Source organism: Stegostoma tigrinum, chromosome 8 (genome assembly GCF_030684315.1).
Source record: "Stegostoma tigrinum isolate sSteTig4 chromosome 8, sSteTig4.hap1, whole genome shotgun sequence".
NCBI classification, from domain to species: Eukaryota; Metazoa; Chordata; class Chondrichthyes; order Orectolobiformes; family Stegostomatidae; genus Stegostoma; species Stegostoma tigrinum.
Genome location: NC_081361.1, coordinates 92546176 through 92791589, shown reverse-complemented (window position 1 = coordinate 92791589; position 245414 = coordinate 92546176). Strand labels below are relative to the sequence as shown.

The 245414-nt window shown below is 43.4% G+C and overlaps 4 protein-coding genes across 25 annotated transcripts; 1 reads left to right on the top strand and 3 right to left on the bottom strand.

Annotated features, from left to right (window-relative positions):
- Window positions 1-20283: 20283 nt before the first annotated feature.
- Window positions 20284-30972, bottom strand: dnajb4 (DnaJ heat shock protein family (Hsp40) member B4). The gene is made up of 3 exons (XM_048539390.2): window positions 30683-30972; window positions 28656-29236; window positions 20284-21641 (listed from the first exon to the last, which is right to left on the bottom strand). Exons 1-3 carry the CDS (start codon window positions 30891-30893, stop codon window positions 21408-21410), a joined length of 1026 nt encoding a protein of 341 aa, XP_048395347.1. The 5' UTR covers window positions 30894-30972; the 3' UTR covers window positions 20284-21407.
- Window positions 30973-42746: 11774 nt separating this feature from the next.
- Window positions 42747-53260, bottom strand: LOC125456619 (uncharacterized). 5 transcript variants are annotated; one of them, XR_009446086.1, is made up of 3 exons: window positions 53023-53254; window positions 51916-52157; window positions 42747-45303 (listed from the first exon to the last, which is right to left on the bottom strand). XR_009446086.1 is itself a non-coding variant. In XM_048539909.1 (3 exons), the coding sequence occupies exons 1-3, from the start codon at window positions 53026-53028 to the stop codon at window positions 44939-44941; spliced, it is 363 nt and encodes a 120-aa protein (XP_048395866.1). In that variant the 5' UTR covers window positions 53029-53260; the 3' UTR covers window positions 42747-44938. The 5 variants fall into 5 exon arrangements, 4 of the variants coding, with proteins under 4 accessions (XP_048395866.1, XP_048395865.1, XP_048395862.1 ...); XM_048539909.1 differs by having other exon boundaries at window positions 42747-45053; window positions 53023-53260; XM_048539908.1 differs by having other exon boundaries at window positions 42747-42928; window positions 53023-53260.
- fubp1 (far upstream element (FUSE) binding protein 1) lies at window positions 52053-95602 on the top strand. 11 transcript variants are annotated; one of them, XR_009446085.1, is made up of 23 exons: window positions 52053-52421; window positions 58213-58303; window positions 62190-62225; window positions 63652-63688; window positions 67844-67893; window positions 71873-71944; window positions 74430-74487; window positions 74761-74923; window positions 75029-75127; window positions 75228-75338; window positions 75605-75707; window positions 75810-75910; window positions 76105-76252; window positions 77318-77478; window positions 81055-81215; window positions 81307-81386; window positions 81975-82112; window positions 82432-82515; window positions 83411-83482; window positions 83570-83727; window positions 91308-91469; window positions 92921-92966; window positions 94323-95601. XR_009446085.1 is itself a non-coding variant. In XM_059648137.1 (21 exons), the coding sequence occupies exons 1-21, from the start codon at window positions 52194-52196 to the stop codon at window positions 91365-91367; spliced, it is 2208 nt and encodes a 735-aa protein (XP_059504120.1). In that variant the 5' UTR covers window positions 52053-52193; the 3' UTR covers window positions 91368-95602. The 11 variants fall into 11 exon arrangements, 7 of the variants coding, with proteins under 7 accessions (XP_059504120.1, XP_048395860.1, XP_048395861.1 ...); XR_009446083.1 differs by having other exon boundaries at window positions 92921-95602; XR_009446082.1 differs by having other exon boundaries at window positions 91639-95602.
- A 1462-nt stretch (window positions 95603-97064) lies between these two features.
- nexn (nexilin (F actin binding protein)) lies at window positions 97065-195600 on the bottom strand. Of its 8 annotated transcripts, XM_059648130.1 has the most exons (13): window positions 195254-195599; window positions 152481-152569; window positions 142951-143142; window positions 142256-142337; window positions 142003-142151; window positions 130414-130593; window positions 126623-126820; window positions 118893-118961; window positions 117019-117222; window positions 115919-116140; window positions 102571-102759; window positions 97989-98352; window positions 97065-97835 (listed from the first exon to the last, which is right to left on the bottom strand). In XM_059648130.1, the coding sequence occupies exons 2-13, from the start codon at window positions 152505-152507 to the stop codon at window positions 97822-97824; spliced, it is 1890 nt and encodes a 629-aa protein (XP_059504113.1). In that variant the 5' UTR covers window positions 152508-152569; window positions 195254-195599; the 3' UTR covers window positions 97065-97821. The 8 variants fall into 8 exon arrangements, with proteins under 8 accessions (XP_059504113.1, XP_048394562.1, XP_059504114.1 ...); XM_048538605.2 differs by lacking the exon at window positions 130414-130593 and having other exon boundaries at window positions 195254-195600; XM_059648131.1 differs by having other exon boundaries at window positions 97065-98352.
- Between the last annotated feature and the right edge of the window lie 49814 nt (window positions 195601-245414).

The window sequence follows — 245414 nt, the reverse complement described above, 5'->3', positions numbered from 1 at the left end:
ACACTGTAATCTGGTGGGTTTTTTTAAATCCTCTCTTTATGTCTTTGCCAAATTTATGTATGGAGAACAATTTTTAAGGAGAAAAAATGAGAATTGTTTATTTTGTTAAGAAACTGGTTAATATTTACCTATATAGATTACTTAAGAGAAGATCATTTGGTTCCTTTCAATTTACTTCCCTATTCAATAATGATTGCTCACCACCGCCTTCTGGAGGGTATTAGGAGATAAGCAGTGAATGCTGGCCTATCCAGTGAGCACAATATTCACACCTTGTCAACAAATGTTTTAAAGCTCCTGTGCCTGTAAACCTCTGTTACATTTTCCAGCATTTGCTGTAAAAAGGTCCTATAACAATTTTTACATACTTAAAATGAAACCTCATTCTTCTGAACCTCAGGTTATAGGCCAAAGCTACTTACTTCCTACTGACGCGGCAACTGTGATAGCCCAAGAATCAACCAAGTGAAACTTCATTGCCAACAAACACAAATTGCTGGAAACTCTCAGCAGGTTTGGCAACTCTTTTGGAGAGAAATCAGATTTATTGTTTCAGGTCTAGTAAACTTTCTTCAGAACCGATGGTAGGTGGGAATTATTATTTTGTCGAAGATAGGGAGGAGGTAAAGAGTAAATGAGAGGTGGAGATAGAGCCCAAACAGAAAGAAGATTAGAAGAATACACAAAGGAGTGCATAATGGTCAGCCCAGGAGAATGAATGGCTGCAAATGTTCTCTATTATTGGCTAACAACAGGTAGTGTGTAACAGCATGTACACACATGTAATAACAAGGCCTTGTGTGTGAGGGATAATGGGAACTGCAGATACTGGAGAATCCAAGATAATAAAATGTGAAGCTGGATGAACACAGCAGGCCAAGCAGCATCTCAGGAGCACAAAAGCTGACATTTCGGGCCCGAAACGTCAGCTTTTGTGCTCCTGAGATGCTGCTTGGCCTGCTGTGTTCATCCAGCTTCACACTTTATTATCTTGTGTGTGAGGGGTTGTGATAAGGACATGGGAGAATGTGCTTGAAGCCCTAAAATTTGTTGAACTTGATATTGAGGCCAGAAGGCTGTATGGTTCCCACGTAAAAGTGAGAAGCTGTTCTTCTAACTTGCGCTGAGCTTTGCTGGAGCACTGCAGCAAGCTGGAGGCAGAGATGTTGGCCAGGGAATAAGGTGTTGTGTTGAAGCAACAGACAACTCGATGCTCAGGGTCTTTTCTGCAGACAGAACCTAAGTGTTCTGAGAAGCGGTCTCCCAGTTTACATTTTGTTTGCCCCAATGTAGAGGAGAGCACATTGTGAGCAGTGAGGTGGAAGTTAAGTGCTGCTTCACCTGGAACGTAGGTTTAGGCCCTAGGATACTGAGGAGTGTGAAGGTAAATAGGCAGGTGTGATACCTTCTGCAGTTGCAGGGGAAGGTACTGTGGGGGGATCTTGGGAGTGAAGGAGGTGTAGATCAGGGTGTTCCAGAGGGAACCGTCCTTGCGGAAGGCTGACAAGGAAGTGGAGGGGAATATGGGTCTGGTGATGGTATCCTGCTGGAAGTGGCTAATGATCCTCTGAATGTGGATGCTGAAAGGAAAGCAAGCAAAGACTAAGGGGACCCTATCACTGTTGTGAGAAGGAAGAGAGGGCTGAACTGCAGGCGATGGGTCAAATTCAGCTGAGAGCTCTGTCATCTACGTTGCAATGGAATCCTCAGCAGAGGAAGAAAGTGGACATTTCTGATGCCCCCTTCTCAAAGTTGGCATCATCAGGACAGGTGCGAGGGAGATAGAGGAACTGGGGAAATGGAATACAGCCTTTACAGGAGGCAAGGTGTGAGGTTGTATAGTCAAGGTGACTGTGGGGGAGTCCGTTGGTTTGTAGCGGATGTTAGTAGCCAGCCTATCCCCAGAAATAGAATAAGAGATGTTGAGGAAGGAAAGGGAAGAGTCAGACATGGACCAGGTGAAGGTGAGAGCAGGGTGGAAATTAGAAGTGAAATTGATAAAGATTTCCAATTCTGGATGAGAGAGGCAGTTGGGATCACCAACATACCGGAGAAAGAGTTGTGCGTGGGTGCTGGAATAGGATTGGAACAAGGAATGATCCATGTACCCCTCAGAGAGACAGGTATAATGTGTGCCCCTGTGAGTACACGTGGCCAATCCTCTGACCTGAAGAAAGCGAGAAGGGTTAAAATAGAAGTTGTTCAGAGTGAGGACGAGATCGGTCAGATGGAGAATGATGGTGGATGGGGATGGTTCAGGCCTTTTTTTTTCACCCAGGAAATAACAGAGATCCTTGAGATTATCCTGATGGAGGATAAACTTGTAAAGGGTTTGTATGTCCATGATAAAAAGGAGGGGGCTGGAGCCCACAAACTGGAAATTCTGAAATTGAATTGTCAGAAGAATTATAGATGTCAATGGGAAGGGACTGGACAAGGGGAGAAAGAACAGAGTCAGGTAGGAACTGATGAGTTCTGTGGGACAGGCAAAGGAGAAATGGGTCTGCCTGAGCAGTCCAGCTTGAATATTTTGGAAGGAGGTAGAAGCGAGTTGTGCGGGGTTGGGAGACTATCAGCTTGGAGGCAGTGGGAGCAAGATCACCAGATGAAATCAAGTTAGTGAGCCTTGTGGACATGGCAGCCTGATGTTTGATGGTGAGGCCATGATCCTGAGGGAGATAGGAGGAGATATCTAAGAACTGACGTTCATTCTCTCAATGTAGAGGTCAGTTCGCTAGACGATAATAGCACCACCTTTGTCTTTCAGGCTTAATTATAAAGTCAGGGGTTGAACCTGAAAGCACGAAGTGCAGCCAGCCCACATAAAAGATAAGTTGGAATGGGTGGGGGGAGGCAGGGAGCAGAGAAATTGAGGCAACCAATATCACGTCAACAATTCTCAATGAATAGGTTAATGGCCGGAGAGAGGGGTCAGGTGGTGGGAAGAGTGTTGGACAGCGGGTGAAGAGATCTGTGGTACAGGGAGAGGACTCTTATCCAAAGAAATGGGCATGGAGGCAATAGTGACAGAAGAATGTTGTGTCATGCCTGAAATTCATTAAGGTGGCAGTCGAGAGGTATGAAACTGAGATGTTGGCTGAGGACAGTTCGGCATTACAGAACGGAAGGTCACATGGGATAGTAAATGCATGACGAGAGGGAGTTTGGAGAAGGGACTAAGTCAGTGGGAAGGGGAGGGAAAGAAAGTTCCAGAGGGATTATGAATATATTTAAAATGTGTTGAAGACAAGACCAATTACTTCCTTAATTGTGAGATAACAAGGTGTAGAGCTGGATGAATGCAGCAGGCCCAGCAGCATCAGAGAAGCAGGAAGGCTGATGTTTTGGGCCAAGACTCCTCTTCGGTATCTTTTGCTCTTAGTTGAAAGCATTTAAAAATAAAGTATGTAATTATCAGCTTTGGAGGGAAAGATACTTTTCAAGATAAGGAGCTTGTTGTAAATAATTTGTCAAATGCAACAAAATAACATTGTTTTTATTTTTTTTCTGCATTTAATTTTCAGCATTAACATGCACATTTCCCCTGAATCTCAAGTAAGGATCGCAGGACCACAATACGAAGCAGGAACATTGATTGCCTTAGCCTGAGGAAGGTGTGTGTGCCATCAGTTCAACAAAGATTAAAGAAAAGTCAGCACAAACCTAGGATGACCTTTGGACTATTAGAGTATGCTAGATTTGGCTGCTTAGCAGATAATCTCTCTGAAACATTAAGAAAACTTTGTTATATGTCAGCTGTAGCTGTAGCTGAGTGGCGAGCACTCCAGCCAGAGTTTGAAGGTTGGACGTTCAAGTCCCATTTCTGAAAGTAGGGAAGCATAACCTAGCCTGACATTTGATACAGTTCTCATTGCATGAGCAATCCTCACCACAGAAAAAGGTGTTGAATGAATCTGCACTGTTTCTCACCACAGGGTAGGTTTGCTGCCACGAGCTTCTTTTTGGGTGGGAGGGAATCTACAGGGCCCACGTGACCATTTGAATTGAATTGAATTAAATCATTCATTGTCACATGTATTCAATATAAAATATAGCAAAAAGTTTATGCCATCACCATGCATCGGCACCATTCACATTAGCCTAAAACAAAATACAAAATAAAGATAACTTGAATCCAACATTTTCTTTGCCGCTGCTATTGTCCCACTCCAGGCTACACTAGCCCACGCCATGCCACTGCAGCCAGAATTCCTGCTCCAGGCTACACCACCCCAGATCATGCCACTGCAGCCAGAATTCCTGCTCCAGGCTACACCAGCCCACGCCATGCCACTGCAGCCAGACTCCCTGCTCTGAGCTTCACCCATGCCATGCCACCACCCCTCTTCCAGGCTTTACAGAGCGGCTGACTCTGAAGACATCACCATTCTGAACCCATCAAAACCGCCTTCCTACCAAAGAGCTCTCTTTAAAAGGCAAGTTTTAAGCAAAAGCTTAAAAAATACTTTTGTTATTTTGCTGAGGAAAGAAGACTGGAAAAGAAGGAAAAGAGGACAAAGCTGGGCACAGGAGTCCAAACGCTGCCTACTCCTCCACCACCATTATCCCCACTTGGTAGTTTAATGAGAATGGGCTCTTGCCTTAAAGTGTAAAATTTGATTCATGTCAGCAGCAAAGTACAAGTTACACTGGTGACAATAGACATTGTTACAGTGCCCATGAGGGGGACCTGGCATGGGTGCTGCACTACTTCAGGATCCTCACCACCACATGCATGAGATATCATAGTAGGTGGTGATAAAGTTCATCCTCTTTACTAACCCTTTCAGAACTTGATGCAATAGTGCTGAAAGAATACTCAATCAGAGGTGTTGTTCTTCATAGGAGCCATTAAACCAAGGTCTGTCAGGTGGCTGAAAAGATCTCACTGCACAGTGTTGAAGGCGAACAGATGAGTTCTGGACAAATCTTAGCTCGAAAACGTGGCTACAAATGGATCAACACCGGGAGCAAAATATCCAAAGTTACACAGGATTGTCTTGTCAGTAAGAAGTGAAATTAAATCGATGGCAAGAAATGAGACAGAGTTGGAAAGCGTTGAATTTGGGTGGATCGAGCTGAGGGACCACAAAGGAAAAAAAGTCCCTGACGTGAGTTACGTACAAGCCTCTGAGCAGTAGTCAGGATGTGGGAAGGAAATAAATAAATAGAAAAGGCACATAAGAAAAGCACTGTTGCAATAATCACAGGGGTCTCATTATGTAGGTGAGAAAATCAGGCTGGTAGCAAATCTCAAGAAAAAGAGTTGATAAAATGTCTACAAGATATTTTTATTTGAGCAGCTTGGGGTAGAATCCACTAGGAAACAGGCAGTTCTGGATTTGGTGATGTGTGAAGAGGCAGACTTGATTAGCAAGCTGAGTTGAAGGAAGCCTTGGGAAATAGTGACTTTAATACAATAGAATTGACCCTGCAGTTTCAGAGAAAGAACCTGGAATCAGATCTAATGGTATTACAATTGAGCAAAGGGAACTACAAAGACATGAGGGAGGAGATGGCCAGAGTTGATTGGAATGGGAATCTAGCAGGGAAGCTGGTGGAGCAGCAATGGCAGACTTTCCTGGGAATAATTCAAGAGGCAGAGCAGAGATTCCTCCCAAGGAAGAAGAAACGTACTAAAGGGAGGATGAGGCAACCATGGCTGAGAAGGAATATCAGGGACAACATAAAAAAAACAACATGGTGAAGATTAATTGGGAAGCCTTTAAAAACCAGCAGAGGACAACTAAAATATCAATAAGCTAAAATCCCGAAATATGAAGGTGAGCTAACTAGTAGCAGGGTCAATTCTGGTAGCCATGCGTGACAAAACTGTTAGAATTCTTCAAGGAGGTAACAAGCAAGTGAAACAACAGTGATCTATTTGGACTTCTCGAAGACCTTTGATAACATGCTATACAGGACGCTGCTATATATAACAGCCCATGGTTTTAGGAGCATGGTACTGGCATGGATAGAGAATTGGATGACTGGCAGAAGGCAGGGAGTAAGGATAAAGAGGTCTTTTACATGATGGCAGCCGGTGACTCATTAAGTTCTGCAGGGATCCTTGTTGGGACCATACTGTTCACATTATACATTAACAATCTGGACAAAAGAACCAAGGACATTGTTGCTGAGTTTGTAGGGGGCACAAAGACAGATGGAGGGACCAGTAGTGTTGAGGAAATGGGGAGGCTGCAGTTGGACCTGGACAGGCTAGGAGAATGGGCAAAGAAGATGCGGGAAATTATGAAGTTATGCACTTCAGTAGGAGATTAGGGGCATATACTATTTTCTAAATGGGGAAAGGCTTCGGAAATCTGAAGCACAAAGGAATTTAGGAGTGCGAGTTCAGGATTTTCTTAAGATTAATTTGCAAGTTCATTTGGTAGTTTGGAAGGCATATGTAATGTGTGTTTTTTTCAAGAGGGTTAGAATACTAACAGCAAAGATATACTGCTGTGCTTTATAAGGTTGTATTTGAAATATTGTGAGCAATTTTGAGCCCCATTTCTAAGGAAAGATGTGTTGGCCTTGGAGGGGATCCAGAAGAGGTTCACAAGAATGATGGAATACAAAGTTGCTGGAAAAGCTCAGCAGGTCTGGCAGCATCTGTGAAGGAGAAAACAGAGTAAAGGTTTCGGGTCCGGTGACCCTTCTTCGGTTCTGAGGATGGGTTACCGGACCCGAAACGTTAATTCTGTTTTCTCCTTCACAGATGCTGCCAGACCTGCTGAGCTTTTCCAGCAACTTTGTTTTTGTTCCTGATTTACAGCATCCGCAGTTCTTTCAGTTTTTACAAGAATGATACCACAGATGAAGGGCTTGTCAAAGGAAGAGCAGTTGAGGACTCTAGGTCTGTACATGATATCATTTAGGAGGATGAAAATGGGGTATTATTGAAACGTCCAGAATACTGCGAGGCAAGGATAGGGTAGATGTGAGAAAATGTTTCCACTCGTAGGAGAGACTAGGACTGGAGAGCACAGTCTCAGAGTGAAGGGAACAACCCTTTAGAACTAAGAAGAGGAAGAATTTCTTTAGCCAGAGGGTGAAGACAATGGAAGCCAAGTCAGCGAGTGTATTTAAGACAGAGATACTTAGGTTCTTGATTAGTAAGGGGACCAAGGTTTATGGGGAGAAGGCAGTAGAATGGAATTGAGAAACATATCAGTCATGATTGAAGGACAGAGTGGACTCAGTGGGCCAAATGGCCTAATTCTGCTCCTGTTAACTTATGGTTTAAAACAATATCACACTGTTGCCAACTATCTGATCATCATCATTCTTTTTCGTGGAGCTTTCTGTGTGCATGTGCACTGCTTCATATCCTAAACCACAATAGTAACTAATCATCAAAAACACTAAACTGATTGCAAAACACTTTGTTGTGATGTCCTGAGGCTGGTAAAGATATATATAATTGCAAGTCTATCTTTTAGGATTGGCAGCAGCTGTGAAGAAAAAAAATCAAGAGTTAATGTCTGGTGACCCTTCCTCAGAACTGATGCTGCCAGACCCTGCTGTTCCAGAAACTTCTGTTTTTGTTCCTGATTTACAGTATCCGCAGTTCTTTCATTTTTTATCTTTTAGGGTTTTCTGCTTATCTCCAGCACTGTTCCCACAAAGTAGTTTTCAGCAGTTACATAGTCGTCACCAATATGTGGAAGTTTTAAAACTGTGATGCCACCACATAAACAATGTAAAGCTGTTTGTTGCAAAGAACACAAAAAAGAAAGGAAGCATCAGAATTAGTCTGGAGATGGCAAGAACTGCCGATGCTGGAGTCTGAGATAACATAGTGTGGAGCTGGAGAAACACAGCAGGTCAGGCAGCATTAGAGGAGCAGGAAAGTCAACTTTTCAGGTGGGACCCTTCTTCAGAAATGGGGAAGGGGAAAGGGGGCTCTGAAGTAAATGGGGGTGGGTCGCTGATAGCAGGTAGATAGTGGAGCAGATAGGTAGGAGAGAAGATGGACAGATGAAGAAGTTGGGGATGTAACTAGTAAGAGTAAGTGTAGCGAGATGGGAGAAATAAATAGGTGGGAGAGAAGATGGAAAGATCGATGAGGCGGGGATGAGAGGTGGGGCTGTTCGTGGGATGAGGTCGGGGATGGGGAGATTTTTAAGCTAGTAAAGCCCACGTTGAGACCATTGGGTTGTAGGCCTCCAAGGAGGAAATTGAGGTGCAGTTCCTTCAATTTCCAGGTGACATCATTGTGACGCTGGAGGAGGGCCTGGATGGACATGACGGCGAGGGAGTGGGAGGGGGAGTAGAAGTGGTTCGTGACTGGGAGGTGTTGTCGTTTGTCGCGAACCAAGCATAGGTGCTCCACAAAGCAGTCCCCAAGCCTCCGCTTGGTTTCCCCGATGTTGAGGAGGCCACATCAGGAACAGCGGATACAATAGACCACATGAGCAGATGTGCAGGTGAACGTAAATTTGATGTGGAAGCTTTTTTGGACCCTGGGATTGAGGTGAGGTGGGATATGTAGGGGCAGAAGTAGCACCTCCTGTGGTTGCAGGGAAAGGTTCTGGTTGTGGTGAGGCTAATGGGGAGTGTGGAGCAGACATGGGAGTTGCAGAGAGAGCAGTCCCTCTGGAAGGCAGATAAGGGTGGGAAGTGAAATATATCCTTTGTAGTGGGGTCAGATTGCAGGTGGCAGAAGTGGCGGAGAATGATGCGTTGAATCCAGAGGTTTCCGACCAATCCCCACCACTGCCTAAGTACGCTCACCTTTACTAGATTCATCCCCACCTCCTTGACCTGTCTGTCTTCTCTTCCACCTGCTCCACTATCTAAGATAATAAAATGTGAGGCTGGATGAACATGGCAGGCCCAGCTGAGATGCTGCTTGGCCTGCTGTGTTCATCCAGCCTCACATTTTATTATCTTGGATTCTCCAGCATCTGCAGTTCCCATTATCACTGCTCCACTATCTACCTGCTTTCGCTGCCGCCCACCTCTGTATTTATTTCAGAGCCCCCTTCCCCTCCCCCATTTCTGAAGAAGGGTCCCGACCCAAAGCGTCAGCTTTCGTGCTCCTCTGATGCTGCCTGGCCGCTGTGTTCCTCCAGCTGCCCACGATCACATGTGTATCTACCTCACCACCAGAGGGCTCTGTTCTGCACAGTGACATACTTGCTAGAACTCTATTTCCAAGTGACAGTCATACAGCATGGAAACAGAACCTGGCCTGCTGTGTTCCACCAGCTGTACACTGTTGTCTCAGACCCTTCAGTCCAACTAGTTCATACCGACCATGTTCCTAAACTAAACTAGAAGCACAAGCTTCAAAATCTCCCCTCCCCCACTGCATCCCAAAAACCAGCCCAGCTTGTCCCTGCCTCCTAACCTGTTCTTCCTCCCAATTATCCCCTCCTCCCAACTCAAGCCGCACCTCCATTTCCTACCTATTAACCTCATCCTGCCCCTTGACCTTTCCATCCTCTCCAGACTAACCTATCCCTTCCCTACCTCCCCACCTGCACTCACATCTACTGGCTCCATCCCTGCCCCTTTAACTTGTCTGTCTCCTCTCCACCTATCTTCTCCTCTATCCATCTTTGGACCACCTCCCCCTCTCTGCCTAGTTATTTCAGAACCCTCTCCCCTCCCCCTTTTCTGATGAAGGGTCTAGGCCCGAAACATCAGCTGCGTTCATCCAGCTCCACACTTTGTTATCTAGAACCATCTGCCCGCATTTGGCCCATGTCCCCCTAACCTTTTTTTCATATACTTATCCAAATGCCTTTTAAACATTATAACAGTACCTGCATTCACCACTTTCTTTGGAAGTTCATTCCACATACGAGCCACACTGTGTGTGTGTGTGTGTGTGTGTGTGTGTGTGTGTGTGTGTGTGTGTTTATATATAAAAAAAGTTGTCCCTCCTGTCCTTTTAAAAACTTTTTCCTCTTAGCTTATAAAGTGCCCATAGTTTTGAACTTTCACTATTATCTATGCCCCTCATTATTTTACGAACTCTGTAAGGTCACCAATTAACCTCTTAAACTCCAGTGAAAATGGTCCCAGCCTATCCAGCCTAACTTTTGTATCTCAAACCCTCCACTACCAGTAACTTCTTAGTAAATCCTTTCTGAGCCCTCTCCAATTTAGTAATATCCAACCTATAACAGGATGACCAGAACTGCAAACAGTACGCCAGAATAGGCCTCACCAACGTCCTGTACAACCTCAGCATGCTGTTCCAACTCCTGTTGCAAAGGTCTGAGCAATGGAGGCAAGCATACTAAACAACTTGTCAACCACCCTAATCCACCTGTGATGCAAATTTCAAAGAATTATGTACCTGAACCCCTAGGTCTCTGTTCTATTACATTACTCAGGGCCCTATTATTAATTGTACAAGTCCTGTCTTTGTTTGTTTTACCAAAATGCAATACTTTACATTTGTTCAAATTAAACTCCATCTACCACTACTCAGCCCATTGACCCAATTGATCAAGATCTCTGTAATTTTAGATAACCTGCTCACTGTCCACTACACCACCAATTTTGGTGTCATCCCCAGGCTTACTAACCATGCCTCCTATAAAAAATTAAATAATTTCAAGGATATGTACATTTACACCTGTTTTGTTTTTGTTTGAAACTTTACTTCAGTTTACTAAGTATTCTGGCCTTAACCCTCCTCCTGGCTTTCACATGAAAGAAACAACTCATGATGTGGAGCAGTCTCATGCCATTTCAGCTTGCTTCACTTGGACCATAGCCTTGCCTCTAATTCAATAAGTCCAGTGTTCAAGCTGAAGGATATAACATGATTTAGGCTGACACTTCAGGACAGTCATTCAACCTGGTCAGGTTATTGGAGCCCTTGCTGATTTTTAATGAGTTTTATTTTGTTCTTCTATCAATTTTGGTTTGGAACTGGGAGCTGAAGAAAACTTGGTTGATGACTTTTGAAGTGTAACTAACAGTTTGTGTTAAAAGGAAAACAGATCAAACAAGAGATAATAGGAACTGCATATGCTGAAGAATCCGAGAAAACAACGTGTAGAGCTGACGCTGCTTGGCCTGCCGTGTTCATCTAGCTCTACACTTCGTTATCACAGATCAAACAAGCGTTTGTTTCCCTGTGGGGCCAGGCCTAGAGGTGAACTGCAGAATGGTTTTTGATCAAAAAGTTTTATAGATGCATCTTCATCAAAAAAGTTGTTTAAATAGATAGCAGACATTGGCTGTTGATGAGATTGGATCCTGGATCTTGTACAGGTTATGGGTCCTCAGACGATGATTGCTACTTTGGCAAAATACTACTTGTGTTTCACAGCTATTTGTGAGATTGATTTGTCATGTTAAATGATGTTTTCAAGAGTGTTTGAGTCCATGATGTTTAGTTCAGCTGTAGGTCACTTCGTAAGGTTGAATTACAGCATTTTGTGAAGACAGATGCCTTCCACTTGTACTGGTTGGGAATCTGGTTAATAATGTTGACCTTTGCAGGGCCTCACATCCCATTAGAGTGAATATTCCTTTCTAAGTAAAAGAAGCATTTATTCTGCCCACTTCAGGTGTTCCATTACACATTTGCAATTTCGGTGAGGATGGAAGGCATTAACAGTCTCACTTCGCTGAGTTTGTTACCAACTCAGCCTGTCAGTCCAGATGAGTCCCAAACCTTCATATCCCTTTCTTCTTTATCATCTCTATTAACCCTGATAAGCATTGATCTTCCCCCATGTTCCCACTCAATGTTTGTGTAACTGTTCATCGCTCCATGTTATCTCCTATGCCCCACGTGTACCATATAGTCATGCCAGTATGTTAATACACTTGCCCTCTCCCAGTTGAAGTGAGGAGGTTGCTGACCATTGATGACCATCCTATCCCCATCCTCCACAGTACGCTTTTCCCTTTCAGGATCTATCATCTTCGCTCTGTCATGCTTTCAATTCCTCCCATTCACAATTCATATCCCAGTATGCTGCCTGCAGTACTCACTATGGGGCTTCCCCCATCTCCCAATCACAGCAGTGGCCACTTTGTCTTTTAGTGAACAGAGAACCAGGATGGACTGTTAATGTTCCAAATGAATGGACAGACCCGTTATTGTTATCTGTGAAGTTCCCTGACTATCAATATTTCTGAGAACATTGAAACCGGACCTATGGGAGGACTGACCATGACCCATTTCCTAGGCTCTAGGGGTATGAATCCCCTGATCCTGTACATCCCAACCAGACTTTCCCAAGTCCCTGGACTGGTATCAGTTGATGCCCTAGACGATCTGTGCTGGTACCACCTGATTGAAGGTTGTCTCCCTTAACCTGATAGGGGACAATTACCCTGAGACATTGAGACATAGAAGTCCATGTTTTTGATGTGTAAACTACAGGCAGGTTGCCTCAGGTGTATCATTGATGGAACACAGTGTGATACGGTAATATGTCCACCCTATTGACTGATGACTGCTGACAGCCATGACAAGATGTGACGTTTTGTCTGAGCCAAAAGGCACAAGTAATGTAAGCCTCTATGAGGGGGCACATTGCAAAAAGGCAAGGCAGAGATGCTAGGAGCACCCCAGTAGGACATAGTTAGTGAGCACAAAAAGAACAAAGTAAGGAACCTTGAGATGCATTCTGATCAAATCGATGAAGCGAGTTCTTGTTTGTCTATGCGAAGTGACCTGGCAACAGCACAAGAATGTAGCATTGAAGTGCAGAACAGTATTTAAACTGGCCAGAGATGTGTCATGATGTGGTGAGGTTATTGCGTGTTCAAGGCCAATCTCCATGAAAGGCAGGTGCAGGCAGTTGCTGCCATGATGCTGCTGTATAAGATAGAGGCCCAGAGGAGTAAACAGTGACCTGGAGCTGCCGGGTACCTGCTCTGACTTCCCTGCCAGGAATTGGTGTTATCTGCTTTTTCCACAGTATGTGGGAGAATAGCAAAATCCTTTTGTTTTACATGAGCAGGTCAACAACTCAGCTCTCAATTCCATAATCAAAAAAATGTTAAACAGCCTGTGCATGTTTGATAAAGATAGACTCCATTGAGATTAAATCCAGTGCAGGCACAATGGGCTGAATGACATCCGTAGTGATTGTAACAAGATCCACCTGGCTGACCTCATGGAATGTGAGTTCCCTAATTTGGGACATTTATGTGGTCCAAATAGGGAGCCCTGGCTGACTGATTAAAATAGGAGTGTCAGATATCCTGTTCACCAAGAGCTAGATCAGTGTCAAGGAGTCTCCACATGTAAGTAAAGGGTGAATTGGTAATGGGATACCGGCCTTTGTGGATTTGTTTCAACATCCTTCTGCACCTTAACACTGCTGTCATTCTATGAAATGTGTACCCTATCTTTCTGTGCACTGCAGCAAACATCCAAATCCTATTCAGCACAAAGACTTACTGACCTATTAATTTCATCTTTGCTGGGCTCTGTTTTTTTTTGGTATTCACCATTACTGAGACAAACATTAGTTTCCAGATTTACTTATGCAGTTTAGATTCCACCATTGCTATGGTGGGATTTAAACCAACATTCCAGAGTATTAGACTGGCCCTCTGTATTACTAACCCTATGATGTGGACACAATGCTGTTGTCTGTCCAGTTCCCCTCTGAGCCACACAACATTCAAGCCTACATATGTCCCATTGTTCCTTCAATGCTGTTGAACCAAAACGCTGTAGGTGCCCATTGTACAGCACAGAGAGTACCTTCACCACACAGTGGTTTAAGTCAAGGCTCAACACCACCTTCTCAAGACAGGGCAATAAATACTGGTACCACCATCTCCGGAATGATTTTTCTTTTAAAAGTGGTGGCAATTTCCCATGACTAGTGCGGAGATAGATGACCAGTCCCATCTGATTTTTATGTGCGTGATGTTGGTTAAGGAAGAATGTTGGCTGAGATACAAGAAATTCCTATTTGATGTCAAATTCTGCAGTGGAATTCTACAAAAAAAAAGCTGCAAGTGTCTCTTTGCTCCTTTATGACCTTGATGAAAATCCACCTCTTTGAACAAACCTTTTGCGCTTCCCCTCCTTATCTTTTCTTCCTTAATGTGATGTGTAGTTTCTTTTGCTTTTTCCCCCAGTGAAACTCCTTTGCAATGTTTAACTTCTTTGTTAATGACACATTTTATAACTACAAGTTCTTGTTATCAAGAAATAAATAGACTTTAACATTGTATTTTCCAAAACAAAAGACTTTTTTTTGAAAACTGTAACTGATTCACACAAAGGAGCAAAAGCCCAAAAGCTGATAGGAAATAAAAACAAGATTATATTGCTGTAATCTAACACGCTTGTGGACTATTTATAATAAGACTGATTTATTCCTGAGATAATAATAATCTGTGACGCATCAGTAAACAGGCATCACAGTTATGCTTCAAATCCAGTTTAGAATTTTCTGGAACCAAGACATAATGATTTAAAAATGCAGCTGCTGACTGTGAATTTTTATTTTAAATAGTCGACACCCACTCCACTTTGACAAACCCAACATGATTCTTAACCACGTCCACTCAGTCTCCAAGAACTGCCGCACTAGATGCTTCATTTACCCAACATAATCAGAGGGTTAGATAGGGTGGATAGGGAGAGCCTTTCTCCTAGGATGGTGACGGCGAGCACGAGGGGGCATAGCTTTAAATTGAGGGGTGAAAGATTTAGGACAGATGTCAGAGGTAGTTTCTTTACTCAGAAAGTAGTAAGGGAATGGAACGCTTTGCCTGCAACGGTAGTAGATTCGCCAACTTTAGGTACATTTAAGTCATCATTGGATAAGCATATGGACGTACATGGAATAGTGTAGGTTAGACGGGCTTGAAATCGGTATGACAGGTCGGCACAACATCAAGGGCCGAAGGGCCTGTACTGTGCTGTAATGTTCTATGTTCTATGAACATGAAGTATTTTCTTTCTCCCACTTACTTGCCTGCTAAGCCTGAGAGGACATTAGACTTAAGAGCATAAGTAGGCCGTTCAGTCCATCAAATCTGCTCTGCCATTCAATGAGATAATGATTTATCAAGTCCACTCAACATACGTGTAACTTAGCAATGCTTCTGTGTTCTCAATGCATTTAGTTGCCGACATCCACATTGTCTACTGATATGGGGGAGTGGTAAACTTCATGGCTCAGCCTGTCTCCCACTCCATTATCATCAAGCCAGGGGATCAACACACTTTCGTTGAAGAATATGGGAGGGCACGTGCAGAGCGGCACTAGGCGTACTGAAAACGAGATGTCAATCTTGGCGAAGCCACAACAAAACGTTAATCGGCAACAGGGTTTAACAATTCCACGGTAAACAGATCAAATCAAAGCTCTGCAGTCCTATCAGATTAACCAGTGAATGGTGCGAGACAATTAAACAATTCACCGTAGGAGGAGGTTCCCTAAATATACCCATTCTCAATGCAAAGGATGAGCCTGAAGCATTTGAAACTATATTCAGCCAGAAGCTCTGAGTGGCTGATGAATCATCGCTATCTCCTCCAGAAATTACCAGTGTTGTGGATGCCAGTTTTCAAATAATTTGATTCACTCCATGTCATACCAAGAGTTCCTCAGGGTAGTGTCTCAGGCCCAACCATCTTCAGTTGCTTCATCAATGACCTTCCCTCCATGATGTGGTCCGAAACAGGGATGTTCCTTGATTATTGCACATTGTTCAGTACCATTCCTGCCATCTCAGACACCATAGCAGCCCGTCTCCAAATGGAGCAAGACGAGGATGATGTCCAGACTTTGGCTGACAAATGGCAAGTAGCATTTGTGCTACAGAAATGCCAGGCATTGAGCATTTCCAACAAGAGGCGATCGCTAATGGTATTATTATAGCTGAACCCTTACTAATTAACACGCTGGGCGGTTGCCATTGACTTGAAACTCAACTGGGCTATCCATATAAATACAGTGGCTACAACAGCCGATCAGAGGTTTGGAATCGTGCAGTGAATATCTCACCTTAACTCTTCAAAAGGCCATCATTATCTACAAGACGCAAGTTGCCTGGATAAGTGCAACTCTAACACCACTCAAGGAGCATGTTACATATAAGACAAAGCAGGCTGCTTGATGGCACTACATTGCAATTATTCACTCACTCCATTACCGAGACTCAGTAGCAGCCTCGTGTCCATCTACAAGATGCACTGCAAAAAATTGACCAAAGATCTTTAGACAGCACCTTTCAAATCCATGACCACTACCACCGAGAAGGACAAAGGCAGTCAATTCATGGGAACATCATTTCCTGCAAGTTCCCCTCCGAGCCATCACCTTCTTGACTCGGAAATATAATCGCCGTTCCTTCACTGTCACCAAGTCGAAATCCTGGAATTTTCCTCCCTAATAGCACTGTGGGTCTACCTGCGCCAAGTAAACTGCAGCAGTTCAGGACGACCGCTCACCACCAACTTCAAGGGCACCCATGCGTGAACAAGAAACTTTGACCTAGCCATTCATGCCAACATTCCATGAATGAATAAGAAAAAAAATTAATTGAAGTTCCATTTAATAATAATTTCAATACAGTTAGTTGGAACAATGAGTCACAATTAATCTTCCTGAATACTGTCAAATAATGAACAAATCTGAAAAAAGGTATGAGAGCTGAGCAGTTTTTTAAAAATTTAATTCGTGGAATGTGGTTGTCACTGGCAAGGCCATCCCTAATTCCTCAAACTGAGTGTTTTGTCTGGCCATTTCAAAAGGTTCTTAAGAAGTATCCACATTGCTATGGGTCTAGAGTCACATTAAGGCCAGACCAGGATGCCTGATTTTCTTGCCTAAAGGGCCTACATGAATCAGATGGGTAATTAACATTAACTCCATAATGCTACATTGATAATGTTGCAACTGCATTGTAATTCAGTGAGACAGTTCCTCTTTCATACTGCTATTTATGCGGAGAAGTTGAGTTTATTTCAGGGCAAAGTGACCTGTAGGGAACATAACCAATTGCCGTGTATTTCTAATTGGAATTATTCATTGCCAGCATGGGAGCTTTATATTAGCTGACTAAGAGCCTCACAGAACTTACACCCTTAACTGCTGATAGTTACAGTAGTGAGTACTATTCTACAAGAACCACAAGTAATTTACTGAAAGGTCCTCACACAGCATTATCTAAATTGCAACCCAACCTCTACCATCTAGAATAATAGAGATAATGGGAACTGCAGATGCTGGAGAATCCAAGATTATAAAATGTGAGGCAGGATGAACACAGCAGGCCAAGCAGCATCTCGGGAGCACAAAAGCTGACGTTTCGGGCCTAGACCCTTCATCAGAGAGGGGGATGGGGTGAGAGTTCTGGAATAAATAGGGAGAGAGGGGGAGGCGGACCGAAGATGGAGAGAAAAGAAGATAGGTGGAGAGAGTATAGGTGGGGAGGTAGGGAGGGGATAGGTCAGTCCAGGGAAGATGGACAGGTCAAGGAAGTGGGATGAGGTTAGTAGGTAGATGGGGGTGCGGCTTGGGGTGGGAGGAAGGGATGGGTGAGAGGAAGAACAGGTTAGGGAGATAGAGACAGGTTGGACTGGTTTTGGGATGCAGTGGGTGGAGGGGAAGAGCTGGGCTGGTTGTCTGGTGCAGTGGGGGGAGGGGACGAGCTGGGCTGGTTTTGGGATGCAGTTGGGGAAGGGGAGATTTTGAAACTGGTGAAGTCCACATTGATACCATTAGGCTGCAGGGTTCCCAGGCGGAATATGAGTTGCTGTTCCTGCAACCTACGGGTGGCATCATTGTGGCACTGCAGGAGGCCCATGATGGACATGTCATCTAAAGAATGGGAGGGGGAGTGGAAATGGTTTGCGACTGGGAGGTGCAGTTGATTGTTGCGAACTAAGCGGAGGTGTTCTGCAAAGCGGTCTCCAAGCCTTCGCTTGGTTTCCCCAATGTAGAGGAAGCCACACCGGGTACAGTGGATGCAGTATACCACATTGGCAGATGTGCAGGTGAACCTCTGCTTAATGTGGAATGTCATCTTGGGGCCTGGGATAGGGGTGAGGGAGGAGGTGTGGGGGCAAGTGTAGCATTTCCTGCGGTTGCAGGGGAAGGTGCCGGGTGTGGTGGGGTTGAAGGGCAGTGTGGAGCGAACAAGGGAGTCGTGGAGAGAGTGGTCTCTCCGGAAAGCAGACAGGGGTGGGGATGGAAAAATGTCTTGGGTGGTGGGGTCGGATTGTAGATGGCGGAAGTGTCGGAGGATGATGCGTTGTATCCGGAGGTTGGTGGGGTGGTGTGTGAGAACGATGGGGATCCTCTTTGGGCGGTTGTGGCGGGGGCGGGGTGTGAGGGATGTGTTGCGGGAAATGCGGGAGACGCGGTCAAGGGCGTTCTCGATCACTGTGGGGGGAAAGTTGCCATCTAGAAGGAGGGCAGCAGATACATCAGAACACCACCCCCTGCATACTCCCCTCTAAGTCAGTCACCATCCTGACTTAGAAATATGTCAGCACTCCTTCACTTTCATTGGGTCAAAATCCTGGAATTCTCTTCCTAAAGGCATTGTGGCTGTCCCTCCAACCCAAAGAGAGTAGCAGTTCAAGAAGGAGGACAATTAGATTTGAATATTAAGCGTTGATGAAGGCAGCAATGCCCGCATCTCGGAGGAATAATAAAAAGTCTGGTCATTGCCTATTGCTATTTCTGAAACCTTGCGGAGTCTAAAATGGCTGCTTAGTTTCCCATTAGTGTAGCTATGGCATAATTTCATAAGTTCCTTATTGGCCGTAAAGCACTTTGGGACAAACCTGAAGGTGTGAAAGATGTGATCATAATACAAATGCTTTCCTCCTTCGTATTTTTTGCTTGATATCTAATTTTCACCTTCTGATCTTGTTGTGCAGTCAAAATATAACTTTCCCATTTGCATCCACAGTTATTTGCAAGCAAGCTAAGTAGATTGCACTATTGACCTGCAATCAAATTGAGGTTATCCAAAAGTCTGTCTTGTAATGCTGACTAAATCCCATCCGATCATCATTCCTGAGCTTACTGACATGCGTTAACCTCCAGTTCAGCAAAGGCAAAGTAAACCGGTTGATGTGGTGTATATGGATTTCAGCAAGGTGTTCGATAAGGTTCCCCACAATAGGCTATTGTACAAAATGCGGAGAAATGGGATTGTGGAAGATATAGCAGTTTGGATCGGAAATTGGCTTGCTGAAAGAAGACAAAGGGTGGTAGTTGATGGGAAATGTTCATCCTGGAGACCAGTTACTAGTGGTGTCCCGCAAGGGTCGGTGTTGGGTCCACTGCTGTTTGCCCTTTTTATAAATGACCTGGATGAGGGCATAGCAGGATGGGTTAGTAAATTTGCAGACGACACTAAGGTCGGTGGAGTTGTGGATAGTGACGAAGGATGCTGTAGGTTGCAGAGAGACATAGATAAGCTGCAGAGCTGGGCTGAGAGGTGGCAAATGGAGTTTAATGCAGACAAGTGTGAGGTAATGCACTTTGGTAGGAGTAACCAGAAGGCAAAGTACAGGGCTAATCGTAAGATTCTTAGCAGATTAGATGAGCAGAGAGATCTCGGTGTCCACGTACACAGATCCTTGAAAGTTGCCACCCAGGTTGACAGGGCTGTTAAGAAGGCGTACACAGTGTTTTAGCTTTTATTAATAGAGGGATCGAGTTCCGGAACCAAGAGGTTATGGTGAAGCTGTAAAAAACTCTGGTGCGGCCGCACTTGGAGTATTGTGTACAGTTCTGGTCACCGCATTATAAGAAGGATATGGAAGCTTTGGAAAGGGTGCACAGGAGATTTACTAGGATGTTGCCTGGTATGGAGGGAAGGTCTTACGAGGAAAGTCTGAGGGACTTGAGGCTGTTTTCATTCGAGAGAAGAAGGTTGAGAGGTGACTTAATTGAAACATATAAAAGAATCAGAGGGTCAGATAGGGAGAGCCTTTTTCCTAGGATGGTGACGGCGAGCACGAGGGGGCATAGCTTTAAATTGAGGGGTGAAAGATATAGGACAGATGTCAGAGGTAGTTTCTTTACTCAGAGAGTAGTAAGGGAATGGAACGCTTTGCCTGCAACGGTAGTAGATTCGCCAACTTTAAGTACATTTAAGTCGTCATTGGACAAGCATATGGATGTACATGGAATAGTGTAGGTTAGATGGGCTTGAGATCGGTATGACAGGTCGGCACAACATCGAGGGCCGAAGGGCCTGTACTGTGCTGTAATGTTCTATGTTAATATCCTAAGAAATGGAATGAAAACCATTGCCTAACATCACTGGACATTACAATAACAAAAACAGGCAAGACACTGGATGTCACGTGTTAACTTTGTTCATGTATTTCTCATTTTAACAAAATAAAAGCACTATTGTTCAGACAGTTCATTTTATCAGACAATGAACAAAAACAATTTTTATTTTAATAAATACTGTTAGTTTTGTTTGATCCACTTCTGTTGCTGTTTTTGAGAAGCTACAAATAAGATTGCAAGTTAGCCAATACGCTGAAGGTGCTCCAATGCAGTTAATTATAATCAGTCCAAAAAGTTACCTCCTCTTCCAACAAGGTAATCAGTCACATGACACCAGGTTGTAGTCCAACAGGTTTATTTGAAATCACAAGTTTTCGGAGCACTGCAGGGCTCCAACCTGCTGTCATGTGACCTCTGACCTTGTCGACCCCAGTCCAACACTGGCACTTCGACATCATGGCTAGCCTCTTTCAACAGATCTGTAACAAAAAGTACATCATTCTAATGCTGATACTCAGTGATCTTTGGAAATACCATCCAAATTTGGATGGAGAAGAAAAAAAAAATCAGTTATAACACTGGATACTTTTCACAGTTCAAGTGGGTATCACATCAAGATTTTACATGCCCACCAATTCACACAACAGAACCTCAGTGGAGTTCAGAATAAGAATAAACCAATTGATAGTGCATAGACACAGACAGTCAAATTGCATGACGTTGGACTTCTTAAAAGTTTGTGCGATATTTATGAATGTGTGCTAATGTGGTGAAAACACACTTTTTGGTGAACATTGCAAAGTGCAATCTGAACCCAGGCTATTTCTACTTTGAACTAGACATCAAGTGCAAACTTCAACACAGCCTCTGAGCATCAGTTTCCCTTTTTGCCAAGAATATGAATTGCCATTTGTTGGGTAGTGTTTTATATTTACATAAGAAAAAAGAAACAATTCGCTAAATAAAAAATGTACAAAATATCAACGACTGCCCTGAGAGGCTATGGTAAAAAGCTTCGGCCTCTGCGTTAAGAGCCACGCAAAAGGTTATTGCTGTTTGAGAGACCTCCCAAAACATGCATTGATACTTTATCCCAGAACACGCACATGGCCCAAGCACAACACTGCAAAGCAGTTAGTTCATTATGTACAGTGGAGTGACCCTTCTGCTGAAATCCAGTCCTCACATTTAGGATGTGGGTAAATGTCGCTTCAGCACTTCTTTGGACGATGTGGAAATAAAGTCTGGGAAAATGACTTCAAATTCCACAATCAGGTCACCTCGGCGGTCTGGGTTTTTAGGGAATGGTAATCCTCTGCCGCTTATCCTCTTCCTCGACCCTGGTTTGATCACATCCTGAGTTGTTAGTGGGATTGATCTGCCTTCCATGGTTGGTACATGTACCACACAACCACACAAAGCCTGGAAATGACAAAAGGGAAATCTAATTAGTTGAAAAAAAATACTAATGGTGATCTGATGCTGTTACTTTATCTTTTTGATTGATCTTCCCTGGGAGCGGTAGCTCCATGCCAGACCTCATGCATATGCCCGGCCTTCGTAATAAACCCATATGGTGATGTTACTGACACAGTAATCCTGACACTCAGGTTAGTGCGATAACAAGGTGTTGAGCTGGATGAACACAGCTGGCCAAGCAGCATCAGAGGAGCAGGAAGGCTGATGTTTCGGGCCTAGACCCTTCATCAGAAATTTCTGAAGGAGGGTCTAGGCCCAAGACGTCAACCTTCCTGCTCCTCTGATGCTGCTTAACCGTCCAGCTCTACACCTTGTTACACAGATTCTCCAGCATCTGCAGTTCTTACTAACCCAGTTTAGTGCCCGAGGTTCAAATACCAACACCACATTAGAAGTAGCTCCAAACTCACGCAATATTGTTTATCCTTAACTGCCCACTATAAAGCCTCAAAATAAACTTTCCAAACCTTCCAATCTTTGCCAACTGGGAGGACAAGGGCAGCAGATGCACAGGAAAACCAGTTCCTCCCCAAGACACATGCCACCCTGACTTGGAATGAAAACACCTCACCATTCTCTCACTGTGAATGCTTCAAATTTTACACAAAGCAAGATCCCAGAAAGAACAATGAGATGAACGAATGACTGATAAACCTGTTGGGGGTTGATTGAGCATGCTGGCTTAAATACATTAGGAAAACTGACACCCTTTTAAGGATATTACCATGATCAAAAGCCTCAGTGTCACGACACATCCAAAAGACAGCACCTTTGACAGTGCAGCACTCCTTCAGTACTGCAGTGTGTCAGGCTTGGCTCAGCCTTCTAGATGAGATGAGAATTTTAACATTGTGAATAGAATAATAAAAAAAGGAAAGGAAGGAGGTAATTACTTGGAGAAACCCAGTCGGCTTCATAAACACACATCTGAACAAGGTACAATACTGCAGTGAATCAAAAGGCAGAACTATAGGAGCAAAAGTTGGCTATTCAGCCTCTGGAGCCTGCTTCACCATTCCAGATTATGGCTGATCATCTCCCTCAATATCATTTTCCTGTGCGAGCTCCACACCTTGAGTGTCATTGGTATCAAAAATCCACCAATCAATCTCTGCCTTAAATATACTCAATGATTGAGCTTCCACAGCCCGCTGGTTTATGAATACGATCATCACAACAGTAATTCTTACAATGTTAATTTTGTAAAAGCAACTGGCATTAATGGAGCAATTGGGCATCAGGTGTTTTCAAGATGAATGGTACTAGGAACAACAGATAAAATTAAAGCCACAGCGGTTTTTAAAAAAAAAATCAGGTGCAGAGATTCTCCACTCTCACAATGTTTGAATTTTTTAATAATCGGCAGAGAATAGATGGTCAGCACGTACCAGGCACAGTCACTTAGCTCCTTCCTGAACAGGAGATTTACATGGCAACCAGATGGGACCCAGCCCATATAAAGTGGGAACAGCTGTACAAAACAGTTAGTGCCTGAAAGGGGCATCAGAAGATAAGCTCCAACCATTGGGATATAAAGAACTGTTCCTGGAAGGAGCTAATCAGAGTTCTCCTTCCACTACACCGTACTCTTAAACTGGCCATGACTGCCTCATCTTAGACAGTAACTAGCCAAGAAACATGTAATATACCTTTACTGTTTAACTAAGACAGAACCTGTCTCTTAAATAAGATTCACGTGAGCTTCCTTCTTCATACGGCATCAGTATTTTTAACTATTATCAGCAAGAGGGATGGTTGGCAGTGAATCTACCCAAGATATCTCAGGTGGTCTTTACAAATGTAGGCAGCACCAGCAAACAACACTTCCAGGTAACAACAAAAGGTTTCATTTCAATAGTGCCCTTAACAAAGCAAAATTTCCTAAGTATGTCACAAATGTCAAACAAAATTGGACAGTGAACCATTGGAGGAACTGATGAAAAATGGGACCAAAACGTGTTTGGTCAAAGCAGTAGACTTTAAGGTGCATTTTAAATAGGTGGTTAGGGGGGACAAAGAGAAAATCCCAGAGATACTGATCACCTATGTTTCAAAGATTCAAATACAAGAGACATCACGGCCTGATCCTGTTCTGCCTAAGTTGCACACGAGCACAACATTTAGTTGTGGTATGAGTGATTGAGCACACGGAATAATTACAAGGGGTCTGTGATTTCCCTTGCTGAGGCCAGGGATGCTCAGGCCAATATGGCACCTCAGCTAAGAATGGCAAGTTCAGTCAGTCATGGAATTGGAGCTTGGAAGCTTTCAACTGCAATAGCTCGGAATAGACATTTTGTGGGAACTTTTTGCCTTGTATTCATTAGGATAGTTCACTAGGAGACCAAATCAAGGAGATTTACGTGCATGAGAGGACAGTTGTGATTCGTTGGTACAGTCTTCACCATAAAGGAAGCACCTTTAATGCTGACTGATTGTAGACTTGATTTAAATTTTAAACCAAAACAAGTTGGCTCTGCATGCTCAAGACATTGGTTAGCAACATTCAAGTTGGAACAGGCACAGCTTCTAGTACACACAGTACAGTGCCAAATTGTGAGCCCAACAGATAATCCTACCTTGACTTGTCAGCATAATAATTCCTCACACATTCAGGACTATCCAGCAAATTGTAATGTCCAATTGCCAAATCACATCTTATATAGAGTAATATGTTGAGAGATTTGCAAATGCAGCTGATTGGGTACCGTCAGTGCCTTGCTTGTTGCAAACAGCTGAATGGACATGAGACCAGAGATAATGGGAACTGCAGATGCTGGAGAATCTGAGATAACAAGGTGTGGAGGTGGATGAACACAGCAGGCCAAGCAGCATCTTAGGATGCTTTTCTGATGAAGGGTCTAGGCCCGAAACATCAGCTTTTGTGCTCCTAAGATGCTGCTTGGCCTACTGTGTTCATCCAGCTCCACACGTTGTTAGCTGAATGGACATGTTGTTTGATATGATCCACCAGTCTCTGGGACATATGGCCCGCATACATGGCATTATAGTGGCACCACAAGTGACACACAATATTCCTCATTTGTGATAAGCATTTTAGCTTGTTGGCAACATCCTGTTAGTGGTGAATGTCATTCATGCCGCACAGACAGCTTAAAACAGCTCGCTTTACCCATTGTTCAAACGTTTGATGTAACTTACCCTTTCAGAATAATTGGGAGATAGACTGGGCACTTTTCAGGACCAAAAGGTGACTACCTTAGGGTCTTTTGAGAGTGTGCACAATCTACAGCAGGAAACGATTGGATCAGGATTGCCATTGTCCATCATGGACATTTTGACATGCTCAATATCCACATTAAGACTGCATGGGGAACAATTCGACACTATTTCTGAGGGTGTCAAAAAAGACTGATCTTATCACATCTGGAACTGTAGTTATGCCTTGTGTATGTGGTCAGTCATCAAGAGCCATCTGGCCAATTTCTCAGTTAGGATGTAGGGGAAAGGAAGCTCATTCGGCCACACTATTTCAAACGTGAATTTGAGTGTAGCATCAAGCCCATTCAAACTTGCAAAGGAAATTCTGACATGTAACTGCTGACTCAAATACAACAGATGTATCGCCTACATATCAGAAATATGCAAAGAGTTGGTGCCTAGGCATCATACCAACATATACATTTCTCATGGAACCCAACAAGGACACCTGCAGGGAGTGAGCCAAGTGGGGAAAACATGGCACTGCCACGGGCATATAAAGATGTTGCTGAAACTGAACTGCACATTTTGCTGAGTTCATTAGTTCAGTAAATACAAATTCATACAATGATGGTGGATCTAGATTCCTATGATACATTGCCGAGGTTGAGAGGTCTGTGGTTTTAATGTGTGGTACAATGCGAATTAGCTAACCATGTCAAATGAGCACAAGGATACTGCATTGTTATTGATATGCAAGTCCTTTGGTTTTCATAAAACGTGAAGGAATTCTTCAACAGAAAGCAAACAACTTGCTCAAGATTGATTATAGCAATTTGCCCAACCATAAAGCCAGTTCCTGTTTGCAGAGTCAGTCACAGATTAGGTGGAAAGGAGTATCAATTTTACTTGAAACTCTTAAAGGGATGGTTAGTTCCTTTGTCAAAAATATTTTAACCGCAAGTCAAAGATTTATGAGCAGAGTCTTTGCACATGTATTTCAAATGCAGAAATACATATCCTCACTTGATCAGTCAAGGATGTGAGTGCGGTCTGGCAGTTCTTTTTGTACTACATCAAAAGATCATACAATTTTTAAAAAAAATTGTATTTCACAGGATGTTGGTATTGCTAGCAAGACCAGCATTTACTGCTGGTCTCAAGACTTAGAATCAAAATGCTTATTGCACTGCAAGAAACATGACAAAGCAAACAGAATCATAGGACATACATAATAGGCTGAATAGCCTCAATCTCTGTAATATCTTCAAGAACCATCCAATTAGCTATATGATTCCCCCTTTACTTAAGCCCATACTTTGGAATTTTTCCCTCTCAAATATTTATGCAATTGCCTTTGCAAAGCCAGCCTTTTAGGCAGTACAATACAGATCATAACATCGAGTTGTGTATAATTAATTCTCATCTTCATTGCAGTACCTTTTCAAATTACTTCAAAGTCTGTACCGGCCGATTTCTGATCCTATCAGTAGAAACAGTTTTGCCCTATTTATTAATTTAAAACTTCTAACAATTTTAAACCCCATCAAAATCTATTCTTCACCTCTCTGCTGAAGAGAGAAGAATAAACCCAGCTTCTCCAGTTTGTCCAAATCCATCATCCCTGTTGTCATTTCTGTCAAGTTCTTCTGAATCCTTTCCAGGGTTTTAACATTCTTCCTAAAGCATGGTGCCCAGAATTGGACACAATATTCCAGCCGAGGCTCAAGCATTCATTTATACATGTTTTGGATAACTTACTTGATGTGGCATCTTTTTATATCGGTAACAATTCCACTGTGCCATTTCTGCTCAGACTCTTACCCCACAAGACAACTTTATGATGGAGTTATGTAATTCCCCAAGTTTTTCTGACACTGATCTTCATGGTGTTTCATCCTGCACCCAAATTTCCTCTGCCATCTTCTGAAGGCAATATTTCCCCCACACCATTTACAGAAACATTGTAAGCTTGTTTGTTTTAAGTTATCTTAATCTTACTGCATCTGGCTGGTAGAGGGAGTACTTTCTTGGCTTAGATATTGTCATGACGACAACGTGTGATCTTTCCTGGTCAATATTTACCCATAAACTGAGACTCATTAAAAACAAACAAGATTATCTGGTTAAATTAGCTAGCTAATTAGAACATACAAAAGAAATTTGGATAAGTACATGAATAGGAAAGATTTTAGAGGGATATGGGCCAGGAGCAGGCAGACCGGACTAGTTTAGTTTGGGATTAAGGTTGGCATGCGCTGGTTGGACCGAGGGGTCTGTTTCCAAGCTGCGAGACAATGACTATTTTGACCATGGGATCCTGCTGTGTGCCAATTGGCTGTCATGGTTCCTACATTATATTACAAGAATGACTACACTTGAACAGGTGCCTCAGTCAGAATATGCTATGGGACATCTGATAGTAGGTGCTGTAAAATATGCATGTTCCCTCAGGCATTCACCATTGTAAATTTGTAACTCTCATTGGTGATATAATTCCATTGCTCTATCTGATTGCATTGTCTGATGCTGACCTTTAAATTTTTCTTTCTTAACTTGAATGTTGGACAAATTTCATCTTGTACATTAATAGCATGAGAAAGCCTGGAAGTACGAAAAGGTCCTTTCAGCGTCAACCTTGTTTTCTTTTCTAGCACATACATTGTAACTTGAATTGTAAATGTAACCTCTTCCCTACATCTCAGGTTTCCAAATCAGAAAATCACATGAAGAATCATCCAGTATTTGACCAAGTCAGGCAAAAATTTCTGAACAAAGCACAAAATTGAGAAATTATTCCTTGTTTCCCTTTCTAAACAAGAAGATCATAATGTCTTGATTACTATTCCAGCTTGTTCAGCACAACTGGTCATATCCATCTCAGGATATTCTGGTCTGTATGACTCATTTATAGATGAGCTGTCAGAGGAGCCAGATATAAAACCAAGTCTGCTCTCAGAAGGGTTACAACTAATGGTGTGTATAACAAAAAAAATTTCCAAAAGTAAAATCAAGTTGCATTCATTATTTATAGCTCCCTAAAACTGTCCGCTTTTGCGACACTGAACATCACTCAGGAGATTTTTCAAATACAGGCCTTGGACTAACCAAGAGACGAATGTGATAATTATCAGCGTTCTAGTTTAGAGAGACAACCTATTAAAAGCTCACAGTGTTCTCCAGCTGGTTACGGAGGGGCAGGGGCACTTGTCGATGGTCAAGGCCTTGATCATATCCCATCAACAGGTTTTTATAAAAAGGCATTGGAATTGTTGACAGGAGCAACAAAAGCTTGCATTTACATTGAGTCTATCAACAATAAAAAAGGAACATAAAAGGTGTTTCACAGCAGCGTTCCGAAAAATACCTGACATCAATTAAATTGACAGGACACCAAAAGCTCGGTCATTGGTGAATTTTAAGAAGTCAAGAGATGGAGAGGTTTAAGCTCAAAGCAGCTTATGGCAGTGAAAACTGGAGAGTCAGAGACCAGAGATAATAGTATACAAAAAAAACACAAAAGTTAGCCCTTGTGGTGCAGCAATAATGTTCCTGTCTCGGACACAGGAGACCCAAATTCAAGGCCCACTGCCTTCAGAGACAAAGAACAACATCCATGAATAGGTTGACTAGAAAATATAAAATTCTGGAGGAACCAAATAATTTCAGCGTCAGGAGAGGGACCTCATTGTCGGGATAGAGGAAATAATTTCTTATTTTAACTGTGGTCTATCCAACAAACAGGAAACCTAAAACAAATTGAAACTTTGGAAAATGATCTATGAGTAAACATACCTCCCTCAGGCTGATGCGGGCATTGTAGACAATGTTCGATCCATCTCTCTTAAAGTGGGAGTGAGGCTTGTCTTTGAGTACAAAAACCACATCCGCAGGGATAGTGTTTGGTGTTTCATCCCCTTCTTTGGGGAATGTGATTTTGGTTCCCTCTTTCCAGCCCCTTTTAATTTCGATCGTCAATATCTTGTCCTCTATCCTGACGGTCCTACCATCCGGGTTTAGCCGCTTCCTGGAAATCTTCATCCTCTTGGTACAGCCATTATATATTTCCTCCAGGGACACCCGCAGCTCATGGATAATGGGCGGGTCTTGCCTGCGCCGTATCTCTCCCATCACTCCGCCACCATGCCTGTCCCTCGGGAAGCCATTCATGCTGAAGCCTCCAAACTGGGCAAAGGGGTCAGAGTCCACATCCATGCCTTCATCCTGGTGTCCGTTTGCCATCCTCCTGCTGAAGAACATCTCAAAAGGGTTGGCACCCCCAAAGAATGCTGCAAAGGTGGCATGAGGGTCTCCATGAAAGGTGTAGCGGAATGTTCCTCCCTGCTCATCAGCACCACCAGCTCCTCCTTTCAGCCCTGAACAAGGAAAAGAAAGCACATTTACCAATTCTGAAGAGTCACATCAGACTTGTAAACGTTGATGCTGTTTCTCTTTCCCACAGACAGTCAGACCTGCTGAATATTTCCAGCATTCTTTGTGTTTTTTAACAAGAATATACCACTATACTATATTGTGGCAATGACACATTTATAATACGACAAATCACACCTCTGACATCCTCACTAACAAGAGGAAGTCACCTTAGAGAGTCAATTGGAATTCTACTCATTGATCCATACAGGTTCAATGACAGAGGAGCATTTGGAGATACAGGAAAAAGTGGGATCCATGGGGCTGTAAGGCAGAGAAACCATGATCCAGCATGGAGCAAAATTGGTAGGAATAGTATAAGATGATTTGTTTTATCTTTATTCAAGGACAGTATTTGTCACCCATTTCCCAAATATCCTTGCATGATGTGGTTTGCTGGGTCATTTCAGAGTCAACCATGTTGCTATGGGCCTAGAGTCACACGTGTACCATACCTGGTAAGCTTGCTAGTTTCCTTGCCTAAAGGAAAATGTGAAACAGGTGGATTTTTACAAAAATCATTGAAGATCTTTTCATTTGAATTAGGTTTGACCAATTGTCGTGCTGGGATTTTTCACCCATGCCTCCCACACCCCCTCAAGAGCAATAACCTAGGTGTTTAGATTTCTGGTCCAGCCAAGCCAACATTGCACCACTGCCTCTCCCAAATTGGGATAAGGAAGAAAATAGCAGGGATGTGGCAATTAGGGGAAATGGGATTCCTTTCTGTAAGAGCTGCCCCATATTTGACTGTTGAACAGCCCCCTTCAGTCTTAAAGTGTTCAGCGGAGTGGAGCTGCAGATCGAAAATGTCAACTGAATGGCACAGCAGGCTCGAAGACCCCTGGGGGCCCACTCTGTGCTGTAGCTATTGAATATCCATCTCGTTCAAAGAAGCATTCTATTTAAAGTGCAGCACATTCAAAGAGACGCTCATCCAAGTGTTTTTGGATTCATGATTACAGTCACTCTCAGATTCTTAGTTGCTGACATCACATAGGCAGAGGAGGCCATTCAGCCCCTCGATCCTGGTCTATCGATCATTCACATTCGCCAGAAGTTGAGGGAATACCTGGACAGAAAACCTAGCCTGGGGGGGGGGGGGGGGGGGACTGCTTCAGAAAACGGCAGAGGTGAACCTTTCCTCATTCGACAGGGAAGTTCTATCAGGCCGCTGGACTGACAGCTTGGGGTGGGGCGTCCCGTTACAGATAAACCCCGAAAGAAGGAAATGGCAAATTGCGGGGGGGGTACGAGTTATGAGAAATGCAGCATTAGCTCATTGCTGTGAAGTCTTTCTCCCTTCAGTCTGGCGTCTCCCAGGCTTCTCACGCCCCCCCCCCCCCACAAACAGAAGGGTTTGTTTTGAATTTTCCTCTCTTTACACTCACCTTCCTCCCCAAACTGGTCATAAATCTCCCTCTTCTTGGGGTCGCTCAGGACCTCGTAGGCTTCAGCCACCTCCTTGAACTTATCCTCGGCGTTGGCGGATTTATTCTTGTCCGGGTGCCATCTCAGGGCTTGTTTCCGATAGGCTTTCTTGATGTCTTCGTCGGAAGCTCCTTTCTGCAAGCCCAGAATGCTGTAATAGTCCTTACCCATGCTGCACAGAACGCCCTGGGTGTCTTCCTCTCCACACAAGTCGGTGCAATACTAAAGCAGCAGCTCCCTGTCTCTCTCTCTCTCTCTCTCACTCACTCACTCACTCACTGCCTGCAGTGGCTTCTGTATAAAACCCACCCCCTCCCGGCTCCTGGGAAAAAGCCAGCTCCTTCCAGAACTTACAGCTACAACGTCATCTCCCCACTGACGCAAACTTTTCGACATTCCTTCCAAATTGCGTTTCTCCCCGGAACAAGTGCTTAAAAGGTCAAATTATGCTTCGCTGAATATTGTTTTGGCTGGGAAAGGGCCGGATGGAAGCTATGGGTGGCGCCGAGGCCAGTTCTGATTAGGATCCCCCGACAGGTTTTTCCTGCAGTGACCCTGGAGCAGTGGGAAACAACTGCTTTCCCCTCTCTGACATGTTCATCAGGTAGATATCTTTTCCAATCGACCCGTTCAGAGATGTTATTACACCCCCTCAGGAGCAAAATGGGACTTGAACCTGGGTCTCCTGGCTCAGAGGTTGGGGCACCACCATTGCATCAGAAGACCCCTACGCATTTGGATTGGTATTTTCCACTCACTCCATTAAAATGTTGTTACACGTCTCTGAGAACTAGGTGGGCCTTGAACTTGGGTCTCACAGGTAGGGACACTGCCACTGAAGATCAGCTTAGAGTGTCTCACTGCCGTTGAGTAGCACAATAAGAGTGCATAAACAAAAGACTTTGGGGGGAAAAAAGATTGCAGCCAAGCAGGAATTACAGTCATTTATCATTTATGCATTTGGACAGCAGTTCATGATCTTTGAAGGTGGATTGGACAATTATGGCCATGCATAAGATTCAGGGTCAGCATGATTGAGGTTGATGTAAATTTGGAGTAATTATGCCAATACAAAACTCAGAGTTTGTAATAATAAAATGTGAGGCTGGATGAACGCAGCATCTCAGGAGCACAAAAGCTGACGTTTCGGGCCTAGACCCTTCATCAGAGAGGGGGATGGGGTGAGGGTTCTGGAATAAATAGGGAGAGAGGGGGAGGCGGACTGAAGATGGAGAGAAAAGAAGATAGGTGGAGAGGAGATTTTACGTGGGGAGGTAGGGAGGGGATAGGTCAGTCCAGGGAAGACGGACAGGTCAAGGAGGTGGGATGAGGTTAGTAGGTAGGAGATGGACGTGCGGCTTGAGGTGGGAGGAAGGGATGGGTGAGAGGAAGAACAGGTTAGGGAGGCAGAGACAGGCTGGGCTGGTTTTGGGATGCAGTGAGTGGAGGGGAAGAGCTGGGCTGGTTGTGTGGTGCAGTGTGGGGAGGGGACGAACTGGGCTAGTTTCAGGATGCGGTGGGGGAAGGGGAGATTTTGAAGCTGGTGAAGTCCACATTGATATCATTGGGATGCAGGGTTCCCAAGCGGAATATGAGTTGCCGTTCCTGCAACCTTCGGGTGGCATCATTGTGGCACTGCAGGAGGCCCATGATGGACATGTCATCTAAAGAATGGGAGGGGGAGTGGAAATGGTTCGTGACTGGGAGGTGCAGTTGTTTATTGTGAACCGAGCGGAGGTGTTCTGCAAAGCGGTCCCCAAGCCTCCGCTTGGTTTCCCCAATGTAGAGGAGGTCACACCGGGTACAATGGATACAGTATACCACATTGGCAGATGTGCAGGTGAACCCCTGCTTAATATGGAAAGTCATCTTGGGGCCTGGGATAGGGGTGAAGGAGGAGGTGTGGGGACAAGTGTAGCATTTCCTGCGGTTGCAGGGGAAGGTGCCGGGTGTGGTGGGGTTGGAGGGCAGTGTGGAGCGAACAAGGGAGTCATGGAGAGAGTGGTCTCTCCGGAAAGCAGACATGGGTGGGGATGGAAAAATATCTTGGGTGGTGGGGTTGGATTGTAGATGGCGGAGGTGTCGAAGGATGATGTGTTGTATCCAGAGGTTGGTGGGGTGGTGTGTGAGAACGAGGGGGATCCTCTTCGGGCGGTTGTGGCGGGGCAGGGTGTGAGGGATGTGTTGCGGGAATTGCGGGAGACGTGGTCAAGGGCGTTCTCGACCACTGCGGGGGGAAAGTTGCGGTCCTTGAAGAACTTGGACATCTGGGATGTGCGGGAGTGGAATGCCTCATCGTGGGAGCAGATGCGGCGGAGGCGGAGGAACTGGGAATAGGAACCACAGTGGTTGAGAACGCCCTTGACCGCTTCTCCCGCAACACATCCCTCACACCCCACCCCCGCCACAACCACCCAAAGAGGATCCCCCTCGCTCTCACACACCACCCCACCAACCTCCGGATACAACGCATCATCCACCAATACTTACGCCATCTACAATCCGACCCCACCACCCAAGACATTTTTCCATCCCCACCCTTGTCTGCTTTCCGGAGAGACCACTCTCTCTGTGACTCCCTTGTTCGCTCCACACTGCCCTCCAACCCCACCACACCCGGCACCTTCCCCTGCAACCGCAGGAAATTCTACACTTGCCCCCACACCTCCTCCCTCACCCCTATCCCAGGCCCCAAGATGACTTTCCATATTAAGCAGAGATTCACCTGCACATCTGCCAATGTGGTATACTGTATCCATTGTAACTGGTGTGGCTTCCTCTACATTGGGGGGAAACCAAGCGGAGGCTTGGGGACCGCTTTGCAGAACACCTCCGCTCGGTTCGCAATAAACAACTGCACCTCCCAGTCACGAACCATTTCCACTCCCCCTCCCAGTCTTTAGATGACGTGTCCATCATGGGCCTCCTGCAGTGCCACAATGATGCCACCCAAATGTTGCAGGAACAGCAACTCATATTCTGCTTGGGAACCCTGCATCCCAATGGTATCAATGTGGACTTCACCAGCTTCAAAATCTCCCCTTCCCCCACTGCATCCCGAAACCAGCCCAGTTTGTCCCCTCCCCCCACTGCACCACACAACCAGTCCAGCTCTTCCCCTCCACCCACTGCACCACACAACCAGCCCAGCTCTTCCCCTCCACCCACTGCATCCCAAAACCAGCCCAGTCTGTCTCTGCCTCCCTAACCTGTTCTTCCTCTCACCCATCCCTTCCTCCCACCCCAAGCCGCACCTCCATCTCCTACCTACTAACCTCATCCCACCTCCTTGACCTGTCCGTCTTCCCTGGACTGACCTATCCCCACCCTACCTCCCTGCCTATACTCTCCTCTCCGCCTATCTTCTTTTCTCTCCATCTTCGGTCCGCCTCCCCCTCTCTCCCTATTTATTCGAGAACCCTCACTCCATCCCCCTCTTTAATGAAGGGTCTAGGCCTGAAACATCAGCTTTTGTGCTCCTGAGAAGCTGCTGGGCCTGCTGTGTTCATCCAGCCTCACATTTCGTTATCTGAGGTTGTAATCCAGCAGGTGGCGGCACAGCGAAGGGGTCTCATGGCTGACCACCAGGCCCATAGCCCATGACCGAACGCTTAACAGGAAGGAATGTAAAGTTGGACTTTTTCCTGCCTTCATATTCCATGTTTTGGTTTATTTGTCTGTTTAATATGGTGCCAGAGAGCGGCGACACTCTCCAACACTTCTCACTGTATTTTGTGACAAAATACACGTGGCAGTTAAATAAATCAAATAATCAATTACTCAATCAGTTGCAATTCATGGGTATCCCCTTATCTTTTAACAGTGACCCCCTCTAGCTCTGGATTCTCCCACAAGAGGAAGAATCCTTGCTACATGTACCCTGTCAAGACCACTGGGGATCTTAGACAACACAGTGTGGAGCTGGAAGAACACAGCAGGCCGGGCAGCAACAGAGGAGTAGGCCTGACCTGCTGTGTTCTTCCATTTCCATACTGTGTTGTCTCCGACTCCACCTGCAGTTCTTGCAATGTGTGGTCTTATGCATGTTCATCAAATTGCCTCTTACTCTTCTAAATGCCAATGGTTACAAGTCTAACTTGTCCAAACTTTCAATTTACAACTCAATTAGTAAGTAACATTTATGCTGCACAAGTGCCAGGCAATGATCATCTCCAACAAGAGAGAATCTAGCCATTGCCCCTTGAAGCTCAATGACACTCCCATTGCTGAATCTCCCACCATCATCCTGGGGTTAACATTGGGATTAAAATTGAATTGGACTAGCTATTTCAATATATCAGCTACAAGAACAGGTCAGAGGGTAGGAATCCTGCAGTGAATAACTCACATCCTGATGCCCAAAACCTGTCCCACATTTGCAATACTCTTCACTTGCCTAGATGGATGCGACACTAAAGATGCATCACATCATCCGGGACAAAGCATCCCAAATGATCAGCTTCACATTCACAAATATTTATTCTCTGCAACACCGATGCTCAGTACCAACAAAGCAGACCATCTAAAAGATGCACTGCGTAAAGGCTCCTCAGACAGCAAATTCCAAACGCAAGACCGCTATCATGTAGATGGACCAGTATAGCAGACAAATGAAAACCACCACTTGCAAGCCATGTACCATTGTGACTTGGAAATATATTGTTGTTCCTTCACCATCACTGTGTCAAAATCTTACAGCGGTCTCCCTAACAGCATTGTGGATGGCTCTACACCAAATGGACTGCAGTGGCTCAAGAAGGCAGCTCGCCACCACCTTCTCAAGGGCAATTAGGGATGCACAATAAATGCTGGCTCAGCCCAGTGATGCCTGAATTCCATCAGTGAATAATAAAAAACGATAACATTCAGTTAGCTTTCCACATTTCTTTTTGTGGCAGTGATTTTGAAACAGCCGCATTGAGTGTAGCTATAGATTTGATTCAAGCTTTTGATAGACATCGTTGAAAGAATATCAGCTCCATTAGTCCACAATGGTGTTTATGTTTCAGTTAAGCCTCTTACCATCTTTTCTTATCTATATATACCATACCTTCTCCCTCGTATGCTTATCTAGCTTCTTCAACATGTTTACACTAAATGTTTCAAACACTCTATATGGAACAGAGTTACAAATTCTCACTACTTTTTAGGTTAACTGCGCATTCAGTTTGTATACATCCCACGTGCTCCAGAACTAGTGCCAATGCCTCAGGTATTTGACAGCTTTCCTCCTGTATCATTTCTCCAGCCATATGTCCAATTGATCAGTTCTCTCATTCCAAAGTTCATTACCATATAGCACTGGGAGTAATCTTGAGATTGCAGCTCTGAAGATCCCACTTTTTAATTTGCTTCCTTTTGCCTAAAATCTGCTTTCAGGACCTCCTCCTTCTTTTGACACTATGCCGATATGAGCTACAATCCCTTGCTCTTCACCTTCCTTCAGAAAAGTATTTTTCTGTTACGGGACATGGCCATCACTGGCTGAGCAAATGCATGTTGCCTGTTCCTAGTTGTTCTTGAGAAGGTGGTGGTGAGCTGTCTTTTTGAACTGGTACAGTCACAATGCTCTTAGGAAGGGACTTCCAGAATTTTGACCCAGTGACATTGAAGGAATGGTGATCTACTTCCAAGTCAGGATGGTAAATGGCTTGGAGGGAATCTTGCAGGTAGTGGTGTTCCCATATATCCGCTGAGCTTGTCCTTTTTGATGTAAGTGGTCACGGGTTTGGAAGATGCTGTCTAAGGATTTTTAGTAAATTTCTGCAGTGCATCTTAGAAATGGTACGCAGTACTGCTAGTGAACTTAGATAGTGGAGAGAGTGGAAAGTTGTGGATGTGATGCCAACCAAAATATGCTGCTTTGTCCTGGATGATGTCAAACTTCATGAGTGTTATTGGGGGTGCGCTCATCAAGGCAAGTGGACAGTATTCTATCACACTCCTCACTTGTGCTTTGTAGATGGTGGACAGGCTTTGGGGAGTCAGGAGGTGAATAACTCAGTGCAGTATTCCTAGCCTCTGACTTGCTCTTGTAGCCACTGCATTTATTTGGAGAGTCCAGTTGAGTTTCTGATCAATGGTAAACCTCAAGATGTTGATGGCGAAAGATTCAGCAATATTAATATCATTGACTATCAAGGAGAGGTGATGGCCTTGTGGTATCATCATCGGATTGTTAATCCAGAGACCCAGCTAATGTTCTGGGGGCCCAGAACTGTATCCTGCCATGGCAAATGGTAGAATTTGAATTCAATAAAAATCAGGAATTAAGAGTCTATTAGTGACTATGAATGGATTGTCAGAAAAACCCATCTTGTTCACTAATGTTCTTCAGGGAAGGAAATTGCCTACATGTGACTCCAGACCCACACAGCAATGTGATTGACTTTTCACTGCCCTCTGGGCAATTAGGGGTGGAAAATAAATGCCAGTGTAGCCAACGACACCCTCAGCTTGTGAATTATTTCTTTTTAAATAAAAAATGTCTCCTACTGGAGATGATCACTGCCTGGTTTTTGTGTTGTTCAAATGTTACTTGCCCCTTGTCAGTCTAAGCAGGGAGGGCAACACAACATCCTGGGTTTACTGCAGCAGAACTGCCTGATTCCTGACAATGGAATACTCTATCACATAGGCTCTTCCAAATTGCTTCCTGCCCTCCCGTACAGCTAAGTCGCTCATATTCACTTCACAGACGTGGTTCTGGCTGCACTCCCCTGAACAACCAGACCCTCACTAGACTCTAAATGGGAAAACCATGAGCCAACAAGATAGACTTGGGGGACCTCTGTGACTTGTTAATCCTGCTCTCTTCTTGAGAAGCAATCACACAAACTTTTGTTCTATTTCCTCTGAGTCAAGTATGTCAATCCTGAGGTAAGGAGGCCTTCATTTTCGGGAGGAGAGCGAGAGAGAGACAGAGAGCACCAGGAGGCTGCTGGGAAGGTACGTTTTTCCCACTTTACAAAGCTTACCTCGAGCAGGAGCGGTCTTCATTTATTTGGGCAGCGGCTGAACCAGAGACGCTACACGTGTAGTGTCTCCCACTTGCCCTCCTCCTCTAACCAAAAAAAAAGACTCGGTGGTGTGTAGATAAGCTAAGGCTTTTTCTATTTCACGTTTCTTTACATATATTGTGTGATTGCCAATAACTTTTTTCGTTCCTTTTCCATTTATCTAAGTTAAGTTTAATAACGTCAGGAGATCTCACACCCGTGTTGTGCTCCTCTTGCTCAATGTGGGAGCTCAGGGACACGGCTGATGTCCCCGACTCCTTCATGTGCAGGAAGTGTGTCCAGCTTCAGCTCTTGTTAGACAGCATGACGGCTCTGGAGCTGCGGATGGACTCACTTTGGAGCATACGTGATGCTGAGGGCGTCATGGATAGCACGTTTAGCAAGTTGGTCACACCGCAGATTAGGATTGCTGAGGGAGAAAGGGAATGGGTGACCAAAAGACAGAGGAAGAGCAGGAAGGCAGTGCAGGTGTCCCCTGCAGACATGTCCCTCCAAGACAGGTGTTCCATTTTGGATACTGTTGGGGGTGATGGCTCACCAGGGGAAGGCAGCAGTAGCCAGGTTCATGGCACCATGGCTGGCTCTGCTGTACAGAAGGGCGGAAAAAAGAGTGGAAGGGCTATAGTCATTGGGGATTCAATTGTAAGGGGAGCAGATAGGCGGTTCTGTCATCAAAAATGAGACTTCCGAATGGTATGTTGCCTCCCAGGTGCACGGGTCAGGGATGTCTCATATCAGCTGCAGAACATTCTGAAGGGGGAGGGTGAACAGCCAGTTGTCGTGGTGCAAATAGGCACCAATGATATAGGCAGAAAACGGGATGCGGTCCTACAAGCAGAATTTAGGGAGATAGGAGCCAAGTTAAAAAGTAGGACCTCAAAAGGTAGTAATCTCAGGATTGGTACCAGTGCCACATGCTAGTCAGTGCAGAAATGAAAGAAAAGCCAAGATCACTGCGTGGCTTGAGAGGTGGTGCAGGAGGGAGGGGTTCAGATTTTCGGGACATTGGAACCGGTTCTGGGGAAGGTGGGACTATTACAAATTGGATGGTCTACACCTGCGCCGGACTGGAACCAATGTCCTTAGGGGTGCTTTTGTTTATGCTGTGGGGTAGGGTTTAAACAAATGTGACAGGGGGATGGGAACCAAATATTGGACAGAAAAGAGGGAGTAACGTAAGCCTGTAGGAAACTAGATAATGGAGTCAGTGTGACTAAAGGGAACAGTAGTCGGGGAGCAGATGATGAACACAAAGGGACAGGTGGTCTGAGGTGCATTTGTTTTAGTGTGAGAAGTGTAATAGACAAGGCAGATGAGCTTAAGGCTTGGATCGGTACCTGGAAGTATGATATTATTGCTATTACTGAGACTTGGTTAATGGAAGGGCATGGCTGGCAACTAGTTGTCCCAGGATATCGCTGCTTCAGGCGGGATAGAGAGGGAGGTAAAAAGGGTGGAGGAGTTGCAGTAATGGTCAAATACAATATCACAGCTGTACTGAGGGAGGGCCCCATGGAGGACTCAAGCAGTGAGGCAATATGGGTAGAACTCAGAAATAGGAAGGATGCAGTAACAATGTTGGGGCTGTACTACAGGCCTCCCAACAGCGAGCGTGACATAGAGGTACAAATATGTAAACAGATAATGGAAAGTTGTAGGAGAAACAGGGTGGTGGTGATGGGAGATTTTAATTTTCCCAACATTGACTGGGATTCACTCAGTGTTAGGGGTCAAGATGGAGCAAAATTTGTAAGGTGTGGCCAGTCGGGTTTTCTAGAGCAGTATGTATGTAGTCCAAATCAGGAAGGGGCCATACTGGACCTGGTGTTGGGGAATGAACCCGGCTAGGTGGTTGATATTACAGTAGGGGACTACTTTGGGAATAGCGACCACAATTCCATAAGTTTTACAATACTCATGGACAAGGATGGGAGTAGTCCTAAAGGAAAAGTTCTAAACGGGGGGAATGCCAACTATACCAGGATTCGGCAGGATCTGGGGAATGTAGATTGGGAGAAACTGTTTGAAGGTAAATCCACATTTGATATGTGGGAAGCTTTTAAGGAGAGGTTGGAGAGACATGTTCCTATGAAAATGAGGAATAGAAAAGGCAAGATTAGGGAACCATGGATGACAGGTGAAATTGTGAGACTAGCCAAGAGGAAAAAGGAAGCATACATGAGGTCTAGGTGACTGAAGACAGACGAAACTTTGGAAGAATATGGGGAATGTAGCGCGAATTTGAAACGAGGGATTAAGGGGGCTAAGAGAGGACATGAGATATTGCTGGCAAACATGGCTAAGGAAAATCCCAAAGCCTTTTATTCATATATAAAGCGCAAGAGGGTAACTAGAGAAAGGATTGGCCCACTTAAGGACAAAGAAGGAAAGTTATGCGCTGAGTCAGAGAAAATGGGTGACATTCTTAATGAGTACTTTGCATCGGTATTCACCAAGGAGAGAAATGACAGATGTTGAAGTTAGGGATAGATGTTTGTTTACTCTAGATCAAGTTGACATAAGGAAGGAGGAAGTGTTGGGTATCCTAAAAGACATTAAGGTGGACAAGTCCCCTGGTCCGGATGGGATCTATTCCAGGTTTTGAGGGAACCGAGGGAGGAAATAGCCGGGGCCTTAACAGATATCTTTGCAGCATCTTTAAACACAGGTGAGGTCCTGGAGGACTGGAGACTTGCTAATGTTGTCCCCTTGTTTAAGAAGGGCAGCAACGATAATCCAGGTAATTATCGACTGGTGAGCCTGACGTCAATGATTGAGAAGCTGCTGGAAAAGATACTGAGGGATAGGATCTATTCCCATTTGGAAGAAAATGGGCTTATCAGTGATAGGCAACATGGTCTTGTGCAGGGAAGGTCATGTCTTATCAACTTAATAGAATTCTTTGAGGATGTGACAAAGTTGATTGATGAGGGAAAGGCTGTAGATGTCATATACATGGACTTCAGTAAGACGTTTGATAAGGTTCTCCATGACAGGCTGATAGAGAAAGTGAAGTCACATGGGGTCCAGGGTATGCTAGCTAGATGGATAAAAAACTGGCTAGGCAACAGGAGACAGAGAGTAGTAGTAGAAGGGAGTTTCTCAAATTGGAGACTGGTGACTAGTGGTGTTCCACAGGGACCTGTGCTGGGACCACTGTTGCTTGTGATTTAAGCAAATGATTTGGAGGAAGGTGTAGGTGGTCTGATCAGCAAGTTTGCTGATGACACTGAGATTGTTGGAGTAGCTGATAGTGAAGGGGACTGTCAGAGATTACAGCAGGATAGAGATAGACTGGAGAGTTGGGCAGATAAATGGCAGATGGAGTTCAATCCGGGCAAATGCGAGGTGATGCATTTTGGAAGATCTAATTCAAGGGCGAACTATACAGTAAATGGAAAAGTCCTAGGAAAAATTGATGAACAGAGAGATCTGGGTGTTCAGGTCCATTGTTCCCTGAAGGTGGCAACGCAGGTCAATAGGGTGGTCAAGAAGGCATACGGCATGCTTTCCTTCATCAGACGGGGTACTGAGTACAAGAGTTGGCAGGTCATGTTACAGTTGTATAGGACTTTGGTTCGGCCACACTTAGAGTACTGCGTACAGTTCTGGTCGCCACATTACCAAAAGGACGTGGACGCCTCGGAGAGGTGCAGAGGAGGTTCACCAGGATGTTGCCTGGTATAGAGGGTGCTAGCTATGAAGACAGGTTGAGTAGATTAGGATTATTTTCATTAGAAAGACGGAGATTGAGGGGGGACCTGACTGAGGTCTACAAAATCATGAGGGGTATAGACAGGATGGATAGCAAGAAGCTTTTTCCCAGAGTTGGGGACTCAATTACTAGGGGTCATGAGTTCAAAGTAAGAGGAGGAAAGTTTAAGGGAGATATGCGTGGAAAGTTCTTTACACAGATTGTGGTGGGTGCCTGGAACACGTTGCCAGTGGAGGTGGTAGACGCAGACACGTTAGCGTCTTTTAAGATGTATCTGGACAGGTACATGGATGGGCGGGGAGCAAAGGGATACAGACCTTTAGAAAATAGATGACAGGTTAGACAGAGGATCTCAATCAGCGCAGGCCTGGAGGGCCAAAGGGCCTGTTCCTGTGCTGTAATTTTCTTTGTTCTTTGTTCAAAGACACACATTGTACTGAGGCTGTGGTTTCACTAATTACAGTGAGACTTATTTACTTTCTTATTGCAATACTTTTGTAATAAGTGTTAACATACCATTTGCCTGTTGTGTTTGCATGTTAACATACAATAATTTATGTACAAGAACTCCAATCTGTTGAATACTTGCCAGAGAGAGGGATGGAGTCTCTGACCATGTTTAAAAAGAAATCAATGTTTTTATTTCTTAATTTGTTGTGACTGTAAATGCTGGAGCCAAATGATACTTAAGGTCGGCATCACATGTCAACATTTGTTTAGGCTTACCTATCATCCAAGTTACACCAATTGAGTTTGCATTGACATTAAGCCAAAATCATGCTGTATGCTGGCTTATTAATTGGTGAAAGGCCAATTTAACTCTGTTTCTCTCTCCACTTGCTGAGTATTTGCAGTATTTTCTCTCTCATATTGTGGCCTATTAACAAACAAGAACAGAAAATGCTATTTAGGTCCTGCTGAGTGTAGCCTTGGGTGTGCTTATGAACTTTGCAAGATCCTTTCCCCCAAGCTATGCAAACTGTAGTGTCATCAGTTTAGGAGCAGAAGATCAGAGACAGGTGAAGGGAGTGGTCATTCTGAAGTCACTGTGGATCAGCTCAAGAAACTATGAGATTACAAACCTTTGTGTTATGGATTTCAGCTGCCTTGCAACGATTCTTTTTCAAATTGCTGGGAACAAAACAACTGTGATAATGATACGTATCAAATCTTTACAGCACATTCATTATGAATAGTAACACTTAGCAAGGGACTGTAAATTGGTTAAAAAGCAAAATACTGTTGAAATAAATGCAGAGAGGCCACGTTCTGTCACCAAGTTACCGTTTATTTACTTGTGCATAGTACACTGGCTGAGACCAGCCAGCTCGAAGTCTGCCCTCAACTGAGAAGATTCTAATCTCATGGTTGTATTCGTCAGCCAAGGCTTTCCTGATTGGCACAGATCAACAACCCGTATAGTCAATGAGATCCACCTGGTCCCAATCTCTACAATGGTGAATGCTGGAAACCTGCAGTTCAAAATGAAAACGCCAGAAATACTCAGCAGGTCAGGTAAAATCTGTGGTGAGATAAACAGAGTTATTGTTGCAAGCCAGTACTATTGATGTTCTAATGAAAAGTCATTGACCTGAAATGCTCATTCTTGTTCTGTCTCTATTATGAAATGGTGCCTTGCTCCATTAGGCTTTTGTTCTCCTCCAGTTTAAAAGCAATTTTAAAAATGCATTCAATAAACCAATTGATCAAAGACTTGCATTTATGTAGCTCCTCAGCTCCTTAATACAAGTTTGTTAAATTATAATTAATTTGTCTGTTATGGAGGGGAGAGCAATTATTTTGCATACCACTATTTATCACATTTTATCTTGAGATGAATGTCCTCTGAATCTGTTTTTTGATTGAGTCAGAAATATTGGCCTGGAGAGTGGGAAAAGACTGTTCTGCTGCACACTGGCTGAGACATTTAACATGCACATGAACAATGGAACAGACAGATAGGGTTGTCAGTTTAACCAAGAACAGTGCCTCTTCCAAAGCAATGCTCTCTCAGTTGTCTAGAGAAACACTTGAACACAAGAGACACAGGTATGTCAACTAACTGAGCCAACTTGACATTATACATCTGATTTATGCTTACTTGTCACTGTGCATTAGCATAGTTTCAAAGCATCTTCATAGTAACATAACCAACTCACTCAAATACATGCTCATGACTGCTTACATTGGAGTTTGAATACTGAATGATACTAAACCAACACAATCAATACGTGGAAAGAACTAAGCTCTGAAAGGACACCAGGGAGAGTACTGAGGGTGTTATCCAACATTAGGTAGTAGGTTTCCTGCCGGAATTAGAAGATTGAGGATTCTGGCCTCACTTGAGGGACTTGAGCATACAGTGTCAGCCAACAATTCATGATTTAGGCATTGCTACCTTGGCAGAATGGCTTTTGATGAGTCTGCCAACTGATGCTGTTCAATGAGTTTTAAATGATTCTCTGGCTTTCTTTCCCAAGCCAGTGGGGGTTCTCCCATAGTCCTCGTGAAACTTCCTTGCTCAAGGAACATCAGCAAAAACTAACATAGACGCAAAATATTGTAGATACTGGAAACTTGAAATAAAAGCAGCAAATGCTAAATTGCACAGGCAACATCATGATTTAATTTGATTTGAGTTGATTTTTTTGTTGTCACATGAAGCTAAGTACGGTGAAAAGCTTTGTTTTGCACACAGTAAATGCAGATCATAGCAAACATGGACATACAGGTCATAAGGTGCTTAGACAGAGCGAGACATACAAGGTTATAGCTGCATTGGAGGTGCACAAAGCAAAATCAACATTAGCAAGACCAACATTATTTGTAGTGATAGAGGTCCATCCAGCAGTCTAATAACGGCAGGGAAGAAGCTGTTCTTAAACCTGTCTGTATGTGTGTTCAAGCTTCTGTATCTTCTGCTTGATGGAAGAAGTTGGAAGAGAGCATTATTGGGGTGGGAGGGATCTTTGATGACGTTGGCAACCTTTTCCCGGCAAGCAGAAGTGTAAACTGAGTTCATTGATGGGAGTTTGGATTCCATGGCGATCTGGGTTGTGTACAACTTTCTGCAGTTTCTCACGGTCCTTGGAATAGCAGTTTCCGCACCGGGGCTGTGCACCTGAAGAGAATGCTTTCTGCGGTGCATCTGTCGAAGTTGGTGAGGGTCTTTATGGATGTACCAATTTTCATGAGCCACCTGATGAAGAAAAGGTGTTGTAGAGCCTTCTTGACCGTCGCATCTGTCCAGGACAGATTCCATCAGTGGAGATTGAAACAGAGTTAACTATTCTGTTTAATGGCCTTTCAAAATAGATTAATTTCTCATAAATTCCTGCTGTTTGTCAAATGGTTGCCTGTTTCCCTGAAACAGTGTGTAAACGTCAGAAGGAACTTACTGGCCATGAAATTTTTTGAGGTTTCAGGACGAAGGCAGTACTTTCTATGTGCAACTTCTAAGTTTCTAATCTGCCACTGTTTTATTACTTCTGATTTATAATAACCCCTGCTTCATAATGATTGTAATGAGTTTGACAGTCCATGTGTAAAATGATCTTCATAGCTGGAACTCCATAGATAAATGTGAGGTGCTGCATTCTGAAAAGGCAAATCAGGGCAGGACTTATACACTTAATGGTAAGTTGCTGGGGAGTGCTGCTGAACAAAGAGACCTTGAAGTACCAGTTCACAGTTCCTTGAAAGTAGAATCACAGTTAGGCAGGATAGTGAAGAAGCCATTTGGATGCTTGACAGTATTGTTCAGTGCATTGAGTATAGGAGTTGAGAGATCATGTTGCAGGACATTGATTAGGCCATTTTTGGAATGCTGCATTCAATTCTGGTCTCCCTGCCATAGGAAAGATATTGTGAAACTTGAAAGGGTACGGGAAAGATTGACAGCGATGTTGCCAGGGTTGGACGGTTTGAGCTATAGGAAGAGGCTGAATAGATTAGGATATAGAACAGTACAGCACAGTACAGGCCCTTCAGCCCACGATGTTGTGCCAAACCTTTACCCTAATCCTAAGATCGACTTAACCTCCACCCCTACCTTATACTATCATCCATATGCCCATCTAATAGCCGCTTAAATAGCCCTGATGAGGCCGACTCCACTACCCTCTCTGGCAATGCATTCCATGTCCCTACCACTCTCTGAGTAAAGAGCCAACCTCTAACATCTCCCCATATCTACCTCCACTCACTTTAAAACTATGCCCCCTCGTAATAGCTACCTCCACCCTAGGAAAAAGTCTTTGGCAGTCTACTCTTTCTATACCTCTGATCATCTGATCATTTTGTATAGCTGGGGTTGGGTCTGTTTTACTTGAAGCATTGGAGGCTGAGGTGTGACCTAATAGAGGTTAATAAAATCATGAGGGGCATGGATAGGATAAGAAGCCAAGGACTTTTACCCCAGGGTAGCGGAGTCCAAAACAAGAGGGTATAGGTTTAAGGTGAGATGAGAAAGATTTAAAAGGGATCTAAGGGTAACTTTTTCATGCAGAGGGTGGTGCATGTACAGGATGTACTGCCAACGGAAGTAGTGGAGGCTGGTAAAATTACATTTAAAAGGAATCTGGATGGATAAATGGATGGGAAAGGTTCAGTGGGATACTGGCCAAATCCTGGCATGTGGGATGACATTATTTTCGGTTATCTGGTTGGCATGGACAAGTTGGACCAAAGGGTCTCTTTCTGTGCTGTACAGCTCTCTGACTCTATGATTCTATATGACAATTATGTCAATATTATTTTGATACAAATTTGTTAAAATCTTTGTCCTTCCCCAGGCATGAGATATTGTCTTTTTTAATTAATGAACAAAGCCACTGAATCCATTTGACCTCATCCTCTGCACTGCCAATTATAAAATCTCTCTTTCTAAGACCTAACTGATAAGCTAAACTTCATTTTAACACTTCATTGAACGGATAGCACTGTGACCATACAGCTGTCCTTTTGTATTGTATTGGACCATTAGTCCATGAGGCTTCAGGGCTGTAAAACACAGTTCCTCTGCTTTTGCTTCAAGAGTCTGGTCACATTGCAAAATGGGTCATTTCAAGTTTACTATGGGTATGTGAATTAAATAGGATGCATATTGGAGCAATGTGTTTTTTTCAGATATTCACTTTAAAGTTTTTTTTTAAAGTAGGAAAGGTTTGTAAATAATTTCAGAACCAAGAATATTATTATCCATCAGTGGGTTAAGAATATGCTCCTGACAGCTCAGCTGATTCAGATCATGAATGACTTTGATATTGCTGAGAGAAAGATACATTTTGTTGAAAATTTTCATCTTACACTCAACAGGACTCCTGAATTAAATAACAGGGGGAACAACATTTTATTCTATATGACAAGAATGTTGATTGGTTGTTGAGTGGACTCTTAAGGGGTAAACCATTCAGGACTGAGATTAAAAAAAACTTCTTCATTCAGGCAGTTGTGAACCTGTGGAATTCTCTCCCATAAGAAGCTTTTGGGACTAGTTCATTAGAGGTACTAAACAGGGAGCTGGACGTGGCCCTTGTAGCTAAAGGGATCAAGGAGAATGGAGAGAAAGCGAGAGAAAGTGCATGATCAGCCATGATTGTATTAAATAGTGGTGCAGGCTCAAAGGGCTGAGAGGCCAATTCCTGCATCTTCTCTGTTTCTATGAGTGGTAGATGCATTGCTACAGAAAGTTAATGATGATTGGCAGTTAGCTGTCAAATGAATAACTATATCATCTACATCAAGCAGATTCCAGATTTTATCCCAGATCTATAAGAGATCTGAACAAGTCTCGACAAGTCTTTATATGGATGCCAGGGAAGGGGAGTTGAATAAGTTGTCCTGCAGTGTCTTGGGACAATAGCAAAGTGATATTCACATTGCTTGTCTGCAAGTCATCATGGAGTACTAGAGCAGAGCGCAGGCAGTGATTCCGGGAGCAGAGCGCGGGCAGTGACCAGCACAGTGGAGGCTGTCCTGGAACTTACCTTGGAACAGGTACAGAGTGGTCTGTAGTCTTAGGTCAGAATGTGGACAGTTGTTGGACTGGGGTCTGACATGGGCTGGCGGATCACGTGCAAAGGCCCTGCTCTGACTTGCTGCAATGTAATGTTTATTTTATTGACTGTAATGTCAATCCTTTTAGAGTGTCTTGTTTCTACCTTACCTTTTGATCTCTGTGAAGTAATGCAACTACTTTTTATTCCACTTTTGTATCCATGATTTGTTCCTAGGTACTTGTCCCTAAGATGGTGCCATAAGAGGCAGACATTGTAGAAGCTTTTCATTGTACTTCTACAATAGAGTACACATGACAATAAAGGATAATCTGTTCTATAGTCTATTATATTCTAAATCAATAGTGGTCCAACTGTAACAGGATTGATGCACTGATAAAAGCCCTACTCCAGGTCATATTGCAGCTGTGTAAGACATTGGTTTCAGAGATAATGGGAACTGCAGATGCTGGAGAATCCGAGATAACAAAGTGTGGAGCTGGATGAACACAGCAGGCCCAGCAGCATTGGTTTGGCCACTTTTGGAATACTGCATACAATTTTGGTCTCCCTGCTGAAGGAAAAATGTTGTGAAACTTGAAAGGGTTCAGAAAAGAATCACAAACGTATTGCCAGGGTTGTAGAATTTGAGACTTAGGGAGAGACTGAATAGGCTGGGGCTATGTAGAGTGTTGAAGGCTGAGTGGTGACCATATAGAAGTTTACAAAATAATGAGGGGCATAGATAGGTTGAATAGCCGAGGTCATTTCCCCAGGGTGGGGGGAGTCCAGAACTAGAGGGCATAGGTTTAAGGTGAGGGGAGAAAATATTTAAAAAAGGTGGTGCGTGTATGGAATGAGCTGCCAGGGGAAGTCGTGGAGGCTGGTACAATTACAACATTTAAAAGGCATTGGGATGAGTATATGGATGGGAAGGGTTGAGATGCATGTGGGCCAAATGTTGGCAAATGGCACTACATTAATTCAGGATGTCTGGTCAGCATGGACGAGTTGGACTGAACTGAAGTCAAGGCATCAACTCTGTTTTTTCTCTCCACAGAGGCCTGCCAGACTTGCTGAGTTTCTGTAGCAACTGCTGTTATTATTTCCTGTAAACATTTGTGTTAACCTCCTGAGGGCGTGGTCCTGAATTAGACATGCTTTATAAATGCAACTTGCGGTCAGTACAAGGACCGAGAGCTTCCCTTCAAAAATTTGAAGCATCCTTCTTGTTACATCTATGACCTGAACTAGCCTGCCTTTCACAGCCCATATTACATGTAGCCCCGTCAGTGTACTCTGACCCGATCTGGGCACCATACTTTAGGAAGCACATATTGGAGGGAGTGTAGTGTAGGTTTTCAAGATAGATGGACGTCAGGTTAAGTTATGAGGAGCGATTATACAAATTTGGCCTGTTTTCTTTCGAATTTAGAAGTTTAAGGCCTGTTCTGATCAAAGCCTTTAAGCTATTAACAGGAAAAGACTTTTTTTTTCTATTCACTTATGGGATGTAGGCATCGCTGGCTGGTCAGCATTACTTGCCCATCCCTAGTTGCCCTCGAGAAGATGATGGTGAGCTGCCTTCTTGAACTGCTGCAGTCTCCTGCTGTGGGCTGACCCACAATGCTATTAGGGAGGGAATTCCAGGATTTTGACCCAGCGACAGTGAAGAAACGGTGATGTATTTCCAAGTAAGGATGGTGAGTGACTTGGAGGGGAACTTGCAGCTGGTGGTGTAGACATGTTATTGGGATAACATCACATTGATTTCTATATTCTCTACAATTTAATGCTCTTTATCTGCTTACTCAGAGGTATGCAGAAACGGCCTGAAAACTTCCTCCCTGACGAGAATTAGGTATAAACTTTGTAAATCTTTATCTTCCTGCACAGGGGTTTGTGGAAACTGTCTCAAGTAAGATTAGGTGGGAAGCGTTCGTAAAGGTGTGAGACTTCTGAAACCCTGTAAAGTATGTAACTTCTATTTCTGCTAAAGGGGCCAGGGCACTGACTTTTGTTCAAGCCAGACACTTCAGCGGCTTGAAATTACATTCTGTCACTTCGGCAACTTGAAATCGCCTCCTGTCATTAGCAGTCACTTCACGAACGATCCTGTATCCTGCTCTCTTTATGTTTTTGATGTAGTAATTGTTTGTGTATCATGTCATTGTCCGATGTAGTGATTGTTTCATGTATCATGCCATTGTGAGATGTAAAATTGCTTTATGTATTATGCACTCTATAAGGTATAAAAAGCAGGGGCTGTCCGCTGCTCAGACAGAATCGCTTATGAGACTCTGCATTCTGTGCCGGGTTAAGTACAGTGATCCTCCACAGCTTGTACTTGCTTTGTAATAAAGGATTTGTGTTTTTCTAAACAGGTCAGTGTCTTGTTATTGCATCAAGTGCATGAGGGTCTCCGAAAATGAACCTAACAGTGCTCCCATATATCCGTTGCCGTTGTACTTCTAGATGGAGGTGGTCGTGGGTATGGAAGGTGCTGTCTAAGGATCTTTGGTGAAATTTTGCAGTCCGTCTTGTAGATACTGCTGCTACTGAGTGTCGGTGGTGGAGTGAGTGGATGCTTGTGGATGTAGGTTTACATCAAGCAGCCAATCAAAAGGGCTGCCTTTTCCGCGATGGTGTAAAATTTCTGAATGTCGTTGGGGCTGCACTCATCCAGGCAAGTGGGGAGTATTCCATCACACTCCTGACTTGTGCCTTGTAGATGGTGGACAGGCTTTGAGTGATCAGGAGGTGAGTTACTCACCGCAGTATTCCTAGCCTCTGGCTTGCTCTTGCAGCCATTCTGTTAATGTGGTGAGTTTCTTGTCAATGGCAACCTCAGGATGTTGACAGTAGGGTATTCAGTGATGGTAACACCATTGAATGTCAAGAGACGGTGGTTAGATTGTCTCCTATTGGTGATGGTCACAGCGTGGCATTTGTATGTTCACTGTTTGGAGATTCTAGAGGGCGTATATTCTGAGAATTAGGGCCACACCTTTCAAGAGATCTGTCAGGAAGTCGTTCCACACACAAAGAGATTTGGAACTCTCTTCCACAAACAGAAGTGTTTTAGAGTCATAGAGTACTACAGCATGGAAGCAGGCCCTTTAGCCTAAACGGTTCCATGCTGACCATGGTGCCCACTCAGCTAGTTCCAATTGCCTGCATTTTGTCCATATCCCTCTAAAACCTTCCCATTCATGTACCTATCCAAAATTTTTAAAATGTTGCTTTTGTACCTGCCTCAACCACTTCCTCTGGCAGCCCATTCCATATACGCACCACTTTCTGCGTAAAGAAGTTGCCCATTAGATCTGTATTAAATCTTTCCCCTCTCAAACTTATGCGCACTAGTTTTCAATTCCCCATCCCTGGGAAAAAGACTATACGCATTCATCCTGTCTGTGCCCCTCACGATTTTGTACAGCTCTATAAGGCCACTCCTCATTCTCCTATGTTCCAAGGAATAAAATCCTAACCTAAGCAAAGTATCCCTATAACTCAGGCCTACCAGCCCTGGCAACATCCTCGTAAATCTTCCTTGAACACTTTCAGTTCAACTATATCTTTCCTATAATAGGGTGATTAAAACTGTACACAATACTCCAAGTGCAGCCTTCACCAATGACTTTTACAGCTGTAACATAACATCCCAACTCAAACTCAAGACCTCGACCGATGAAGGCCAGCATGCTAAATGCCTTCTTCACCACCCTGTCCAGTGTGACACTACTTTCAATGAACTATGTACTTGTAGTCCTAGATCCATCTGTTCCAATAACACTCCTCAGGACCTTACCATTTACGATATAAGTCCTATCTTGGTTTGACTTTCCAAAGTGCAACACCTCACACATATATTGAATTGCATTTGCCAATCCTCAGCCCATTTTTCCATCTGATCAAGATCCCTCTGTAATTTTTGATAACCTTCTTCACTATCAATGTTATCTCCTAATTTTGTATCATCTGCAAACTTACTAATCATGCCTTATACATTCACATCCAGGTCACTTATGTAAATAACAAAGAGTTTTGGGAGGAGTGGGGAGCAGTCCTGGCCCTGGAGATGGTGCTGGTGTTGGCAGCAGCAGGGCTGGACATGCTTGCAGCTTCAAGAACGACATAATGGGAGAGCTAAGATGGAGGGACGGTGGAGAGGCTTGGTACAGAACGTGGATCAGATGTTAATTTTGAATATAGAATATTGAAGATAGATACATTTTTGTTAATTAAAGGTATTATTTGATATGGACCAAAGGATATGGAGTTAGGCTACAGATCAGCCATAATCTTACTGAATGGTGGAATAGGCTGGAGGGGCTGAAAGGCCGGCTCTTATATTTCCAGGAACTAGAGATGAGCCAGCCCCGCCCATTATTATCCCCGCCCACTGAACATTGATCCCCGCCCACGCCGTGGGAAACCACGCCCATATCCAAATAACCCACCTGAAAGAAACAAACCACGCCCGCAACACACCAAGCCCCGCCCCATTCGCATGGACGTTACGACGTTGGGTATCGAATCCGCCCACTTCGTCGAGGTGCCCCACTCCCTTTTGCCGTTGGTTCCCGGCCCAGGTTGGAATTATCGCGAGAGTTAATCCGCGGCTTCCCCGCCCTCCCTTCTTTAGAGTGTCGGCCATTTTGAAGCAGTTCCTCCCGGGTCCGTATCGAGGCCTCATTTCCCCCTGACAGAGATAAAGACAAAATAAACACACAAAAAGATGGCCGAATATTCAGCAGTGGCGCCGCCCAGCGCGTTAACCGGTGGTGCTGGCAGTGGTGGTGGCGGAGCGGGAGGAGCGGGCAGCGGTCCTGGCGCTGGAGCTGGCGGTGGCGGCGGGGGAGGAGGAGGAGCAGCGGCAGCAGGTGGCGGCGGCGGGCCCGGGGCTGGAGGTGCCGGCGGCTTCAAGAACGACGCTTTCGCCGACGCCCTTCAGCGGGCGAGGCAGGTAGGAGAACTAAGATGGAGAGGCTTGGTAGAGGGAGAGGGCCGCGCTCGTCGTTTACCTCAGCTCCGGCGTGCAGGCCTGGCTTGATGGTCGGGGGAGGGGGGGGCGCGTCGGGGTGACGGACAAGCAAACGATGAGTGCCCCGTGCCGTGGACTCTCATTCATTGTAGATTATTTAACACCTGGCACCGATCGATTGTAAAGCAGAGTGATTGGGAGGCACACGAGAAGCGATGGTCCGTTTAATTATCTTCCCTCCCCGGGCCCGATCGTCCGACGGGCTTCCTTGCCGAGTTGAGCCCTTCCTGCTCTTCCCACACCACCCACCCCCCAAGTTCCCTTGTTTTATTTTCAGGCTGTTTTAGATCTGGTGTTCATGTCTTCCGACCTGCCTATCTCCAGCAGGATCGCACATGTTGCCCCTCCCCCTCCCCAAGTCTCTTTGTTAAAATGGCCCTCTCTGCCTCCGCTCGAATACAGGGAAACCTAATGTTCCACCTCATGGCACTGACGAAAGGAGAAAACGCACCCACACCTCTGAAGAAACTCGGGCTCCGGCGACACCATCTTCCCGCCCCAAATCAGAAAGTAAAAACGTTACCTGCATTTCACGAATTGCAATCAAATTTCCAACCAGGAAACGTTGCGGAGGCCCGTTAATGGATTGTGAAGAAGAAAAATCAGAGCACGTTTCTTCAAGTGTCTTGAAGTTTCAAAGGGGCTGAATGCAGGTGTTTTTTTTCCCAGTTAGGCTATTTACCCTTCCAGTGCTGATGCTGCTTAGGGTACCCTAATGCAAACAGTGAAGCTAACCATTTTATAGTCATGGGAACATAAATCTGGAAATCTGACACAGGTTTGTCTTTGTAATCTGTGTCACTTGATTACAAATGTTTTTTCTTGAGTACCACTCAACTGAGATGTGTAATAGAAATCAGATTGTTGGTACATGGGCAGGGTTAGACCCCTCTCCTCTCTTTGTCCCAACTGTGATCCCTGTATAAAGTTGAACTCTGTCCTAGGTGGTGTATGCTAGTATTTAACCTCTGACCTAACAAAGCACACTTACTCGATCTTGGAAATACAAACCATTCTGTTTTAACCACTAATGCCAGAACTGAATTTTGTCATCTTTCAATTCATTTTTTCTTACAGTTTGTTCTAAATTGCACATACTACTTTCAGAGGGGTTTAAACTCACTTAGTTCAGTGATTGGCTAGCCTGTCACCGTCACACCTGACACTGTGTTTTGGCATCAACGACACAGGCGCAGGTAGGTATTTGCAGTGCACAAAGTGGATATCTTGAGAGATAATGGGAACTGCAGATGCTGGAGAATCCAAGATAACGAAGTGTGGAGCTGGATGAACACAGCAGGCCAAGCAGCATCTCAGGAGCACAAAAGCTGACGTTTTGGGCCTAGACCCTTCAACAGAGAGGGGGATGGGGAGAGGGTTCTGGAATAAATAGGGAGAGAGGGGGAGGCGGACCGAAGATGGAGAGAAAAGAAGATAGGTGGAGAGTAGAGTATAGGTGGGGAGGTAGGGAGGGGCTAGGTCAGTCCAGGGAAGACGGACAGGTCAAGGAGGTGGGATGAGGTTAGTAGGTAGGAAAAGGAGGTGTGGCTTGAGATGGGAGGAAGGGATGGGTGAGAGGAAGAACAGTTAGGGAAGCGGAGACAGTCTGGGCTGGTTGTGTGATGCAGTGGGGGGAGGGGACGAACTGGACTGGTTGTGGGATGCGGTGGGGAAAGGGGAGATTTTGAAGCTGGTGAAGTCCACATTGATACCATTGGGCTGCAGAGTTCCCAAGCGGAATATGAGTTGCTGTTCCTGCAACCTAAAGGTGGCATCCTTGTGGCACTGCAGGAGGCCCATGATGGACATGTCATCTAAAGAATGGGAGGGGGAGTGGAAATGGTTCGCGACTGGGAGGTGCAGTTGTTTATTGCGAACCAAGCGGAGGTGTTCTACAAAGCGGTCCCCAAGCCTCCGCTTGGTTTCCCCAATGTAGAGGAAGCCACACCAGGTACAGTGGATACAGTATACCACATTGGCAGATGTGCAGGTGAACCTCTGCTTAATATGGAAAGTCATCTTGGGGCCTGGGTTGGGGGTGAGGGAGGAGGTGTGGGGGCAAGTGTAGCATTTCCTGCGGTTGCAGGGGAAGGTGCCGGGTGTGGTGGGGTTGGAGGGCAGCGTGGAGCGAACAAGGGAGTCACGGAGAGAGTGGTCTCTCTGGAAGGCAGACAAGGGTGGTGATGGAAAAATGTCTTGGGTGGTGGGGTCGGATTGTAGATGGTGGAAGTGTCGGAGGATGATGCGTTGTATCCGGAGGTTGGTGGGCTGGTGTGTGAGAACGAGGGGGATCCTCACTGGGCGTTTGTGGCGAGGTTGGGGTGTGAGGGGTGTGTTGTGGGAAATGCGGGAGACGCGGTCAAGGGTGTTCTCGACCACAGCGGGGGGGAAAGTTGCGGTCCTTGAAGAACTTGGACATCTAGGATGTGCGGGAGTGGAATGCCTCATCCTGGGAGCAGATGAGGTGGAGGAATTGGGAATAGGGGATGGAATTTTTGCAGGAGGGTAGGTGGGAGGAGGTGTATTCTAGGTAGCTGTCGGAGTCGGTGGGCTTGAAATGGACATTAGTAATTAGCTGGTTGCCTGAGATGGAGACTGAGAGGTCCAGGAAGGTGAGGGATGTGTTGGAGATGGCCCAGGTGAACTTGAGGTTGGGGTGGAAGGTGTTGGTGATGTGGATGTGGATGTGGATGAACTGTTTGAGCTCCTCTGGGGAGCAAGAGGCGGCGCTGATACAGTCATCAATGTAACGGAGGAAGAGGTGGGGTTTGGGGGCCTGTGTAGGTGTGGAAGAGGGACTGTTCCACGTAACCTGCAAAGAGGCAGGCATAGCTGGGGCCCATGTGGGTGCCCATGGCCACCCCCTTTGTCTGTAGGAAGTGGGAGGAATCAAAAGAGAAGTTGTTGAGGGTGAGGACGATATCGGCTAGGCGGATGAGGGTGTCGGTGGAGGGCGGCTGGTCGGGCCTGTGGGACAGGAAGAAGCAGAGGGCCTTGAGGCCATCTGCATGTGGAATACAGGTGTATAGGGACTGGACGTCCATGGTGAAAATGAGGTGTTGGGGGCCAGGGAATTGGAAGTTCTGGAAGAGGTGGAGGGCGTGGGTGGTGCCACGGATTTAGGTAGGGAGTTCCTGGACCAAAGGGGAGAAAATGGAGTCCAGATAGGTGGAGATGAGTTCGGTGGGTCAGGAACAGGCTGAGACAATGGGTCGACCAGGGCAGGCAGGTTTGTGGATTTTGGGAAGGAGATACAAACGGGCCGTGCGGGGTTGGGGAATAATAAGGTTGGACGCTGTGGGTGGGAGGTCCCCTGAGGTGATGAGGTCATGAATGGTGTTGGAGATGATGGTTTGGTGCTCGGGGGTGGGGCCATGGTCCAAGGGGCGGTAGTAGGAGGTGTCGGAGAGTTGGCGTTTGGCCTTGGCGATGTAGAGGTCAGTGCGCCATACTACCACTGTGCCACCCTTGTCTGCGGTTTTGATCGTGAGGTTGGGGTTGGACTGGTGGGAGCGGAGGGCTTAATAGTTTCCCCACAATAAAATTTGTAAGTATGTTCAATTAGTTTCGAGAATTTTTGATTTTCTTGAATTAATGCAGTTACTTGACCATGTTTATATCCCCCGTATTTTAGCAACCTCTTTGATAAGCTGTCAAAGAAAGAAAGTGAGAATGTGTTTGAGTTCTAAAAGCAAAAAAAACCTAAATGCCAGAAACCTGTGTTAAAAACAGAAAATGTTGAAAATGCTTAGTTGGTCAGACAACATCTGTGCAGAGCGATATCTTTTGGTTCTAATCATAAGCCTGGAATGTTGACTGTTTCTGTCTACAAACACAGCCAGGCTGACTGAATACGTGTTATTTCTTTCCATTTTTTGCATGTTAAAATTGTCTGACACCTTGCAGGTGCATCTCATAGGTCTTCTCTCATCCTCCTTACCTTTCAATTTGTGCAGCAGGCTTCTGCATTTGGTAAAACAAAAAAGAAATGACAGCAGTTTTGGTGTGTTTTTTTTGTTTCTCAAAATATTCTCATGTGAAAACAATGCTTGAGTGCAAAATTTCCCTTGGGGAGTAAATTTAATAATCTTGGGTCAGAGTTGAATTTAGTGCACTGACTTTGCAGATGGATTAAAGTTACCATAATCCATGCCATCCTTTGAAAATATTATGGTTTGAAACTTAACACTTAATTTAAGCAAGTTGGCAGCATGGAAGACAAGTATAGATGTGTGCTAACAAAATGTAGAGCTGGGTGAACACAGCAGGCCAAGCAGCATCTCAATAGATAAGTGCTTTTGTGATTTACTGGCATTAGGTAATGAAATGCAGAAACTGAGTATTGTAACCCATACTTTGTGTGTTTTGGTACAGTTTAGTGACACAGTACTGAGGTGTCAACAAAAGTCACTAGAAAAAAATTTTCAGAGCTGTAGATTCTGAGGAAAAACACTGATTGCGTTAGTCTTGCAATAGCCACAGTGCTGTCGTAAAAACCAAAAATGCTGGAGATACTCAACAAGTCTAGTAGCATCTGTGGAAAGAGCAGTAGACGTAACATTTCAGGTCTGGTATGACTCTTCTAAAGAAATAGATTTTCTGTGTACCCACTTTGCCCCAAATCATAAAATATGTCCTAGTCTGAACGTTTATTTAATGATGCATTCGAATTATTGAGTACAAAGTAAGTAATTGCCCTGGAAATGTGTGTATAAATATCTTCAAAATTGTTTCAAAGAAAATTTGTTGTGGATGCCTGAGTTCATGTCTGCATTAAATCATCATTGGTGTTTCAGACTGTTTGATAAGATTTCTTTAGCCAGTTCAAAAGCAAAGATATTAATTTTGGAACATGGGTTTGTATCTTGTTCCCTTGTTAAAGTGGACTGTTTAGTCCTAAAGCAGTTGAAAGTGCTTTTGGATATTCCCAACAATAGGCTTGAATAATAACGTAAATTCTCCATCTGCAAAATCACAAATTGCAAATTTATTATCTGTGCCAAAACAAAACAAAAATCAGTAATGTGGGCAAAAATTGAGTGTCCGTGAATTTTAAGCTGTTTTTAAACATAATCCATAAATGCAAATTTCATCATCTGCAGGCATCCTCAAAAACGATACCACGCATCAGAAATTAAAACACAAAATCCAAGAGCTGTGCGAGCAGTAAACTGGAAACAAAATCAGAAGTTGTTGGAAATTGCTAGTTGGCTCCAATGACCCTTCAAAGCAGGAAGGGACCTGAAATGTTAACTCTGCTTTATCTCCATAGGTGCTATTAGACTTGCTGAGTTTGTCCAGAAATTTCTGATTTTGGAAAGGGAAACTGTGCAGTGAGAAATGCATATTATTAACCTGTTTAGCTTTAAATACAAATAATCATCAAAAGAAAATCAGAAATAGAGAGATAAATTCCTCCTTTTCCATAGTATATATCTTTTCTTTCCCCTTGTTTCCTCCTGTGTCTGCAGCTGGAGATTTTTATTCATAGGATGAACGTGTCACTGGCACTATCCACATTTATTGCATATTCCTGAACCAGTATCATATTAATAGACCAAAGAATTGTTTTATTTTGGAATACCTGTCTTTCATGTTTGAATGCTCACACTTCACATTCTCCTTTGGCATGGTTTCTGGCCCTTATGGGACTGGAGAATTTCGTGTGCTTAGCACCTAAAAAAAACCACTCTGCATTTGTGTTTTTCTGCAGATTGCAGCAAAAATTGGTGGGGATACAGGAACAACAATAAACACATCAGACTATGGATATGGCGGACAGAAAAGGCCACTGGAAGATGGAGGTGAGTTCTCAGAAGTTAGTTGTTATGCATAAAGTCATGGGTACATTTATGTTAGTGTGCAAACATCTTTAATCCTATTTGTTTTCTTAAAATGGAAAAAGGACAAAATTAATTGCTCCTTATTTAAGTATACAGTTGCAGAATAAATGAATTCCTGACGCTGGTACTGTTTACCGGTCAATGGATATGATTTTGTAGCCAACAGGGAGACGTGGTTACAAGGAGATCAAAGCTGGGAACAAAATTTTCGAAACATATATGAATTTTCAAAAGTAGCCAGGGAGAAGGAGGAGGTGGACATACTTTATTCGTATTGATTGAAATAAGCATGATAGCAAGAACTATCATGGATCAGAAGATATAGAGTCCATATGGGTAGAGGTTTAAAACCACCAAGGGGAAGAAGAGACCTTTGATGTTCCATAGGCCCTGTAACAATAGCTGTACTCTTGGACAGAAAGAATCACGAGATACTGAGGGCATGCAAAAAGGGTAGCACATGAATCATGGGTGACTCCAATCTTCATGTGGATTGGGAAAATCAAATTGGCAGAAGTAGTCCCTTGACAGAAACTGTAATGTGTATTTGGTACAATTTCTGAGACAGTCTTGTGGATTCAACCAAGAGTCAAGCTATTTTGGCCCTGGTAGTGTGTAATGAGGGAGGTTAAATAAATTAGCTTGAGAATAAGAGATCTGCTCGGGATCTTTGATCAAAACATGGTAGAATTTAGCATCCCTTTTGAGAATGAGATACTTGGGAGGGAAATATCAGTGCTAAACTTAAATAAAGATAATCACAAAGGAATGAGCATGGAATGACGTGTGAAGTGACTTAAACAGAAAAGACAAGTTGATAAACAATGGCAGACACAAGACTTAAAAATATCTCCTCGTGAGGTAAAAGGATTCTTGGAACGGCTTAACCGTGAAAGTTAGGGTAGTATCAAATTGAAAGGTTCGCTGGATTAGTCCTGGATATAGATAAATTTTCTTCTGAGGAGTTTTTGAGTAGGTTGGCTTATACTCGTTGGAGTTTAGAAATATGTGAGGTGACTTTATCGAAATGTTTAAGATCATTAGGCTTGACAGGGTACGTGCACAGAGTTAGTTTCCCCTGAGGGAGAATCTAGGACGAGACATTCCCACTAAGGGCTATCTACTTAATACACAAGGAGGAATTTGTTTCTCAAAGGGTAGTGAATCTATGGAATCTTTTTTACTGCAGAGCGCTGAGGAGCCTGGGTCATGAAGTATATTCAAGGTTGAGATGGAAATTTTTAATCAGTATTGGTATCAAGGGTTATGGAGAAAAGGCAAGATCCGTCGTGACCTCATTAAATGATGGAGCAAACCTGATGGCTCAATAGTCTATTTTTGCTTCGGTCTCTAATCTGATGTGTCATGGTTAATTTTTGTCAATCCACAGGTGATACTTCTGTTTTACCATTTTAGCATCCTTTCATTTGGAGCTGATCTATTCAAACAAAGAATGAAATGATATTAGAGCAATAGCTTTGCCTTTCAAGACACCTAGACTCTAATAACAAATGAGATTGATGCACAGTGGATAGATAAAATTACACTTCAAACTCATTGTATGACTGTGTTATGATCTGAGCTATATTTGCTCAAGGAACTAAGGTGTTGCAGTGCAGCATTTCTTCAGTGCTTTCGTTGAAAGAGTTTTATAAAAATGAAACAGAATATCTCAGCATCATTTCAAAATGATAGATACATGCTGAGGGCATTTTACTTTGCATAAGTATGTGGAAATGCAACTTCATGTTGACCTGTTTGATGTTTTCAAGCAAAAAATGTTACTAGGAAATCGCTGAACAATGGCCGACCTTTTCTTTGTTCTGTATTTTAGGTTGAGGTGTTGATTCCGTGGCAATTGCCTTCTCAAAATCTACGTTTTTATTATGTGACAACAATCGCTGTTTAATTTTTTTCTAAAGATTATTTTGCGTCAGTTTGAGGACCGTACAAAATAGAACACTCAAGATCCTCTGTCATAATGGCTCTTGTTCATTCTTCACTCTAGAGATTTTTTTAGGGTCAGCTTCAGGAATGGTGCAAAATACTGTAGACTTTTCTTTTTGCTTAGCAGCATTTCAACTTTGGCCTCAGTCAGAATCTTCAAGAAACTTGATCTGAAAGTTGTAACATTTTTCAAATGTGTTGAAATGATTGTTCAGAAAATCTGAACATGAGCAAGCACAAGGAGGTGCTACCTTTTCTTTTTGAAGGCCGAAAATGGCTTCCTTGTGAGTAATAAAACACGGATCATGCACAGTCCTGAATTATAAGGAGGTGGAAATGAGAAGGGGTTTATTTGGTATTATGATAATGACAGGTAATACATGTGAAAAATAATGAAGTCATCATCCGCATTTTCGCCAAACGTACTTAATTTTTTAAGGATTGGTGCCATAATGACCTGTATGTGTTATGTGATTAAATGCAGTCACATCATTTCATATTATGGTCTTCTGGCATGGGACGTGGTTTAAACTTCAGTTCCTCTATTAGTCTGACAGTGTACCTTATCCTCCTGAAATACAAGAATCTGAATGGCTCTTATTCTAGTTTGAGCAATTTTCATGCAGGAGGAATTTTGCCAATATATTTTCTTAGCAGGGCCATGCTCTTTCTTGACATAAACTTTCATTGACCTACGCAACTAAGAATGTTGAACTTAAGACCAGCATTTGGACATTCGGCTCTTTGACTTTATTCTGCTATTCAATAAGCTCGAGGTCAATCTGGTTGCAGTCTTCATTCCACTTTCCTCTCTGACCCCCCCCCCTCCCATAACCTTGCATTCTGTCACATTTGTCAGCCATAGGAGACATGATATTGTGAGTTCTTTGCAAACGCCCATATTTGAAGTGCTCGCCTAACCAAATGGGAGGAGGGTTTAATGGAGAAATATAGATGTGATATTGGTTCCTAGTTTGAGTGTGCTACTTGGTGTATTGATTTGTGTGCACAGCTTTATTCTGATGGTTAGAAATTGTACTGAGACTAATGGGAGGGAGCTTTATGTAAATAAACTCGGATGTGTTGGCAGACTGTTGGACCTGGCTAATACAATGTCGATATGAGAACTTCCTAAATTTTAACAGATGTGGGTCTGCTGTTGTTTTCAGTTTCTTTACAGGCTGCTTTGAGACTCTAGCGAATTTCAAGCACAGTTCTTGTCTTCTGCCCTAGGATCTGACATTGTCTGTCCCAGTTTTTGATGAACTTGTGACAGCATGGAAACTAAATTAAAACAGTACCCATCCATTGTATCTTAAGTTGCTTTTGAGTTATGTTCTCGTGATTCCTTGTTTCTTCTGCAAAAATATTTTTACTGTTACTTGGAACATTACTTTTTTCCAAATGTACTGCGAGAGTAATAATTATGATTTCAAAATCTTATTTTTTATTTCATGTAGTAACAATGAAAACAGAAGCAGGAGTAAACCATGTCGCCCAGTGAGGCTGCTCCACAATTCAACATGATCATTCAACTCCATACCTAAGTTCCTGCTTTCTCCCTGTACCCTTTGCTCCTTTTGTCCCTCAGAACAATGTCCAACTCCTTGAAAACAGTCAATATTTTGACCTCAACCACTTCCTGTGGAACTCCATTCCACCGGCTCATTATTCTGGGTGAAGAAATCCCTCGTCAGCTCAGTCCTAAATGGCCTACTACTTATCCTTGAACCATGAGCTCTGGTTCTGTACTCCCCAGTCATCAGGAACTATCTTCCTCTGTTTATCCTGCTTTCTGAAAGATGAAAGTTGATTGGCCTGCTTCAGAGTGATTTTTCTTTTAAATTTGGTTCAGTGGTGTAGCTAGATGCATCAATTGAGAAAATCCTTTGTTTTGCAGATCAACCAGACACCAAGAAAGTTGCTCAGAACGATCGTAAGTAGTGCTTTTCCAGCTCTTCTGTTTTCGTCACTTCGCAGTAGATCTTTTCCCATTTGTAATTTTTTTAAAAAAAGACTTGGATGATTGCTCCCTGTTCTTTTGTATAAACAAAAAAAAATTCATGAAATGCACTCGCATGCATGTATCCCAGAATCACATTCTTACTGTTGACAAGATAGTTGCAGTTTGTGGGATGCTCCCGTGCTACTGTTTCTCCAAAACCGACATTTGCAGTCATAAAGGGTGCCACGTAAGGTGGTTTTTTTAAATGAACTAGAATGTCAATGAATAAGTCATTAAGATATAAAAATGTAGGTAAATTTTGTTCAAGCTGGAAGGCAAAGTCAGGCTTGCAAAATAACTTTGGAATTAATTGCCTGAGCATGTTTCTTCCCATTCTGAAAATTGGAACTCGGGTCAGGTGACCTATCTGTGGAACAAATTTAAATTTTGAAAGAAAAAACAAGTCATTCCCATGAGTGGAAAATTACCACTTATCTTTTAAGAAAGTTCAGAATCACTTGTCCGATTGACACTCACTCAACACACTAGTTTGAGGACAGCAAGACCTCATGAAAACAGTGACTTTTAAATACTTCAATCATCTACTCACGTGAAAAGGGCAATCATGAGAGTAAATAACCAACTGAGGATGGCTCAGAATTTGAAATTAATGAGCAAAGAAAACTGAGGTGATACTGGTTTTGGAAAGCAAAGTTGACCTCAAGATCATATTGTATTTAAACTTTTTTTTTACTATTTCATTGTTAGTATTAAAATGATTTTAAGACTGGTCTTGTTGAGTCATCCTCAGCTGCGTAGTTATTTTCGTTATTTGGTGTGAACAGGGGAGTAGCACTGAGCTGTTGAAAATTTGAAATCTATAAATATTGGTAATTAAATGACCATTTCGCAAGGTACTCATGAGCAAGTGTAGCATGTCTCTTGCTTTTTTGGCAATTTGCCAAATAGAAGGCAATATGTAAGAAACTGAAGTGACAGCTGGTCGTGAAATGGTGTTCACATTTGACTTCGTGAATGAATAAATCCACTAAGATTCAAGAGAAACCATGCAGAACCAAGGGTTACAGCTGGGACATGTACTAAATGGAGTAATTAAGGTGAATAGGATAGATACAGCTGAGGGGAAGTTTAACCAAACAAGGCAGAAAGACTGGAACAATGTCAACAACATTCGATTAGGTAAGTTGGGAAGAGGCTTGTGTGGACCATAACAAGTTAATCAGCAGTTTGGTCGAATGATTTTCTGTGGCAAATTCTGTGCTGTGTGTTTGTTAAAATCTTTAAACGTGATTTGTGACCTTTTCATGATGTACATTTGTCACTTTTAACAAGGACCCATTGTTTTCACAGCGATCAGTCATCAGATTATTGATTAATACTTTTTTTTTCTTTCAAGCATTTGGAGCACAGCTAGCTGCAATGCATCAACAGAGGTAGGGAAAACATTAGCTTCTTCAAGTATATAGATAATAGGAACTGCAGATGCTGGAGAATCTGAGGTAACAAGGTGTAGAGCTGGATGAACACAGGCCGAGCAGGAGGGCTGACGTTTCAGGCCTAGACCCTTTAGATTAGATTAGATTCCCTGCAGTGTGGAAGCAGGCCCTTCAGCCCAACAAGTCCACACTGCCCCTTGGAGCATCCCACCCAGACCCATCCCCCTATAACCCACACACTCCTGAACACTATGGGCAATTTAGCATGGCCAATCCAAATAGACTGGGAGGAAACTGGACCACCTGGAGGAAACCCACACAGACTGGGGGAGAATGTGCAAACTCCACACAGACAGTCACCCAAGGCTGGAATTGAACCTGGGTCACTGGCGCTGTGAGGCTGCAGTGCTAACCACTGAGCCACTCTGGGTCTAGGCCTGAAACATCAGCCTTCATGCTCCTCTGATGCTGTTTGGCCTGCTGTGTTCATCCTGCTCTACACCTTGCAAACTTATTCAAGTAGTTGTTTGATCATACAGATTGTGAATTGCTGATTTAAAAACCAATGTTGTCAAAGGTTTACATTTTGTGTTCATCAGAACAATGCATAAAAATACCAACTTAAGGGAAAATCAACATTTATTGATGAACAGGGACTGCTGTTTGATTAACTGATTGGCGCAGGCAGCACCATTGAGTATGGACTGTTTATGATACATCCCCCTACTCTACCCCTGTAAGCCTGCATTACCCATGACTAATGCACCTAACCTATCCATTCCTGAACACTAAGGGTAATTTAGCATAGCCAGTCCACCTAACTTGCACATCTTTGGTCTGTGGGAGGAATCTGGAACACCTGGCGGAAACCCACTCAGTCATGGGGAGAGCGTGCAGACTCCACGCACTCAGTCACCTGAGGCTGGAATTGAACCCGAGCCCCTGGTACTAAGGCAACAGTGCTAACCACTGAGCTATGGTGCTGCTGGATTCGTTCAGACTTTAAAAGTTGACCCTTGACATTTCGTTGACAAGTGAACCAGCAAATGGCTGTCACTTAGGTTGAATTGAAACCGGCACAGTGAGTGAGCATTTTTTTTGCCTGCAAAGAGCAGAGCCCCACATGTTAATATATGTAATTTCCAGTGAATGCAAGTGCACGCGTTGCAATCCCAATTGACAGTCCTACTTTTCTTCTCGCTGTAATTCTTTGAATGCTTTAGATTATCCTGCAATTGTCTGATTGCAGAATGGTGTCTAACATTGGAAATTTGAGAGTTTTGCAAGAGTGGGCTGGTTTGGGCATGGTCAGTACCTTATTGTGAACAGCTCAAGCTATTTATTGTTTGATATGACCTGCCACTGTTTGGAGCAAAGGACTTATGTACCTGCCGTAACACTGCAACTGAAATTCCTTGACCACATCACTGATTTGTATGACAATCGAATACCTCATTGGCTTGATGGCAGCATCCTATTTGTTGTGTGTCATTAGAATTGCTGCTGATAATTTTCAGGGTAATCTGGGCATTGTTCAAAACATGGGTACAGCCTTAGACTTCTGAGGTTGCATATGCTCACTTGAGGGCAGATCGACACTGTTGTTCAGGCAGCATGTGGAAGTTACAGTGAACATTTGTAAAACATCAGCTCTATCTCACCTGGGGCTTTGTACACATTTCTAGGCACATTGGGAAAAATATGAAGTCTTGGCAGAGAAGATAATGAAAATATTTAAGACAATGGTTCCAGGCATATGAGATTGCATTTGTCTGGACAAATTGGGAGTTATTAGAGATGGTCTAATCTGAGAGACCTTAACAAAGTAGATAGGTGAATTCAGATATTCATAGAATGCCCAAAAGCAAGAGGACATTGATAATAGGTGATTGAGCCACGAGGAGTCTGAGGAAGCCTTTGGTGCATCTGGAATTTTCCTCTGAGTATATAGTGGAGGTAGAGAGAATGTAGGTATTCCAAAGAGCATTAGATAAGCACCTAAAGAGAGAAGGTTTGTAGGCTTATGAAAAAATGGCAGGGGAGTGGGATTAGCTGAGTTGGTCATGCAGAGTTGGTATGAGCATGAGAGACCCAAAAAAAAACTTGTGTGTGGAACCATAGAACAGTAACATTGCAAGAGGCCCTAGCCAACACTGTTTTTAAAATGTGTACATGCAGATTTGATTGGTGTTTGACTAGCATTAGAAGTATGTAACTGGCAAACTTCATGAGACACTTGCATGCAGGGTGAAGACCAAGTATTTTTTCTTGGGATTAGAATTGACGGGACTGGGTGCATGTTTCACAACCCAATTTATGAGCTTGGAAAGATAATGGTTTGGACGGCCTGTCACTGGATCCCGAGGCTGATGTTCTGGAGATGTGGTTTCAAATCCCAGCATGGCAGCTGATCAAATTGATGATGACCATGAAACTCATCGATGATTCAGTTATGTCCTTCAGGGAAGGACATGTGCCATCATTGCATGCTGTGACAAACATGGGACTCTAGCCCTGCTGCAGCCTGGTTGACTCTTAATTGTCCTCTGAAATGGTCTCCAAGCTACTCAAGCCGAAGAATAGTTAGGGTTGGGCAAAAAATGTACCATTGTTGCATCTCATTGAATAATATATTTCAAATATTAAACATGTGCAGAACAAGTAGTGCATTTGCCACATTGATTGTGGCTTTACTGTTCTGAAATACCAATGCGTGTTCCTTTCAACTAAATTAAAGTGCAATCTGTCCTCCCTTTGACATCATAGCTTTGTTCCATTATGAAACTATTTGAGGTGAATCATAGGACTCCATGTGACCTTGTTAAGACTGGAATTAGGTTACTCTGAGTAGCTATTGAAGTAACTCATTTTAATTTGCCTGTTGTAGTGACACATGAACTGCTGTAGGCTTAGTGTTTTAAAAATAACTCTATGGTACTGTACAGTTCTTTATCTGTGCAACAGTTGAGGAACTTGTACTATACTTGTAGAAGCAAGAAGCTTGCTTTCTTCACTGAAGCTTTCCTTGTCTGAGGATTTGCTTTCGTGAGAAAATACTGTCTCACCTGGTTGCTAGAGGTTATGCAATGGAGGCAGTTTAAAATCTCAGATTGTAGGGTGGGCACAAACCATTTTAAAAGCCATTGATAAAATGTTAGAAGAGTCATTATAAACTCCTGTATTCCACACTTGTGACTTAATGCTACAATCCCTTTTGAATATGAGCCAGAAACCCCCAGCAATGGCCTGTTGCCTCTATCCTCACCCAGCTCATCAAAGCAGTGGATGGTGCAAACGCACCAGTTGATTTGGGAAGACGCTGATCTTCAAAGCAACTGCTGCCCACATGTGGCTGAGAATGCAGGTAGTGCACTGGACCTGGTGACCACACAGGAATCTGCCAGCTGCAGCAGAAGCATGTCATTCTCGAGTTGTGGGGGACTGGCTTTTAATAAAATACTAGTGATGGTTGGCTGATTTGTGTTTAAAAGTTTCTTATATTTAGTGATCTCTTGTTTTATTTCAACAAGGATGTAGCAGAGTTGCTTATGCACCTTAGTGTAACAGTTTTACAATGTTTTTTCAAGCAAAACTGTCCTCAGGATCTTAACAGTAGTTTTAACATTGATTCCTAAAAGAAGAGCCTGTCTTCTAATACTTCCAGATCTGAAGAACCAGCCTCATAACGTTAACTCCAGTTTTTCCTTCCATAGATGCTGTGAGTTGTGCTGAGTTTCTCCAGCCCTGTTTCTGTGTTTGCTTCATTTTAAGTCTGTTCATTTTAAAATAGATTTTTTTGTAATGTAGCCATAACTTTAAAAAAGAACACCTATACTACAGCGTACTGTGGGACATTAACAGGAAAAAAATTAAGCATTCTAAGTTTGAAATTCATTACGTTTCTGAATACCAACATGAAATGCCCTTGAATGTATAGATATAAAGAAGGTGCAATATACAGTAAAAATTGCACTTGGTTTGCATTAACTGATCTCCATCCAGTGGCAGAAATTGGTCAATGCCGTAAGCAGCCGAAGGCCCAGATTTTACTGCAAGCTCAATGGAAATGGTAGAAAGGGACCACCTGAAGAGGTTTCCAGTAGTGTCAGTGGACAGTGTTAGATAATTTCTGATCTTTGTTTTTAAACATAGGGCAATTGCCACAGAGGAATACAAAGTACCCGATGGTATGGTTGGATTCAGTAAGTAAACATCTCCATGGCGCTATAACATTTTGTTTTTACATTTATATTTGTGTACGCCACTGATGTTATTTTGACTCTTAACGACTTACTGTTTTTATTTCTTGCTATCAACATCCACTGTCCACCTTCAGTTACCTTTGGAAAATACTGAAGCCAACTTTGGCTTGTGCTACATACTCCATACCTTTTAGTATAGGCTTTCATGAACTTTCCCATACATGTTCTTTGTTTTTTTTTGCCTAAATATCCTCTATCATGCATCTCAGCTTTATTCCCTGCAACAGCATCTGTGTCAGCTTGGATGCTGCTGAAGCTTTTGTTATCTCCACATTTGTGTTTTGATTCTTTTGTAGCTAGCCCCTTGCCTTTCAGGGGGATCTGTCTTGAGTTCTCCTTGTGTCTTGTTTAAGGATTCCATTTGGTGACCATGCCTTCAGCTGAATAGATCCCAAGTCCTGAAAGTACTTTGTTACATCTCCCAATCGCCACCTCTTTGTCTTCACATCAGTCACCTCAAAGACCTCCTTTAAAAACTATCTCTGTGAAGTTTTTATCACTTTCCTGACATTCACCTTGGCTTCACTTTCATGTTTTTGATCACCCTCTGAAAAGCACACTGAGTTGGTGGCTGAACCTAATCAATCCCAAGCCTTGCGCCATCCTTTGTGACCTGCATATAGGAAAATTCACTGGGACTGCTTGTTACAACTCCCGGCGAAGCATTGACACAAGTGGTAGTAGTGATTTTAATACAGGCAGTCAAACCTGTCTGGTTTGGGCTTTGTCTGAATACGTTGTGTTAGACATGTAACTCCCTTTAATAGGATAATTAAGAAACACTTGATTGTTTTCTATAATTTGACAGAAGATTTAAGCAATTGTGTACGAAGAAACATTAGGACCAAGTGGATATACTTGTAAGAACAAAGGAGGAAGTTCTTTCACATCTCTGTTTTAAATGCATGCCACCTGTTTCCTTGAGTTTGATATTTCTCCACTCATGGAAACATCATTTCAACTTCTACCCTCTCAAGCCCCCTCAGAATCTCATGTTTCTATAAGACCACCCCATATTGGTCTAAACTCAAGTCATATAGCATAGAAACAAGCTGTTTGGCCTGCCCCTGCACTTTGTCCGTAGCCCATTATGCCCTGACATTTTAAGTGTTCATCCAGATGCTTCTTAAATGCTGTGAGGTTAGATTAGATTACCTACAATGTGGAAGCAGGCTCTTCGGCCCAACATGTCCACACACTAGCCTGCACATCTTTGGACTGTGGGAGGAAACCGGCACACCTGGAGGAAACCCACGCAGACACGGGGAGAATGTGCAGACTCTACACAGACAGTTGCCCGAGGCTGGAATCAAACCCGGGTCCCTGACGCTGTGACGCTGTAGTGCTAACCACTGAGCCACCATGTCGCCCTGGTGAGAATACCAGGCTGTGTTCTCCAAATTTCTACCACATACTGGGTGAGAAAATTATTTCGCAGATTTCTAAACCACTTACTCCTCACCTTAAGCTTATGCCCTCTATACTTAGGCACAGCTGCCATGGGGAAGAAATTATCATAATCTACTCTGCCTATGCCTTTCAGTTTTGTAGACCTCAATCAGATCGTGCCCTCAACCCCCTCGTCCAAAAAAGAGGGTGTTTCTCCTCAAAACAGGTGTTTCATCCCAGGCAGCATCCTGGTGAATCTCCTTTACACCCTCTTCAGTGCAGTCACATCCTTCTTGTAGTGCAGTGACCAGAACTGTCCAATTTACTAGCTGATCAATATCAGGCTGTAATCTGAGACCATTCTCCTCCCTATCAATAACACCACCAATATATGTCATCTACAAGCTTACTAATTATACCATTTACACTAGCATCAAGTCATTAATGCGATCCCTGTGGAATAGTGTTGGTCACAGGCTTCTGATTACAAAAACAGCCCTCCACCATGAACCTTTGTGCCTTGTGCCTTGCAAGTTTTGGACTCAGTTTGCCAATTTGCCTTGGATTCCATGGACTCGTACGTTTTGGACCAGCCTTCCATGTGAGATCCTTTTTAAAGGCCACCCTGAAGTCCAGATAAACCACATCAACTGCACTACCCTTATCGATATTTTTGGTCACTTATTCAAAAACTCAATTAAATTAGTCAGACAGGAGCTTCCTTCAGAAATTTGCACTGACAATCCCTGCCCTTGCAAGTGCTAATTAATTCTGTACCTCTGAATTTTTTCAAATAACTTCCCTATCACTGATATCAGACTAATTGATTTGCAGTTCCCTGGCCTATCCCTGCTGCCCTTGAACAAAGGAACCGCATTAGCCATCCTCCACATTTCTGGCACTTCACCTGTGGCCAACAAATTCTGAAATAACTCCTCCATGGGCCCAGCAATCTCTTCCCGTGCCGCCTTTTGCAGCCTGGGATACATCTCATCAGGCCCTGGGGATTTATGCACCTTAATGTCTGTTAAAACATCTAATCCCTCTTTATTAATCCTAACACAGTCTTAAATGAGTGAAATTATTCGTAGTTCAAGGCATAACCTCTAATGTCATTCATGACAAATTAACCCCGAACCCCAGGAATCATCCTAGTGAACCTCTTCATTACAGCCATTAATGTCAGCTTATCCTTTTTATTTAATATGGGACCAAAACTGCATACCATGCTCCAGGTGCATTCTCACCAACACCCTGTACACGCTTGCAAGAAATCTTTCTGCTTTTAAACTCTCAACTGTCCGGCAATAACACCCAAAGTTCCATTTGCCCCATTAACCTTCTGCTGTACCTGCATGCTAACATTTTGTGTCTCAGGTACAGTGGAGCCCTTGGAGTCCTCTATTTAAATAAATCTCCCTTTTGATTTTTCTGCCAGAGTGTATAACCTCATGTTTCATTAAGCTCCATCAGCCACATTTTGTTAACTCACTCAACCTATCCATATCTCCTTTGAGATTCCATATGTTTTCATGGCAATGTGGTCTGCCACTTGCTTTTGTCTTGTCAGAAAATTTGGATACACTGCACCCCCCCCCCCCACGTCATTAACATATTAACATCTATAGGTCTGATCATTGTGAAGCTGCACCTTTCCAACCTGAAGAAGACCCATTTATCCAGACTCCGTCTTCTGTTTTAACTAATCCTCAATTGAAAGATTATTCCTTCTGATGAAGCAAAGAAGAGTAAACTGCTCTCCCATTGGCAAATGATGCATGTTTAAGTGACTTGGATAATGCACTGCTGAGAGTCTGGAGCTGAGATCTATGCTGAATATCAGTGAGAAAATCAGTGCTTTTCATTCCAACCTCAGAACCCTTGTGGTTCCTGGGGTTGTAATTTTGAATTTCATTTGCTCTTCCACTTGTTTCTCTCTCCCTACTCTGTTCATGCCCATCCTCCTTCCTGATTGTCTCCCTCTCTAGTCCCTGTGCTCATTAATTTTACCCCAGCATTGTAAGAGCTGGTGTTTGGAGGGGGTGATTCGAATGGCAGTCACTATTATCTACTACTTGATCTGTGGCATGCTCATGTGTTCCTGTAATGTGCATAGAAGTGCAAAATAGATAAATATGTCATCCCAGCAGATGGGTTTTTGAATTAAAACTGTGATGTCAAGTAGAGTTACCAGTGACAGGGAACATTCCTTTTGATGATCTCATGATAATTGCTTGATCAAATTCAGTATTTTTTAAATGGAGCTTCAGTAGACCCTCAGGGCCCAGTCAGAATCATCAAAGTGGCCCCTTGCCACACAGCCACCACTGTGGTCTCAGCTTGTGATCCCAAAATTTTCATCTGGTTAATGACTTAGTCTGGGAGTCTTTGCTTTTAGTAATGGTTTGAAAGAGGATAATTGCTGGCTTATTTTTCATTGAACCATTTGCAAGCTTGTGAAAAATTGTACTGTTACAACTTTGTGTAAAACTGTTCACTCGCATATTTGATAATTCTATATTGATTGCAGTAATTGGTCGAGGTGGAGAACAGATCTCACGCATACAACAAGAGTCTGGGTGCAAAGTACAGATTGCTCCTGGTAAGATATTTATGAAGGTTGAATTTTTGCTTTGTTTGGATTATCATCTATTTTAGAGGAAATGGGTCCGAAATCAGTGTGAAAAATATAAACGGAGACAATAGTTCAGAATTATAGCTGCCTGCTGTTAGTTTATTCCAAATGTGCGAATTTTGGTTTAGTTAAATAAAGGTCTTGTTTTGCTGTCCCTTGATTGAAGTACAGTTACTATACTTAACTAAATTTGATGCCTTGGATTTGTATGAAAGTCTGATTCATTTTTACCAAGCAAATGGACCATTCAGTTTAATAGGCGTGTTTGAATTGACTTCTGCATGACCAATATTGTACCTTGCATCATCTGACATGATTAACATATGGCTCTGTTCCCTTATTCTCCCATGTACTTTACCTTCCTTTGTATACATCCAAGCTAATTCTGTTGGTCCTGTGTGTGTAGCAAGAGAAGTACTGACATCCCAAAGAGGTAAAAGATGATGTTAATGGTTTTCTGCAGCAATGCAGTTCCTGTCTGGCATCAAGAACCCTCAGCAAAACTGGAGTCTGTACGAATCAGGAATAGGAGTCATTTCAAGCACAAATGAAGTTTGTCTTGGTTGTTGGGACTCAGCCATGTCAGTCTTGCAACATGACTGGAAGAGCTCCTCAGGATAATGTCTGAAGTCTAACTGGCTTCACCTGTTTCATCATTGAATCCATATAGCATTTAGGATTAGTGCAGAGCTGGAGGAACACAGCAGGCCAGGCAGCAGCAGAGGAGTAGGAAAACTGACGTTTTGGGTCAGGACCAGAAACATCAGCTTTCCTGCTCCTCTCATGCTGCCTGGCCTGCTGTGTTTCTCCAGCTCCACACTTATGTTCTCTCAGATTCCAGCATCGGCACTTCTTACTGTCTCAGCATTTAGGATTGACCTGCTGAGTGACAAATAACATTCATACCAGGCAAGTACCAGCTAATGGCAGTCTCCAACAAGAGAAAACTTGGTGATTTCCCCTTGAAGTTCAGTGGCATTATCATCACTGAATCGTCCTATCAACATCTTGAAACAGAATGAAACGGGCACACGCTATAGCTAGAAACGCCTGTCAGAAGCTTAGATTTCTGTGTCAAGGTCACTTGCCTTATGATTCCCAAACTTGCAGCCATCCATCATCTGCAAGAAAGAGGTCAGGAATATTAGAGATTACTCCCCATTTGTCTGGTTGAATGTAATTTCAGTAATGCTCAGGAAACACTAACTGGCAACAGGACTAGGCACTTCAACCCCTTGAACCTGCTGTGGTTCAAGGCTGACCACTTTATCCCCTTTGATCACTTCAACCCCATGAACTGTATCTAACGCCTTGAAAACTCTTGTGATCGAATAGTTAACAATTCAAGAAGTCCATGATGCCATCCAAGTCAATGTCATCCATTTGATTGTTGCCTAATCCATAGTTTGCAGCATTCAATCCCATACCATTGACCTGTGGTAACAGTAATTTATACCATTTGCAAGATGCAGTGCAGCAGATTACTAAGGCTGTCTTTCACAGTACTTTGAAAGCTATGACCTCAAACACCTTGAAAGCAAGAGCAGCAAATGCATAGATGCAGTTGCAAGTTCACCTCCAAGCCCCACACTTCCCTGACTTGGAACTCAACCCCAGTTTCTTCATTCACTCATAATCCTGGAACTCCTTTCCTGTCAACAGTGTGGTATCTATGCAACTCACACCACCATCAACTGGTTCCAGTGGTTCTCGAAGGCAGCTCACTGCCATCACCTGTAGGGAATTACAAATGGGCTGAGCCGGCCCACTCAAACTCCATTGAGCAAATTTTCAACACTCCAAGGAGGATAGTTGTCCTGAACACCTTACTGGATTAATTAGTGGCTATGCAACATTGACTATGAGTTTGGGCTTCCTTGTGACTGTGAATACTTTATCTACCTCATTTAATTCATGCATAGTTTTAATTCCTACTGTCAGGATCACTTCTTAGTGTTTTGTTATTTTAAAAAAAAGAAAGAACGTAGCCTTTTTGCATCTTTGTTAGAATTCTGCCCTGTGAATTGTTGTCAACTTTTCTGTCCTTGTTTTAAACTGGAGACCAGATCTCTTCGCTTATATCTGTAGAATTCACAACAGAAAGCCTGCTTCAAATTCTGTTCCTCTGGGTGGAAACCTCAGCATATGTATTTACAGCTTTAATGTGTTTGCTACAATTACACACTTATTATGAAAGTTCTTAATGACAAATTGTATTTTGTTGTAGCCTTACTTATGAATAATTATACCTCAAATCAGTATAATTTAAAATGTTGGTCGTGCACTTGAATTTGACTAAATTAATTCTACAAATAATGAGCAGCAGTGGTCTCTAAAGTAGAACTGTGCTTCCTACATTCCACGAGTCAAAGCAATTTACCACTAATATGTACTTTGTTTTCCTGCTTGTGCTCAAGCTCCTGTTCTGACATTCCATAAATTCCATTTTCAGACAGTGGTGGTTTACCAGAAAGATCTTGCATGTTGACAGGAAGCCCTGATTCCATTCTGTAAGTAAATTTAAAATGTTCAGTGATTTCTGTGGCGTGTGCTTTAATAGATACTCGAGGATAATTATAATGCCTAATGATTATTTGTGTGCCTGTGTGGTTTAAGCACAAGCAGTCCAATTACAGTCATCCCTCTGATTTTGTATTAAAATCTGATAGTGGATAGGCAAGTTATTATTATTTGTATTAAGATTTTATTTTCTTTTTCCCTTTTACCCGCCATTCTCATTCGGAATACTTAAAACTGTCTTTTTAATGTATTTATTAATATAGAGCTGCAAAGAGGTTACTTGATCAAATAGTTGAAAGAGGTCGAATTGGTCCAGGTACACATCATGGAGATGGACCAGGTACTTCAGTGCAGGAGATTATGATTCCTGCAAGCAAAGCTGGACTTGTTATTGGGAAAGGGGGAGAAACAATCAAGCAACTGCAAGTAAGAGTTATGTTTCTCGTTTTTACCTCAAGTTGTAAGTAATGAATATTGGTGTTAGTTCAACATGCAAAGGTGGGTACATGGAGTTGTTTTGTTGCAAAATAGGAGCGCGCAGGAGTCAAGATGGTGATGATTCAAGATGGACCTCAGCCAACAGGATCAGACAAGCCCCTTCGCATCACTGGAGATCCATTCAAAGTACAGGTAGGATGCAGTAATTTTTGGTAACATTTATGATGACAAAAGTCAGCAATATTGGAAAAATTGAGTACAAGTATTTATATTTTTCCATTGTGTGATTTAGCAAGCCAAGGACATGGTTATGGATCTAATTCGTGACCGAGAACAAGGTGGTTTTAGAGAGCAGCGTAATGAATACGGATCCCGTTTGGGAGGAGCAAATGAAGCATTAGATGTAAGTGTGAGCCATACTGATCAAATAAATAAAATAAACAGGTTGAAGGTTGAACACACTTTTTTCTTTAGACTCTAACCCATTCAACAGAATTGCTGAGTTGCATTAAACATTTTATTTTTGATTGGCTTTAATTTTGATTTATCAGCAGGTTGAGTGCATTGTTTTTACAGGCACATCTGGCAATCTTATTTTTATTGCCATTGGCTTTGTCCATAGGGTCTCTTTGCCATAGTACAGTACATACTAATCATATTTTCTGTTAGGTCCCTGTACCTCGCTTTGCTGTTGGTATTGTAATAGGGAGAAGCGGAGAAATGATTAAGAAGATACAGAACGATGCCGGTGTGAGGATTCAGTTCAAGCCAGGTGAATTTATTAAAGCCTAACCCATTCAAATTGAGTAATTTAAATTTTATGCTTTTCTTAACTTTCCAAAAAATATCTTCCCAATAATTTTTTTATCACAAGATGACGGGACGACGCCAGAAAGGATAGCTCAGATCTTGGGCCCTCCAGACAGATGTCAGCACGCTGCAGAAATACTTACAGACCTCCTACGAAGTGTGGAGGTTAGGTTACAAATGCTTTCTTTTAAGCATGTCAGTTAAATGTTTGTTATAAATGTGCTTCACTGACATTCTGAATGCTGTTTTCTTACCTTGTCTTGAATGTTGATAGCAGCAAGGAAATTTTTTTGTGTTGCTCGCCAGTTGCGACCATCCTGTAAAGAGTAGTTGAGAAGGTTTTTTGCCCTCCTTTTTAGGCTGGTGTGCCTCCAGGTCCTGGTGGCCCTGGGCCTGGCAGAGGAAGAGGGAGAGGCCAAGGGAATTGGAATATGGGCCCTCCTGGTGGACTTCAAGAGTTCACTTTCACGGTACCGAGCAGCAAGACTGGGATAATAATTGGCAAAGGTAATGTGTCGTTGTTTTAAAAAAAAGTTCTGTTTGTTTCTAATTTAATTTAAAACACAGTTGCAGCCATGTTTGGCGAGAATATTGGTGTTCTCCAGAATTGGTCAAACAATTTTAACTCTGTCCAGTGGGTTGTGTTTACATCTCAGTGAGGCCATTGAGCCCGTTAAGTGTGGTTGTGTCCCACAAATGATGCCTGTGATATACTGCATTTATCTCTATTCTGCATCTAATTTTATCAGTGTTTCCTTTAGTTTCTTTCATCCCTATGGAGTTAGTTAGATTCTCTTGAGTTGCTGATATCATGGTGAATTTCATGTCTTAACTATTGATGTAAGGTGGTTCTGTTATTCAGCATTGCCAAGAGGTGGAAAATGGATTGCGATGAAATAGATTAGAGAGAGAAAAGTAATCGTATGTAATTCAGAATGCCAAATGTTTTATATGTTAAGGGGTATTGGTCTATTCTTTGGCTGAGTGCTGTGACAAGAGAGGAGAGGAAATTTCGACTTTTGAGTTTAAAGCACAGGTGGATAATTTTGTCTCAGTATCACTGGGCTTTACTCTGCATCTAACCTTTGTTATATCTGACCAAAGATACTTCATAGAATCCCTGCAGTGTGGAAGCAGGTCATTTGGACCATCAAGTCCACAATGACCCTCTGAAGAGCATCCCTCCCAGTCCCACTGCAATGCCCTATCCCTGTAATCCTGCATTTCCCACCTAATCTGCGCATCCCGGGACACTGGGCAGTTTAGTGTGGCCAATCCGCTTAATCTCCCTTGTGAGAGGAAACTGGAGCACCCAGCAGAAATCCTCATAGACAAGGGGAGGATGTGCAAACTCCACACACAGATGCCCAAGAGTGGAATTGGAGTCGGGTCCCTGGCACTGCGAGGCAGATTTACTAACCATTGAGCACCATACTGCCCTGTGGTGTATCCCTTGACTGAAAAGTATTAAGGCAGAATGTTTGTTTATTTGTAAGGATTTAGCTAAAAGCCTAGATGGTATCAATGTTGACAAATTAGTGTAACTTTTTCTGAAAATCTGCTCTGCTTTAGGTGGTGAGACTGTAAAAGCAATCAGCCAACAGTCAGGAGCACGGATAGAGCTTCAGAGAAACCCACCTCCAAATGCTGATCCCAATTTCAAAATGTTTATTATTCGTGGATCAACTCAGCAGATTGACTATGCTCGACAACTTATTGAAGAGAAGATTGGGGTAAGTCATCAAGCCATCTAATTGGCATATTGAGATGTGCCAAAAACACATACAAAAGGTACATGTACACATGCAAATGTCATTTAATTTTCAAGAATCTCATGCCCAAAAGTGTATATTACTAATTTTGTTTTAAACTCAGTAACAGAAAAATATAGTCCGCGCCATCTAAATTTCCAAGTTTCTACATGTGGTTGGTGGCTAACCTATTGGATAGCATATTACGCATATGGGATGTAGTGGCATTGTTCATATTCTTGCAATCAAAGCTGCACAGAAATACAGACAGACAGCTTGACTTGTGTGCCACAATGGCTGATGGAGTGAATTGTGATCAAACGTGAGGTTATTCACTTTGGTAATAAGAATAGAGAAGCAGAATTTTTTTAAAGACATTGATGTTCACTACAACTGGTTTACTTGTACAGTGGAAAAAAGTTAACATGTAGATTGTTAAGGCAGAAAACTTTATTGCAAGCGGTTTGGAGTACGTGAAAAAGGAAGTCATTCTGCAACACTGTAGGGCTTTGGTGAGACAGTACTGCAGTGCAGTCTGCAGTTTTGGCCTTCATGGTTGTGGGAATTATGCTTGCATTGGAGATGGAGCAGTGACAGTTCATTATTTTGATTCTGGGTAGAGGGGGCTGTTGTTTATAAAGGCTGTGAACTGGGCCCTTTGCTCCTTGAAGTTTATATCTCCTTAAAGTGTGAGGGGTTCAGAAGAGTCTTGACAAAGTCGATACTGGAGAACTAGAAGAGGAACCATCTTAAGGTAAGATGGTTACCTTACCTTAATTGAAGTTGTTGAGAAATTTCTTAATTCACTATGATTCTTCGGAATTTTCTACATTTCAGTGCTAAGAATATTTAAGATTTCAGTACAGATTTGTGGCCTTTTGGGATTGAGGAATTTGTGGAATGTATGGGAAGTGGAGTTGAGACAGAAAATCATGAATTTTTTTTGAATGACGCAGCAGGCTTGAGAGACAGTTAAACTTAGTCCTCTGTTTATATATGTTCTTTCACGTTCTGATGTTCAATAATGGACAGAGATAGAGGGAATTGGACCATTACCAATATAGGATGGAAAATTACTATGAAGAATCTTGATGTCTATTCTGTGAAAGCAAACCAAGATGATGGGATTTATGTGGCACATCACGCGTTTTTTACTTTCTTCTGGAATTTATTGGATTCTTGTTGGTTGGCAAGGAGTGATTTCTTGCTTGCCCAGGAGGTCCACCTTAAAGTAGTTGCGGAGGGTGGCAACATTGCGTGATTTCAGATTTTGAAAGTGTCTTCATACTGACTTCCAATTTACCACCATCCCACTTAACTCCTTCATTGTCTTTAAATTACGAAAATACTTGAATGTGATCCAGACTCAATGTGAAGAAATTTCTTCTGTTAAATAAATATTTGGAACAGAACCCATTGTCTTTAATCTGCACTGTCCCTCATCCTTGCAAGTGTCTGAGGTTACAATTTATAGCCCAAGTGCCTTATTTGATTTTAAGATGAGCAGCATCATTCAGCCTATTTATTTCCATATAGAGTCATAGGGTCATACAGCATGGAAACAGACCCTTCAGGCCAACCAGTCCATGTCAAACATAATCCCAAGCTAAATTCGTCCCACCTGCCTGCTTCTGGCCTATATCCCCCCCAAATCTTACATATTCATCTATATCCAAATGTCTTTTAAACGTTGTAATTATACCCGCATCCACCACTTCCTCAGTAAGTTCATTTCACACGTGAATCACCCTCAATGTAAAAAAAATTGCCTCATTGTCTTTTTTAAACCTTTCTCTTCTCTCCTTAAAAGTGTGCTCCCTAGCCTTGAAACCCCCATTCTAGCAAAAAGACACCTACCAAGACAACTGCCATTAACTCCATCTATACCTCTCATTTTATAAATATCTATCAAGTTGCCTCTCAACCTCCTATGCGCCAGTGGAAGAATGTCCCAACCTGTCCAGCCTTTCTGTATAACTCAAACCTTCCATACCTGGCAACATCCTGGTACATCTCTCTGAACCCTCTCTGGTTTAACAATATTCTTCCTATAACTGGGCATCAAACTGTACACAGTACTCCAGAAGAGGCCTCACCAGTGTCCTGTATAACCTCATCATGACTTTGAACTCCTGTACTTAAAGGACTGAGCAATGAAGGCAAGTGTTCCAAACACCTTTTTAACCACCCTGCCTACATGATGCAAGCTTCAAAGAATTATGTGGCTCTGTTGTCCAACACTACCTGAGGCCATACCATTAATTGTATATGCCCTACCCTTGTTTGTTGTACCAAAATACAGTACTTTGCATTTATCCAGAGTAAACTCTGTCCGCCATTTTTCAGCTCATTGGCCTCTTTGATCAAGATCTGTTTATAATTTTAGAAAACCTTTTTTACTGTCTACTGTGCGGCCAATTTTCTTGTTGTCCACAAATTTGAAAACTCTTAATTGTTCCCTGCCTGTGTTCATTTGATGCTTAATTCATTTGTGGCTTTGTTAGAACCTGCCTCTTGGATCAGGATTTTGATTTTCTTCCTTCCTGTTGTGGTTCAGTGTCAGACTTTTTCTGTGATATTTTTAGTAAATACAAGATGTTAATGCCTTTCAGTGAATTCACTGAGCCTTAATAGGTCCATGGTTCTACCACACAGTACGCTCGTGCTTGATAGTACAGCACTACTCCATAGTATCCAGTGTGACAATATGGTGATTAAATCTGCCTGCTGAATGCATTGTTACTTTTCAAGTTAGCAGCTGTAAAATCATGCACGCCTAAAAAAGCACAGTTGGGAACTTTAATCTTTTATTAATTTTTGCCACAAGCCAAAGCAGGTGAAAGTGCCTAAAAATTAGGATTATGTTTGTAGCTTTCTTAATTAAATATTGAATGCTGCAAGGATATTGAATGTAAAGCTAATTCTCTTTCTGTGTGGACCTTCATTTTATTGATCTGGGAATTGTTTTGAAGAAAGCCTGATTCCTAGAATAAAGGGTTACCTGGTTAAAAATGGGTTGACCAAGTTGGGCCCACACACGTTGGAGATTAGAATGAGAGACAACATTATTGAAACGTGCATTTCTGAGGGAACTTGACAACATGGAAGGTGAAATGATGTTCTCACTTGTAGGTCAGTGTAGATCTGGGGACACAGTTCAAAAATTGGGGACTTCCCAGTTCAGTCTCAGGTGCAGAGGTTATATTTTTCTGTGGATTCTCTAGTCTGTGGAATTCTGTGTCTGTGAAAGACTGAGATTTTTGGTGAACAACGTAGTTCAGTGTTATCGTGCAGGTGGAAAGTGAACTTCACTTCACAATCGTAGCCATTATTCCATTGAATGACAGAGTAAACTTGAGGGACCAAACGGAAACTCGAGCTTCAATTCTTGTGGTAGAAAACCATTGAATATTTGCATTAAACTGTATCTTCTATGCTACTTAGCTGCATGGAGAATTGCTGTATGTTTCCTTGTGTTTTTTTGTGGTCTGGCGATCTCTAGAAACTTCTCTTTTTGTACTCCTGATTATATTTCACAATGTATGTTTGTGCATTTAGGCTCCTACTGGTCCTCCTGGGCCACCTGGTCCCCACGGTCCTCATGGACCTCATTTGCCTCCTGGCCCTCATGGGCCCCCTGGTCCTCCAGGCCCTGGAACTCCTATGGGGCCCTATAATCCAGGGCCCTATAATCCAGGGCCACCTGGTCCTCCTCAACAGTAAGTAATTTGATTTTACACAACACAATTGTTTTAGACTTAGCCAAAGTATGTATTATGTTGCCATGATGTTATCTCTTAACCTCTGCAGTGGTCCACCAGCTCCATATGCTCCACAAGGATGGGGAAATGCCTATCAGCCCTGGCAGCAGCAGGGTCAACCAGATCCAAGTAAGACAAGGTTTCTTTATATAATATTTTGCATGCACTTGTTTAAAAGCAATCCACTGATCTGTTCAGTGGCTCATTTTTCTTAATAAAGGCCGTCTGTTTTTGGCCGTATAGACCAACAGGGCCCTCGTTTGATTCCTGGTATCTTAATATTTGTTCATTCATGCAATATGGGCAGTGCTGGCTGGGCCAGCATTTTCTTCCCATTGCTGGTTGTCCTAGAGATTTGGTTGATCTCATCCAGGATGCATGAGGTGGTATCACCCTTAATTAACATCTAGTAATCCCCACTTCAGAAGATTGCAAATAAGTTGAGGTCAGGGTTGGCTTTGACTGAGATGTTAGTAGTTGAATAGCCAAACCAGCTTTACACTGTTGTTGCCCATGCTTGCTGACTGAATAGTTGGATGGCATCCTGGAGAGTAGCTTGTACTTGTGGAATCGGGTACAAGCAGGAGTTGACACCTCAGGAGAGGAAGAGAAAAAGAAAATGATCCCCAGAGGTTACTGTAATGTTCAAGTTATTGAATGCATTTTTGTCTAGTGTTTAAATGCTAGCAGTAATGAATTTTTTAAAATCTATTATAGGTAAAGCTGGAGATGCAAATACAGCTGCATGGGCAGCATATTACGCTCAGTATTATCAGCAACAAGCACAGCAGCCACCTGCACCTTCAAGCACCGGTCAGGGCAGTACCCCAAATTCTGCACCGGGTAAATCATCGGGTATTTTATCAGATCTTCTGGCTACACTGACAGAGTTAATTACTGCAGTTGTAAAAATCTTTGAGAACTAAGCTTGTATCTTACCCCAAAAGAAATTTCATAAGCTGACTTCTTTAGGAAGCTACCCTTAGCTGTTATTTTATCCCTGTTTCTTAAATCAGTGGCAGTATGTGCCTGAATCACTTCTCACAGAAGGTGAGAAAATCTCTCAGTAGCTTTTAGGCTTCCTATTGTTATAAACTGTCATCTTCCTTTCTTCCCTCTGGGAATTAATATCCTTGGTGTTACTATGATAATCATGGCTCTGTACTTTTACCAGCAGCTGATCCAAGCCAACCCAACCCGGCCCAGCCTCCTCAGACTGATTATACCAAAGCCTGGGAAGAATATTACAAGAAATTAGGTAAATACTTCAGGTTATCATGTCAAAACATAGGATTGATGGCAAGGAGATGCACAAAAAATGAGATAGAAAAGCTGTAGTCGTAAAAATCCTGGAAGTATTCTATAAAGTGCAGAATGTGCTTTGTGCTAGGCTGTAAGACAAATTGCAGAGATACCACATCTCTTCCCAAGTGAACAGGACATTTTTAAAAATGGCATTGGCCAGCAGCATGATTAACTTGGTTCATTGAACTGCATAATTGTGGAGCTTTGCAAATCTTGGTGCCAGAAATCTGATCTCTGACCATGGCAGCCTAAAGGAAATTCCCATTGCATAGGAAGAAGATGACACAAGAATCCTGAGCATTTCTAATCAAACACATTTCTTAACCATTCCAGTACAATTAGAAATTGTAAATTTAAAGCAATTTTTGAATACTCCCAATGCAATTTATTGTAGTTGTGATCGATCTTCAGATATTCATTCCAAAGAATAATTTTAAGCAGCCTTAGTTGTTTTTGAGGAAAATATTTTATAGTGAAGCCAACAGGTTCATACCCAACTGGAGGAGAGAGTGGTACAAAGTATAGAAGAACTGTGAATGCTGAAGATCTGAAACAGAAATTGCTGGAGAAACTCAGCAGGGTTGGCAGCATCTGTGGAGAGAATGTAGAGTTAACGTTTCTGCTCTGAAGGGTCACTGGACTCAATGATAACTCTGCTCTCTCTCCACAGATATCTGCTAGACCTGCAGAGTTTATCCAACAGTTTGTGCTTTTTTTTTTTGGAAGAATAAGTGAATTTTTCTGTGTCTTTTTTGGAATCTTTTACTTTGAAGACCCAAATTTGAAATTTTTTTAATCATTCAATACTTCTATATTTATTTCATAAAAGTTAACCACCTTTTGTTTAGGTCAACAGGGACAACCGCAAGGAGCGCAACAGGATTATACAAAAGCTTGGGAGGAATATTACAAGAAACAAAGTATGTATTGTCTCTGGAAAGCTTAATTCAAGTATGTTTGAATTTTCTGATGTAAGATCAGTGATTCAGTTCTGCATATTATTTCAGGTCAGGCAGCTCAAGCATCCAGTACGGCAGCTCAGCCAAGTGGACAGCCAGACTACAGTGCTGCGTGGGCTGAGTATTACAGACAGCAAGCGGCTTATTACAGTCAGACAAACTCCCAAGGAATTCCCCAGCATCCGCCAGCACAACAACCCCCACAGGTAAATTCCAGTAAACAATGGATTCATGATTGAAAGTGTGTTTTTGATTCAGCATGAAATAAATGTCCCTACGTGACTTCAGTGAGGCTCATCGATAACTGCAGTACACGCCGTATATCAATATCCTCATCTATTTTGATAGTTAACTGCATATTACGTTCAGAGGAACACATTTGAAGAGCATTGAATGGCATATTATTTCAATGGCTGTTCTTACATAAAGTTCCAACCCCAACAGGAAATGTGAAAAGTGGAGAGCATCTGTCGACTTTTAAGTTTAACTTTTCCTTTCACAGATAGAGGATCCTGTCCACACTCGCTGTCCTTGAAATTTTTCATGTTGGTAACCACTTGTGTATTTCTATGTATTTCTTTTGTGCAGGCCCAGTAATGTGAAGTGGAGATATTTACGTCATTTGGGGAAAAGCCTTTGTAAAATTAATGGATGCAGACGGCTTGATGAAGATCTTAATTTTGTTTTTTGGTTTAAAAAAATAGTGTTTCTTGCTATTGTCATACTTAAGAGGTAGCAAACTTGATAACCATTATTTTGTGTAGAAATGCAAATTTGGTTTGCTTTTAGTGAAACACGATAGTTTGAACATTCCAGCATATGTATTTCAATTTCTATTCAGTCACTATAGTGACGTGCTTCTGTTGTAAAATGTATTAATTCCATTGTATACCTGTTCACTTTTAAAAGAAAATGCTTGTTTTGTGCTTGACAATAAATAAAATGAAAACCCTTGTTTTGTGGGTAAGTTGGATCTATGGGTAAATACATAGTACGTTGTGTTGCACCTAATTGTAACCTGTTACAACACGGTCTGTGCATTGTGGAATTTTCTGTTGGGTCATGCTGAGACTTTGTGCATAATTCAATTCAGATCAAATATTTGCCGTAATCCACGTTCCACCATGATTTCAGTTTAGCTCATTAGTAATAACGCAAAGTTGCAAGCAGTATATCTTTTGCACAATGTTTCTATAACAACATATGAAGGTGAAATGTGATTTAATGTTTTGACTGGCATCCTTAGCTTTTGTTTGCAATTTTATGCTATATGTCTGACAAACTTTTGAGGCATTTTGTCAGTTTCTTTATATGGTCTACAATTTTTGCCATGTAAAATAGTGCCCCATAACTTTTTTTTTCTGACAGAAGGAGTTTAGGAAAGCTGATGGTAAGGTTATCAGTCCAAGTATTCATTAATGATTAAGTAGTTCCTCAAAATGACCATGGAATTGTTTTTCTAATGCGTTATGACCTGCTTTAGCTGTTTTATTTTTCACATTATTTAGTTGGAATTTTCCATTTTAAAATCTTGGAAGATGATCTGAATTGCTTCTGCATATTTTTCCCTCTATTTGAAAATGGTTGTTTCTGTGCAAAATAGATTTTTTCCCCCATGCTTGCACTTGAATATTCTAGTAGTTGCTCAGTTTAATTATGCAAAAGATGAATGCCATTGCGGTCTCTCTTTGCCACTGTATTTATTGAAGTACAGGTGTGTTCCAGCCAATGTAGAGCTAGCTCTGTAAGGGTAACCTGGCGTTTGCTATGCACCATCCTTGATTCTGTTCCTTCAAGGAGCTTTGCACTGTAAGTACACTAAAACCTTGCAAAATAGAGATGACTTACTGTGCGATAACACTTCTGAAATTGTTTTTGCCCATGTCCTTGATTTTCTTTGTCAAGAGATACATCGAAATATGAATAACAATGCAGAAATGTCCTGATCATGTATTTAGCATGTAATGCTTGTAGGAATTAAACTGATAGGATGCTATACTTGCTAGTTTTGCTGATTTTTTTTTATTATGAAAGCCTTTATGGGTAAGTATTTCCTAAACTGTATTAAATATTGTTTGAGGAATGCAGAATGGAAAGCCGTTTTAGATGGTACTGTGATAGTTTTCTTTTTAGATTTACTTGACCCATTTGGAATTTTGTTAGCTTGAAGGTAGGTAGGCCAGGAGTGTGTTGTATTGCATTGCTTTGACGTTCAACTGAATAAATGGATATGAATATCTGCCATTTATGTTGACGTGTCACATGGTGGAAGTTATTTTGGGTTTTTAAATGAGCACATTATGTATTAAATAGCAAAGTTGTCTTTTGCTGCGAATTGTACTAGAAATTGCTCACAAGTTGTAAACTGTGTAAACCTTTTGAGCATTGAATTTATTTTGCTGAGTGTGAGAATGGAGTAATGCAGTTTCTGACACGGATAATATTGTTCTGAGCAGATATCAAAAATTTCTTAAAAGGAACAACTTCTGTGTGTCACTTCTTTATTGTTTTGAACGCTTTTTGTTTGATTCACATGGAAAAAAGTTCTTGTTTGATCTTTGAAATAGTGAATTATTGTTCTGTCCATGATGTGAATTTAGATAGTGTCCATTTCTGTAACTTAGTTTCACAGCTGGCACAAGTTCACAGAACTGAATTTTGCAAACATTAAGGAAAGCCTGCTGTCTCTGGAAAGCCACAGAAAAAGTGCTCAGTAGTCCAGGCGTTGCAGGCTGCTTGTTTTTAGGCGTGGAGAGCCGAATGAGTGCTGTAACCGAGAGCCACAAGACACCTGCAGGTTAATTGTCAATGTTAGTCTTGTTTGTGCATGAAGCTCTGTCCTGAAGTCAAATGTTAAGAACCTAGACTGAAGGTTTTTGTATCTTATTTGTAACAAAAATGAAGGAAAAGAATTGTGAATTTTTATGGTGTAAATTATTTAAGTTTTGAAGTAGATAGTTTGAATATGTTATTTTCTAATGAAGGTTGTGTGATTCAGTGTTCTTAATTTGGGATTGTCAGCAAAAAAATACTGTCCATACTTGATTTGCAATCACGTATGTTGCTGTCTCTCTCTATAGGCAGATGTAGCTTTGAAAAAAGAAAAACGTTTAAAACATTTCCCTATATTGCATTCAAATTTATGCTTCACCCTGTTTCGCTATCTTTAATGAAGACTTCACAGTTGCAACAATGGACAACAGTACAGCAACCATTTTCCCGTTTTCATTGATGTCCTTGTCCATTTCAGGTCCTTTTGTCACATAGTCAAACTGACAATCTCAGCTCAACTTAATTTTAGAAGTGTGCCCTACAATAAACTTTTCACAATGGGCAGATTACGTTGTCTTGCTGTGGATTTCATTGAGCACCCCAAGGAGCTTTTAACATTTAACAACAAGGACTCGTAAGCCGATGTCATGTGTACTTGAAGAGTTTAACGTTGACAAAAATTCATGGTGAGTAATGACACCTGACCAAAAACGTATGTCCACTGAATGATGTAACCTATATATCTTTAGGATGCATCTGAATCCTTCTAAAAATACATGATTTTGTCACCTACTGACCTCCAAGCCTAACCTATAATTACATGCAACATTAGTCTTAATAAGTTGGTCCAGCTGTTTTGGTGATTCTGGTCTTATAAACTAAAGGAAATTGGGGACTCAAAATTTTCTTTGTTTTCTTTTTCTGCATTTGTCTTTCTCAAAGATTCAAGCTGAGGTGAATTTCCTGGACTGCTGGTGGCTGTCTGATATTGTTCCCCAGGGGATTATGGTTCATTAATGATCTGTTGTCTGAAGGTTGTTTCCCAGTTACGGTAGGGGTCAATTCAACCAAGCCCACTTATGCTCCCGTGTCTTTACTGTCAGCAGCAGTCAGTTCGTTGCAGTAAAGAGCAGAAAACATTTCCTCTTGTCTGTCTTCTCCCTGGTCTTTCCAAAGGTTGTCCCAGAAATTAATTGTCGAATTGTTAATAGTCACTGTATTCATAGGTTGCAAAAAGCTGTTTGGCTTAGTACAGCCCTGTGGGCCAGGAACCCACTACACTGTCAAAGTTGATAAGCAAACAGAACAATATCCAGATTTACATGTTGAGGATAAATTTGCAGAAGGCCAGTGTCAAGTTTGCTCTCTTTTTTATAGTATTTGATTTTAACAGTTGAGTTGAAGCATAAGTTGCGTTTTGCTAATGTTGAATGGAAAATGACTTTCTAAGTCCAGCTTTGAAAGCATAATTGAAGTAAACATTACAGTTGATTAGTCGAGGGAGAATTTAATTGAAAATATGTTCAATGTGTTGTTACTCTTAATGTTTTTTGTGTTCTCGGTGCAGTTTGTCTCAACATTTGTATTTCATGAAGTAATACTTTTCTCGATGTCTGTACATTAACACTAAATCCAACTGCCTCTTAATGTTTTGGATAACATTTAGAGATTATCTTTTGCAAGGGTTCACTTGAGCTTTGAAGTTGTACTCCTGTCTTGCTTCAGGCTGACGGACCTACCAATTCTGCTACAGATCTGGTCAAAGACTAGAGGTTTAAAATCTTTGGTAAAATGTTGGGAAACACCAGGGCAATGAAGTTGAATACATGTCTTGGGCAATTAAAGTATTTGGATTCATTTACTCAATTTTCTGCACTGCAATTTTAAATTGAGAAGGTCTTAAAATACCCACAATTATTGGTGTGGGTACCTTGATCTGTGGTGAGACTGGTCATTCCATTGCATTTCTCGGTCTCCATCCTGAAAGATTTCAACCCTTTACAGACTGGTTTGTTGGTTGCAGCTTCCTTTGCTAAAAGCAATAAGTATCATAGAAGTGTGGAACACAGAAGGCCATTTCTGTCATGATGACTTTGGATAAAATAAATTCAGATTTACAGAAGTTTATCATGTTCTGCTTAATATGCTGGACATTTTCAAACTGAAGTGCCAAAATACCCTTCAAACCTTGTGGTTGAGAGATTTACTAAGGACTCCTTTGGTAGTTTTGCTGAAGTTAAATTCACACTTGTGCTAGAGCTAAAATTTCAGTTGTTGCAGCTTCTAATTCTTTAAAAATGTAAGAAGCTTAAAATGCAATCTGTCTAATTCTTGACATCTTCTGCTCCTGTTAGTATATGGATTGTAGAATAATATTGGTAGAAATATATCTGTGATACCGCAGCCTTTACTTCAAGGCTTGCTGTTCTCAAGCAGGCTAAAGATAAACTGCTTGTTTTCATGTTAATAGTATAACTGTGCAGTCCACCATTCATTAAAACAGTCTATCATTGCCACAGCATGGCCAAACAACTGGGAATCCACAGTTGCTAGAGGTGGCCTATTAGAAATGGAAAGATGTAAGACTCCCTTTCGTTGGTTAAGCTAATGTACAGTAGGGCAGATTCATCCGTCTGTCATGAGTTAAGTGTTGGCCTGAGTACATCATTCAATGAACTTGTGAAAATGGTAAGACTTGGGGTTTGTTTTGTGCAGGAGATTTCTGTTATCATAAACTTCAGTTTTGAGCGCTTTTGCATGCCAAGTTAATACAGATTTGATTCACAGTCTAGGATGGTGCTCACTAAAGACAAGAAATAGTTGTGAATAATATTTGCAGGCTAAGATGTACCATTTGTGCTGTGATTATTCTGCAACTTGAGTTTTAAAACTTTTAACTCTAACTAGACCAACATGGAGAGCAAACATACATCTTAATTTCTTGTGCATCCATTCTTCAAAATGTTAGGAAAAGGATGAAATAATGTTAGTTAGAACTTAAATGAATGTAAATGATGCGTTTGGTTCTGTAATATTTCTAAATCTGCAATTTTTAATGATCCCACATGGTTCTCTCCTCTCGCAAAGCCGTTGATTAGTGAGCTCCTGTCGGTGGCCATTCTCTATGTCAGCATTACCAGAAAGCGCAACAAATTATTGAACTGTGGAACACATTGCAGTTGAGCTCTGGCTTTGTGCATCAAAGGCACATTTTCCAGATAATTGTACAATAGTCAAACACTGGTGATTTTTTTTCTTATGATATTAATTGTACCACAACCTGCTGCAACTCCCATTTGAGATTGCCCAAATCAGCGTGGACTGACTTGCAATTTACTGATTTGTGTGGCTAAGAACCTAATGTAGATTTGCCAAAAACAAGCTTTTTAACAGTGAATATTTTCAATTTAAAGACTGAAATTATATGTTGAATTTTGCCCTTTTTAAAAAAAAGTCAACACTCCAAGCTGTCCTGACTTCTGGTGAGAAATTTTGATTCTGCAGCCAAATCTCATCTTGAGGGTTTTTCTTAATGAATTAAGATTATTTTTATTTCAGTTTTTTTTTTCCTAGACTTTGGGGTGAATTGTCATTGTGGTGCTACGTACTTCCCTCGCCTTGATTACACATTTGCCAAATCTCTCTGCTGTCAGTCATAACGGAGTTTGATTCCATGGATTAAATGTGTAATTGGCAGAGACATAAGTCATGTTAAGCATCTAGCCTGGAATAGCTTTACTTTAACAGCAGTTTATAAATTAGAAAACAGCCCAACATCCTTCACAGATAAACATTAGAAATGGTGGTACAAATTTAGATATTTATCAAATCTGATTCAAGAAGCTAAGGCTCAGAGATCTCCAAAAGATAGGGAGTGATGTTACAAAACAAAGCTCACAGACCTTGAGTGAGGCCCAAATGGCTGCAATTTAATCATTTGAATGAGATAATGACTTGAAAATCTGCAGCTAAACACTTGATCTTACAGGCTTGTTTCACTTTGCTTTAAATATAACATTCTTTGAAAAAGATCAGAAAGGCATTGGACTGTTTTGTAATATATGGGCAGTGGTCTATTGTGATTTTTTTTTCACATTAGTTTTGTATCTTCTCTCACCCACACTACCAAAAAAGCACCTTCCTGTTTATGAAATCCTTTGAAATCCATAAAGTTGGAATCGCTGACTTGGGAAGTTTGAATGCTCACTTATCTGTCCATTTAGTTTTTGTGGAAAAAGCTGCTTATTTTGTGCCATATGTTGGTAATTTATTCAATAGTGCCTTGTTTAAGCTTAACTATCTACTTCATGAATTTGCTGATAAACTGTAGATTGAATCTGTAGGTATGCTTAGCTTAATCATGCAGGAAGATGATTTGATTTTCTAAAATTTTTAAAATTACTGCATCAAATGTTTTACTTTATCTTAAGTGAACTGTGTTGTCCATGAGATCTAATTCTGCATCATTGCTGGCCTGCTTGGTTCAGTAAATGATGAATGCTTGTGGAAACGAAGCCTGTTCCTGCAGCACTGACCACAACTAACCCAGAAACTTGTAGCATATTGTTCTGCTTTGCATTTGGAATTAAGGGGTTGGGTTGGTAGGGTAAGTTAAATGAAACAGTTTTACTTACCCAAAGGAAAGCTTCCCTTGTTTGCAATTATGTCTTTGGTTGATCAAAGTGCAATGATTGTAACTAATGCATTTGCCTATTTGGTGTATTAGCTAGGGGAGTTTATCCTTTTTGAGGCAAGATATGGCTACAAATACCTATGTGCAGCTAAATACTTAAAATTTGATTCATGAGCATTGCTATTCCTCCCTTTGCCCTGTTTGCCTGATGACGTACCAAGATTCAAGCTCCATGTGAAGTCAATGTAATAAATTGAGAGTCATGAATGATCAGGGATATTTTTGTCTTGATTACTGTTCTGTAGGATGGTGGACACATTTCGTACCGTATAGGATTATTTTTCTGTTCACTTTTAAATTTAGGCTTTTATTCTTTGTCAGATTATAGACCTAAGCACTTCTGACAGTGTGACCTTGCAGACACAATCCAGGCCAAATTGAATTAGTCATGACAAAATCTTCACCGGGATAACACGTGCCTGTTCAAAAGTTTGGATGATCCAGACTCCTTAACATTGGTCAGCAGCAGTCCCGGATCCCAAGGTGAGGATGACCATCACCTCCCACGGTCTAATTCTATATCAGAATTGTTGCATTTATGTTGGCAGCTTTGGATATCAGCCTTAGACTGCCACTAGTTCAAAATTGATTTTGTAGTGCATGTGGAATTTATATTTCTCTGCCTGAGCTGTCAATTTCTACATTTACACAGGTGACTGTGACTCTGGGTCACTTCAAAGATTTAATGCCTGCAAGACCAATCTGAACTTTTATTACGTGACTGCTACAATATTATTCTGAAAACATGAGCATTTAAACTTCTTTAACTGGTGCTTTTTGGACGGATTTTACCTGTTATGGGTAATTGCTTATTTGCAACATATAGCTTTTAGCAGGATTGCCAACATGAACAAAATGGCCCATGAAAAATTCACTCCGTCCTTGTCGTGCTACTTGTCTCCTTTGTTCTCTTGTCTGGATTGGCAGTTGTAGACTTTACTGCTCCTGCCCCTCCCTTCAATTAGCAATTGCCAACTACTTTTGTGCTACAGGTGTCTATAGTAGGATATGACAAATTTAGTGACACCATAATTGACGCACATCGTCTGCTTTCTCCTCCTCCCCCCGCCCCCGACCCTCCACATACAAGCACACCATCAACTTTGACCTAATTAAGATGCTAAATTACTTTATAGGAACCCAGCCAGTACTGCCACTTGTTTGAAAACCTGTTTGATCAGTGACTGAATTAGAATGCTTTACTGTCACATGTACTATTTATGTTGGATGTATTGCAACTGAATATTTGTTAATGAATTATTTTATTTGTTTACCCTTTTCACGTTTGAGGATGTGGTAGGGACTTGGTGATTTTATTACTCTAAAAACTGTATGCTTATTTTAATGTCATTGGGCTGATTAGATGCACTGTCTGTTATTTTAACGGTCAGTAAAGACTGTTGAATGATGAGATCATTACATCCCTCCACAAATTTGTTCTGTTTACAGTGCACTTCTGCAGCCTAAAATGCATTAAAACAAACATCTTTTTCAGAAGAAAATTTTTTAGTGCAGTCTGTAATTCTGTTAACAAAGGATAATCGGCATCAAATTACTTTGTATATTGTAATGAAGCATATAGGAAGATGTCTTTTGAATAGTGCACATCTTTTGAAGGCCGTTAAGCTTATTGCAGTCAGTAATTGAAGCATGTAGTATTCTTTTAGGCTTATTGGATTGTAAGAAACATTTTTAGATAATGCTGAATTTATTAAAAACCTGTTTCTGCCAAATAAGAAAACACCCTCACCTTTGAAATGAAAAATCCAGAAATGAGACTTTTTCAGCTTACGTTGCTACTACCTACCAAAACTATTAATATTACTTAGTTTATGAAAAAAAGTGTTTCAAAATGGAGGCTATTGGTATAGTTTTCTTGTACCATGTGAAGTCGCAGCTCATTGCAAATGAAGTGCAATTTTTATACTTCACAGTGCCACCCAGACCTTGAACCTTAAGTTCTGCTGCAGTACACTAAAGGTAAGCAAGAATGAAGGTGTATTATTTCAGGCTGTAAAAAGAAATTGATCAATCATTGGCCCTCTTTATAAATGCATTATCTTTATGAAACTCCACATTACTGTACAAATAAGAAGTAAATGTCAGTTTGATCAGCCAAATATTCCATAATTTGTTTTTCTAGATGATCAAATCAAAATGAGTCAACAAAAGATTTGAACTGCGGTTAATTTCAAGCTCTAAAAAAATTCTAGGAAAATGGCATTAGCCAACATCTTAAAGTCAGATTAAAACTTCTGGCATAAACCTGAAGGGTTAAGCTGCCTTTTCAGATGCATTCAGCTTTAAGATATGATCTTAACTTTTTCTGGGTTTGGATTAAAGGTTTTCTGCATACAACCATGAACTTTAGATGTTTGGTTGGATAATTATTAGTTTAAACTATTGTTAGCTTGCAGGAGAAATGACAACACTCATATTTTGGAGATTAAACTTCGTGTTGTGCGCTGTTTAACTGTTCAAACAAACATTTGTTTAGATCTTAGTTTGTGTTGGATATCTGATTTCTATCATTAAGAACGCTTAGTCAAACTTAAATGTATACAGCTTTGAAATGCATTTGTTGTTGTGAAGGCATCTTTGGATAAATAGCTAGTATTTTACAATATATTTTTAGATATCTAGGGAAAGGAAAAGCTGTTCAATTTGTTCTTGTAGGATGAACTATACTTTTGTGTTGGCATGGATTGGTACACCTTGTCTTATTTTAACCCTCTGCCATTTTGTCATGAAAGGCCTTGGCTGCTTTGCCTAATACATCAATTTCCAAAAATGACATAAGGAAATATCAGATATTTTGCATAAGTACAAAGAAGGAAGCTTACATATTTTGCTGGTGCATTGCACAACAGCTAGTTAGTTGGTTCTTGCTGTTTATACCATGGGAGCTTGAAGCTGTTTATTTGTAAATAGCCAGGGAAGAGGGTTAAAATATCTGCAATAATTTGCACTGCTCTACCTTCAGGCAGACAATTGCATCTTAAAGGATGTGAGGTGTGGTGTTATTTTTGGCCTGGTTTATTAATGTAGAATTAGAGTGTTCTGGCAGGTTTTTTTTGTGGTCTATTTACCATATTAAAATGCATAAAATATCTTGCTTCAAAATCAGATTAGAATTCCAGGTGTTCACTGCGCGGTTATTCAGTGGAATTCATGTGCCTTTTTTCAAGAGTGAATCTTGCATTTCTAGAGGTTAATTACCTTTGTATTTTAATCAGAAAATCTTGGGGGTTTTTATGCAAAATGCCAACCTGCTTATCTCTTGGCAATTTTTTTTTTCAAAAGTACTCAAAATATGGTGCCTTCGTTCTTATACAGTGCTGAAGAGCTAGCTGCCAGCACCCGATTCATAGGTCATAGGAACAGGTCCTGAGATAGTTTCTGCCACTATGGAGGACTTCTTTGCGTTCATCCTTTGAACTGATGAACATAAACCATACAATGGCTCTCTGTATAAGGTAACACTTCTTGAGGGACATATGTCATTCATATGTAGGGAATTAAATATTTTGCACAAACTGTTATTTAAAGTGGGAGGCATGCTGTCAGAATCTTTGGCTTATGCACTTGTTTCTATTTGCATACAAATGCTAAAATAAGCACACTTTCTGCACGCTGGAACTATATTTCAGGACATCCATTTAATACTGCTAAACTTGATGTGTTCATTGCTAGGTTTCCCTATGCCATCACTTGGATTTCTTTTTGCTATTTTTGACTTTCCTACAGAAAATCCAGTTTAATATATAGTCTTGAATTAAATTATTGTCAATGAAGGACTCAAATGTACGTGCATTATAATTTTGATGCTATATTTCAAACTGATCAAATTGAGTTGAGGTACAAAGTATAGTTTAATCATTATCTCTTACTTGTTTAATGTAAATACATAAATCCCCAGATTTAGAATTTTTTCACTTTCTAGTGAGCCTGTTTGTAGACCTTGTATCTTTGCGTACGTGAGTCAGATTTTTAAAATTCCAGATTTTGCCTCCCTAAAACAATGTTGGATGCATTTGTTTTGCTTGCTTTTTAAAATGCTGAGAAGCTTTTGATTCAGAAAAATCTGCAGAAGCGAATGTTTACATTAACAGAAAACTGTACTTAAATTGTGAAGTTAGTTTCTGCATAGAGCAGTCTTCGTTAACCCAATGTAGAATGTTAAAGCAGACAGAACCTGTGTTTGAGTTAGAGGATAGTGTATATCAGGATTTGACTGCAGGTTTTTGCTGTTGTCCCTGTTCAGTACTTTTAACATTGGCACTGCTAGATAGGTTTCCTGCATATTTCTTTTGCATGTTTCTTTTACACATGGCTTTTGAGATGGATTAGCTATTATCTCGAAGAAAAAAATTCTTCAGAAAATGTGCATTGCTGGAGAAGACTACTGAGCAGATTTTGGGCTTGCAGTGATTGGAGAAAGGGATATCATACAGATTTGGAGCTGAAGTATAAGGTAACTTCACTGACGGGAAAAAAAATGCTGCTTAAGAATGATCCGGATGTGTTGGCACTCGTTTTTTGTTTTTCTGATAATGTTAAATGATTTTAGTGTGAATTAAAATGTAAAGATTTTGAAATTATAAATAAAGTTTGAGATGCACAAATGATTGTTTTTTTATTATTGTGTCCATCAAATATGGGTGTGGCAAGATTGGGTTTCAGAAATATACATTTTGTTGGTTATGAGAAGAAGTCAGCTCCATGTTAAAATGCACATGATTGCAAACCAAATTGCTCGATCTCTTACTTTTTCACTCCCTCTTCATTAATTAATGACCCCCCCCCAACCCCGTTACCTCCCCTTTTGATTTGTTAAGAATGTAAATAATGTCGTATTAGCATCAGAATCAACTGAGGTGGTCCTGACTTGGTGTTAAGGAATCTGTGTGGGAAATCTGATTACACTTTTCTCCACCCTAGTTCAGGACTGCAGTGGCCATTTTGCTGTTTACCTGCCCTGAAATGAGCTGACTTGCACATCACAAGGTTTATTCGAAGACTGCATGCTGTTTGCCAATTAGTAACATGGCACATTCAGTTGCCCAGTCAAAAGCTTGTGGTTGCAGGGGCCCTTTTGAGACCTGAATATGATCTTTGACACTAATTTTGTCTGTCCTTTTAGTTCAGCGTTAAAGAGTGAAGGCATGGAATTCCTTGTATTCTGGCCTAAAACCATCAACCTTACTAAAAAGATCTGGTTGCATGTGTAAAATAAATATTTGAATAACAATAAAAGCTGAGTGCAATGTGGTACTGAGGGTGCTTGCTCTTTCAACTAATGTGAAAGATCCTATATAATGAACGGGCATTATACCTGGAAAAAGGGGATATGACCACCCTTTGTAGAGCCAGCATATCCATTTAATCTTAAATGTGCTGGTGAGCCACCACCATGAAATTATGCTGTGTACTTGATGAAGATATACCTGTAGGGATGTTGGTAAGAGTTCCACTATTTCTAGTTTTACCCAGTGATGAAGGATGTCGATATGACGTTCGGAAGAGGATGTTGTGGTGTTTTACTTGAATGTGATATTATCACCATACCCTTGATCCCCTTTTCTCCATAAGATACAGCTTGTGAATTTTATGCTGCTGTCTGAGAAAGTGCTGTGATGTGGAAACGCAAGTATGAGAGACTGAGTAGGGAAGTCCGCATTATCCATAAGCTTCAGTTGTATAACTAAGTTTTACTGTAGTTATGAATACAAGATGGGATTAGCCTCTTGAATACAATATGATGCATAGCGGAGGGGCGTGATGGATGACCTCAAAATATTAACTTAGAAAAAAACCTCTGCAACTTTTCGGTAAACTGTATCTGTTGCAGCAAGAATCAAAAGATCATCTGTTCGTTGCTGTCTCCTTTGCCACATGTGAGCGTTGGTGACTACTTTGGCAGCGTCAGCATGATCGAAGCAGAATGCAAAATCTCTTGGGTTAGTGCTGATTCTGTAGGTGCTGCTGGAACCTAACCAGTGCTGCCAAAGATGCAAGTCAACAGCTGACCTTTGAAGCCCTTTGTAGTGTTGAAACAAAGTAAAAATAAGAAGCACATTGTTTTGTTTCAAAGTCGATTTTAAATGGTATCTGAAAATACAGTTGAGCAGGAGTTCAGCTTACAAAAAAAAAGTACATTCTGCATGAAGAGTATTTCTGAGGACCACAAATTGTCTAGCATGCAATTTGTGATGCCTCTCGGGCCCATCGGCAAGTTGTGTGTAGGAGCTTCTTTGTCCATAGTCCAGTTTGTATGTAAGGCTTCATGGTAATCTCTACAGTGATAAAATAAGACCCATTTTCTATATGTAGACAAACCCAAATTACTGCTTCGAATATAAACGAGTAGTTGTCATGTTGAATTTAATTCTTAAACAAAACCCCTAAAAACTTCTGTATGTAAAGTTTGAGTTTTCATGATGGACAATTCTAACAATGATATTAAAACCAACATTTTACTTATGATTGACCCAAATTGTGATTGATAAATAAGTTAACATTGGGTTAATTTTTTTTGAAATTCATGGATACAATACTGATTTCTAAGTGGGCTCTGCTGTTAACAATAATGTGCAGATATGATAGCATCTGTTAAATAACATCACAAGATAGTTTTAAAGGACTAAAACTGATCAAATAAAAGCAGTAAGTAAGCTTCATGCAGTTTTCTAGGCTATGAAATAACCATGAGAGGAATGACGATCAACACTACAGCAATTTTTCCAAGGACAGGAGCTTTTTGAAAATTTTGGCCCCATTAGAGGGGAAAGATGGATGAAGTAAAGGTTGAGACAGAAAGGAAATTCCAGCAGATTTAGTAGTCATCAGCTAAAAGAGAACAGAAAATTCAAGAAATTAGTTGCCATTGAAAGAAAAGCTGGAAGTTTAAGCATGAGTTAACTTGGGGGTTGTGTGTGTGTGTGGATGAGTTCACAAGTTTCTTGCTTTTAGAAAAATTGTCTGTGCAAACTTAATTCTTACTTTCAATGGTGAGAATGCAAGTGCTAGCAGCTGTTCCTTTGGTGTTCACAGCTTTGCACATGTATTCTCCTTCGTCTTCAGGAAAGGTTTCAGGTAGGTAAAGGCAGTAAGTTTCTCCTCTTTCAATATATTGATAGTCCTCGCAGTCTTGCAACATTTCACCCTCAAACCACCATGTGACCCCTGGTGCGGGTTCTCCCAGGATTTTCACAGTGAACCTTACAGGCTCTCCATCCACAACAGATGTATTCTTGAGGGGTTTCTTGAACCATGGAGCGCCAGACCGAATGAGTTCATCATTGTCATCCTCACAGGTTGATCCATTAACAATGCTGCCTTCTTCCTCCTCCTCTTCGTCCCCTTTCTGCAAGTTGGAAGTTAGGAAAATTAAATGTCTAGATCATTCTATTAGAATATATTTAGTTTTATAGCACTGAGGCCTTTGGCTCATCCTGTCCACATGAGTCATTAAACATACGTCTGTTTAAAATTCTAGTTTCCAGCCCTTGGCTCATAACCTTGTATGCTGTGGTTTTTCAAGAGATACCTGAATAGTTCTTAAATGTCTTCAAGGTTCCCATATCTGCCACCCTTTTTTTTGGCTGAATGTTCCTAGTACTCTAATGGCCTTATTCGTACCTTAAAACTTCTTTGCCTCTGTGATTCCTCTACTAAAGAAAGGTTTTCCCCTCCCCACCTTCAGCTTTCTCTGCACTACGGAAAACAGCCCCAGCCTATCTAATCCAGCTGAATCGCTCTAGGTCAAGCAAAATCTTGGTGAATCTCTTCTGCTTCCTGTCTTGTGCAATCACAAGCTTTCTTTTGTGTGGCAACCGGGACTGCACTCACCACTTCAGCTGTAGTCTAATAACTACCTTGCTCTTGTATTCATTGCCTTGACTAATGAAGGCAAGTATCCCACATGCCTTCTACACCACCTTATCTACCTATTATGTTGCCTTCAAAGGTCTATTGACCTGCACACCAAGGTCCCTTTGATCCTCAGTATAGAGTTCTACTGTTATCCATCATATATTTCCTTGCCTTCTTAGTCTTCCCAAAATGCACCACTTCACACTTTTTAGGACTAAATTCCATTTGTCACTGTTAAGTCTATATGAGCTACTCTCCTCATTAATTACCACACCATTTTCATGCCTGCAAACTTATTGATCATACCTTCTACATTTAAATAGCTCATTAAAATACACAATCAACAGTAAAGGACCAGCAGCAAACTGAGTTATTGGGACATGGGTTTCCAGTCACAAAAAAAACTCTGACCATCACCCACTGTTTCCTGCCACTAAACCAATTCTGGATCCAAATGGCCTTGGATACTAAGGGTCTTCGCTTCCTAACTGGTGCCATGGAGGCCATGGTCAGAAGCCTTATAATAAACCATGTAGACTAGGTCACGCTTGCTCATCTCATCTGCACATGTAGGCACTTTCTCTTGAAATTCAATCTGATTTGTTAGACATGATCTGCCCCTTTATAAAGCCATGCTGACTATCCTTCATTAATCCCTGTTTCTCCAAGTGGAGATTAATTCTGACCTTCAGATTTTTTTCAAACAGATTCCCTGTTACAGGTGACAGACTCACTGGCCTGTAGTTTTCTGGTTTGACCCTACCATTCTCAAGTTTTGCAATAGCTGTCCTGTGACCAGAAAGAATTTGAAAGCTTGCGTTCAAGGCCCTGCAACCTTCTCCCACAGCAGCCTGGGCATTTATCCAATTTTAAGCATGCTAACACTGCCAATGCCTCTTCAATACTAACTGGTTCAACTATATCACAGTCCCCTGTCCCTGACTTCTAAACACGTTCTGTGTCATGTATACAGATGCAAGATACTTGTTTCAAACCTTAGCTATACCTCCACACAGGTTGGTACGTTGATCCTACACTTTGCCTGGTTCATTCTGTTGCCTCCGATATTTGTCAGAAACCTTTGGATTTTCCTTTATTTTTGTTTTATTCATTCGTAGGATATGCTAGCTAAGGTAGCATTTATTACCCATCCGTAATTACCCAGAGGGCAACTAAGAGTCGTCAACATTTGCTCTGTGTCTGGAGTTGGAGCAGTAGGGATGACAGTTTACTTCCCAAATGATATTAACAAACCAAATGGGATTTTTCAACAAATGATGATAAATTCATGACCAACACTAGACTTTTCCAGATTTCTACTGAATTCAAATTCCACTAGCTGCCATGGTGGAATTCAGACCTAGGTCCCCAGAACATTACCTGGGTCTCTGTATTAACAGTCTGTTGATAATTCTTTGTGTCCCTTCTTTGTTATCCTAATTTATTTTAAAACTCCCTGCATTTTCTGTACCCTAGGTCACCTATTGTTTTCAGCCTTTGGCACCTATCCTAAATTATTTTCTAACTCTTCCATTATCTAGTCCTGTATGTTCCGTGGCATCTAGTGTTTTGTACTTGTTGGTTCCTTCACCTTTATGAGAGTATTCTAGCCCTGCACTCATACTTCTGAATGCTTTCCACTGCTGTGATGTGAATTGGCCTTTCCCCATTTCATAACTTTTATTTCTGGTCTATCTCTGTCATGAGTAATCATATTAAGACTTAGTGAATTATGCCAGATCAACCAATTGCCTGGTTTGCTTTCTTAGAATGAGGTCCAACACCTCTTGCTTGTAAGACTTCCTTACTTGTTGATTTCAAAAGCTCTCATGGACACATTGCAAGATCTTCAGACCCTGAAGCCTTTCAGACCTTGTCTATCCCAGTTAACGTTTGAGAAATTTAAATTCCCCTCGTGTGTCGTGTTGTTTTTACCATCCTGAAACTTTCTTGCGTATGTCTTTCTCTGACTACTTAGGGGCCTATAGTGCACCCCTAGTATCAGGATGATGATAGGAGCATTGAAAATCAGAGCATGGATAGGCCGTTCTTTGTGATCACAGTTGATTGTTGGACTCCATACCCTATTGTCCCTTTAGCCCCTAGTATTTTAACTTTTTCTTGAAAGCAATCAATGTTTTGGTCTCAGTGATAATGGGAACTGCAGATGCTGGAGAATCCAAGATAATAAAATGAGAGGCTGGATGAACACAGCAGGCCCAGCAGCATCTCAGGAGCACAAAAGCTGACATTTTGGGCCTAGACCCTTCTTCAGAGAGGGGAATGGGGTGAGGGCTCTGGAATGGTCTCATTTTTGGTCTCAACTTTCTGTGGCAGACATTTCCACAGGTTCGCCACTGAGTGGAAAATAAATTAGATCTGTAGAACTCCTACAGTGCAGGAAGGGACCGTTTGCTTGATAAATTCCATTGCTAATCCACCTCACTTGCACATCCCTAGATATTATGGGGCAATTTCCCATGGCCAATCCACCTAATCTGCACATCTTTGGATGGTGGAAGGAAACTGAAGCACTCAGCAGAAAAGGGTGATAATGCAAACTCCTTCACAGTCACCAAAAGCTGGAATCAAATCCAGGTCCATGGTACTCTGCAATAGCAATGTTAACCACTGCCACCCGTATCCTTAAACTGTGATCCCTGGTACTGGACTACCTGGTCATCTGGAACATCCTTCCTGTGTTTACTGTTTAGTCCTTGTAGAACTTTATCAATACCTTTCCTTGAGATTTACACTGCTGTCATTTTTTTGAACATCCATGAATATAGTCCTGACTAATCCAGTTTCTCCTCATATCAGAACATGACCACAGTATTCACAATGATTGGAATAGGAAAAGTCTGAAATTTAATGTTTCATTGAAAGTTTCACTCTTTCGCAACAATTACAGTGCTTCAGAATAGTAAATTCCTTTACATGGTTATATTGCCATCTTTAGGGTGAACTGTTGAACTAGGGCCCAACTACTTGTTGCACTGCTACAAGATCTCAAAGAACATATTTTGAAGAATAGCAGAGGAATTATCCAGTGTGTCCTCAGATTTAAAAGTCAGCATGAAAGTTTAATCACATTCATTTGCTTTTTTCTGGAAGCATGGCATAGACAAATGGACTGCTGCTTTTCCTGCATAATTACTTGCATGTCAACAATGCAAAATTGGTGTAAATGTTTTGGAGCATTTAAGATGAATATAGAACTTAAACATTTTGTCAGTTGCTAATTTGCTATCACTTCCTGTATTCTGATTTACCCTTGCCTTCTATTTTCAAAACCTCTCTGGTTCAGAACTTTGGGACACTGCAGATTTATCATTGGCCCAACAGATCAATGTCAGCATTTATTCCCCATTCCAGTTAACACTAGCAACAAAATCCTATTTTTACTGTTGCTTGTCTAACTTCCCCTTAAACTGAGTTTGAATAATGCCATGTTATAGCCAGTTCCATATTTTGGATAAGGAAATTCGCGTTTGCATTTAACTTTCTAGTGACTTTCGGATGGCCCCTGGTTTTGGTTATCTTTGCAAATGGATAAAAATGTCCTCTATCCACCTTATCAACCCATTTAACCATCAAAATCTTGCAACATAATAAGTTAGCCTAAGTCAGCAACAAGACAGCCACCGTTTCATTCACTCAGATATGATACTGATTGGATATGTTTTTGAAAATTATCTTAAAACGGTACCTTTTGCAGTGCTGCATCAATTTCCTTTTGCTCAAATTGCATCCGTTGAAGTTTTTGCTCTTCAATTCTTCTCCTTTCTTCTTCCTCTCTTGCTTTAGCCATTTGCTCAAAGCGAGCTCGCATGTCAACTTTGTGTGTAAATGGAGCGTCATCTCTTTTAGGCTCCTTTGTGACCTCTTCTGTTTCTTCCTGCAAGTATAAAACAACTAAATTTGTTGACTGTTGACCTTAATTTATCATATTGCAGGCTGAGCAACGCAATAGCCTTACTGTCTGCTTCCCTAAAATTTCATCTCCCTGTTTACCAAAAGTCATTTCTCCATGATGTAGCAAAATCATTTCCAAAGACACTCAATCTTCAAAATTTCTCCTCATCTGACTTAAATTGACATTTAAGCGACTGCTGGACATGCACATGGACAACAGTGAATTGAGGGGAATGTAGGTTAGGTTATTTTATTTTTGGATTAGGATTAATCCACGGCACAACATCGTGGGCCAAAGGGCCTGTACTGTGCTGTACTTATCTATGTTCTCTGTTCTATGATAAATGGGCAATCCCTTACTTTGAAACATTGATTCTTTGTTCTGGATTCTTCTGCAGATGGAAAACATCCTTTCTGCTTGCACATTGTCAAAAGCCATCAGGATTAGATTAGATTAGATTCCCTACAGTGTGGAAACAGGCCCTTCAGCCCAACAAGTCCACACCGCCCTTGAAGCATCCCACCCAGACCCATTCCCCTATAACCCACACACTCCTGAACACTACGGACAATTTAACATGGCTGATTCACCCAACCTGCACATCTTTGGACTGTGGGAGGAAACCAGAGCACCCGGAGGAAACCCACACAGACACGGGGAGAATGTGCAAACTCCACACAGACAGTTGCCCAAGGCTGGAATCGAACCTGGGTCCCTGGCGCTGTGAGGCTGCAGTGCTAATCACTGAGCCACCGTGCTGCCCCAATATTATGTTGAAATCAAGTTGTGTCGTACTTTTTTAAATTCTAAGCGATTCAAGCCTTGCATTTCTTGCATTTCCTCAGCAAACAGCCTGCCCGTTCCAGCACTTAATCTAGTGATTTTGAAAACAGTCTCCCAACAGCAAATGTAGCAGCAAACTTAAGCACAAGAAGAACATAGATTTGCTGATCGTTTAATCATAACTATGTGAAGTGAGGGATAAATATTGACGAAGTGCTAGGGAAACGCTCCTTAAAAATTAGGGTGGCACTGCATCCACCTGAAGGGACAATCAGCATCTTGTTTAAAGACTTCCAATAGTAGTTTCTTCTGTTCCTTAAGAAATTATCCTGTCTACATCATTGTTCAGAGACAACCACATTGCTGTGACCTGGAGTGGCATGTTGCCCAGAAAAGGCAAGGGTGAGAGAGATGGATATTTGCCATGGACCAGCTTTTCAATTCTAGATCTTTTATGTAATTCCGATATCATAGTCTGCCCTGGTGGGCTTTGAGCCCATGTTTGCAAAGCATAAGCAATCTGAAACCTCAGGCTAGACTACTGCCATTGCCACAATTTATCACCTTCTCCATCAGTTATTGCAAACTGTGACTATCCTCACAGAATCAAGACAGAGACTGGTGGACCGGACAAACACATCACAGATGAACTTTAATGCAGAGAAGTGGGAAGTGCACCTTAGGACTACAAGCATTCTAAAAGGTCAATGGTTATTGACTTTAGCAGAGAGCTGGCTTAGTCACTCGCCACCTAATCTGCCTGGACCACAGAGTATCATCATGTCCTGCTTTCCTCAACCAAATTGGCTCACTGTTACAGGACAGAGCTAAGCAATTATCCCATCCCATCAAAGCTATGCCGTAGTGCTGCATTCGGTTTTGGATGGTGAACAAATAACTGACTGGAGGAGTAGGTGCCACTGTCATCCCCACCCAGAATGATGGTGTCCAGCACATAAGTGCAAAAGACAAGGCTAGGATATTTGCAACCACCTTTAGACTTGTGCTTCAAACCTAAGTGGCCCAAAGCCCAGTTGTTCCAATACAATTACAACACTAGTGTTTAGCTGGCAATGTGGGAAGCTGGCCAGCTGTCCTCTCCACAGAAATAATCCATCCAATCCATTTAATTATTACTCCACGCTGTTCAGTTGCAGTCTTCATTAGTGTCATAGCATTGGACTAGCCACAGTCAGTAGCAGCTATTCCAATTCATGAATGTTTTCTTTCCAAGAAAACAATGTGAACATCCGACACTTTCTCCAACGTGACTGAGAATGCTGTTGGAAATTACAGTTTCAAATCAAAGGGAGATAAGGTGGAGCTGTGGTCAGCTTGCAGAGTGAAGAATCAAATGTTTATGATAAAAATGGGTACTGAAATTAATGTAGAGGGAATTGTGACTTTTAAGGCAGCTACTGGGAATATGCATTGGAGGCCATGTCAAAATGACATCAAATCGAATGGATTTGGAGCCTGAGGTATGCCAGATTCCAGATAAGATGTACTGTTACCATTGACATATAATTGTTAAACCGTTTGTTACTCACTCTTAAAAATGTAGTAATCTCATTACTATGTAGCCACCATAATCAAAGAGGGCCATAGGCTGATTTCTCAGAGATGACTGGTCAAGGTTTAACCTGAGGATCACCAGGCCTCCAGCAAGAGCTGAGGTTGAGAAGATGGGCCCTTGATGGTAACTTCAGTCCATGTATAAATTGAACTTGAGTAATACCAGCAATAACGTGCTCATCAGTGGTCAGTTTGGGGTTCCACCAGGCATGCTGAGCTCCAGACCTCACCAGTCTTGCTTTTTGCATTGACGAAAGAACTGAGTTTAAGGTGAAGTGAAAGTGACTGTTCTTACCATCAAGTGTGAGAGCGAGGAGCCTCAGCAAAACTGAAGACAGTGAGAATCTGAGAGAAGTGTTGTGTGCATGTGGGATTCCTCGTGTGATTGTGGAAGTCCCAGACCATCATTGCAGAAGTTCCTTAAGCCCAACCGTCTTCAACTGTTTCACTGGTGACTGATTCCTCCATAATGATTCATGATTGTCTTCCATTAGTCAGGACTGAAATTGCTGTTAGCATACCATGTGTGACATTGATCTGTGAATGTGACTGAAGGATTAGCTCTCCCCTGACCACCCCATTAAAAAAAGGATAGGATGCCCTGCTGTACCTCTCCATGACCCTGCAGACCCATGCCTGAACTGTCATGCCACTATCCTACATTCAGCCCAGAGTGAGCAGAGATGTCTAGGAATATTAGGAATACAAAAGTCTTAATATGCCATGACAAACCCTTTTTTCTTTGGAATCACTACATTGTATGAGCAGTGTCTGATGCAGACGTAGACTCCCTGGTTTACGCTTAAAGCCCCTCATAGTTTCCAAACACTTGTCTAAATCTCTCCTTAAGTTCATTTAGAGCAGTGAAGTTTATGAGCAGGTTGTCTTTTTAATTGAATTAGATTCAACTGTCACGTATTCACATGAGTACGGTGAAAAGTTTACAAGTTGCCACTTGCAGCACCATCTTAGGTATAAAGGTACCTAGGTATGGATTCTTGAGTACAAATACTTTGGGGAAAATATTTAGAAAAATAAAGGCAACACAGCATCAGATTTTTGAGTTTGTGTTCTGCATACTACCATATTTATTGACTTCAGCTCCTCAACTTGAAAGGGTGAGATTTCAAAGTTTATTAATTTAGGAGTTCAATAGTTGCAGATTCTCACTTGAGTACAAAATCATGACTCAATGATTCACTCCTTTCCTATGGCATTGATATTAATGACTGAACCTTTTCCTGAAACATCCAGTGCCTGCAAACATAGCGGAAAGCCACGTCTGGAAGCTATTAGAATATTGATTTAGCTGCACTCTCCTCTTAATAAAAGTTTTAATGTTGTAGGTATCCTGGATGTGGCATTAGAATTCCTGTTTGAATTTCAAAGCCAGCACTCCACTTCCCTCAAGCAAAAGCACAAGCACAAGCAGGAAGCAAATAATTTCTTCTGATCAGAATGGATTGAATAATTGAAAACCCATTCCTACAATTTTGTCAATAATAGAGAATTTTTTCCCTGCATTCCGTGCTTTTGGCACTGAATAAAGGAATCCAGAAATTCTAAGCACTAGAGGTCCTTCACCATATTCCATTCCTCCTCAATATGATTGCAAAATGAAATAAAGGGAAAAGATCGTCAATAGCAGCAGGGACTTCTGCAACACTGCGCAATGCTGTACTGTGGGACAGGATGGATGTTTTATATCTTAGAAACTAAAGTGACTTTGGATTTGCAACATCATGTACAAAGCAGGCAAGTGCATGGAAAAACCTCCAGACTTTTTCAGTTCCTCACAAGTCTCACACTATCCTGATTGGAACTGGATCATCATTCCTTTCCCTATAACTAGTTCAAAATCCTGGAACTCCCTTCGTAATAGCCCTGTTCAGGAAGGCAGCTCTCCAACACCACTTCCTACAAAGTAATTCGGATTGGGCAACAAACATGGTTCACATCTCATGAATGATCTAATTTTAAAACTTCGTAAAAATTACTGAACTACTTTTCAAAATTTGTTATCAGGGAGTGTCTGTAGGTGATACATGAAGATGAGCAGGTTCCCTGTCCCTCTTCAGGTCCACCTTTCAGTTAGATTATTATTAACTCCATTTATCGGCTTTTGATCGATAGGCTTTCATAACACAGCCTAAGAAAATCACAATCATGAAAATTTCAGTATTTGGAAAGTTTTTTTTTAAAATTTAGATTTCCATTACATATGGTGTGATGTGATAGTTACTTATGGTTTCACTTCTGAATAGACTAATGCAGAATGACATTATTGATTGATTTTATAGTAGCAAATTCCTTTTCCCTAGATTCCACTGCAAGAGTGAGGTAGCCTTACAAGTGCCTCGATTAGATCACATGTCAACACGGGAACACAAGCCAAAGGTGTGGTACAAGGCAGAAGGTTTATCATAGCTGATTCTGACCATGTCTGTTGGTCTTTTCTGAAAACTCAGACTCATTATGACTCAGAGGAGGTCATTTAGCCAATTGACTATTTAGAGCAATCCAGCCAGTCCCATTCTATCCCTGTACCCATGGATGTTCATATCCCTCCAATTTCCATACAGTTTTCTGTTGAAATTATTGATGTCTCTGCTTGCACCATCCCCAGCAAGGATTATCAATAATGTGAAAAGACATGGGACAGTGTAGTGAAAATACATTGATGTGGATAGTTGAATTGCTTGGCAGAGCCAGCTTGCATAGGCTGAATGACCTACTCCTGTTTCTGTATTCCTCTCTGCACCTTCTTGAATGTAACCATGTTGGTTAATCCCTCATTTCTGAAACCATTCTGGTAAATCTCCATTGCACCCGCTTAAGGATCCTGACAACTTTATTGAAGTTTTGTGACCAGAACTGGATGCTACCCTGCAGTGGTCTCTTAGGATCAACTGAACCTCATACATAAAGGGTAATTTCTGAGAAGTGTGTGTATGTCCAGTTAAACTGAGTCTGCATTTCAACATGGAGTAGGTTTGCTACTACTGTCTTCAAGGTGTAGGGACATATACAACTTGCTTAGTTTAGCGTGGCAGAGGGAAAAAACCATGTGGGAAGGTGATGGCCGAGTGGTATTGTTAGGGATCATGTGGTGTGGGGTGGTGTCCCTATCTCCTGAACAAGGCTGCATGGGTTCAAGTCGCATTTGCTTCCAGAGGTATGTAATGACATTGCTAATAACATCGAAAATATTGTATTAGTGGTGTGGTAGCTGACTGGTCAGCACTGCTGCTTCACAGCACCAGGTACCCATGTTCGATTCCAGCCTTGGGTGGCTGTCTTTGTGGAGTTTGTGTGCTCTCACCATGTCCACGTGGGTTTGCTCCCATAGTCCGAAGAGACACTGCACAGGTTAGGATGGATTGGCCATGCTAACCTGTCCTGTGGTGTCCACGGAAGTGCAGGTTAGGGTGGATTAGTCATGATAAATGCAGGGTTACAGGGAAAGCAGTTGGGGCTGTGTCTGGGTGGGATGTTCCTCAGAACATCAGGGCAGACTTGATGGGCCGAGAGGGATTCTATGAACCACTTGGTAGTCTAACTAGAAGAGACTCCTGTACTGAGAAAAACATGATTTTTTAAAAAATTCACACACCGATGTATTGTTGGCTAGGTTGGCATATCCTGAGCTGGCTAGAGGGCTGTTAGGAGTTGATCACGTTTCTGTGAATCACACATGGGCCACACCAGGTGAGTAAGGCTATTAGTGAACCAGATGGGTTTTCCCCCTGACAACTGGCAACAGTCCCATGGTGATCACTAAATCCTTAATTCCAGATTATAATTGAAGTTGAATTCCACCATCTGCCTTGGTCAAGTTCAAAGTGGGGTTCCTCTTGCATATGTTGTTACACGTTAACAATTAATTTCAGATAAATTGTTCTGAGGATTTTGAGGAGGACCAAGTATGAGGTCACACTCCTTCAAGTTCATAAGCTGTTCTGTTCACAAGTCTATGTGACATCGTCAGAGTGGGTGTTATTTCAGGCACTGCTCAGTATTAACCCTTTCAGATCCATGTACAACAAGTGTTAGTAACACCAACTTGTTCTGTATTTTCCTTCCATCAAAAATTTCTCTTTTCTATCACTGAGACATTGTGTCCCAGAGGCGAAGAAGGTAGACCACTGTCCATCCCAAGTCAGGCAAAATGTACAGAAATTGGCCATTGGAGCTGACTTAACTGACTTTAACTGATTTAATCCTCTTTAAAATGGCATACTTACCTGTTGGTGATTTCCTGAGGCTAGCCTGTTATGAGTTGGAGGAAACCAGAGGGCAAATCAACTCTGCACAGGAGTAGTGCCATCAGAACAAGATACAGCCTTGTTACAGTACCTAACACTGAATTTCAGCATTAAATTCATTAGGTGTCCCAAAAGTACTTTGGCAGCAACTGAGGGAAGGTAAATGTGTGAGGTAAGTATGTAAGGAGGCAGAGTGCCAGGTGGATAAGGGGAGGAGTGGGTGTATTGGGGTACCAGGAAAAAGAATGAATCTCAGAGTATGGGCAGTGGTCATTGGGGTAGTGGCAGATTAGGGGCTTGGTCTGAGAGGAGGGGAGAGGGTTTTTTTGGGTTGGACTGGGGTTGGGAGGAAGGAGAGTGGCAGAATAGAGGACCAGGAGGTCTGGTCTGGCAGAAGGACATAGGCTGAGTCAGGGAATCAGTGGGGATTCAATTGGATAGATCCCAATGGGTCACGGTAGGTATTTAATCCTCTAATATTTCCTGGGTAACTACTGAGCTGAATGCAGTCAGAACACTGTGAAGACTCAGAGGGTGCAAGAAGCTGTTGGTTTGCCAATTAGAAAATTCAATTTCTTGAGCAGTTCCTTCAGAAGGAACTGCAACAGGGGAATTCTGCAACATCCTCATGCGCAACTCCAGCCAACACTGGAATATATGGGAGATTGTATTCAGTCATTTACTTGTCGTATTTTCTGTTATAGAGTCATAGAGCTATGTGGTCATTAAGCATGAAACAGACCGTTCAGCTCAACCCGTACATACCGACCACATTCTGTAAACTGAACTAGTCCTATTTGCCTCTAAACCTTTCCCATCCATGTCCCTGTCGAAATGCCTTTTTAAATGTTGTGATTGTACTAGCCTCCATCACTTCGTCTGGCAGCTTGTTCTACATACGCACCACTGTGTGAAAAAGTTGCCCCTCATATTCCTTTTAAATCTTTCCTCTCTCAAGTTAAAACTGTGCCCTGTAGTTTTGGACTCCCCTACCTTGGGAAAAGACCTTGGCTAGTCACCTGATCGGTGCCCCTCATGATTTTGTAAACCTTTATAAGGTCACCCCTCAACCACCTATGCTCCGGGGGAGAAAACTTCATGGAGGGGGATAGGAGCGGATGGTATGGCAAAGTATTTAATTGGGGGAGGGGGAATTAGAATGTTATTAGCCAAGAATGACAGAGCACCGACTGGGATCAGATGTTCTCAGAGAAATGCACGATAGAAATGTGGAGGTTATTCAGGGAGCAGTTGCTACAGGTACTGGATAGGTTTGTCCCACAGAGGCAAGGAAAGGATGGTAAGGTGAAGGAACCTTGGACGACAAGTCATGTTGAGCACCTAGTCAAGAGAAAGAAGGAAGCTTACTTAAGGTTGATGAAGCAAGGATCAGGCAGGGCTCTAGAGGTCTACAAGGCAGCCAGGAAGGAACTGAAGAATGGACTTGGAGAGCTAGAAGGGGATATGAGAAAACCTTGATGGGTAGGATCAAGGAAATCCCAAGGCGAGGAACAAGAGGATGGTCAGAGTGAGGGTAGGGCCAATCAGAGATAGTGGAGAGAACTTGTGTGTGGAGTCAGAGGAGGTAGGGGAGGACCTTAATGAATACACTGCTTCAGTGCTCACCTGAAAGAGGAATTTTGACGTTTGTGAGGACAGCATGAAACAGCCAGATATGCTCGAACAGGTTGATGTTAGGAAGGAGGATGTGCTAGAAATTTTGAAAAAATGGGGATAGATAAGTCCCCTGGATTAGATGGGATATACTCAAGGTTTTTACAGGAGGCAAGGGAAGAGATTGCTGCCCCTTTGGCCATGATCTTTGCGTCCTCACTGTCCACTGGAGTAGTACCAGAAGATTGGAGGGTGGAAAAAGTCATTCCCTTGTTCAAGAAAAGGAATAGGGATAATCCTGGGAATTACAGACTGGTCAGTCTTCTGTGGTGGTCAAATTATTGGAGAGGATTCTGAGAGTAGTATTTATGATTATTTGGAAAGCACAGTTTGATTAGAAATAGTCAGCATGGCTTTGTGAGGGGCAGGTAATGCCTCACAAGCCTTACTGAATTCTTTGAGGATGTGACAAAACACATCGATAAAGGTAGAGCAGTGGATGTGGTGTATATGGATTTTAGCAAGGCATTGGATAAGATTCCACATAGTAGGCTCATTCAGAAAGAGAGGAGACAGAAGAAATTTGACTGTCTGGATTAAAAAAAACTGGCTGTTCAATAGAAGACAGAGGGTGGTAATAAATGGTAAGTATTCATCCTGGAGCTCGGAAGTCAGTGATGTTCTGCAAGCATCTGTTCTGGGACCTCTGCTCTTTGTGATCTTCACAAATGACTTGGATGAGGAAGTGGAAGGGCGTGTTAGTAAGTCTGCTAATAACACAAAGGTTGGTAGAGTTGCAGACAGCGTGGAGGGCTGTTGTAGATTGCAACAGGACATTGACAAGATAAGATACTGCGTCCAGTTCTGGGCGCCCTATTATAGGAAAGATGTGGATGCTTTGGAGAGGGTTCAGAGGAGGTTTACCAGGATGCTGCCTGGACTGGAGGGCTTATCTTATGAAGAGAGGTTGACTGAGCTCGGTCTCTTTTCATTGGAGAAAAGGAGGAGGAGAGGGGACCTAATTGAGGTATACAAGATAATGAGAGGCATAGATAGAGTTGATAGCCAGAGACTATTTCCCAGGGCAGAAATGGCTAGCACGAGGGGTCATAGTTTTAAGCTGGTTGGTAGAAAGTATAGAGGGGATGTCAGAGGCAGGTTCTTTACGCAGAGAGTTGTGAGAGCATGGAATGCGTTGCCAGCAGCAGTTGTGGAAGCAAGGCCATTGGGGTCATTTAAGAGACTGCTGGACATGTATATGGTCACAGAAATTTGAGGGTGCATACATGAGGATCAATGGTCGGCACAACATTGTGGGCTGAAGGGCCTGTTCTGTGCTGTACTGTTCTATGTTCTATGTTCTATGTTCTAAGAGCTGGGCAAAGAAGTGGCAGATGGAATTCAACCCAGAAAAGTGTGAAGTGATTCATTTTGGAAGGTCGAATTTAAATGCAGAATACAGGATGAGCTTCTTAGCAGTGTAGTGGAACGGAGGGATCTTGGGTTCCATGTCCATAGATCCTTCAAAGTTGCATCCGCAGTTGATAGGGTTCTAAAGAAGATGTTTGGTGTGTTGGCTTTCACTGATGGGGGAATTGAGTTTAAGAGCCGTGAGGTTATGCTGCAGTTCTATAAAACCCTGGTTAGACCACACTTGGAATATTGTGTTCACTTCTGGTCACCTCATTATAGGAAAGATGTGGAAGCTTCCGAGAGGGTGCAGCGGCAATTTACCAGGATGCTGCCTGGACTGGAGAGCAGGTCCTATGAGGAAAGGTTGAGGGTGTTAGGGCTTTTTTCATTGACATGAAGAAGGATGAGAGGTGACTTAATAGAGGTTTACAATTGATGAGAGGCATATATAGACTGGATAGCCAGAGACTTTTTCCCAGGGTGGAAATGACTATTACGAGGGTGCATAATTTTAAGGTGATTGGAGGAAGGTAATGGGGGAGGTAGGTGCTTCACACAGAGAGTTGGGTACATGGAATGCACTGCCGGCAGAGTGAGTGGAGTCAGATACTTTACAGACTTTTAAGCAACTCTTGGATAGGCACATAGAGGATAGTAAAATGTAGGACACGCATGATAGACTGATCTTAGTAGGTTAATAGGTAGGCACAACATTGTGGACCAAAGAGCCTGTACAGTGATGTACTGTTCTATGTTCTAACTCATACCCTCCAGTCTCGGTAACATCCTTGTACTCTTCCCTGTTTAACAACATCCTTCTGTGGCAGGGTGATTAGCATTGTCTGCGGTCCTCCAAAGTGGCCTTTCCAATATCTTGTGTTGTCATAATGTGAGGTAGCAACTGCTGTACTCAATGCTGTGACAGATGAAGGCAAGCATGCAAAAACTGATTTGACATTTTGCGAATAAATCAGGGTCATCTCGCTGGAAGATGGGCTCAGAATAGTGAGGTAATAAAATGTGAGGCTGGATGAACACAGCAGGCCCAGCAGCATCTCAGGAGCACAAAAGCTGATGTTTCGAGGGTCTAGGCCCGAAACGTCAGCTTTTGTGCTCCTGAGATGCTGCTTGGCCTGCTGTGTTCATCCAGCTCCACACTTTGCTTTCTTAGATTCTCCAGCATCTGCCGTTCCCATTATCCCTTAGAATAGTGAGGTGACTTTTTGACCAGTGTGATTGTGATGAACCAAAGCACTGCTTACTGTGCTGTAGATCTCTCTATGACCAGAGTCAAATGAACAGTTCTTATCTGAAACTAACTAAGTTCCCAAGAAATGTGAGGCTGGATGAACACAGCAGGCCAAGCAGCATCTCAGGAGCACAAAAGCTGACGTTTCGGGCCTAGACCCTTCATCGGAGAGGCTCTCTGATGAAGGGTCTAGGCCCGAAACGTCAGCTTTTGTGCTCCTGAGATGCTGCTTGGCCTGCTGTGTTCATCCAGCCTCACATTTTATTATCTTGGAATTCTCCAGCATCTGCAGTTCCCATTATCTCTAAGTTCCCCAGAAGTCTCCTTTCAAACTCAGTGCAGATTTGATTACAGGTAGTTTTCTTTTAACATGATAGGTGTGACCTTGTGCTATGGAAAATCATGTTATAGGGAAATCGCTACAAAAAAATCACTACCTGTACAGCAGAAAGTTTGTGTTATCCAAACGGAGTCCACTATTCATCAAACATTATAGCAGAAATACCTGTATATGAATTAGCTGTCCCTTCTACATTACTAAAGGATGCAATGGGCGTGTGTTGAAGATGTACATTTTTGTCATACCTCTAATGACCTCAGGATGTCCCCAGAAAAAGTTAACATCCAAATGAAATATATTCGAAGTAGAGTCACTGTTGTCACGTCAAGGAAAGAAGATAGGAACAGGAATAGGCCATTCAGTCCACTGGGCCTGCCCTGCCATTCAATACAATCATGACTGATCAAGCACTTCAACCACCTGACCCATAACCCTGCACACCATTGGTAATTAAAAATTGATCGCTATCTTAACACACTTAAAGACTGAACACTGTTAGAAAATTCCAAAGTTTACGTACAGCAATTCCACAAACAGTCATGGGATATAAAATAATCTGTAAGACGTTGGCCAAGAGAAAGATAGTGGCTAGGAGATGGGGCTAAACTCACCTGTTGTTCAAAACAGGCCTGTATGATCCATTGCATCTACCTGAGCATTTCAAGTGCACCACAGACAGTGCAGCACTCCCTCAGTTCTGCACCAGAATGCGATAAAAGTGTATTTGTTCCTGTGCCTGAGGTGGGATTTCACTCCACATCCTCCTCAAGCAGAAGCAGACTGTGACCCACTGAATGCTGGTCATCACAAACACTTTAAAAATGATATGATACAATTTCAAGAAAGATGTGCATTTAAACAGCTGCTTATCCTAGCAACACAGTTGCTTTGTTTAAAGAAATGCCGTGGCTTATTTTGTTGTGAAGGGGAGGTAGAGACAGAGTGGCAATATCACTGGACCAGGGGCACAGGCGCCATAGAGTTGGTGGGATGTAAATTTGATGAATAAATGTGGAATATAAAGCTAGTCTCAATGATGGTGACTAAGACGACTGTTATCAATTGTTGTACAAACTCTTCTAGTTCACTAATGTCCTTTGTGGAAGGAAATCTGCCATTCTCACCTGGTCCACGTATAACACCTGACCCACAGCAATGTTGAAATAAGTGCACAGAGGCTGGTATCCCAACACCAAATCACCCTTTATTTAGATGTGTAATGTACATGGGCTGTGACCAGCCAGCTCAAAGCTGGTCCCTAAATTGAAGAGAATCTCTGAATCTCCTGTTTATATCTAGGGCTCCCCATTTGGTCCAGGTGAACAATCCCAATCAGGGATCTCATAGTCAATTAGATCAACCTAGCCTTGGTTCCAATCACTGTAAGTATGTTTGACTCTTAACTACCCTCTGAGATGATTGAGAGATCCGCTGAGTTCAAGAGCCAATAAGGACTGAGCAACAAATGCTGACATAGCTGGTGATGAATGCAGCCAATGAGAATAAAAGATTTGAGTGATATTCAGCACCCACAAAAAGCCATGGCCATTTGGCTTGATTTCAGTGATATTACCTGAGAAAGGGATGTTGGCTTGGACACTTAAGGGATCCTCATGTACTGCCCTGGGAACTTTAATGGGAGCACTCAGATGAAATCTCACTTGTTCAACATTGTATTTTAGGATGAGACTACTCCCTGGGATGCAACACTGCTTCCAACACAATTGCATTCCAACCTAATTTGGGAGTTTAGTTCCTGAGCCCACAGTTTCTTGATCCAGATGCAGGAATGTTGGCCTCTGTGTATTGAGAAAGGCCAAGCAGAATAGAAATATCCCTCAAATTTTATGCTCAAGGTTCTTCCCATCTAGTCAACCAATTTTCTACCAAAAGAAAACTTACCTCTCTGAATCGTTCAGATTCTCTTTCCTTTATCTCCAGGTCCTCTGCTCTCCTTTTGGCTCTTTCATCTTCGATCTTCTTCTGTATTTCCTCCTCTGACAGCTTTCCAATCTTTTCAAACTTTGACTTCAAGTTTTTGGCTTGAATGGAACCTGTTCTTTTTAGCCTCATCAGCTCTTCATACTCTGTACTTACAACTCCAGAGCTCTCATTGATTTCATCCTGAAAGGAGTCACAGCAGAGAATTGGAAACTGGGGGCAGGGGGCAACGTATACATGACTAAAAATGTTGATTTCCCCTTCACCCCACCTCTTTGTTATAACCAATTGCTTTTCTCTGATTGTGGAGATTATTGAAAGGCTGGAAATTATTGCTCATCTTCAGTTATATACAAGTGACTGGCTTGAAATTTTAGGAATTAACCATATTGTTTGGGATATTTAGCCATATACAGCCCAGATGAGAGGAGTCCTTCCTTTCAGGATGCTAGTAATCAGGACATCCCCAATTTACAAATGTCTGACTTATGAACAGGATATAAATTATACTTGGGTGTATTTTTAATGATCTGACATACAAACACCTTCTGTACATATGAATGGTTATTTTGCACTGATCTGCATTGTGTTCTGCCTTTTGTACAAATCAACTTACAAACAGACTGAAGAACAGAACCCATTTGATACCTGGGGACAGTCTGTATAATCTGATACCAGCTTCTTATGCCCAGATTTTTAAAAAAGAAAAACTGAATTCAAATTCTCTAACTTCTAGTGTGGATTTGAACTCATGTTCTCTGGGAGATCTGTCCAGGACTCTGGATTACTAGAGCTGCAATAGTATCATCCCCTCAAATGAGCACACAATGTTCATCATGTCCACAAGAGGGCAGCCAACCACCTTGGTTAACAGCAGGAAGGTTGCACATCCAACAGTGCATCTCCCTGTCAGCACAAGATTTTGTGCTCAGGTTTGTGGGATTGGACCTGGATACAGAACCTCCCGACTCAGCAAGTTAACAAATGTGCTAAAAGCTGAAGCTAGAAGCGCTCCAACCTTCATGGAAAATAAACCTGACTGCAAGGATTGCTGTACCCACCTCTCCCATTTCTTGTCGCTGTTGTTCAAATTCCTGTTTCTCCTGTTCTAGTTTCTGTTTTCGCTCCTCCTCCGTCCGCCTTTTCTCTTCCTCCATCTTTTGTTTCAAAAGCTCTTCAAAGTTGATTTCCAATTTGCCTGGACAGTGCATATCATTCACGTCCAAAGACATTCTTTTGGCATTGTTTGTTTCTTCATCAGATACCTGTTTTGGGGGAAAGTTGTGGGGGGAGGTTGGACGAGACAAGCTTTATCCTCCATTACAAGTTGTAATTTACATTAACCAGAACCGAAAACACTTCCCTGCTCACCCAAAGGCAACCTAGTGTTTGGTGTCTAGTGAGGATAAGTGGTCAAGTCACTGGAGTAGAGTCACAGAATCCTATAGCGCAGAAACAATTCATCTACACCAACCAGACATCCCAATCTGATCTCGTACCATTTGCCAGCATTTGGCCCATATCCTCTCAACCCTTCTTATTCACATACCCATCCAGATGTTTTTTAAATGTTGTAATTGTACCAGCATCCACCACTTCCTCTGGCAGCTCATTCGGCGCACACACCATCCTCTGTTTGAAAAGGTTGCCCCTTAGGTCCCTCTTAAATCTCTCCCCTCCCACCTTAAACCTATGCCCTCTGGTTTTAGACTCCCAACTCTGGGGAAAATACCGTGACTATTCACCCTATACATATGCCTCATGATTTTAAAAACCACTATAAAGTCCACCCCCAGCTTCCAACGGTCCAGGGAAAATAGCCTCAGCCTCTCCCTATAGTTCAAACTCTCCAGTCCCAGCAACATTCTTGTAAATCTTTTCCGCACCTTTTCAAGTTTAACAACGTCTTTCCTACAGAAGGGCAACCAGAATTGTACGCAGTATTCTAAAAGTGGCATCACTAATATCCTGTACAGCCACAACATGACATCCCAGTTCCTATACTCAAATGACCAATGAGGGCAAGCCTGCCAAATGCCGCCTTCATCACCCTGTCTACCTGTGTCTCCCTTTTCAAGGAACAATATACCTGCATCCTAGGTTCAGCAACACTCTCCAGTGCCCCACTATTAACTGTGCAAGTCCTGGCCTGGTTTACTTTGCCAAAATGCAACACTTCACATTTATCTAAATTATACATCAAGTCAAATAATATTAAGGGTTCACTGTACAATAGTGGAGGTCCACTTTGCAAAGAAATATTACCCCTCACTCATGGATAGCACTCGCACTAATATTTGGTTCCATAGCCACGAGGACAGCCTATGTTGGTATTTACTGTCTATGTATCTCAACTGTGCTAGCAGCATTGTAACTCAGTTCTATCTTGGGTTGTATCCACCATACACCGCTCTTCTGTAACTGTACAAGTACAAAATACGTCTTTTTTTTCTAAACAAGAATTAAAAGTTATCATGGTCAATGTGCTTTGAAGTGTGTATTGGAGAGGAATTTCCCAATATATTTTATCTCTTACTGGCCAGAAGTTTTAATTTTTTTTTTATCTCTCCCTGTGATTAAATGGCAGGATGTGTTTGGGGTTGGATGTATCTGGTCACTATGCTCCAGGCATCTTGGATATGGTGCAGGGTTGATGGAGTAGTCATCTCTCCCAGGACATTGTTTCTGTATAATTCGTAAAGCCAGTGTTTGCCCACTTAACACCCTCAACACTTTGCTGTTGGGATCTTGTCTCTCCTTGACTCTCATCGTTCTCAATTCATAATCAACATATATGGTAAACTTAAAGTTTGGTAATGTATGAACCACACTGAAAGAGCCTTAGGTGCAAGTGTATAAGCTAAGAGGAGGTGCTGGTTGACATTAACATTCTTGCTTACACAGTATTTGTACTTTTTAATGAATTATGCCTTACTTCTTCAGGTCCATAATCCTCCTTGTGTGAACTTGCATGATCCTTCTGATTGCTATCCTGGTCAGGACTCTTAAAAAATAATTAGGAGATTGGATAACTTTCAACAACCATAAATATCACTTCAATAAATGGAGCCACTAATGTCAAAGGTGTTATATTGTGCAATTATAAAAAAAGTCAAATGTTCCAGTGACTTCACTAACTTACATGTGAAGACATCTCGCTTGACAAATACCATTTCTGTAATGCTCTGACAACAGTGCACAAGGTGGCAGTTTGATTAAGAATGTTACCTTTTCATTTTATCCACGCAATTGTTCAACTTAACCTCACCAGCCAGTTCCACTGTTCAATTAGATTATGACTCAGCTGTATCTTAACTTGGTTTAACTCCCATCCTGTGGTGCCTACCTCACAATATTATTACCAGCTGTGTCAGTTGTGAAATACTGAACTGATCCCAGCCTCAATAGATTCAGAACAGAGTTTCCAATTTGTCCTATGCTTCATACGAAAATCTTCCTAAGACTGAACATTTTCAATCCATCATCATAATTGAGGTTTGTCATCCCTGAAAACATTCTCCTAAAGCTATGATGCATCTTCCCTTATACCTTAGCATCTTAAAATTGTAGTGACTAGAACTGGACACAATATTCCAACTGAGGCTCATCCAATGTTTAACATGTCCTTGCTTTTAGCATCTGTGCCTCTATTGATAAAACCCTAAGATGCAATGTATGTATTTACTGTCTGTGTTTATGTATCTCAACTGTGCTAGCAGCATTGTAACTCAGTTCTATCTTGCTTGTATCCACCATATACCACTCTTCTGTAACTGTACATCTTTATCAATCAGTCCTGTTTTTATGATTTGATTGTGAATTATGCACATGTACATCCAGGTTCCTCTGTTCCTGCTCCCCTTTCGAATTGTACCCTTCATTTTACATTGTATCTTTTCTGTGTCCCAAAACTAATCACTTCAGTTTTTTACATTAAATTTCACCTGCCACTTCTCCACCCATTTCATCAATTTATCTGTGTCCTTTTGAAGTTCAAAATTATCCTGCTCTTCATTCACAATACATCTAGGCTTCATGTCGTCTGTAAATGTTGAAATTCGGCCTCGACACCGAAGTCTATATCATTAAGGAACATTAGGAAGGACAAGGGTCTTAAAACCATTTGCTGAGGATTCCATTATACGTCGGGAAAAGACTGTTCTTCACAATTTCCTATTATTCATCCAATTTTGTATCCATGCTGCTTCTAACCCTTTTATTCTGTAATCTCTAAACATGCTCCAAAGTCTGTTGTTTGATACCGTACCAAGTTTTTAAAAAAATTCATTCATGGGATGAAGGCGTCACCGGCTAGGCAGGATTTATTGCCCATTTCTAACTGCCCAGAGTCAGCCACATTGCGGTGGGTCTGGAGTCACATGTAGGCCAGACAAGGTAAGGACATTAGTGTACAAATCCTTGTACACTACATCAATAGCATTGCGCTCAGCAACCCCCTCTGTTACCTCTAAAATATTCCAGCAAATTAGCTTTTTGAAGAAGTACAAAGAGGACTGATGAGGGCAGAGCAGTGGATAGGATCCATATGGACTTCAGTAAGGCGTTCCATAAGGTTCCTCATGGTAGACTGATTAGCAAGGTTAGATCCCATGGAATACAGGGAGAACTAGCTACTTGGATAGAGAACTGTCTCAAAGGTAGAAGAGCAAGTGTGGTGGTAGAGGGTTGCTTTTCAGACTGGAGGCCTGTGACCGGTGGTGTGCCAGAAGGATCGAGGCTGGATCCGCTGCTTTTCATCATTAATATAAATCTTTAGGATTTGAGCATAGGAGGTATGATCAGTAAGTTTTCAGAAGACATCAAAATTGGAGGTGTAGCAGACAGTGAAAAGGCTACCTCAGAGTACAATGGTATCTTGATCAGATGGGCCAATGGACCAAGGAGTGGCAGATGGAGTTTAATTTAGATTAATGTGGAATGTTGGACTTGGGATAGAGAAATCAGGGCAGGACTTACACACTTAACGGCAAGGTCCTGGGGAGTGGTGCTGAACGAAGAGACTTTGGGGTGCAGGTTCGTAGCTTTTTGAAAGTGGAGTCACCGGTAAACAGGATAGTGAAGAAACCATATGGTATGCTTGTCTTCATTGGTCAGTGTATAGAGTATAGGAGTTGGGAGGTTATGGTATGGCTCTACAGGACATTGATTAGGTGACTTTTGGAATACTGTGTACAATTCTGGTCTCCCTCCCATCAGAAGAATGTTGTGAAACTTGAAGAGGTTCAGAAAATGTGTACAAAGATACTGCCAGGGTTGGAGGGTTTCAGCCATAGGGAGAGGTTGAACAGGTCGGTGCTATGTTCCCTGGAGTGTCAGAAGCTGAGGAGTGCCTTATAGGGGTTTATAAAGTCATACAGGACATGGATAAATTAAATAGACAAGGTCTTTTCCATGGATGGGGGAGTCCAAAACTAGAGGGCATACTTGTAAGGTGAGAAAGGAGAGATATGAAAGGGACCTAATGGGCAACGTCTTCACCCAGAGAGTGGTGTGTAATGAGCTGCCAGAGGAAGGGGTGGAGAGATACTGAAAAGGCATCTGGATAGGGTATATGAATAGGAAGGGTTTACAGGAATATGGGCCAATTGCTGGCAAATGGGAATAGATTTGTTTCAGATATCTGGTCAGCATGGACGAGTTGGACCAAAGGGTTTGTCTCCATGCTATATATCTCTATGAATCTAAATTAGTTAAACATGATTTTCCGTTAACACGGTTACAGCGGCTTTTCTTAATTAAAATTTTCCCAAGCAACCATTAATTTTATCCTAGTAATCATTTCTTTAAACTTCCCCAACACTTGACTGTAGTCAGTGGGCATACCTTTAAATCCATTTTGTAACTTTTGCATATCTCCAGTCCTCAGGAACTACATTGGAGTGGAAGGAATGCTTTCACAATGTCCACTCTCACATCCTTCAGTATTCTTAACTGTGCCCAACACCTTATCAACTTTAAATACAGACAGTCCATCCATTACTTCCGTATCAATTTTATACCCTTGAAATGTCTGAACTTCCCTCTCTTTCATCATGACCCAGGGAGTATTTTCTTCCCTGGTAGAATTGGATGCAATGTATTTGTTGAATATCTCAGCGACAATCCTTGCCTCCATGCAGAAATCCACAGTTTTGGTTCCTAATCAGATCTACTACTACTACTGTCACCCTTTGACTATTTATATAGAAGACTTTTGGATTCACTTTTATGTTAGCTGCCAGTCTCCTCTTGTACTATCTCTTTGCTTCCCTTATTTACCTCTTCACATATCCTCTGAACCTTTTCTATTCAGTCTGGTTCACACTTGTATTATTTTCCTGGCATCTGTCATAAATGCACTTTTCTCCTCCTCTTCTTCAATTTTTTTTCATTTGATCTCCATGGAGCTGTGGCTCTGTTTGCCCAGGTTTTCCTGTTTGTGGGAATATTCCTTAACCATGCCAAACTACTCCTCATACAAGGCAGCTCGTTGCTCAATTGCAGTTTTACTGTCTACTTTCAATTCCAATTCATCTGCCCTAGATCTATTCTTAACTCATTTAAGTCAGAGTTTCCCTAATGAATCATTCTTACTCTAGCTTGTTCTTTGTCCTTTCCCATCATCACTCTAAGTTTTATATTCCCTTACTGAGAGTTGATTCATTTGAAATTCTGTTTTTTTTTAATAACATGTAAACATTACATGGTACATAGATTTTGATAGCTTATTAGCCCAGACCTCTACCTCAACACTGCTGACTAATATGCTAATTTGCCTTGGAAAGTGTTTTGCTTGTATTCCTGGTAAATCAGTTTTTTTTTGTAGTGCTTAAAACGAGTCTGTTGTCATTGGTGGCAGATGATAAAAAATATTCTGTTCAACAATGTTAAGTCCATTGTCTTTGCTGCTATCTGTGGGTCAGGGCATGCCACAACTTAAAATGCTCCATAAGTGATGAGTAGGGGTGATTTTGGTCTGCAGTCATAGCACAAGAAGAGATTTACCAGGATGTTGCCAGCATCGGAGTATATTAGCTATAAAGAGACATTGGACAAACTTGGATTATATTCGCTGGAGCATCGGAGGCTGAGGAGTGACCTAATAGAAGTAAATAAAATTATGAGAGGTGGAGAGAATTGGAAACGTCAATTACTAGAGGGCACTTGTTTAAGATGAGAGCGGCAAAGTTTAAAGGAGGTAGGGAAGGAAAGTTTTTTACACGGAGGGTATTAAGTGCCTGGAATGTGCTGTCAAGAGAGGTGGTAGAAGCAGAAATGGTAGCAACATTTAAGAGGCACATGAGCAGGTAAAGAGTAGAGGGATATGGACCATATGCTGGCAGGTGGGATGAGTTTAGAATGGCATCATTGCACAGGTATGGTGGGCCGAAGGGCCTGGTCCTATTCAATTTTCTATCCAAAACAGGTGCTACCTTGGACGCTATCCATTTACCTTTTCCTTCCAAATTTGAATGTTCACCTGCCTCAGTGGTTTCTGGAGTGAAACAAGAGAGAAGACATTCCAAAGGCCCATTGTGTCTGTTGCATATGGACAGGGGAGAATTGGAGGAAGCATAACTCATGAGTATCCCAATGTCTTGTGACCTCAAAATTACACCACCGAGCTGTGTCTGCATTTTCACTGCCTCCATGTGGTAGAAATGCTAATACAGAGGTTGCCAATAGGTAGACCATAAGCCCCAACAAGAATAGAGATAATTGGGTAATTTCCCATCAATCTCATGGGGAGGTTCTTTGTGGCAGCTGCGACTCATTTAATTGATTTGTGAGTCAGCAAATATTTTTAGAGGGAATCCTTCATTTTGGTTTGTATCTATCCTCCACCCGCTTTATTTTGTAGAAACTGCAAATCCACTTTAAATCAGGAGAGTTTCTACAGTTTCAGCCACGAGTTCTGTTTCCTGTAGTTTGAGGAGAATCAAATTGTTTGCTTTCAAGTAAACTGATGCAGTAAGCCCTATCCTCTCTCCAACTCATTGACTGAACAGCGATGTGAATACTCAGTCACCAAAAACTAAATGGGGTAAACTCTCCACTAAAATGGCACAGCTCAGAATCTCAAACAACTGCAGTAACCATTTGTCCCAGAATTACCTGGGTCGAAGCCATTTCAAATGGATTCTGAGTTTGTGCCTTCTTTGTGAATCTTGAGCTTATCCTAGCGGGTCTGTGGAGAATACTTCCCAAAAGAAAAATGATGTGGAGGTGTCGGGCTTGGGCTGGGGTGGACAAAGTCAGAAGTCACATGACACCAGGTTATAGTCCAACAGGTTTATTTGAAATCTCAAGCTTTCAGAGCGCTGTTCCTTCGTCAGGTGAAGTGATAAAGCAGCAGTGCTTCGAAACCTTGTGATTTCACATCAACCTGTTGGACTGTACCTAGTGTTCTGTGACTCCTGACAAAAAGAAATGTGACCCAGCTCTTACATTTTGAACACCAAGAATTCAAATTGCAACTTAGCCCTCGGCTTTAAAAATGGGATTTTGTAGAATCAGCTGCTCATTATCTCATGCTGTGGGAGCTTGCTGCATAGAAATTAGTTGATATTTTTCCCTACTTTGCAACTTGGTCCTGTTGTGTTTTGAGGTGTCCTGAGAACATGAAAGGCACTGTAGAAATGAAAATTCCTTTTGCTGTCAATGAGTTGACCACAAGTCCCAGCAAGAATGGAGGTAACTGACCCTTATGCATTTTGTACGGCGTGATCTACCCGCATAGCATGCAAAACAAAACGTTCATCCGAGTCTCGGTATATGTGAAAACAATGAATCAATCAACCAATTGGGCACCTCCCCATCAATCTCATAGGGGAACTGCTGTGTTTCACAACTGGGATTCATTTGATTGATTATATGGGTCTGCAAAACTCAATGACAAAGGAATTTCTTACTGTTTCTCTTACACTAAGTTAATCATTTAAATGCCTTAACCGGTGTTTCTGGATTGATATAACCTAGTTTTATTTTACCCATGCAGTTCACTATTTTAATTCACACCATGAGGCCCATTAGCAGCTTTTGTTCTAGACCGCAGTTCAAGTGTAGCCCAGCTTACCTGTGAACATAAGAAACGTGAGCTGGACGAGGCCATTCGGCCCTTCGAGTCCTCTCCACATTTCAATGAGATTGTGGCTGATTTTTTTTTTATATTCACCTACAGTATAAGTCAGTTGCGGGTTGGGTCAGCAATTACTGCCCATCCCTAATTGACCAGAGGGCAGTTAAAAATCAGCCACATTGCTGTGGGTCTGGAGTGACATATAGACCAGACCAGGTGAGGATGGCAGCTTCCTTCCCTAAAGGGCATCAGTGAACCACATAGGTTTTTCTGACAATCGACAATGGATTCATGGTCGTCATTAGACTCTTAATTCCAGACTCTCTATTGAATTCAAATTCCACCATCTGCCATGATAGTAAAACTGAACTCAGGTCCCCAGAACATTAGAGATAACAAAGTGTGGGGCTGGATGAACACAGCAGGCCAAGCAGCACCTTAGGAGTACCAAAGCTGATGTTTTGGGCCTAGACCCTTCATCAGAAAAAGACCCTTTTCTGATGAAGGGTCTAGGCCCGAAACATCAGCTTTGATACTCCTAAGGTGCTGCTTGGCCTGCTGTGTTCATCCAGCTTCACACTTTATTATCTTGGATTCTCCAGCATCTGCAGTTCCCATTATCTCTCTCTCTCTGCCCAGAACGTCAGCTGAGTTTCTGGATTAATAGTCTAGCAATAATACCACCAAATCATTACTCCCTGTAAGTTGCCCTTTAGGAGGTGGTGGTGAAATGCCCTCTTAAACTGCTGCCATCCATTTGGTTTAGGTACCCCACAGTACTTAAGAGGGAGGGAGTTTCAGGATTTTGACTCACTGACACTGGAGAAATGGTGATATATTTCCAAGTCAGGATGGTGACTGGCTTGGAGGGGAACCTGCAGAGGTTGGTGTTCCCATTCATGTGCTGTCTTTGTTTTTCCAGGTGGGTTTGGAAGGTGCTATCAAAGGAGCTTTTGCGAGTTGTTGCAGCGTACCTTGTCATTGCTGCCACTGCATCAATGGTAAACAGAGTGAATATTGGATGGTGTTAAGCATGTTGGAGCTACGCTTCAACATGGAGAATGTTCCAACAAACACCTGATGGATGCTTCATTGAACAGAGTAAGATTTCTCTGCTTTGGTGCAAGAAGTATTGATCATTTGGGCTCTGGGTAGAGAAGGAAGACAGTTGGCGATTGTAGGAACTGCAGATGCTGGAGAATCTGAGATATCAAGGTGTAGAGCTGGATGAACACTGCAGGTCGAGCAGGAAAGCTGACATTTCGGGCCGAGACCCTTTTTCAGAAAATTTTCTTTTTCAGCCTTCCTGCTCCTTTGCTGTTTGGCCTCCTGTGTTCATCCAGCTCCATACTTTATTATCCAAGACAGATGTAACTTCCTTGATAACCATCCAGTGGCATACAATTTGGTTGGTTCGAATCACTGGGATGAGCAGGGGGTGGCCTAACTCTGTTTAAATAATCAAACAAACTTCCAGAAGTTTCCTGCTGTGATGATGACGCAGCTTGCCATTGATGTTTAGCCAGGTAGTGGGTTTTTTTTGTTTTACCGCCACCAGTGAGTACTTTTTGGGGAATGGTACTTACCATGTTTCTCCGAGCTTCGGCAAACTGTTTCCTTTCTTCCTCCAGGCGCTTGCGAGCATCTTCCTCTGCTCTGCGCTGTTCCTCCTCCTGGCGCTGCCTCTCCAGCTCTTCGAAGCTCAGCTTCAGTCTCCCAGGTCGCACTGGGTCTTTCTGAGCCATATTGAGACTGGGTAGATCTTCCTCGTCTTCTGCTAAAGACTGAGTTCAACAAAGCCGATAGATTACAGCATTAGAAAAAGCAAAGAAGAAAAAACAAGTTGAGCTTTTCAGCTGTATGACAGCCGTTCTTGCAGCACCCAAAATCATTACCTGCCCCTGTTTAGTTTCCAGCCACATTTTGACAGTCCTTTGCCTGACAGATTTTCAAATGTGTGTCACTAAGTTCTTATTACTAATTTGCAGTGACTTTTGGAAATTGTCGGACAGGCAGATAAAGCTATTATACATGCGCACAAGATCCGTATAAATAAATAAAGCTAAAAGATTTGGAGGGCTATTTGTAAAGAGAGGGATGCGTGATAAGTTAAGGTGTTATGGCAATGTCACTGGACTAATAATAGAGAGCGAAAGCAAAATACTGAAAATCTGAACCAAATACAGTGAATACTGCAGAAACTCAGCAGGTCTGAGTATACCAGAGGTGAGCGTTGATGCAGGTGAGGCAGTAGCAAGAGGTAGACCAGCTAGTGGGAAGGATTTTCCTGGGAAGGAACCAAGGGATCGGTTAAAGTGTGTTTGCTTTAATGCAAGGAGTATCAGGAATAAAAGTGATGAACTTAGAGCATGGATCAGTACCTGGTGCTATGATGTTGTGGCCATAACAGAGACATGGGTTTCTCATGGGCAGGAATGGTTGCTGGATGTTCCAGGGTTTAGAACATTTAAAAAGAATAGGGAGGGGGGAAAAAGAGGAGGGGGTGTAGCACTACTAATCAGAGAGGGTATCACAGCTACAGAAGCTTCCTTTGTCGAGGAAGATCTGCCTACTGAGTCAGTATGGGTGGAAATTAGGAACAGCAAGGGAGTAGTCACCTCGTTAGGGGTTTACTACAGGCCCCCCAATAGCAGCAGGGAGATTGAAGAAAGCATAGGTCGACAGATTTTGGAAAAGTGTGGACGCAGTAGGGTTGTTGTAATGGGTGACTTTAACTTTCCTAATATTGATTGGAACCTCCTTCGAGCAGAAGATTTGAATGGAGCTGTTTTTGTAAGGTGTGTTCAGGAGGGTTTCCTAACGCAGTACGTTGACAGGCCGACGAGGGGAGAGGCCATTCTAGACTTGGTGCTCGGAAACGAGCCGGGGCAGGTATCAGATCTTGTGGTGGGAGAGCATTTTGGTGATAGTGACCATAACACTCTCTCATTCTACATAGCTATGGAGAAGGAGAGGATTAGGCAGAATGGGAGGATATTTAATTGGGGAAGAGGAAACTATGATGCGATTAGACACGAGTTAGGAAGCATGGACTGGGAGCAGTTGTTCCATGGTAAGGGAACTATAGACATGTGGAGATGGTTTAAGGAACAGTTGTTGGGAGTGATGAGTAAATATGTCCCTCTGAGACAGGCAAGAAGGGGTAAGATAAAGGAACCTTGGATGACGAGAGCGGTGGAGCTTCTAGTGAAAAGGAAGAAGGTAGCTTACATAAGGTGGAGGAAGCTAGGGTCAAGTTCAGCTAGAGAGGATTACATGCAGGCAAGGAAGGAGCTCAAAAATGGTCTGAGGAGAGCCAGGAGGGGGCACGAGAAAGGCTTGGCAGAAGGAATCCGGGAAAACACAAAGGCATTTTACACTTACGTGAGGAATAAGAGAATGGTCAAAGAAAGAGTAGGGCCGATCAGGGATAGCATAGGGAACTTGTGTGTGGAGCCTGAGGAGGTAGGGGAAGCCCTAAATGAGTTTTTTGCTTCTGTCTTTACGAAAGAATCGAACTGTGTAGTGAATGAAACCTTTGAAGAGCAGGTGTGCATGCTGGAATGGATAGAGATAGAGGAAGCTGATGTACTGAAAATTTTGTCAAACATTAAGATTGACAAGTCGCCAGGCCCGGATCAGATTTGTCCTCGGCTGCTTTGGGAAGCGAGAAATGCAATTGCTTCGCCACTTGCGAAGATCTTTGCATCCTCGCTCTCCACTGGAGTCGTACCTGAGGACTGGAGAGAGGCAAATGTAATTCCTCTCTTCAAGAAAGGAAATAGGGAAATCCCCGGCAATTATAGACCGGTAAGTCTCACGTCTGTCGTCTGCAAGGTGTTAGAAAGGATTCTGAGGGATAAGATTTATGACCATCTGGAAGAGCATGGCTTGATCAAATACAGTCAACACGGCTTTGTGAGGGGTAGGTCATGCCTTACAAACCTTATCGAGTTTTTTGAGGATGTGACTAGTAAGGTTGATGAGGGTCGAGCTGTGGATGTGGTGTATATGGACTTCAGTAAGGCATTTGATAAGGTTCCCCATGGAAGGCTCATTCAGAAGGTCAGGAGGAATGGGATACAGGGGAACTTAGCTGTCTGGATACAGAATTGGCTGGCCAACAGAAGACAGCGAGTGGTAGTAGAAGGAAAATATTCTGCCTGGAAGTCAGTGGTGAGTGGGGTTCCACAGGGCTCTGTCCTTGGGCCTCTACTGTTTGTAATTTTTATTAATGACTTGGACGAGGGGATTGAAGGATGGGTCAGCAAGTTTGCAGACGACACAAAGGTCGGAGGTGTCGTTGACAGTGTAGAGGGCTGTTGTAGGCTGCAGCGGGACATTGACAGGATGCAGAGATGGGCTGAGAGGTGGCAGATGGAGTTCAACCTGGATAAATGCGAGGTGATGCATTTTGGAAGGTCGAATTTGAAAGCTGAGTACAGGATTAAGGATAGGATTCTTGGCAGCGTGGAGGAACAGAGGGATCTTGGTGTGCAGATACATAGATCCCTTAAAATGGCCACCCAAGTGGACAGGGTTGTTAAGAAAGCATATGGTGTTTTGGCTTTCATTAACAGGGGGATTGAGTTTAAGAGTCGTGAGATCTTGTTGCAGCTCTATAAAACTTTGGTTAGACCGCACTTGGAATACTGCGTCCAGTTCTGGGCGCCCTATTATAGGAAAGATGTGGATGCTTTGGAGAGGGTTCAGAGGAGGTTTACCAGGATGCTGCCTGGACTGGAGGGCTTATCTTATGAAGAGAGGTTGACTGAGCTCGGTCTCTTTTCATTGGAGAAAAGGAGGAGGAGAGGGGACCTAATTGAGGTATACAAGATAATGAGAGGCATAGATAGATTCGATAGCCAGAGACTATTTCCCAGGGCAGAAATGGCTAGCACGAGGGGTCATAGTTTTAAGCTGGTTGGTGGAAAGTATAGAGGGGATGTCAGAGGCAGGTTCTTTACGCAGAGAGTTGTGAGAGCATGGAATGCGTTGCCAGCAGCAGTTGTGGAAGCAAGGTCATTGGGGTCATTTAAGAGACTGCTGGACATGCATATGGTCACAGAAATTTGAGGGTGCATCCATGAGGATCAATGGTCGGCACAACATTGTGGGCTGAAGGGCCTGTTCTGTGCTGTACTGTTCTATGTTCTATGTTCTATGTTCTATGTCTGAAGAAGAGCCATTCTGGATGCAAAACACTGACTGTTTCTCTCTCCACAGATGCTGCTAGACCTGCTGAATTTCTCCAGCACTTTCTGTATTTATTTTGGAGATATTGGGCAGGTGCTTGGTGTTTTAACTTGTATCACAAGCCTAAGATGACATTGTACGGTGAGTGAACAGCAGGTGAAGGCATAATGATATGTCCAACCTTGCGTGCTTCGGCAAAGGCTGCCTTTTCTTCCTCAATACGCCGTCTTGCTTCCTCCTCAACTTTCCTCTTTTCCTCATCCTGTCTTCGCCTTTCTATTTCTTCGAAGCTGAGTTTTAACTTCCCAGGGCGGATTTCACTCTTGCAGACAGCTGGGCTCTCTGTCTCCTCATCCTTTTCCTTTGGTGGAAGAACAGTGCTTTGTATTAGTTTTGAAACCAACATTTCTTAAATGTCGTGCAGCGAGACCAGATTCATGTTGCCAATTCTGAGTGCTTAGTGATCCCTAAAGTGTTAATTCTCTGATTCTCATCCTCAAAACTGCCCAGCAACAATATCTCTGGGTCTGTTGCCCCCTGCCATGCTCCTGCCATCGAGATCCATCTTTATGGGGCCCTACTTCCTGTCACCAATGAGAAAGCAAGTCTTTATCCCTGGTTGATGGAACATCAAGATTCCCAAACCAAAAACAGAAACAGGAATTTTTGGAAAAGCTCAGCAGGCCCGGCAGCATCTGTGAAGAAAAACAATCAGAGTTAACGTTTTGCATCCAGTGACTCTTCTAGGCATCCAGCAGCTTCTGTTTTTGTTCCTGATTTACAGCATCCACTGTTCTTTCGGTTTTTATTCAGTTTTCACCCAAACCAACTTCTTTTTCCTCATTAGAACCATTCAGTCAACACATCCTCTACCATATCCTCATAACAAACGCTGTATGTTTATATGGCCTTGATGCTCTGATGTTTGCAACCTCTGTAAACACCAAGAAGACTTCAGGCTGCTTCCTGACCCCTCCTTTTATTCTTGGCATTTATGACAGAGGAGCTGTTCACTTACTGCTATTATCAATGGACTGCTAACCTGGGTAAATTTCTGGGGTCCAGGTTTGAATCCCACCACAACAGATGGAAAACTTTGAATTCAATAAATATCTGGACCTAACAGCCTAATAACTGTAAATCCATTGTCGATTGTCAGAAAAACCCATCTGGTTCACGAATGCCCTTTAGGGATGGAAACTGCCATCCCTACCTGGTCTGGCCCTACAACTGATTCCAGACCCACAGCAATGTACACAGCACATTACAGCACAGTACAGGCCCTTCGGCCCTCGATGTTGTGCCGACCTGTCAAACCAATCTCAAGCCCATCTAACCTACATATTCCATGTACGTCCATATGCTTGTCCAATAATGACTTAAATGTACCTAAAGTTGGTGAATCTACTACCGTTGCAGGCAAAGCGTTCCATTCCCTTACTACTCTCTAAGTAAAGAAACTACCTCTGACATCTGACCTATATCCTTCACCCCTCAATTTAAAGCTATGCCCCCTCGTGCTCGCCATCACCATCCTAGGAAAAAGGCTCTCCCTATCCACCCTATCTAACCCTCTGATTATTTTATATGTTTCAATTAAGTCACCTCTCAACCTTCTTCTCTCTAATGAAAACAGCCTCAAGTCCCTCAGCCTTTCCTCGTATACCTCGTATATCCCTCCATACCAGGCAACATCCTAGTAAATCTCCTCTGCACCCTTTCCAAAGCTTCCACATCCTTCTTATAATGCGGTGGCCAGAACTGTACACAATACTCCAAGTGCGGCCGCACCAGAGTTTTGTACAGCTTCACCATAACCTCTTGGTTCCGGAACTCAATCCCTCTATTAATAAAAGCTAAAACACTGTATGCCTTCTTAACAGCCCTGTCAACCTGGGTGGCAACTTTCAAGGATCTGTGTACATGGACACCGAGATCTCTCTGCTCATCTACACTGCTAAGAATCTTACCATTAGCCCTGTACTTTGCCTTCTGGTTACTCCTACCAAAGTGCATCACCTCACACTTGTCTGCATTAAACTCCATTTGCCACCTCTCAGCCCAGCTCTGCAGCTTATCTATGTCTCTCTGCAACCTACAGCATCCTTCGTCACTATCCACAACGCCACCGACCTTAGTGTCATCTGCAAATTTACTAACCCATCCTTCTACACCCTCATCCAGGTCATTTATAAAAATGACAAACAGCAGTGGATCCAACACTGACCCTTGCGGTACACCACTAGTAACTGGTCTCCAGGATGAACATTTCCCATCAACTCCCACCCTCTGTCTTCTTTCAGCAAGCCAATTTCCGATCCAAACTGCTATATCTCCCACAATCCCATTCCTCCGCATTTTGTACAATAGCCTATTGTGGGGAACCTTATCGAACGCGTTGCTGAAATCCATATACACCACATCAACCGGTTTACTCTCATCTACCTGTTTGGTCACCTTCTCAAAGTTGACTCTTAACTGCACTCTGGGCAATAAATGCTGCTTAGCCAGCGATGCCCTCACTCTGTGAGTGAATAATAAAAACAAACTTCTTCCATGGGATGCAAGTATCCCCCAGCATTTGTTGCTCATTCCTAAATTCTCTTTAAAAGATGGCTTGCCATTCCTACTAGAGAGAAAGCTTGAGGGTCAACCACATTGCTGGAGTTATACATAGGCCAGACCAGGTAAGAGTGACAGATGTTCTTTCCTTAAAGGATCTGGGCCAGATGGAGTTTTACAATCATTGATGATAGTTGTCTTGGTCACCCTTAATGACCCTAGCCATATAGTTCCTGGATAATTAACTAAATTTGAAATTTCATCAGCTGCTGTGGTAGGGTTTGAATGTGTGTGCCCAGATATTAGGACTATCGGGATTATTAGCCCAGTGATTTTAGCACTATACCAACATACTCCTATTGCCCTTGCCTTGCCATGCAGTGTATAACATCTCTAAACAGGTTAATTTGAAAATGTATCAAACTCCTTTTTAGGAGAATTTGGAGGCTCTGCTTCAACAGTGGTTTTGTGGCAGAGATTTCCACATTCTAATCCTGACCTGCACAAGTGTTTGTACCTTTCCAATTCTTATTGTGACCTTCTTAAATTAGTGTCCTGTCATTGTCATTTCAACAGAAATTATTGTTTTGATGATTTACCATCATGGATCTGACGATGACCTCTATCAACTCATTCTACAGTCCTCACACTCTCCTGACTGGAACTACAGGTTCTAAAGTCTCTTTCTTCTCCATTCTATCGTGTTGATGGCTGGGCCAGCATTTATTGTGCTTCCCTCATAGCACCAGAGAATCAGATTCCCTACAGGGTAGGAGCAGGCATTCGGTCCATTGTGTCCACTCTGACCCTCTGAAAAGCATCCCACCTCGACCCATCCCTGTACCCTGCATTTTCCATGGCTTGTCCATCTAGCCTGCACCTCTGTGGACAGTGGGAGGAAACCAGTGCAGACACAGGGAGAATGTGCAAACTTCACACAGTTACCTGAAGGTGGAATCAAACCCAGGTCCTTGGCATCGTGAGGAAACCACTGAGCCATCGTGCTACTAGAAGGGAGTAGTGAGAGCCTCCATTTTGAACCTCTGCTATCCTTGGGGTATGGATAACCCACAATGATGTCAAGAAGTGAGGAGTGGTGTTCCCATGGATTTGTTGCTCTTGCCATTGTCAGTGCTAGTGATCGTGCATTGGGAAGATGCTGTGTAAACAGTCAATTTTTATGCAGCAAGGTTCCACAAACAGCAATGTGACAAACAACCAGCTTGTATGTATTTAGCAGAGTTGGCCCACGGGGCAATGTTAGTCAAGCTCCCTGTCATCTGTGCCAAAGCAATCTTTCATTTCTTGCAGTGGGGCTTGAACCTGCCATTGCTGAGTTGACATGAATGTTTTTTGAGTCATAATCCTACAGCACGGAGACAACTGCTTTGGCCCAAACTGGTCTGTGCCGACCAAAATGTCCACCCACGAGAAGCCCATTTTCCTCAATTACTTCCACTGGCAGTTCATTCCATATATGTACCACCCTTTGTGTAAAAACGTTGCCCCTCAAGTTCCCATGTATTCTTTCCCCTCTTACCTTAAACTGATGCCCTCTAGTCCTTGATTCCCCAGCCCTGGGGGGAAAAAGACTGACTACATTCACCCTATCCATGTCTCTCATGATCTTATATACTTCTATAAGATTTCCCTTCAGTCTCCTACACTTGAAAGAAAAAAATTCTAGCTTGTCCAACCTCTACCTATAGCTCAGCCTCTATAGTCTTGGCAACATCCTTGTAAATGTCTTCTGCACTCTTTCCAGTTTAATAACATGCTTCCTATAGCATGGTGACAAAAAATGAACACAATACTCCAAGTGCAGCCTCACTGATGTCCTATACAACTGCAGCATAACTTCCCAACTTCTATACTCAGTGTCCTGACTGATGAAGGCCAGTGTGCCAAAAGCCTTCTTCACTGCCCTGTCTACCTGTGACTCCACCATCAGAGAACTATGCACCTGAACTCCAAGGTCTCTCTATCCCACTGCACTCCTTAAAGCCCTACCATTCACAATGAAATTCCCACCTGGATATGACTAATGTTGCTGAACTGAGCCAAGGTTGACCTGATGTGAAGGTGCTGGTGTTGGATGGGATGGATTAAAAGTGTTGGATGGCATGAGTAAAGTCCGACACTTTTGATCACCTGTCGAGACTGATTATTTGACTCTCCACTCACACCATTTGTAAGACCTTTCAATCTCTCTCTATCCTTAATCTCTCTGCCTATAAATTCTGTGTTCTGTGCAACCTTCCCTCATTTCACCCAATGAAGGGGCTGCGCTTTGCAAACTTGTGATTTCAAATAAACCTGTTGGACTAACAACCTGGTGTCATGTGATTATTTTTAACTTTGAGTCAAAGTTGGGATTTTCTGCAGCTGATCTCACAGGTCAAGGCTGAGACCCAGGTGGTTTATGATGGCTCAGTGGTTTAGCACTGCTGCCTTATGGCACCAGGGACCTGGGTTTGATTCCATCCTTGGGTGACCATGCGCACTCCACACAGACATTCTCCCTGTGTCTGCATGGGCGTTTCCAGGTGCTCTGATTTCCTCTCTCAGTCCAAAGGTGTGTGAGAGGTGCTGGTCCCTACTAACCTTCCCCTGAGCTGAAGTCAATACCTTTGATAGTGGATGGGGTAGTGGCTGGTGATGAAGCTGGGAACAGGGAGAGGCAGAAGTCAGAGCTTCTGCCTTTAGAGAAAATGATGAAACAATTCACGGCAAACTTGAAGGCTTTCAGCTGCCTGATGCTTCCTTTTGTCTGAGTGAACAGTGCCCAGTTCGCCACAAGACTGTAAAGTTCCTCACGTAGACATGTAATGGTGCCAAGGAGGTAACAGAAGGCAATGTCAGGAGGGTAGATTTTGAAAGCGGGAAGTTGAGGAGTTTAGGAGTCCAAATTGTGGGGGACGAGACACATGCAGGTTTTCTGGTTGAATGTTGCCTCATTAGAGTATAGTAGAGTATAATAATAGACAGGATTATAGTACAGCAGGGTAGGGTAGGAATTAGCACAGCAGCAGATCAAAATGGAGGTTCTGTACTCACTTCTCTGGTGCAACTCAGGATGCACAATAAATGCTGGCCTAGCTAGTGACACTCCATTCCACAGTAGAATGGAGAAGAAAGAGGCTTTAGAACCTGTAGGTCCTGACAGGAGAATGGGAAGTCTGTAGAATGAGCCGATGGACGTCATCATCAGATCCACGATGGTAAATCACTCAAGCAGACTGGCACAGTGGCTCAGTGGCTCAGCACTGCTGCCTCTCAGCTCCAGGGACCCAGGTTTGATTCCAGCCTTGACAGACTGTATTGAGTTTGCACATTCTCCCTGTGTCCACGTGGGTTTACTCCGGTTTCCTCCCACAGTCCAAAGATGTGCAGGCTAAGGTGGATTGGCCATGCTAAATTGCCTGTATTGTCCAGGGATGTGCAGGCTTTGTGGATTAGCCATGATATGCATGGGGTCCCAGAGATAGGGTGGGGGAGTGGGTCTGGGTGAGATCCTCTTCAGAAGATTGGTGCAGATATGATGGGCTGAATGGCTTCTGTCTGACCTGTAGGGATTCTATGATTTAATCATTGCTGTTGCCAAAGCCAGAATTAGAGAACACTAATGTCACAGTAAGAATTGGAAAGTTGCAAACACTGTTTGGGCAGGTTAGGATTAGAATGTGGAATTCTCTACCACAAACCATTGTTGAAGCAGAGCCTGCAAATTCTCCTCAAAAGGGAATTTGCTGTATTTTCAAATCAGCCTGTTCAGAGGTGTTATTATGCACTCTGGAGCAGTGGGACTAGAACACAGGCCTCCTAGCTTAGAGATGGGGGCTACACGAGCCAAAAGGATGTAATTGGGTTTTACGGAATTTTAATTGGTCTGATGAGACCTTTATGACTCTCCTCCAGGTTAAATGGGACTTGAACCCAGGCTGTCTCATTCAGAGGTAGGGAAACTATCATATAGCCACAGCAGCCTCTAGACAATTGCTTAAAAAGGATGTCGCTGAAGCATTTGGGAAACATGTGGGATTGGAGAACCTAGTCATGTTGGCTGCATCTTGTAAGCCAAGTACCTGGTGCCTTTACTGAAAGTAATCTGTGCTTCTCTGAAATAAAAGCCTTTAATTTTAACCTTGCATGGCTCTGCTTCATTCAGGACATTTTTTTGCCTTATTTCTGTGGTATGCTAATCTATTTTAGAGATTAAGCAGTTTGAAATAAAAGATTCCAGATGGGATACATTAGTCACAACATTTCAACTTTTCAAACTGAAGTAATCAAGCATGTCCCAGCCGGGAGCATTTAGATGGGAAAATATGCCTACAGTCAAGGAGCATCAATGCAGAAAATGAGCGATGTGATTCTGAGGTAAATCTTACATGAAAGACCTTTCTCTCAGGTCACCTTGTACTCTTCTCTATTCATTCACAGGATGTGGACGTCACTGGCTAGGCCAGCATTTATCTCCCATTCCTAACTGTACTGGAAATGTTGGGCATGAGCTGCCTCCTTGAATCACTGCAGGCCCAACAGTCCACCCACTCTGCTCTTAGGAAGGGGGTCACTGGATTGGTGACAGCGAAGCAACAACAATATATTTCCAAGTCAGGATGGTGAGTGATTTGATGGGGAACTTGCAGGGAGTGGTGTTCCCATGTACCTGCTGACTTTGGCCTACTACGTGCTTGTACTAAGGATCTTTGGTGAATTCCTGCAGTCCACCTTGTAGACAGTAGACACTGCTGCTCCTGAGCATCGGTGGTGGAGGGAGTGAATATTTGTGGTGCCAGTCAAGTGGGCTGCTTTGTCCTGGATGGTGTCAAGATTCTTGAGTGTTGTTGGGGCTGCACCCATCCAAGCAAGTGGGGAGTATTCCATCACACTCCTGACTTATGCCTTGTAGATGGTGGATGGGGTCTGGGGAGTCCAGAGGTAAGTTCCATCTTGCACAATTCTCTGCCTCTGACCTGATCTTGTAGCCACAGTATTTAGATGACTAGTCCAGTTCAGTTTCTGGTCCATGATAACATGTTGGGGAATTCAGTGATAGTAATGCTATTGAAAGCAAGTGAAGGTGGTTAGATTCTCCTTTGCTGGAGATGGTTATTGCCTGGCACGTGTATATAATCTTGCCATAGATCATCCCAAGTAACAACGATCTTTATGAGCAAAGTGGGAAAGTTTCCTATTGCAAATTAGCTATCATTTTCTCATTCTGACTGCTTGTGCCCCTTTTGCCAGCTGTAGCTTTTTTTTTATTCATTCATGGGACGAGGGCATTGTTGGCTGAGAGTCAGCCACATTGCTGTGGGGCTGGAGTCACGTGTAGGCCAGGCCAGGTAAGCGTGACCGGTTCCTTCCCTAAGGGGCATTAGTGACCCAGATGCAGTATTCCAGACAATCAGCAGTAGATTCATGACCATCTTGACTCTTAATTCCAGTTTGTATTGAATTCAAATTCTACCTTCTGCCATAGCAGGATTTGAATCCAGGCCTCCATCATCATTATCTGAGTCTCTGGATTAACCAATCCACTTACATTACTAATCAGCCATCACTCTCCATCTTAGAGAGGGGAACCACAAGAATGTTCTCTCTAGTGTCCTAACTAACATTTACTCCTTGTGCAAAAGTAAAAGATTATTTGTTCATTATACTATTGCAGCATGTGGGAATTTCCTCAGTTAAAATTCCTACACTAACTTTTCCAATACAACAGTGACTACACCTGTTCTTTGTTGCTTGTAAGGTAGTGTATGACACCCTGGTGCTGTTGTTTGGAAAGCAAAATGAGGGCTGAACATCTATGAATCCTAATAGGCATCTTGAGAGAAGAATTAGAGCAGGAGTGGGTGATCTGGCCTATCAAGCTTGATCTGCCATTCAATAAGATCACAGCCGACCCGAATGTAACCTCAATTCCATTTTCCTGTTCTTCCGCGCCACCCCCCACCAACAAATAACCTGCACTCTCTTATAGGGAAGCGATTTCCATGTAGAGTAAATTTCTCTTCATTTCTCTCTAAAATGGGAAGCCCCTTGTTTCTAAATGGTCTTCCCTTGCCTGCAGCTCTCCCACAAGGGGAAGCTTCCTTTCAGCTTGCAGGTTGTCATGTGCCGTCAACTGCATACCAAGGCTTGCTACAGCTGTAGCAAAACTTCCCTACTTTTATATTCCATTCTCCTGGCAATACAGAACTACCTGCCTTCCTAATCACTTGCTGTACCTCTCGACTAATGTTTAGTGATCCTTCTGCCAGGACACCCAGATCCCTCTGTATTGCAGGGTTCTGCAACATCATAGAATCCCTACAGTACATAAGCAGGCCGTTCGGCCCATCAAGACTACATTGACTTTTGAAAAGCATCCTACCCAGAGCCCACAACACTCCACCCTGTCCCCATGACCCTGCATTTCCCATGGTCAATCCACCTAACCTGCATATCTTTGTAGGGGGAAACCAGAGCACCCGGAGGAAACGCAACACAGACAATGGGGAGAATGTGCAAACTCCACACTGACCATTGTACGAGGCTGGAATTGAGCCAAATATCTTTAGGAAAAAAGCAGAGTTAACATTCTGAGTCATGTTACTTGTCTTTGGAATTGATAGCAGCTAGGAAGCAGGGGTGCTTCTGCTGAAGTTGAAGTAGGGGATGGCATGGGACATGATGGGGGAGGAGGTTGAGTTCAATAACGTTTGAACCCGATGCCATCCTTCCATGATTTTTTACCCACAACACACCTGGTCCTGTTATGACATGGGTTGCTATAATTATTCATAAGCTCACGACCATCCAGCAAATGTTGTTCAACTACAAAATCCTATCTAATGTTGAAGACTGCGTTTCTAATTTGTTTAAGCTTGAGCTCAGTCAGGAAACCGAGCGTCAAGAAATTCACATCTCCTGTTTAATTCACAGGTATGATGATTATTGTATATATTGGGATCTGAAGAGCTCACCTGCTAAGTTAGCCATCTTGGAAAGGCAATGGAGCTAGACCCTTGAATACGCACTGAACTAATTTTCAGCAGCTGCTTTTGCACAGCAGAGAGAAGGAAAATTAATTTGTGACAAGAACTGGAACTCTCTCTCCTCTACCTGCGCCTTTGAAAAACAGCATCCAGTGAATACAGCAACCTTGGTAACAATCATTGACTAAAATCTCAATATATCTTCACAATCTGCTCATAATACAGATTCAAGTCAACAATTAATCAATTATGGCTTCATGTTTAAAATCTAGCACCTCAAATACTCTGGAGTTATAAATGATATAGCCATATTTCTCACTGTCTGTAACAGGTGTCCTCCCTTTTAAAATTATTACCTGTGTTTGTATGTGCGTGAGTTTCCAATATCAAGTTTTTATTATTTTTCTAGGAGTTAGTGGGTAATGAAATTCTTCTTTGTTTCACTCAAATTGTCAAATTCTCAATCTCCTTTCATTCCAGGCAATTGTCTCAAATGAGAAGAAAAATGCTCAAGAATCTCAACAGAAAGAGAGAGAAAAAACAGAGTCAAGACTTTGAGAGGAATAATGACTTCTTCAGGATTAAAAGGTGGTGGAAAACTGTGTATTTTGTACTGATGGCAGAGAGGGAGGAGGAGCAAGTGGATCAGATTGGCAGAATGATTGGCTGCTTCATTTTCTCATGAGCAATGTTTTAACTGAAGTGTGACAGCTGTACGTTCAGAATAAATTGAAAGATAATTGTTGCAACCGACTGAGATGAGGTTAAAAACGAACGAGCGAATTCCTCCTCAGCGTCAGCTCCAGCTTTGTCTACTTCAGTATTCTTGTCAGCTTCCATTTTTCTGCTTTCCACGTACTTTTTCAAAAAATCAGCTGCCCATTTTCTGACTAACCCCTCTTTGATGAGCTTCGCCGGTCCTCCTCCCTATGGTCAGTGGGTAACACTCTTAACTCTGTCACGAGGTCTGGGGGTCTAAGCACCAGTCCAGAAACCTAAGCAAGTTTAAGGTGGCAAATTGTGCACGACTGAGAAGGTGCTGCACTGTCAGCCACACCATCCTTTCTTAGGATGAGATGCGATTGAGATGTCACTTTTTTCCTCGAGGGCTAGATTAGGAAAGAAGTGGTTATATAATTGGTTCGTATTGATCTTTGGCTGGACAACCCTAGAGAACTCATTCTACTGACTATATTATTGAAGGGATACAGAGTACGATGCTGCTGAAAATATGTGGGGTACAGGTCGGGAGCTGAAGACAAAAAAGGATGTAAGAAGTAGGAGCAGGAGTAGGCCATTCAGCCCCTTAGAAAGCTATTGTGTACTGAGGCATGATCTTCACAAGAAGGTTCAAAAAACAGACTGACAGTTTTTAGCTTAGCAAGGCTTTTAATGGGGAATGGAATCAAGGTGGGTCAATGGAATATAAGATACATACTGGTCAACCCCAAGAAAATAGAAAAAAAATGGACAGATCCTCTTTCTGCTGGAAGCAGGGTCTGTGAGTATATTTAAGGCAGGGATAGCTAGATTCTTATTAACTAAGGAGATGAAAGGTTATGAGGAGTGGGCAGGAATGCAGATCTAAGGGTACAAATTAAGCCAGCTGTGACAACATTGAAAGCTGCATTTGCTAACAGCAAGATGCATGTGCATTTGCAGCAATATCTGTCATAAATATAGTAAGAAATGTTTACAAAAACACATTAATGGTACAATTTTAATGAAACTGTACATCTGGTCAGAGAAATGAAATATTAAACAAAGTAGAACTATTATTTTTATCCCAAAACATTATCAGCTTCATATTGTGCGCAGTCAGCAATAATCATAGGATCCCTACAGTGTGGAAGCAGGCCATTCAGCCCATTGAGTTTACACTGACCATCTGAAGAGCATCCCACACAAACCCACCTGCTCTACCCTACACCCGTAACCCTACATTTCCCATTGGTGTGAACAAGCAGATCCATTGCAGGGCTGAATGGCCTACTCCTGCTTCTATGTTCAAAGACTGAATTTGTTCCCCCACTTGGTCAAATTGAGCTATGTGTTTCAAAACATAAATACATCATTTGAACATTTAAGTGTTGTTCTAATGAAGGAAATAGGAAGAGGATTCCAATAATATTGTGCAAAGTGGATTCCGGTTCAATGTTCCTACGAATCAAACTTTAATGTTAGCTTTTTTTTAAATGAATCGGGAAATGCCTTAGTACCTCTGCGGCCTTTCTTGCAAGTTCGCGTTGTAACTTCCTCTTCTCCAAGATGTCCTGATGAATCCTCCTCTGCCGCTCCTCCTCCATTCTTTTCTTCTCCTCCTCTTGCCTTACCTTTTCCATTTCCTCAAACTTGCCCTTGACTGTCCCTGCGGATATAGGAAGGCATACACTCATTTCTTTTCGTCCCCAGGTTCTGACGCCTGGTGGGAACACTGAAAGTTTGGGCGAATTTGATTTCAGTTGCTGCTACCTGTCATTTTAGGGACGTACGCCTTCTTCAGTTCGTTTGATTTGTTGTCATCTTCGTCATCTGAAGCAAGTAGTTCCCTTAGCTGAAATAAATCAAGGGAAAAAGAGGTTCAGCATTTTTTTTTGCAACAATAAATCCACTCACATCCAGCAGCAGCACCAAGGACCTATGAACTCTATTACAAAACAATAACTCAATGTAAGGGGTCAGGTGATTTTGAGGACCGAAGCTGACATTGGACCGAAGAGAATTGGGGAAGAATCGGGTGGAACAAACCTGAGGGTGAACACATTTGAATGTTTCCTTTGTGACTTTTACCTCATGGTTAATGTTAATGGTAACACGATTTGAGTAAAGGTCAGAATTGGGAGCTGGATTGGGCCTGTGGCCTTCCAGGTCCACTCTATCATTCAATGAAGTCACGGCTGATTTTCTATCTCACTCCATCAACCTACACAGTCCCTGATTTCCTTAATTCCCGAATAACACAAAAATATGTCGAATTCTGTCTAAAATATATTTTAAACTGAGCTCCCTTGAGTAGACAATTCCAAAGCTTCAGCATCCTCTGATGCTAAATTGTGAATCAATTAAACAGTTTCTACAGATCTGTTGTCAGCCTCATCAGTATAAATGAGCAACAAGGAACAGTCATTCTGAGGGGTAAAACAGATATGACTTATAAACTAAGCGACCTCCTGTTTTATCTTTGTCCATTCTTTCTCCTTCTTATACTGTTCATTTCTCCTTCTCCTTTCTTCTCCAGATCTCCTCTTGCTCCTTTCCTCCCGCGCTTTTTGCATGGCTTCGAACTTAGTCTTAACATCTCCCTTGGCCAGCTTTGGCACGTATGATTTATGAACAGGTTTAGATGTAGATAGAAGCATCTATGTGGGTTAGAAAGAAAAAAACAGACAGAGAAAGAAAGGGGGGGGGGGAGAAAGAGATAAATGAAAGAACTTAACAAAAAGAAGGTGTAAGATGACGAAAATTATTAAACAGATGATAGAGAATTAAAAGGAATGAAGAAGTGTCTTTCACATTTTCAATAATTAACGACTAATCCATTGAGATCCCTGGAATATCCCCTGAATATCCAGCAAAGCAACAGTTTGTTAATTTGTGGGTTAATTTTTTTTTAAAAATTAATGTCTTGATGGAAATAAAGAAAAGGAATGTTCTGATATCTTTGGTGCTAATATTGGAGGTGATGGCCTAGTAGTATTATCTCTGGATTAATTTATCTGGACTGTTAAGCCAGAGACCAAAGTGATGTTCTGGAAACCCAGATTAGAATCCTACCATGGAATTTGAATTCAATTAAAAAGAATCTGGAACTAACAATCTAATGTTGACCATGATTCCATTGTTGATGTTCGGAAAAGCCCATCTGGTTCACTAATGTCCTTTAGGGAAGGAAACTGCCATCCTTACCTGGATAATAAAATGTGAGGCTGGATGAACACAGCAGGCTCAGCAGCATCTCAGGAGCACAAAAGTTGACGTTTCGGTCCTAGACCCTTCGAAACGTCAGCTTTTGTGCTCCTGAGATGCTGCTGGGCCTGCTGTGTTCATCCAGCCTCACATTTTATTATCTTGGATTCTCCAGCATCTGCAGTTCCCATTATCACTGCCATCCTTACCTGGTCTGGCCTGCATGTGACTCCAGACTCTCAGCAATGTGGCTGACTCTGAGCTACCCTCTGGGCAATTAGAATGGACAATAAATGCTGGTCTAGTCTGCGATGCCCTTGTCCTGTTAATGAATTTTTAAAAATTATTATGGAGGGCAATATTTCACCCACAGTTTGCATCTCCCTTCACACCCGATTGTGTCAAAGCATGGTGCCATCCATCCATTCATTCCAAAGATAATGCTGTTCATCTTGAATGATGCTTTAATTTAAATACTGCTTAGTTAAATTGGAGCTTGGGAGTGTAAAAGAAGCCTACAATTGAGCTTATGGGAGCATGCAGCACACAAAAAAGGAAATAATCATCTCCAAGGTAATTACAAGTAAATCAGTCACACAGTACCAGGTGAAATTGAGGGAAAACATTCACGGAAGTCCAACTATCGCACCAAAGTACAATGGATGCATAGTTAGTGTTTAATTAGTTATCCAACCCACACATTTTTAAAGTGTAATCTGCAAGGGAACATCAAGGGATCTGTCAATATTTACAAGTGTTTTATTTCCTGCCTATCTGGGGCTGGCAACACAGCCTGCCTATAATTTTATGCCCCGTTTATTTCTGGCTGTTGAGCAATCATCATGACAAAGTCAGTGCAGTGAATTTTGCAACTTCTGTTTGCCAAAGGTCTCCACCAGGGGTTATTGGAGTTTATGCTAATATTTGTCGGGGTGGTGGGGGGGGGCCTGGGACTGTGTGTAGGTGTTTGTTGGAGGGTGCTGGGGCTGGGGTGTGTGTGAGTATTTGTGGGGGCGTGCTGGGGCTGGGGTGTGTGTGGGTATTTGTTGGGGGGAGCTGGGGCTGGGGTGTGTGAGCGTATTTGTGGGGGGGTGCTGGGGCTGGGGTGTGTGTGGGTATTTGTTGGGGGGAGCTGGGGCTGGTGCTGGGATGTGTGGGGTATTTGTTGGGGGGGTGCTGGGGCTGTGATGTGTGCGGGTATTTGTTGGGGGGAGCTGGGGCTGGGGTGTGTGTGGGTATTTGTTGGGGGGGCTGGGGTGTGCGCGGGTATTTGCTGGGGGCGGCTGGGGCTGGGGTGTGTGAGTGTATTTGTGGGGGGGTGCTGGGGCTGGGGCTGGGGTGTGTGTGGGTATTTGTTGCAGGGGGCTGGGGCTGGGGCTGGGGTGTGCGCAGGTATTTGCTGGGGGCGGCTGGGGCTAGGGTGTGTGCGGGTATTTGTTGGGGGGGTGCTGGGGCTGGGGTGTGTGCGGGTATTTGTTGGGGGGGGCTGGGGCTGGGGTGTGTGTAGGTATTTGTTGGGGGGAGTGGGGGCTGGGGCTGGGGTGTGTGTAGGTATTTGTGGGGGGTGCTGGGGCTAGGGTGTGTGCGGGTATTTGTTGGGGGGGGCTGGGGCTGGGGTGTGTGCGGGTATTTGTTGGGGGGGCTGGGGCTGGGGTGTGTGTAGGTATTTGTTGGGGAGAGTGGGGGCTGGGGCTGGGGTGTGTGTAGGTATTTGTGGGGGGTGCTGGGGCTGGGGTGTGTGCGGGTATTTGTTGGGGGGGCTGGGGCTGGGGTGTGTGTAGGTATTTGTTGGGGGGAGTGGGGGCTGGGGCTGGGGTGTGTGTAGGTATTTGTTGGGTGGAGTGGGGGCTGGGGCTGGGGTGTGTGGGGGTATTTGTGGGGGGTGCTGGGGCTGCGGCTAGGGCTGGGGATGCGGAGTGGGGGCTGGGGCTGGGGTGTGTGTAGGTATTTGGGGGGGAGCGGGAGCTGGAGCTGGGGCTGGGGTGTGTGCGGGTATTTGCGGTGGGAGCGGGGGCTTGGGATTGGGTGTGCACGAGTATTTGTTGGGGGGCGGGGGCTGGCATGTGTGCAGGTATTCGTGGGAGTGGGGGGTCTAGGTTGTGTGCAGGCATTTGCGAAGGGGTGCAGTGTGTGTGTGTGTGTGTGAGTACTTGTGGGGGGTGGTGGGGGTGTCTGTGGTGCGTGTGGGTATTTGTGAGGGGTTGGGGGCTGGGGTGTGTGCGGGTATTTGCAGGGGAGTGGGCGCCTGGGGCTGTGTGCGGGTGTTTGCGGGAGGGGCGACCAGGGAGTGCGTGCGGGTGTTGCCGGGGGGTGCGTGCAGGTATTTGCGGAGGAGGAGTCCACTGGGGCTGTGTGCGGAGGTTTGTGAGAGTGGGGGGAGGGACCGAATGCAGGTATTAGCACAGGGGGTCTGGGCTGTGTGCAGATACTTGCGGCAAGTGAATAAAGAAAACGCTCTCTCTGATGAAGGGTCTAGGCCCGAAACGTCAGCTTTTGTGCTCCTGAGATGCTGCTTGGCCTGCTGTGTTCATCCAGCCTCACATTTTATTATCCGCCTGCTCTTTTGTTGTGTTCCTCAGAGCTCCTTAAAACCTTTTCAACCCTGTATCCAATGGCTGTTTGTAAATTACAAGCGAATCTGCTCTCAACATCACCATCACATTCCAGATTGCAGCAGCTCACTGTGTCAAGATGTTCCAATCTCCCCTACACAATTTTTTAAAATTAATTATCATACCGACTGTTTACTAATCTTCCTCCTACTGAAAGCACTCGCTCCCTTGTACGCCAACGAAACCTCTCATCACATAAAGCAGTTCTATTACACAACACTGAAGCCCCTGGTAAATTTCCTGCGCACTTCCACCAAGGCTTTAACATCCTTCCTAAAAGACCAGGATAACAAAGTGTGGGGCTGAATGAACACAGCAGGCCAAGCAGCATCTCAGGAGCACAAAAGCTGACTTTTCGGGCCTAGACCCTTCTTCATTTTTCTGATGATGGGTCTAGGCCCGAAACATTGGCTTTTGTGCTCCTAAGATGCTGCTTGGCCTGCTGTGTTCATCCAGCCCCACACTTTGTTATCTTGGATTCTCCAGCATCTGCAGTTCCCATTATCTCCTAAAAGACTAGGACTGGTTTCAATATTCTATGGTGGGACAAATGTGAAAATGTGACAAAGATTTCCACAATGTTTCAAACCACTTTCCAGTGATGAAGAGGTTTTTGGAGTACGGTTACTGTTGTGATGAGGGAAACAGATTGGCCAATTTATGCACAGCAAGCTCCCAAAAACAGCCATGAATTAAGTGATGCAGGAATGTCCTCGAAAGGAAGTGGTAGCACAAAGACTTTTCAGGTGTGGAATAGGTATGTTTGATTTTACTGTGGTGACTGGACAACATGGCAAAGTAGACCACCTGCTATGATGGAAAAGGCTAATAATGCAGAGCCCAGGGGCTGTGATGAAAACAGAGAGACTGACGTCCACGGGGTTGAAATTGTGATCAGAGATAATGGGAACTGCAGATGCTGGAGAATCCAAGATAACAAAGTGTGGAGCTGGAATCCGATCAGATGAAAGATCTCGGCCCGAAACGTCAGCTTTTGTGCTCCTAAGATGCTGCTTGGCCTGCTGTGTTCATCCAGCTCCACACTTTGTTATCACTGACATCCATGGCCTGTTTGAGGGATCCTATGCCATCCAGTGGCTTGTATTCAGGAAAACATCATCTAAAACATCATCCTCTAAACTGCTCCATCGAAGTTATTGCTCCAGGAGACTAACACTAAGAAAGATATCTTTTTCTTCTAAAAAGAAGCAACTTAACCTGCAAATGGAGACAGTAGGTGCTGTCGTGTTGAAATGCACTCCGCCACTCTTGGCTCTCATGGTTGATCCCTCTCTCCCACTAACTCACCACTGGTCCACCAGAAGCTGAGGCAGCACCATGCAAACCAATTTCTAGATTACTGGAAGGGTCTAGGCCCGAAACTTCAGCTTTTGTGCTCCTGAGATGCTGCTTGGCCTAATGTGTTCATCCAGCTTCACACTTTTTATTATCTTGGAAACCACATGCTGTCAGTTTAACATTTTCCCTTGAGAATCTGTGCAACACGTTCTCGCTGGAGTACCAGACGAGATATAACTGCCCAAATGTCCAGCATGAGGTGTTGAACCCACAATATTCTGACTCTGAGGCGAGAATGCTACCTGTACAAAACCGAGATTTCTGATGAGGTTACCTCATGGGATGCAAGCAGCACAGGTACAACAACATAATACCAGACAAAACAGCATTCAAAATCTTTAATAATTGTCAGGCTATTACCATAAGGAACATTCTTGCCATCAGTGCCTTCACCCACACAAACAACACTTGCCTGCCAATGTGCTTTTTTAACTTTAGTTCTGCACATTCAACCCATACATTTAAAAAAAAAACACGAACAATAATCCATTTGGACATGGATATCTGCAATATTGTCAAAACCAGAAATACTGGTGCCATGACCATTATTACAGGGACCGTCACCAGTTTTCCTGATACCACCTTGGGTACTACTTGTGAGTTCTACTGGTGTATTCCTGAACAAATACTGGTCTTCTACTGGTGTTCATGCCGTTGCTTTTTCTCACACTATGCTGAATATTCAGACAGCAACACCCAACAGACTTGAATCTCAAAAGCTCCCCAAATAATCTCATGCACAAATCAGAATATCTCGAACTAATAGTGACGTTCTTTTGTCACATGATCCCTCATTTCACGTTCAAGTTTAAAAATCACAGGATTCCAGTAAATTAGCACCAACCAACTAGCCTGCACTAATATACATAGAACATTACAGCACAGTACAGGCCCTTCGGCTCTCGATGTTGTGCCGACCTGTCATACCGATCTCAAGCCCATCTAACCTACACTATTCCATGTACGTCCATATGCTTGTCCAATGACGACTTAAATGTACCTAAAGTTGGCGAATCTACTACCGTTGCAGGCAAAGCATTCCATTCCCTTACTACTCTGAGTAAAGAAACTACCTCTGACATCTGTCCTATATCTCTCGCCCCTCAATTAAAAGCTATGCCCCCTCGTGCTCGCTGTCACCATCCTAGGAAAAACGCTCTCCCTATCCACCCTATCTAACCCTCTGATTATTATACCTTTTTATTCACACGCATAGGCTTTAACAGAAAAACTACACTTTGCATTGAACAATGAATATGCCCCCATTGTAAATTAAAACAGTCCATTTTTAGGAATACCCAGAATTGAGCATATTATAGGGAGCAAACTACTGAGCAATCTGAGCTACAAACTGAAATTCTGAAAATAGGCCAGGGACCGTCAGTGGAGAGAGAAACAGAGTTGATGCTGCAGATCCACAGCCTACCTAATTAGATTTAGAGTTAGGTTTTATTATCTCAAGTACAGGAGTACAATGAAAGGTATATAATGTTGCCACCTAAGCTACAAAGTACCTTGGTACAAAATTGTCGTTACAGAAATAGAAAAATCAAGAAATAAGTTTAAAAAGTTCAGTACAGCAGTCTTCTCAGTATAAATGTTGCAAAATGAAGTTAAAATGTCAAACATTACAGTCCTATCTTAAGCTATGGGCCTACAGACACTCCAAGCTGGGCTTTCCCCATGAGGGCTCGCTTTCCCCTGCGTAGGGCGTGCTTTTACCCACACTGGGCTAAGTTGAAAGAGAGGTGTTGTGTGGCATGCTCAAGGCAATAAACAGCTATGAGACCTTGGCTATTTTTATGTAAGTTGGAACAATAGAAGCAGCCTGAATGGGTGGGGTCAAGCTTGCACAGAACCAGGATTTTTAGTTTTACTTTTTCAATTGCAGTTGTTGCTGGGGATCTTGAAGCTAGATTTGGAAGCTACAATTTCTCATTGGAGTGAAGGAGGATGAGAGGTGACTTGACAGAGGTGTACAAGATGATGAGGGGCGTAGATAGAATAGATAGCCAGAGACTTTTTCCCAGGGTGGAAATGACTATTACGAGGGGGCATAATTTTAAGGTGACTAGAGGAAGGTATAAGGAAGATGTCAAAGGTAGGTTCTTCACACAGAGTGGTGGGTGCATGGATGTGCTTTCGGTAGTGATAGTGGAGTCAGAAACTTTTGAGGCTTTTAAGTGACTTTTGGATAGGCACATGAAGGATAGTAAAATGTAGGGTACGCAGGGTAGATTAATCTTAGTAGGACAATAGGTCGGCAAAACATTGTGGGCTGAAAGGTCTGTACTGTGCTGTACTATTCTATTTTCTGTGTTCTAATACATCTCTCCCTCCTACTCTCTATCTTTCTGAGTTTTCTCTTAATGCTTTGTTCCTTGTGGACTGGAGAATTGCCTGTGAGACAAATACTAAATAAAAACTGAAAGAACTGCGGATGCTGTAAATTAGACACAAAAGCAGACATTGCTGGTAAAGCTCAGCAGGTCTGGCAACATCTGTGGAAAAAAAAGTCAGTTAACATTTTGGATCCAGTGACCCTTCCTCAGAACTGACGGTAGCTGGGAAAATGTCAGTTTATATGCGTTTTCCAAGCTACAGTCAGTTCTAAGGAAGGGTCACCAGATCCGAAACGTCAACTCTGATTTTTTTTTTCTTCCCAGACACTGCCAGACCTGCTGAGCTTTTCCAGCAACTTCTGTTTTTGTGCCTGTGAGACAATCTGGTTTACTGAATTTGCCTTTGCCAAGGGTGTGTTTATGGGATGTTACTACATTGCAAGAATTGTTGTTTAGTTGTTAAATAATCTATTATTCTGTTAAGTTTTCCAATGGGGTTAATTTATTCCAATTTCTTCTCTTTTATTGTATTTTAACCACAGTGTATGAATAAAGCATGTTTTGCTTAAGATTGGTAGTTTGACCAATCCAGAATTCAATGCCTGGCACTTACCTTTAAAATGAGAGAAAATTAGGGTCTAGGCTATCTTCTTAATATATTTTGAGTGGGTTTGGTCTGGTCCATAACAATATGCATCATCTACAGATTGTAGGTGACTACACTATCATCACTCACTTTGCACCAGGTTTGTAAGCTGCTCTCAATCTCTTCAAACCTCCTGACAAGAAACTGGGTCTGCCCTTGAAAGTTGCCAAAAGAAACCTCATGTCAGCCCACACCTGGTCATCCAACTGTTCCACCATTACACGAGGGAGTGACCCTGGAAAATATTAAGTCCTTCTCTCTCTCAAAATGTTTGCCAGAGATGAGGAGGTCCAACATGCTAACAAAGAACTCCAGAAGAAATGGAAGTCCTTGTGTTCCAGTCACTCTCCCCGACTGTGTTTCGGTGGCACATGAAGGTGATGGACCAATTCCACTAGCAAAACCTCGGCCACATTCTCCTGACGCAGTGTAAGGACAACTGAACAAACTCTACTGCCTGCCATGAGGTCACCTCCACAAGCAAAGCTCCTGAAAAAGAAACATAACTACTACAATGGACATTGGGTCTCAACCATCCAGACACATTGTCCCAACTACCATATGGGCAGTTTTCCAAGGCAGGGCTAAGATACTCAAGGCCCTCCTTGAAGCATGACAGCATTGAGATTGATGATTGGGAGAAGCTGGCTACTGATCATTCAGAATGGAGGAAAGCTGTCCATTGAGCTGCTTCACAGTTGTGTTCCAATGCCTTAATGATGAGAGTGGCAGCAACAGAGAAGGGAAAGTAGGGGAAGCAAATTCACGCACTCTGGATCTCATCATCACATGGGACATCCTGCCCCACACATCCAAACATCTGCAGGTGGAGGATCGACTTGTTCATCGCAGGAGGACTATAAAGAAATCCACACCCTCCTCCAGCAATATATCTCCTCAAATTCACAATTTTCTTGGGAGTGATTCTGGATGGTAAAGAGATATTTTCCTCATCATCTTCTCACCCGCATGTAACAGTAACACATTGAATGTCATTATCTTGTGAAACATCACTTCACTCCTGCACCTGATGTCCTCAGCACAGCAAATGGTTGGGCCAGGATTAGAAAATAAACCTTCTGCAGACAATAAGGTCAGTGTGTTTCAAACAGTGAAGTTGAGTCTTGTCAGTAGGGCACTGAATAATTTAAGGATTATTGAGGGAAATTAATAACACCAGACTGTGTTACATTATCTATAGCTGTCCAACTTCAACCGGCCCACATTATCATCAGTGTCTTGTGATTTACAGTTGAATGTTTTGAGTTGGTCTGCCTGAGGGACATTGGTTGGCAACGCCAATTGGGACTCCTCCATAAACTGGGCACATACAGATATCTCTCTCTCTCTCTCTTTCACTCTACAGTGCTGACCACCCCTTTTGGAGGGGAGTGAGTACCTCCTACTGCACAAGTTCAGCATTTCTCCCACCCCCTGGTGGACAACCTCCCCAGAATCACAGAATAATTATGATGTCGAAGGAGGCTATTCGATCCATTATGCCCTCATCAGCTCCATTAGAGAAGCCCCATCTTTCCCTGTTATATCTTCTGACATATGTCCCTAAAATTATGGCTGAATTAAAGTGTGGAGCTGTTTTGTAAGCTACTCAGTGACAAACATATTCATTTGTTTCCAGGTTAATACCTTTACTTAGTAAATGGATTGAGGGACATTCATGCAGATGCAGCAACGTTCAAGACCGAAGTATCATCGGATAGCTTCAATCCTAGTGGGATTTTGGAAGGAATTTATTTTATTTTCTTTCAAGCAGAAGATGAAACCCCTGATGACTGGTGAGCTTAGCTCCCATGCACCCTTTCTCGACTCACCTTGGCTTTCTGTGCCACGTCAGTCATGCTTGTTCCTGGCTCTTATGGGACCTTATCTCAGTTTAATTGCCTTCAGCCACGTTCCACACCTAAACAGAAATCAAAATTACTCATTACCCTTCAGCACTCGTTCCCATTATAAAGCTGCACTAAAATGAGTCAAACCAGCCACCCTATAGCCCAAGAGCACGGGAGGGTAGAGGCCACGCGACTGGACTGGTCATCTTGAGATGACATGAGGTCAGATTCCCCATGGCTCTGAAAATTCAAACTTAAGTTTTCAAAACTTGAATTTTTAATTCTTTAAATCTTTTCCCATCTCACCTTAAATCTACGCCCTCTAGCTTTGGACTCTCCTATATTTGGAAAAAAAAGCCTTGGTTATTCACCCTATTCATGCCGCTCGTGATTTTATAAACCACTATAAGGTCACCCCTCAGTCTCAGATGATCAGGGAAAATAGCCCCAGCCAATTCAGCCCCTCCCTATAACTCGCTATAACACAAACAGTCCAATCCCAGCAATATCCTTCTGAATCTTTTCTGCACCCTCTCAAGTTTGACAACACCTCTCCGACAGAAGGGAGAAAAGAGGTCTATGCAGTATTCTAAAAGTGGCCTCACCAAGGCCCTGTATAGTCATAACATGATGTCCTGCTATACTCAATATTCTGACCAATGAAGGCAAGCACCTTCACTACCCTGTCTACCTGCAACTACACTTTCAAGGAACTATGCACCTGCACCCCGAGGGCTCTCTGTTCAGCGACATTCCTCACAGCTCTGCAATTTAACTGAATAAGTCCTGGTATAATGTACAATCAACCATATAATGTCCTGGTTTGCCTTACCAAAATGCAACACTTCACACTTATCTAAATCTGCCCCTCCTCAGCCCATCAGCCTATCTGATCAAAGTCTTTTTGTCTTCTGAGGTAAATCTTCACTATCCACTGCACCAACAATTTTGGGGGTCATCTGCAAACTTACTAACCATGCCTCCTACATCCATATCCAGATCAATTATACAAATGACGAAAAGCAGTGGGCCGAGCACCAATCCTTGTAACATACCTCTGCTCACAGATCTCCAGAGTGTAAAGCAACCCCCGACCACCACTGTCTCCCAGATTCAAGCCAATTTTGTATCCAAATGGTTAGCTGGCTGATAAACTGAGGCCCCTGTCATTTCTCTTAGGTGGGTATAAGCAAAGTTGTAGGAGCAAAAGAAGAGGACATTCCCACTGAGGTCCGCACTGATATTAAGCCCTCAATGAACATCGTAACATTATGTCATTTTCATGTTCCTATTTGACAGAGCTTGTGGGTGCAAGTTGACTACTACATTTCCTACAAGACAATAGTAACTGCCCTTTATAAATACTGGCTGTAACGTGCTATGAGAATTCCTGAGGTTGTGAAACGTACAATATATAAATGCTCAAATAATTTTATTTCCTTTTCTCACACTTCCAATCAGGAGTAGTCATCAAATCCTTAGTGACATAATCTGTTGATCACCGAGAGACCTTGAAGCGCTACACCAGTATCAGTTACATCCTGGAATTAGTCACCACAGCCAGTCCTCCACAAAACACATAGCGGAAAGTTCACTCAATGCTACACTGTATCACCGTGTTGTAGTGATCTCCCATGTTCATTCTGCAACACTCTGCTGTCCTGCTCTTTCTTCTTCAGTTGCTTGTACATGGCTTCCTTTCAATAAGCAATAATGATTCAGGAAATGACTACGAGATGGTTTTTTGTCACTTCCTGAAGAATCCCCCACCTGTAAGCTACCATCATCCCTTAGGTTCTAATTCTTCTACCATCTTATAATAATTGTACCAATTTTCAATTTCAGTTGTGCGATTTTATTACTCTTGCTCTTTCATGGACTGAATTGTCTTTAAAAAAAGGGAAGAACAATGGTTTGAGATAGACAGAGTGAGCGCAGGATGAGCCAGTTCTGTAAACCATCAATAAACGAGACCCAATCTGAACTGAAATTAATATAATCAAATTAGCTGACACCAGTCAATCAGATCTGTATCTCATGTTTGATTTAAACCTTTCTGGAAGTTTCACATTTTGGGTTGAATGCACTTGCAGATGATTGAAGTTGACGGGGAGGGTGGGATTAAGCCAACCATGGGAACACACAAAAGAACTGTATTTCAGGCAACAGCTTTTCGGACAGAAAGACACAGAGAGAGAGAAAAAGAGAAAGAAAGAAAGAGAGAGAGACAGAGAGACAGAGACTGAAGCAAAAAGGTGTTCAGAACAGGAAGGCTTGCTGTTTTTTCTCTGTTTCTCTTACTCTCTCTTGAACGGTGGTGCTTAATGAAAATGTAAACTAGAAGAACATCCATTTACCAAAATTATGTACTAATTATGCCACTGCTGAAGGTGCAAGTCATCTACAAAAGGGTTTAAGTGAAAAGGAGAGGCTGGATATGCTGGGAATTTTTTCTCTGGAGTATAGGAGGTGGAGAGGTGACCCTTTTAGAGGTTTATAAAATCATAAGGGGTATAGGTGAGGGGAATGGCAGATGTCTTTTCCCTAGGGTGGGATATTTCAAGACTAGGAGCATGTTTTTAAAGGTGAGATGTGGAAGATTTAATAAAGACATAAGGAGCAATTTTTTTACACAAAGATTGGCTCGTGTATGGAATGGACTTTCATGGGAAGTGTTGGATGTAGGTGCAATTATAACATTTAAAAGATATTTAGATAAGTGCATGAATAAAAAGTCTTTGGAGGAATATGGGTCAAGCGCAGGTCGTGGGACTAGTTTGCTTGGGATTGTGGTCAGCATGAACTGATTGGACTGAAGGGTCTGTTTCCATGTGAATGACTCTATGAGTCTATAACTATGGTCTTAGGCTAAACTTTACACCCAAGCACTCCACTTTTAATCTGCACAATCTTGACCTTTCTTTCTGTACTAGGCGCTGTGCCTTTTTCAGATTTGAAACCTGTGTTTGATGCCACATTTTATCATTTTTATTAGGGTTATTTATTCGGCTGACATTTATTTTCCAGAAGGCAGCTAAAAGTGGTGAGAGTCTCGAGTCATATGTCGGCTACGCTAAGTAAGGGCAGCAGATTTTCTTCTCTAGAGGACATTAATCAATCAGATCTTAAAATAAAATCACAGACTGTAGTTATATGGTGTTTTATTCCAGCTTTTCTTTAAAATTCAAATTCCATCATCTTCCGTGGTAGGGTGTAAACGCATAAGATGATAAGAAACAGGAACTGGAATAGGCATTTGGCTCTTTGAGCCTGCTGCACCATTCAATTAGATCATGGTTGATCTGATTTTCCTCATGTCCACTTTTCAACCCCTTCCCCATAGCCCTACAGATCAAGAATCTATGTCTCTCAGCCTTAAATAAACACAAGGTCTCTTCCCCCATAGCTCTCTGTGGCAAGGAGTTCTAAAGACTTACAGAGAAAAGAAATTCCTCCTTAGTTGAATCTTAAATTTGCACCTGTTAATTCTGACACTGTACCCTCTGGTCCTAAACTCTCCCATGAGGGGATACATCCTCGCAGAATTTATTCTGCCAAGCCCCCTAAAGAGTTCTATATATTTCAATGAGAGCACCTCTCATTCTTCTAAACTCTAGTGAATAGAATCCCAACCTTTTTAACCATTACTTATAACGCAATCTCCTACCCACGTCCCCAGATCATTAGCCTCTGGATTACTGCGCAGTGACACTGTCACTATAGGTCCTCCACTACTATGACCTCCATTAGTCAGTGAGTAATAAAATTCCTGTTGCTTTCACCCAACAGAACATTGTTACTGGCTCCTTTGTTTTAAACTACATTTTAGTTGAATTGTGACATAGTTGCATGGCTAAAAAGAACTGAAAATTTTAGTTGTGTGTGGCTGAAAGGATTGGAAAGAAGGAAGTCAATGCCACTCCTCGAGATCTGGTCGTAACAGCTATCAGTACTAAACATTTGTTGGTTTCACCAATGGCCTTGCCCCTTAACTCTAACAATGGGATTCTAATCTGGGCAGGGAGGCAAATTGCAAAAAGGCATGCACACAATTCCCCTAACACTACCACATGATTTTCCATGGAATCCCTACAGTGTGGAAACAGGTCCTTCAGCCCAACAAGTCTACACCGACTCTAGGAGTATCCTGCCTAAACTTATCCCCCTACAACCCACTTAATCTACACATCCCCAAATACTGCAGGCAATTTAGCACCACCTAGCCTGCACATCTTTGGATTGTGGGAGGAACCTGGAGGAGACCCACACAAACACAGGGAGAATGTGCAAACTCCGCACAGAGAGTCGCTTAAGGGTGAAATCAAACCCAGGCCCCCTGGTGCTGTGAGGCAGCAGTACTAATCATTGAGCCACCGTGCCACCCTGACCTTGCTACCATTGTATCTCAGGTCCTGTGCAATAGGCCACAACACAATACACAAAATGGCGCAGAATGTGCTATACATAATAAATCATCGACTATAAAACACACTGCATTAAGGTAGAAAAACAGGAACAAAAACAGAGTTGCTGGAAAAGCTCAGCAGGCCTTGCAGAAGGAAAAACAGAGTTAACATTTCGGGTCCAGTGACCCTTCCTCGAATATGATGTACGTCATTCCATGGTGGCATGTCATTCAAAGAAATTAGTGCACTGGAGAAACATGACAAAAACTGAAGTAGTTGCTTGCAATATTAACATACAATTGTTTGATGTTGGTCCCTATTTAAGGTAAAGTCACCTCAGTCTTACCAGAAGACAGGACTCCTGTCTCCCGAGAGAGAGATGACAGTTGGTGGTTTAACCTGAGGGTAAGGGCAGAGGTTGAGCCATTGATGCCCATATCCTGTGAATGAATTTTCGAAAAAAAAACGCCCGTTTGTGTGGAGCAAAGTGCCACAAACACAAGCAAAATAAATGGCGACTGGGCCTGCTCCTTGTAGAGGGAGGATTATTAGCCGGGACATCAGGGAGTTTCACCTGTTCTTCAGCTAATGCTGTGGAATCTTTTACATCCCAACAGGACAGTCACTCACGGCCCCAGTTTAACATCTCATCTAAAAAAACAGCACCTCCAACTGGGCAGTGCCACAAGAAAACTGCAGTTGCATGCGAGCTTACATGATAGAACATAGAAGATAGAACATTACAGCACAGTGCAGGCCCTCCGGCCCTCGATGTTGTGCCGACCTGTCATACCAATCTGAAGCCCATCTAACCTACACTATTCCATGTACGTCCATATGCTTGTCCAATGACGACTTAAATGTACCTAAAGTTGGAGAATCTACTACCGTTGCAGGCAAAGCGTTCCATTCCCTTACTACTCTCTGAGTAAAGAAACTACCTCTGACATCTGTCCGATATCTTTCACCCCTCAATTTAAAGCTATGCCCCCTCGTGCTAGCCGTCACCATCCGAGGAAAAAGGCTCTCCCTATCCACCCTATCTAACCCTCTGATTATTTTATATCTTTCAATTAAGTCACCTCTCAACCTTCTTCTATCTAATGAAAACAGCCTCAAGTCCCTCAGCCTTTCCTCGTAAGACCTTCCCTCCATACCAGGCAACATCCTAGTAAATCTCCTCTGCACCCTTTCCAAAGCTTCCACATCCTTCTTATAATGCGGTGACCAGAACTGTACACAATACTCCAAGTGCGGCTGCACTAGAGTTTTGTACAGCTTCACCATACCCTCTTGGTTCCGGAACTCGATCCCTCTATTAATAAAAGCTAAAACACTGTATGCCTTCTTAACAGCCCTGTCAACCTGGGTGGCAACTTTCAAGGATCTGTGTACATGGACACCGAGATCTCTCTGCTCATCTACACTACTAAGAATCTTACCATTAGCCCTGTACTTTGCCTTCCGGTTACTCCTACCAAAGTGCATCACCTGTGTGCATGATATATGTATTTTTATATTCATTCACAGGATGAGGGTGTTGCTGGCTGATGCTGGCATTCCTTGCCCATCCCTAATTGCCCAGAGGGTAGTTAAGAGTCACCCACGTTACTGTGGGTCTAGAGTCACATGTAGGCTAGGCCAAGTAAGGATGGCGTTTTCCTTCCCAAATGGACATTAGTGAACCAGGTGGGTTTTTCCTGACAATCAATAGTGGTTTCATGGTAATCATTCTTAATTTCAGCGAATTGAGGGGCAGCACGGTGGCTCAGTGGTTAGCACTGCAGCCTCACAGCGCCAGAGACCTTGGTTCAATTCCAGCCTCGGGTCACTGTCTGTGTGGAGTTTGCACCTTCTCCCCGTGTCTGCGTGGGCACCCTCCGGGTGCTCCGGTTTCCTCCCACTGTCCAAAGATGTGCAGGCTAGGTGGATTGGCCCCATAGAGTCCAGGGATGTGTAGATTACATGGGTATGGGTACAGGTGGGAAGCTCTTCAGAGGGTCAGCGTGGACTTGTTGGGCCAAGGGGCCTGCTTCCTCACTGTAGGGATTCTATTCTATGAAATTCCACCATCTGCCATTCAAACCCAGGTCCCCAGAACATTATCTGGGTCTCTGGATTAACAATCCAGCAATAATACCACCAGGATTTTGCCTCCCCAGCATACTCAAATCTCTAATGCAGCTCAAACCAACAACCTTCTAATTTACAGTAATCTCTACTGCTAGCGTATTAAATGTGTACATGTTAGCATCACCAGTTCTGGGGTTTATTATCTTGTTTTGATTTGGGATGGTTAAGAGTATTTGCAAGAAGCTTTGCATAGCTTTTTGATGTACCTGTACTAATTTTAGATTGACACAGTTGGAGCTGAATCCTTTTGCACCTCCCTCTCTAATTGCTAATTAGAGTTGATGAGCTGTCATTGCTAATAATATACATTGACCCACATATTATCACATGAACTTGGTTTCTACCTGGTTCCAAAAATAGTACTCCTGGAAGATTATTAGTCCAAATCTTTAGTTAGATCTACTTGACTGATACTTTCTTTTGCCCACAGTTTCGAGAGTGTACACTGTAGGTAGTAAGATAACAAGGTGCAGAGCTGGATGAAAACAGCAGGCCAAGCAGCATCAGAGGAGCAGGGAAGCTGACATTTCGGGCCTAGACCCTTCTCCCAAAAAATCCCTGCTCCTCTGATGCTGCACGGCCTGCTGTGTTCGTCCAGCTCTGCGCCTTGTTATAGAACATAGAACATAGAACAGTACAGCACAGAACAGGCCCTTCAGCCCACGATGTTGTGCCGACCATTGATCCTCATGTATGCACCCTCAAATTTCTGTGACCATATGCATGTCCAGCAGTCTCTTAAATGACCCCAATGACCTTGCTTCCACAACTGCTGCTGGCAACGCAATCCATGCTCTCACAACTCTCTGTGTAAAGAACCCACCTCTGACATCCCCTCTATACTTTCCTCCAACCAGCTTAAAACTATGACCCCTCGTGTTAGCCATTTCTGCCCTGGGAAATAGTCTCTGGCTATCAACTCTATCTATGCCTCTCATTATCTTGTATACCTCAATTAGGTCCCCCCTCCTCCTCCTTTTCTCCAATGAAAAACATCCGAGCTCAGTCAACCTCTCTTCATAAGACAAGCCCTCCAGTCCAGGCAGCATCCTGGTAAACCTCCTCTGAACCCTCTCCAAAGCATCCACATCTTTCCTATAATAGGGCGACCAGAACTGGACGCAGTATTCCAAGTGCGGTCTAACCAAAGTTTTATAGAGCTGCAACAAGATCTCACGACTCTGAAACTCAATCCCCCTGCTAATGAAAGCCAAAACACCATATGCTTTCTTAACAACACTGTCCACTTGGGTGGCCATTTTAAGGGATCTATGTATCTGCACACCAAGATCCCTCTGTTCCTCCACACTGCCAAGAATCCTATCCTTAATCCTGTACTCAGCTTTCAAATTCGACCTTCCAAAATGCATCACCTCGCATTTATCCAGGTTGAACTCCATCTGCCACCTCTCAGCCCATCTCTGCATCCTGTCAATGTCCCGCTGCAGCCCACAACAGCCCTCTATACTGTCAACGACACCTCCAACCTTCGTGTCGTCTGCAAACTTCAATCCCCTCATCCAAGTCATTAATAAAAATTACAAACAGTAGAGGCCCAAGGACAGAGCCCTGTGGAACCCCACTCACCACTGACTTCCAGGCAGAATATTTTCCTTCTACTACCACTCGCTGTCTTCTGTTGGCCAGCCAATTCTGTATCCAGACAGCTAAGTTCCCCTGTATCCCATTCCTCCTGACCTTCTGAATGAGCCTACCATGGGGAACCTTATCAAATGCCTTGCTGAAGTCCATATACACCACATCCACAGCTTGACCCTCATCAACTTTTCTAGTCACATCCTCAAAGAACTCGATAAGGTTTGTGAGGCATGACCTGCCCCTCACAAAGCCGTGTTGACTGCATTTAATCAAGCCATGCTCTTCCAGATGGTCATAAATCCTATCCCTCAGAATCCTATCTAACACCTTGCAGACGACAGACGTGAGACTTACTGGTCTGTAATTGCCGGGGATTTCCCTATTTCCTTTCTTAAAGAGAGGAATTACATTTGCCTCTCTCCAGTCCTCAGGTACAACTCCAGTGGAGAGCGAGGATGCAAAGAGCCTCGCAAGTGGCGAAGCAATTGCATTTCTCATTTCCCAAAGCAGCCGAGGACAAATCTGGTCCGGGCCTGGCGACTTGTCAATCTTAATGTTTGACAAAATTTTCAGCACATCAGCTTCCTCTATCTCTATCCATTCCAGCATGCACACCTGCTCTTCAAAGGTTTCATTCACTACAAAGTTCGTTTCTTTCGTAAAGACAGCAGCAAAAAACTCATTTAGGACTTCCCCTATCTCCTCAGACTCCACACACAAGTTCCCTATACTATCCCTGATCGGCCCTACTCTTTCTTTGACCATTCTCTTATTCCTCACCTAAGTGTAAAATGCCTTTGTGTTCTCCCTAATCCGTTCTGCCAAGCCTTTCTCGTGCCCCCTCCTGGCTCTCCTCAGACCATTTTTGAGTTCCTTCCTCGCCTGCCTGTAATCCGCTAGAGCTGAGCTTGACCCTAGCTTCCTCCACCTTATGTAAGCTACCTTCTTCCTTTTGACAAGAAGCTCCACTGCTCTCGTCATCCAAGGTTCCTTTATCTTACCCCTTCTTGCCTGTCTCAGAGGGACATATTTATTCATCACTCGCAACAACTGTTCCTTAAACAGTCTCCACATGTCTCTAGCGCCTTTACCATGGAACAATTGCTCCCAGTCCATGCTTCCTAACTCATGTCTAATCGCATCATAGTTTCCTCTTCCCCAATTAAATATTCTCCCATTTTGCCTAATCTTCTCCTTCTCCATAGCTATGTAGAATGTGAGGCAGTTATGGTCACTATCACCAAAATGCTCTCCCACCACAAGATCTGATACCTGCCCCGGCTCGTTTCCGAGCACCAAGTCTAGAATGGCCTCTCCCCTCGTCGGCCTGTCAACGTACTGCGTTAGGAAACCCTCCTGAACACACCTTACAAAAACAGATCCAGTCAAATCTTCTGCTCGAAGCAGGTTCCAATCAATATTGGGAAAGTTAAAGTCACCCATTACAACAACCCTACTACGTCCACACTTTTCCAAAATCAGTCGACCTATGCTTTCTTCAATCTCCCTGCTGCTATTGGGGGGCCTGTAGTAAACCCCTAACGAGGTGACTGCTCCCTTGCTGTTCCTAATTTCCACCCATACTGACTCAGTAGGCAGATCTTCCTCGACAAAGGAAGCTTCTGTAGCTGTGATACCCTCTCTGATTAGTAGTGCTACACCCCCTCCTCTTTTTCCCCCCTCCCTATTCTTTTTAAATGTTCTAAACCCTGGAAGATCCAGCAACCATTCCTGCCCATGAGAAACCCATGTCTCTGTTATGGCCACAACATCATAGCACCAGGTACTGATCCATGCTCTAAGTTCATCACTTTTATTCCTGATACTCCTTGCGTTAAAGCAAACACACTTTAACCGATCCCTTGGTTCCTTCCCAGGAAAATCCTTCCCACTAGCTGGTCTACCTCTTGCTACTGCCTCACCTGCATCAACGCTCACCTCCGGTATACAGCTCAGGTTCCCACCCCCCTGCCATACTAGTTTAAACCCTCTCGAACTACTCGAGCAAACCTTCCACCCAGAACATTGGTCCCCTTCAGATTCTCCAGCATCTGCAGTTCCTACTATCTCTGAAACAACTGTAGGTAGTGAGATGATTGTTTTTTCAACCCATCCCTACTGTAGCTGCCGGAGATACTTGGTTGGAATGTTATTTCCCCAGCCTACCCTAACGGCAGCATGTACCTTTACAGTTTGATGGTTACATTTTCACGAGCAGGAATCCTGTATACATTTGCCTGAAAATATCGTGGTTATTTTTAATCGTTCTTCATGCTCCCTAATTCATCATTTCACAATGAAGACATGCTGGCCTGGCACAAAGCCCTGGTCGCCCATCCTCATTTTGGTCTCTGAACTTCATTAGATTGTGGTGCATCAACAGCTTGAATTTAAAACTCTCATCCATCCCCTCCTATCCCTCACGCCATCCTCCCTCTGTAATGTCTTTCACTCCCACAGCCCACTTGAGATCTCTGTGCTCCTGTGACAGCGTTCCCATGTGCACCGCTGATCTTCAATTGTCAAGACCAGAGGTTCTGGAATTCCCATTATAAATGACCCTGTCTTCTCTCACTGCTTTAAACTTACCTCTTTGACTAATCCTCTAGTCATTTGTCTTAGTTGTACGGCAGTAAACAGACCCTTCAGTCCAACCAGTCCATGTTTACCATAATTCTAAACTAAACTAGTCCCACCTGCCTGCGCCTGGTCCATATCCCTCCAAACCTTTCTTATTCATGTATTTACCCAAGAGTCTTTTAAATGTTATAACTGTGCCCAAATCCACCAATTTATCAGCAGGTCCATTCCACAGGAGAACCAAGCTCTGTGTAAAAAAAAGTGCCCCCATGTCTTTTTAAAATCACTCTCCTCCCACCTTAAAAATATACCCCTTAGTCTTGAAATCCCCCACCCTAGGGAAAAGACACCCACCATTAACCCTATCTTCACCCTTCATGATTTTATAAACCTTTATAAGGCCACCAGTCAAACTCTTGTGCTCCAGTGAAAAAAGTCTATCCAGCCCTTTTTTACAACTCAAACCTTCTACACCAGGCAACATCCCAGTAAATTTCTTCTGAACCCCCCCTCTAGCTAAATGATATCCTTCCTATAATAACATGACCAGAACTGGCCACAGAAGAGGCCTTACCAATGTCCTTTACAACCTCAGCATGACTTCCAAACTCCTATACACAAAGGTCTGAGCAGTGAAGGCAAGTGTACTAAATGCCTTCTTCACCAGTCTGTCTACCTGTGACACAAATTTCAAAGACTACGTACCCGATTCCCTAGGTTCCTCTGTTCTACAACACGACCCAAGGTGCTACCATTTCACTAAAACCAAAAGAATTACGGATGCTGTAAATCAGGAACAAAAACAAAGTTGCTGGAAGGGTCCTCCTTCTGAGGAAGGGTCACTGGACCCAAAACTTAACTCTGTTTTCTCCTTCACAGATGCTGCCAGACCTGCTGAGCTTTTCCAGCAACTTTGTTTTTGATTCCATTTCATGTCAAATTTTCTTTTGTTCATGCTCCTTTCAAGTCCTTTGAGATGTTTTGCAGTGGTAATGCTGTCACATAAAATCAACTTCCTATTTGCCAAAAAAAGGCCTCTTCAAAGGTATGCATAATACAAACAAACATGCAAAGAAGGATCAAGAGTCAAGCTGGGTCTGCCATTCGACATTGTGGATGTACCCCGTACCAGAAGGTCTGCAGAAGTCCAAACAGGTTTACCACCGCCTTTCAAAGGGCAATTAGGGATGGGCTCCAAATACTGGCCTCACCAGAGATACCCACATACCATGAAACAATAAGAAAGGTCATTGCTGTTGTTTTTCTTCCATTTAAACCTCCTCACATGTTTCATCATTTAACTTTATCAATATGAACTTATTTTCCCTTCTCCTACAAGTATTTTTTGAGCTTTCTTTTAAATGCATCTAAATAACTTTAATGCCTATCTTCTGATTTCTTTTTACTGCTATATGGCTCTACATGTTCTGACCTTAGTTATCTAGTTACTGTACTGTACTTTATCAGCGGTCTTTAGAAATTCAAATATATAATTTCAACACTATTACCCTATGCAATCTTACTGCTACCTCTACAAAGAATTCAATCAGGTTGGTAAAGCATAACTTTACTTTTGGAATCCTTGCTGACTACTTTGTATTGTGTTTTCTGTTCCGATATTTATCATTGCATCTTTTGATATGAGTTTGCCACTAACAAGGTGGTTTGCCTGATGAACACTGCTGATGTTATCCCGTGTAACATAGGAAACTGGCATGTATATCATGGTGTTGAAAAATCCAGTAGACATTTATTACAACTAAATATTAGTTACAAATATTACATTATTCAGGCACATATGTGTCTGGGCTAAAATTAAGCAATAAGTTTACAACACAGGAGCATGTTTCTAGTAGCGTATCATGCTTTAGCTGATCTGAGGTAAGATGGAGTCTAAGAGTTTTATAGCCTCAGGTTACATACAATGATACGGAAATGGTATCAGGAGTGTGTTTCTTTAAGTTACAATAATATACTGACCATGGGACAGAACACATCTTTGAATAAGCACTTAATAATCTTTCCTATTACTAAAGTTAATGTAATTGGATGACTTAGTTCCACATCCCTATCTCCCTTGATAAATACAGGAATCATATTTGCAATAAAGTGTGGAGCTGGATGAACACAGCAGGCCAAGCCACACCTTACGAGCGCAAAAGCTGATGTTTCGGGCCTAGACCCTTCATCAAAACAAAAGCCCTAAGATGCTGCTTGGCCTACTGTGATCATCCAGCTCCACACTTTGTTGTCCTGGATTCTCCAGCATCTGCAGTTCCCATTATCTCTGATCACATTTGCAAATGGCTTTCCTCTGGCATTATTCCTTTTTCTAATTATTTTGTAAGGAAACAGTATAGAACATAGAACAGTACAGCACAGAACAGGCCCTTCAGCCCACAATGTTGTGCCGACCATTGATCCTCATGTATGCACCCTCAAATTTCTGTGACCATATGCATGTCTAGCAGTCTCTTAAATGACCTCAATGACCTTGCTTCCACAACTGCTGCTGGCAACGCATTCCATGCTCTCACAACTCCCTGTGTAAAGAACCCGCCTCTGACATCCCCTCTATACTTTCCTCCAACCAGCTTAAAACTATGACCCCTCGTGATAGCCATTTCTGCCCTGGGAAATATTTGTATATTTGTTATCTTTTCATAAACATTGCAGGTATATCAGTAATTTTACATTGAATTAGCTTATTAATTATAACTTCCCTTTCTATTATTAATACATTTTTTTGATCACATCTAATATTATAACCATTATGTTAGTCTCTCTCATCTCTATCATCAATGCTGAGGTAAAATAATACCTAGAATTTTAGCATATACATAGAAATTATGCCTGTTCTTCCCTGTTTTGTTTTGTTATTTATGTATATAGAGTCACATGGTCATGCACCTGTACAGCATGGAAACAGACCCTTCCGTCCAACTCATCCAAATTAATCTAGTCCCATTAGCCATCATTTGGTCCATATCCCTTTCACCCTTCCCATTCACATATCCATCCAGATGCCTTTTAAATGCTGTAACTGTACCAGTCCCCACCACATTCCTTCCAACATCCTGGTGGGAGCTGATGCATCCTTGTAAGCCTTTTCTGAGCCTTTCAAGTTTCACAGCATTTTTCCTACAGCGTGCAGAAGATGTTATTATTTTATGATCCTTGATAGTCCTATTGTTTAGATTTTCCTTACTTTAACGTCATTCTGAACTGTTCTGCATTCCCATTCATCGATCTCTTGCTTAATCGTTATCTTTAGTTACAATGTTGCCATATTATCTATATATTTGTGGTGTGAAATTGGTGGCTTTTATGTCAACAAATATATCTAGTTTATATTTCCTCATTCAACTCTCAGCCCTTAAATTATTTAGCATTTATCTTAAACACATTATGTTGTGATCACTACTACCTTAATGATCCCAAATTCTGAATTGCCATCGAGATTACCATATGCACTAACCATGGGTCCCAAACATAAGGTTGTGAATTCAAATCTCAGCTCACAATGTCTCGACTGAAATGAGTGATAAGGGAACATTGCATGGTTAGAAGTGCAGTTTTTTTAAGTAAAACATTAAGATTAAAGATTTTTCAACACTTTCAGATGAATGTAAATGAACCCATGGTATTATAGTGAAGTGGGAGTTCTTTACCTGGTCATTTGGCTGGACGGCGATAATAGAATGATGCCAAAAACAGGTCAGTTCCTGCACTGACTGAGATTACCATGGACAATGCTCCTTCTCAACCTGCCCTTCACTTAAGGCATGGTGACCCTCAGGTTAAACTACCACCAGCTCTCTTTCACTCTCTCTCTCTTTTGAATGTGAGAGTAGGACTACTGAAATATGGAAGAGGTATCCTGGTTAAACCTAACCCTCAACTAACTTGATAAAGCAGATTATCTATTTGAACAAAGAGCAAAGAACAAAGAAAATTACAGCACAGGAACAGGCCCTTTGGCCCTCCAAGCCTGCGTCCATCCAGATCCTCTATCTGAACCTGTCGCCTATTTTCCAAGGATCTGTATCCCTCTGCTCCCTGCCCATTCATGTATCTGTCTAGATATATCTTAAATGACGCTGTCATGCCCCCCCCCCCCACCACCTCCACTGGCAATGTGCTCCAGGCCCCCATCACCCCCTGTGTAAAGAACTTTCCACACATATCTCCCTTAAACTTTTCCCCTCTCACCTTGAAATCATGACCCCCTAGTCACTCTGGGAAAAAAGCTTGTTGCTACCCACCCTGTCTATACCCCTCATGATTTTGTAGACCTCAATCAGGTCCCTCCTCAGTCTCCATCTTTCTAATGAAAAAAATGCTAATCTACTCAACCTCTCTTCATAGCTAGTGCCCTCCATACCAGGCAACATCCTGGTGAACCTCCTCTGCACCCTCTCCAAAGCATCCACATCCTTTTGGTAATGTGACGACCAGAACTGTTTGCAGTACTCCAAATGTGATCGAACCAAAGTCCTATACAACTGTAACATGACCTTCCAAGTCTTGTACCCAATACCCCATCCGATGAATGAAAGCATGCCACATGCCTTCTTGACCACTCTATCAACCTGCGTTGCCACCTTCAAGGTACAATGGACCTGCACACCCTGATCTCTCTATGCATCAATTTTCCTCAGGGCTTTTCCATTTACTGTCTAGATCACTGTTGAATTGGATCTTCCAAAATGCATCACCTTGCATTTGCTCGGATTGAACTCCATCTGCCATTTCTCCGCCCAACTCTCCAATCTATCTATATTCTGCTGCACTCTCCGACAGTCCCCTTCATGATCTGCTGCTCCACCAATCTCAGTGTCATCAGCAAACTTGCTAATCAGACCATCTATATCTTCCTCCAGATCATTTATGTATATCACAAACAACAGTGGTCCCAGATGGATTCCCGTGGAACACCACTGGTCACAGTTCTTCATTTTGAGAAACTCCCTTCCACTACAACTCTCTGTCTCCTGTTGCCGAGCCAGTTCTCCATGCATCTAGCTAGTACACCCTGGACCCCATGTGACTTCACTTTCTCCATCAGCCTACCATGGGGAACATTATCAAACACCTTACTGAAGTGCATGTATATGACATCTACAGCCCCTCCCTCATCTATCAACTTTTTCACTTCCTCAAAGAATTCTATCAAGCTGGTAAGACATGACCTTCCCTGCACAAAACCATGTTGCCTATCACTAATAAGCCCATTTTCTTCCAAATGTAAATAGATCCTAACCCTTGGTATCTTCTCCAGCAGCTTCCCCACCACTGACGTCAGGCTCACCAGTCTATAAATTACCTGGATTATCCTTGCTACCCTTCTTACACAAGGGGACAACATAAGCAATTCTCCAGTCCTCCAGGACCTTGTCTGTGCTCAGGAATGCTGCAAAGATATCTGTTAAGGCCCCAGCTATTTCCACTCTCGCTTCCCTCAGTAACCTAGGATGGATCCCATCAGGACCCAGGGACTTGTTCACCCTAATACCGTTTAGAATACCCAACACTTCCCCTGTCCTTATGCTGACTTGGCCTAGAGTAATCAAACAGCTATCGCTCATCTCAACATCCATCATGTCCCTCTCCTCAGTGAATACCGACGCAATGTACTCATTAAGAATCTCACTCATTTTCTCTGACTCCTCGCACAACTTCTCTGACTTGTTACCTCACTTTGAGGGAGGCAATGGCCTAGTGGTATCATCGCTAGATTATTAATCCTGACACTCAGCTACTGCTCTGGGAGATAACAAGGTCCTGAGCTGGATAAGCACAGCAGGCCAGGCAGCATCAGAGAGGCAGGAAAGCTGACGTTTCGGGTCTGGACCCTTCCTGGGACCTGGGTTCAAGTTGCACCATAGATAGATGGTAGAGTTTGAATTCAATAAAGAGTCTAGAATTAAGGGTCTAATGATGACCAGAAATACATTGTTGATTGTCAGGAAAAACCCATCTGGTTCACTATTGTCCTTTAGGGAAGGAAATCTGCCATCCTCACCTTGTCTGGCCGACATGTGACTCCAAACCCATGACAATGTGGTTGGCTCATGATTGTGCTTTGGGCAATGAGAGATGAGCAGCAATAAATGTTGGCCTTGCAAGAAATGCCCACATCCCATGAATAAATAAAAATGGCTTGAGGTGAGGTGACCCTCAGGTTAAACCATTAACAGTTCTCTCTCTTGTTATCCAATAATTGGCTGGCCTTACTCCAAATGCAACAGCATTTTTTGGATTGGAACGAAAAGCAACCGTATAATCAAATATCATTGTTCAGCAATAGCAGTGTGCTGGTTTTGTAACTGGCCTACTATTCTCGAAAGAGCTGGACTAATAATCCAGGATATGTAATTAAATTCCATCATGGCAGTTTCATAACTTGGATCAATTAAGGACAATAAATTCCAGCCGTGCCAGAAACAAACAATTGAAAAATGTTATATTTGCTGAATGTTCTTAATTCCTTTGTTGTTTTTCTGGTGAGAAGGAATGATTTGTGCAGTGTTCCAGCTGTTTGATCACAGTACTGAAGAAATAGTTTTGGATGAAAACACCATTCACTGAGCTTCATTTTTAACTCCTAAACTTCTGGATAAAACTCGACATTAAGGTGAGGCTTTGGTATATCTCATGCTTTTCTTAATCAACAACTGGGCAACTTGTAATGTTCAGAATTGAACAGGTCTCCTGACAGTAACTATTTCAGAATGGGCCTTCAAAATGGTAGACAATAGCCTAGTGGTATTATCACTCAACTATCAATCCAGTAACTAAGCTATTATTCTGGGAAGCCAGGTTCAAATCTTGCCATGGCTAATGGTGGAATTTGAAATCAATAAGGAATCTGGAATTAAGTGTATAACAGTAATCATATGTCAATTGCGAAGGGAAAAAGTTCATCTAGTTCACTAATACCCTTTGGGGAAGGAAACTGCCATCCTTACCTGGTCTGGACTATATGTGACTCCTGGCCCACAGCAATAAGGTTGATTCTTAACTGCTGTCTGACCAATCAGGGATGGGTAATAAATGATAATGGGAACTGCAGATGCTGGATAATCCAAGATAATAAAACGTGAGGCTGGATGAACACAGCAGGCCGAACAGCATCTCAGGAGCACAAAAGCTGACGTTTCGGGCCTAGACCCTTCATCAGAGAGGGGGATGGGGAGAGGGAACTGGAATAAATAGGGAGAGAGGGGGAGGCGGACCGAAGATGGAGAGAAAAGAAGATAGGTGGAGAGAGTATAGGTGGGGAGGTATGGAGGGGATAGGTCAGTCCAGGGAAGACGGACAGGTCAAGGAGGTGGGATGAAGTTAGTAGGTAGATGGGGGTGCGGCTTGGGGTGGGAGGAAGGGATGGGTGAGAGGAAGAACCGGTTAGGTAGGCAGAGACAGGTTGGACTGGTTTTGGGATGCAGTGGGTGGGGGGGAAGAGCTGGGCTGGTTGTGTGGTGCAGTGGGGGGAGGGGACAAACTGGGCTGGTTTAAGGATGCAGTAGGGGAAGGGGAGATTTTGAAACTGGTGAAGTCCACATTGATACCATTAGGCTGCAGGGTTCCCAGGCGGAATATGAGTTGCTGTTCCTGCAACCTTCGGGTGGCATCATTGTGGCAGTGCAGGAGGTTCCACCCGAAGGTTGCAGGAACAGCAACTCATATTCCACCTGGGAACCCTGCAGTCTAATGGTATCAATGTGGACTTCACCAGTTTCAAAATCTCCCCTTCCCCTACTGCATCCCTAAACCAGCCCAGTTCGTCCCCTCCCCCCACTGCACCACACAACCAGCCCAGCTCTTCCCCCCTACCCACTGCATCCCAAAACCAGTCCAACCTGTCTCTGCCTCCCTAAACGGTTCTTCCTCTCACCCATCCCTTCCTCCCACCCCAAGCAGCACCCCCATCTACCTACTAATCTCATCCCACCTCCTTGACCTGTCCGTCTTCCCTGGACTGACCTATCCCCTCCCTACCTCCCCACCTATACTCTCTCCACCTATCTTCTTTACTCTCCATCTTCGGTCCGCCTCCCCCTCTCTCCCTATTTATTCTCCCCATCCCCCTCTCTGATGAAGGGTCTAGGCCCGAAACGTCAGCTTTTGTGCTCCTGAGATGCTGCTTGGCCTGCTGTGTTCATCCAGCCTCACAATTTATTATCTTTTACTCAGGTCACACTTGTTCCTTTTACATGCCACTTTAAATCGACATCCTCTCAGTCTGGTGCCTTTTACAGGTGGGAATGTTTACACCTTACTGTATTAACTCAGCTGGAAAAGAACATTGTTTATTGTTGAACCCCAAATTACAGTCACTATTCACGGTTTACATAGGCTAGTCTCAGCCTGGCACAGACAGTTCTGCAGACCGCATCTCTGGTTCTGTTCTAGCAGGTTTTTTATATCTGGAAGAGCTGTCACACACAAATGTGTGCTCTATTTTTCCCATCACCAAACCACCATGACTGTTTTTTTAACAGTCAACCTGATCAGAGATGTTATTACATAGCTCTGGAGCAGGTGGGACTTGAACCCAGGTTCCCCAGGGCTAGGGACACGTCAGTGCCCTATGACATTTAAACTTTTTAAAAAATCAACCTGTTCAGAACACAAGAGGCCCCAGGTCTGCTTTTTTTAAAATTTAAACTTTTTCTAATCAACCCATTCAGAGGTGTCATTACACACCACTGGAGCAGGTGGGATTTGAACTGAGGCCTTCTGGTCAAGGGGTAAGGACAGTCTCACTGCACCGCTACCACCGCGCACTCTAATTAGGGAGTTGAATCCTGGTCTTCCACATTACAGGCAGAGCTACTGATCACTATACAAACAAGGAAGTGAAGGGTTCAGGTGATGAGTTCCAGCTGGGCAGGACATTGTCTGTTATCAAGAGAACTCATACTCTGTGAGCTCCACAGAAAGATTAACCAGTGTTTCCTCGTGGGCCTTGTAGGGGTTATCAAACCTACATATGTATTGAATCCTAAGCCATAGCAGGATAACAGAAATGTAATTAATATATAACCCTGTTAAAGATTTGAGTCTGATATGACGCTTTAACAGAACTGAGAGGAGCTGGAAAGTAATGATTTATTTTAAGAGAAACAGATGGTGAAGTTGCCCAGAACAAAAGACAAAGGGAGTGATTGTGATATAAAATAAATGCAAGTGGTAAGTGTGAAAGTAGAAAATGCATTCAGTCTGTTGGCAGGAAACCATCGAGACACAATGTGGGGTGGGGTAGGGGGTAGGATCTGTGGAGTTGTCATCAAAATGGAGAACAGTGCTCATGCTCTAAGCCATCAATGTTGAGGGGAAATGTACCTTGAATGGCCTAAGGCCTTGTCATCCACAGTAGGGGAAATCCTCATGGCTGAGGAAAATGGAGGACATAGCAGAAGCACCCTAGTAAGAGGTGGAACCATTGGAACAGATGTCAATGTAAGACTTTTCACTGTACTTAAGTATGTGTGACTGTTAAATAAAACAGAAAACACAGGAGTTCAACTTAAAGGGGAAGTTGTTCAATGTGAGGACAAGCTCAGGCAGGTGAAGGAGGGTCGTAGTGGATGGGAACTGTTTAGACCCCTTTACAAGGAACAAGTGGGGAGCCTTTAGTCTGTCCTGACGGGGAATGGACAATGTGGTCCAGTATAGGAGCTGCTGTATTCTGGAAAAGTTCAACTCAAACTTGCCTCACCAACCTTATTGAGTTCTTTGAGAAGGTGACCAAACAGGTAGATGAGAGTAAACCGATTGATGTGGTGTATCTGGATTCCAACAAGGTGTTCGATAAGGTTCCCCACAGTAGGCTATTGTACAAAATGCGGAGGAATGGAATTGTGGGAGATATAGCAGTTTGGATCGGAAATTGGCTTGCTGAAAGAAGACAGAGGGTGGTGGTTGATGGGAAATGTTCATCCTGGAGACCAGTTACTAGTGGTGTACCGCAAGGGTCGGTGTTGGGTCTACTGCTGTTTGTCATTTTTATAAATGACCTGGATGAGGGCATAGAAGGATGGGCTAGTAAATTTGCAGATGACACTAAGGTCGGTGGAGTTGTGGATAGTGACGAAGGATGCTGTAGGTTGCAGAGAGACAGAGATAAGCTGCAGAGCTGGGCTGAGAGGTGGCAAATGGAGTTTAATGCAGACAAGTGTAAGGTGATGCACTTTCGTAGGAGTAACCGGAGGGCAAAGTACCGGGCTAATGGTAAGATTCTTAGCAGTGTAGATGAGCAGAGAGATCTCGGTGTCCATGTACACAGATCCTTGAAAGTTGCCACCCAGGTTGACAGGGCTTTTAAGAAGGCATACAGTGTTTTAGCTTTTATTAATAGAGGGATTGAGTTCCGGAACCAAGAGGTTATGGTGAAGCTGGACAAAACTCTGGTGCGGCCGCACTTGGAGTATTGTGTACAGTTCTGGTCACCGCATTATAAGAAGGATGTGGAAGCTTTGGAAAGGGTGCAGAGGAGATTTACTAGGATGTTGCCTGGTATGGAGGGAAGGTCTTACGAGGAAAGGCTGAGGGACTTGAGGCTGTTTTCATTAGAGAGAAGAAGGTTGAGAGGTGACTTAATTGAGACATATAAAATAATCAGATAGGATAGGGAGAGCCTTTTTCCTAGGATGGTGACGGCGAGCACGAGGGGGCATAGCTATTAATTGAGGGGTGAAAGATGTAGGACAGATGTCAGAGGTAGTTTCTTTACTCAGAGAGTAGTAAGGGAATGGAACACTTTGCCTGCAACGGTTGTAGATTTGCCAACTTTAGGTACATTTAAGTCATCATTGGACGAGCATATGGACGTAAATGGAATAGTGTAGGTTAGATGGGCTTGAGATCGGTATGACAGGTCGGCACAACATCGAGGGCCGAAGGGCCTGTACTGTGCTGTAATGTTCTATGTTCTATGGAGGAAGGTCCCCTCATTTACCAATGAGGTACTTTACATCCTTAGGATTCAAGACCGGATATAACTTCAAGCATGAGCTCGGTCCTCTGTTTCATTTGTGAACCCCCAATCCCTAACCCCCTGAGTGTTGTTGGATTTGTTCTCAGCAGACCAGACACATTTTCTCCCTATGAGTGCCCTCACCATTTGTTCCACTCACTCCTCCATCTCCTTCACACACTGCATCCCCCCAACCCCGCCAACAGCACAAAAGAAGTCACCATTTTCCAGCCCACAAACAGGAGTCATCTCAGGCTCAAAATGTTAGCCTGCTTCCCCTCTCCACAAATTTTTTTGTTCACGAGATGTGAGTGCTGTTGTCTCAGCTAGCATTTATTGCTAATCCTTAAGTGCCCAGAGGGTAGCTAATAGTCAACTATACTGCTGTAGGTCTGGCTCCACATCTCAGACAAACAGAGTAAGGATGGTATTTTCCTTTCCTTTAGAGGCAGTAGTGAACTAAATGGGCTTCTCCCCCACAGTAATTCAAGCTCCACCATGGTGGGATTTGAACCTGAACCTCCAGGACAGTGCCTGGTTAGCTGGGTTGATAAGCTAGTGATAATACCACTAGGCCATCGCTTCCCCATGCTGCGAGAGCTGCTGAGTTTCTCCAGTATTTGCTGTTTTTATTTCAGATTGCAAGCATCTGCAGTATTTTGCTTTTACTGAACTAAAACTTTGATCTATAGTGTCAGCATTGTGTTTGAATATTGCAACATACATTACAAAGAAAAACAGGCCCTTCAATCGTGTCCAACACTCCCAATGACTGGGGCACCACAACTAGAACCTCATACGCTCACCCACAGCTCTATCCTTGCTGCAGAGGGCAGTGGAGGCCACGTCTTTGAGTGTATTCAAGACAAAGATGGCGAGGTTCTCAATTGGTAAGGGGTTCAGGGATTATGGAGAGAAGGCAGAAGAGAGGGGTTGAGGCTCGATGGGCTGAATGGCCTAATTATGCTCCAGAATGTTACAGTCCTATGGACTGCTAAACAGGTCATTGACACAGGGAATCACGTTCACCAACCTAATGAACCTTCCAAGTCTCAGCACAAAGTGTCAGTCAGCCATTCTAGCCTGAGGCGAATTGACTGGACCCCTCAACTGAACTGCACACAAATTCTTTTCCAGCTTGGCTCACTGAATGGCAATTCATTTGATCCTGGTCTATCCCAGGGCTGCTGAGCATTGAGAAAGCAAGAGACAGGATGATGTCTGAGGTACTGAGTTGCCCGATGACCAGGTCCCTGAGGGGAGAAAGTCTTCTCACAAATCTCAGGACTTGAGCATTGAAGCTGTTCATCTGATGATAAAGGCAGTCAGGGGCTAACACGACTCAAGTAGGTGTTTGCCTCACTGTTCCATCATCAGACACTAACTACGTGGCAGCTGCAGAGGACAACTGAAGTATCTAGTTTCTTTTTCCTTTATTCGTTCACAGGATGAGGGCCTTGCTGCCTGGGCAGCATTTATTGCCTATCCCTAATTGCCTAGAGGGCAGTTAAGAGTCAACCACATTGCTGTGGGTCTGGAGTCACATGTAGGCCAGACATATAAGGATGGCAGTTTTCTTCCCTAAAGGGCATTAGTGAACCAGATGGGTTTTTCCAAAACATCGACAATGGATTCATGATTATCATTAGACTCTTAATTCCAGATATTTATTGAACCCTGGTCCCGGGACATTATCTGGATCAACAGTCCAGTGATAATACCACTAGACCATTGCCTCCCCTTATTAAAAGTAAAGTTAAAGCTGCCATTTTTCACCAGACCTGAGGCCTGCTCTCTCATTAGGGAGAGATGACTGCTGTATAGTCATTAGACATAGACATTAGGACTGGGGGCAGACTTGGTGAATCAGTTTGCCTTTCTCTGTCAGACATTTGGCTTTGGTCCTAACTCCACTCTCACCTGCCTCCCCCTCCCCATAATCCAAAACTTTTGTCTATCAAAAATCTCACTCATCCTCAAATAAAAATCAATGAGTTGCTCAACCTCCATTGTCTTCTGGGGGATCAGAATTCCACAGATAAATGACACAGTGTATCTGTGGAATTCTTTACCAGAAAAAGATTATTGAGGCTGGGGCTTTTAGAATATCTAGGGCTGAGGTGGACTGAAGTTAAGGTTTATGGGGAAAACACAGGAATGTGGACTCGAGAATTATCAGACCAGCCAGAATCTCATTGAATGGTGGAACAGACTTGATGGACTGAATGGCTTGTTTCTGCTCCGATCTTTAAAGTCTTTGACAGAACAAAATTCTTCTGATCTTCATCTTAAAGGGGAGACCTGTGACTCTCAAGCTGTTTCCCTGAGTTCTAGTCTTCCCCCTAAACAGCAAATATTATCCAACCTATCAAGTTCCCTCAGGTTGTGTTTCAATAATATCATCTCTCGTTCTCCTAAATTCCAATGGGTAGAGGACCAATCAGTTCAATCTTTCCTTTTAAGATAAGCCCTTCATTCCAGGAATGAGTCTAAACCGCTCCTAATGCAATTCTATCTACAAACAGTGTCAGTTCTACAGTTCTTTCATTTTCTAATCTGTACATGAGACGCAGGCAACTCAGGCAAGGCTAGAATTTGTTGTTCATCCCTAACTGCCCCTTAAGAAAGTCTTCACAAGCCACTTTTTTCAACAGTTGCTGCCAATGTTGTGTAGGCACACCCATATTGTTTCACAGGTCAGGCTTGGCAACAGTAAAGGGCGGCACAGTGGCTCAGCGGTTAGCAGTGCTGCAGCGCAGTGCCAGGGACCCGGGTTCGATCCCACCCTCGGGCGACTGTCTGTATGGAGTCTGCGTATTCTCCCTGTGCCTGCATGGGCTTCCTCCCACAGTCCAAAGATGTGCAGGTTAGGCAGAATGACTATGTTAAATTGCGTGTAGCGTTCAGGGATGTGCAGGCTAGGTGGGTTAGCCTTGGGAAATGCAGGCTTACAGGGATAGGGCAGAGGGTGTAGGTCTGGGTGGAATGCTCTTCGGAGGGTCAGTACGTGCTAAGTGGCCTGCTTAAACACTGTAGTGATTCTATGAATATAATTTTAAGTCAGGAAGGTATAAGGCTAGGTGGGGAACTTGCAGGTGATGGTGCCCCCATATATCTGCTGTCCTCGTTCTTCTGCTAATAAAGTTTGTGGATCTGGAAGGTGCCTTTGAAAGACTCTTGACAAGTTTCTACAATGTATATTGTATGTGGTAAATGCGATTTGCCAGTGGAGCAGTTTAAGAAGGTAAGGGCTACTATGTCTTAGGTAACATCAAGCTTTTTGAGTGTTGTTGCAATTGCTCTCATTCAAAGAAATATCACATCCCTGACTTGCACTTTGTAGAACTTTGGGAAATTACTTACTCCAGAATTCTCAGCCTTTGACCTGCACCACTCCCGCACATCCCAGATGTCCAAGTTCTTTAAGGACCGCAACTTTCCCCCCACAGTGATCGAGAACGCCCTTGACCGCGTCTCCCGTATTTCCCGCAACACATCCCTCACACCCCGCCCCTGCCACAACCGCCCCAAGAGGATCCCCCTCGTTCTCACACACCACCCCACCAACCTCCGGATACAACGCATTATCCTCCGACACTTCCGCCATTTACAATCCGACCCCACCACCCAAGACATTTTTCCATCCCCTCCCCTGTCAGCTTTCCGGAGAGACCACTCTCTCCGTGACTCCCTTGTTCGCTCCACACTGCCCTCCAACCCCACCACACCCGGCACCTTCCCCTGCAACCGCAGGAAATGCTACACTTGTCCCCACACCTCCTCCCTCACCCCCATCCCAGGCCCCAAGATGACATTCCACATTAAGCAGAGGTTCACCTGCACATCTGCCAATGTGGTATACTGCATCCACTGTACCCGGTGCGGCTTCCTCTACATTGGGGAAACCAAGCGGAGGCTTGGGGACCGCTTTGCAGAACACCTCCGCTCAGTTCGCAACAAACAACTGCACCTCCCAGTCGCAAACCATTTCCACTCCCCCTCCCATTCTTTAGATGACATGTCCATCATGGGCCTCCTGCAGTGCCACAATGATGCCACCCGAAGGTTGCAGGAACAGCAACTCATATTCCGCCTGGGAACCCTGCAGCCATATGGTATCAATGTGGACTTCACCAGTTTCAAAATCTCCCCTTCCCCTACTGCATCCCTAAACCAGCCCAGTTCGTCCCCTCCCCCCACTGCACCACACAACCAGCCCAGCTCTTCCCCCCCACCCACTGCATCCCAAAACCAGTCCAACCTGTCTCTGCCTCCCTAACCAGTTCTTCCTCTCACCCATCCCTTCCTCCCACCCCAAGCCGCACCCCCAGCTACCTACTAACCTCATCCCACCTCCTTGACCTGTCCGTCTTCCCTGGACTGACCTATCCCCTCCCTACCTCCCCACCTACACTCTCTCCACCTATCTTCTTTACTCTCCATCTTCGGTCCGCCTCCCCCTCTCTCCCTATTTATTCCAGTTCCCTCTCCCCATCCCCCTCTCTGATGAAGGGTCTAGGCCCGAAACGTCAGCTTTTGTGCTCCTGAGATGCTGCTTGGCCTGCTGTGTTCATCCAGCCTCACATTTTATTATCTTGGAATTCTCCAGCATCTGCAGTTCCCATTATCTCTGATTACAAACATGGACTGCTTCAGCATCTGAGGAGTTGTGAATGGTACTCAACACTGTGCAGTCATCAGCGAACATCCACATCTTTGACCTTATCATGGAAGCAGGTTCATTGGTGGATCAACTTTGGGCGTAGGTCACAGTCTATATCCCATACCCTGGCATGGATTAATACTTTGTGAATAATGTGTGCACTTTCAACGTATTCATTTTAAATCTCTTTGCATGCCTTTTAAATGGATTGGTTAATCAAGAAATGTTCATACATAGCCATTCAGGGTGGAATATTTCTGAGGCTCTGCATTTCTTCCATGTTACTGCAACATCTTCTGCCACGGCTAGCATTAAATGATTTTCTATAGCATTGCTCATGGTAGTCTTGATGCTGGAGCCTGGCTATAATGTTCACAAACATACAAAGAAAAAGAATAAGCCACTCAACCCTTTCTGCCTGCTCCACCATTCATACTAGCAACTGTATATTCCTGCAAATTCACAGTAATCTTTCATCCACTTGGTCATCAAGAACCTATCTACCGCTGTCATAAAAATGTTTAAAGATTCTGCATCCAATGCCTTTTGAGAGGGAGAATTCATATCCCTCAGAGAAGAAATTACACTTTGCTGTTTTAAGTAGTTACCTCCTTATTTTTAAAATTATGACCCCTAGTTCTAGATTTTTCTACAAGAGAAAATATCCTTTTGACATGACCTGGTCAAGTTCCCCCAGGATGTGATAGCGTTTCAATTAAGTTGCCTCTGACTCTTCTAAACTCCAGAGGATACAGGCCCAGCCTTTCCTCATAACATAATCTTCTCATTCCAGGTATTTCTCTAGCAAACCTTCCCTGAACATTTTTTATCCCCTGTTATTCATTAACAGGATGAGGGTGTCACTGAGATAATAAAATGTGAGGCTGGATGAACACAGCAGGCCCAGCAGCATCTCGGGAGAACAAAAGCTGACGTTTCGGGCCTAGACCCTTCATCAGAGAGGGGGATGGGGTGAGGGTTCTGCAACACATCCCTCACACCCCGCCCCCGCCACAACCGCCCAAAGAGGATCCCCCTCGATCTCACACACCACCCCACCAACCTCCGGATACAACGCATCATCCTCCGACACTTTCGCCATTTACAATCCGACCCCACCACCCAAGACATTTTTCCATCCCCACCCTTGTCTGCTTTCTAGAGAGACCACTCTCTCTGCGACTCCCTTGTTCGCTCCACACTGCCCTCCAACCCCACCACACCCGGCACCTTCCCCTGCAACCTCAGGAAATGTTACACTTGCCCCCACACCTCCTCCCTCACCCCTATCCCAGGCCCCAAGATGACTTTCCATATTAAGCAGAGGTTCACCTGCACATCTGTCAATGTGGTATACTGCATCCACTGTACCCGGTGTGGCTTCCTCTACATTGGGGAAACCTAGCGGAGGCTTGGGGACCGCTTTGCAGAACACCTCTGCTCGGTGTGCAATAAACAACTGCACCTCCCAGTCGCGAACCATTTTAACTCCCCCTCCCATTCTTTAGATGACATGTCCATCATGGGCCTCCTGCAGTGCCACAATGATGCCACCCGAAGGTTGCAGGAACAGCAACTCATATTCCGCTTGGGAACCCTGCATCCCAATGGTATCAATATGGACTTCACCAGCTTCAAAATCTCCCCTTCCCCCACCGCATCCCAAAACAAGCCCAGTTCGTCCCCTCCCCCCATGCACCACACAACCAGCCAAGCTCTTCCCCTCCACCCACTACATCCCAAAACCAGTCCAGCCTGTCTCTGCCTCCCTAACCTGTTCTTCCTCTCACCCATCCCTTCCTCCCATCTCAAGCCGCACCTCCATCTCCTACCTGCTAACCTCATCCCACCTCCTTGACCTGTCCGTCTTCCCTGGACTGACCTATCCCCTCCCTACCTCCCCACCCATACTCTCCTCTCTACCTATCTTCTTTTCTCTCCATCTTCGGTCCGCCTCCCCCTCTCTCCCTATTTATTCCAGAGCCCTCACCCCATCCCCCTCTCTGATGAAGGGTCTAGGCCTGAAACGTCAGCTTTTGTGCTCCTGAGATGCTGCTGGGCCTGCTGTGTTCATCCAGCCTCACATTTTATTATCTTGGATTCTAGATAATAGAATATTAATAGAATAGATAATAGAATATCTGCAGTTCACATTATCACTGAGGGTGTCACTGGCTAGGCAACATTTATGGCTCAGGAGAGTTAAGAGTCAATCCTAATTGCTGTGGGTCTGGAGTCACATGTAGGCCAGACGAGGTAAGGTTGGCAGTTTCCTTCCCTAAAGGACATGAGTGGACCAGATGGATTTTTCTGTTAATCGAAAACGGATTCATGGTCATCATTGGATTTTCAATTCCAGATATTTTATTGAATTCAAATTCCACCATCTGCTGTGGCGGGATCTGACCCTGGCTCCTCAGAATGTTACCTGGGTCTCTGGATTAACAGTCCAGTGATAATACCACTAGGCCATCGCCTTCCCCAATGCTTCTAATGCACTGACATCCTTCGGTACATACGGTGACAAGTACTGTAAATAGTACTCCAGAATGCAGTCTCACCAATCGCCTGTACATCTGAAGCATAATCTCCATACGCTTGCAATTAACCATAACATTCTATTAGCTTTCCTGCTTCATGCACTGGGGCACCCAGAACAGTTCGACCAGCCTGTCTCGCTAAAGCTCTGCACAAGAGATTGTGATCTACAAAGCACATTTTCAGGTCTCCTGGAGGCAAATTACTGATCAAGGTTCCTGGCAGGGTATAAATTTCTGGCTTCTATCCACCCAGATGAGGCAGGGGTGCGGCTTTTCAGAAATCAGGGAACCAGCAGGAAATGAATTAATCTTTCTTCTGTTTATGTTTCAAATGTAGTTTTACAATTTTAGTGAGTGTGATATTTCAGGTGTGACTTATGGAATGAGATCGATCGAGTCACACACATCATGTCCTGTTAATCATTATTTTCATTATATATTCCCTTGAGTTTGCAAGATCTAACCAAGGTGTTTACGACAGGACAAATGGAAAAACATTAATAGCCTCTGGTAGAAGGATGAGTAGGACAATGAAGTGTCACCTTCAAATATTAAACACAGGTCATTTGATGTGATTTCTGGAAAGACTTCCCACAGAGGTGTGAAAATTTGGAATTCTTTCCCCAAAGGAATGTTAAAGGATCCATTCAGTCCAGACTCCCAGGAACATCATGGACGTCCTCACTGGAAAACACTGTCCTTTATACATAAGGTCTAATTCCCTTGACATTTTGAGTGCCTTGTTCGAAAAACTGAGGAAGGGTCACCAGACCAGAAACATTAACTCTGATTTTTTTTCTTCACAGATGCTGCCAGACCTTACTGAGCTTTTCCAGCAACTTCTGTTTTTGTTCCTGATTTACATCCTCCGCAGTTCTTTCGGTTTTTAGAGAAATCTACCTGAAGTACACTATTACCAGTGCAGGCTGACGTTCCCTTTAGATGTACCTTAAATCGGAATATGAACTCAATTTAAAATGGTTACAGGCATCATGTCAATGAAAGATCAGAGTAACGTGCACAGCTGAAAGTCAAGATTTCCTGACATGTCAGTTAACTGATCATGTCTAATGGAATGATATTCAGGCGCACAGACTATTTTGGAAAGCTGATGTAGAAGGGCAGTGACAGCTATCTGATAGGAATGTTGACCCTGGTACAGATTGGAGGCTGACATTGCCACTATTCATTTCTCTCATGACATGAGTCCACTTAAATGAGCAACAAAGTCATAAGACGTCAGCAGATTATTTACAAACGTTTGTTTTCAGGAACGTAACATTTGTTTCACATTATGACTCCCTGTCCTACTATGTTTTAACATTAAAATTCTTATCCCCTCGTTAATGTTCCTCTATTGGCTCAACCCTCCTGGTATTTGTAACCTCCTCCAGCCCTACAAGGCACGGAGAATTTTGCGTTGCTCCGATTCTGAATGTCCCCAATTTTCCAATCCTTTCCATTGCTGGCCATACTTTGAGCTGCTTCGGCCCTTGGATCTGGAATTATCTCGCATAATCTCACTAGTCTTCTACCTTCTTTCTTTCAGGCGCTCCTCAAAACCTATCTCTTCGGTGAAGAAATTTGTGCAACCATCCTGCTGTCTCCCAGTAATAAATGCTGTCTGATTATGCTCCTGAGAAGCACTTTGGGATGTTTTATTAAATTGGAGGGACTAGATCATTGTAAAAGGACATTAGTGTACCAGATGGGTTTTCCTTACAAGTAACAATGGTTTCACTGCTAATTCCAGATTTTTAATCTAATTCAAATTCCACCATCTTCCATGGCAGGATTCAAGCCTGAGTCCCCACAGCATGACAAGGATTTCTGGCTTGATAGTTTGGTGATAATACCGCTAGGCCATCACTTCGTCATGGCTCATCACAAAGTAATGGACCTTTTGCTAAGTTGTTAAATGGGAGCTGGTGATATAGTGGTAATGTCATTGAACCAGTACCCCAGAACCCCAGGCTAATGTTTTGGAGACAAACACAAAAAATGCTGAAAGCTCTCTGTTGGTCTTGCAGCTTTTGTGGAGAGAGAAGCAGAGCTAATGTTTTGAATCTGGTACGGCTATCCTTCATTTCAGTTTTGAGTCACCCTGGGTTGGAAACATTAATTTTGTTTTCTCTCCACTGATGCTGCCAGACCTGTTGAGCTTCTCCAATATTCCAACACACAGACTCACCAAAGAGCAATGTGTTTGTTTCAGATTTCCCAGCATCCATGTGTTTTGCCTTTATTCGAATGTCTAAGGTTGTTGAGTAGATTTGTAGCTCGGGTTGTGGATGCTGTGGTTGGTTCGCTCACCGAGCTGGTTCATTAGTTCACAGACATTTCATTACCCTGCTGGGTAACTTCATCAGTTCAGCCTCCAGTGAAGCGTTGTTGTGTTTTCACAGTGCGTTCATCACTGACGACATGCTGAAACTACTGGACCTATGCCTTGTGACCCACCTTACCTTTAATGGCCCAAATCTATGAACAAATCAATGGGGTACCCATGGCGGTCACCTATCTCCAGACTAATAGCAGAAACAGTGACGCAGAGACTAGAAAGCACAGCCCTTCTGCAATTCCAAACCAAACTATGGATCCGATACGTGGACGACGCTTTCATCAAAGTCAAAAGGACTAAACTAGAGGAGACGCACCAACTAATAAACAACACAATGACCGGCATCAGATTCACCAGGGAAGAAGAATGGACATCTCTCATTCCAGGATGTCACGATGCAATGCAGGGCCTATGGGGAATTTCTGACAAAGGTACACAGAAGGGCCACCACACACATGGATCAAGTCCTGAATTTCAACAGTAACCACTCCAACATCCTCAAATGAAGTTTAAGTGAGCAAAAACAACATTGCAGCAACCCAGAACTACACCAAAACAAAGGAGAATACCTCTACCAAGTATTTAAGGGCAGCGGATACCCGAACAGCTGGATCTGACAATGCCTAACACACGAACAATGACAGGAAGATACAGTACACCCCATTACACACTAGTGACGTTACCGTGCATCAAGAACATATCCGAGCTGACACAAGACTCCTACGACCACTGGGCATCAGAGTGGCACACAAACCTACGTCAACTGCTGACTCAAACCAAAGACCCCATACCCACTTTGGACAGAACCAACATGACATATAAGATTCCATGCAAGGACTACGACAAGTATTACATTGGACAGACAGGAAGGAAACTGGCCGCAAGAATACATGAACACCAGCTAGCAACAAAAAGACATGACCAATACTCTCATGTCTCCATTCACACGGATAAGGAGAACCACCAGTTCAAATGGGACAATATTAAAATCCTCGGTCAGGCCAAATCGAGACAAACACGGGAATTTGTAGAGGCTTCATTCTCCACTAAGAAGGCCATCAATAAACACACAGAATTAGACCCTCATGTATGTACACACCACTGCGAAGAAATACCGGAAATGAGGTAATCGACTCCAACGGACCCAGAGTTTAAATACCAGATGGGAAAACACAACCGCACTTCATTGGAGGCTGCATTTATTCTAATGTGCTAGAAACATGGATTTGAACCCAAATGGTATAACTGGAATTCAATTAAAAGCTGGTCTAATGATAACCATGTAACTATTGTTAATTATTATTAAAAACACCTGGTCCACAAATATCCTTTAGGGAAGGAAATTTACCATCCTTATAATAAAACAAAGAACAGCGATGCTAGAGATCTGAAACCAACAAAAACAGAGAAACTCAGCAGATTGAGCAATATCCATGGAAAGAGAAACAGAATTGACATTTTAAGTTCAGTGAGCCTTCTCCAGAACCATCCTTACCTGGTCTGGCCGACATGTGACTCCAGACCCAAAGCAAAGTGGGCAATTAGGGATGGGTAATAAACGCTGACTCTCAACTGTTCCCTGTACAGTTAGGGAAAGGCAATAAATGCTGAGCCAACAATACCCATAGTCCATCAATGAATTAAAAACAGTTGTTGGAGTCTCTTTTTCAGACTCATCAAATTAAAATTTAGCTGAAACATTCAATATTTTGGCGAAAGGTCCATTACTTAGCAATGAGTCATTAGGAGGTGATGGCCTGGTGGTATTATCGCTAAATTATCAAGCCAGAAATTCTTATAATGCTCTGGGGACCTGGGTTTGAATCTCCACAGAAGATGGTGGAGTTTGAATTTGATTAAAAATCTGGGATTGGGAGTCTATGAAACGATTGTCACCTGTAGGAAACCCACCTGGTTCAGTGATGTCCTTCAGGGAAGGAAACTGCCATCCTTACCTTGTCTGGCCTACATGTGACTCCAGACCCACAGCAATGTGGTTGAGTCTTAACAGTCCTGTGAGCAGTTTGGGAATGGGCAATAAATGCTGGCCTAGCCAGTGGTGCCCACATTCTGCGAATGAATAAAAAAATGTATCAAATCCACCCCCACCTTTCTGGAATTTTTTGGTTCGACAAGCAGTTCCCAGAGCTACCCACACACAGACCCAAACATTCCCAGTGCTTTTTCATATAATCCCTACAGTGTTGAAACAGGCCCTTCAGCCCAACATGTCCACACCGACCCTTGGAGCAATCTACCCAGGCCCAACCCCCTATAGCCCAACTAATCTGCACATCCCTGAACAAAATGAGCAATTTAGCGTGGCCAATTCACCGAACCTGCACAGCTTTGGACTGTGGGAGGAAACCGGAGCACCTGGAGGAAACCCATGCAGACACGGGGACAATGTACAAACTCCACAGAGCCACTCACTCAACAGTGGAATCAAACACAGGTCCCCGGCGCTGTGAGGCAGCAGTGCTAACCAGTGTGACATTTATTTATCTGTGAGCCCAGACATTGTGTTTCAGCAGGTTACTTGACTTGCAAGGTATCCCAGTCCATGGCAATCATATCCTCAATAAACAATTAAATGGGTTCACTGTCCAACATAAGTCAGTGGGAATCCCTTCCCTTGTCCCCACAAAGTCCAGTTCAGGTCTGTGTGCCTCCTCTTGAGATTAGCTAATGTGAGCACAGACTTACAGTCATACCTTGAATCAGAAGGTTCATATAGATCAATTAAAGGTTGCCTTTACTGTGTGGTGCCCCTGTCCAGAGTCTGCAACGCAGAATCCAGGGCTGACACCTACAGTATCGTGCAAGGGGAGTGCAGCACTGACTGAGGTCTATCACTGGCTGGAAAACTACAATGAAAGATTTATCTGCAGTCTCATGTGGATGAAGAAGACCAAACAACACAATTGGAAGAAGAGCGGAAAAACTCTCCCCGGTGTCCAGTCCAATATTTATCTTTTGACCAAAATCACAAACAGAGAGTTTGAGTTCTGAGGAAGGGTCACTCAACCTGAAACATTAACTGTCATTGCTCTCCACAGATGCTACCAGACCTTCTGAGCTTTTCCAGCTATTTCTGTTTTTGTTTCTGATTTACAGTATCTGCTGTTATTTTGGTTTTTAATCATAAATGGAGAGTTATTTGGTCAACATTTATACCTCAAATCAATCCAGCAAAATCTGTTTATCTAGTCATTTTGTAGAACTGCGCTGTGCATAAAATAGCCGGGGTTGTCTATAAAGCAGCTTCTTTGGCACACCTCAAGGAGTATGATACTGAAACCAGTCACCGGACTCAAAACATTAACTCTGTTCCTCTCTCTCCACAGATGCTGCCAGACCTGCTGAGATTCTCCCACACATTCTGCCTTTGTCTCAGATCTCCAGCATCTGCAGTATTTTGTTTTTACTGAGTGTGATAGTTGCTACGTGAATGCCAGTTCTTCCCTTCTTCAATTGGAGCCTTAAGAGAGGGACCTCAAAATGCAAACATTTTAAGAGTTGCAATCAGAGATAATGGGGACTGCATTTGCTGGAGAATCCAAGATAACAAAGTGTGGAGCTGGATGAACACAGCAGGCCAAGCAGCATCTCAGGAGCACAAAAGCTGATGTTTTAGGCCTAGACCCTTCATCAGAGGAACTCTGTTATCTTTTAAGAAGAAACTTGTTATCTTTTAAGAGTTGCTGTGCCTGACTTGTATATGATGAGAGATAACATTCCTTAATGCACAGCACTCCTGTTCAATGTAAAAGTTAAACAGCTCAGAAAGATCTGCAAAGGAATTGTGAAAAGCACTGCTTTGCTACAAAACTTACTTTGGGTAGCAGACTATATAAATGAATGGCCTGGTCCAGACAAAGGTGGTGTTATGCATCATAGAAGGTTTAAACAAACCAGTTTATTGGGGCAGCTAAGCTTCATACTCATCGTCTACTAATAGTTAATGTGTAGGTGATGCATGCACAGTAACAATAATGTTCTTGAGAATTTGCTGTCAAGGATTGTGAAACTTTTCTCTGGCACACCCAATTACAAATACCCTTTTACTTCTTTCCACAATCCCTACAATGGTCTTCCCATCTTCAAGTCTTTTGTCACTATAAATATTTTTCAAAATTTGTTTATGGGATGTGTTTGTCACTGGCTGGGCTAGCATTTCTTGCCCGTCCCGAGCTGCCCTTGAGAAGGAGGTGGTGAGATGCCTTCTTGAATCGCTGAAGTCCACCTGCTTTTGGTTGACCCACAATGGTATTATGGAGGGAATGCCAGGATTTTGACCTCGCAGCAGTGAAGAAGCAGGAATATATTTGCAAGTCAGGATGGTGAGTGGCTTGGAGGGGAATTTGAACGTGGGTGGTTCTACCATGTTTTTGCTGCCCTTGTCCTTCTAGATGGAAGTGGTTGTGGGTTTGGAAGGTGCTGTCTGAGGATCTTTGGTAAATTTCCTCAGTGTATCTTGTAGCTATTACACACTTCTGCTGCTGAGGGTCGGTGGTGGAGAGAGTGGATGCTTTTGGGTGCGATGCCAATCAAGCGGTTGCTTTGTCCTGGATGGTACCAAGCTTCTTGAGTGTTGTTGGAGCTGTCCCCATCCAGACAACTGGGGAGTATTCCATCACTCACCAGTATTCCTAGCTTCTCATTTGCTCTGTAGACACAGTACTTATATGGCTAGTCCAGTTCAATTTCAGATTGATGATAACCCCTTGGATGTTGATCATGGGGATTTATTAATGGTAAAGCTATTGAATGTCAAGGGGTGATGGTTTGAGTCTCCCTCATTGGGAGATGGTCATTTATTTGCATTTGTGATATTATATTATATTATTTCAGCATACAGCTAGATATTGTCCAGGTCTTGCTGCATTCGGACCTAGACTGCTTCAGTTTCTGAGGAGTTGCAAAAGGTGCTCAGCATTGCACAATCATTATCAAACATCCTCAGTTCTGACTTTATGATAGAAAGAAGGTCATTGATGAATAAACTGAAGATGTTTGAGCCTAGGACACCAGCCTGAGGAAGTCCTGTAGAGATGATCTGGAACAGAACAATAGCCAGTTTCTCTGAAAGTAGAGTCACAGATAGACAGGGCAGTGAAGATGACTTTTGGCACACTGGCCTTCATCAGTCAGGACACTGAGTATAGAAGTTGGGAAGTTATGTTGCAATTGAACAGGACGTTGGTGAGGCTGCACTTAGTGTCTTGTGTTCATTTTTTGTCACCTTGCTATAGGAAGGATGTTATTAAACTGAAAAGAGTGCAGAAGACATTTACAAGAATGTTGCCAAGACTCAAGGGACTGAGTTATAGGGAGAGGTTGGACAAGCTAGAACTTCTTTAGAGTTTAAGAGACTGAGGGGGGATCTTATAGAAGTGTATAAGATCATGAGAGACATAGATGGGGTGAATGCACTCAGTCTTTTTCCCAGGGTTGGGAATCACTCGAGAGCATCAGTTTAATGTAAAACAGGGAAGAATACATGGGAACATGACGGGCAACATTTTTATACAAAGGGTGGTACGCGTATGGAATGATCTTCCAGCAGAAGTGGTTGAGGTAGGTACATTACATTTAAAATGCGTTTGGATGAATACACGGATAGGAAAGGTTTAGAAGAATATGGGCCAGGTGCAGGGAAATGGGGTTAGTGTAGATGGCTATTTTGGTCAGCATGGCCCCATTTGGGGTGAAGGGTCTGTCTCCATGTTCAAGGACTCTATGAGTCCATGACTCATTGATGCCCCACTCGGTCAAATACACCCTCGATGTCAAGGGCTGTCATTCTAACCTTCACCTCTGGAATTCAGTGGTTTGGCCATGTTTTGAACCAAGGCTGTAACAACATCAAGAGCTGAGTGGCCCTGGTAGAACCCAATTGAGGCATCAGTCAGCAAATTATTACTGAGCAGGTGCTACTTGATAACATTACTTATGCCCCCTTCCATCATTTTACTGATGATCGAGAGAAGACTGATTGGGGAAGTAATTGACTGGGTTGGATTTGTCCTGCTTTTTGTGTACAGGACATACTTGGGAAATTTTCCACATTGTTGGGCAGATACCAGTGTTGTAACTGTACTGGAACAGCCTGGCTCGGGGACAGGCAAGTTCTGGAGCACAAGTCTTCAGTCCTATTGCCGGAATATTGTGAAGGTCCATGGACTTTGCAGTATTCAGTGTCTCCAACCATTTCTTGATATCACGTGGAGTGAATCGAATTGGCTGAAGACTGTAATGCTGGGGACCACTGGGGGAGGCTGAAATGGATCATCCACTCAGCACTTCTGGCTGAAGGTTGCTGCAAATGCAACAGTATTACTTTTTGCACTGATGTGCTGAGCTCTTCCATCATTGAGGATGGGGATATTTGTGCAGCCTCCTCCTCCTCCTCCAGTGACTTATTTAATTGTCTGCCATCATCCTATGGCTGGATGTGGCAGGACTGCAGTGCTTAGATCTGATCCATTGGTTGTGGGATTGCTTAGGTATATCCATCACTTGCTGCTTATGCGGTTTGGTACGAACGTAGTCCTGTGTTGTAGCTTCACCAGGTTGACACCTTATTTTCACGAATGCCTGGTGCTGCTCCTGGCATGCCCTTCTGCACTCTTCAAAGAACTTCAAATAACTGTACTCGTACTATACCGTGTTTTAAATGTAATAGCATCTCAATTATTTCTACATTTCTATGCACTGAGGGATATCAATACTGGTCTAGTAATAAAATATTTGGAGCATCTATTTATATCACAGAGATTATCACAGAAATTTTCCTCGGGCATCTCCCATCAATTGCCATGATTTTATCCACACTTCCCAAGATTTCACACTACTGCTAAGCACCCATTCCTCCTTACATTCTCTCATCTCTGCCTCATCTGAAACCCTTCTCTACCCCTCCAGTCCAATGCAGCCCGAATTGGGCTCTCATGTTCACCCTCTGTAGACCTGAGTCAATCTAAACTCTCACTAAGCCAGGTCTTATTCTCCCATATCCCTGTGCTTCCAGTCTGGTGCAGACACCAGTTTTAAAATTCTTATCTTAATGTTTGAATCACTTTGTGGCCTTTCTTTGATTCTGTAACCTCTTCCAGATCTGCAACCCTCCCAGAAAACTTAACATTTCTCCAAATCTAGCCTCTTGCACATCTTCAGTATCCTTCAGCCCATCATTGCTACCTGTGCCATCCAGGTCAAAAGCTATAGAATTCTCACCATAAAAATCTCCACCATCCAAGCTCTCTCTCCCCATTTGCTACAGTTTATACCAAGCACCTAGTCATCGACACCAACATAGCCCTTTGTGGAATTGGTGAAATTATCTTTGATAATGTCCCTGTGTAGTCGCTTGGGTTATCCCCCGCCTCCACCATGTTAAAGATAATGTTTCAACCGCAGGACTGCCTGAGGAGGTTGAAGAGTAATGTATGCTCTTTAACTCACCTGGCTTTTCCCATTGTATTTGGTTACGAGCTGGAACCTGAGAGATGGTGTGAAGGTGGAGCAGACATGTGAGGAACAATAAATAAAAAGAGTTTAGCTGCAATAGCCTAGCAACAGGGCCAAGCTGAATGGACCAGCTGGACTTGCCCTCCACGCCAGATTTTTATTTTCATATTAACAAGTGCCAAACAAATCCAAGTTGTTGTTAGAACAGTTTAATACATCAAAATGTGATGTATACATATTGCTGTACATGGCACAGCTTCAATTAAAGAACACAGTGAGATCTGATCAACTACCTTCTCAAATGCCTTAGCCCAGGTGTACTTTAAATTAAAGAAAAAGATCAAATATTTTCAACCAAGTCTCATCTCCCAGGTCCATTGTAGGTCAGAGGAAAAGTAGGCTATTCAGCCCATCGAGTCTGCTCCACCACTCAATAAGATCATGGCCAATCTGATAATCCTCAATTCCACTTTCCTGCCTTTTCCCCTTAAGCCTTGATTCCCTTACTGATTAAAAATCTGTCTATCTCAGCCTTGAATATGCTTAATGACCCAGCTTTGACATCTCTGTGGTGAAGAATTCCACAGATTCACTGGTCTCTCAGAGAAGAAATTCCTTCTCATCTCTGCCTTAAATGGGCAATGCTTTATTATGCCATCGGGCCCTAAGCTCCCCAACAAGAGGAAAGAACAATTCTGCATCTAGCCTGTCAAGTCTCCTAAGAATGTTTTATGTTTCAATTAGTTTGCCTTACATTTTTCTGCACTCCAATAAGTACAGGCCCAACACACTTAACCTTTTTAATTAAGACAGTCCCTCCATACCTTGTATCAGCCAAGTGAACCTTCTATGGACTGCCTGCAATGTTAAGATAATTTTCCTTAGATAAAGGGCCCAAGACAGTATTCCACCTCCTATCTGACTAATTTCAGCAAAACCTCTGCACTTTCATATTCCATTCCTTTGGAAGTAAAGGCCAACATTCCAATTACTTTCCCTTCCCTATTACATACTGGACCTGAATATTAGCTTACTGTGATTCATGCATGAACACTCTCAAACCCCTTTTTTCTGTAGCTTTCTGCAGCCTTTCTCCATTTAAACAATATTCAGCTCCTCTATTCTTCTGGCTAAAGTGCCTAAGTTCATATTTTTCCCACCTGCCAAGATTTTGCCCATCACTATGTCAGCCCCATCACTTGCATTCCACTCATTTTTGTAATCACCAAAAAAGCAACAGTACAATCACTTACCTCATCCAAGTCATTAATGCATATTGTATATATTTATGACCCAGCTCTGACCCCTGTGGACCCCTACTCCAGGTTGCCACACTGAAAATGCCTCCCTTACCTTAACTTTCTTTCTTCCTTTAGATAACCAGTCCTTGCTATTATACCACTTTGAACACAATGGCTCTTCAATCGCTAACATGCAATACTTTATCAAACACCTTCTGAATATCCAAATATATTACATATTACATTTACTCCTTCCCCTTTATCTATCCTGCTAGTTACCTCCTCAAAGAATTCTAGTAAATGTCAGGCATGATTTTCCCTGCATGAAGCCATGCTGACTCAGTGAGACTTCATAATGTTATGTATTTCTAAATGCTCTGCTATTTACATCCTTTATAATAGACTCTTAACGTTTACAAAACAGCTAAGTGACCCATAGTTACCTGCTTTTTGTGTTCTTCCCTTTTTAAATAAAGGTGTTACATTGGCAACTTTCCAGTCATCTGGGACTCTTCCAGAATCTATGGAATTCCGGAAGATTACTACCTGTGTATCCACTATCTCTGTTTATTTAGTATCATAGAATACTTGCCATCAGGTCCAGGGGACTCGCCAAACTTTAGCCCCATTAGCCTCTCTAGCACTTTCTCTCTCATGATAGTTATTGCGTTTATTTCTTCTGCTCCTTTTGCTCCTTGGCCTCTTGAACCCTGAGGTGAAGCCCCACCTGGCCGAGAAGTCAAGGCCGGGTGCTGATGGGAGGCTATGTACCAGCAAGGACGGAATCGGAAGACTGCTGTTCTGAACATTTTCTTCCCTCCTTTTTGCAATTTATTCTGAAAACCTGCAACGCTGGACTTTTAGCCTTCTCAGTTTTCCTAAGGACTGTAGCTAACGAAGCTGTACCTAGGAATCTTTACATAAGATGGCACCGTAAACGGTGACTTCTACACTTTTCACTGAATTTATTTGAGCACGTGACCACAAAATTTAATTGTAATTCTGATTGCTTCCAAACATATTCAGAAGCCAGCCAGCCAAAAAAAAAAGCTCTGGTATTGTAGAAAGACATTAAAACAGAACCATCGTGCATTTGGATTGTATGTTATTGTCTCCACTTGATGCTTAAATGAGTTTCCAATATCCTGCATCTAGGCACATCACCCAGTCGCAAGGCACACTGAGGGGCTACAACATTGTTGGAGGTGCTCGCTGTGAAATACAATGTTCAACCAAAAGTCCGACCTTGCCCACAGCACCGTCTCAAAGGAGAATAGGGCATGGGGTTGTTGGGAGGGGAGGTTCTGTGGGCTGCCCTAGCTAACCTATATCCCTTAACAAGAATCACCAAAGTAAAAACAGATGATCAGGTCATGATGACATGTTTTAGTCAATAGGAGCTGCCACATTATAACAGAGAATATAGCTCAAAATAAAAAAACTTCTTTGACCCTAACGCTCTTTGGGACATGAAAGGTGCTATGTAAATACACATTTTTTTAAAAACTATTTTGCACAGCACAAATTGAGCGAATCAATTCGAGGTTAGTAGACTCGGTCAGAGAAAGACTGCACAAGAAACGAAGCCGTTCCATGAGGTTTGGCGGACAGTTGTAGAACTGTCAATCAGTGGCAGGGGAAAGGCTGGGAGCTGGGTCGAGGTCACAGACGAAACATGGTACAGAGCGGGCAGCAATCTCCAACCCTGGATCTCACCGAATTCCGTTCAAAACAACTCATGGGAATGAGGTGAAAACTAGGACCGGACTCCAACAACTCCCAAAGTACCACACACCAGGTCGGGGTGGGGGGAGGTGTGGTGCTGCTGGCGAGAGATGGGAATCTTTAAATAAAGTCTGCATGCCTGTGTCTGAGTTTCCGAGTGGTATCAGTGTGCCTAGCGTCTGTGTGTTCCTGACTGTATGTATGTGTTGGAAGTTGTGTCTCTGAGTATGAGTGTATCTATTTTTGCGTGCGCCTGTCTCTGAGTGTTTGCGTATGTGTCTCTGACTGGAGTGTGTCTGTGTATACACGAGAGTGTCTGAGAGTATCTCTCTGACTGCGTGCGCGCCTGTGAGTGTGTCTAAGTGTGTGTCTGAGTGTGTCTCATTCTGTGTCTCTGTGTGTCTATGAGTGAGCGTCTCCGTGTGTCTGAGTGTCTCTGTGCATGTCTCAGTCTGTGTGTGTGTGTGTGTGTGTCACTGTGTTTGTGTGTGTCTCAGTCTGTGTGTCAGTATGTCTCCGTGAGTGAGTGTCTCCGTGTGTCTATGAGAGTGTCTCTGTGTATGTGTCTCAGTCTGTGTGTGTCTGAGTGTGTGTCTCTGTGTGTCTGTGTGTGTCAGTGTGACTCTGTGAGTGAGCGTCTGTGTGTCTGAGTGGGTCTGTGTGTCTTTGAGTGTGTCAATCTGTGAGAGTGTGTCTGTGAGTGAGTGTGTCTGTCAATGTGTCTGTGAGTGTGTGACTGTGTTTATACACGGAAAGAGAGTGGCTGTGAGTTTGTCTCTCGTGAGCGAGTGTGTCTGAGTGTGTCCCTCTCTGTCTGTGTGCAGCCACGGGGCTGCGGGGTTGCTCTCTCCCTTCCTACCCTGAAGGACCGCGGAGGGGTCCCCTAGACAGAACCCAAGGCGCTTTCTCTCCTCACTCACCTACAGTCTCTAACCAGACCCCAGCTCACACACAGACGCGTGAATAGGCTTTTAGTTCTTATTCCATCACCTCTCGTACAGAAACAAAGCTGTCAGCATTCTAAATCGCCAGCTTCCCCCTCTGCCCTGCCCCTGGTTTGAAAATGAATTTACCTTCCTCCGGGGATGAGTTTGGAATAAATCAGGAATGGGTCTTCGGGGCGAGCTGGTTAATCCGCGGAAGTCTTCAGAGTAAAAGGGGAGCGGAGCTGCTGCCTGTACCGGCCTGGGTCCACCACTTGACCAGACTCAATGTCGTTTGGGTAAAATTACGTCTCCCCCGTAGCAAGTTTCCATAAAAGTCCCGTTCGCTCACCGTCTACCGCATTCCAGGCGATCCGGGGCATGGTTCCTCCAGCTGTCGCTTGGAATATATTTGCTAGCACATGGTTCCTCACTTACTCAAATTCCTACCATCCCCTCCCTGCAACGGTGCCACCAAACCCTGCTCAGATGACTGCTCAGGGGAGGAGAATTCAGAAAATCCAATGAACTCACACCACCCTCCCCATTCAAACTCACCATTGCAAAGAAACTGCATTTGTGTGGTGTCTTACGGAGCAACCTTACAATAAATTCAAGATTTCTGGACTGTAGTCACTGTTGTAGTGAGGTCACCATGAACCTCCTGCCTCCTGGACCTCTCCCCTCCCCTGAGGTGTGGTGACCCTCGGGCTAAGCCACCCATCTTCAGTAATAGTTGTAGGAAGGAAATTACTAAGCTGGAGAGGGTTCAGAAGAGGTTTGCCAGGATGTTGCCAGCTGTGGAGGGTTTGAGTTATAAAGAAACGGCTGGATAAACTGGGACTTTTTTCATTGGAGTGCAAGAGGTCGAAAGGTGACCTGATAAAAATTGATAAAATAAATCGGGTTATAGATAGAGGTAATGGTAGGTGTTTTCTCCCTGGGAGGGGGGTTTCAAGACTGGGGTAACATTTTTAAGGTGAGAGGAGACAGATTTTACAAACACACGAGGGGCAAACATTTTTAGTCAGAAGGTGGTTCACCTGAGGAAGTGGTGGATGTGGGCACAACTATAATTTTTAAAAGACATTTGGAAAAGTACTTGGATAGGAAAGTTTTGGAAGGATATGGGCCAAGAGCGGACAGGTAGGACTGGTTTGGTTTGGGATTATGGTTGGCATGGACTGGTTGGACCGGAGGGCCTGTATCTGTGCTACCTACGCACTGTGTATGACTGTGTGATTCTATGACTCGTCATCAATCACCAGGAAGCACTCTTGCTCTCACCGACTGTCCGCGGTGTGTGATGGCAGCGTTTCCAGGTTGACACAACCTGTTTGTCCATCTGACTGTCTAGTATTTTGGGTGTAACTCTAATCAGGAGCATCTGGCTCAGAGACAGTTTCCTTCCATAAATTGGCATTAATGAACCAGATAGGTTTTTACAACACTCAACAATGGATTTGTGATCACCATTAGGCTCTTAATTCCAGATTTTTTTTTTCAACTGAATTCAAATTCCACCAGCTGCCATGGCAGGATTCAAACCCAGGCCCCCAGGACATTAGAGATAATGGGAACTGCAGATGCTGGAGATTCCAAGATAATAAAATGTGAGGCTGGATGAACACAGCAGGCCAAGCAGCATCTCAGGAGCACAAAAGCTGACGTTTCGGGCCTAGACCCTTCATCAGAGAGGGGGATGGGGGGAGGGAACTGGAATAAATAGGGAAAGAGGGGGAGGCGGACCGAAGATGGAGAGTAAAGAAGATAGGTGGAGAGGGTGTAGGTGGGGAGGTAGGGAGGGGATAGGTCAGTCCAGGGAAGACGGACAGGTCAAGGAGGTGGGATGAGGTTAGTAGGTAGCTGGGGGTGCGGCTTGGGGTGGGAGGAAGGGATGGGTGAGAGGAAGAACCGGTTAGGGAGGCAGAGACAGGTTGGACTGGTTTTGGGATGCAGTGGGTGGGGGGGAAGAGCTGGGCTGGTTGTGTGGTGCAGTGGGGGGAGGGGATGAACTGGGCTGGTTTAGGGATGCAGTGGGGGAAGGGGAGATTTTGAAACTGGTGAAGTCCACATTGATACCATATGGCTGCAGGGTTCCCAGGCGGAATATGAGTTGCTGTTCCTGCAACCTTCGGGTGGCATCATTGTGGCAGTGCAGGAGGCCCATGATGGACATGTCATCAAGAGAATGGGAGGGGGAGTGGAAATGGTTTGCGACTGGGAGGTGCAGTTGTTTGTTGCGAACTGAGCGGAGGTGTTCTGCAAAGCGGTCCCCAAGCCTCCGCTTGGTTTCCCCAATGTAGAGAAAGCCGCACCGGGTACAGTGGATGCAGTATACCACATTGGCAGATGTGCAGGTGAACCTCTGCTTAATGTGGAATGTCATCTTGGGGCCTGGGATGGGGGTGAGGGAGGAGGTGTGGGGACAAGTGTAGCATTTCCTGCGGTTGCAGGGGAAGGTGCCGGGTGTGGTGGGGTTGGAGGGCAGTGTGGAGCGAACAAGGGAGTCACGGAGAGAGTGGTCTCTCCGGAAAGCAGACATGGGTGGGGATGGAAAAATGTCTTGGGTGGTGGGGTCGGATTGTAAATGGCGGAAGTGTCGGAGGATAATGCGTTGTATCCGGAGGTTGGTAGGGTGGTGTGTGAGAACGAGGGGGATCCTCTTGGGGCGGTTGTGGCGGGGGCGGGGTGTGAGGGATGTGTCGCGGGAAATGCGGGAGACGCGGTCAAGGGCGTTCTCAATCACCGTGGGGGGGAAGTTGCGGTCCTTAAAGAACTTGGACATCTGGGATGTGCGGGAGTGGAATGTCTTATCGTGGGAGCAGATGCGGCGGAGGCGGAGGAATTGGGAATAGGGGATGGAATTTTTGCAGGAGGGTGGGTGGGAGGAGGTGTATTCTAGGTAGCTGTGGGAGTCGGTGGGCTTGAAATGGACATCAGTTACAAGCTGGTTGCCTGAGATGGAGACTGAGAGGTCCAGGAAGGTGAGGGATGTGCTGGAGATGGCCCAGGTGAACTGAAGGTTGGGGTGGAACCTTCAGTTCACCTGGGCCATCTCCAGCACATCCCTCACCTTCCTGGACCTCTCAGTCTCCATCTCAGGCAACCAGCTTGTAACTGATGTCCATTTCAAGCCCACCGACTCCCACAGCTACCTAGAATACACCTCCTCCCACCCACCCTCCTGCAAAAATTCCATCCCCTATTCCCAATTCCTCCGCCTCCGCCGCATCTGCTCCCACGATAAGACATTCCACTCCCGCACATCCCAGATGTCCAAGTTCTTTAAGGACCGCAACTTCCCCCCCACGGTGATTGAGAACGCCCTTGACCGCGTCTCCCGCATTTCCCGCGACACATCCCTCACACCCCGCCCCCGCCACAACCGCCCCAAGAGGATCCCCCTCGTTCTCACACACCACCCTACCAACCTCCGGATACAACGCATTATCCTCCGACACTTCCGCCATTTACAATCCGACCCCACCACCCAAGACATTTTTCCATCCCCACCCCTGTCTGCTTTCCGGAGAGACCACTCTCTCCGTGACTCCCTTGTTCGCTCCACACTGCCCTCCAACCCCACCACACCCGGCACCTTCCCCTGCAACCGCAGGAAATGCTACACTTGTCCCCACACCTCCTCCCTCACCCCCATCCCAGGCCCCAAGATGACATTCCACATTAAGCAGAGGTTCACCTGCACATCTGCCAATGTGGTATACTGCATCCACTGTACCCGGTGCGGCTTTCTCTACATTGGGGAAACCAAGCGGAGGCTTGGGGACCGCTTTGCAGAACACCTCCGCTCAGTTCGCAACAAACAACTGCACCTCCCAGTCGCAAACCATTTCCACTCCCCCTCCCATTCTCTTGATGACATGTCCATCATGGGCCTCCTGCACTGCCACAATGATGCCACCCGAAGGTTGCAGGAACAGCAACTCATATTCCGCCTGGGAACCCTGCAGCCATATGGTATCAATGTGGACTTCACCAGTTTCAAAATCTCCCCTTCCCCCACTGCATCCCTAAACCAGCCCAGTTCATCCCCTCCCCCCACTGCACCACACAACCAGCCCAGCTCTTCCCCCCCACCCACTGCATCCCAAAACCAGTCCAACCTGTCTCTGCCTCCCTAACCGGTTCTTCCTCTCACCCATCCCTTCCTCCCACCCCAAGCCGCACCCCCAGCTACCTACTAACCTCATCCCACCTCCTTGACCTGTCCGTCTTCCCTGGACTGACCTATCCCCTCCCTACCTCCCCACCTACACCCTCTCCACCTATCTTCTTTACTCTCCATCTTCGGTCCGCCTCCCCCTCTCTCCCTATTTATTCCAGTTCCCTCCCCCCATCCCCCTCTCTGATGAAGGGTCTAGGCCCGAAACGTCAGCTTTTGTGCTCCTGAGATGCTGCTTGGCCTGCTGTGTTCATCCAGCCTCACATTTTATTCCCCCAGGACATTACCTGGGTCTCAGGATTAACAATCCAGTGTAACATAAGTGGTAGAAGTGGGAGGAGGTGATGGCCCAGTGGTATACCTAGCAATGTTACCCAATACATAGTGATAATAACACTTGGCCATCACCTCCTCCCATTTCTACTCTTATGTTCATACATAACTTTAACTTTACCTTTGGGGCAAGTTAGCAGGATGGCTCATTTCGAACAAAGAACAAAGAAAATACAGTACAGGAACAGGCCCTTCAGTCCTTCAAGCCTGCACCAACATGCTGCCTGTCACAACTAAAACACCCTACCCTTCCAGGGACCGTATCCCTCTATTCCCATCCTATTCATGTATTTGTCAAGATGCCCTTTAAAAGTCAGTAGAGTATCTGCTTCCACTACCTCCCCCGGCAGCAAGTTCCAGGCACCCACCACCTTCTGTGTAAAAAACTTGCCTCATACATCACCTTTAAACCTTACCCCTCACACCTTAAACCCTCGGCCTCTGGTAACTGACTCTTCCAACTTGGGAAAAAGCTTTTGATTGTATAGTCTGTCCATGCCCTTCATAATCTTGTAGGCCTCTATCAGGTGCCCCCTCAACCTCCATCATTCCAGTGAGAACAACCCAAATTTCTCCACCCTCTCCTCATAGCTAATGCCCTCTGTACCAGGCAACATCCTGGTAAATCTTTTCTGTACCCTCTGCAAAGCCACCACATCCTTCTGGTAGTGTAGCAATGTAGAGTGTCAATGCAGAGTAACACCAACAGCACAGGTTCAATTCCCGATATTGATTGAGGTTAGCTTCCCTCCTCTTCCTTGAGACATTGTGTCTCTCAGATTAAATTCATCATCGACGGTCCCTCTCCTAGGAGAGAGAGCAGCCTTCAGGAACAACATGACCTCTTTTAGGAAAGATGGGAGATCGTGTTTGATGGCAAAGCTCCCATAAGCATAGTTAGGTGGGAATGATGAGATGATCTGTTTTAATTTAAAATGATTGGAGAGGCCAGGTTACCAGGTAGAATTTCCTTTGCAGGTAGAATAACAGGAGGTTGGAAGAACACAGCAGGCTAGGCAGCATCTGGAGGAAAGGAGCAGTCAACGTTTCAGGTATTACCTTCTTCAGGACATTCTTGGTTCCGGGGGCATATTTTGAAGGTGAGAGGAGAGAAATTTAAGAAAGACATGAGGGGCAATGATTTTGCACAGAGAGTGGTTCATGTGTGGAATGACCTACCAGAGGAAATGATGGATGCAGCTATAGATAGAACGTTTAAAAGAATTTGGATATGTTCATGCGTGAGAAAAGTTTGGAGGGAGATGGGCCAGGAGCAGGCAAGTGGGATTGGTTTAGTTTGGGATTATGGTCGGCATGACCTGGTTGGACAAAAGGGTCTGTGCTATTTGTGATGCACCTTGATTTGTGCTATCAAGGTAGATTTGTGGGATCTCTTGCTTGGAGAGAGTTTTATCTAGTAAGACCTTCCTCCAGCTGTGCAGCAGTCCTGCATGGGAGTGTGTATTCATGGCTCAGGAACAGGGCTTGTGTCTGCCTCTGAGCCAGGTGCTCCGGGTTAGAGTTACACTCAAAAAACTTGACAGTCAGACAGACAAACAGGTTGAGTGTCAACCTGGAAATCCTTCCAACACACAAATAACACAGACCCTTCGGTCCAACCAGGCCATGCCGACCATAATCCCAAACCATCCATTCCTGGCAACACCCTGGTAAGTTTTTTCTGAACTCTCTCCAGCTTAATAATATCCCCCCAATAACAGGGTGACCAGAACTGGACACGGTATTCCTAAAGAGGCCTCACCAATATCCTATGCAACCTCAATATGACAAGCCAACAATAATGGAAGGAATGTGGGAACCTCCCTGATAGCTCTGGACTGCAGCATGCATGTAAAAGCACATGTTACCAAAGCAACTCAGAGTCCTCAAATGAATCATAAGACACAGTCACCACTTGAGGTGTTATAGTTTCTGATAAGCCACCTGAAATTGGTGGTGATTGATTTAGTGGCAACTTCCAAAAGACAATTGGATGAATACTTGGAAAAGAAAGCATCGAAGGGCTGTGGGGAAAGAGCAATAGGACTGATTCGTGATTTTTCCTAAGGATTGATGTGCTGAGTGGCCTCATTTTGTAAGGTAAGACTCTATAATGTTAGACTCAGATCTATCTAGGGTTTAGTGGCTTCATGTAGCAACAGAGGATTTGTCACATAATTGCTAAATGCTTCACAATGGGGCTATGTATGTTAGATGGACCAATGATCACAGTTAAGCAGTAGTTGTTAGAGATTGATATGGTTCAGTTGATTGTATCTCAGTTTAAGGTGAATGTCTTGCAGATGTTAATGCGGCACAATGGAAAGTTTTGTCTTTGGCAGAGAGTATGAAATGGGTGATATTAGCTCAGTAGCCCTTGAAGTGCCTGGCATAATGTTTTATTCTCCAGCAGTCAATGGATGTTGAAGACTGGAGAGGTGTATAAGTTGACCAGACTGATATCATCATTCCATGTCAAAGTTAACCCCATAAGTGAGTGATGTGAAATATGGCACATGTCGAATGTAGTGTGATTGGGACAAAGAGGTCATATCGTTGAATTGTTAAAGCACAGAAAGTGGCCATTCAGCCCATTCTGCCTGAGCCTGTTCTCTGAAGAAGCAGTTTATTCATTCCCCTCTCTCCAGCCCTAAGCCCTGTACCTTGTTAATCTTCAGGGAATTATCCAACTCCATGCTCAATGCTTCAATTTTACCAAACTCTGCACCACAGTCTCAGGCTCTACCTTCCAGATCCTAACCACTAGCTGAATGAAAAATGTTTCTTCCTGTGCCTCCTAATTGTTTTTATTTTTAAAAGAAGTGTTTTTGATGGTGCAGAACTTAAGTATTGCTAAAAGGTGACAAGAAATCAAAGCATTTTTTTGCACTCAACAGGGCTATATCTACAGACTTGTAGGACAAAGGGCAAAAATGACAGCAATTACCTAGCACAAGAGGGGAATTCCGATTAGTTGGGTCTTGGGCGGCATGGAGATGCGACAGGAATAGTTAACTATCGATCTTAGTTCACAAACCAGACAGCTTGACTGTGATAGGTCAGGCTGCTGCAATGGGAATGTGACAGAGATTGGCAGTTTTCATGGTTGCTGCGTGTTGGCATATGTTGATTCTAGCCCATATAAATGCATCACATTGCAAGCCCAACTACAAATCATAAATTGGTTTTCTGTGTAATTCATAGCAAAGTCCAGGTTATTAAACTAAATGGTGCCCAGTGATAGAATCGCATTCATTAGTGGACATACTGCTCTGAGGTTTTGAACGCTGTCAGCATGCTTCCCACTGAAAATGGTCAAATGACATATTGTTGCATATGGTCTGCTAATTGTTCCCCTACATATCTGTCACTATACCAGCACTGGAACTCATGCGCCACTTTCTTCATTAGTGCACTTATCAAAGCATCTTTTTGACTTGAAGAAAACACTTGCTAGCTTTACCTATTGTCAAATGTTTTGAGATGGCTTCTTGCCCAGGGTAATCAATGGCAGAGGGGCATAGTTCATGTCTGTTTCCATATGTTTTCCATCCTTCCAGCAGTGGGAACTGTTACAACTTCTCTGTCCAGATCCCGCATGATTTTGGATACCCGATCAAACCCCCACTTAACCTCTCCTCAGGAGGACAGTGCTGTTTGCTCCATCATTGCGATGCTCCTTGTGCACGTCTGAACCTATTTTAGAATAATTGGTAGAGATTGATTGCAACTTTTTAAAATTTGCTCACTGGCTAGACCAGCATTTATTGCCCATCCCTAACTGCCCAGGGGGCAGTCTAGAGTCAACGACATTGCTGTGGGTCCAGAGTCAAATGTAGGCCAGACCAGGTCAGGATGGCAGTTTCCTTCCCTAAATGTTATTAGTCAACAACATGGGCTTTTATGACAATATGTAATGGATTCATCATTAGACTCTTAATTCCGCATTTTGTTTCTGTTGATTTTGAATTCTACCATCTGCTGTGGTAGGATTTAGAACGTAGAACATAGAAAAGTACAGCACAGCACAGGCCCTTTGGCCCACGATGTTGTGCCGTGGAATAATCCTAATTCAAAAATAAAATAACTTAACCTACATTCCCCTCAATTCACTGCCGTCCACCTGCATGTCCAGCAGTCATTTAAATGTCACTAATGACTCTGCTTCCACGACTACCACTGGTAAACTATTCCATGCGCTCACAACTCTCTGGGTGAAGAACCTCCCTCTGATGTCTCCTCTATACCTTCTTCCTAACACCTTAAAACTATGACCCCTCGTGGCAGTCAGTCCTGCCCTGGGGAAAAGTCTCTGGCTATCGACTCTATCCATGCATCTCATTACCTTGTAAACCTCGACCAGGTCACCTCTCTTCCTCTTCTCTCCAGACAGAAAAGTCCGAGCTCAGTCAACCTCTCCTCGTAAGACAAGCCCTCCAGGCCAGGCAGCATCCTGGTAAACCTCCTTTGCACCCTCTCCAAAGCCTCTACATCTTTCCAATAATAGGGCGACCAGAACTGGACACAATATTCCAAGTGTGGTCTCAACAGGGTTTTGTAGATCTGCAGCGTAACCTCGCGGATCTTAAACTCGATCCCCCTATTAATGAAAGTCAAAACACCATATGTTTTGTTAACAACCTTATCCACCTGGGTGGCAACTTTGAGGAAGCTATGCACTTGAACACCAAGATCCCGCTGTTCCTCCACACTGCCGAGAATCCTGCCTTTAATCCTATATTCAGCATGTAAGTTCGACCTTCCAAAATGCATCACTTCGCATTTATCCAGGTTGAACTCCATCCGCCATTTCTCAGCCCAGCTCTGCATTCTGTCAATGTCTCGCTGAAGCCTGCAATAGCCCTTGATACTATCAGCAGCACCTCCAACCTTCGTGACATCAGCAAACGTACTAACCCACCCCTCAACCTCCTCATCCAAGTCATTTATAAAAACTACAAAGAGCAGAGGCCCAAGAACAGAGCCCTGCCGGGACACCACTCAGCACTGACCTCCAGGCAGAATACTTACCATCTACAACCACTCTCTGCCTCCTGTCAGCCAACCAATTCTGAATCCAGACTGCCAAATCTCCCTGTATCCCATACCTCCTGACTTTATGAATGAGCCTGCCATGGGGAACCTTATCAAATGCCTTGCTGAAGTCCATGTATACCACATCCACTGCTCGACGCTGTCAACCTGTCTTGTGACTTCCTCAAAGAACTCAATAAGATTTGTAAGGCATGACCTGCCCCTCACAAAGCCATGCTGAATCCCTTTAATCACGCTATGCTTTTCCAAATAGTCATAAATCCTATCCCTCAGAATTTTTTTCATTTGAACCCCAGTCCCCAGAACAATCCTGGGTCTCTGGATTAACAGTCCAGCTACAATACTACTAGGCCATCACCTCTCCGATTTAATCAACAACTCAATTATCATTACATTATATGACTATGAGGATGGCAAAGGCTAACTTTAGTTGACCTTAATTGGCTAGGAATCTTCATGTTCCTAATTTGCTGAGGTGATCTGCAAAAGTGTGAATCAACTGCAGTGCCCAATGGATATGAAATTCATCAAGGGACTGAAAGGATATTGTATTTTAATGTTTAAGATGCAGTCAAGTACTCGACAGAAATCTGAACACAGAGTCCCAGCTGCACAGATCATTTATTCCTACATGTCAATCAAAAGTCAGCCTGTCTAAAATGGTTCAACTTCTCAAAGGGCAATTAGGGATGGGAAATAAATGCCAGCTGTGCCAGCAATGCCCACATCCCATGAAAGACATTTTAAAAATCTGTGATAAAATAGCATGCAATGAAATGTCATAGTAACACATTAATGAGCTGATTCATTAGTATGACTATTAAATATTTCTAGCTGTTAACTATTTCTTCAATAAGTGTGATATTTCTGATCATCCAATGCAATGAGTAAGAATTCCTCTAGTTGCTTTGTGCAAAGACATTGTAAGATACTGGTGGAGACTTCTTTTCATCCTGACTGATAGTGAGAGAGCTGTTGGTCACAATTACGGGCAATTTGTCAGTGGGTTTGCCCAACAGTATGTTGTTGACTGTTTTGATGCAGGATACATTATTGGACATAGTGTTATTTACACATTAACATAATAATAACAACCTGCCTTTTAGTAGTGCAAAATGTTGCTTGAAAAAGGAGACATGCCTTCCAAATTTTTCATCTCACACCCATCAGGACAGATGCAAGAATGCCAAATTCCAAAGGGAGCAACAATTTATACTGCAGCCAAAAAGAGTGCCAATTGTTTGGCAAGTCAACTCTGACTGAGGTGTTGCTGTGGAGAATCTACCAGGGAGCTATAACTTCTGTTCAACTTTTTTCAAAGTGGCAATTATGAATCAGCACCACCGTCTGTCTATTTCTAGGGTCCCTCCCCCTCCTCTGCCCTGACAAAGGGTTTCGGCCTGGAATGTTGACCTATTTGCTCATCCTATGCTGTCTGTCCTGCTGTGCTTTTCCAGCCTCACACCTACAGATGCTGTCTTCCAGAATCAGCAGTCCTTATTATCTTCAAACAGAAAAAAGCAATTTATTCAGTAAAAGCAGCATTTATATATTATGGTTAACATAGTAAAATGCCTAAATCCACTTCACCCAAGTGGTATAAGGCAAATTCTTGTAGGAAGATATTAGAATGCTCAAGGCATTAGCCCTAACAGTGGAGTGATGGACTTAGAGTCATACAGTCATAGAGCTGTATAGCACAGAAAGAGACCCTTCAGTCTAACTTGTCGATGCTGACCAGATATTCTAAATTAATCCAGTTCCATTTGCTAGCATTTGACCCATATCTCTCTGACCCCTTCCTATTCATGTACCTAATCCAAATGCCTTTTAAATGTTGTAATTGTACCAGTCTCCACTATTTTGTTTGGCAGGTCATTCCATATACGCACCACCCCCATTGCATGAAAAAGTTGCCGCTTAGGTCCTTTTTATGTCTTTCTTCTCTCACCTTAAATCTATAGCCTGTAGTTTTGGATTTCCCTACCATGGTGAAAAGAACGTGCCTATTTACCCTATCCATGCCCCTCATGATTTTATAAACTTCTGTAAGGGGCAGGTGATGGCCTAGTGGTATTATCGCTGGGCTGTTAAACCAGAGACCCAGATGATGTTCTGAGGACCTGGGTTCAAATCCCACCACGGCAGCTGGTGGAATTTGAATTCAATAAATATCTGAAATTAAGAATGTAACGATGACCATGAATCCATTACTGATTGTTGGGGGAAAGCCCCATCTGTTTCACTAATGTCCTTTAAAGAAGGAAACTGCCAACCTTCCCTGGTCTGGCCTACATGTGACTAGAGAACCATAACTGTGATTGACTCTTATCTGCCCTCTGGGCAATTAGGGATGGACAATAAATACTGCCTAGCCAGTGCCGCCCTCATCCTTGCTATTTTAAAAAAAAGTTGAACAGAAGTTATAGGTTCCTGGTGGATTCTCCATGGCAACATCTCAGTCAGAGTTGACTTGCAAACAATCTGCACCCTTTTTGGCTGCAGTATAAATTGTTGTTCCCTTTGGAATTTGGCATTCTTGCATCTGTCCTGATGGGTGTGAGATGAAAAACTTGAACAGCATGTCTCCTTTTCCAGTAACATTTTTCATCCTGTTAATGAACTAAAAGAAATAAGGGTACCCCTCAATGTTTGACACTCCAGGGAAAATAGCTCCAGGCTTTTCAACCTCTCCCTGTAGCTCAAAACCTCCAACCCCAGAGGAATCCTTGTAAATCTTTTCTGTGCAAGTGATCAGAACTGGAGGAGTACAGGATTGTAAGGGTGAGGGATACTGCGGAGATAGGGCAAGGGTAAGTCAATGGAGGAACTGAAACATGAGGATCAAAATTTTTAAAAGAAGGTGTTACTGGAGTAGTTCAGTAAGCATGATGTTGGGGAAGGGAGTCTTTTTTTACTCATGGAATGTGGGCATTTAGTGCCCATCCCTAATTGCCCAGAGGGTAGTTAAGACTCAACCACATTGCTGTGGGTCTGAAAACATGTAGACCAGACCAGGTAAGGATGGCAGATATTCTTCCCTAAAGGGCATTAGTGACCCATATGGATTTTTCCCCAACAATTGACAATGGATTAATTGCTATAATTTAACTCCTGATTCCAGATTTTTATTGAATTCAAATTCTACTATCAGCCAGGGCAGGATTTTAACCTAGGTCCCCAGAACAGCAGCCAAGCTTCTAGATTAATAGTCTACCAATAATACCACTAGGCCTGCATTTGGGCAATAGGGGGTTGAGTTGAAAGCTGAGGAGGCTGGGATTTGTAAGGTGGTTAGGGGTGCATTGGAAAGTCAAGTCTGGAATTAGCAAAGGCAAGAATAAACGTTTCAGCAGCAAAAGAGTTGAGGCCAGGGTGGAGACAGGTAATATTACAAATGTGAAATCCAAGAAACTCAGTAATAGAAAGGATGTGGAGGCCAATAAAATATGATACCAGGAACAAACATTCACCTGCTATCACTTCCTAACTTCTCGATTATTAACACGAGAATAACATTCACCCATATCTGTTTACAAGGTTTGACATCTGGAAATCTACATAACCAAAGTATTAGTCTACACAGCTATCTTTGCCAATTTCGATCCAAGTCAGCCAGTGAGACCAACGTCAAAGGCACCTTTCGTGTGGGTAGATTATATTAACTACTCAGTCTTACAGCTCCCTCCACACGCCACTCCCACCTATTCGCCCTTTAGATCTACCAGGCCAGTGTTTCTAATTCATTCATACATGTGATGTGGGTGTCTCTGATGGTTGAGCATCTATTGCCCATCTCCAACTGCCCTGCAAAAAGTGGTGGAGCGCTAGCTTCTTAAAACACTGCAGTCTTTGGGGTTCAGGCCCACTCATAGTGCTCATGTGAACAGAGTTCCAGGATTTTGACCCAGCCACATTGAAGGAATGATGATATGTTTCCAATTTAGGATGGTATGTGGCTGGGAGGGAGATTTGCGGTGGTGGTGTTTCTGTGTATCTGTTGTCCTTGTCCTTCTAGATGGTAGAGGTTAAGGATTTGGAAAGTGCTCTTGAAGGAGACTTAGTGAGTCACTGAAGATCATCTTGTTGATGGCACACACTGCTCTAATATGTGTGTCAATGGTTGAGGGAGTGCACGTTGAATGTGGTGCTAATCGGTGGGCTTCAATAGACCTGGATGGTGTTCAGCTTCTTCAGTGCTGTTGGAGCTGCACCCATCCAGGCAAGTGGGGAGTATTCCATCACACTCCTGACTTGTGCCCTGTAGATAGTGGACAGGCGCTGGGGAGTCAGGAGCTGAAATACTTGCCACAGGATTTCTAGCATCCTACTCCTGTAGCCAATGTATATATAGAGCTGGTCCAATTCAGTTTCTGGTCAATGGTAACCTCTGGGATTTTGACAGTGGGGAGTTTCAGCAACAGTAATGCCATCGAACATCAGGGGCAATGGTTAGATTCTCTCGTTGAAGGTAGCAATTACCTCAGCACAGTGTGCTGATGATGTTACTTGCTATTTATTAGCTCTAGCCTGGATTTTGTCCAGGTCTTGCTACATAAGGACATGGGCTGCTTCAGTACCTGAAGAGTCAGAAACGATATTGAACATTGTGCAATCACCAGCGAAAGTCAGTAAATTAATTAAGTAACTAATCACAATTGCTTACTTAATACATACTCACACAGACCTTCTCTCATACACATGTTGTCTCTCACACACATACTGATTCACACTCGTGTGTGCAAACACACACACACAAACATTCTGTCTCTCAAGCATGCACACACACACGCACACATACACAAACACACACACACACATACACACACAGACTTGCTCACACAATCACACTCTTTCACACACACACACTCTCTCACACACACACACACACACACATACACACACACACACACTCATACACACACACACTCTCTCACACATACAAACACACACACACACACTCACTCACACACACACAAACACACACACACACAAACACACACACACGCGCGCGCACGCACACACACACACACACACACACGTGCAAACGCACATATAAATCTTTGCAGTGAAGTTGCATTTGCAGATTTGAATTGTATATACATTCTATTTGTTCAAAAAGCACACAATTTGTAGACAATGTAGCATTTTATAAATTCCCACTAAGGGAAAAAGAAGCAGTCTGACTCCAAGTCGATACAGAGCCAGATTCTAAATAAGGCCTCATACATAAAATGCATTGTCTGACCTGAGATGTCACCTTTGGTATACTGATAAAGCCTTTAATTATCTTGGGGCAATGCCTTGAAAGAAATTCTGGGATTTGCATATTAATCTTTTCTAACTGTTTAAAGATTTAACAGCCATCTTAGGTTTGTTCAAAACATTCGCATCAGTTCTATGACCCTTTGATCTTTTGCTTATAAATTCTGTGTCTGATGCCACCCCTCTCTCTGAAGAAGAACTGAGACTCTGAAAGCTTGTGTCTTCAAACAAACCTATTGGACTACAGCCTGGTGTTGTGTGATTTTTGACTGTATTTAATAGTTGCTACAGTAACATTCTTTAGTTAACTATACTTGCAATTATGGGACTCTCAAAATGCTTCACAAAAGAACTTTGAAGTGACGTTTTTTTAAAAATTCACTTTTGGGATGTTGATTTCACTGACATTTAATGGCCATCCCAAGTTGTCCTTTGAGATGGACCTCCTTTTGAACTGTTGCAATCAATGCCATGTTGGAGATGATGAAGTGCCTTGCCAAATAGTTCATAGAGACTGAACTCACATGTAGAATTGATCAGGTAAAGATGGCAGATTTCTCGCCCTCTAGGGCATTAGTGGGCCAGTTGGACTAGGTGTACGACAATCCAACAGCCTTTTGATGTCCAGATATTTTAACATGAACCTTTCAATCACCTCACACTCTAAATCATTCATCCAGTAGCATAGCTACACCCTGTTTACAAGGAGCAGTTTGAAACAATTGGCAGCGTTGGTGTCAGTGAGGGCAGAAGAGAATTTGCAAGAGATGTTATTTTGAGGAATCTAACCTATTTAACTTTCATAATGCTCCTGTTTCCAGTTGGGATTTGTGTTATGGAGGGGCACTGCTTATTTGTGTTAATCCAACCCAGATGTGACTACACTACCTCAAACAACCTAAAACTAAGCAAAACAGAACTTGATTATTCACTGAAGGTACTTGTTATGATGGAGACAGTTTCAAATCCCCTCTTGTTGGCCCCCTGCAGTGTGATTTAGTAAAGTCTGATTCCCTGAAACTATTGGCAGCCGTTCACCTTACACCAGGTGTTGGGAAGATGTGAGACTGATGATAACAGCTTGGTACACTTGGCAGGAGATAATTAAAACCATCAAGACTCCAGAAGGCCACCACCTTGAGCTGCCTATCCTGGTCTTGGCTTCTGGCGTAACCTCCCAGAATGGTTATGGCACAGAAGGGGACCACTCAGCCCATTATGCCCACAAACTATCCCATGGCCATGGCTCAGTTGGTAGCTTCCCATCCTCTCAGAAGCCTACAGGCTTCAAGATCAACTGAAGGCACTTTAAGGCAGAATGTTATGTTCCTGCAGTGAATTTGCAGAAGAGGAGTGAGTTGTAAAGTTCCTCAAACAGCCTTCCTTCCCATCCAGTTCCCAATTGCTTGTGACTTCTCCACAACTTTGTAGTGGCCTGGGAGAGGCCTAGGGCCAAGCCTCGGCTATTTCACACTCCCTAATGACCCCAACTGAGGTCCTTAAATGGCCAACCCATGACCACTGAAGAGCCAGCTCCTGGCTCCACCTCGATTGAGACGCTGATTATTGGAAGTAAGGAGCATGAGAAAGCCCAAACCCTTCCCTCAAGGAGGGAAATTATGCCTCTTTTTAACATTGGGCACCTCCCATAAAGTCTGAAACTTGCAGATGCTGCCCCTCCCCCAGTGGGCTGTCCCTGAACATTCCTATCTCCTCCCTGCCCTAACTTCTGGTCCCCATTCCACACCATCTCCTGCCACTCCTCAACTTATTCCAATCTTCGATTCCTAAGGCCTAAATTCTGGAGACTGCAATGTGCCCTAGATCTGTCTGATGCAGCTTTTGACACAGTTCAGGATGGAAAATTATGGGAGAAACAGATTGGCTGGACTAAGCTCTGAGATAGGACATCCTCCTGACTGAGGGGCAGATGTCACGTGTCATAGAATTGTGACAAAACAGCAGGAGACCGTTTGGCCCATTGTATCCATGTCAGCTCTTGTAGAAAGTCCACCTTGCCCTTTTCCCTGTAGCACAAGAAGTATTTTCTCTTCAGATAAATAAGGCTTTTATATATATTAATCACGGGGCCTTGTTGTTTGCAGACAGGAAGAATATATGGACACATTGCATTGTTTCAGTGTTTAAGTGTTGATCAGATGGGCCAACAGGCCGGGGAGTGGCAGATGGAGTTTAATCTAGATAAATATAAGGTGCTGCATTTTGGAAAGGTAAATCAGGGCAGGACTTATGTACTTAATGGTAAGGTCCTGTGGGGTAATGCTGAACAAGAGACTTTATATAGTTCCTTGAAAGTGGAGTTGCAGATTGACAGGATAGTGAGGTAGGCACAAAAATAGATGTTGCTGGAAAAGCTCAGCAGGTCAGGCAGCATCTGTAAAGAAAAAAATCAGAGTTAACGTTTTAGGTCCAGTGACTCTTCCTCAGAACTGAAGTGGTCCTGGTGTAGAAGAACTTCTGAAGTAGAAATAGTGAAGAAAACATTTGGTAAACTTGCCTTTATTGGTCAGTGCATCGAGTATAAGAGTTGGGACGTCATGTTGAGGCTGTGCAGGACATTGGGTAGGCTACTACTGGATAACTGTGTGCAATTCTGGTCTCCCTGCTGTCAGAAGGATGTTGGAAAAGGGTTCAGAAAAGATTTACAAGGATGTTGCCAGGGTTGGAGGGTTTAAGCTATAGGGAGAGGCTGAATAGGCTGGAGCTATTTTTCTTATAGCATCGGAGGCTGAGGGGGCACCTTATAGAGGTTTATAAAATGATGAAAGGCATGGGTAGGGTAAATAGATAAGGTCCTTTCACCAGGGTGGAGGAGTCCAACACTAGAGGGTGTGAGTTTAAGGTGAGAGGGGAAAGATTTAAAAGGGATCTAAGGGGCAACTTTTTCACACAGAGGGTGGTGCGTGTCTGGAACGAGCTGCCAGAAGAAGTGTTGGAGGCTGGTACAATTACAACATTTAAAAGGCATCTGGATGGGTGTACGAGTAGGAAGGGTTTAGAGGGATATGGGCAAAATGCTGGAAAATGGGACTAGATTTATTTAGGAGATCTGGTCAGCATGGACGAGTTGGACCGGAGGGTCTGCCTCTGTGCTGTACATCTCCGTGACTCTGTTGCCCCTTAAACTGATATTCTCACTAATTGTTCTGATGAGTGCAAGACAAAATGGGGTATTTCAGCAATGCTGGACCGATAGATATAGCATTACTTTTTCTTTCATGCTGGCCATTGCTTGTGCCTGTGAGCACTTTTTGTTCCACACCAGTGACTCATTTCTCCACTCATTCCTGTGCCTATTACAGTAAAAGTGTTACAAATGAGTATCATTTTGAAATTGGTTTAAAGTCTGCATTCCTGAATTCATCAGTGATGTCTAAATTCAACAGCTTTAGAACTTGCGGCACTCTGTACAATATTTCTTGATCAGACTTTTTAAACTCTGTAGCTGTGCTAAATTCTTAAGGATTATTTACACTCCCTTGCTTTCTACTTCTGGTCTTTGCACTATTTCTTTTGCAAAATTACCCCCTTTTCTCATGGAATATTTAATTTTACTCCCTAACCCTTCTGTTGTTGCTCAAGACCTTTCTTTGCGAAGACTTCTGGTCTCTTTCTGAGTGTAGCAGTTTTGATTCCGTCTTTCTGCAGACCGCATTCTTTCCCCTGCACCGCCTACCAGCTTCCTGATGAAGGTTTAATGGAACACAGCAGGCCAGGCAGCATTGGAGGAGCAGGAAAGCTGACGTTTCAGGTCGGGACCCTTCTTTCTGAAGAAGGATCCTGACCCGAAACGTCAGCTTCCTGCTCCTCTGATGCTGCCTGGCCTGCTGCGTTCCTCCAGCTCCACACTGTGTTATCTCAGACTCCAGTATCTGCAGTTCTTGCTCTCTCCTGATAAGCTTTTGCTGTTTCCACAGTGGCACTGAGCACTCTATTGGTAATCACATTTCAGTTGTTGACTGACTTTCTGCACCTTTTTAAAATGGCAATGCTGTTAAAGTAGTAAACCCAAAAAGAAATTCTTCTGGAATTCTCTCCTTAAGGTAGGGGTCTCTGTGTGGAATTCAAATATACATTGCTGCTCCCATATATCTTGGCCTGATAGTCACTGTTGTTGTCTTGTGGTATCTGCCATCTCTTTCAAATGTGATACAGGGTAGGGTTGTTTGTGGCTGTTCTCCTTTGTCTATTCTTTGTTTGGGGCCTGTCTAATTAACAGTGGCAGAGATTAGAACGTCTGTGGATCTACTGAGCTGTACAGTGGCTCTGCAGTTGGCACCATTGCCTCACGGTGCTAGATTCGATTCTAGCCTCAGGGGAATGTCTATGTGGAACATAGAACATAGAACAGTACAGCACAGAACAGGCCCTTCAGCCCACGATGTTGTGCCGACCATTGATCCTCATGTATGCACCCTCAAATTTCTGTGACCATATACATGTCCAGCAGTCTCTTAAATGACCCCAATGACCTTGCTTCCACAACTGCTGCTGGCAACGCATTCCATGCTCTCACAATTCTGTGCGCTGGGAGCCTGTCCCTGTGAGCTGGGAGCCTGTCCCTGTGAGCTGGGAGCCTGTCCCTGTGAGCTGGTAGCCTGTCCCTGTGGGCTGGGTGCCTGTCCCTGTGGGCTGGGTGCCTGTCCCTGTGGGCTGGGTGCCTGACCCTGTGGGCTGGGTGCCTGACCCTGTGGGCTGGGTGCCTGTCCCTGTGCGCTGGGTGCCTGTCCCTGTGCGCTGGGTGCCTGTCCCTGTGCGCTGGGAGCCTGTCCCTGTGCGCTGGGAGCCTGTCCCTGTGAGCAGCGTGCCTGTTCCTGTGAGCTGGGAGCCTGTCCCTGTGAGCTGGGTCCCTGACCCTGTGGGCTGGGTGCCTGACCCTGTGGGCTGGGTCCCTGACCCTGTGGGCTGGGTGCCTGACCCTGTGGGCTGGGTGCCTGACCCTGTGAGTTGGGTGCCTGACCCTGTGTGCTGGGACCCTGTCCCTGTGAGCTGGGAGCCTGACCCTGTCATCTGGGACTCTGACCCTGTGAGCTGGGTCTCTGACCCTGTGAGCTGGGTCTCTGACCCTGTGAGCTGGGACTCTGACCGTGCGATCCGGGAGCCCGACCCTGTGTGCCAGCTGTCCTTGCTGCGGCCTTTCACTGTTCAGTTGCAGTGGAAGTCTGGGCTCCCTAATTGTCCTGCAATCACTTTGCGGAGGTGCCTTGAGGATGCTGATACCAACATCTGTCAGCAAAGAGTTAGTGCAGATGGCCCCACTGGATTGTGCCCTGTTCTGCTGAGCAACATAGTGTCTGGTCACAGCCAGCAGTGAGTTGACACATCCCTTTCCCCACTCTGACTTCCATGTTGAGAATTCTCTGCGAGTAATTGACGTGTGGCAAACGGTGGGGATGGGAAGCTGCGTATTGTTGAGATTAGATGTGCAGCGAATAAGGTCATAAATGTGCAGTAAGTCCCCATGAGTTGACAAACCAGTGTTGCCTAGCTGGAATCTCACCCTGGCACCTGGAACTTGTCTAAAAGATGCAGCACACTGCTCCTGGCATCTTACATGGTGCTGTTACATTTCATGCCTGAGCCCACTTTGTTCAGACTCATATAAGATTCTGCTGTTGTCCGTGATACTGGAGTGTGGGGTAATCTTCAGCTGATGACATGTGCGCGCACTTCTAACAGGGGTAACTTTGGCTAGAAGTCAGGTAAAAGGGCCCAAATTGATCTTCTGTCCTCACACCCCTGGTATACTGAGACCGATTGTCACAACTCACTGGCAGCCTGACTGTGAACAGTTAAATGAACCTCTTCGCTATGCAGTCAGCTGTACTCTGTCTTCACTGGCTGAGACTATCTGGGAAACTCATTTAAGTTTGGATGTTACTGCACTGTCCAAATTTCTGTCATGGATGCTCTGTCTTGGCTAGGAATAGAACAGCTCGGGCAAAAAAATATTCTAGAACAAGACAGCAACATAAGTCAATCCTCACATATTTAGTTGACTTTACTACTTTTAAACCACAATGTAAGAAGTAACTTTTTAAAAAAAAAATCGCTCATCCTGTGGGTGTGACAGGCCAGCATTTATTGCCTGTGCCAAATTAACCTCTGGACTGAGATAATGGGAACTGCAGATGCTGGAGAATCCAAGATAATAAAGTGTGGAGCTGGATGAACACAGCAGGCCAAGCAGCATCTCAGGAGCACAAAAGCTGACGTTTCAGGTGTAGACCCTTCTGAGTGGGTTGCCTGAGCTGTTGAGAGTCACCTGCCTTGCGGTGGGTTGGGAGTCACACGTAGGTCTAAAGACAGCAATATACCTTACCTGAAAGGTGTTGCTGAACCTGATGGGTTTATGCTGAAATTGCCAGTGGCTGTGCAGTCATTCAGATTTTTATTGAACTCTAATTTCATCACCTGCCCTGGGGGGATTTGAACCTGTACCCCCTGAGCAGTTAAGCTGGTGTTTTGGATTTAAAAGCCGAGTGACACTACCATTATGCCACTGCCCACTGCTGTTTGTTGTCAGCTCCACTGACTGAACTTTCTGTTCATTAGGCCTTGCCTGCCTGTTGATATAGATGTTATTACCTTTGATGGGAAGACTGTAGAATTCTTGCTCGGAGACAGAAAGGGAATTAATGTTTTGTGGCTAATCTAACCCATCTTCTTCAGAATATGGCCATATTGGATCAGTTTCAGAGTGGAATGGGAGTGAAAGGAGGTATGGATAGTAAGATAGCAGGTGACAAAATTGGTGGTGTAGCCGATAGTGAAGGAAGCTACCTCAGAGTACAAGGGACCTTGATCAAATGGGCCAAGGAGTGGCAGATGAAGTTTAATTCCAGTAAGTGTGAGGTGTTTCATTTTGGTTAGACAAACCAGGGCAGGACTTACTAAGTTATCTGCCAGCTGTTTCCTCTGTGGCAGGGTTATGGAAAAGTCTGGATGGTACTCATCACATTAACTTTCCACCAAACCACATCTCCACCCATAACATGGGCACTGAAATCTGCAGCCTGCCCACCAAATGTGAATAAGTAATAAGAAGCCAGTTGGGCTTGTTGAAAGCTCAGTTTACCTCAGTATTAGAACATAGAACATAGAACATAGAACAGTACAGCACAGAACAGGCCCTTCAGCCCACAATGTTGTGCCGACCATTGATCCTCATGTATGCACCCTCAAATTTCTGTGACCATATACATGTCCAGCAGTCTCTTAAATGACCCCAATGACCTTGCTTCCACAACTGCTGCTGGCAACGCATTCCATGCTCTCACAACTCTCTGCGTAAAGGACCTGCCTCTGATATCCCCTCTATACTTTCCTCCAAACAGCTTAAAACTATGACCCCTCGTGCTAGCCACTTCTGCCCTGGGAAATAGTCTCTGGCTATCAACTCTATCTATGCCTCTCATTATCTTGTATACCTCAATTAGGTCCCCTCTCCTCCTCCTTTTCTCCAATGAAAAGAGACCGAGCTCAGTCAACCTCTCTTCATAAGATAAGCCCTCCAGTCCAGGCAGCATCCTGGTAAACCTCCTCTGAACCCTCTCCAAAGCATCCACATCTTTCCTATAATAGGGCGCCCAGAACTGGACGCAGTATTCCAAGTGCGGTCTAACCAAAGTTTTATAGAGCTGCAACAAGATCTCACGACTCTTAAACTCAATCCCCCTGTTAATGAAAGCCAAAACACCATATGCTTTCTTAACAACCCTGTCCACTTGGGTGGCCATTTTAAGGGATCTATGTATCTGCACACCAAGATCCCTCTGTTCCTCCACGCTGCCAAGAATCCTATCCTTAATCCTGTACTCAGCTTTCAAATTCGACCTTCCAAAATGCATCACCTCGCATTTATCCAGGTTGAACTCCATCTGCCACCTCTCAGCCCATCTCTGCATCCTGTCAATGTCCCGCTGCAGCCTACAACAGCCCTCTACACTGTCAACGACACCTCCGACCTTTGTGTCGTCTGCAAACTTGCTGACCCATCCTTCAATCCCCTCGTCCAAGTCATTAATAAAAATTACAAACAGTAGAGGCCCAAGGACAGAGCCCTGTGGAACTCCACTCACCACTGACTTCCAGGCAGAATATTTTCCTTCTACTACCACTCGCTGTCTTCTGTTGGCCAGCCAATTCTGTATCCAAGCAGCTAAGTTCCCCTGTATCCCATTCCTCCTGACCTTCTGAATGAGCCTACCATGGGGAACCTTATCAAATGCCTTACTGAAGTCCATATACACCACATCCACAGCTCGACCCTCATCAACTTTTCTAGTCACATCCTCAAAAAACTCAATAAGGTTTGTAAGGCATGACCTACCCCTCACAAAGCCGTGTTGACTGTATTTGATCAAGCCATGCTCTTCCAGATGGTCATAAATCTTATCCCTCAGAATCCTTTCTAACACCTTGCAGACGACAGACGTGAGACTTACCGGTCTATAATTGCCGGGGATTTCCCTATTTCCTTTCTTGAAGAGAGGAATTACATTTGCCTCTCTCCAGTCCTCGGGTATGACTCCAGTGGAGAGCGAGGATGCAAAGATCTTCGCAAGTGGCGAAGCAATTGCATTTCTCGCTTCCCAAAGCAGCCGAGGACAAATCTGGTCCGGGCCTGGCGACTTGTCAATCTTAATGTTTGACAAAATTTTCAGCACACAGTTTGCAAATTTTCCCTGTGGCTATGTGGGGTTCCTCTGGGTGCTCTGGCTTCCTTCCATAGTCGAAAGATGTGTAGGTCAGGTGGATTGGCCATGCTAAATTGGCTATAGTTTCCAGGGATGCGCAGACTAGATGGATTGGCCATGGGGATGTAGGATTACAGGGAAAGGGATTGGAACAGGGCAAAATGGTCTTTAGAGCGCTGGTGAGGACTTGATGGGCCAAATGGCTTGCTTCCATGCTGTAGGGATTCTATGATGAATCTCATTCATCTTAGTTAACAAGTTGTATTGTTAGATGACAGCAATAAGTACAACTTACTTTACAAGACAGGCATAAGCGCTAAGAAGTCTTGAAAGCATGTATAGAATGCATCTGCCCCCTATGAAACATGAAACTCTTGCCTCCATCCAAAGACCCTGAGATATCATCAGAATGGATGGAGTTCAAAACAGCACAACATTAACTCTTTCAGAGTCATAACCATATACCACACGGCAAATCACAATGGGATTTTAATCTTGAGGAAAGCGAAACAACTGAGTCCATATCAGCCAGCATCCAAACATCTGCACTTACAGTCTGTCACATCAGCTTCAACAGTCTCAATGGTATCTGTTTCACAGGAGAAATTGGGTATCTTAATGTTATTTCTTTCTAATGAATAAATTTAGACTTTGATTTTACATTCTCTAACACTAACTTTGACTTTACTTGTTCATTATTTTCCGCACTATTAGAAGATATCTTACTTTTTATATCTTTAGCTGCTCTCATCTCTTCATTATATGTTGCATTTCTACCAATTCTTTTAACCTGTCTCAGCAAATTTTTGTACTCATCCCAGAGATCTTTCACCCTATCTCTCTTGTAAACTCTATATAGACTGTGGTGCCTTCTTATTTATACTTCAAATGCCCCATATTTCTATTCTGGGGCTTGCTGGTTTAGAAGAGTTGCAGTAGGATGTACATAAATGTTACAGCATTACTCTTTAAACCTGCACTATTCCTGCTCAACTGTGAAATGTTCCCATAAGGTTTTCCTGTTTGTTCCATTTAGTTCATCTATCATTCCGTGGGAGCTTTCCATTTTCAAAGCATCACATTAATATCTTGGCCCTCACTGGCACAGAGCACTTAATATTTGCACAATATTTGTACATTTTGACTAGTACACACCAGGAGATTCCTGTTATTTTCTGTATCATAAATTAATTCTGATAACTTTTACCATGAGATCTTTGTGAGAGGGTTGCATAGAGTTCCCTTGCTATATCTAACAGCAAATTAGGTCAATTTGAATGGTATTTGTATGCCTTAAAGAATTTAACTACAACTTCTCCCCGAAAGAAGATGTTTCTCCTGTTGAAGTAATTGGGTCCACAAAGCAGTTTTGCTTTTGAGTTCTGATTTGGTAGCTTCACTCTCATTGAAGAAAATCTCAGGTTACTTCAGGTTAATTGAAGTCATCATTTTGTTGTCTCTGTCTAGATCAGAAACGTGGAGTGCAGCATCTAGATTGTCAAGTTTATCATTTTGTTTTAGCCAACTTTGTAATTAGAGACCTTTTCAAGATGAATTTTTCTTTTCCTGGCTGCTGAAAGTTGCAGATCTATCTCCCAATGTCACTGTATCTAGGTCAATTCAAAACAATTCACTCAACAATGGTCTGTTTCCCATGTTACATATTTCTCTCTCTAACTAAGCCAGACAGAGATGTACTGACAAGACAGAATGCCAGAATCTCTCAGCTGCAATAATTCTTTCTCTGTCTCTTCAGGTACTATGCCTTAAGAGGGCATTGGCAACCATGTACAGCCATGATTTATGTTGGTCCATGATTACACTTGGCAAGGGACTGCAGTGATTTGCTGATGCCTTCTGCGCTGTGGCTGACCAGGAAACTCCCACATCTTTGAATCATCGCATCACTAAAGTGCAGATAGAGGCCATTTGGCCCACTGAGCTTGCACTGGGCCTCCAAATATCATCGCACTCTAACCCTGTAACCCCATATTTACCATTGTTGACCCACTTAGCCTGCACATCCATGGATACTACAGCATGACCAATCCTGATGAAGAGTCATCGTGACTCAAAATGTTACCTTGCTTTCTTTTCATGGATGCTGTCTGACCTGTTGATATTGCCAGCATTTTTTGCTTTCAGTACAGTTTCCAGCATCTGCAATAATTCGCACTTCCAACCCACCTAATCTTTGCACACACAGAAACCACTAAACTGGCTTTAAAGAGAAATTAAAACATGTCCCATTTTCACATCATCCTTTAATTTATGTGGAGGTCATTCCAATTACAAGTTGAAATCACATAGCAATGGAAATAAGATGTTCCAACGCACTTCGTAGGGGTGTTTTCGGCGATATCTTGTTACCAAACCCTGAAGGCTTTTAGGGTAAGTGACCAAAAGATTGGTCAAAAGTGGAAAGTTTGAAGAAACATTGTAAAGAAGCAGAAAAGCCAGAGAAAGCAATTCCATTCTTCTAGGCCTAGTCAGATGTAACCACTGCCCCCTACAATGAGGCTGATGTAAACTGGGAATGCCTAAGAGGAAGGCAGAGTGGGTGCCGGGCTGGGGGTCACTGTCAGATTGGAAAACAATCAGAATGTTATAAGTTGGTGACACAGCAAAAGGGGAGAACACTACTGGAGTGGGGCTACGTAGATAGATTTTTCTGCGCTTCTGGAAACATTGAGAAGAGAAGAGAGTATTGGAGGAATATTTCAGCACTTCAAAGGCATGGTGGTTGAAGGTTCTGCCGGTGATAATGAAAAGTAAGGGGTTGTAGGCGGTGCCAGATACCCAACTAAAATAAGAGAAGCCACACGCTGAGCCTGGGACCATCTGAAAGAGGTCGCAATGTTGAAATCAATGACAAAGATGAACTAACTCCAAATACTCGCTGAAGAAGAGAGTTTTATTTATGCAGTGGGCTATTTAGAAATCGGAATGAGTTGCCGTAAGGAATGATAGAGACAGAAAGCATTGCTGGTGTTCTCATTAAACAGAGTCACATTCAAAGTAATGAAGACAAAAAGCCTGAGACTGAGGGTGGGGGGGTGTGTGGTGGGGGGAGGTGGAAATAGTTTTGGTTGCTCTGGAAGGAATGAGCCGAGAGGCCACCTTCTGAACTGCAGTGAGAGTCACTGGAAGAATTTAGGAATTGTAGAGTGCTACAGTCATACAGCACGGACCAACCAGACAACGTGGAACATAATCCCAAACAAAACTAGTCCCACCTGCCTGCTCCTAGCTCATATCCATCCAAACCTTTCATTTTCATGTACTTGTCTAAGTCCCTTGTTAACGTAATTTTGCCCATAGAACATAGAACACTACAGCGCAGTCCAGGCCCTTTGGCCCTCGATGTTTCGCCAACCTATGAAACCAATCTGAAGCCCATCTAACCTACACTATTCCATTATCATCCATTTGTTTATCCAACGACCATTTAAATGCCCTTAAAGTTGCAGGTAGGGCATTCCACGCCCTTACTACTCTCTGAGTAAAGAACCTACCTCTGACATCTGTCCTATATCTATCAACCCTCAGTCTAAACCTACATCCCCTCGTGCTAGCCATCACCATCCAAGGATAAAGGCTTTCACTGTCCACCCTATCTAACCCTCTGATCATCTTGTATGTCTCTATTAAGTCACCTCTTAACCTTCTTCTCTCTAATGAAAACAGCCTCAAGTCCCTCAGCCTTTCCTCATAAGAGCTTCCCTCCATACCAGGCAACATCCTGGTAAATCTCCTCTGCACCCTTTCCAATGCTTCCACATCCTTCCGATAATGTGGCGACCAGAACTGTACACAATACTCTAACTGCGACCGCACCAGAGTTTTGTACAGCTGCAGCATAAGCTCATGGTTCCGGAACTCGATCCCTTTACCAATAAAACCTAACACACCATTCGCCTTCTTAACAACTCTATCAACCTGAGTGGCAACTTTCAGGGATCTAGGCACATGGACACCGAGATCTCTCTGCTTGTCCACACTACCAAGAATCTTATCATTGGCCCAGTACTCTGTATTCCTGTTACTCCTTCTAAAGTGAATCACCTCACACTTTTCCATACCCACCATTTCTTCAGAAGGTCCATTCCACGTGCAAACCACTCCAGTGTAAAGAGTTTGCTTCTCATTCCTTTTTAAATATTTCTCCTCTCACCTTAAGAATATGCCTCTAGTCTTGAAATCCCCCATGCTAGGAAAAAGACACCCACCATTAACCCTATCTCTGCCCTTCATGATTTTATAAACCTCAAGAAAGTCACTTCTCAACCATCTATGCTCCAGTGAAACAAGTCCCAGCCTATCCAATCTTTCTCAAACCTCCCATACCTGGCAACATCCTGCTAAATCTCTTCTGAACTGGGCAACGAATTGGACACAGTACCCCAGAAGAGAGGCCTCACCAATGCCCTGTACAACCTCCACATGATTTTCCAATGCCTACACTCAAAGGACTGAGCAATGAAGGCAAGTGTGCTAAACGCCATTTTAAACACCCTGTCTATATATGATTCAAACTTCAAGGAATTATGTACCTGAATCCCTAGGTCCTCTGTTCTACAACACCGCCCAAGACCCTACCATTAATTGTATAAGCCCTACCCTTGTTTATTGTATCAAAATGCAATACCTCGCTTTCATCCAAATTGGACTCCATCTGCCAGTTTTCAGCCCATTGACCAATTTGATCAAAATCCCACCTTCACTGTCTACTTTGCCAGCAATTTTGGTGTTGTCTGCAAAATTACCATGCCTTCTATTTTCTCATCCAAATAACTTGGTTAAGAATCTGATGCCATGTTAATACTGTCAGTATGGAGTTTGCACATTCTCTCTGTGTCTGCGTGGGTTTCCTTTGAGTGTTCCAGTTTCCTCCCACAGTCCAAAGATGTGAAGGTTAGGTGATTGGCCATGCTAAATTGTCCATTGTGCTCCGGGATGTGTGGATTAGGTGTGTTGTAGGGGGATGGCCTGAGTGGAATGCCCCAAGGCTCAGTGTGGACTTTTTGGGTCGAAGGGCCTGTTTCCACACTGCAGGGATCCTATGATGATTCTATGATTAAAGGTGACAACAAAGACATGTGGGAAGAGCTGTCCAGAGTTGAATGGAAGGGGAGTCTAGCAGGGAAGACGGTGAAGCAGCAAAGGCAGGAGTTTCTGGGGTAATCCAGGATGCAGAGCAGAAAATCATCCCAAGGAAGAAGAAACACATTAAGGGGGCGATGAGGAAACGATGGTTGACAAGGAAAGTCAGGGAGAGCATAAAAGCAAAGAAAAATCGTTCAGTTTTGGTGAAGATTAGAAAAGACAGCAATAAAAGAAAACTTGCACTGATGCAGCATTTTGACATAAAATGTCCTGTAGAATTACACAAAATGGCAATTGAATGAAAATTGACCAGGATGTTGCCAGGATTGCAGGGTTTGAGCTATAGGGAGGGGCTGAATAGACTGGCGCTATTTTCCCTGGAGCATCAGAGGCTGAGGGATGACCATATAGAGGTTTATAAAATCGTGAGGGGCTGGAATAAAGTGTATAGCCACAGACTTACCCCTGGGGTTGGGGAGTCCAAAACTAAGGAACATAGATTTAAGATGAGAGGTGAAAAATTTGAAAGGGTACTAAGGGGCAACTTTTTCACGCAGTGTGGTGCATATATGGAAATAAGCTGCCAGAGGAAGTGGTAGAGGCTGGTACAATCAAACATTTAAAAGGCATCAGGATGGGCACACGACTAGGAAGGGTTTAGAAGGATATGGGCCAAATGCTGGCAAATGGGACTAGATTAATTTAGCATATTTGGTCAGCATGGACGAGTTGGATGAGTCTGTTTTTATGCTGCACAGCTCTATGAATCTATGACACCTTGCCAAATAAGGTTACCCTCGGGTAAGTGATCACTAGCTTAGGCCACATTTGAAATATTGTGTGCAGTTCTGGTTGCTACAATTTTGGGAAGGATGTGGAGCCTTTGGAGATGGCGCAAAAGAGGTTTACCAAGATGTTCCTTGGATAGGGGTGTATTAGCTATAAGGAGAGTTTGGACAAACTTAAGATGTTTTCACTAGAAAGGAGGAGACTGTGGAGCAACCTGATAGAAGTATCCAAAATGATGGAAGGAATGGATAAGGTGGATAGCCATATTCTTTTTCCCAGGATGGAAATGTCAAATACCAGAGGTGTAGATTTAAGGGGAGGGGGGAAATGTTTAAAGGAGATGTGCAAGGCAAGTATTTTATGTAGAGGGTGGTAGGTGTCTGGATAGTGGTGGAAGCAGAGAGGATAGCACAGTTTAAAAGGCATTTAGACAGTCACATGAACAGGCAGAGAATAGAGGGATAGGGACCATGTGCAGGCAGAAGGGATTGGTTTAGAATGACATCAGAGTTCGCACTGCCGTGATGGACAGAAGGGCCTGTTTCTGCACTGTTCTATGTTCTAATATTGTTGACTGTGCCTGCAGTTGCATGGCTCCAAAGCTGTGGAATTCCCTCTCCAACTGCATTAACTTCCCTTCCTTTAAGATTTTTTTTACATTTTAAGTCAAGCTTTTGCTCACCTGCCTGAATATTTCCTTATGTGGTTCTGAATCTAGTTTTGTTTGATAACACACCATGTTGGCATCTGGTCTATTTTACAGTGGTCAAAGTGCTAAATAAATGCAAGTTGTTGTTGTGAAAGCTGAAATTCCTTCCCCCTTCCTCATCTAGAAATTATTTTTAGAATTTAAAAAATCCTTTTTTTTACATTTTAAACACTTTGCTCTTGTTAATAAGATGTCAGGTTTGCCTTGGCATTTTTCACAAGAGATCTAAGCGTACACTGCTTTATAATAGAAAGAATGCTACACCACAATCTCAACAGAGGGATAGCCTCAAGGCAATGTCACTATTCTATTAATCCAGTGACCCAGGTAATGATCTGGATTAGGCCTAGAGTGGAGCCAGGTTCAAATCCTGCCTTAGCAGATGGTGGAACGTGAATTCAAAAGAAAATATCCAGAATTAAGAATCCACTGATGATGGAGCCGATTGTCAAGAGGAGCCATCTAGTTTACTAATGCCCTTTAGAGAGGGAAACTGCACTCCTACATGTGACTCCAGACCACAGCAATGACATTGACACTTACCTGCCCTCTGGGTAATTATGACTAGGCAATAAATGCTGGACCAGCCAGCAACACTCAAATCCTGTGACTAAACAAGAAAAACCTACAACAGTATAATCTGTGGATGTCAGTTCAAGGCCACAAAGTAACTTGCATTTACACACAACTTCCCAAGGTCAATGAGAGACTAATTACTATCCATGAGGCAGCTTCATAGAGTGGCGGATGCTTATAAATTTCCACCTCATGAATCCACTGTTTTCCAAAGCAGCAGTGACTTCGCTGCAGAAGTGTTTCATTTGTTATAACATGCTTTGGGATATTCTGAGGTCCTGACTGATGCTGTATAGAATTTTTCTCTCCTTTCTCCTTACATTCTCCACAATTTTCACTCATTCTACTGAGACCAAGCTCTTACAAGGTCAATACTCACAAACGCATGCTGTATCCATTCATCTACTAAAGCCGATATGATATAGAAATCTTGGGGGCAACCATCAATTACGTGGTGTTCAGTTCTTATATATGGATGTATAGGATAAAATGTGAACTGCAATACAGATGATTTGGAACCGGAGAATCTTGCAGTAAAGGTCTTTTAATGGTTCAGCCTCAGAACATTCAGTTCAATCAGTTTCACATTTCCAGCTTGCAAAGCTAGATTCTGGAATGCTCAGAGTTTAAGCCTTGCTTCTCAGTTTATGAGCTTATCCAATGCCTAATTGCCAACATAATCAGAATGTACGGCTCACAGTAACATAATGCAAATTTATCTAAATATTCTGAAACTCTGTGAAAGTGGGTTGTTCATTAAAAGGAACGAGTGTCATATTAGTAAGAATATGTGACAAGAAATTTTCCTACTGGAGAAGTTGTGTGAAGAAGTATCAATTTCTACCTTATTGAGGTCCACAACTTTCCTGTGTGTCAACTATGGCTCCGTGGATAGCAATCTCATTGTGGAGGTGGAAGATTACGGATTAAAATGCTTTTCCATTGGCTTTCCTGCATGATATATAGATGTTGCAAATCAAAAAAGAAACGGGATGTACTGGAGAAACTCAGCAGGCCTGATAGGATCGGTGACAAAAGAAACAGAGTTAACTGCCAAAAGTCCAACTTTGGACTTTGGAATACAAACATTAACTCTCATCTTGTCTATAGCAGCTGCCAAACCTGCTGAGTTTCTTCATTGCAAAATGTTTTCAGTTGCCAAAGTAATGTAGGTTGACCCTTCAGTGCAGTACTGAGGAATTGCTGCACTGCACTGTTGGAGGTGCTGTCTTTCAGAAGAGACTGGAAAGAGGCCCATTTGCCCTCTCAGGAGAATGTAGGATATCCCATGGCATTTTTCAAAGAACTGTGTTCCCCTGGTGTGCTCGCTCGCAGTTGGACTAAACATTACGGTGTACCGCAAGGATCTGTTTGGGGCCACTGCTGTTTGTCATTTTTATAAATGACCCAGATGAGGGCATAGAAAGATGTGTTAGTAAATTGGCAGATGACACAAAAATTGGTGGAGTTGTGGATAGTGCGGAAGGGTGTTGCAGGTTACAGAGGGACATAGATAAGTTGCAGAGCTGGGCTGAGAGGTGGAAAATGGAGTTTAATGTGGAAAAGTGTGAGGTGATTCACTTTGGAAGGAGTAACAGGAATACAGAGTACTGGGCCAATGTAAGATTCTTGGTAGCGTGAATGAGCAGAGAGATCTCGGCGTCCATGTGCGTAGATCCCTGAAAGTTGCCACCCAGGTCGATAGGATTGTCAAGAAGGTATACGGTGTGTTAGGTTTTATTGATAGAGGGATTGAGTTTCGGAGCCATGAGGTCATGTTGCAGCTGTACAAAACTCTGGTGCGGTCGCACTTGGAGTATTGCGTACAGTTCTGGTCACCGCATTATAGGAAGGATGTGGAGCATTGGAAAGGGTGCAGAGGAGATCTATCAGAGTGTTGCCTGGTATGGAGGGAAGGTCTTATGAGGAAAGGCTGAAGGACTTGAGGCTGTTTTCATTAGAGAGAAGGAGGTTAAGAGGTGACTTAATAGAGACATACAAGATGATCAGAGGATTAGATAGAGTGGACAGTGAGATCCTTTTTCCTCGGATGGTGGTGGTTAGCACGAGGGGACATAGCTTTAAATTGAGGGTTGATAGATATAGGACAGATGTCAGAGGTAGGTTCTTTACTCAGAGAGTAGTAAGGGAATGGAATGCCCTGCCAGGCAACAGTAGTAGACTCGCCAACTTTAAGGGCATTTAAATGGTCATTGGATAAACATGTGGGTGATAATGGAATAGTGTGGGTTAGATGGGCTTCAGATTGATTTCACAGGTTGGCGCAACATCGAGGGCGAAGGGCTTGTACTGCACTGTAGTGTTGTATGCTGTATGTTCTATTACCACATGACTTATTTCTACAAATTTGACTGTCGTTCAAATACATATGAAAGCTCTATATGAGTGCAAGTGCTTTTGAAGTAAATCCTTGTTGTAATGTTGAAATAACAGCTGATTACCATACAGAAAGCTCCTACAAACAGCAGGGAGATAAATGATCAGAGCTTCTGAGTTTAGCATAATGTGATTCGTACAATAAACAAATAGTACAGGATCTGGCAGCCACATCTGGAGCGAGAAGCAAAATTACCATTTCAAATCCAACTAGGATCTTCTGATTCGGGAGTGGGGGAAGCGGGGTGAAGAGGGGGTTTTGGGTTCAGTGATAATTATTTGGGGAGAAATTAGTGACCTGAACTCAGGGAGAACCTTTTGTTTTGAGCCATGGGATCTTCCTTGGACTTTTAAAAGTGAAGATGTCAGTACTACATTAAAGTGTTATCAAAAAGAAGAATTTGCATTTCGATAGTGCCATTCAAAACCTCTGAATGCCTGAGAATGAATGAAGTTCTTTTGAAATGTAATCACTCGTTGTTGTACATAGAAATGCTTCAATCAATTTGCGCACAGCAGCATCCCACAGGAAGCAACAAAAAAATGGCAATGCCATCGTCTTCATGACACTAGATGGGACCTCAATCCCACAATCCAAAAGCCTGTTTACTCAGGGAGGTAAAATCCTTTTAAGGTAAAAACTTAGAATCATGTTTCAATAATAAAAATGAGACCACAGGGCAGTTCACACACAAGGGGCAATGTTAACTTAGTGACAATGTTAATGGGATACCTCTGGGAGATATAGTTTCAAATAGAACATACTACAGTATGGTACAGGAACAGGCCCTTCAGCCCACAATATCTACGGCAACCATGATGTCATCCTAAATTAATCCCCACTGGCTCCCTTCTATTTCCTTCCTGTTCAAGTGTCTGTCCAAATGCCTCTAAAATGTTACAATTGTATCTGTTTTTATCACCTCCCCTGGCAAAATGTTCCAGGCACCTACCACCCTCTGTGCCATGTATATCTTCTTCACACATCCCCTGTCTCATGATAAATCCATGTCCCGATGTATTTGATATTTATAACCTGGGAAAATCGACTCCAATTATCACCTTATCCACACCGTTTATGATGTTATATATTTCTATCAGGTCATCCCTCAACCTCCAAAGCTCTAGCAAAAACAATGCAATTGTGTCCAAACAATCCTCTTATCTAATACATTCCAACCCAGGCAACATCCTGGTACATCTCTTCTGCATCCTCTCCAAGGCCTCCACATCCTTCCTATAGGGTGGTGACCAGAACTGCACACAATACTCCAAATATGGCCTAACTAAGGTTTTATTCAGCTGCAGCATTACTTTTACACTCGATGCCCCAACTGATGAAGGCAAGCATGCCACATTATCTTCTTTACCACCTCCTCTTTCACATGTGGGAACTATAGACTTGCACCCCAAGATCCTTCTGTATATCAATACTCCTAAGGGTCCTGTTATTTACTGTATTTTCTTTTGCATTTGACCTCTCAAAATGCATCACATCATACTTGTCCAGATTAAATTCCATCTGCCATTTCTCCTCCCAACTTTCCAATTGATCTATATCCTACTGCACCCTTTCACAATCTTCCTTGTTAACCACAACTTCATCAATTTTTGTGTCATCTGCAAACTTACTAATCAGACGACCTACATTTTCATCCGAATCATTGATGTACATTACAAGCAATAGCGGTTCCAGAGCTGATCCTTGGGGAACATCATTAGTAAAGATCTCTGGTCAGAAAAATGCCACTTGACAACTACCCTCTGTATTCTGCGGCCAAACCAATTTTGTATCCAACTTACCAAGTCCCTGTGGATTCCACATGACATAATCTTCTGGACCAGGCTACCATGAGGGACCTTGACAAATGCTTTAGTAGAGTTCATGCAGACAACATCTACTGCCCTATGCTCATCAATTATCTTTGTCACGTCCTCATAAAACTCACTCAAATTTGTAAGATAAAACCTCCCCTATACAAAGCCATGGGGCTACCTCCGATAAAGACCAAAAGAACTGCAGATGCCGTAAATCAGGAACAAAAACAGAACTTTCTGGAAATGCTCAGCCATTCCAATTCTGAGGAAGAATCATCAGCCCACTTGATTGACACCACTCACTCCCTCCACCAGGGATGCTCAGATGCAGCAGTGTGTACTATTTACAAGATGCGCTGCAGAAATTTGCCAAAGCTCCTTTAACAGCACCTTCCAAACACATAACCACTTCCATCTAGAAGGACAGGGGTGGCAGGTACATGGGAATGCCACCCCCTGCAAGTTTACTTTCAAGCCACTCACCAGCCTGACTTGGAAATATATCGCCATTCCTTCTGCGTCGCTGTGCCAAAATCCTGAAATTCCCTCCCTATGGGCATTGTGAGTCAACATTTAGCAGGTGTTCTGCAGTGATTCAAGAAAGCAGCTCAACACCACCTTCTGAAGGGCAACTAGGGAAGGGCAGTAATTGCTGGCCCAGCCACTAGCACCCATACTCCATGTGAGAATGAAAAGAAGTTTCATTTTCGAGAATGCTAACGAAAGTTAATATGTCTGACCATGTTCATAACAGGGCAGATTGTACAGTGTCTGTGAGAACATCAGGCTTGAATTATTGTTCTAAAGAGAATATCCATGTGTTTAGTCTGTTACAGTTATTTCAGTTTGCAAAGTATAAATTCCCACAATATTCTTAAAGTGTACATTTCACGTGCATTTTGAAAGTTTAATTCTCTAGAACAGAATATAATTGCAAATGAGATAAATCATCTGGAACTGCTCCATTTATTCATTGATTGCATATGTATAGTATGATCCCAGCTGATGCTAATACTGGACAGGTAAGATCCCATACTGTGAACTCGTTTGAAGGACCATAGTTTTATATACTTTGCACCATAGAACATAAAGATTTATTGCATAAAAGATAAAAAGAGTCACTAACTATATTACATTATACAAGGATTATTGGAACTAACTCATAGCAAATATCGAAAGGAAAGATTCAATCTTTTTTCTCACAATAACCTTACAGGCACTTAAACCTCATTGAAAGATCACTGCTATCTCTACACTAAAGCTCGACGTTCAACTGATATCTCTGTAATCAGTTCCATTTTGTTGAGCTGCTTTGTATTCACTCAATGCTATTCTCCTCGATTAATGTATCACATTGAGACCGTAAAGTAAGCTGCTAACTTAGCTCACTATTACTACTGGACAGGTGTCCATTAAACTCATGTCTTCAACAGCCTTGTGGAATATCTTCCTCTCTGACTTATGCTTTTGAAGTTTTCTCCCCTTGTGCCCTGACTAATTGAAGTCTGCTAAACAAAATGTGGATAGCTGAGGGATAGAGTTATAAAGACGCTTAGCATGGAAACAGACCCTTCAATCCAACTCATCCATGCTGGCCAGATACTCTAAATTAATCTAGTCCCATTTGCCAGCATTTAGTCCATATCCCTCTAAACTCTTCCTACTCTGGTACCCATCCAGATGCCTATTAATGTTGTAATTGTACCGGCCTCCACCACTTCCTCTGGCAACTCATTCCACACATGCACCACCCCCTGTGTGAAAAAACTGCCTCTTAGTTCCCTTCTATATCTTTCCCCTCTCATCTTAAACCTACGCCCTACAGTTTTTGGCTCCCCCATCCAGTGGAAAAGACCTTACCTATTTATCCTTGCTCCTCATGATTTTCTAAACCTCTATAGGATCACACCTCAGCCTCCAAAGCTCCAGGGAAAATAGCCCCAGCCTATTTAGCATCTCCCTATAGCATCCAACACCGGCAACGTCCTCTTTTCTGAATCCTTTCAAATTTCACAACATCCTTCCTACAGACGGGAGACCGGAATTGTGTACAATACTCCAAAAAGTGGTCGAACCAATGTCCTTTACAGCCACATCGTGACATGTATACCCAATGCACTCATCAATAAAGGCGAGCATACCTTGAAGAAGCATACACTTTCTTCATTATCTTACTACTTGCAACTCCACTTTCAAGGAATTATGAACCAAGGTCTCTTTGTTCAACAACACTCCCCAGGACCTTACCATTAAGTGTATAAGTCCTGCCTAGATTTGCCTTTCCAAAATGCAACACCTCACGCATCTAAATTAACTCCATCTGTCACTTCTTGGCCCATTGGTTTTGGACTCCCCCACCCTGGGGAAAAGACCTTGACTATTTCCCCTATCTATGCCCTTCATGATTTTATAAACTTCAATAAGGTCACCCCTCAGTCTCTGATGCTTCAGGGAAAATAGCCCCAGCCTAGAGTTTAAGAGCAGGGATATCATTGCTGGAGCTGGATACAATGTTGGTGAGGCCTTAGCCAGAGTATTGTGTGCAGTTCTGGAATCCCCCTTACGGGAGGGATATGATTGCATGGGAAAGGGTACAGAGGAGATTTATAAGGATGTGCCTTTCCTGCACACTTTTAGATATAAAGAGAGATTGGACAGACTGGGATTGTTTTCCTTTGAGTGGAGAAGACCATAAGACCATAAGACGTAAGAGTGGAAGTAAGGCCATTCAGCCCATTGAGTCCACTTCGCTATTTAATCGTGGCTGATGGGCATTTCAACTCCACTTCCCTGCACACTCCCCGTAGCCCTTAATTCCTTGCGAGATCAAGAATTTATCAATTTCCACCTTGAAGACATTTAACATCCCGGCCACCACTGCATTCCGTGGCAATGAATTCCACAGGCCCATCATTCTCTGGCTGAAGAAATGTCCCCTCATTTCCATTCTAAATTTACCCCCTCTAGTCCTAAGGCTGTGCCCATGGGCCCTAGTCTCCCCACCTAACGGAAACAACATCCCAGCGTCTACCCTTTCTAAGCCATGCATTATCTTGTAAGTTTCTATTAGATCTCCCCTCAACCTTCTAAACTCAAATGAATACAACCCCAGGATCCTCAGCCATTCATTGTAAATTAGGCCTACCATTCCAGGGATCATCCGTGTGAATCTCCGCTGGACACACCCCAGTGCCAGTATGACTTTCCTGAGGTGTGGGGCCCAAAATTGGACACAGTATTCTAAATGTAGCCTAACTAGAGCTTTATAAAGTCTCAGAAGCACATCACTGTTTTTATATTCCAACCCTCTTGAGATAAGTGACAACATTACATTCGCTTTCTTAATCACGGACTCAACCTGCAAGTTAACCTTTAGAGAATCCTGGACTAGCACTCCCAGATTCCTTTGTACTTCGACTTTATGAATTTTCTCACCATTCAGAAAATAGTCCATGCCTGTATTCTTTTTTCCAAAGTGCAAGATCTCGCATTTGCTCACATTGAATTTCATCAGCCATTTCCTGGACCACACACCTAAATTGTCTAAATCTTTCTGCAGCTTCCCCACCTCCTCAGTACTACCTGCCTGTCCACCTAACTTCGTATCATTGGCAAACTTCACCAGAATGCCCCCAGTCCCTTCATCCAGATCATTAATATACAAAGTCAACAGCTGCGGCCTCAACGCTGAACCCTGCAGGTTGCCATTCCAAAAATGAGCCTTTTATCCCAACTCTCTGCCATCTGTTAGACAGCCAATCCTCAATCCAAGCCAGTAGTTCATCTCGAACACCATGGGCCCTCACCTTACTCAGCAGCCTCCCATGAGGCACCTTATCAAAGGCCTTTTGTAAGTCTAGATAGATAACATCCACTGGGTTTCCCTGATCTAACCTACTTGTTATCTCTTCAAAGAATGCTAACAGGTTTGTCAGGCACGACCTCCCCTTACTAAATCAATTCTGACTTGTTCCAATCCAACCCTGCACTTCTAAGAATTTAGGAATCTCATCCTTAACGATGGATTCTAGAATTTTACCAACAACTGAGGCTAGGCTAATTGGCCTATAATAAGACTAAGGGAGGACTTGAGTCAGATATATAAAGTTATAAGGGGCATAGGTAGGGTAGATGGGAAGGGATGTTTCACCTTGGTGATCAGAGTGCATAGATTTATAGCAAGGGACAAAAGATTTAGAAAGCATGTGAGAAAAGTTTTCTTCTCAGTGTTTGTAGGAATTCACAATGCACTACCCATAAGGGTGGTACAAGGAGAAACAAGGTGATCCCTCTGATGAGGCCATCCCAGTGTCAAGGGCTTTCCATGTGAAAATAAAGGATGACTCAGTAACAGGATACCAGCCTCTGTGGAGCTATTTCAGTAGTGACAAAAGTAAATATGTCCTGAAGAAACTCACTCGCAACAGTGAGCTTTGAGTTGGGGTAAGCATTGCTTCTATCATGCCGTTATTCAGGAAGTCAAACTCGGTTAACTGTGGTGTCGAAGTCTGAGCCCAGTATGTGAAAAAATGTGTTTTATTTTTCTGGGCAGATGACACTGGGCAAATGAAAAGCAATGAGTTATTCTCCTCACAGCCTGTGGACCCATAGCTTTTTCAGTTATTAGGAGCCTGAACTTTCCCTGAGGCACCAAATACAAAAATCTTTCAAGAGTTGGCAGACTTATTAACAGAATATTACGACCCCAAGCCTCCTCTAATTCTAAGGTGTTACCAGTTTTACTCGGCAATTCGAGAAGCAGGGGAATCCATGTGAGCGTTTTTAATGAGTTTAAGGCAATGAATAAAGGCATGTAACTTTGGTTTAGCCCTTAATGAGGTGCTGAGAGACAATTTGTTATGTGGGATTAATGAGATAACAATGCAAAAGTGCCTACTAGCGGAAGCCTAGGTGGACTTCACACAGGTACTACAACTGGCTTTATCATTGGAAAATGAAGCAAGTGGAGCATATGCGTTGCAAGGTATTCCGATGAAAGTGGGCACCTTCACCAATCTGACTCGGGTTGGGGAACGATTCCATAGCCTCACTCAGAATATACCCTGAACAGAGGGACTCTAGGTCAGCGCACAGCAAAACCCCAAAACACAGCCAACCCTTGGCCAACCGGTTAAAGTTTTCTTTAGGATCCAGGCCAGCAATCCATTGTAGTTGCTGCTAGTATGCAGACTCGATACAGCAAACTACAGTCCCACTAATCCTGAATTGAGAAAGAGAACTCCTAGGCCAGTACCCAGGAAAATGCACACCTTGGGAAGTTTGCCTATACCTGGTTTGGAACAGTTAAATTACTCAACAACATCCAAATCAGAACCAATAAAAATAGGGGCAACATGGTTAGCAAAGCTGCCTCACAGCATCAGGGACCCAGGGTTAGATTCCAGTTGGCACATTCTCCCCGTGTCTGTGTGGGTTTCCTCTGGGTGCTCTGGTTTCCTCCCACACTCCAAAGATGTGCAGTTTAGGTGGATTGTCCATGCTAAATTGCCCATAGTGTCTAGGGTGGAAGATGTAAGGATAGGATAGCGCATTGGTCTGGGTGAGATGCTCTTCAGAGAGTCGGTGTGGATTCAATGGGCTGAATGTCCTGCTTCCACAGTGTGGGATTCTATGATAAAAGTCTAGTTAAATAGTCACCCAGTACTAACAGAGTCCAGCACAGCTGTCTCAGTGATCAAAATTCAGTCTGGACTCCAACCCTTAAGTTTAACAAGATCACGACCAAGCTGAGACAGATTAAGGGTACAACTTCAGACCAGTCTCACGTGAGAAACAGCTGGTTCAGTTACCATTGATTATAGTGAAAGGCTTGGGGTTGAGCTTGATGGGGCAAAATTGGTTGAGAAAGATTCACCTTGATTTGGCTCAACATTTTTCAATTAGAAAACGGTTGACCGAGTGAAGTCCTAATTAAATACCCGTAAATCTTCCAGGGAGGCCTACAGACTATCAAAGGAGTCAAGGCTACCTTGTATGTGGACCAGGAAACACTCCACAATTCTGCAGGCCCGCCCAGTGCCACTACAGACAAAAGTAAAGACAGAAATCAGAAGGCCGGAAATCAAAGGGATCACCAAATCTGGACAGTTTGAGGAATGGGCAGCACCAGTTGTACTGATTTTGTAGTCCGACGGATCGTTCACCTTGTCGGGATTTTAAACATATGGCAAACCACTTCTCAGAGCTGGATAAATACCAAATCCCTTGCATTCAGGACTTACACCCAAAGTTGGCAGGGAAGCTGTCCTTCACAAAACTGGACATGAGCCGTGTGTACCTACAATTGCAACTAGGTGAGGATTCCCAGAAGTATGCTACAATTAATACCTGTAAGGATTTGTAATAATATACAAAGCTGACATTTGGGGTATCATCTGTTTTTGCAATTTTTGAATGGAAGATGGAGAACATTTTACAAGGTATACCCTTAATCCCATTTATCTGGATGATGCACTAATAACAAAGAAGACCAAAAGAAGGTATTGGAGAATGCGGACATAGTCTTCAGATGGTTCTGTCAGGCAGGTATACACCTACAAAGGGATAAATGTGTGGTCCAGGAGCCCCAAGTGACCTACATGAGCTACTGAGTTGACAAGACCAGGTTATACCTATTGGAAGATAAAATGAGGGTGATCAAAGCTGTCCCAGCCCCCATGTCAGTACCAGAGCTTAGCTCTTTCCTGGAGCTGGTGAGTTATGATGGGAAGTTCACAGATAATCCGGCCTCTGTCCTGACACATTTGAATCAACTCCAAATAAAGGGTCAGCCTTGGAAATGGTTGTGCCATCAAGCCATAGTTTTCAGGGACGTGAAGAAGCAGCTAGCATCCTCAAGTGTTGGCACACTATGATCCCAAGTGAGAGCTGGTGCTGACATGTGATACCTCCCCATACAGCATTGGAGTATTATTAGCTCACAGGTGGCCCAATGAAGAGGAATGCCTAATAGTGCATGCATCCAGGACTTTGGCAAAATGCAGAGCATAAATATGTCCAGACAGAGAAGACAGTCATTCTTTGATTCAGGAAGTTCCACCAATACCTTTATGGGTGAAGTTTTGTGGTGTTAATGAGCCACAAACCCCTACTATGTCTACTAATAGAGGATAAGGTAGTGCTTGCCCACAGTTTCAGGCTGAATTCAGTGTGAGCTGTAATACTAGGCATGTGTAATTACAGGTTGGAACACCATCCGGGAGGCCAAGTAGCAAATGTGGATGCATTGAGTGCCTCCTGCTGGTGGATACTCCACTGGTGCTATCGCCACTGGAGCAGTCCAGAATGGTTTGAAATTTTCTGGACACACATCCAGTCACAGCTGACGAAACCACACTTTGGATGCAGAAGGATCTGGTCCTGACAAAACTGAAACAGCTGGTGGTGATGGAGGAGCTGAAGGTCCATCATAGCCAGAATCAAAAGCTTTCTGGGCCACAAGAGACCAGACAGTAGAGGATGACATTTTATTACAGAGAGTGAGAGCGATTGTCCTGAGCAAAGGTTGCCGCTGGATACTGGCTGAACTCCACCAGGGTCTTCCAGGGGGTTTCCAAAATGAAGGTGTTGGTGAGAAGTTGTGTCTGGTGGCCAGGATTGGATATTGACATCATGATGTTGGTGACACAGCGCCCCAGTGTGCCAACAAGAATAAAAATTCCTTCCAGCAGCTCCCTAACATTTGTGGGAACAAGCAGGTAAACCCTGGACTCAGTAACATATCAACTATGCACATGCTTTTGTGGGGTCAATGATCTTAGTCATATTGGATATACACTCAAATTAGTTGGATATGCATAAGTTTCATTCATCAAGCACAGCGATGACGAGAATAAAACTGTGCGCTTATTTAGTATAGGTGGGCTCCCAGAAGTGTTCGTCAGATATCAGGGGCCACTCTTTACCAGCAGGGAATTTGAGTGTTTCCTAAATTCAGATGGGATTCATCATATAAAGACAGCTCCACACCATCCATCATCCAATGGTGTGGCAGAAAGAGCAGTCCAAACTTTGAAGGCAGGCTTAAAGAAACAGCGCACTGCTTCACTAGATACCACACTGCCATGGTTCCTATTTGATTATAGAACTACCTTGCGTGCAAATACAGCAGAGTTTCTGATGGGGAGAAGACTCCACACCGGGTTAAATCCGATCTTCCCGGACCTGGGGGAAGGGTGAAACAGCATTAGGAACGCCAATGCTGGACACAAGACTGCACTGAGAGAAACAGTTTGTTTCAGGGGGACGAAATTCGGTGTAGGAACGGGAATGGCCCTGCATGGATGAGAGACGTGGTTGGCGTGAGGTCAGGTCCAGTTACGTATTAAGGTCAGGTAGTCCTGAACAAGCATGTGAACCATTTGGAAGCTGCAAACTCCCAAACACTGTGGGAGCAAACTCACCCAGTTCCTCGGAACAGTCGGAAAGCCTAGTGGATCCCATGGGTTTTCCCTCTCCATCAAGTATTGAAGATACCTCGTAATCTGAGATGGACACAGCAAATGTTACCACCTTGTCACCTTTACCACCTGAAGAAGAGAATGAATTTCTTCTGAGACACTCTGGGTGCAAGAGACAAGCCGTTGTATGCTAAACACCACCCCTATCTGAGGCGGAGTCAGAGGAACCTGACCTGGGGCTAAAATGCCCTGGGGGAGGGGCTACAAAAAATAGGAACCGGCCTATTTCCTTGGACTCAGAGGGGGAGGGATGTAGTGATTGTTTTGAGGTCAGTCAAGTGAACAACATACCATATCAGTTCCCAGGCTGGGGCTATTAATCTGGTCTAATCAGGGAGCCCTGGCTGACAGGTAAGGAGAGTCAGACAACCTGACACTCTGGGAGTTGACTCTGAGGCTGTAACACAGTCAAGGACTGTCCATGTGTAAATAACGGGTGACTTGGTGGCAGGACACCAGCCTCTGTGGAGTTATTCATTTATGATTCTAACCAGGTTGGAACAGCAGAGTGAGAGTTGTGTGTTGGCTTGCAGCATTGGGAGTGGCGTGTTACTGGACTTTAAATATGGTGCCAGTGGTGTCAATGCCAGGGGGGTTCCAGTTGTGAGGTTACTTCTCCTGTCGCATCATTTCATGCCAAGGGCAGTGAAGAAGAGAGGTAACAAAGTGTGGGGCTGGATGAACACAGCAGGCCAAGCAGCATCTTAGGAGCACAAAAGCTGATGTTTTGGGCCTAGACCCTTCATCAGAAAAGGGGGATGGAGAGAGGGTTCAGAAATAAATAGGGAGAGAGGGGGAGGCGGATAGAAGATGGATAACCTGGGCTGCATAAGTAATGAGGTGAAGAGCAGAAGATTGCATGAGGAACATGGAGGACTGGGTGCCATGAAGCACTCAAGAAAACACTTCAACTCTAAGTGAGAAAAGTGTGCCTGGCATTTTTGAGGGAGGTGGTGGCATTGTGGTAATGTCAGTGAGCTGAATCCAGAGACGCAGCCTACTGTTCTCAGGGGCTTGGGTTCAAATCCCACCAAGGCAGATGGTGAAACTCTAATTCAATAAAATTTGGAATTCAGGCTAGCCTAATGGAGACATTGCTTAAAATCTCCTTCAGCTCACTAAGGGACTTTGGAGAAGCGTATCTAACCTTAGGTCTATAACCCTAGATCCACAGCAATGTGGTTGTCTCTTAGGTGCCCGCTGAAATGGTGTAGAGAGCTAAAGGCAACTTGGGATGGGCAACAAATACAAAACCCGTATCCCACACAAGAATAACAAAGAAGTCCCTTTATCTGCTATTCTAATAGTGCAAACTGTTTACTGCATGGATTAAACACAAACTCGTTAAAATAGTGCACAAAAAAGAATTGCAGAAGAATGTTCAGTGCTCGTGTGGCTAGCCTGCTGAGTTGAATTGAAAGGCTAAGGTGACCTTGTAGCAGAAACTCGCAACGGAGTGCCTGGATTGCAAAACTGAGATGCGAGCCAGGATAAGTTGCTAAGAATTTGTCGTGCTCCGTGTAATGACTTAAGCCAGATTGGGAGCACTTCTTCAGATGAAGGGTAATTGAAAGTCGCTTGTCTTCCCCAAGACACTGGTGAGGCTAGGGGTCAGTTAACAATTTCAAAGCCAGGTTCAATAGAATTTTGCCTGGTAAAGTTATTGAGGATGTTGAATCAGCATGGGTATATGGAGTCCAGATCAGCTATGATCTAATTGAATGGTGGAAAAGGGTAAAGGATCTGAAAGTTCACACTTTCTCTTTAGTGCCTCATTTTTCATTTTGTGAAGAGAATAAAATGCCGTGAATGAGCTCTCCTCCTAACTCACTGATCGCATAAATATTTACCAAATGCACTTGATGGTTGCCTATGTAGTATCTTTGCAATGGATCGTGTCTTCCTTATTCTGATTCACTGGAGGATCATTTATTGCTGTAAAAGAGAAACCTGTTGCTGGAACTTGACATCCTGCACTCATCAGGACAAAGGCAAGAATACTATATTTCAAATGAGCACATCAGTTTATGCGATTGGAGCTGACTGGTTAGAGATGGACTCCCACTGGCTGAGACATTGCCAGGGAGAAAGCAATGGGGAACTATAGGGTCCCCAAGCTTCCACGCTAATCAGTGAAGGTATAAGGCCTGAACATATTCCTTTAGTTGCAGGAAGTCCCTGTATATGTCATATCTTGTAAACATTAACAAGCCTTGTTACAATCCAGACTGGCTATCTTATGTTGCTTAGAAACCGAAAGAACTGCAGATGCTGTAAATCCGGAACAAAAACAGAAGTTGCTGGAAAAGCTCAGCAGGTCTGGCAGCATCTGTGAATAAAAAGAATCAGTTAACATTTTGGGTCTGGTGACCCTTTCTCAGAACTTACGTTGCTTGTTTTGACCATTTTTAGCAGTCAGGATTGTTCAACAAAGGTTGACAATGCAGAGTCACATCTAAGTGCAAATGTTTTGCTTTGAGTTTTGCAACTGTGGGCTAGTTAAGTGTGGTCTGTACCCTTCCTGTTACAAAGGGGAACCTGCTGGTTGATTATGATCAGGTCATGGAAGCCAGTGTTCATGTCAGATTTTCTTGGGGCTTGATCGAAAATCATAAATTGAGGAGATTCCAGGGCAGTTATTTCTGGAGCTAGTTAATCCAAAGGCTCCGAGTTATTTCACACACCATATTCTGTATTTCCATTAAATCTCTATCCTTCTGGGGGTGACTCGCTGCCTGGGATTTCCCGGCCAGAGGAAAAACATTTCCAAGTCCTGAACACTCTTGTGCCACTACTGCATGTTGCCAGCATGATCTTACCAAACAGTGACAATTAAAGGAGCCATATCCGTCAGTCTTGTCCAAATCAGGACTGCAGCCAGTTTTCAGCGTTGGGTTGGTACATTCACTGCGGCCTGTCTTCTTGCTGGAGGTGATGGTGAGGGGCCAGTGGCAGGGCTGGACTAGCACTGGGAAACCTTCAACACAAGATAAGTGGCTGTCTCCCACTGCGTCTTTGATGGCAGTGATGGAAATATGTGTTTCCAGGGAGTGGCTGCTATGGCAGGGCATACAAGTAGAGAATCAGAGAATCCCTACTGTGTGGAAATAGGCCATTCGGCCCAGCAATCCCACCCCAACCCATTCGCCTACCTCTGCATTTCCCCTGGGCACTACAGGCGATTTTCCATGGCCAATCCACCTAGCCTGCCCAGCTTTGAATTGTGGGAGGAAACTGGAGCACCCGGAAGAAACCCACGCACACATGGAGAGAATGTGTGGAGTTTGCACAATGTGTGGAGTGGAAAGCTGGATTGCTCAAGGGTGTAATTGAACCCAGGTCCCTGGCACTGAGGCAGCAGTGCTAACCACTGAGCCACTGTGCCACCCATGTGTTGAGTATTCCTTCTGGGAAATGTTTCCATTTCACAGCTCAGGCCTTCTGACATTACCCATTGCTTTATATGATGCAGGGTACCTTTCGTCCCTCATGTTCAATTGTTCTGTATTGGATTACATCAGTCTGGTGACTGATGTACGCTTAATGTGCTTGATTTGTTAAACCTGGGTGTGGATGCAGAACAAAGTAAACTGAGACAACAGAAGCCTCTCACGGCTGAGTGAACAATGTGTCGATATTTTGTCATTGCAGAAATATTTCAAAACATTTGCATCAATTGCACACTCACTAAGTGTTACCTCAGACTCGATCTGAGGAATTATTAAATGTATAAAACATGCAATAGCTTCCGGCCTTAAATGAGATCTTCATCTCCCTCTGTCACAAACAAAATCAGAATTTATAGGAAAATCTCAGAAGATCCGGCAGCATCTGTGGGAAGAAATCAGAGTTAATGTTTCGGGTCCAGTGACCCTTCTTAGACCCCCTCTGTCAGTCTGGAAATACACCTCTTAATTCATCCAGAGGCAGGAGACACATCAGGAAGCTGTCCTAACGTAATTTTGCCTTGTTTTCCGAGGCCACAGTCTTCCAAAGCTGTTTCCAAGGGTTCAGGAAGATTCCAGCCCCAAACTGACAGTGTACCAAGGACCTTTTCCTCATTTCTAAGTCTTCCCACAGCTTCTCCGCTCCTTCAAGATCACCTCCAATGTTATGTTTCAACTACCGCCCCTGAGTTTGTGCTTGTCACTGCATTCTCCACCCACCTCAATATTCCCTTCACACTTTCAATTATCAATCACCAGGCCACTGACCTTTGGGTCTCTCTATAAACCATTTTGCCTTTCTCTTTCCCTCCATTCCATCTAAATCATCCACATGGCAGCCTCAACTCAACCTGATGTTTCTGGCTCCTATAGCTGTGGTAAGTGTGTACACATTCAGTTTCTGAAGGAGGTTGTTGCAGCCCTGAAGAAAGAACTAGATGACCTCCGGGTTATCCGAGAGAACGAGAGTTTTCTAGACAGGACCTTCAGTGAGGTCATTACACTGTGGATACCTGAAGAGAGAAGGGGAATGTTGATGACGAAGGAAGACATGAATGAAGTACGAGACACCCTAGGGGAAGCACCTATTGTAAACAGGCTGACTGTCTTGGAAACTGTCAAGACAGACGACACTGCCAGTCCGAGAGGTGGACAGGTCTGCAAGTCAAAAATTGGTTTCGAGGCTGAGCCAAGAAGTTACATCACAGAGAGCTGTGGTAATAGGGGTCTCCATTGTGAAAGGGACTGACAGGGGTTTCTGCGACAACAGGCGAGATTTGAGGATGGTGTGTTGCCTTCCAGGTGCCAGGATCCAGGACGTCACTGACAGAGTGCAGGGAATGCTCAAGGACAAAGGTGAAGAGCCAGAGGTGGTGATGCATGTCGGCACTAATGACGTCGGGAAGAAAAGGAGGGGCATTCTACAGCAGGACTCCAGAGAAATCGGAAGAAGGCTGAAAAGCAGGACTTCCAGGGTGGTTATCTCCGGTTTGCTTCCAGTTTCTTGGGCTGGAGAGGGCAGGAAGAGAGATAATGGACCTGAACGTGTAGCTGAGGGACTGGTGCCGGAAGCAAGGATTTAAATTCTTGGATCACTGGGGTATGTTTTGGGGTAAGGATAAATTGTACAAGAGGGACGGATTGCACCTTAATAGGTGGGGGACTAGCATTCTGGCAGGCAGGTTTGCCACTGCAACACAGGTGTGTTTATACTAAGTAATGGGGGGGGGGGGGGGGGGACAAACTGGAAACTTAAGAATCAAGTTAAAGGGAAAGTGAGAATAAAAAAAGTTAAGAAAGACAATAGAATCAACAGAGCAGGAAACTCAAGAAGGGGTCGTACAGTATGGCCAAGTGAAATAGGGATTGATAGGAAGGGTGAGGGGAGAAACATATTAAAATTATTGTATATGAATGCACGAAGCATAAGAAATAAGGTGGATGAGCTTGAGGCTCAGTTCGAAGTTGGCAAGTTGTGGGGATAACTGAGACATGGCTTCAAGTGGACAGGGTCTGGGAAATGAATATTCAAGGATATACGTGCTATCGAAAGGACAGACTGGTGGGCAGAGGGGGTGGGGTGGCTCTGTTGGTGAGGAATGATATTCAGTCCCTTGCGAGGGGGGACATAGAATCAGGAGATGTAGAGTCAGTGTGGATAGAGCTGAGAAATTCTAAGGGTAGAAAGACCCTAATGGGAGTTATCTACAGGCCCCCAAACAGTAGCCAGGAGGTAGGATGCAGGTTGAATCAGGAGTTGAAATTGGCCTGTCACAAAGGTATCACTACAGTTGTTATGGGAGATTTCAACATGCGGGTAGACTGGGAGAATCAGAATGGTCCTGGACCCCAAGAAAGGGAGTTTGTGGAGTACCTCCGAGATTGATTCTTAGAACAGCTTGTACTGGAGCCTACCAGGGAGGAGGCAATTCTGGATCTGGTGTTGTGCAATGAACCGGATTTGATCAGAGACCTCAAAGTAAAGGAGCCATTAGGAGGTAGTGACCATAATATGATAAGTTTTAATCTGCAGTTTGAGAGGGAAAAGGGAGAATCGGAAGTGTCAGTATTGCAGTTGAATTAAGGGAACTATGGAGCTATGAGGGAGAAGCTGGCCAAAGTTCAATGGTTCAATACCCTATCAAGGATAGCAGTGGAACAACAATGGCAGGTATTTCTGGATATAATGCAGAAGGCGCAGGATCAGTTCATACCAAAGAGGAAGAAAGATCCTAAGGGGAGGCAGGGGCAGCCGTGGCTGACAAGGGAAGTTAAGGACTGTATAAAGATAAAAGAGAAGTATAACATAGCAAAGATGAGCGGGAAGCCAGAGGACTGGGAAGCTTTTGAAGAGCAACAGCGGATAACTAAAAAGGCAATACACAGAGAAAAAATGAGCTATGAAGGAAAACTGGCCAAAAATATAAAGGAGGATAGTAAAAGCTTTTTTAGGTATGTGAAAAGAAAAAAAATGGTTAAGACTAAAATTGGGCCGTTGAAGTCAGAAACGGGTGAATTTATTATGGGGAACAAGGAAATGGCAGAAGAGTTGAACAGGTGCTTTGGATCTGTCTTCACTAGGGAAGACACAAGCAATCTCCCAGATGCAGTAGTGGCTGAAGGACCTAGGGTAATGGACGAACTGAAGGGTATTTATATTAGGGGGGAAATGGAGTTGGATAGACTGCTAGGTCTGAAGGCCGATAAGTCCCTGGGACCTGATGGTCCACATCCCAGGGTACTTAAGGAGGTGGCTCTAGAAATTGTGGACGCATTGGTAATTATTTTCCAAGGTTCTATAGATTCAGGATCAGTTCCTGCGGATTGGAGGGTGGCAAATGTTGTCCCACTTTTCAAGAAAGGAGGGGGAGAGAAAACAGGAAATTATAGACCGGTTAGCCTGACGTCAGTGGTGGGAAAGATGCTGGAGT

Bases quoted from the DNA above. Each gene is read 5' to 3' on its own strand.
- dnajb4 (XM_048539390.2), bottom strand. From the start codon at position 30,893: ATGGGTAAGGACTATTACAGCATTCTGGGCTTGCAGAAAGGAGCTTCC. The intron at 29,237-30,682 runs GTGAGTGTAAAG...TTCCTTGTTCAG, and splicing joins TGACCAGTTTGGGGAGGAAG to GGCTGAAAGGAGGAGCTGGT. The intron at 21,642-28,655 runs GTATGTTTACTC...TGTCATTTCCAG, and splicing joins CCCGCATCAGCCTGAGGGAG to GCTTTGTGTGGTTGTGTGGT.
- fubp1 (XM_048539903.2), top strand. From the start codon at position 52,194: ATGGCCGAATATTCAGCAGTGGCGCCGCCCAGCGCGTTAACCGGTGGT. The intron at 75,339-75,604 runs GTAAGTGTGAGC...ATTTTCTGTTAG, and splicing joins GAGCAAATGAAGCATTAGAT to GTCCCTGTACCTCGCTTTGC. The intron at 76,253-77,317 runs GTAATGTGTCGT...GCTCTGCTTTAG, and splicing joins TGGGATAATAATTGGCAAAG to GTGGTGAGACTGTAAAAGCA.
- LOC125456619 (XM_048539905.2), bottom strand. The intron at 44,699-51,915 runs GTGGGTTATTTG...TGTCCTGGACAG, and splicing joins GCGTGGTTTGTTTCTTTCAG to ATGCGACGGTCAAGAAGGCT.
- nexn (XM_059648130.1), bottom strand. From the start codon at position 152,507: ATGACTGACGTGGCACAGAAAGCCAAG. The intron at 126,821-130,413 runs GTTGGACATATC...TGTTGAACTCAG, and splicing joins CCTTTGCCGAAGCACGCAAG to TCTTTAGCAGAAGACGAGGA. The intron at 118,962-126,622 runs GTAAGTACCATT...TTATTTTTTAAG, and splicing joins CCGAAGCTCGGAGAAACATG to AGTCCTGACCAGGATAGCAA.